Below are 264,279 nucleotides of genomic sequence, written 5' to 3' on the forward strand. Positions count from 1 at the left end.
GCTTCTACTCTCACGTACAGCCTTCATATTGGGCCTGGCCTACAGTGGCTCCCCAAACTACATTTCCGGTCGCTCTTCCCATTATTTACTCCACACACGCTGGAATCCTTGCAGTTCTTCAAAACCTTCATTCTCATTTGCCAGGAGTAAAAAAGGATCTCCCAGGGATTTATACGGTATATTCCCAACTTCATCTGACTGCTCGAACATCTCCCCTTGTAGGAGAAGTTGTCTTTAACCACTCTGCCAAAGAAGAATCTCTTCCCTTCCACTTTCTAAATACAACTACCTCCTTTCCAGCCCTTACCCTACCTCATTTTCTCCTTGTAGTACTGATCTAGCACGATCTACTTAGTGATTATATGTCTTCCTTCTAGAATGTAAGCTCTGTGAGGATGGGTCTTTGTTTTGTTCACTGCTGTACATATTGGTGAATGAACGAATGACACCTGTGATATTTTACAATGTGAACTGGTTTGAGACCTGTCTTCCTTGCTGAATGGCAGGGGTTACAGCCAATTCCTCTTGGAAATTCCTCAGCTCCTTCCTGGCACAAAGTTACTTCTTATTCTTTGTATGAACAGATGATGTCAAGCATAAATTACCTGTAACAAGAGTTCCCAACAAAGGGACTCTGAACCCACATATATTACCTAAACTGTAGAATACAACATATCACTATAATTCCCTTTATCTAAAATTCTTGGGACCAGATGTCTTTCAAAATTCAGAATTGTCCACTCCATAATACAGCCCTCAGTAGAGCCTGGGGCAGTACCCGGTAATCAAACACATTAGAAGTTTTGCACCAAAACATGCTAAGAGTCCTACAGAGATTGATAAATAATGCTCAAGTCAGCTTTTTCCGTCAAGTGACTGTCAGGATACATTTTAAGAGTCTGGAATTTTGGAATTGTGCACACAGAGCTGTGGACATGTACTGGCACAGTGAGATCTGTATCTATGCTGAAATAGGTTCCCTACATTCTAGAAGGGTAGACACCACTGATTTCACATTAGTTTAAAACATCTGTTTTCCTTTTCCCAGTAGCTACCATTTACTGTTTGACAGCCTTTGTGCTAGGCTCTTTAACTATGGAGGCGAAAACTGTTTGTCCTGTTTTATGAATAAGGAAGCTAAGGTTTAGAGAGAGGGTTAGAGTGTTGTCCACACAGCTAGGCAAGGACTAAGCAAGAGCCATACTGAAACTGTCTCACAATTAAAAGCCATACTCTGGACTACCTGACCATCTTGAATTCACACAGTGCAATATAAAAATTCTTTAGTCTCGTCAAGTTCCTTCTTAATGGTGAGCCAAAGGAAAGTCTCTATGATTCAAGTGAATGTAAAATTCCTCAGGATACACGTTTCTCATTACAAAAAAAAAAAGCCCTGCTGTATGTAGCCAACATTTACTGATATTTGTGTAGTGGAATTGATTTTCTCAGCTAAACCAATGTCTTACACATTTGCAATGAAAGATCAAGTGGTTCCAGGTAATTAAAATATTATATAATTACATTAACTTGCCCTGATTCCTTTTGCAGAACCATATCTAAGGTCTACTATTCCCTGACAGAGGAGAATAGGACTGATAGAAGGGAACAGTCAAAAAGGCACTAATGTAGATCATATGTACATTTTTACACTTATCTTTTTTCAAGAACATCTTAGCTGCTTGAATTTTCTTAAGCCAGGTGGAAGTTAATAAAATGTACTTGCGATGACCAAATTTTGAAAAATATTTTGAATTACCAAATATAGTAATGACATATTGGCAATGAGTCAGTTGTATAAGAACAATAAAGCTATTGAAAAAAAAAAATCAATGCATAGAGTTACAGCTTCAACTGAAGATAACCTTATGTGAGAGCCTCAAATTATGAAATGTAGTGTAGCAAAAATACAACACATTCATTTTATGGTACAAAAGCAGGTAATATGGACATGAAGATTAAGAAATGAAAATAACATATACACTAAAAACATCACAACAGAAACAGGCTTTATTTCAACCAGACAAGTGAGAACTTCAATTAACATCAAGTTCTTCAGGACTTGAAGATATGGCAATTAAAGATGGTGCTCAGGAGGCAGAAAAGGAAAGATTCATCATGGAGGAATTGCACTGCCTTCAAAAATCCCTTTCAGCAATATGCTCAATTCAAAAGATTACTCAGTTCTAAATCATTAGACCTCATGCGTTTCAGGATTTGTACAAGACTCTCATTTGAAAGTTACCCATCAATTCCAATGACATCTTTCGAAAAAGAAGAAAAAACTAAGTATCGATAGATCAGTATCATGATTTCTTTTAAATATTAGAAACTGGGATTGAAATACAGTTTTCAGTTTGAAATATTTCAAATGAAAAAATGTTATTATTTTAGATGCCTTGTTACAAAGCTCCTATGTACATACGTGTACAAAACAAATAGGTATTATTACCTGACACCTCAACCTGTGACTTCTCCCTCATCTCCCAATGTGAACAGTTAATCTACTGGGAGACTTTACCCGGGAAGTTCCAAAGTCCTGCATAAGGATTTGCTGCCATTCATAGGCTGGGCATGAGCAAGGACATTTCATCAGAGAAACATTTCAATGTACTATAACCTAACAGAAAATAAATCCAACAAAACATTGCATATTCATAAGGTTAACCCTTGACAAAATTGCGTGTCATTTTCAACTTTTGCCTGACTCATAAAATTCGTGAACACTTTCAGAGTTTTCTCAGCAAGGGCACTTTCGAGAGCTTTCGATCTCGTGCTTAACTTCGTATGGAGTTGCTCAGCACCTTGATTGATAGGAACAACTCGGTTAAAGGAAGGTATTGAGGAGGAGAGGGAGTCATTTGAGGACAGAAACAGGGGGAAGGACTTTCTTTCTCCATAAGACATTCCAACAGGGAAAAAAAAAAAAAACAAGACGAGAAAAGGTATATAAACAAACAAACAAAATCGTGTTCACAGTAAAACATGCCAGATTTGTAGTTTCATTTGAAACCAACAGCAGATCATGAAACGTCATGAAGAATATAAGTAAAGGTAGAATCTCCTAGAGTCATTACTAAATGAAGTTAAAATTACCACACTGATCAGTAAACCCCAGAAGAAAAATAAACAGCACTTACATTTCGGGTCCTTCTTATACATCATTCAACTTTTCAAGATTAATGCATAAAATTCGTAGGTTTGGCCTCGCTGCACAAATGTTATTTTTTTTAAAAATACCGTATACAGAAAAAACTCTTGTATTCCCCATTTTGAATCATCAGCTCAAAACCCAAGAGTAAAAGATCAGCTAGAAGGATTTTAAATTATTTACAAATCCAGCAGGTTCGTCCGCCGTAATGGCTTGGCTTCCGTCCCAGAGCGCGGCATCTCCCTCCTCCGGCAGTAGCTCTGAGTTCTCTGTTCTCCCAGAAGGCTCTTCCACCCACCGGTCATCACTACTGGTCATCAGTCATCTTGAACAGTTCCAGCAGCGCCCCAACAGCTCCGAAATAACCCTACAAGAGCAATGCGAAAATGCGCCCCTGATGATCCCTAAACAGCCAAATGCCTACTGTGTTGAATACTTCTAGGAATGCTGCCCCCTAAAAGCCTGCTGCCCCCTTAAAACCTAAACTTGACCATGCACCATAGAATAAGTCATAATATTTATTAGATACACCTGTTTTTCTATCTTAACTACGTTAACCGATGTAAATAAAGCGCTAAGGGAAACATCTGGCACCTAGTCGGACTACATGAGGGCTGTTGTTGTTAGAATTACATGACTGCATTTTAACCTGTGTCAGGGCAAAATTCATACTATGACTCCCATTTTGCTGATGAGAAATGGAAGGTAATAAAGTGAATTTCCCATTCCCGGTCACACACTTGTGCCAGGGCTCAACCCCGAATCCGTCAGACTTCAAAGTTGTAGGTCACAGGTGAGAACTCTTAAGTGCCCCTCAGCAGAGCTTGGAAAGGCAACTTAATTAACCAGAGCTGCCCTATGCTCATCTGTAAAATAAGAGCCCATGTTTCTGTGGAAGTGAAAGGAACCAAAAAATAAAATTTTTTTGGAGAACTTGGTTTCTGAAAGGTCTGAGACTCCACTCCTGTTGCCTGACTTAAGGGGTCACTAACCCAAATGGGTGGCGGCGTGCCAGGCCCAGCAGTTCTGTGACAGGATCTCTGCTTTGGCTGCTGCCAGCTAACATTTATTGAGGCCTCATTAGATCCTAACAATTGTTCTAAGCACTTCACATGAATTTACTTATTTAATCTGCATAATAACCTTATGAGACAAATATTATCACCCCATGTTACAAAGACTAAAACAAAGATGGAGAGGTAGAGTCATTGTCTAAGGACTCCTTGTCAGTCAACAGACACTGTCTTATCTGCTTGGCTGACAACTTCTCCATCCTGTTAGTTGAATGAATGAGACAACAGGAGTGAGGACTCCTGTGGCAGGGCAGGAAAACTGCTGCCCCAGCGCCTTCCAAAAGTTCTCTGTCTGAGGTATCCTCCGGGAAGGCCTTCCTATGGCAGAGTGAATTTAAGAACGCAGAGCCTCTTCTGAGAGAACTTTACAAGGGGCTATAAAAATGCTCCACTTTCATTGGCCATAAAGGCTGAGTTATACGCAAAGTCAAGCCACGGTCCACAGTGACTAGGTTTGTACGAGCTAATGTGATTGTGTTTTCACCTACAGAAGTGAGTTTTCCCCGAATGTGGGATCTCACTCTGTATTTTACCACCAACTAACTCCCCATGGGAACCTGTGGATGGCTTTTAATTCCTGATGGCTCCCTGAGTTTGTTTTTTGCCTTAGTTGAAGAGAATCTGGACTTAGGGTTGCCAGATAAAATATAGATAAATGCCAGATAAAATATCTGTGTCCTGTTTTTTTAAATCACTAAATATGGCAACTCTAGCTGAACTGGAACAGTGGTTTTCTTTTTTCATTTCAATTGCTTCTTTAAAGCTGAGGTGCTTTTTTCATTTTTCAAACAAAATCTTATGTGGAAATGATAAGTAAGTAGATAAAAAGGGAGGTGCTCTGGTTGGGGGAGGGGTTGAAAATTCTGGGACTCCATTCCCCTCACCCCCCAAAAGTTCTATCACTCAATGCTTTAAGCCTGCTTAAAAAAAAAAAAAAAATCAGGCTTTCTTTAGTGTTATGTTTAAGTATTAAGTTCTATCACTGGGCCTTAACTATTTAGTATTTAAGTTCCTACTGCTTTATCTGCTTTAAGAAAATAAAATATGGGCTTAGGAAACTCTAAATAACTTAAAAATACATGGGCAGCTTTTCAGATAAATAATTTGGTTTGAAGATGAGAAAAATGCCAGAGTAGTTATTCATTACAAGTTTGTGGTATCTGTTCTCTCACAGTTTTTTCTACTACAGTAAACTCCAGGGATTACATACCAACCCTCCTCCTCCATCCCGTGATAATGAAACAATTGCTTTCTACAGTACTGATTTTAAAGAAGGTGGCACAGAAGGTAGGGAAAAGAGAGGAAGGTCCTCACTTACTCTTGGAAACCTGATTTATAGGATTGTTAGAAACTGGATAGAAGGGGCTCTCTCAAGTAACTGATGTCTGTATCTTCTGCAGAGAGACTGCTAATGTCTAAGGACATCAGCTCTCTGGGCCACCAGGCTGCTCTTAGCAGCCGCAGCACTTCTGTTCTCACCAGTGGAGTCATCTGCTTGCCAAGAATCAGCTGTGTTTATCCTCAGATTTGTTTATGACAGTTTTACATTAATGTCATAATCTAAGTTAATTATATACCACCTAAACCAATAAAAAGAGTACAAAATAAATCGGTCACTTCTTTGAAAATCCAGTTAAATTCTCAAAAAAGACTGAAAAAGGCGGTCACAAACCATTACTCTTTACTTAGGTGGATACCACAAATGAAAGGTTAAGGGGAAAATCTAGGATTATGTAACCACAGTGCTTCATAGGTATCTTTAACTTCTTGATCCATTTTAAAGAAATAAATCAGAAATCAAAGGAGGCATATAATAGTTGTGGATTTTGAAAAAAAAAGGGTAATAGCAGAACCCCTGGTCAAAAATGGGCCTTAGTCCTACATCAAAGAAATTGGTAAGTGAATGAACATTTATATGTTTTATGTTAAAATAAAATGGTTAGAGAGTTTTTTAATGATTACCCATTTCAGCTGATTTTTTTTTTTAATTAACCAGCTACCAGTCCTAATTGCTGAAGAAGAAAGCTTCCATTTTGTATATAGTTTTTCTTTATCTTTTGTATAAATGCAAAGTTTAAATGGCAACTCTTTCTACTTGACCATTTTAAAACTGAGGGACTCACTCGAAAGTTAGATGACGCCAAATACACTCCACGTAGGAAAACTAAGTCCATGCAGACTTGACCTACCTCATGTTCCAAAAACAGAGCTTTTAGCTGTCCTTTGGACCAAAAATCCATTGCATATGCTAGCAGCTTCATGGAGACCATATTGATTCTGAGAAAGTTCCCAACAAACACAACTCTGTCAATATTCTGGGGAAAAAAAATTAAAGAACAACTAAATAATGGTATAAAAATAGCATTTAGTAAAGACTCAATGTTCCATACTTCACTGTCTTCCCAGGACTTTGCAGAGTCAACTTGTTCAGTGAAATTATTTCAGCATTTCCAGTATGAAATCAAACAAACTTCATAGTGCATTCCACGAGAACAAAAGGGTGAGATTCTGGTTGGGCGAGCTAGAGACTTCTACTGGGTTTATTTGCAGGTGTTACATCAGACTGACTTAGGCCTGATATGAAAGGTAGCTACTAACACACATAATATAAAACTGTAACTGGAGTTCAAGTTCAGCTAAATTTGCCTTTGCATTCCCTTCATTTCCCCCAAAGTTTCAACTATAAAATATTATTATTACCAACCCATAAATAAAATGGCCATGGCTTGGGTTATTCATCTAACCAGTTTGCTCAATTTGCTCTATGCCAAATATGAGAATACAAAAAGAAACAGTTCCCAGTCTCTATACTTGGGATATATGGTGTATCATCCTGTTTGGTCAACGTGTGGGTTGAAATATCATAATGAAAAATACATCTATACTTTTGTTGACATGGATATGGACTTGCATTCTGCATATACACTTAACACTGAGCTCATCCTGTCTACCATGCAGGGGCTGTCACCAGCCACCCACTCACAGAGCCAGTTGCTATGGTCACTTATGGCAAAGGAAGAGAGTCCCAGAAGATGGCATTCTATTCATTGGGTCATCGGGATCTAGGAATATAGTCTTTTAACTGTCTCAAGTTTTGACAGTGTAAATTGATGAGCTCATTAACTACTGTGTATATCTTTTATGGGAAGAGGAATGGGAGGTGGTTTTAATAAGTTTCCACAAAGAAGAAGAGTAGCTACAAACTGCCCAGACTGAACTGTGACAAGAAAGACTCAGAGTAAATAACTCAGATTAAAGACAAATTTCATTAAATTTAGGAGTTCTCTCTTTTCCCCTAAAACAAGTGAGTCCAGAGTAGGACTTGCTCAAACCCCCAGTCCTGCATTACTCTGGTAATGAGCCAGAAAGAATAGAATGGCAACACCCAGAGGGAATAGAATAGCAATAAAAAGCTGATGAACACTCCTTACTTCAAATAAATTCCAGGTGAGTCAAATATATAAATATTACTGTGGGGGCAGGGGGAAGAAAGAAAGAAAGAGAGAATAAGACAGACAGACTAGAGGAAACCAAAGGAGAATTCTTTTTTTTAAAAATAACATCAGGGGCGCCTGGGTGGCTCAGTGGGTTAAAGCCTCTGTCTTCGGCTTGGGTCATGATCCCAGGGTCCTGGGATCGAGCCCCGAATTGGGCTCTCTGCTCAGCAGGGAGCCTGCTTCCTCCTCTCTCTCTGTGCCTGCCTCTCAGCCTACTTGTAATCTCTGCCTGTCAAATAAATAAATAAAAATCTTAAAAAAAAATCAAAGTAAGGAAGATATTAACACTCACATATATTATGTAAAAAACCATGAGGTAATGTTTCTAGAAGTACATATTGAAATACATAAGGTAGACTGATACAACCTCTGGATTTGTTTTCAAATTATGTTGTAAAAGAGAGAGGAAGAGGAGGAGGAGGAGGAGAGAGGAACAGAGGGAGAAGGAAGATGAAAACAGATAAAGCATGTGTGGCACAGTTTTGCTAACTATTGAGTTGATAATGGCTGTAAGGAGGTTCTTTATGCCATTCTGCTCCTTTATGTATGTTTACCAATTTTTATAATAAAAGGTTGATATACAACCAAAGCAACACATAAAATAGTATGAAGGTGAATTGTATGACATGTAACTGTATCTCCTAATATTATTGTTAAAAAGCAAGAATGTGATATATATAGAGTTTGCTGCCTTTGGAAGGCTGTGTCTGCTATCTTGCAGACAACAGAGAATAAGACACCAAAAGTGAAAAACAATGGCTATCTCCAGTAAGGCTAACATTGCAGGACAGGTACAAACAGTTACCCACCTTCCTGTACATCCTTCTGGTGTCTTTAGAACTCTGTATTATCTGTTTGTATTTTCTACTAAAAAATGTGAATAAAAAATTCAGTGTTGGTGGAGAAGCATTTTACAGGATTCCAATAATCACAGCAGAGTCGGTAAATGTGGTGTCCCTCTATGAAACAGCTGAGTTCAAGGCACTGTTAAGTCCAGTGCCCTCAGCAATGGCTGAAGCTTGCGTTTTTGACTCTCACAGGAAACACAGCCACCATTTCTGGATGCACCCACAGGGAGCCCGTGCGGGCAGGATGCCCGCCCGTGAAGCCCTTGCCCAGGGTGATCTGTGATTCCTCTCACTGGCCATACTTTCAAACTGCCATTTTGCTATACTCCAACAACAAATGGTATTGAAGTTTAAATCAAAAGTGAAAAATAAAATCTGTCACTCTTCCCCCAAAGTGAATAGAATTATTAGGCCTCCTGCTGGCTCACTCAAGGTCTGTGGAAAGCAGGGGAAAGGGTATCTACCACTTTGTGGGGCAGTGGATGTTCAGGCTCATTGGCCTTTGATAGTGCACGAGGACAGCCCACCACACACATACTGGTCAGGCCTTGTTTGGCTATTTGGAAAAACTCCCTTTAAAGGTTAACGTCAAAAAATAAACTCTCTGTTAAAATGAGTCCTGGGACCTATGTGGACTTTGAAAGGCACATGTCTGGGATACATTCTTCCTTTGCATTTGAACTCCATCCCACACGGGGCATTAACAGAGCTGTGACCCTGAGCCACAGATCAGAGACATATTCTACTCGATGTAAAGGAGCACGTTTCTCTCAGAACCCCAGGGCTCCAAGGCAGGATTGGCACCACCCAGCATCAAGATCACCTCTTGCCCTGTTTGAACCCCGAATGCTCGACCAGGAGGGTCCAGGAGGTGGTTTCTGCAGTACCTGTAATGTTCTATCTCTTGACTGAGTGGTGGCTATACAGGCGTGTGTGTGAAAATCCAAGCTGTCTACATACTTGGGATATGACGGTGTTCTGTGCTTCTATTAAAATTACATTTAAAAAACTATTGCTGTGGTGACTATGATTCTTTAATCCTTCTGTTACCCGTTGCCTGTCCTAACCCCTTTCTTGTCTTCCTAACACAACTCAGTGAGAGCTGTTGTACTTTACATGTCTTGGTTTACAGAAAAGAGTTCTAGCTTCCCAGAGGAATTCTGCAGTGTTTCAAAACCTGTTCCCAAAGCTTTGCTTGTCCCCAGCTCCACCCCTTCTTGTGCCTGGGCTCTGCGTGGCCTCGGCCGTAGCAAGCTCTCCATGCTTTGATAGCCCTGTACAATGCTGCTTGAACTCCATGCCACAAGGCAACACTGTAAAGAAGCTGAAAGCAGAGAGAATATCGAATATTGCGAGCAGAACGTCTTACCTGCAATGATTTGCAAGGGTGCACCAAACTTTTCCTCACACTTCGGTAGGTGGGTAGTAATAATGATGGTCAGAGAGGTTATGGTACGGGTTGTGATTTTACCTGGACCCTGGGTCAAATGGCTTATCATTTATTATCTAGTGCCAACTTAAAAATAAGATGCATATTCCTCTCCATTCCCCCAAATACACCCCTCATGTTCTACAATTTGTGACTAGGACAAAGAGTAGGTTTCCCAAGGATCTATCATTTTGCAAGGGTCAACAGTTTTGCACTGCTAAAGATGTATATGAATGATACAAGGCTTCCTCTGGATTAAGGCCTTACCTCATTCAATGCACACATCCGAGCAATGGAGCCAATGTTGTTGGTGATGGTGACCAGTGTGGCTCGGGCGAGGTCTTCCTTGCTGATGGAATCTCGCTTTTCCTTACTCATCATGTTGCCAAAGCTATGTTGGAAATATTAGCGAGAGTATTCAAAATCATCCTCAGGCAGGCCCAGGCTTCCACCAAAGTACTGTGGAAAACTTTATGAATAATTCTTAAAATTTAAATGACCTGATTTGGCTACCATGTATCACAAGCAGACAGGATTACGGTATGGATGGTTGGCTGCCCTTTTTTTTTAATAGGGGCAAAGTAGCATGGCTATTAATGGGAACAAAAAAATTTTTTAATGCTCTCTAGATATATTGACAAGAATGGAACAGGGGAAACGGTTGCAGTTTTCCAGAACCTTCTTTCAAAGCTGCCCTATTTTGCTTGATGCACAAGCATCAGGGGCTGAACATTTCAAAGTTTTGTCAAGGGTGGGAGATCAAGTCTGAGCTCCAGTAATCACAGATACTTGCACCAGGCTGGTGGGTTGACATTTTAAAAATAACTAAGTGAATGGCCAGGGTGGAGAGGTTGCCTTGTTCACACACTACTGCTCCTAGCTACTTTGTCTCTACCTTGATGCTACAGCGGATCCTTGAAGGCCAAATCGTTCATAGTCTCCTCCGTAAATGTCCTTCACCAGCTTATCAACATTGGTGCTGTCGCCTTTAGCTGCCATTTCCAGAGCTTCTTCAAAGGTCTCACAACCAGTCAGCAAGCAACATAGGCCTAGGAATGTTCCACCTCCAAGACTGAAGGAACAATAAGGTTTATTTTTAAATTTTACTTTATGATATGCCCATCCAAGTCCCCAACTACATCAAGATCACTAATATAGGTTCATAAAAGCAGGAGGAAAAAAACAAAGGGGCACTTGAATCAAAGTGTAGGGTGCAACACAGTCTTAGGGTAGATTGGCTTTTTTAAAAAAGGGCAGAGGCCAAAAAGGAACATTAAGGAAAACTTTCCCCTCAATTTAAGAACAAACCAGAGAAAGACTCTCACTGATTTCCGTTGTGAGACCTTCTGCTAGCTGCTAACCTAAGTACCTCATTCAGTCTCCTCATCTATAAAATGGGGCCAAATCAAGATCTTATTTGGTGGCCTGAAAGCAGCAAATAACCAGAGAAATGACTGCTATTAAAAAAAAATAAAAAGTAGCCAAATACAAATACCTGGAGAAAGAAACCACGTGTACATGAAGTTCACAATGCAGAGCCAGACTGACCTAGGGCTGCTAGGAGCAGACAGTCCAGAGGCTGCATCTTTTATGTTGACCTTGATCCTCTAGCAGACATCATCTCATTGAACCTTCTCAGAAATTTCTAAAAGGAAACCACTGATTGCTCACACGCTGGATTTTTTTTTTTTTTTCTGGTAGACTATGGAAAAGGCTATTAATATTTTACCTACTACTCAACAGTTAAAAATAGTAACTCAATGTTCAGCTATGTTTTAAAAGCTTTCAGTCGCTTTGGGGAAAATTCCTCTAAAATCGTCTTTCCAGACAAAATTAGAAACTAATTACAGTAGGTGAGAGTGAATTTCGTTTGTATGAATATCACAGGTATGTCACAGAAAGGAAAGGAGACTGAGAGTAAAGCTATCACCAGTGACCTCCTGGCAGCATGGCCGCGGACGTGGGCATCACTCTGTTTACCACAGGCAGGTGCAGGCGAGTGTACACAGAACAGTCATTTGCTCACATCAGTTTGTTCTCAATCCCAAGAGCTGCTAGCCCTTGGCTTTCCTTTCCGAGAGGAAAATCCAAGTCGAGATGAAGGTTATTTTGAATGTGAATTTGAAGAAACAAACTTAGGGGAGATTGTATTTACTGTCAATAACCGTTAGCAAAAAAGGTGCCAGACTGCAGACAGGCACACAGTTCTCTAAATGACATCTAAGTGAAACCGTCATAGTTCTTAAGTAGTGATTGTCACAAAAATACACACTCGATGGAAAAGAGAGCTCCTTGTGGGGAACTCGGTAGCCAGGCACCACTGGCGGCAGTTACCTGAACCCACCACAAGATACCAGGAGATCAAGAGCCTCATGAACATCACCACCTTGACAGCTCAGTCACCGTGGAGTTTTTGCATTTCCTCTACGAAAACTTATCTTTATTTTCATTTAACATGGCATGTCATGCATATTGTTGAGTTCAGGCTGCTCTACAAAGCTCGTGTATTTTAATAGGAACAATTTTTGGTCTGCGTGCCCTCGGGATTTGTCTCTGTATATTTTTAAGTCTTTTCTCTCCCTTCTAGCTGCTTTCATCCACACTGATAAGGTCTCTTTGAACATTAGGTATTCGTATCCATCAAGGCAGTCAACAGCCTACTCCAAGCATAGGCTACGGGAGACATTGGCTGACTTAGAAAGAAGGCAATTTATCAGCTGATGTGTTGGTATGAGTGAGAACAAAGTGCTTTGTGTGACTGGAAGATGAGCGGTGACTGCGGACAAGGCATCGGGGCTGCGTGGGGAAAGCGAGCATGCACACTTCAGGCACGAGGGAAGAAGGCACAGCTGTAGGAGAGCACCTTAGTCCTATCCTCAACCCGCTAACTCAACCCGCTAATCAATGTGGTGCCCTCGCTCACGATCAGTTAGCTACTTCTGTTTGTTGCAGCAGACACAATTAAGATCCTCAGCAAATCGGAGACAAGAACATATGGCCAGAGATGGCGGTTGAAAAGCATCATTATTGTTTGGAAAGCCCAACAACCTCGTAGTAGTTTTAGGGGAAAGTAGAAGAAACCTTCCATTACTGAGTGCTTGTGCTCTTAAAATAGATTCCAAAACAATGAGATGTGCTGCGCTATTCCTTTCACTGAAGATGCAAAATTCTTTACATTCCTCTTTTAATCATTGCACATGGCTACAAAAAGGTCGGCTGCAGAGTCCTCTTTTTCCTTTGGCTTCTACAATACATTTGGAGTAGCGTCAGTAGGGAAAAAAAAAAAAAAAAAAAAAAGCAAGCGTTGCTCCCTAATTTAAGATGCAATAAAATCACACATAACACGAAACAAACCATTTAAAATCTATGTTTAAAGGAGAACCGATCTCCCATAATGATGTGGCTCCCTAAAAATAAAAATGTCCCAGGAGAAACTAGGGCATATAGCCTAATAACAAACTCCTTGGAGTTACACCTCTCAGTTCACATTAAGAGTAGCAAACTTGAAGCTGAAGCCCTTTGCTTAGATCAGTGATTCCCAAAGTGTGTTCCACACACTCATGTCGGCTGCTCACCGTCATAGTTTCTATCAGCAGTTTTGCAACTTAAATCAAAAGACGCCTTTGGCATGACAGCTCTGATTGGACAGGAGGAGCTGCAGCCCACCAAATTTGACGCTTTCTTCCCTTGCCTTGCCTGTGGCGGCTCCCACCAGGGCTCCTCATTAACCTTCCGTCTGCTGCAGCACGTTTCCAAAACTACTGGTTGAAAAGCACTCGCAGGGGAACTTGAACTTCCAGATAGGATTTGTTGAGGATTGCCAAACACTGGTCATTCGTGGGCATTTACCAATAACTGGAATTCAGGAGCATGATTACACATGTAAGAGAAGCTGAACACCACAGTGAGCTCATCAGCTGCTGTTAAAGAAGATGATCCGAATTCCTAGAACTTCCAAGTTTGAGAAACTAGAATTGTGATGGTGATTCATGGATTTGCTAAGTGTTAATCAACGAGATGATAAATACCTCTAACCGAGGACAGTGGTTAGCCTGTTAGCCTCGGGACTCGCTCTCTCAATTCAATGACTCCTTCTAGGAGGAAGCCTGAGGTTTCTTCAAAAGGGTACTTTTATGAGGAGATGGCCCTCTAAGGTAAAACCAGCTCAGGTGCAATAGTCATTTGTCTTTGATGTCCATGACAGTCCTCATAAAGCCATGGGTCAGCTGTGACTCTTCGGCGAGCAAGGAAGCGGAGTCTGTACGCTCAGTGAGAAAAAGGATGCCTGGGGGCAATTAGCATCCTTTATTCTGAACACAGGCAGGATTGTGCGACTGTGTGCGTGGGTGTGGGGGGGTGCACACCTGTGTGCACATGTGCTGGGGTTTCTCATCAGCTACACTCTCTTGACTTCTGAGGGTCAGTACTTTTGTTGTTAGGGGGCTGCCCTGTGCACTGTAGGATATTTAGCTGCACCCCTGACTTCTAGCCACTAGATTCCGGCCGCATCCCATCTCCAATTGTGAGGGCCAAAAAACCCATCTCCAGACTTTGCCAAAATCCCCTGGGGGGGCTCAACCTTCCCTTCCCTGGTGGTGAGTCACTGACTAATGCAGGCCCATTACGGGTCATGGACAGACAGGAGAAAAACAGCGCTCTCCTTCTAAACGACAAGCAGTGCTGCAGAATTTCAGTGCTGGAAGTGCCCGAAGAACCTAACTAAGAAATAACCCCCTTAAAGGCACAAACAAGGACACTGAGGCCCAGGAGTTACATGATGTCTTCATGTTTTTAAGAACAATGGTTTCCATATCATGTCCAAAGCACATGCCCCATAGCCCTCGTTCCTAAAGTTACTCCTCCAAAAATGACTTCTTGGGTCTCAGACCAAAGCCTTTACTTGGAAGTAAGAAAAACTTGAAAGTTACGTTCACACTAGGATTTCTCAACGATTTCTGACCCTAGATTCTTTGCCCAGTGCCGAATCACTACTAACAGGAAGCTGAGCACATCTGCCCGTGGGGCCTGTGGGCTGGAGAACATGGCCCTCCGCCTGGCTTTCCTCACAGGCTCTTCTCCTGTCTGGAGCACTCCGAAATGCCTGGTGAGGCGTGCCAACCATTCCAGCATTCAGATGGAACATCTAACTGAGGGTAAAAAACATTTTTTGGTAAACCCAGTTTGGTTCACTGATTGGAATGGCGGATTATGTCAAGCAATTCATCCTGTGCTAGGCACCAAGGAAATTCCAAAAGAAGTTTTCTTCTGAGGCCCTCTCTGACCATCCCAAGCATCCTTTCTTCTGGATCCTATTTTCTTCCTGTCCCCACCATGCATCTGGCACTCAACCATATACTGCCTTTTGCTGTGGTGTGTGCGATCCTTCTTCCCTCAACCTGACCAGTTTCCAGCAAGCTAAGGACTAGGTTTTATGACCCTTTCCATATATTACCGTCTTACTATTTTAACATATCATGCAATAAATCTTTTCTGGCTGGCCGAGAAGGATAAGATCTTTCTTGGAAAACTGTTAGATACAAATAATCTTTGTATCAACTGGTCTTCAACGAAGAGGCCTGGGTTTGGGTACAGAAAGGTTCTCCTAGTAGAAACCATGTTTACCTGGTCCCTGTGACTCTTTTATAGTTGTCCTTGGAGTACACTGCGAGAATGCTGACCCCTGAGCCCATGTTCACCAGCAACATAGGGTATGGGTTGTCAAGGCAGTACGGCTTTTTCTGACACAATTCAGGATTTGTGGGGTTTTCAAAATAGTAACATTCCGGCTTGCCATTGAAGCCAACGGAGTCGACATAAAGCAGGCCCTGAATGAGACAGTCCAGTTCATCCAGTTTATGGAGCTGCAGGTCAGCAATCTGAAAGAGAATAAAACCGCGTGAGAGATGCTATGACCACCTCAGGGGAAGCCCCAGGGGCTTTCAGCTGGACTAAACACATGTCAGTAGCCATAGAAGCATGGAGATATCTTCCAAACTCCAAGTTGCAAAACCCTACCGATCCTTAATCGCTCTGACACAAAAGCAAGCCTTTGCTGGGCCTTATGTCTGCCCACAGTGGGAAAGGAAGGACAGGAAGTTACCTGGTTGCTGGGAAAGCCTCCAGGAGTGTGTGTAATGGGTTGAACTGGTGGCCCAAAAGGTATGTCCAGGTCCTCCTTTTTAGGACCCGTGAATGTTACCTGATTCTCAAAAAGACTCTTTGCAGATGTGATTTGAGTTAAGGATCCTGAGATGAAGAGTACATCTTGGGTTATCTGCGTGGACCCTAAATCCAGTAACAAGCTTCCTTATGAGACACATGGGAAAGATCTGATGGACAGAGTGAAAAGGCCTTGTGAAGATGAAAACAGAGACTGGCGTACTCCACCAGTGGCCCAGGAATACCCACAGCCACCAGAAGCTTCTGGAAGAAGCAAATCGAATCTGCTCGAGAGCCACAAAAGGAGGTATGGTTCTCCCACACCTTGATTTTGGTCACCTCTAGAGCTATAACTGACTACGCTTCTGTTATCATGGTATCTAGTTAGGGCTGCCACAGGAAACCAATACAGGGTATCACTAAGACCAGGGCTCTCCCACAGGGGGAGAAGAGTGAGAATGTTCTGAGAACAGGAAAAACCCCACACCTGCCCATACATGTCCTGAGCAAGGCATGGTGAGCCAGGACCTGGGGGCAATCACCTTTGAGCCCACAAAACCCAACTCTGCTTTTCCCAGGCTTGGGCTTTGCAGTTAGATAGACCTGGCTTTGAATTCTGGCTCTAGCACTTAACAGAGGGGCACGAGGCAAGTTATTTAACTTGAGAGATCTCAGTTGCCTTTCTGTATAATGGGGATATTATCCACCGTACAGTGTTGTTGTAAAGATTTCATAATAATAATATATGCACAAAGGGCTCAAAATATGTTGGCTGCTTTATGTGCTCCTATGACACAAAAACTCCCATTCTCCCAGATATAGGGAGAAAAAAAGTAAATGGGGTTGAGTAGGGTATGGGACAGCCTTAGGGGAGAATGGCCATCTTGTATCCTTCAAAGTTTAATTCACAGTCCCCAAAAGTAGTATCACTGCTGATCCGGATGTCTGGGTTGATGACCATTTCCCATGAACAGTAACAACAACAACAACAACAAAATATTAATAATAAATCTAATGATCCCCAACATGACACCGAACCAATGGAGATCTAATTCAAATTCTTTTTTTTTTTTTTTAAGATTTCATTTATTTATTTGACAGACAGAGATCACAAGTAGTCAGAGAGGCAGGCGGGGGGCGGGGGGTGGGCCACGGGGAAGCAGGCTCCCTGCTGAGCAGAGAACCTGACATGGGGCTCAATCCCAGGACTCAATCCCAGGACTCTGGGATCATGACCTGAGCTGAAAGCAGAGGCTTTAACCTACTGAGCCACCCAGCCACCCTCTAACTCAAATTCTTAAAGAAATAACTTTAAGAAAATAACAGCCAGTATTTATTATTTATTATACATGAAGAACTAGATCATTTAATTCTCACAAAATCCTCTAAGTAGATATTTTATCCTCACTTTATGGTTAAGACTTGCAGAGCTTAAATAACTTTCCCTAAATGAAACAACTAGCAAAAAACTCCCAGGGGCTCCTTATTCTTCTCGTTTTCATAATGCATACTGCTTCTGGGATCTGGAAACAACCTAAACAAGTACTATACTTAGAAAATTTGCCAAAAAGGCATCATCTTCATTACAAAAGTTAAGAGCTGGAAGAACACTCTTGACTTCACATCACTCATCTGAATTTCCCATTCAACGAACTCCACTAAATCTGTGCCTATAGAGCAGAATTAGGTTACCAGCAAGGTGGTACAATTTTCTTGATACAAAGAAACAATCATTCTGGGTTTTGTTTTTGTTTTTGTTTTAATTTAAAAATATAATTGGTTCTAGTCAATGATTCATGAATTGGACAGCATACCATCTAGCAAGGAGAAAGGAGGTCCCCAGAAACCATCATCCAAAATGACACTAGCTGATAAAGTAAATCTATCTTATAAATGATTCCAAACATTTCATTTTTTTACCCAGAGAAAATTTTGGGTGAGATGCAAATAATTACACATGTTTTAAGGGGGTAATACTTTGGGTATAGAACTACCTGGAGACCTGAAAGACGGTAGTGAGACACAACAGCGTCTTTGTCCTATCCATTTCTCAGACCTATTAACCTCTTCCACTTACAGCACTAATCACATTCTGTCTGGTTTTCTGGTTCATCAGGTCCCCCTGAGCACCATGCTCAAAGCCCACCCCATAATAATTGCTTAATAAACAGTTGTTAAGTGGGACAGGGAAAGTTATCACTTCTTGGATCAAACCAAACTGAAAAGTAGCAATTTCGTCAGCCAGTCATGGGGCTGTGGGTTAACCTGCTTAACAATTAATCAGAGATCCATCAACAATATCGACCGCCCATGCCGGGGGCCAACATCAAAAACACAGCCAGAGACACCTGTGTGTCCGGCTGGACATCCTGAACCTATACTGTGGAGAAAGAAAAACCTTTCCAGGTAAATACACTAAGCACACACAACTTTGATCTGAAAGGAAACACTGTTATCTCGCCTTGCTCATCAAATTCAATTCCAAATACAGTGTCAGCAGCAAACAGACACCTCTGCTATACATTTTACTGAAGTATAGTTATTTCTGAAGCCTGGGTCTTACATTCCCAAACTGGGAAACAGGAACATTCATCTCTTTCATTGAGACCTACAGAGATCTTCCTTAAAAAGTCTTCACCATCCAGAGAAAAGTCCAGGCTCCCAAATGTAAGCTCTGAATCAAATCATTACTGGGTTATTCACACAGGCCATTTGAAATTCAGAACAAGATGGGAAGTACTTCTCACACTCTGTAGTTGGTAAATACGATTGAGCGGACTCTGCAACATTTAGCATGTTCAGATCCTAGCTATGGAGAAACATGTCTCTGGGCTTAGTTTTCTTTCTATCAGGAGTATCAAAAGCAAATGGCTACAACCACAAAAGAGTGAAGCCCTGGGCTAGATGTCAAGTAATAGAACACACAGAGGACAATACACGCTGATTTACAATTCACCTGCAGCCCATTGTCGCCAAGTCAAAATGGGAGCTCAGCGTAATTAAAAAAAAATTTTTTTTTTAACTATTGCAAGCCAACCAAACATATCTGTAGGTTGATGCTGACTTCCATCCTATTAATTTTATATGCATTCAAATGCTGATCTCTATGATGGGTCCTAAGTGATGACAGATCTGGAATATCAGATTCAGCAAACATGCAGATGAAGTTTATAGCTCATGTGAACATAACTTGTAACCAAGGTATGCTGGTAAATGTTTAACAACCAGCTCTGGGGGAGCAAAACCCTGGTTTATAACATTCACCAATTTCTGTGCTATAAGTGCCCGCACAATGGCTAATTTCAAGGTATCAGCATAATGTCACTAAACACAAGAGATGGGAAGACATGCACACAATGGGCTCTCTTAACCCAGTAGGAACTGGCCTCAGCACCCCACTGCTTATAAGTCTCCTAAGCACTTTCAGAAAATATGGGTTCTGCTACTTCCTAAATCATTAAGCTTAACCCACTCCCCAAATATAAAAGCAACAAACCTCAGCTTCTCCTAAGACTCAAACTCTGTATAAATAATGGAAGCTAATAAAAAACTACATGGATCTCATCTGCAGGACTTCAGGCAAGGAAGCTATTATTATTAGGACCCATTTTGCAGATGAAATATATCACTGGGGGTCAGTGGTTGAGTGACCTAGTCTGGATTCCAAGAAGCAGAGTAGAAAAAACTTTCAAACTACAACTACGATGAACTAACATGATTGTGCCTAGTACTAAAGTCACTCAAGCAAGTGTGTGGATGCAGTGGAATTCTCCAATTATAGGGGCCATCAGAAACACTCAGAAGGTTTGTTGAAACAGATGGCTGGGCTCCACTCCCAGAGTTTCTGACTGCATTTCTAACAGGATCCCAGGTGATGCTGATGCTGCTGGGCCTTGGACCACACAGTAGTAGGAGTTGAAGAACTGGGATGAGTCTGTGACCCCAGTGAGAACAGACACTGGGTAAGATCACATACTGTCCCTAACAGCACCTGCCCTAGCTAACTCAGAGGGCTACCTTCAAGAATCAAATGAGACACCTCTGTAAAAATGTTTTTGGATACTGTAAAGAACTATACATATGGGGGGGGTGCCTGGGTGGTTCAGTGGGTTAAGCCTCTGCCTTCAGCTCAGGTCATGATCTCAGGGTCCTGGGATTGAGTCCCATATGCAAGCTCTCTGCTCAGTGGGGAGCCTGTTTCCTCCACGCCCCCCAACTCTCTGCCTGCTTGTGATTTGTCTGTCAAATAAATAAAATCTTAAAAAAAAAAAAGAACTATACATATGGATTTTAATTACATGAGGAGTAAACTAATTTGGGTCTTCTTATCTCAAGTTGAAATGTGCTAGTCCACTAGTCAAAGCACTATTTCCACACTGAATACTCTAATTCATGGAAGGAATTCAGTGATTCTGGTTTATTAGTATTAGGGAAAAAATATGGATCCTAAACACAAGGCATGTTCAGGATACAACTGTAAAATGTTGTCCGTATGTGCTTCAGCTCAGTCTGTCAAAAATACTAAATGAAGAGTTAAATAGATAAATCTGGTGAAACAATAAAAAGCCATCCCAAGAGATTCCATAGTTACTCCTATGAGGCTATTCTATGGACCTTCCCCTAAACCAGTTACACTGCTCCCCTGTAATTGAGATATAAGTCACCACATTATATTTCAGAAATGAATAAAATACACATCTGTATGATACCTTACACTTCCCAAGGTGCTTTTGAGGACACTGGCTCCATAAATCATTGGAAGTAGCAGAAAAGGTTATCTTACTAAACTGAGATTAATTTGCTTATAAAATAGTTGATTCTGAATTACAAATTTCACTCAGGGCTCTTTTCTCTTCCCCAAGGAGACCTAGAAGACCCAAGAGAGAGGAATTTCAAACACATTCTGTGAGTGAGAAATAGACAAAACCTCAAAGATGGCTCCTTCCTCCCTGTGCCCAATGATAACGAGGCCCCAGACCAGCGCTCGAGGGTCAAGCCAGACCCAAACGGAGAATGACATTGTCTACCAAACCTCACTTTGCCTCAATGCCATGAATCAGTCCCTGGATTCATAATCGGAGCCAATCTAATAAATGTTCTTGAATGGTCTACCGTAGACTTAGAATTTCACATATCCACAACTAACCTCCCTCCTCCTGATAATTTGCCCCCTATTCTTAACTTTTCTAGATTGTTTCCTTAGAGATTTCTGGCTTAAGAAAGGCCAATTCTTAAGTGCTCATACCTTGAGAAAAGTATCATAAAGCCACCAGAAGATCCTTTCCTGTTCCCTAAATCTCAAGCCAACCAAATACGATTATTGTTACATCCTGTTTGTTAGAGGATAGGTCTTTTTTGAAAAGTAACTGAAAGGGTCACTTCTAGCTTCTAATTAAAGCTAGTCTTAGACCAAACAAAACTCACAAGGAAAAGTATCTATTATAATAAAGAGCTAGGTGGATAAAAAGGATGATTTTTTTCCCCCCTATACATTCTCCATTGTTAGAATACTTTGCATTTTAAAGAATACTCTTGTTGAAGTTAGGAAGTGTAGTTGTGGATGAAAATATTAGATTTGGTACCTAAAGTATTTTTGGTGGGTTCTTTGAAACAAAACTCACAGAAATAGAGACAGGGGATAGCCAAGTCTTCCCCCTGAGGACCACCTTCTTCAATGGTGGGATTCCTCATTGTCTTCTCACTTTCTTAGGCCATCTGTAGTTAGACTAAGTTTTTCTTTTGTGTCCATTTTGGTGTATCGTTAATTTAGAAGGCTTGCTTTTGCCAGTCAAAGTTCATTTGTGACAGTAATCCTAAAATGTTAAAAGCAGCAGAGAGGAAGCAAGGAAAGAAGGATGGAAGGGAGAAAAAGAGACAGAAAGAAAGAGAAAGAGAGGGAGGAAAGAAGGAAGGAAGAAAAAAAGAGAAAGAAAAGGAAACAAGAAATGTAGCTTTGGTCAGTTGAAAGTCTTCTACATGGGGTCTAACAATGCTTGTCTCGCAGTTTATAGCGCTTTCTTATACATTCAAAATTGGATGATGACTAGCTGACATTATCTGCGGATTTAAGTATATTTACTACAAAGGAAAAGGATATAGTCATTAGATATAATAATTATGAACTATTCAGGGTCTGCTGAATATCTTTTAGTTAGCTCTAATTACTTAGGTTTTTAAAACACATGTCTGCAAAGCTATATTATATTAAAAACAGTGATTTTATATAATAACAATGACAGGACTTTATAATATATATTATATATAATATATATAATAATATATAATATAAATCATATATATATGCATGTATGTATATGATTTATATTATATATTATTATATATATTATTATATATATTATGTATATATGTATATATGTATATATATACATACATGCACTGCTTTATTTTGTCAGATTGCTTAATATTACAAGATTACAACCAGGTTTTATTTTTCTATTCTGGAAAAAGAGGGAAGAGCTTGGATTTAGCACACCTAAGGGTTTTAGCACTTACTGTTTCCTCTGCCTAAAACACCCTTCCTGGGATACTGGTCTGCTTTGTTTCATTACTTCTGGTTCCTGCTCCAATGTCACTTCACTGCACTAAAACTCTCCCAACCCTCCGGATCCTCCATGTCTTGCTCCCTCCTCCTTCATAACATGTATCAGGTATACAGATATGAGATATAGTGGTATATTCTGTACTTCCATATTCATTTGCTTAATTACTGACCATCTCCCCACACTAGAATATAAGCTCCTGGAGGGCAAGTGGCTTTGTTCGATTCGTAACAGTACTTGGCGCACAAAAGGAGCACATGAACACTTACTGGGTGAGTGAACAGAGGCTTAGGAAAGAGGATGAGACAACCATCCCCCACTGCCACACTTTGGAAGGATAAGAGCACATCACTTAGCGAACGGACTGACAGGCTACGGGAAGAGATCCGTTCTGTCTTGACTTTGGCTGAGACTGAACGTGGAAACAGAAGGCAGCCCTTTTCCTTTCTTTCACAGACGTGTGCCCCTAGTTGGCCAGGCTGTTGGGCAAATCCTCTGGACCTGCTCCCGGCTCCAGTCTATCCACTAGGCTCCAGCAGCCTGCCTGAAGAAGCAGAGGCTTCCTTATCTTGGTTATTATAAAATATGACCTTTCTCAGCTCAGAACCTTGAGAAACACACTTGCTCACAGCCAACATCCATTGAGTAACATTTTCCCAGAACGTCCGTTACCCCAAGGAGGAATGGAGGCATTGAGGATTGTTGCATAAATACCCCGGGGTCACCTGGGTTCTTCAGGTTCCCTAGTGGAGATGTCCAGATAGGGTGACCTGGAGAGTTCTCAGCACTACGGCTGGGTCGGCCTACTCTTCTGAGTCAGAATTGAGCTGACACCCCCGCTCTTATGAGGAGGAACTACTAGAGTCCCTTAATCCCTCCTTAGCTTTAGTTTCTTTATCCAGGAAGCACAAGAATGCTGTACTTCCTGGTCTCCAAAGGTGACCTGTGTTCTGATGTCCTAGAACTCCTCCCTCTTCTATTTTACTGCCACCTTTTTGCAGATGGTAATACACGGGCCCCAGAAGGGATCTGCCTCACCCAAAGTCATCTGGCTAGTAAAACACAGAGGTAACACTACAATTCAGGTTCAATGTTCTTCCAACTATGAACTCAAATTTAATTTTCATGCCCCTGGATCTCAGCCTTTTCAGTTTCAAAACTCTTTGGTCATTGGGCCCCTTTGGTGGGAAAAAGATGCCACAGACCACTCAGGCAGCATCAAATTCTACGGACAGGCTGGGAAAGGGGACCCAGAAGAAAAAGCCAAACCCTGCTTATCATCGGTCTCACCCAGGACACTGTGCTAGGACTCCACTGCCAGCTCTCCTGGAAACTACTTAGTTTGCTTCATTAACTTCTTCATTAATGATAAGACTTTACAGTAAGACTGGAGTACACTAGTTCCATGACAGAATGCATCAACTGGCACGCCAGGCTTTGAAAAAATGTATTTTACCACTTATCTCAGTAGATTTTCAACTTTCTGGCAAGACTCACCCCCAAATCTTCCAACCCTTTCTTCTCTAACACTCAGTTGGACCTAGTTAACCTTCTTTTCTCTTTATTTTCTGTATCTTTTATTTCACTTTTTTCTGATATTTATTCCCTGTGAATTGAGGCTGGACAGTAGAGAAATTATCTTGACTGTAGAGATGTGGAAACTGAACCACACAGCTGCTAAATGACTAAATAAAGAGAAACAGGAGCTATCTTACTCATCCATGTCCTCCACGTAGCCAGATCTGTGAAAAGTACACAAGCAGTGCAGAGCTGGTACGGACGGCCACGCAGAAGACAGCATTATTCTAAACACTTAAAACCATACTTCTAAAACCTTCCTCACTAATTAAGGAAGCCGCCTATGAATAATAACCAAATGTTTCCTTTTTGTTTGGAACAAAACTTCTGAAGTACAGTCACAAAACAAAAAAGACACTTAGAGCCAACAACAGGTAGGCAGCAGTCGTCATTTTTCATAGGATTTATAGGAAACCTCTCCGGAGGGGCTGACAGAACCAGAATGATGACTACGCTTTTCACAGCACTGTAGTAAAAACCAGCGGAAAACTCTTAAATACTCCAGAAAGGGACTGATACCATCTTATCTTTAGCATATCATGCAGCAGTAACTGTAACAAAAATGATGACGATAGCTAATATTCATGAGCATTTACTAAGTGCCAAGTACGTATTTCCTCATTTAATCCTGCATGGAACTCCCCTATAAGGTACGAACTATCCAGACACGGGAGGGAACTGAGGCACAGAGAGGGGACGTGAACCAGTCCGGAGCCCCAAGGCTCCAGTCTAGCTCTTCCACATGAGAAGCCATGATTATGGACACGGGAGAGGCTTCCTTTCCTTCTCTGAGAGGCCGTTTTGTTGTTTAAGGAGCACAGAGCTGCCCTACCATTCTGAAGTCCTTTTCGAACTTGAACGCCCCGCCTCCTGTGGCGCAGAGAGTGGTGTGAAGGCTGGAGAAGTTCTTCTCGCTGCCCATCTGGATGAACCTGTGCATTGCACAGCTGGGGAAGCGGATGAAATGCAGGTTCCCTTTGCGCCCACACATGGTCAGATTTTTCAGTTCTAGGTGGACGTCTCGGATCCCCGTCTTCCCGTAAGCTGTGTTAGAGGTCAGATACTTCCTGATGCTCTTCAGGTTCTCCACCTCCTCTTGTTCCTCTTCGGCTGTAATATCCTTTGGCTCAAAGTAGACCAATTTAACCAGTGTTCCACCGATATCCATGCCGAACCAGGGGAATGCTAGAAGACAGAAGGAGAGTACTATTGAATTCTATGCATTTAACAAGATGCTCAATTTCTGCATATCTGATCACGAAATGCAGTGGTGTCACATCTGGTATGTGCATTGAACATCCAATGCCCCTACCATCAACTCTATGTGCCTAAAAGAAGAAACAGGCAAGGAAGGAGACATTCCCCATTTACATGGCGCCCATGATTGTGCCCATTCTCTGTTCAGAGTCTGCCTCTGAGCCTGAGACGAAAAACAGGACTAGCCCCTAGGCCTGTCTCAATTCCCAGGGTTTCGCAGGGCTCAAGTGCCTTCCCAAGCTGAGTACAATTCCAGTTCTTAAAGATCTAGATCTGCATACTCCATGGTTCCCAAATGCTAACGATTTTATCAGTATCTCGGCCAAAGAAACAGCCATCTGTTCCAACACCGAGGGAAAGAAAAACTGGTTGTGCTAGGTGTACCACAGGGTGTGCTGGTCTCTAACCCACTTGGTGCACTCTTAGGGCACTTTTCAATGACAACTGTTACAGCATTCAATTTTTGCCTCCACAAGCTCATTCTGCAAGACATGAGTTCACTACTTTAACCTACAGAAGAGGCAGGAAGGAGGAAGTGAGTGGGTTACGAAAGATGATGACCCTACGGCGGCATAACTCTAAAGAGAACAGCTTCTGTCATAGCTCATTTCTTTCTTCATGAATCAGAGACACTCTCTTCACCTCAGAATGGCCTGCTAAGGAGTCCTCCACTCAGCTGTGGGCTAGAAATCACCTTTAGCATCCCGATTCATCTCCTCTACCACTTGTTCTGATTTAATTCAGGGCTGCAACCTGGGCATGAGTATTTTCTGAAAGTTCCCTAGTGGTTCCATTCTGCAGGCTTGGGAACTATTAAACCAGAAGAAACATGGCCTCTGACAGGCAAGACCAGCAATAAGCACGGTGCCCGACCAAGTCTCCAACATGAAGGTATACCTTTGGGGACAACAGTGTGCGCGTGTGTGTATGTGCGTGTACATTACATGTATATATATATGAATATATGTAGCAAATCTGCTTGAGATGCTTATCTATAACAGAATTAATTTCCATCATAATAATTTTTTGTTATTAAAAGAACAGGCTGAGCTCCCTGAACCCCGACTTCATTTAGAGGCGACTTAGAAAGTTAATACTGTGCTGTCAGATGCTCTGCGATGAGCACAGAGCAAACCCAAATGAGACTGCAAAATCCGGGGTCTCCCTTTTCATTTCCCTCAGCAGACGCCATGGACAAAATGTGAAACTGGAATATTAAAGCTGAGTTTAAAGATATAGGGAGCTCAAATGGCTTCTTTTTTTTTTTTTTTAAAGATTTTATTTATTTATTTGTCAGAGAGAAAGCGAGCGAGATCGAGCACAACAGGCAGACAGAGTGGAAGGCAGAGTTAGAGGGAGGAGCAGGGAGCAAGGAGCCTGATGTGGGACTCGATCCCAGGACGCTGGGATCATGACCTGAGCCGAAGGCAGCTGCTTAACCAACTGAGCCACCCAGGCGTCCCAGCTCAAATGACTTCTTTCAGGAGTTTACATCCATCCGATGTAAACATCCATCCGAGCCCTACTCAAGTTGTGTATTGTCCAACACAGAGAATATGGCCAGGAACATGAGGGAGACTTCGGGCAGTTCTTTTTTCTTAGCCCTCTTCATCAGTCAGGTGGGGAGGGTCCGGGGAGAGGTACATAGTAAGAAGCCATCCCTGTACATGCAGTGTTTCTCTCCAGTGCTTCCCTACGGTCATCTGAGCTATAATCCAAGCCAGCAGCTCCACCCTTGGAAGCAGTATTTCTTAACAAGTGTAGCTAAAACCCCAAACTCCCCAAAAGATTAAGAGCAGCAGATTCTATGGACAAGACCAAGGTTGCCAATGTCCTACTATAATTGCGGAAGTTTGCGAAGCAAATCCCACAGTGCAGGTTGGTGAGCTTGCTTGTCCTAGCAGGAGATATAGAAAAATGGAAGCAGTTTTAGGTCAAACCTAAAATCCGGATTCACAACTGCTTCCAATAAATAGCAGTCAGTAACCAGCTCACTGTCACTCCCTCCACCTCTCTGGGTCTCAAGTCCCTTAATGTGAAAGAAATGAATTGCAGCAGAATGGTCTCCAGTTCTCTCCCTACTCTAAACTTCCTATGGATTCTTTCAGAAATATATATATATATATATATATATATATATATATATATATATGATTTATATATGTATATAAATTACAACTACCCCCAATCCTGTAGGCTGGCCAGAACCCCCGTTTTAATCTCTAGTGAAATACTTTATTGGCATGTCAACAGGTGCCTGGGCTATGCAATCAGTGTTGCAGGTATAATCCATTCTTACCATCCTAAGAAAGACACCTACTATTGGACAGGATGGGGGAAGTTTCTGGAATATTGCTAGGCTAATCATCTGGAAGAACTCTGGCAGCACCTATTAAAATCAAAAGTACACATACATTTTTAACCCAGCTAATCCCTCTCCTGGACCATACTTAAAAAGCACTAGTATTGGGGCGCCTGGGTGGCTCAGTGGGTTAAGCCGCTGCCTTCGGCTCAGGTCATGATCTCAGCGTCCTGGGATCGAGCCCCGCATCGGGCTCTCTGCTCCACAGGGAGCCTGCTTCCCTTTCTCTCTTCCTCTGCCTGCCTCTCTGCCTACTTGTGATCTCTGTCTGTCAAATAAATAAATAAAATCTTTAAAAAAAAAAAGCACTAGTATTTGAGGATAAGTATAAGAATGTTCATTGCATATGACCCAGCAATTGCACTACTGGTATTTATCCACAGGATACAAACACAGTGATTCGAATGACCACATGCGCCCCAATGTTTATCGCAGCAATGACAGCCAAAGTATGGAATGAGCCCAGATGTCCACCGACAGATGAATGGAACTACAGGGTATTAAGGTAAGCAAAATCAGTCAGTCAGAGAAAGACAAATACCAGGATCTCACTCATACGTGGAACTTAAGAAACGAAACAGATGAACGCAGGGGAAGGGAAGGAAAAATAAAATAAGACAAAAACAGAGAGGGAGGCAAACCACAAGAGACTCTTAACTCTAGGAAACAAACTGAGGGCTGCTGGAAGGGTGGTGCGTGGGGGGTGGGAAAACGGGATGACGGGCATTAAGGTGGGCACTTGATATAAGGAGCACTGGGTGTTAGAGGCAACTGATGGATCACTAAAGTCTACCCCTGGAACTAATAATACACCATAGGTTAACTAAACTGATTTTTAAATTTAAAAAGGGTGGGGGGAGAATGTTCACTGCAGTACCCTTTACAGCGGCCAAATTTAAAAAGAACAAAAACAGGGGCACCTGTGCTTGCTTCGGCAGCACATATACCAAAACAGGCACACCTGGCTGGCTTAGTCAGAAGAGCATGTGACTCTTGATTCATGCGTTTCAGCCCTACACTCGGGGTAGAGATTACTTACATGAATAAAAACTTCAAAAAGAAAAAAAAAACATAAAAACAAAAACCTGAAAACAAAGTGAACAGGAAAACTGTTCAACAAAGTTTATTATTTCCAAACCACGGACTATTGGACAGCTGTTGAAAAGAATGAATGAGATCTATACCAGCTGCCGGCTATTCCTAAGCTTCTGTTACTGAGAGAATTAAAAGATGCCCAGAAGTACAAATCATTTATTTACCCTGTGTGGTTTGGGGGGAGGGGGAGGATGGCTGGAAGGCAGGAAAATAGGTGGAAGGGAGACCCCTATATCTAAGATGATATGAGCCTTCTGAAAGATAGAGAAAGCTCTCCTCCCTCTAGGCTATTAATATCTTTAGCAGGGGCGCAGGATGGGCTGGCTGTATGGGTGGAGGCTCTAGAGAGATTAGGGGAGGGGACGAAGAAAATTCTACACTCAGATCATTCAGTACATGCAGAAGTAAAAAAGAAAGAAAGAAGAAAAGTTCAGTGACAATGGAAAACAGGAGACGTCCCAGCACAGAATCGACAGAACAAGCTGTGTGAAACCCAGGAAATAATCTAATTCTGTAGTTGAAACCCAGTATTCACTCAGTCACAGCTGTCACCAGACCTCGGAAATGAAGAGTCCCTTCACGGCTTTTTATTTGGTTGGCTATTGGTTAAGTACAAGCAACTGCAAAGAGGTCTCACTTTTAAAAACGTGAGAGGGGACACCTAAACATTTTGTTAAGTTATTTAGAATCCTGCTGTCTTTCCTGCTTCCCCTCCTGCTCATTTCAAAGCTTTTGTTGGCAACCCAACAAAACAGTGGGAAAATGCGTAGAGTTCTGAAAATTCAGTTATATTAGCAGTTTTGCTTAAGGTAAAAGGGAATAAAGACTGGAACACTGCATTAGTTTAAATTGCAATAGAAACGGCTTTCACTTACCTGTGTTCACTTCTTACCTTCATGAAAAAAAAATGCTCTTCTATTCCCATGTCAATGCTTTTATAGAAACTGTCAGATTTCTGAATGCACAGTTTTATTCATCTCCCTGATACTAAGAGCTACCTAAATCTTACACTTTCCAACCATAAGCCCTGGATGGAGATAAAAGACAAGGGGAAGGAAGAACATCCCAGTGCAGCTATCATCCATAACTCGTGTGTTCTTTAATCCAGAATATCCAAATGCTTTGATAAATTCAGCTGAACCACTGATAAGAGTCTGTTCTGTGTTTGCCGGGAGTGATGCTGGTTCTAGATACAGAATGTCTGCATTCACCCTCTACTCCTTCCATCACATGTCATTTTAAAAGAATTTCTAGAATATTCATCAAAGATGTTCAGCAGAAGACATGGCTTAAAGGGTCCAAGAAGACTTTGACAACTGATTTACTCATTCTAGATGGTTCCTACCATAGTGAGTTGTGCATAAACAAGAAGCCAACATTCATCAAACAAGGTGCTACAGATAAGCAGTGGACTTTCCCTTCCCTCAGCATATTATAAAGAATCATCATAATAGTAAAGAATAAAAGGGATAAAAGAAGAAGATAAAAGAAGAAGAATAAAAGAATAAAAGAAATTCTTGCATGGGTGCACCGGGAAACATACACAAAGATGTTCACTGCAGCAATTTTTAGCAATGAAAAGCTGGTAACACTGTAGACATCCATCAGTACGTAAATGAAATGTAATATACTTATATGATGGAATACTATATAGCTATGAGAAGCAACTAGATTAGTATGAGTCAAGACAGAGCCCAAAAACAATGCTGAAGGAACACTGCTTTAATGGTGAGCCCATGACATATAGATCGTCACTCCCAGGCCAGAACATTTCATTAGAGACATAAGACCCTCCAGCGCTTTCCCACTGTGCAGGAAGCATTTCACATGTTGGCTGATCTATCAGCTTAGGTCCTGGAGTGAAGACAGAGCGGGTCTTCAATGCACATACAGCATGAGCACGAAATGAACCTTTGTTCTTTAAACCACCAGACTTGGGTATTGCCTGTTACTGCAATGGACCCTGACCTGACTGCTACTTGAAATGGAGTGACTTCAACAGCAACAAAGGAGTTCAGCCAGCAGAGAGGGAGGAAATGGATTTTGGAGGCTGGCAAAACATTTGATAAAACCATCATGTATGATAACTTGAAAGGCAGATAATATACTTGAAGAATTAGTAGATATTGTGGAAGAGATTGAAAGTCAAATGTTAATAGCATATGTTGGCTACTATTGGCTGCATTTTATTTTTTAAAATTTTATTTATTTATTTTTGTAAAAGTAGGCTCCACACTTGCCTTGGGGCTTGAACTCACAATCCTGAGATCAAGGGCTGTGTGAGCTACTGAGCAACTGCATCCCTGTTGGCTGCATTTTTAAAAGGTGCGCCCAGAAACAAGCTGAGGGTTGCTGGAGGGGAGGACGGTCCGGGGGATGGGGTAACTAGGTGATAGGCATTAAGGAGGGCATGTGATGAATGAGCACTGGGTGTTACATACAACTGATGAATCACTGACCTCTACCTCTGAAATTAACAATACACGCTATGTTAATTAATTGAATTTAAGTTAAAAAAATAAAAAAGGAATTTACCATTAAAAAAAAAAACGTGCACTCAGAAAGTACTGGCTGGTTTACAAACAAAAAGAGGGAATAGGGTCCATCAAGTTAGAGTTGGAGAGTTGGAGAGTTGGAAAAAGCAGCTGCTTCTCTTCTCCAACAGATAAGCAATGAAATCCAGAGACTAGAAAGGCTCTGCATAAGAGAGGACAATTAGCACTTAGCTGTGGGGTGAGGTTCAAAGGAAGAGAATAGGCTCTCACACTCTTAACACTGTGAGAGGGTTACAACATCTCCAAGCAAAGGTGCAGTTAAGATCATGGGTTCTTGGGGCACCTGGGTGGCTCAGTGGGTTAAAGCCTCTGCCTTCACCCCAGGTCATGATCCCAGGGTCATGGGATCCAGCCCTGCATTGGGCTCTCTGCTCAGCGGGGAGCTTGTTTCCTCCTCTCTCTCTGCCTGCCTCTCTGCCTGCTTGTGATCTCTGTCTGTCAAATAAATAAATAAAATCTTAAAAAAAAAAAAAAATCATGGGCTCTTAGTTAATTCTTTCAATTAGAATACCTCAGGGGAAAAGAGACCAGAGGTGTGGCTTCCCACCAAAGGCTGACAGGTTCAAAGTATCATCAATTAAATCAATAAAGAAATGCTGGAAGCAAAACTACAAAGGCATCCAGGGAACGTAAGTATGCCAAGGACTGAGGCCTTGGCATATGGAAATAAACTAGAGTTAAATAGATAGGAAACTTACTTCCTTTTGAAAAGAGTTTTATTGCCAGAGAATGCCTGAGCCCCCAAACCTCTGAAGTCAGCTGAGAAAGCGGCTCAGCTCCCACAAAGGGCATATTCTTCGGTCTTGCCTTAGTTGTGATTCAGGAAGTTATTGGAAAAAGCCGAGGCTTGAAGAGACCAATGGACTGGGGAGCCGCTTTCCGAGAGAACGATCAAGACCCAAAGAAACATCCTCCACCTACAAGTCAAGGAGCCCAGACGGATTTCAGAACTGCTTCAGCATTTCTGCTAAAGAGGACAGATATCCAGAGTTGAGGTCAATACCACTTTGTATCACCCCCAGCCCCCAATTTGGATCCCCCTGCCCATCATCTGGATGCCATGATTGGGGGACGCTTCGGGGCTATCTACTTTGGGACGGGAATGCCTGTATTTCGCCTGCAAGGCAATTATCTGGTAATCCGAAAAGTAAATTGTGGTGGTCACTAGTGCTGCTGCCCAAATATTTCTGCTTCTTTTCCTGCCAGGCCCATGGGGTCAGACTGCATCTCCTGGCCATTTTATAATTGAGCTGGGCAACGTGCCTACTCTAGTCGGTGAGTTGTGCTTGGGCGAGTGTCTGTCACCTGCAGGCAAGAGCACTCACAGCCGTGGTGAGACCCTTCAGAACGCCTTCCCTATAACCAGGACCAGTCAAGCCCGAGATAATGACAGTTGCCTCATCTGGGTCAGAGTGAGGATGAGCCAGAATGGAGCCCCCAGCCACCCCCTTGATGGGCTTATAGTGTGAATGAGAAATAAATCTTTGTTGTTCTAAGGAACTGAGACTTGAGGGTTGTCACACAGATGATTCATTTATCCTCACTAATATGTCCTCCATCAAAATCTGGCTATTGGGCACCTGGATGGGGCTCAGTCATTAAGCGTCTGCCTTTTGCTCAGGTCCTAATCCCAGGATCCTGGGACTGAATCCCGCCTAGGGCTCCCTGCTCAATGGGAAGCCTGTTTCTCTCTCCCTCTGCCCCTCCCCCTCCCCCTACTCATGCTCATCCTCTCTTTCTCTCTCAAAAATAAATAAGTAAAATATTTGACAGAGAGAGACACAGCGAGAAAGGGAACACAAGCAGGGGGAGTGGGAGTGGGAGAGGGAGAAGCAGGCTTCCCGCTGAGCAGGGAGCCTGATGCAGGGCTCGATCCCAGGATCCTGGGATCATGACCTGAGCCAAAGGCAGACACTTAATGACTGAGCCACCCAGGCACCCCAAATAAGTAAAATCTTAAAAAAAAAAAAAAAACAAAACATCTGGCTTATTTCCCTGGAACCCTCCCTCTCCTGCAGAACCAGACCCAGGGACTGTCAGTCTCAATGATAAACATGTGGTTGTTGAGCGTTAATAAAAAGGTATGTAGAATAAAAAAAAAAAAAGGTATATAGGTCCTGTTGCATTTATTTCTGTCTAAAAATTTCTCCATGGGGCACCTGGGTGGCTCGGTGGGTTAAGCCTCTGCCTTTGGCTCAGGTCATGACCTCAGGGTCCTGGGATCAAGCCCCACATCCGGCTCTCTGCTCGGCGGGGAGCCTGCTTCCCTCTCTCTCTCTCTGCCTGCCTCTCTTCCTACTTGTGATCTCTCTCTCTCTGTGTCAAATGAATAAATAACATCTTAAATAAATAAATAAATAAATAAATAAATAAATTTCTCCAAACACAAACCAGGATTGGCAATCTGGTAGTAATTTAAAACCTGTATTCCAAATCTGTATTCCAAATACTGTGGCAAAGATATTTAGAAGTCTTATTGGTAGTCGGTGGCTTTAAACAAAGCCTGTTTCTTAAAGACCTTTTTGGAACACTGGAATAGTCTCTGAGAGGCACCCATGCTTCCCGCAGTAAATTTCAAGGGTTACACAGTGAACTCCAAGGAACATCAATGAGCAAAGACCAAACAAACAAACAAAAAACCCCAACAAGCACAACGCAGAAAAAGTTTCCTACCAGTCAAAGGAACAATTTTAAGGGCCAAGGGAGCCTGACCTCCTCTTGAACAACAGGCCAGAGCTTTAAGGTATTCCCAGTGAGGCAAAGTTCACTAATCCACCAATATTTTTTTCTGTGTGGAAGGTTAGCACCTCTGGGCACAGGTCTGACTCAGCAACCAGTCGCTGTCCTGCACAGTTTAATACATTTCTCTAGGTTCCACCAAGTTGGAATTTGGTGAACTAATTGTGAATAGGGAACGGTGTGACTGAATTTCTTTCCCCACTACTTGAGAATAGATTTTTTTAAACATTTTATTTATTTATTTGAGAGACTGTGCAAGTGGAAGGGTTGGGGCACATGAGAAGAGGGAAAAGCAGACTCTGTTTGGCATGGAGCCAAACTTAGGGCTCCATCTCAGGACCCTGAGCCGATATCAAGAGTCAGACACTTAATGGACTGAGCCACCCAGAAGCCCTACAAATAGATCTGTTGAGCTAACTAACGGGTAGAAAAGGTATTTTAGGTTTGGATAAGCAACAGGGGAAAATGGGACTTTTAAAGCACTGATATTTGGGGGGCCGTGGGTGGCTCAGTTGGTTAAGTCTGCATTCAGCTCTGTTCATGATCCTGGGGTCCTGGGATCAAGTCCCAAGTTGGGCTCCTCACTGAGCGGGGAGCCTGCTTCTTCCTCTGACCTTCCTCCTGCTCGTGCATGCGCGCTCTCTCTCTCTCAAATAAATAAATAAAATCTTAAAAAAAAAATAAAGCACTGATATTTTTATGCTACATGAATACTAATTATGTTCAAGTTGCCTAAGGACCTCTACACGTTTAAAAAAAAAAAACTTAGTTAACTTAGATTCGAGGGTGTTAACAGAACTGAATTTCTTAAAAAATTAGTTCTCTGAGGCCAAGCTTCCTCTTCACCATATCTAAATTTAGCTGGTAGTATAATGTAGTCTTTGCTAATATATTCACAGAAACATTTAACTTTAGGAGGTGAAAGGGACCTTAGGTCGAGTCCAACATCCTATTTGCAGATAAGGAAATTATGGCTCAGAAAGATCAAGGATTATCCAAGGTCAGTCCCAGTAGTTTGGACCCATTTTCAGTTTCATGAGCCAGTAAGCTCCCCATTTTGCAAGACTCGCCTGAGTTGAGCAGCTTGTCACTTGCAGTGACAGCACGCAGACAGACAGGATGGTCGTGGGCAAGCTCCTTCCTTGAGCCACTGACTAAGCCGTAAGTTGGAAGTGGGCTCACCGATCACCAAGGTTGTGTCCACTTCTCACATCCCATCATCCTCAACACACACACACACACACACACACACACACACACACACAAAGAGTCCTCCAAAACCATAGTTTTTTAACTGTGTAAAACAAGAGCTAAAAACCTAACAGCTATTTAAGGACTTTGAAGAAAGTGGTAAATGTAAAATTTAATAAAAGGGTTTCGGTAACACTGTAGAAGGAACCCATAATTATCGCACACAGAGCAATCGGCTAAACATGAAATATTCTATGCGAAGAAACCTGAGTCATGCTCTCTTTCAAATGCACGCACACCAGGTTCCCTTCGTTTGAATTTTAGTCACATGGCAATCCCCAGCTGTCAACGGGAAAAACACCTAAGCACTTACATAGCACTTGGTGGGAATAGAAGCATGGGCTTTTTGGAAATACCTATTAAAAAAGCTCCAGATTCTGCCTATATTCTTTAATATATCAGTTCCACTGTACCCTAAAGAAATAATAATTATGCATGTATTCAAAAATTTATCTTTAAAAGGCCACTTAACTTCCACTACTGAGAGAAAATTAATTATTGTCTAAACATACAGAATGGGTTAAATAAACTAAGTAAAACGATTACCCATTAATATAAAGGGACAAATCACCACCATTAAAATAATTTTGTAGGAAGGCATTTAATGATGTGAAAAAAATGTTCATTATATGTTGTTAGGTGAAAAGGGAAGGTGATGCAGTGTTACAGTGTACAAGATTATAATTTTGTATAAAAATCAAATAGCAATTCGTACACAGACAAGACTAGAGACTTCAGGTGGAAATGTTAACAGCTTTTATCTCTGGGTCATGGATTAGGGTAATTTTTTTCTCCTGGCTTTTCTGATGATGCCTTTTTTTTTTTTTTTTAAGATTTTATTTATTTATTTGACAGAGGGAGATCACAAGTAGGCAGAGAGGCAGGCAGAGAGGCAGGCATAGAGAGAAGGGGAAGCAAGCTCCCTGCTGAGCAGAGAGCCCGATGCGGGACTCGATTCCAGGACCCTGAGATCATGACCTGAGCCGAAGGCATCGGCTTAACCCACTGAGCCACCCAGGTGCCCCTGATGATGCTTTTCAATTGCTTATAATAACCTAATCTTAATAATGCATTTAATTTAATCTTAATAATAAAAGTCATTTTATTTATTTATTTATGGATAAAGATTTTATTTGTTTGTTTGAGAGAGAGAGCATGAGCAGGGGGCAGGGGGAGAAGGGTTGGGAGAAAGGGCAAGAAGCAGAGACTCTCCACTGAGCAGGGAGCTGGACACAGGGCTCAATCCCAGGACCCTGAGATCATGACCTGAGCTGGTCAGACACCTAACTGACTGGGCCACCCAGATGCCCAATAATCAGAGTTATTTTAGAATTCTGAATCACAAACTTCACTTCACGATGCAAAAGAAAAAGAAATTATTTTCCTTTTGTTTCAGGGAGCTGACAGCAGATCTGTGGTCCTGCCCCCAGGAACCCATGTGCCTGCATTCCCCAGCCCCACAGCCCTTTCTCTGCTCAGGACATACTCTCCCTGGAGCAAGCCTCTTAATAAAATCCACTAGGCACAAGCTATCAGTGACCAGGAACACCAGGCCCCCCAAGAACAAAGCTGTTTCATCAGTTACACCCTTGACAGTGGAAATTTAAGGTAGGAGGAGTCCTGATTTACCTGCCTGCACTACCGTCAGAGCAAAACCTATAGGTTAAACCTGGCCACTGTAAACACACTTGATGGCAGAGATATGTTTGCTGGAAAGGATCACCGTGGGAAAGGCCACATATCCCTGTGTGACAATAACCCTCCTGCCACTGGCATAGCCTCCAATTCCCATCAACTTTAGCTGATTGAAAAAAAAAAAAAAGCCTGATCATATTCTCATATACAAGAGTGAAAAAGAGAATAGCAAAGATTCCTTTCAGAACGTCTGAGGCCAGCAGAAGCATCATCCCATCAGACACCAGAAGTAAGGCCGGGATTTCACCAACTCTGCTCTGCTACACACAACACACTCAGTGCCTAGGACCTGCCTCCTTTTTGGGCACTCATGAAAAAATTATAATTTCTTTAAAAATCAGAAGAAAACACACAAATTTTCAAGGCAAAAAAAATGTTGTAATATGTCATATTAACACAATTGTCTTTATACCAAGAGTTAAAGACTTTTAACTTTGAATTTCATATGGAGGAAGAAGCACATGAAAACCAACTGCTCCTTGGAGAGGGGGGGGGGTTCACGGAAGTTAGCCCCAGTTTACATTCTGCACCACATCCAGTCACAGGTTAGAACTGACAAGATGCCAGACCAGAGTCTGCTTTGCATCTGCAATTTGAACTGGGGAACTGGTTTGTTTATAATATTATTTCCTTAAAGCAACTTCAATTCTACTAGTTAGTGCAACTAAATTTAAAGTCAAAATTTTAATGACATTTATTTTTTAAAAAGGACAGGCTATATTCAGCCACATGCTTTCTCAACTGTGCCTCATTATTAAAAACTGCCAAAGGCATGTGTTAAAAATATGGACTCCCAGGCCACAGCCTGGAGACTGGGATGAAGCAGGACTGGAGAAAATCCTTCGCAGTGGGGTGGGGTTAGTAATTCTCACCGGTCAAGTTCAAAACCACTGTTCTAGCTGAAACGAAATGAATGCTGTAAGAAGCCAGACCACAACTGAAAAGTGAGAAATCAGAATTTGAACGGGTTACTCTTGCTTTTAACTGGGAGGGAGCTCTGAAGCTGGTGTGGTGCCTACACCGATTTGGCAGACGCTCCCATTCCCCAAAGGGACCTGAACACATCTAATTGCTCTTTAATGAAATTACTATTGGGCAATTTATACCATGAGGCCCGCAGGTGATTTTAAAATTTTAAATACAGCTTTTGAATTTCCAGGTATCATCCACCCACGACTAAACCCATTGTCATGGGTTTAGAAACGTTTCACATGTGATTAAGTGTTGTCAGTGTGCTCCTCTCTCCCAGTGACTCCCAGGTTAAAGGTGACCATGCCCTCCTCCATAAAGAAGGCAGCTCACGACACAATACTAGTGCATTCGGGGCAGGCAGGCAGATGTTCTTTGATTCGCAACCCATGGGGCCGACCTTGACACAGACCACATGAAATATGAACAACAAACAGAAAGACCAACATAAAAGCTGTGTTACTTTTTTTTTTTTTTAGGTTAAGATTTGAGAGAAAGAGAGAAAAAAGAACACCATTCTGGTGTTACCCATAAATGTATTCTTATCTTGAACCCGGGCCAGGAGGAAGCAGGGGCAAAATGAAGCTACAGATAAGGGAATCCAAAATGTCAAACCCATGAGGTGAAAGAAATTTTTCCTTGAGCGTCCTTCTCAAGAACCTGAGCAACTCAATGAGGTGCGGTTTCTTTCCCAAGGGCCTGGAGCCTCTCCCTGCCACCCCTACAAGAGAAAATCAGAACAGGAGGAGGGATGTCGCTCTAGTGACCACAGAGCTCATTCTGTTTCTATCATCCCCACAGCCAAGCCCTGGATTTCTATCCTAGGTCCTGAGGAGGAGACATGATAGGCAGTGAAACAGGAAATGAAAACTGTCTCCCAGCGCTCAGTAACACTGTCAAGCCAAGGAAAGGGGTGCGGGGGAGGGGGACAGATACAGACAGTTAAGGACATTGACCCTATTTCTCACCAAGAAGTTAGTTGTCAGTCCTGCCCCCACAGAGGCAAGAGAAGGTGAGTATCAACCTTCCATGTAGTCCTCGGCTTTCATAACACCACTTTCATCATCAGAAATACAGTCCCTTGGACTAAAAAGAAAATCCTACAGACATGTGCTGAGGCACAAGAGTACAGTGGGCCTGTGTGATTCTCTCCAGTGTGATCACTGCAGCACCCAGAACGAAACAGCGCGTCCACCTAGGGACGGCTCTTCCTGCTACCTAATGCCCTGCGCTGAAGCTCAAGACGGCAATCTCATTATCTGCTTAAACAAATCCCAGTTTAAACCACCGAGAGGTTTAGCTTTCTGTCTTGATAAGCCACCAGAGCATACATACTTACTCCAGGGATGCTACCGACCATTTAATACGAGGCAGTGGTTACCTGGAGGCTTCCAGGAGAACTGCGGTGCTAGGTGGCCCCACTGGGTGGAAAAACAGGTCTACCAGTAATGGGCTTTGCTCATGCACTTTAGCTTGACTGTGAAAGTCTGGCATATCTTTGAAGTCGAGCTGAGTGAAGACTGAGGAAGACGTGCCAACCGTTCACACGGCATTGCAAGCTGAACGAAAGAGATCACAAGACCCTCTTCAAATAATCTGGGAGCAAGTACGCACTGAGGGAGCCACCGATTCATGAATGTGTATTTATGACAGTGAGAGGCACTGCGGCACAGAGTCGGGATATGGCCATGAACCCGCCCCCTCAGCACTTACATTCGGGTCTGCAAGGACTGACCATTGATGAAGAACAATCAGGAGAGAGTGAAAACTCTGCTGTGAGTGAAATCCACACTGTCCTAGGACCAGACATCATTTAAAACGATCCTTTAGTATTTATGAATGGCAGCTCCAAGCAGGGTTCCCTCTTAGGCACAATAATCATCAAAAAGATAAGCTTGAGACTACCTCACCATACAAGAACCTTATCATTAAACTTGAGATGATACTCAAACCTACAGAAATGTTTAAAACCACAGGATGTGAGTGTTGGAGGGACATCAGAGCTCTTTGAGGGACATGCACATTAAAATCACAATGAGATACCACTTCGAACCCACTGGAGCAGCTATAATTTAAAAAATGGAAAACACCAAGTGCTGGTGAGGATTTGGAGAAACGAGCCCTCACACACTGTTGGTGGGGATATAAAATAGTGCAGTCACTTTGGAAAACAGCCTGACAGTTCTGCAGGAGGTTAAACGTAAGCTAATATATGATTTAGCAAGTCCGCTCTCAGGTACACCCAAGAGAGATGGAAACATGTCCACAGAAAAAGTTGCATGTGAGTGTTCATAGCAGCATTACTCATAATAGCCAGAAAGTGGAACAACCCAAATGTCCCCAGCTGATGAAAGGATCAATAACCTATGTTATCTCCATGCAGCGAAGTACTATTAGGCAATAAAATGGAATGAAGTACTAATATGCATTGAGACATAGACAAATGTTGAAATCGCCATGCTAAGTGAAAGGAACCAATCACAAGAGACCACCTAGTATATTACTCCAATATGTGACATCTGTAAGAGGCAGAAAAATTAGTGGCTGCCTGACCTTGGGAGTTGTGGGGGCAAAAAGGAGTGACTGCCAATAAGTTTTCCAGGGTGGGGAGCGATGGAGTGTTCTAAAATTGACCGTGGTAATGGTTGTACTCTGTGAATACGCTACAAAACACCTAACTGTGCACTTTAAATGGGTGAACTGCATGTGAATTATATCTTTTTTTGTTTTTTTAAAGATTTTATTTATTTGTCAGGGAGAGAGGGAGAGAGCACAGGCAGGGAGAGTGGAATGCAGAGGGAGAGGGAGAAGCAGACTTCCTGCTGAGCAAGGAGCCGGATGTAAGACTCGATCCCAGGACCTTGGGATCATGAACTCAGCCTAAGGCATACGCCTAACTAACCAAGCCACCCAGGCATCCCTGAATTATATCTTAATAAAGCAGATCTTATGCATAAATGAAACTCTGGTCTAATCCCTTCATTTCACAGGTGACTTTTAAAACATAAATGCCAAACTGGGGTGCCTGGGTGATTCAGCCAGTTAAACACCTGCCTTTGGCTCAGGTCATGATCCTGGGGTCCCGAGATCAAGCCCTGCATCCAGCTCCCTGATCGAAGAGAAGTCTGCTCCTCCCTCTCTCTCTGCTCCTCCCTCCCTGCTTGTACATGTGCTCTTTCTCTCCCTTGCTGTCTCAAATAAATATATAAATAAATAAAATCTTTTAAAAAAATAAATTAAAATAAATGCCAAATTATAATTGCTTTTGAAGAAAATTTAAAATGCACGACCAACTTTCCCATATTTTTAAAGAAAATAAATAGTAAAAAATTTTAGCTCTTCCTGATGACTGATAGACATATGAAAATCAATTTTTGTGTCCACTATAGACTGATGCCCTCAGGAACCACAAGAACCTGTGCTTCTCAGGCTGCTATGACCTGAGTATTCTTTGTCTTTATTATAGCTTTCTCTGTCTTGCTTTTGGGCTAATGCTGTTAATTTCTTGCTGCTATCAATGTTACTACAGTGATTCTATCCCAAACACACTGTATATGAATGTGGAGAAACAAAATCAAGTCTGTTAAAAACTGTGCCTTTGGTAGGAGTAAATGGACTTAGAGCACAGGAAGTACTCTGAATGCAAAATGCAAAAGCATCTCCAATTTTATCTACTTTCCAACACTGATTTGGGTGGCTGGCTTCCTTCCAGGTTCTCAGACGCCTTCTGGCTTATCGCTGGCATGTTTCCAGAAGTGACAATCACTGTCATTAGTAATAAATGTATTCTTTTACTCTAACAATTTTTATCAAAGGCACAGCTAAATGTAATATGTAGTTGGAAAAAGAGGTTTCAACTCTAAAACTATAAATATGAGTATTGAAAATATTTTTCTGGTGCCATTTAGTTTGGGGACAGAGTGCCCTTCTTCATCCTTAAGATGAGATTTTTCTAACGACTTAGCACTGGAAATTTATTATATCTGAACTCTAGACCTCACATATGAAAGAGATAAAAGCAACATCTTTATATTGGTTAACTTTACATAACACATATTTAATGTAAAGTTCATCTATGAGAACAACGCTGTTTTGATGAATATGAAGGTTGGACAGTTATCACTTATAGATGATAGCGGTACTCTTATAAACTTCAGCATCCAATTTATTTTTGTTCTACGTTGGGACTACACAATATGGAGAAAAGTTTGACTCAGAGAGAGTAAGTGCAAATCCTCACTGTTTTTTGAACAATTTTCCTTGCAATCCGGGGATTTCTGTTATCAAAACTGATTCAGGGGGCACCTGGGTGGCTCAGTGGGTTAAGCCGCTGCCTTCGGTTCAGGTCATGATTTCAGGGTCCTGGGATCGAGTCCCGCATCGGGCCTCTGCTCAGCAGGGAGCCTGCTTCCCTCTCTCTCTGCTTGCCTCTCTGTCTACTGTGATCTCCCTCTGTCAAATAAATAAATAAAATCTTAAAAAAAAAAACAAAACTGATTCAGTAACTGGGAAAGATCTCCTGAAAATGTTTCACAAATAGCTGAACACTGAAAAAAACTAACAACTCCTCAGCTTGCATGTAATAAACACAAAAATCAGATGAAAGCATCTAAACCTTATAGTAAGTGCTATAACTTTAAACTGGACAGGTTATTCATTTACCTGTTGTATAACTGACCTATGCCAGAGTGAGAGCATTTGCCAAGCAAAAACTAAGTCTTGCCTAAGATTTGAGTGTGGTCTACTTTACTAAAGTGGTATATTAGCCTGTGCAATTTTATGCAATTTTATATGGACATTTGCACACAGGCCAAATTTTTTAAAAGACTTCAGAGCCACCAACTGGCCAATCAATGGTCTGTTTGTAAGAATTCAGGAGAAGCTAATTCCAAGGTCTACAAATAAATGGGTTAACCCAGCAGCAACTCTGTACCAACTAACATTAAGTGCTTTCTACATGGCAGGTTCTGTGCTAGGAGCTTTATGTACAATATCTGATTTAATTCTCACAACCCAATGTGGTAGGCCTTCTTATTATGCCCACTTTACAGATGACAGAACTGAAGATGAGAAGTGAAGGAACTCACCCAAACATTACTTAGGTGGTTTCTGACATGCTTTTTAATGACAGCTTTTAAATAGACAAAAATATTTTTAAAGCAGAACTTGAATGAAATGTTTGGACCCTTTTCAAAAACTTCTACCCTGTACATAGCAAATATCCTCTGCTGAGCAACAAGAGAGCAACCATTTATACACCAGTACTTATACAACCTAGTATAAAAACAGGTATAGTAATGCCCCTAAATTATTAGAAAATATCACATGATCCTCAGTATTCTGTCAAAGAAGACACAAATGTAGAGAATGCATCTGAAGCATGTTTTTCTTTTTTTATTTTTAAAATGGCATGTCAGCTTTTTTTCTTAAAGATTTTATTTATTTATTTGACAGAGAGATCACAAGTAGACAGAGAGACAGACGCGGGGGCGGCCGGTGGGAAGCAGTCTCCGGGCTGAGCAGAAAGCCCAATGTGGGACTCCATCCTAGGACCCTGGGATCATGACCTGAGCTTGAAGGCAGAGGCTTAACCCACTGAGCCACCAAGGCGCCCAAAGCACGTTTTTCATAAAAACTGAAAACTTCCTAAGACTCACAAGAGTAAGCCAGTCCTGGCAGTTAACACAGGTAAGAACTCACTGATGTTTAACTGGTTTGATCCCCAGAAATGCTTGACAAGCAAGAGTGATACTAAATAGATTAAGGATCTTTTTCTTTTTTTGTTGTTGTTTTTGTTTTTGTTTTTTTGTGGTAAAGATCGTCTAGAATAGCAAACCACAGGAATTTCAGCAATACCCCTCCTGGGAACCTCTTGTAAAACCCAGGTTCAACCTTCAAGGCAGCATCTCCAGACCTCCAGCCTGATCCCAGTCCTTCCTGAGTCTTCAGGATGAGTGCTAGCTCACCTGCTCTCACCCTAGTGGCTGCGGAGGCAGGAAGGCTGGAATTCTTTTAATGCTGTTCCCAAACTCTCAATCTCAAGATGAAAACTACATAGGAGATACGAGTCACTTCTAAGCCAGTGAGCCTGCGGTGATTCCCCAAGCACCTTTTGGGCACAGGATTATTGCATTACAAGAATGAAGTTTGAAGTCTCAGACCATGAAGAAATGGTTAAAAATTAATCATACACTAACGGTAACAGGAACTGGCAAAACAAACAACAATCTCCTCCCAACCCACAAAACTGAATCCTTCCAGGACACACAATGTCAAATTTTCATCTACCTATCAACAAACAGGATGTAACTATTTTATCCATAGTTAGATAACTAAATGTATTCCTCTAACTGTGCATCATAAAATGTTATAGTTCAACTGAAAATAACACATTGTTAACTTTTTACAGCAATTAACAGATTAGGGTTATGTTTTTAAAAAGAGTTCTTACCTTTTAGAAATACATATGAAAGCATTTCCCACTGAAATGATGTATCTGAGATTCATTGTAAGTCATTCAGTTTAAAAGGGGAGGTTTGGGGAGCGCCTGGGTGGCTCAGTGGGTTAAGCCTCTGCTTTTCGGCTCAGGTCATGATTCCAGAGTCCTGGGATGGAGCCCCGCATCGGGCTCCCTGCTCAGCAGGGAGCCTGCTTCCTCCTCTCTCTCTCTGCCTGCCTCTCTGCCTACTTGTGGTCTCTGTCTGTCAAATAGATAAATAAAAATATTTAAAATTAAAAAAAAAATAAAAGGGGAGGTTTGGATGTAACAGATATGATAGGACATCAATGGACAGAGAGGCCAAATGATGATTAGCACTTTTTGGATAAACACTTTGGTTTTGTATAACGTTTGAAATTTTCCTAGATAAAAAGATTTCTTTAAATTCCCAACACTTTCCAAACATTCCTACAAAACAGTGAGAGGACAGTGGAACATTAGTCACCTTTGGAGTAAAATTCAAATGGGAACGAACTGGAGAAGTCCCTTTTTTGGCCGCACAGATGCTGTTGGTGGAAACAAACATGTCAAGCTCCTTTCCCTCTTGGCTGGGACAAATTTCAACCTGTCTGCCCTAACCAGAAACATGGAACAAAGGTACTCCGGCAACTCCACCCTGCCCTTTCACCAACAGTAAATTAACTTTAAATTACTCTAGAAAGGTGCAAGGCTCATTGGGGCAGACGTAGCACCTATTTAAAGAAATGTTGGTGTTTCCCAATCCATGTATAATGAACATATAGCTCAAGACAATTCAAGTCATTTGAAACAAAAACAAGAGTGAATCATAAAATGAGTATAAAGAAGCCCAAAGTTGTGCTTTCCCTATGATTAGCACTTTGGTGCAGGTATGGTTATTTATCTGTATACATAAAGTCATATATACTATTTTCTTCTCCTTTCCTTAGTTCTCCTGCTGTACTGCTAGTACAGTAACACCTGCTTATTCTACCTATTGCATTATCCAGCATGGAACCCAACTGTATTTGGGGAAGGAATTTAAGAGGGAGAAAGGGAGACAGATAACAATGTGATTCTAAATTCTACCCTTACACCATAGTGGGCCCTCAAATATTCGTAGAATACTTGCTTTCCTGAGAATGAAGCTCCTCTGTCTAACTCCTCCTCTTCTGGCTTTGTCCCACTTAGTAGAGGACATGTTGACCTTTTCCTCCCCTTCTGACTCAAATGCTTTAATAATTCAACTTGTATTACTGATGGTCTCTGGGACTTTACTCCGCATGACCCATGACCTCTTTTCTGGTCAGAGGTGTACTGGTAAATGTTTAGCAACTGGCTCTCTAAAAATAAAGCCTTGATTTTCACTGTTCACCAATTTCCACAGTGTAAACACACCCACTGTAGCCAATTTCAAGCTACCGACACAAGGACATTGAATGCAGAGTTAGGAAGTAATGGGTACAGCCAGCTCTCAGAGCCTGTAGGAGCAGCACAGCACGTCATGGGGACTCATCCTGGCTGGCCTCGGATAATCCCAGTTTATGCCTGTGGTCCTGGTATAATTATTCATACCCCTCACCACTCTTTAAAAGTGTTGATGATAGGGGCATCTGGGTGACTCCGTTGGCTAAGTGTCTACCTTTGGCTAAGGTCATGATCTCAGGGTCCAGGGATTGAGACCCGCATCGGGCTCTCTGCTCAGCAGGGAGCCTGCTTCCCTTCCTCTCCCTCTGCCTGCCTTTCTGCCTACTTGTGATCTCTGTCTGTCAAATGAATAACAAAAATTTAAAAAATATAATAAAGTATGAATCATAAACAGCCTCAACAAGTTCTCTGATTCATACACACAGAGTTTAGTGACTTTTGGAAATGCCATAGTATTTGAGTAAAATCAAGCCAGGCAACGGGCTTCAGACCACACTCCAGCTTGGAATCACTGAAGCCAAGTATCACATGTAGAGTCTAGCCCAGGGATAAAAACTAGTTAGCCCCTGTGGGACCTGTAAGCTTATTAAATCTCAGTGTTCAAGGTCACCCAGGTCAGTACTTACCTAATCCCCTTTATGACAACTCAAGAGGCCATCCTTCCATCTAAGCTTTAATACTGTTGGCAACCCAATCGGTACTGACTCACATGGATGATGGAGTCTGGCAGGGGAGTGTGTGGGTCTTGGTTTTTCAGAGGGTAGGACCGCAAGGAAAGTCAAGATAAAATAGCTGTCTTTAAATATCTAGTAAGCAGTCATGTAGAAGAGAGACTGGACACAATGTGTGGCCAAGGTAGAAGCTATGAGAGTCTGATCTGACTTAGTGTAAGGAAGGGCATCTAACAGCACCACCCATAATAGCTAACATCTGAGTGCTTACATTCTGCTGCAAGCCTCATCACACTGCTGACCCATATCAAGCTTGAAGTCACACAAGTCCACCCCTGTCTCTCTCACTCCTGGACCACATACCTCAGGCTGTAAAGGAGTTGTGTGTCCAAGAAGCCCCAGAGGATTCCTAGTAAGCGACACTGCCCAGACTGGCCCCAACTCACAGAGGTTCATGTAGGCTCACACTGTCCAGAGGCACAAGCTAAAGGCCCTGTGGCCCAGATTCAGCATAGAGTCAAGGCCAGGTGCACCAGAAGGTTCATGTGCTAGTCTTAAAGGCAACAAGTGCCCAGAAATACCCATGTCCTCATCTACCAGAACAAAGTTTGCTAGGCTATGGGTTAAAAAGAAGGCCAAAGGGGTGCCTGGGTGGCTCAGTGTGTTAAGCCTCTGCCTTTGGCTCAGGTTATGGTCTCAGGGTCCTGGGATCAAGCCCCACATCAGGCTCTCTGCTCGGCGGAGAGCCTGCTTCCCCCTTCTCTCTGCCTGCCTCTCTGCCTACTTATGATCTCTCTCTCTCCGTCAAATAATAAATAAAATCTTAAAAAAAAAAAAAAAAAAAAAGAAGGCTGAAGAACTCCATGCAGCTGTTCTGAATTCTGAAGCCTTGTCTGATTCATGCAGCTTTTACAAAGGCGAAGTGCTCACTTTCCCAATCCTTCTCATCTCTTTTGTGCCTTACCTGCTTCACTCAAGGGTTGAGGTATCAAGATCTGAAGATCAAAGGAAGAAACTTGCTTTTTTAAAAGTTAACTTCGTCCCGGCACCAAATTAGCAGTAAAATAAATGACAGTCTTCTTAGTCACAAAGTTGCCAACATCACCCTCAGACAGGGCACGCTGTACTCCATTTCAGGAGCTGCAATGGGGCAACTTTTGAAAGTAACAATGAGGTCACTGAACTGTGACACAGGCCACATATCCCGCTTCAAGAGACGTCAGAGGGAGTTCACTCAGGATGTGATGTTAGGTCAATTTGGAACATACCCTGAAACCCAGGCCCAGTCTCAGTCCAGGCAAGATGAGTTCATGCAAATTCTGAGATTTTACAAAGTTTTAAAAGCCTCTATGATGAAATAACACCAATAATATTAATATTAATATTAAATGCCCTTTATTAACAGTCACTAGTGTTAATAGCAAAATATCTTTTACTATGCACACACCAGGGTGCAGTCATTCTATTCTACACTTACTACATTTTCCACATTTGGTCCTCACAACGAATAAAATGGGCTCCATGAGGCAGAAGACATGAACAGACATTTCTCCAAAGAAGACATCCAAATGGCCAACAGACACACAAAAAAGTGTTCAGCATCACTCGGAATCAGGGAAATACAAATCAAAACCACAGTGAGATACCATCTCACACCAGTCAGAATGGCTACAATTAGCCAGTCTGGAAACAACAAGTGTTGGCGAGGATGCAGAGAAAGGGGAGCGCTCCTACACCATTGATGGGAATGCAAGCTGGTGCAGCCACTTTGGAAAACAGCACAGAGGCTCTTCAGAAAGTTGAAAATAGAGCTACCCTATGACCCAGCAATCACACTACTGGGTATTTACCCTAAAGATATAAATGTAGTGATCCAAAGGGGCATGGGCACCCCAATGTTTATAGCAGCAATGTCCACAATAGCCAAACTATGGCAAGAACCTAATGTCCATCAACAGATGAATGGATAAAGAAGAAGATGTGAGAATATATATATATATATATATATATATATATATATATATATATACTGCATAGTATTCCATATATATATGCATAGTATTCCATAGTATATGCATAGTATTCCATAGTATATAGTATATACTATATGCATAGTATTCCATTATATGGAATACTATGCAGCCATCAATACCCCCCAAATCTTGCCATTTGCAATGATGTGGATGAAACTAGAAGGTATTATGCTAAGCAAAGTAAATTAATCAGAGAAAGACAATTATCATATGATCTCTCTGATATGAGGAATTTTGAGAGGCAGGGCAGGGGGTCATGTGGGAAAGGGATGGGAAAATGAAACAAGATGGGACCAGGGAGGGAGACAAGCCATAAGAGACTCTTAATCTCCGGAAACAAACTGAGGATTGCTGGGGGGGAGGGGGAGAAAGGGATGGGGTGCCTGGGTGATGGACACTGGGGAGAATATGTGTTATGGTAAGTGCTGCGAATTGAGTAAGACTGATGATTCACAGACCTATATACCTGAAACAAGTAATACATCACATGTTAATAAAAAAAAAAAAAAAAGATAGGGGCGCCTGAGTGGCTCAGTGGGTTAAAGCATCTGCCTTCAGCTCAGGTCATGATCCTGGGGTCGAGCCCCGCATGGAGCTCTCTGCTCAGCGGGGAGCCTGCTTCCTGCCCGCCCCCTGCCTGCCTCTCTGCCTACTTGTGATCTCTGTCTGTCAAATAAATAAATAAAATCTTAAAAAAAAAAAAAAGTAGGCCCCCATTATCTCTATTCACGAAGTAGTCCCACAGAGTGCCTGGGTGGCTCAGGCAGTCAAGTGGCTGCCTTCATGATCCCAGCCAGAGTCCTGGGATGGAGCCCCACATGGGGCTCTCTGCTTGGCAGGGAGCCTGCTTCTTCCTCTCCCTCTGTCTGACACTCTGCCTACTTGTGCTCTCTCTGTCAAATAAATAAATAAAATAAAATCTTAAAAAAAGAAGAAGAAGAAGAAGTAGCCCCAGAAGTTGAGGATCTCACCTTAAGGCTATACTATTATTAAACAGTGCTGGTCCACCTGGGGGGGCACAGTCCGTTGAGTGCCCAACTCTTGGTTTTGGCTCAGGGCATGATCTCAGGGTCCTGAGATGGAGCCCTATGTCAGGGTCCACACTCAGTGCAGAGTCTGCTTAAAACTCTCTGCCCCTACCTCCCCCACACTTTCTCTATCTAAAATAAATAAATCTTTTATAAAAACAAAACCAAAAAAATACCAAAAACAACAACAACAAAAAAAAAAACACATATTGCAGTGAGGCTCTAAATTTAGGTCTGGTGGCTCTAAAGCTCTTTCCACTACAGAACACTACTCTCACTTCCGAAAGCCCTGTAGGATCTTGAGCCTAGCCCAGCAGAGTCAAAATCTGAAATCAGATGGTTTTACCCTGAGTCCCTGGGCCCTCCCTCAGTTTCTCCACCTGAAGAAGGAAGATCATGATAGGATCTGTCTTACCATAGTCTGAGTATCTTATAAACAGCAGAAATTTATTTCTCACAGTTCTGGAGTCCAAGATCAAGGTGCTGGTGGATTCGGTGTCTGGTGAGAGCCTGCTTCCTAGATGGCTGGCTTTTGGCTATAACCTCACCTGACAGGAGCAGGGATGGCGGGGCGGGGGCGGCAGCTCGCTTTCTGAGGTCTCTTTTATGGATGCTAATCCCAATGGCTCTACCCTCTCGACCTAATCACCTCCCAAAGGCCCCACCTCCTAATACAGTCACCTTGGGGGTTACAAGGTCAATATATAAGCTCTGGGGGGACACACAAGCATTCAGTCCATAGTCGTATCCATCTCACAGGGTGCTAGGAGTGTTTGTTCAAATAATCCATGTAAAGCGTTTAGCTGTGGGTCTGCATGTAGTTAAGTGCCCATGCCTGGCCAGTGCCTGGCCACTGTTATTTCCACAGACCCTCAGTTCAGCTTTCTGCCAGAGGGGCACAGACTGCAGATGCTTATCTCTTCTGAAAATTTTACAGAACACACTTCTTTCCCTGACATAAAGAGTAGACTTATTGTGGCAGAAAAGAGAGCCAGCTAGCTGTCAGTGGACTTAGACCTCCGTCTGAATTTTGGCCCTGCCCATTCACTCACTACAAGGTCTTCCAGCAGGATCCTTCACCCCTCTGAGCCTCTCTTTCCCCATCTGTGAAATGGAAAGTAGGGTTGGTAATTTGCATACTTTCATAAGAACCTAGGCATACAGATGTCGCGCAACAACAGCTACTCTGATTACTGAAAGTGACTATTGCAAGTACTCACTATGTCATGACTTTTTCCTGTCCTCCTTCCCAACTACAGAGGAAATCTGCTAGAGGTCCAGACCATTATTTTGATGCAACTGGCTCTAAAAATAACATTACCTCACCCCTTCGAATTGACGGAGAATATGAACACACACGTGTGATTAGCCAGCTCTAAGCATCTAAGAGATGGCATGAATTAAGTAATGAGATACCAAGCTTGACAGCTGCACTATCTGGAGAAAAGGTCTACTTAGAAATTCTGTGCAGTACGTTCGGTACACTGAACAGTTTCCATATATGAATCCAAATACTGCCACGCAAGGTGAATCCTGACCTATGTATTAAAGCTAAAGCACATGGAATTAAGTATCATAGAAGTCGAACTTTGATTTATTTTCACTCTCCTGGCATTTGGTTTGTTTTAAAATGACACATACATACACAAGCCAGGCAATCACAAAAACAAAAACAAAACAAACCCCTGAAACCAGTCAATGAGAACCAGTTCTCCTTTGTTTCCCTACTAATTCTGTTTCTAAAACCATAATGGATTTTTGTTGTACTCACTTGTTCCATGTCCCACATGCTAAAAATTTGCAGTACTCTTTCCATCTTTGGTTACTGTGCCAAACAAATATGCTTGGGATTAATGCTGAAATTTGCTTACTGGTCTTTTGAGGAAAAGTGTTCACCTGTCTAACATATCCCGATACCTGGCTTAACCACTTAGAGGCTGGACACTTGGGCCTTAAATTCTTAAGTCTTCAGTTCAAAGGTGCATTGCACAACTCATAACTTCACTGACAAACCTGGGACTCTGACCATGTCCCAGAAGTAGCAGTACTATAGTGTGCCCTTGCTTCCCATCTGCCTTTTGTTGTGGAGTTTGCAATGCTTCCCATCCACCTAGAAGCACTGAATATGGTTTAAAAAAAAAAAAAAAGGCACATATATCTACACTCTATGCAGATCCAACCAGAAAATTCTACCTGTTATCTTTTTATCCTGGTTTTTATAATTAGCCTGATTCAGTGGTAGTGGAAAACCTGAATACTACAGCTGAATACTCCAATATTTAGAAAACTGACACCTCTCACTTTCATGATGGTGGCTAGCTGAAACTGGTAACGGACCCAGGTTTCTTCAGTTTGTACCCATGATTATGTTCTGTGTATACTGAACTCTCACCCATTTCCTGCTAATAGTGTTCTATCTAAACCATTTGAGAAGCCAGAGCTCCCCACCCTCCACCCCACAGGAGGCTGCTGGCACTAATCCAGTCCTTATTCTGTCCTGTTGCCACACAACAGAAGAGGCAATGGAGAGGGCAGCACCCATCCCCCAGCCTTCTGATGATGCCCAAATATTTGCCTTTCTTCAGCATAGTGTTCGGTGACCCCAACAATCCCCTTGGCATTTTTTCCTCCCTCCACTAGGGTGGCTCATCTAACAGTGTCCTTGTGGTCTAAAACACCCAGCATTTCAAGGCAACATCCGAATACTACTTGGTGCCTTTTCTGTTCCTCCTCCAAAAAGAATGTATTCACCAATCCCAACAAAAATAACTTTAAAGGCACCGAGGTGGCTCAGTCAGCTGAGCACTGGACTCTTGCTTTCCTCTCAGGTCATGATCTCTGGGGAGTGTGACTGAGCCCCAAGCTGGGCTCCTGCTCAGTTGGAGAGCCAACTTGAGATTCTCTCTCTCCCTCTCTTCGCTGTCACTTCCCCACACTCATGCATGTGTGTGTGCTCTCTCTCTCTCTCTCAAATTAGTAAATACATTTTAAAAAAACAAACGCAGAAAGGGGCGCCTGGGTGGCTCAGTCAGTTGGCTTTTGCTTTCTGCTCAGGTCATGATCCCAGGGTCCTGGGATTGAGCCCCACATCTGGCTCCCTGCTCCTGGGGGAGCCTGCTTCTCCCTCTCCCTCTGCCCCTCCCCCTGCTCTCTCAAATAAATAAATAAATGAATGAATAAATAAAATCTTTAAGCAAAACAAAGAAACATACAAAAAATGACTTAAGAAAGAATTATGTACAAAGTTGTTGCTCTAGTGATGTTTATGATATAGAGACCCCCGCTACAGCCTAAAGCTATGAGATAAAGATTAAATAAATTTTGGTATATCCATATATCAGAATATTGGGAATATAATTAATATAATTAATATAATATAATATGATATAATATAATATATATTAATATAATATAATTAATATATTTTAATATAACGTTAAAAAACGATGTCTTAATGCCATAAGAAAATGCTTATGCTAAAATCTTATTTTATTTAGTTATTTGTTTTTAAAGATTTTATTTATTTATTTGACAGTCAGAGATCACACGTAGGCAGAGAGGCAGGCAAAGAGAGGGAGGGAAGCAGGCTCCCTGCCGAGCAGAGAGCCTGATGTGGGACTTGATCCCAGGACCCTGAGACCATGACCTGAGCCGAAGGCAGAGGCTTTAACCCACTCAGCCACCCAGGCACCCCTAAAAAATGTACTTTTTAAATATGTGTTTTCTCTGTCTGTGAGTACTTTTTAACTGCTTTTCTCCTACATTTTTGTATTATCCACTATTTTTACTGGGGAAGGGTAAAAAAAAAAATCATTGAAAGACTGAGAGTGTCAGAGCTAATCAGATAAAACATTTTGGCTTTTCTTATTCTGATTCTATATTTTTTTTAAAACTAAGTCAGTCTGAGGTTGTCTCTGCCAGCTCAGTTGTCCTGTCCTATGGATTAACAGTGGACAGGATTCTGTATGTGGATGATGACAGCTGGCATTTGTTGAATAACTGCTATGTCCCAAGCAGGAACCTACATTCTTAATACATACTATCTCATTTAATCCTCACATCAACCCAGAGAGCTAGTATGATTATCTCCATCTCATCATACAGAATTGAAGTAGAAAGGTAAAATAATCAGCCTGAGGCTGTTCGGCTTCATTTCAAACTGAAGCCATCCTGAGTATGAATGGCTATACCATTAACAACACATTAGGTCCTCTCAGCATTTTATAAGGACTATTATTAGTTTCAAAATATTTGGGAAATGAGCTGACTCTCTAGGGTGCTACTTATGTGTGCTTCAAAGAATCAAAGCACCAAGGAGCAGGCTGAAGGAATCTCCCAGTTGATACTTTATGGAAATTCCACTGAAGGACTTTTGCCAAAGTCTATCTTATAGACAGACACGGCTACCTCAATGAGGTGAAGAAAATGTCACTTGTACCTTTTCTCCCTGACCTCAATCAAATGTTCATGTCCCCAAGGTGCAAGGCATAAGAGAAAGAACTGGATCAGCTATAATCCGACTTCCAACTTAATTGAAGAGATAAGACAACTAACACTCATGAAACAATCAGCACAAGGCAAAAAAACCCAAACCCAAAACCAAACCAGAGCAAACCATAATTAAATCTTAATCATGTGGCAGAGTAGATAACTCGTGTAGGAGTCACATGGAAAGAACTATCAGCTCTGAAGTGTCAGAATTTGAAAGGTGCAAGAAACCACACCTGAAGTAGCCAACTAGCCAACTCCAGTATCTCAAGATGAGAGCTAGTAACTTTATAATTACATAGCAGTAATGCTGAAATAAAATCAAGAAAATTAAAAAAAGAAAAAGAAAAGCCTTCCAAGGATAAGTAGTGAGATGATAGTACTTTTGATGGAAACAGTGGCCAATGCTCCCATCTCCTGCTTTAGCAAAACCAACCAGCCACGGGTCTGGTGTTTAGATTACAGTCTTGTGAAGAGTCCCTACACTGAGATTTACATTTTTAAAACAATTAGAAACTACTGAATTGTTTGTTTCATTCCATTCATTGTTTTTAAACATAAAGCATTTTATGAACCGCACTTTAACCTCGATATTACCAAACAGAAACACACCTACTCACACCAGCATTCCAGATGCTTATCTGAGAGAAGTGAGATCTGGCTGTCTTGAACACACTTCTGGTTTAGGTAGTAGACTCAGGTGTCTGTGTTGTAAACTGGTAAGCAGGAATTATTTGTCTAGCTTCGATGCCTCCACCCCAACACACTCTTATATTTTATTTAAAGCATCTAATAATCTGTTATAGTTGCTCACATAAAATCTATCACTCATTAGAAAATAGGAATATGCTTAACTCTAAGTGGTTTAGAGAACCTAAATATGAATTGATAGAGCACTATCTTTTTTTTATAAAAAGATACCGAAACATCAAAAAGATACCCAAAAGATACCTAGGCTAGGTGTAAAGTTATCAAACCTAGTTTTCAGTGGGAAAGTTTGGTAGTGAACACAACCGATGTGACTCAGGACATGTAAAATTTATTTCAAAAATGTTAGTTCAAATTTGAGAAAAGAAAACATGGTAGGATAATGAAAAGTTGATTTTGATGAATCATTTTAAAGGTAATATAAGTAAGAGTGCTGGTTATTGAATTTAAGTAACTAAGGTGTTTATTTTTGTAAAAAAATATAAACCACTTTAATTTCTGATACCAAACATTCAGGCATAAAATTGTATTTTTCTTGTATTCTAAGATAAAAACCCCTGCGGGTTTGCCAGCTCAAATTAAGGCTCAAAATTATTTTTTCTATGCTTCCAATCTATTATTAAGAGTGTACTTTAGGGGCACCTGGGTGGCTCAGTGGGTTGAACCTCTGCCTTCAGCTTGGGTCATGATCTCAGGGTCTTAGGATGGAGCCCCGCATCAGGCTCTCTGCTCCGCAGGGCACCTGTTTCCCCCCTCTCTCTAACTGCTTCTCTGCTTACTTGTGGTCCCTCTCAGTGTCAAAAAAAAAAAAAAAAAAAAAAAAAAAAAAAAAAGAGAGTGTACTTTAAAATACCTCAAAGAGTACTTCAGGGGTGCCTGGGCGGCTCAGTCCTTAAGCCTCAGTCTTCGGCTCAGGTCATGATCCCAGGATTCTGGTATCAAGCCCCACATCGCGCTCCCTGCTCAGGTGGAGGCTTGCTTCTCCCTCTCCCACTACTCCTGCTTCTATTCCCTCTCTCGCTGTCTCTCTCTCTCTCTCTATCAAATAAATAAAATCTTAAAAAAAAAAAAAAAGTACTTCGGGGCACCTGGGTGGCTCAGTGGGTTAAGCCTCTGCCTTCGGCTCAGGTCATGATCTCAGGGTCCTGCGATCAAGTCCGGCATCGGGCTCCGGAGAGCCTGCTTCCTCCTCTCTCTCTGCCTGCCTCTCTGCCTACTTGTGATCTCTCTCTGCAAATAAATAAATAAATAAATCTTTAAAAAAAAATTTAAAAAAAGGTACTTCAAACGGTGTTATGCTCTCATAGACCATTTAAGCTATCTGTAATACAGGAAATCTCAATATAGTTCTCTTTCAATATATTTTAGCAATTTACATTGCAAACTGTCATACAATTTGTACGCGTGGATCAGAGAGATAACTAAAATGTGGTTTCGAAAGAAGTAGAATAGGTTAATAAACCGTAAGTAATCTATATTAAGCCCATAAAGAAAGTAATTTTCCAACAAGTCTCCATAACAACAACAGCAACAATAACAACAAAAAAAACAAATTCAAGTGCTAAGTAGATGTCCTCCTTACAACCATTGCCAAATCCGCTGCGTGACTTCAAAGTTCCAGACAAGACTTTTAACTTTCAATCTAAACTTTTCAGATCTACAAAATACAAGTATCAGAGTCACGTCCCACACCAGTATTTCCCAAAGTATGAGAGTCTAAAGATAGAAACAAAAAAGTTTGCCAAATATCAAGTTTTTACAGATAAATCCAAAACCTATACTAGCAATTTCTCAGTATCAGACATATGCAAATGATGTTGAATGCAATCATTAATTAGCAGTGCATTCTACTTACTTTGTTTTTTGCCATTTATAAGCTTCATTAAAGACACCCAGAAAAGAGGTAACCGGTTGAATGAGGTTCGGCTCAGATAGGAGAAACCAGTTGTAAACTTGATCTACAAATTTACATTTCACAATGTCCTGCAGGGAAGGAACTCTTATAGACTAACATCATATACAAGCTTTAGATTGTGAAATAACGCATTTCAGCTTTTTACGCCTCACATTACCATTAGAAACCCTCAACCCTATATCCCTAGTTCCCGAAAAAAAAAAAAAAAAAGAAAGAAAGAAAAAGAAAAAAAGAAAAACCACCTCCAATTATCATTGGTCCACATAGTTCCGGCCCACATGGTATCAGTGGGTGTGTCGCTGCCAACAGGTCCTCTCATTGGCTGCGAAGAAAAAGCATTTAATAGGCTGTGATTTGGGGGGTTGTCAAACTCCACGCCTCCAGGCCTGGCGCTTGCCAATAGACCCGAGGTACTGGCGGCTACTCTGCGATTCAAAGGACAAGGTGGCTGCCTGAGCGCCAACCCCAGAAAGACGAACTCTGAGAAGGAAAAGGGTCAAGGAGAAAGGAGAGGGCGGTTCCAGCTGTCCCTCCAGCTCAACGCCTACTCCCGGACCCCGAGAAATGTTCTCACACGTGCATTTTCCCATCAGCAAATTAGAAAGGCTGGCAGTGCGCTGACTTTTTTTTAGAGTCGTGACCGAGGGAGCAGTGCAGGGTCCGCATTCTATCGGCCCATTCTACAGACTGAAGCGAGCAAGCGTGAGGCTCAGGCGGCGATGTTTAGTGCCTGGCGCCCCTGGGGAAAGAATCAGTCCCGGGAGCCCCCTCCGCACACTCCCCCGACAGCGGGCGCTGAGGCGCACGGGGCGCACAGCAGAGCCTGCCCCACCGCTCCCGGGTGCCGGGCCCGCGGGATGCGCCTGCCTCGCTCCGGCGCTCCCCTAGCGAGGGACTTACGCGGCCTGTTCTTTCTCCCCGAGTCCATCCTCCTTCGCAGCCGGCATTTCTTGGCCGGGGAGTCGTGCTGAGGGGGCGGTGGCTGCGGCTGGAGCTCGGGCAAGAGCGGGAGGCGCGGGGGTGCCGCCTCGCCACTGCCCGCGGGGCCCCGGTTGCAGAGGCGCGGCGGCTGGACAGGCGGCGGGTGGAAGCCGTTGTGCAGCAGCCCGTTCACGGCGGCAGCGCCGGTGTCGGCGGGGGCCCCCGGGGCGTGCGTGGCCGAGTGCTCCGGCCGCCCGCCCCGATCGCCCATGCCGGGGGCTGGTGCGGCGGCGCGCGGGCCCCGGTTCAGGCGGCCTCGCTGGAGGTCATTCTCGGGCGTCTTTATTTCCTCGGATCCTCCCTGCGGTTTCCGATTCAGCAGCCGCAGAGCCGGCGCCGGGGGATGGCGAGCCCGGCGCTCCTCCCCTTCTCCCACCGGCTCCCCCCGCTCCTCGGTGCTCTGCCCCCCGCGCGCCCGCCCCGCCGCGCCGGCCGGGAGCATGCCGGCTCCCGGCGCGGAATCCGGGATCCCCGCGGACCCCCAGCCGGGGCCCCCACAGCCCGCCTCCCTCTGATCCCCGGGCCGCGCGACTTCAAACGCGGCTTCCTTGCCTCCCAGACCTGTCCCCGCTACTGAGCATGCCCAGTGCTGCCCGCCACCGCCACCGACGAGTTTCAACATGGGGACTGAAGTTATCGGGGTTTGCAAAGAGATGGGCGGGTTGGGCTTTGTATCTCGGAGCAGCCGAGAGGGGACTGGGCGAGGCTGGCGCTAGAGGAGCGGGCTGTCTGGAGGAGGAATTACGGAGGAACACAAATATTTGTAGAGGTTTCAGGTTTGCTAATCCTGCCCGCAGTGGGCTAAACACCTTTGCAAGGTCATTCACGTTGTCCCTTCCAACACCCCTCCTCTCCTTGCTTTGTGAGTGTGCCTGTTTGGTTAAGTGACCAAACTACTCACAGGCCCGAGTGGAGGGAGGAGAACGATTATTTATAGAAAGGTAGGCCGATTTGGGAAGCGAAGGGAGTGAAATTTCTTTACTGGCACACAGGCAGACACCATGTGCTTCCCTGGAGTTGTCTTTGCAGGGAGGAAACCTAGGAATACAGTGTAAGGACAGTGAAGGACACAGCTGCAAACGGGATTAACCGGTGCTGGAAGAGACCAAGTAAACAGAAGCAGTCCCAAGCTATAAAAAGCGCTTTCCTCACCCAGAAAGGACTTCAAGAGACAATGTCATTCCATTTATAGAGGAAGGAGTTGCCTGTGTTTTAAGAAGGGAAGGCAGCATGGAAGGGTGGTCAACACCATAAGCTTTGGAGTCAGAGCTGGGTTCAAATTCCAACTCAGCCACTAGCAAAGCCATGGAAAATTGCTGTAGTTACCACACCTGGCAATCAGAAACAGGGCTGGACATGCTCAGTAGGCAGAACAAATTTGGGTGGTGAAGACCTTACCAAAGTTATGTAATCCCTTGAGGCCTCAGCTTTTGAATTTAACCAGGCCCTATTGTGAGAAATCTACCTAAAGTAGCTGGTACAGTCCTGGCACACAGTAAATTCTTCAAAGAAGCAGTTATTTTAATGACATTGTTATTAGCAGTTCACCCTTCAAGTGAGGGGAGCAAACCATGCTCGCAGCCATATTTGCTGTGTGATTACTTATGTGTGATGTTCTCCATCATTTGTATGGACTGAATCTGCAAAGGAGAGGCCAGCAAGTGTGGCTGGGTGGACTGGGCCCCTGGGTTGCCAAGACCCCGGGCCTCAGGGCATTTGGCAGCAGTTGGAGCCTGTACTCCGGATGGGCAATTGCTTCCCAGAGAGCCCTACCCAGGGCCACAGCTTTGGAACCATTGGGGCTGATGTTTTTTGAATATAGGTGAGGTTCGGTGGGATCTGGAGCCAAAAGCCAAGAAAGGATTCTCGAGGTGTCTTCAGAGCAGAGCTGGTGGTTTTTTACTAAAGCACAGGTACAGGACCCAAAGACAGAAAGAGCTGTTGCCGTAGGTTGCGCTGGGATTGCGAGGGGGCAGCTGACTGTAAAGGCTGGGGTGGGGAGAAGTAAAGGTAAAGGAAGTTCCAAAAGGACTTTCATATGCTAAAGAAGTCTCAGCAGATACTGGACGCCTTGCTGTAATCAAACCAAGGCTGTTTTTTCTTCCGACAAGGCATTCACTTTAAGACCGTTGGGAGCTTCCTAGAGGAAGGCTAAACTCTGCCTGCCTCAAGTATTTGTCAGTAAGGACATTTAATTTTATCTACATTTCCTTCTGCCTTTATTTCTTGCATCAGGGGCCACTTGAGAACTCCCGTCCATCCACTCATTTTTCCAGATAAGGAAACAGCCACAGAGAGATGGCTGAGGTTATTAAGAGCAAAACTAAGACTAAACCCTCTATCTTCTATTCCTGACCTTATCATACTAGTTGAGACATAGAGGAAAAACAAACAAACTTGGGTGCTATCGCTCCTGTCTACCTCTCCTGCCTCATCTCCAGCTCCCTGTGCTCCTGCTATAAGGCAGCCTGCCAGTTCCTCAAATTATTACCCCTTTGCACCTTTTATTTCCATTGCCTGAAATGCTCTTCCTTGAGACCTCTTTGTCCACTAGATTCTGACTCGATCCTCAGACCTCTGCTTCAACCTCTTGTATTTGGAGAAATCTTCCCTGACCCTTAGGACTAGATCAGGTGTTCCTACTCCCTACACTGTATCTTCATGACTGTATCAGTCTGTAACTTTACAATGCATCTGTTCCCTTATTTGTCAATGGGGATAATAATAGGGCATCACTGAATTGTTACAATGATGAAACGAATTAACATATGCAAAGTGCCCAGCACATCATAGCTGCTGTGAAAAAGCTACATATTGTAATGGGGGCCCAGGGGTGCAAGAGCCCCTGGCTCAGGGGGTCCCAAACAGACCAAGTCTGGCCACTTGCCACTGACAACAATCCCAAGGGAGAGAGACGAGTGGTGGTGAAACAAGAAAGGGATTTATTTCAGCGAGGCCAACACTTGCAAGACCTTGGACTAATGTCTCAAAGACTGTCTCCAAAGTGCTAAAAATACTTCCAGGTTTATATAAGGAAAATGTGGGACAAAGGTCAGTGGGTAAATGCAGCTGAGTCGTCAAGGTCAGGTTGGTCAGGTTGTCTTGGGATCAATCACCCAGGCCTTGCTGGCCCAGGCCAGTCCTTACTGCTTGAGTAGTTCTGGTTCCCATCAGGGGATGCTTTGTCCACAGGGTCTTTTGCCTGACTTTAAGAGATAAGCTGGAAAGATGAACTTATTCAGAAAGAAAGTTTGAGGTCAAAATAGAGGGAGTTGAAGTCCTCTTTAATATTACCATTTGACTGTTGGTCTGGACCTCTACCCCCAACAACACACACACAGCCACACACACACACTCTCACTGTGATCTCCATTAAGGCAGATGACTCTTGTTCCTCATTGCATCCTTAGGAAACTTTTGGTAATCATCTGTGGCTGAATAAATGACTTGCGTGATATTTTACCCAGGATGTCTCTTACTTTCTACTGTAAATTAGCTTAAAAAAAAAATCTCCATTGCTATTCCTAAGTATTCAAAGATAGAGTTTTCAAATTATCATGTAAGTTGATCTGAGTAGATTGGGAAGCAGTTTATATCCGAGATACAAGTAGAAGCTTTAGCCGTTCAGTACCTCCAAGGACATACTCTCTCCAGCTTGATTCCCGGGCATGGTGAGAAAGGCCCGAGCCAGGTGGCTCCGGCCCAGGCAGGGCAGAAGTACTGGTACTGGGACAGAACGTCCTCCACCTGCTTACTTGCTCCTGTCCTTATCAGGCTGGTGCCCTGGATCCGTCACACCGGGCACGTGGGAGAGGAAGTCAGGTGGCATCTTACAGGTCAGAATACTTACGGGAGTATTCAGGGAAGGTGTACCTCGGAAATGTAACTCTGAGGTATGAGCTTTCATGGGCTCCAGTAGGGGCAGGGAACAAATGTTTGGAAAAGAGTGAGAGGGGAAGGAACCCACAAGCCACTTCTCTCCCTTTATTCATTCATTCACTCACTCACTCATTCATTCATTGGTTGATTTAGCAATCATTCATTCAGTGTGTACTATGTTGTAGGCACTAAAAAGACGGTGGGAATATAGAGACAAAACAGATGCCTTCACTTCCCTGGAGGAGTTCACAGTTCATAGCAAGAGAGATAAGTCGATGGTTCTCCATCAGTGTCCACAAAAATAACCTAGGGACTTTCTACTTTTCAACTCTTCATTGAAAATAACATATGCACAGAAATGTATGCATAACCTAAGGATAGAGCTCAGTAAATTTTGCACAAATAAACACTCTGTGTAATTGGTACCTGATCAAGAAACAAACATTACCCGTCATCTAGGAGAGTTTTCAAGAGCAGACTCTGGGCCCAGGTCCATGCACTGGTTTGGAGCACGGGAGTCTACATGGTGATGATGGTAGGTATTTTTTAATGTATTAATTTTTTAAAAAGATTTGTTTACTTATTTGAGAGAGAGATGGGGGAGGGGAGGAGCAGAGAGAAACAATCTCAAGCAGACTCCCCGCTAATCATGGAGCCTGCTCGGGGGGATCCCACAACCCCAAGATCACAACCTGAGCTGAAATAAAGAGTCGGTCGCCCAACCAACCGAGCCACCCAGTCGCCCTATGATAAATTAAGGAAGCAAAACCGTAGCAAAAAACTGTTTTTGTTTCTTAGCAAACAAACTTTTTTTTAAAAAACAAGATTATGATGTAGATGGTCCTTGACTGGAGAAACAGTGAACAAAGCCAAGCGTCACCTCTGCCGGGCAAGTAGCTCGGGGAAAACTCCGGAGCGGCTGCTCGGGACAGAGACAGAAGACAGCGTCGCTAAGATGGAGGTTAACGCGGGCTTCCAGGAGGAAATAACCCTTTAACTGAATTTTTAATAATAATGGGATTTCTTTAGGGAAGGTTGAGAAAAATCGACTCAGAAGGAGGGAAATGGAGACTCTGTGGGTGGATTTGAAACCTTCTGGTCTGTTTGGGAATCTGCCAGGAATTCAACGAGGCTGAAGGACGGCTTAGCAAGGGAGGAGAGTGCTTACAGCTGAGTCTATTGCAGGGGTCCGCATCGCAGATGGCTTTCTGCCAGCAGGAAGGAGTTTGAACTTCTTCCTCAGGGCCTGGAGAAGCCGTGAAAAAGACTTAGCTATAGGAAAACTACAAGATTTGCATTCTGGAAGGATCTCTGGTAGCTGCCTAGAGAACAGATTCGGGGAGGAGGTCCCTATGTAGGGAGATCATGAAAAACGCTATTGGAAAAGTTCATATAACTGGTGGGAAGGGTCTGAGTAAAGGACTTGGCAGTGGGAATGAGAACATTGGGTAGATTCAAGAATTTTTAAGGGTAGAGTCCATAGGACTTGATCGCCATTTGGAAGGTAAGCGAGAGGTAAGGCTAGGATGATTTGTTTCCAGTTTGGGCAACTGGCAAAGTGGTGGTTTCAACATGCATGATAAAATAGGCAGAAAAGGAGAAAGAGTCTCCTTTATCTTGAGAGAATCTTTCTCTCTGTTATCTCTGGAGAATCTTTCTCTCTATTCTCTCTGGATTTTACACTTTAAAAAGGATGATCCTTTAAAAATACATATCTGGGCACCTGGGTGGCTCAGTGGATTAAAGCCTCTGCCTTCGGCTCAGGTCATGATCCCAGGGTCCTGGGATTGAGCCCCACATCGGGCTCTCTGCTCAGCAGGGAGCCTGCCTCCCCCTCTCTCTGTGCCTGCCTCTCTGCCTACTTGTGATCTCTGTCTGTCAAATAAATAAATAAAATCTTAAAAAAATAAGAATACAGATCTGACCCTAACGTATTTGTACCTAAAGTCCTTCATGGATGCTCAACAATTCCTAACATTCTAAACTCTCTAACTGGCTCATCCCCGTCCTTCGTACTCTGCCTGCCTCAGCCTTTATCTCCTGCACTCACACTCACACCAGGTGCTCTGATGAGATCACAGGTACAGTTCCCCAAAGGCCTTCTCAGCAGATCCCTCCAGAATGGGGGGGGGGGGAGCTGTGGTGTAAGCCATATCACTCTACTTATCACAGTCTGATTCACACGTACCACGTTTCATTGTAAAATAAGAAGTGTTTTTGGTCCCCTCAAGGATGGGCAAACAAGAAACCAAAACCTGGGGCACCTGGGTGGCTCAGTCGGTTAAGCATCTGCCTTTGGCTCAGGTTATGATTGGGATCCTGCATCAGGCTCCCTGCTCAGCAGGGAGTCTGGCTCTCCCTACTCCCTCCCGCCCTTTCTGCTCTCTCTCATTCACTTTCTCAAATAAATAAATTAAATCTTAAAACCAAATAAAAAAATCCCGTCCCATCAAAGATGTGCTCTTTTTGACCACCTGGGGGTTGTAAATTGAAGGTGTGGATTAGAAAACAAGTATTTGGTACATATGTACAGTGGAATACTATCCAGCTGTCACAAAGAAAGACATCTTGCCATTTGAGACAACTTGGGATAGACTTTGAGGGCATATGCTAAGTAAAATAAGTCATATAGAGAAGACAATACTTTAGGATTCCACTTCTATGTCCAATCTAAAAAACAAAAACAGAAACAGAGAACAGAGAACAGATTGGTGACTAGAGGTAGTGCAGAATGGGTGAGGGTGGTCAAGATACACCAACTTCCAGTTATAAAGTAAGTAAGTCATGGGGGTGTAATGTACAACATGGTCACTATAGTTAATAGTGCTGTGTTGTATAATAAAAAAAAATTTTAACTATGTGTGATGATGGGTGTTAATTAAACTTTTACTTTCCTTTAAAGATTTTGTCAGAGAGAGAGAGCACAAGCAGGGGGAGCGGCAGACAGCGGGAGAAGCAGGCTCCCCGCTGAGTAAGGGACTCCCAGGACCCTGGGATCATGACCCAAGCAGAAGGCAGATGCTTAACTGACTGAGCCACCCAGGAATCCCTGTTAGTTAGACTTGTGATCATTTTGCAATATATACAAATATTAAATCATTGTGTTGTACGACAACAATAACAAACAACAAAAGCCAAGAAAGGAAGTAGGCTGCTTTTAGACCTGTGTGTTGTCTACCTGAAGAACTTGAAGAACTTCTGGCAGCTCTCAGCCTCTCAACCCAATTGTAGGGGCTCCTATCTGTGAATTCACAGAATTTGTGCAAGCACAAATGTGAGCTGAAAATATGTGTGTGGAATCATTGGAGGATGCAGTTCCCTCATGGTACAGGGAAAAGATGCTGAGGCCTCAGAGTGGAAGGAGAGGAGAGGTGCCCCGTATGGGTGAGCAGGGACCACAGGCCTATCCGAGTAGGTGGGCTGAGATTCAAGAGAGCAATCCTAATTGGCCCATGTCTGTGGTTGACTTTGGAGTGGCCGATGAAACACAGGGAAGGTCTGGGAGACTTGAGAAAAGGTTTCCTTCCAGAAAAAGAGGGAGGTCAGCAATGTAGACTTATAACCTAGTGTTTAGTTATTCTAAGCATGACTGGTTATTTTCTGAAGACAAACATAAAACCTGCTTGCCATGCTATCGTTATAAGTTATCATTGCAGAAGTTGTAGTTATTTGCCAAAATGAAGATAAAGTCAAACGTGCTCAAGTTCTCATCCAGGGAGTTATACTGATGCTACAGTATGAGCATGGAAATAAGGTACACTTCAAGACTTAGTGTAAGAAGAAATCTTAGGGGCGGCTGGCTGGCTCAGTCATTGAAGCACGGGACTCTTGATCTTGAGGTAGTGAGTTCAAGCCCCATGTTGGGTGTAGAGATTACTTAAAAAAAAAAAAAAAAAGAATCTTTAAAAAGAATTATTAAAACTTTAGCTGCCAGAATAATATTGAGCCAAGATGAACTTCTTTATTTCATTTTTGCTTTTGTTACAGGTGCTGGTGCCTTGCTTAGAGATTCGCCATGAGGCCATTTCATACAAGTGATACAAGAGACAATTTTGGAGTATAGCACTATTTTCAATGACAGGGATTTTCATATTGCTTTTTCAGGGCCCTAGAGAGCAGAGCTGCCTTGGGGAGTCAGAGGCCACCAGAAACAAGACAAAACTATCCTAGTGTCAGGGTGCCTGGGTGGTTCAATTAGTTAACCATCTGACTTTAGCTCAGGTCATGATCTCAGGGTCCTGGGATCGAGCCCCGCTCAGCGAGAAGTCTGCTTGTCCCTCCAACCCTCTCCCCTCATGCTCTCTCTCTCTTTCTGAAATAAATAAATAAAATCTTAAAAAAACAAAACAAAACACAAAACCTGTCCTGGTGAATTAATAGTGTTAGTGTGAGGTTCTAATGGATCCCTTCATCAGGGCCTTGATTTTTTCCTTTCTTCAGAACTGAGCAACTACTACAGAGTAGACACCAAGCTGAGTACCGGGGATACATTCTTGACCAAAACCAAAGTCCCAGCCCTTGTGTAGATTACAGAAAAGACATGCCGTAAAGCACATAATCACCTAAAAAGCAAAGGCCTAAGTACATTCTGACAAGTGGGGACAAGTAAGGCTGCCAGTGCCATGAGGATACCTACCAGGGTGACCTGACCTAGTCTTAGGCTTTAGCAGAGGAAATGGTATTTGAGCTGAATTCTACTTTTTTTCTTTTTTTCCTCTATGCCCATAATGCGGCTTGAACTCGTGACCCTGAGATCAAGATTCATTCGCTTGGCTGACTGAGCCAGGCAGGGGGCCCTGTGCTGAATTCTAAATATTGAATAGAGGTTAACTGGGTTGAGGTGAATGCAGAGGAGGTATTCCTAGCCTATTCTTTCTACATCATAAATTTGGTAGACACTTCATAAATACTTGCTGAACGAAAGAATGATTTGACCCTGTCCCTCTCAATTGGACAAATCAAATGTAAGGAAAATTACTCACTGAAATGCATCACTGGAAAGGTTTAGGTCAATCCTTCTCTATTTACTGTTCTTTCATGTTGGTTGCTCTTCTCTCCAATGATGGGAGTATTTTCCACCCAATACTCACTTACTTACTTTCAAAGATTTCATTTATTTGACAGAGCACATGCAGGGGGAGCAGCAGACAGAGGGAGAGGGAGAAGCAGGCTTCCCGCTCACTGAGCAGGGAGTCCAGTGTGGGGCTGGATCCCAGGACCCTGGGATCATGACCTGAGCGGAAGGCAGATGCTTAACCGACTGAGCCACCCAGGCGCCCTTCCACCCAATACTCTTGTTGCCTGTTTAAGAGTCTTGTTTGTTTTGTTTTGTTTTTGGTCAACAGAGATGGAAAAATATAGCATCAACACCACCAATAATAACTGTGTATATAGGAATGGCAGGAATGGAACACATCCCACGTGAACAAACTTCCTGTTAGTCACTAATATTTTTAAAGTACCTACTAATTATGATTTGGTGAAGGGGGATAGGGTGTGGTGGCTAGAAATGTAATAGGCTATAATCAGAGTGACCCCAAGTACTGGGCATGATTTCAGGAATGGAGCTGGGTTTCACAGAATTATAATGGTTTTATTATCTAACATTTATTGAGTCCTCACAGGCCATACACTGTACTAAACATGTAAATATCATATTTTCTTTTAATTAGCACAGTAGGCATGTGAGTTGGGTATGGTTATTCTCCTCATATTCCAGATGAGGGAATGGAATCAAGAGAAGCTCATTAACTTACCCCAAATCACATAGCAGAAATGTAGAACTGACATTTAAAATCACACTGAGGTGGCTCTAGAACCTGAACACTTCATTTTATTATTTTTTTAAGATTTTATTTATTTATTATTTTATTTATTTGATAGAGAGAGAGAGATCACAAGTAGGCAGAGAGGAAGGCAGAGAGAGAGGGGAAAGCAGGCTCCCCACTGAGCAGAGAGCCCAATGTGGGGCTCGATCCCAGTCCCTAAGATCAGGACCTGAGCCGAAGACAGAGGCTTAAACCAGAGCCACCCAGGCACCCCAACGTGAACACTTCATAACTCAATCATGGTGCTTCCCAAAAGGCAGTGTGTCTCTCATTGCCTAGAGTTTATGCCGTGGTTGCAAATGTCTGCTGTCATACTCCACTACCTGCACTGTGTTGCCTTTCATCACAATTGTTGGGTGCCTTTATTTCTCATTATTTCTTTGCAGTTTGGATTAATCTTGTTTACAAGAGAGGCTTTTTATCTTTTAAAAATTTTCCTAGCTATAACAATCTCTATTTTTCATTTATTAAAGATATATTTTTTAATGATGCTACCATTGGGGTGTCTGGGTGGCTCAGTGGGTTAAAGCCTCTGCCTTAGGTGTGGGTCGTGATCCCAGGGTCCTGGGATTGGGCCCCGCATCAGGCTTTCTGCTCAGCAGGGAGCCTGCTTCCTCCCCTCTCTCTGTCTCTCTCTGCCTACCTGTGACCTCTATCTGTCAAATAAATAAATAAAATCTTAAAAAAAAAAATGATGCTACCATGTGCGAGCTACTGTGTCAACAGAATTTCCTTCTCTGTTGACGAAAAACAAAATAAAACAAACAAGACCCTTAAACAGGGTCAAACACTGTAATGAAGTTACAGTGATGAATAATGCAAAAAAATTTCCCTTCCATCACGGAGCACACCTGGGTAAAGTGTGGGGAGAGAAGGTGGGGACAGGGGGATACAGAAAATAAACAAGTAAATTAATAAATAAAGATTGTGCTAAGTAACATAAAAATTAAACAAAATGTTCCTCTCTTCCAGACAACAACTGGAGGAGAGGAACAGTTTAGATGGTAAAGTTGAGGAAGCCACAATTGATGTGGTGGTACCTGGAGGTTGAGAGATTAAGATGCGAACTGTCACGTAAAGAGATTTGGAAGAATATTCAGCATATAGAAGAAAAATGTGTGCGTGTGCGTGTGTGTGTAGACATTTCACCACAACCAAAGTTCCAGTATTTGGGAGATGCTGGTGATTCAGGTATATGCACCTTCCTTTGAGAATGCTAGCAGTGGTAGGGAGAGTTTTCTGTTAGGGTCCCAGTGTTCAGGACACTCAGATTTGTTTTACAGTCTCCCTATTTTCCAGAGGAAATCCCTGCTAAGTTGTGAAGATTCTTCATCTGCAAAAAAATAAAAGTCACTTGAACTCTTTTCAGCATAAAATGAATACAGTAGACTGGGTGGATAAGAATCCTGGGAAAGCCTGAACAGGCAGCCTCTAGGCTGAGTTCCCAGTAATGACCTCCCAGAATTCCATCACAGTATCAGTTTACTCAGGGAACTGGGATATGGGAGCTGCTACTTCTGGTACAACAGTAAAGCAAGAAATGAGAAAGCAAGAAAGCTGTTGCTTCTACTGTCGGGATCAGGACTGACTGGCTCAGGTGAGATCTACACCTGCAGAATGCATGAGTCCCTGACATCCAAGAGGAGACACAGGGACCTCTGCTGCCACTGCACCATTCAGCAGATAAAACAGCAGAAATGCAGCTTCCTTCCCAATCTGGCCTTTTCGATGTTGCCCAAGTATATCTGCTAGGCCAGAGTTAGACTATATATTAGACCCAAGGTCTAAGGGAGTCTGGGAAACGAAGTCTTCAATTTTCTCACCTCTAGCATGCAGTGTGGCATATTACGCAGGGTTGAAATAGAGTTGAGTGAGCCCAACTATTTACTTGCCACAAACCCATTTTATAAATGGGTAGTATGGTGTTCAAAGAAAACCTCAGTGTGCATCTTGATCTCAGGGTTGTGAGCTCAAGCCTCATGTTGGGCATAGAGCCTACTTTAAAAGCAAAGAAAGGAAGAAAGGAAGGAAGAAAACAGAACCACAGACCCTAAATGGAGACTAAACCAAGTCACCAAATCAGGGCTTCACACCTAATCTAACTGCATTTTCAACCTCAACTGGAACTGTAGTCTTAACTAGTCAGTCAGGAATTTTCTGGTCAGCATCAATGAAGTAATCTGTCACATGGACCCTCATTCTTCTCCACAGAAAGATGAGGTAATTAAAAAAAAAAAAAAAGATGAAGTAGTCCACGTAATACGACCCTCTGGCCTTCCCCCTAAGAGAAGGTGACCTTTTCTTTTTGCTAACAACTTCTTACCCCCACCCTTTTTCCTGTAAAAGCTTTCCATGTTGTATACTCCACAGAACTCCCTTTCTGTTTACCAGAGGGGATGCTGCCCAAATCATGAATTGCTTAATAAAGCCAATTGGATCTTCAAATTTACTTGGTTGAATTTTGTTTTTTTAACAATGGTTTTCCAGAACTTTTCTGCATCCTGGGAATATCGCCAGGCCCAGCAAATTAGGACAGTTGGTCACCCTGTGAGGTGGCCAGGTTTGAAGCTCCCTGTAAATTCCTTCAGAGAGACTGATATTGAAAACAGGACTAATGGGGCGCCTGGGTGGCTCAGTGGGTTAAAGTCTCTGCTTTCGGCTCAGGTCATGATCTCAGGGTCCTGGGATCAAGCCCCGCATCAGGCTCTCTGCTCAGCAGGAGCCTGCTTCCTCCTCTCTCTCTCTGACTGCTTCTCTGCCTACTTGTGATCTCTGTCAAATAAATAAACAAAATCTTAAAAAAAAAAAAAAAAAGAAAAGAAAAAGGACTAAGCAAGTAATAACAGCAGTGATGACTATGTTATGGTGTTGAATTCCACCTCCGATGTCACTCAGACACAGGTTTGAATCCCAACTCCTCCTCTTATTGCTGTGTGACTTTGGCTAATTTATCTCTCAGCCAATTTCTTCTTCTATCCAGCACCTTCCAGTAGAATTCTGTGATGAGGTAAATGCACTCACTCTACATGGGGGTAGCCACTAGTCACATGTGGTTTTCGAGTACATGTGACTAATCTAAGAAACTGGATTTTAAATTAAATAAAATTAAATTCGTATTTTTATTAACTTATTTTTTAAACCACTTCACTGAGGAATGATTGACATACAGAAAACTGTACATATTTCTTGCATATATATTGATCAGTATGGAGATAAGTATATACCCATGAAGCCATTACCATAATCTTCCATAAACTTATCCATTACCTGCAAAAGTTTCCTTCTGCTCTCTTTATCTTATTATTACTTCATTGTTATTATTAGCAAATTTGTAAGTACACAACACAGTACTATGCACTATAGGAATCATCCTGTCTATGTCATAGATCTCTAAGACTTACCTTCCATTACTGAAACTTTCTACCCTTTGATTAATACCTCCCTATTTCCCTCTCCTCCTGGCCCCTGGCAGTCACCATTCTATTCTCTGCTTATATGAGTTTGACTATTTTACTCCTCATATAAGTGGTATTCCTCATACTATTCCTCATATAAGTGGTAGCATGCAGCATTTGTCTTCTGTGTTTGGTTAATTTCCCTTAGTACGATGTCTTTGAGATTCATCCATGTTGTTGCAAATGGCAGGATTTCCTTTTTTATAAAGCTGAACGGCATTCATTGTATTTATATATAACATTAAAATTTTTTTTTTAAAGATTTATTTACTTGACAGAGAGAGACACAGCGAGAGAGGGAACACAAGCAGGGGGAGTGGGAGAGGGAGAGGCAGGCTTCCTGCTGAGCACAGAGCCCAATGTGAGGCTTGATCCCAGGACCCTGGGATCATAACCTGAGCCAAAGGCAGATGCTTAATGACTGAGCCACCCAGGTGCCCCTATATATAACATTTTAAAATTCTTCTGTCTGTTGATGGATGTTTCATTTGCTTGAATGTCTTGGCAACTGTGAAGAGTACTGCAGTGAGTATGGGGGTGCAGATAGCTCTTTAAGATCCTGATTCTGATTTCTTTGGATACATACCCGGAAGTGGGGCTGTTGGGTCATATGGTAGTTCTCTTTTTAACTTTTTGAAGAACCTTCATGTGGTTTTCCATAGTAGCTGTTCTACATTAAATTGAAATAGCAACATGTGGCTAGCAGCTACTATATGGGACAGCACTGTATACAGTGGAGATAATAGTTGTGTTTACCTCATTTATTTATTTATTCAACAAATATTTACTGAGTATCTTCCATGAACATCTGCAGGTATCGTGCTAGGGAATATGTCATGAAGCTTATAATCTAGTGAGGCAGACCCTTATAACAAGTGAAGAAATAAAATAACTAGAGTTTAAAGTTAGTAGTGTAAAGGAAGCGAACAGGATAAAATTCTGCAGAATAAAAGGGGGTACGGACAGACTTTAGATGGGGCACCAGGAGAAGCCTCTTTGAAGAGATGGCAAATGACTCAAATGTCATCTACCATCATCATCCAGCTCAGGGTGGCCATGTGACATAACTCTGGCCAGTGAGACAGAAGTCGAAACTGGCCGAGTGATGTTTCAGGAAAGCTACAGTTTTTCTGATAGAAAAGGAAATGGTGAACCAATGTGAGGACACTCTCAAAGGCCAAAGGATGGCACGATCTGAGCATCACTAAGGAGAATAACTGCAATGTAGTAAAATAACATCAAATACATTTAAATCTATAAGTTCATAAAGACAATTTTTAAAAAAGGATCCCTTAGTGGCCATCACTGGGGGATACAAGTGAATCAATTCATTATTTTGCAAACTAGCAAATTAACGAAAAGAGTCAAGTATTTACTTTTCCTTTAATTATTTATTATTTACTTATCTGTATCCAGATAGAATCAAGTATTTACTTTTCCATTATTTACTTATTATTTTTATTATTTATTTATCTGTATCCATTGTGGAATGTAATAATAGAGGACGTTTCTCTTTATAAAAGTGTTTCAGGGTGCCTGGGTGGCTCAGTGGATTAAAGCCTCTGCCTTCAGCTCAGGTCATGATCTCAGGGTCCTGGGATCGAGCCCCACATCGGGCTCTCTGCTCAGCAGGAAGCCTGCTTCCCCCCTCTCTCTGCCTGCCTCTCTGCCTACTTGTGATCTCTCTCTCTGTGTCAAATAAATAAATAAAATCTTTAAAAAAATAAATAAAAGTGTTTCAACCAATACATGAAGAAAGAATGATGGAATTAAAATATGAACACTTTATAACCTAATGAATTAGTAGGTTTAGACATTAATCATCAAAAGCTGCTAATACCACAAAAAGACCATCAGACATTAGGCAACTCCAGAGAGCAGAGTACACCACCTCCTACAAAGAGGTCTTGCCAAAACAGACAAACAAACAAACATGCAAAAAAGCAAACAAAAGCTACAGTAACAAAAAAAAAAAAAAAAAAAAGCCTGAGTTTAATTAAACCTTTAGATCCAACTATTAGTTCACAAGATATATTAGAGGACATCATTAGGATGAAATCAGGAAAATCCAGATTTTAGCAAATTGGAGATAAGTGATCTGATTTCTCAAAAATAAATTGAGAGGAAAACAGTATGAAGGGAGATCCTATAGATTAAAAGGGATGTCAAGGACATATCAATTGCAAGTATTGGTCCAATTTGCATACTTCAAACTATAAAAAATATTACCTTTCTGGGATGATTGGAAATTTGAACACTGGCTATTTGATGATATTCAGGAATTATTCATTTTCTGGTGTGGTAATAGTATCGTGGTTATATTTTAATAGGAAGAGCTTTCTCTTTTAGAGATACATAATGAAACACTTTGGGAAAAAATACAATGTCTGGGGCTTGCTTCAAAATATTAAGTGGAGAGGGAAATGTGTGTGGGGAGGGTATAGGTGAAATGAGATCGGCTGCAGGTTGATAATTATTGTGGCTATATGATGGGTCCCTGCGGGGCTGTTATACTATTATATAGAATTATATATATAGAATTATATGTACTCTATTTTTTTATGTTTGAAATTCTACATAACAGGAAGTTCAATAAAAAGGGGACTTGGCTCCCTACCTCCCCTTCTTCTGCCGGGGATAGGAGTTAAGGCCTTAAGGTGCGGGAGGCATCTTCTGACCATGAGGCCAGACATAGGAGGTCGGTATATGAAGGATGCTGGAGCCAAAATCTTGAAGGAGGCCAAGTTCCTCATGGAGCTGCTGTGCCAGTCCTTCCATACTGACCTCTGGAAATTTTGTTATAAGAGATAAACCTCCATGTGTTTAAGCCTCTCTGAGATGAGGTTTCTTTTATTTTCAGGCAAGACCATTCATAACTGATACAGTTAAGATCCAGAACACGAGAAGGTACAATCTAGGTGAAGAGCAAGGCAGAGGGCACCACAGTTCGAAGGCTGTGGGGGCAGGCCTTCCAGAAGGCCAGTGTGGCTGGAGCATCATGAAGGAGAAGGGTGGGGTTAGGATGAGGTTGAAGGTGTAGGCAGGGGCTTGGAGGCCAGACGCCCGGCAGCCCATGGCAAGTAGTCTGGATCATTCAAAGCATAACGGGAAACCACTGACAGTTTTGAAGTAGCTAAGTCACAGTAACTGACACAGTAACGTTGAGGAAGAGAACTCTGGCTGTTACATTGGGAACACACAGGGGCAGGAGCAGGAGCTGGAAGGAAGGCATTGAGAGACCAAGCAAAAGGCAGCCGTTCAAATGAGAGGGGATGGGAGGTTGGCTGCAGAGACAGACAGAAGAGGACGGTGTTGAGACCTACTTTGGAAATAAAATAGCAGAAATTATTAAGTTACCAGAGAAAATTAGGAAAAGGTCTAGAATAACACCTGGTTTTCTGACTGTAGCGAGAGAGTGGAATTGAAAGAGGAAAGCTTCAAAGTAGTTACAAGAGCTAGTCTGGCAGATATGTGAGTCTGGAGGTGATAAGAGAGGCCTGAACTATAGATATACTCTTGAAAGCATCAGCGTAATATTGCATTTAAAGTTGGTGGTGGATGAGATGTCTAGGGGAATATGTCAAAGCAGAAGAAAACAGGAGCGGGATCAAATCTTGAGAAACACCAACATTTACACATGGAGGCCAGACGCCCGTACACATGGTGTTGAAAAAGGAAAGGAGATGGAGAATGGAGACCATCACAAAAAAGAGATGGAAAGCCAGGAGGTTATGGTTTTGCTGAAATTAAGAGAGGAGAATATTTCAAGAAGTCCAAGTGAGCCTGCTGCTGCTGAGAAGTGGAGGGGGAAAGAGTCCAGTGGACACTGCTGTTGGCAAGAAGAAAGTCAAGGTGGCCCCGACAAAAACAATATTAGAGGAGTTGCAGAACTGGAATCCAGATCTGGGTGAGGGGGCAGGTGAAGAGGTAATGGAGCAAGAGAGGCATCTGTAGAAACTCCCAGAGTCAGCCAGAAAGGGAGCAGAGACACAGGGCAGTACCTGGGGGTAGTTCAGGGGTCAAAGTAAGGTTTCCAAAGATGAGAGGTGGGGGAGCTTGTGTGAATGCCAAGGGAAGATGGGTAAAGAGAGAGAATGATGGGATCTAGAACACAAATGGAAGGACAGGTCTTTAATAGGAGGAGGGAAAAGAGGAAAGGAGAAGGGAATGCAGATGCAGGGAGAAGTCTAGAATTGGTGACTAAGGGGTGGGGTAGTTTCCTTCTCTTTTATCAGTGAAACCTGAGGTGATGTCAGCTTTGAGTGAGGAGAGCGAGGGTCTGGGGGAGGTTCGAGAGAGGAGGGTGTGAAGACAAAATAGTGCAATATTCAATTTATTCTGAAATTGCCAGGCAGTGTTGGGCGACCACCTAAGGATGGTGATAAAGAATTTTAAGTCATTTTTGATGTTTCAGTAAACATTAGCTATCATTATGATGAAATGCCCGATGGGTAAGGCTCACCGAACCCTAAAAACACACTTGCTAAGTTAGGTGTTATTGTCCTCATTTCAGAGAGGAGAAAATCTAGTGCCTCCAAGTTCATTAAGTGGCTGAGAATTATACAACTAGTTTAGTTGGTGGAGCTGGGATTTGATCCCTACTCCGGTTACCTTCAAAGCGGGAGTTTTCCCTATTGTTCTCAAGGAGACTGAGGTAGCGTCGCTCTATCAGGCAGCACAGTTGCTAGAGCGCCCTCTGGCAGTCCGGAGGAGCACCGGCTTTCCCGGATCACCCCCGGTCCTCTGGGGTTAAAGCAGAGGAAGAAAACTCGGCCAGAGATTCCTGCTGCTTTGAAGAGGTCACACATGTGACTCTGGATCAAATCAGTGGCAACCGTGAGCAACTGCCTTTTACACAGGAGCCAAGTCAGCAGCTAGGGTAGAAACAGCACTTATTTTCAGTCAGTGTTTCTCATTCAAGTATCTTCTTCGAATTCCATGGTGGATAAAAATGGTTTTGTTGGTTTATTTAGTGGGATTAAACAGCATTTGTTATGCTCCTGATTTTGTGGATCTGGAATTTGGGGGAAATAGCTTATCTATTTCATGAAGCCTGGGTGGCTGGGGTGGCTCAAATGGTTATAGGTGGTGGGATGGTTTAACTGGAGCCATAGATCTGAGGCCTGAATTCTGGTTGTAGTTTGTTTCTTCCGTCTTTCTCCACACCATGTCTGCTGGAGGTGAAATGTCCAAGGTAGCTCCTTCATTTCCACGTCTGGCACCTAGGTTGGAATGGCTGGAGCAGCTTGGACCTGCTGGCTGGCCATCACTCTCTCCCCACAGGGTATCTCTGCTGGGCTAGCTTGGACTGCCTCACAACACACAGTCTCAGATGGGCAGACTTATGTGGTGGCAGGCTTCAAAAATGTAAATTCAGGGGCGCCCGGGTGGCTCAGTGGGTTAAAGCCTCTGCCTTTGGCTCAGGTCATGATCTCAGGGTCCTGGGATCCAGCCCCACATCGGGCTCTCTGCTCAGTGGGGGGCCTGCTCCCCTCCCCCCCCCCGCCTGCCTCTCTGTCTACTTGTGATCTCTGTCTGTCGAATAAATAAATCAATAAATCTTTTAAAAAAGTGTAAATTCATACTGCCTAAATTAACTTATTTTGTGGCATAAAAAAATGCCATTGAGAAGACTGATGCTGTAGTTTGGCCACCAAGTCCTTCATGTCTGTACATTTTTGAGAAGCAACACAGAAGTGATTTCCATTCTTTCACCCTAAAATTAGATTGAGGTTGTATAGTGAAGTTAGGCCAGCTGCCAGCCAAGGCTGATTCCCACCAGGCTGCCCCTTCTTGAACTTGTCTTGCAGCCATCTTCAGTCGTCAGAGTGCTTGATCCCATCTGGTTGAACCTGTTATCAGCTGGATGGCCGATGGCCTTGAAGCTTCTACCTCTTTAGCAGAAACTATATCATGCTAAGTGAAGTTGTTATTAGACACAAAAAGATCCAAAAAAATGTCCCCATCTCTCTTTTTTTTTTTTTTAAAGATCAAGTATAGAGAGGCCTGGGTGGCTCAGTTGGTTGTCTGCCATTGGCACAGTCCCTCTGCTGGCCACTACCCCTGCTTGAGCTTTCTCCCTCTCTCTCTCTCTCTCAAATAAATAAATCTTTGAAAAAAAAAGATCAAGTATATATATATTTTTTAAAGATTATTTATTTATTTATTTGACAGAGAGAGAGAGAGATCACAAGGCAGAGGCAGACAGAGAGAGAGGAAGAGGGCTCCCTGCTGAGCAGAGAGCCCGATGTGGGACTCAATCCAGGACCCTGAGATCATGACCTGAGCTGCAGGTAGCTGCTTAACCCACTGAGCCACCCAGGCACCCTATTTCTTTCTTTTTTTTTTTTTTAAATACTTATTTATTTGAGAGCGATTGAGAGAGCATGACCGAGTGGTGGGGAGGGATAGAGGGAGAGAGAGAATATTGAAGCAGGCTCCCCACTGAGTGCAGAGCCCAGTGCAGGGCTGGATCACAGAACCCTGAGATCATGATCTAAGCTGAAATCAAGAGTCATCCAGCCACTTAACTATCTGAGCCACCCAGGTGCCCTAAATGTCTTCATCTTGTAATGTGTCTTTAAATTCTACTTACAGAGATTTATCTTGAGCCAAATTCAAAAAAGGAAAATAAGCTATATATACCATTTTCTGTTACAGTTCCATCTATATCAGAGAGAGAGAGAGAGAGAGATGGAGGGAGGGAAGGAAAGGTAGATTACAAGTAACCTATACATATGACAATAAAGGAATGGTTTACTTGATTTGTTCAAGGGGAAGTACAATGTAGCGATCAGGAGCATGGGATCACACTGCCTAAGTTCAAATCCTGATCCTGCCACTTACTAGCTGTGTAATGATTTGGGGCAAGGTATTTAACCTCTTCAGTTTCCTCATCTTTAAAAAATGGTAATAACAATAGCACTTAACCTTGTAAGGTTGTTTATAGAATTAAATAATATGTGAAAAGTCATTTGAATACTGCCTGGAAACAGCGATGAATTAGCACAACAATAACTTTTACATTATTGAAATAACATTTCCTGGGATGTATGATGTGCCAGATGCTGGAATGCTGGAAGTAACAAGCTGAAAAGAGCATAATTCCTACACCAGGGAGATAGGTAAGCATGGAGCATACATGGAGGTACAATATGAAATGGAGATATGTACAAAGGTATCTAGGAGTATGGAAGTGGGAGCACCTCCCACCATCTGGGAAAAATAGGAGATGCTCCTCAGAGGAAGCAATGTTTATGCTAAGACTTACCTACAGGATAAGTAGGAGTTTGCAGAGTAGAGAGGGCAGGAGTGGTGGGTGAATTATTCTGGGCAGAGTAAACCTCAAACACTATGCTGTGTGCATTTCAGTGAACACAGGGAATATGGACTGGGGAAAGGAATAGGAGGGCGTGGGTAATGAGGCTGAAGATGCAGACAACAGCCCAAACCTGAAGGGCTTTGTGAACCATTGGAGTAGTTTGGCCTCTATTACGTAGTTGGTTGGGAGTCCTTGAAGACACTAGTCTTAGGCCTGGCTGCTGCATGGAGAATGGATTGCTAGAGGACCACCAAAGAGCCAGGCACCAGTTAGAAAATCTCGGCAGTAATTTAGGCAAGAGAGTATGCTGTTCTGCATTACAGCAGTGGCAGGAACAACATAGGTGTAGCTTGGGTTTCTGGCGTGGGTGTCTGAGTGGATGGAGGAATGTGGTCTGTCAGGTGGAATGTCATATTTTCTTCAAAATAATCACAAGGAAGACTATGTAGCAAGATGGGAAAATGTTCATCATGTAACATTAACTGATGAAAGCAACCTACTAATTAAGTGTGTACCACTGACGACTATAAACCAAGCAAACATACTCAAAGATGAGGTGAGGAAGGGACAAGAAATAAAATAGTTTGCTTTCTTAGGATATTAGGATTGCGGATGGTATCTTTCTGTTTTTTTTTTTTTTAAAGATTTTATTTATTTACCCAACAGACAGAGATCACAAGTAGGCAGAGAGGCAGAGAGAGAGGAGGAATCAGGCTCTCCGCTGAGCAGAGAGCCTGATGCGGGACTTGATCCCAGGACCCTGGGATCATGACCTGAGCTGAAGGCAGAGACTTTAACCCACTGAGCCACCCAGGTGCCCCATATCTTTCTGTTTTAATTTATAGAAATGCTCTTGTATCTTTGAAGGAAAAGTAGTATACTAAAGTTATACTGAAATACTGTGGTTGAAATTTTGCCTTTGTTTTGGATTTCCTTTAATTCCTGAATTAATTTTTTGGTTAAGAACTTAATGGAGATATAATTCACATTCCATACAATTCACCCATTTAAAAACACAATTCAATGGTTTTTAAAATAGTCACAGAATTGTGCAACCAAACTCAATTTGACAGCATTTTTACCACCCCCCAAAGAAACCCATACCTATTTGCAAATACTCTCCATTTCCCCTTAACCTCTGGTCCCACTCAAACACTAATCTACTTTCTATCTCTATAGATTTGCTTATTCTGGACATTCCACATAAATGAAATAATACAATATGTGGTCTTCATGACTGTTTTCTCTTCTGAACATAATGTTTTCAAGGTTCATCCATGTCATAGCATGCATCAGTCCATTTCTTTTTGTGGCTAAACACATTCCACTGCATGGATATAGGATATTTTACTTACCATTTGTTAGCTAATAGACATTTGGGTCTATCGGGTTGTTTCTACTTTGGGGCTATTATGAATAATGCTACTACAGACATTTATGTACAAGTTTTTGTGTAGATATGTTTTCTTTCTTTCTTTCTTTCTTTCTTTCTTTCTTTCTTTCTTTCTTTCTTTCTTTTTTTAATAAAGTGTGGGAGAAGGCACAAAACCTCTTTCATGTTCCCAGTAATCCTTGTGCAATTTTTTTTTAACTTTACTTATTTATTTGACAGAGAGAAAGATCACAAGTAGGCAGAGAGAAGGGGAAGCAGGCTCCCTGCTGAGCAGACAGCCCAATGCGGGGCTCGATCCCAGGACACTGAGATCACGACCTGAGCCGAAGGCAGCAGCTTAATCCACTGAGCCACCCAGGTGCCCCGAGACGTATGTTTTCATTTCTCTTGGGTACGTATTGACTCAAAGTACAAAAGTGCAAAGGGTCACTAGGGATGACTTTTGGGGCAATGGATATATTCTGTATCATGATTGTAGTCATGGTTACACACCTATATACACTGGTCAAAACTCATTGAATCGTATGCTTACTTGATGAAATTGATTATATTTTACATCTCAGTAAAGCTATCCCTCAAAAGAAAGGATGGAATGGTGGGGAGATTTGGAGTCATATTGATATGTATAACGTTCCAGCATTATATAATGCTTTCCTGTATACCACTATTTCACATACATTGTCTCATTAAAACCAACCAACCAACCAAACAACCAATCAACAAAGTGAACAGAAGCTATGACTATTCCAATAAGCCAATGAGATAAGTAAGAAAGTATTATTGTGTCCACTTGAGAGATGAGGAAAGCAGACCTGCAGGAGTCAGTGAAGTGGTCTGCTCATTCTCACAGAGCTGCTAAGTAGCAGAGGCAGACTTCGTTCCACCTTCCACTTCTGTAGTTTCCTGAGGCTTAATCAAATTTCCTTACAAGAATGGACAAAGAAGCTGCATCTGACTAGATTTCATATGTGGACATAAGAATAATGTACCCCCCCCCCCGCCATGCTGGCTCTTCCATGACCTAGAATAAAAATGAAAAAGTGATAACTTAAATCACAGCAACTAGAATAGAATCTCTGAGAAGCAAGAACATTTAAAAATGTCCCACCTTTGATTGCAATGCTCTTTTAAGTTGCTCTAACCCTTGAGCTTTGATTTTATTGAGAATAGAGTGTTCTACATATCTTCCTGTTTTTCTGAGTTTCCGGATATCCTAGGCTTTGGTGTGCTCAGATCCTTTGCCTGTGGTCTGCCTACCCTGCTCAGTAAGGCAGGAGGACTGGCTCCTGTAAGACCGTCTTTCTCAGGCCCTCGGGTCACTTGCCTTCCAGCTGGCATTAGTCAGTGGGAGGCACTGGTGATGGGATGGTAGAATCTCCCTCTCCTTTCCAAGGGCGGCTCTCCAAAGCTGCTGCCATTCTTCCATGCTCTCCAGCACCTGTGGGGATGTCTGCCTTGACTGTCTCTTCTATTGGTGATCTTAACCCCTGGGCTCCAATTAAACCACTGTCTGCCTGTGTTTTACAGTCAAAGACTGGTGATGGCTTCATGCTGTTGCTAATGTCTGCGATGCCTCACTGTCCTCTAATTGGTTTCTCTGCTTCTTCCTCTTTCCCTTACCCCAGTGTCTCTCTTCTGAACACCCAGGATGGTTTCTCTTCCCCTGTTTGGACTTTGGATGATAGGCCATCTGTGATTTTGGACTCAGGATTGGACCTAGACTTTACTCACTTTACAGCTGACCCCACTTTTTTTGACATCCCTTTCCAGCCCGCCCCTCAGGCGCATTCAGACATGACATCCATTATTCCACTATGGGTGGGTATATTGTGTCCAAAAGGCAACCTTTAGAAAATTAAAATTTATTTATCAAATTGACTGGTCTATACTCATCTGAAATAATGCATTTAATAGGTTTGGAATCTCTGAATAAACAGTTAGCTGCCCATTTGCTGTATAACAGCATGTTAAATTAGCATAATTAATACTTGTTTCTGCAATAAATAATTTCAAAATCTCACTTACTTAATACAATAAATAAATCTCAGTGACTTAATACAATAAACACTTATTTGTTGTTCACAAAGAATTCAATGTGGTCAGCTGGGGGTTTCTGCTTTGTGCAGTCCTTTAGGAAGCTAGTATTGCCCTAGATGTTATCAGCTTGCAGATGAGCAACAGAAAGAGCACCGAATAGGATTGTGGGGGATGTTTTATGGAGTAGGCCCAGGAGTATCATATTGCAACTTTGCCCACATCTCATTGGCCAGAACTCAAGTAGGTGGCCCTCATCTAATTCTATGAGAGGCTGAGAAATGTAGTTTAACTTAGTACCTAGGAGGAAAAAGAAATGAGCTTGGAAAACATATGGTCAGTGTGTCACAATCTGTCCTCTGGCCAATAAACTTCCCTTGCACTTTCCTCCCATATACAGAATAATTTCCTCCCCACTCTACCCCAAGAATGTTGTCCAAAGTCACTGAATCCAGTAAAAGCCTTGGGAGATGTTCAGGCATCTCCAGCTGGTACACATGTGGTTCTTTTTGGTTGAGTAATTTGTAAGCTAAGAAGAAGAGCTATCTGTCCTCTGTTCTTTTCTCATCCTCAAAAAGACAGTAGCAAATAGAAACAAATAACCTCAGTGTCCCAGTTAGAAAGGGGGAAAAAACGAAAGACATAGAGTCAAAGCTGGTCCAAAGCTGTAAAACAGGCATTCTTTTCCCTGATCAGGAAACATCATGAAATGTTTTTGATTGTACTCTGTTTCTCCTCTATGCAGGGATGATTTCATCCATAGTAAGATGTTTGCCTTGCCACAGAGATGGCACATTCAAATAAAATCTGTCTCTGCTAATAACTTTTATTCTGGGAAAGAGTCCTAATTTAGATTCTTCTATATGGTTAAAAGAGGAGAAAGAGTTTCTCTTGAGCCCAAAGGTCTTTTTTTTTTTTTTTTTTTTAAGATTTTATTTATTTATTCGAGAGAGAGCACAAGATGGGGGAAGGAAGCAGACTCCCCATTGAGCAGGGAGCCTGTTGTGGGGCTCAATCCTGGGATCCTGGGACTTGGGAATTATGACCTGAGCTGAAGGCAGATGCTTAACCAACTGAACCACTCAGGTGCCCTGAGCCCACAAGATCTTAACTGCCTTCAGCTCAAAACTGTCTGCACGCTAAAGTGGCATTTTGGGGAAGATTTGTTCTGAGACTCTTTATTACAATGACAATAATCATTATCATTATAATGATAAGCTAAATTTTACTGAGCATTTATCATGGGACAGACATGATAAATTTTATATTTATTATATTCACTATAAAAACTCTATAAAGCAGACTCCATAATCTTCATTTTATCAATAAGGGAACTGATGTTTAGAGAAGTTAATTTGCTTAGAATCACATAACTAGTAACCAGTGGAGCCATTATTTGAGTTTGGGTCTGTATGACTGTGAAACTCCTGCTCTTAGGCAGTAGATTATACTCTCAGATTGCAAGATGTTTCTCACCTACTTCTGGGGAGAGTTTCCAAACTTCATTCTAAAGCTCAAATCTTGATCTCACAATTTGGCCAATACCGTACTAATAATTGCTGTAGGTAGGAATCACCTGGTAAAATTAGTGGGACAAAAATTACCTGGTGGTAAAATTAGTGGGACAAAGTTTGATAAGAAATAGGATAGGGGCACCTGGGTGGCTCAGTGGGTTAAAGCCTCTGCCTTTCGCTCAGGTCATGATCTCAGGGTCCTGGGATCAAGTCCCACATCGGGCTCTCTGCTCAGCGGGGAGCCTGCTTCCCCCTCTCTCTCTGTCTGCCTCTCTGCCTACTTGTGATCTCTGTCTGTCAAATAAATAAACAAAATCTTAAAAAAAAAAGAAAAGAAATAGGATATAGGGGCACCTGGGTGGCTCAGTGGGTTAAGCCTCTGCCTTTGGCTTGGGTCATGGTCTCAGGGTCCTGGTATGGAGCCTCCTCCCTCCTCTCTCTCTGCCTGCCTCTCTGCCTGCTTGTAATCTCTCTCTCTGGGTGTCAAATAAAGAAATAAAATCTTTAAAAAACAAAAAAGAAATAATATAAGTATGTCAACACAAGATATTTATTAATTATAAAGAGAGTAGGTGTAACTTTATCGTGGAGAAACCAGGCACAACGCACTGTAAGCATGTAATGAAAGTTAACATATTAATGTCACAGGACTCCTGAAATGATGCACGTAGAAGGGCACAGCATTACTTCTGTGGTATTCTTGTAAAAAATGTATAACCTGAATTTAATCAAAAGGACATTAGGTATACTCAACTTGAAGGTAATTCTACAAAATAACTGGCCAGTACTCTCCAAAAGTGTCAATCTCATAAAAGACAAAGAGACACCAAGAAACTACATTAGACTGAAGAAAATATGAGAAAAGAAATATGAGACTATATAAGAATATAAGAAAATAAGAGAACTAAATGCAACATGTGATTCTGGATTGGATCCAGGACCATAAAAAAACAAAAAATATTAGTGTGACAATTAGTAACATTTGAATAAGATGTTTATTAGATAATAGTATGATATCAAAGTTAATTTTCTGATTTTCATAATTGTACTATCTTTTTAAAAAAGAATTTATTTATCTATTTGCCAGAGAGAGAGAGAGAGAGAGAGAGAAGCGGGGGAAGCGGCAGGCAGAAGAAGAAGGAAAAGCAGGGCTCCCCACTGAGCAGGGAGCCTGAGGTGGGGCTCTGTCCCAGGACCCTGGGATCATGACCTGAGCTGAAAGCAGATGCTTAACTGACTGAGCCACGCAGGTGCCCCTTTAATTATACTATCTTTATGTAAGTTGTGAAGCTGGGTGAAGGATAGACGAGAACTGATTATTACTTTTCAGTGATGAGTTGTTGGTTTGTTTTTTTGTTTTGTTTTTGTTTCCCTCCCCCACTCCTTTGGCACCTTATTTGTAAGTCTGAAATTATTTTAAAATAAAAAGTTTAAAAAAAGCCTTATCTTCCCAGTTTACTTGTTAAAAGTTGTTTACCCATTGAAATCCTGTCTGAACTAAAAGTAAATGGACTTTAAGTACGTCTCCACCAGCTTTCTCATCTGTTCTGCATTCTGTGTTCTGTCTCTAATAGGCTGTCACGTTCCTTTGTCCAGATGGTGCCAGGCTCAGTGGTGCCAGATCTAAGAGAGAGCTATTTACACCCTAGACAGCATACACTTGTATATTCATTATGACAATTTTCTGGCAAATGAAAGAAAAATGTTTTGTGCTAACAAAATCACTGTATTATGACAGTTTACCATCATATGGAAGTAAAGTGTCTTGGGAAGGGCATCCCCCCACCCCCAATTCACATCAAAGAACATGATGGATCAGCAGTATAGGGGAGGCATTCCAAAGCTACCACCAGGGAAAAATCTCTCCTTCTCTACATTAGATCTTGTCACAGGCCATCTCCTCGCCGGAGGATAACCCCTTTCTCACCTAACCCTCAGCCACATAATGGAAACCTGTCAGATTTTTGAAATGTTCTGAGGCGTGGTGTCCCCAGGTTGGTTGTGGGACCAGACAATGTGTAAAGAGGAACAGCAACAGGAGCAGTAGTTAGACCTCAGAGCTATGAGAAAGTTAAGTCTCAAAGTCTTCTCCAAAGGTTGCTGAATAGCAGAGAGTGTTATACCAGGTAGGAGGCTATGGGCTGCCAGGTACAGAAAAATCCAGTTCAAACTAGCTTAAACATTGACAAAGTTTTAGCTCCAGCAGTCCAGAGCTCAGAAGGGTTCCAGGCACCAAAACATTTATTTCATATTCTCTTGGTTTCGTCTTCCTTTGTGTATCAGTTTTGTCTGGAGACTAGGGCCCTCACTGCTAATAAATGGCTTAAAGGAGCCGATGGGGACATATGTTTCTTTGTTCATATTTTACAGAAGAAAAAGAAAACCTTTTACCCAATCATACTCCAGAAACCTCTCCCTTCAAACTGATCCAACTTAGGTGACCTGCCTGCTCCGCTACCAATACTCCTCGAGGGAAAGCTGTACTGTGCAGGCCTGAAGTCTGAATTCCTATTCAATGGCAAGGTAGTGGGATTATTGAGAGGGGTTTAGAGTAAGCAAGATACATTTCCAAAGCTGAGATAAGGTCAAATTCCATTGAATCTTCTGAAGGAAGAGTGAATACCTGACCCAAATCAGGGCTTTGTCAGGAAAAGGAATGGAGACCATGGAAACAGGGGACGTGAATTCCCACCCCCTTGTGAACCTAGGGTGTTGGTCCAACATGACCCTTTACAAATAGGATATTTCTTTGCTATTTTTTTTCCACTAAAAAAATGGGTTATACCACTGTGGAAAATAGTATGGAGGCATCTCAAAAAATTAAAATTAGAAACATCACATGACCCCACAATCCTGCTGCTGGGTATATAGCCAAAGGAATTGAAAGCAGGATCTCAAAGAGATATTTGCACATCCGTGTTCACTACTCCCAATAACAGGTAGAAGTAACCCAAATGTCCACCAATGGATGAATGAATAAACAAAATTTAGTATCTATATAAAAAGGAATATTATTCAGCCTTTAAAAGGAAGATCCCTGTCACAAGCTACAGCATAGATGGAACCTGAGGACACTATACTAAGTGAAATAAACCAGCCACAGAAAGACAAATATTGTAGAATTCTATTAATATGTCAAATTTGTAGAAATTTATAGTCAAGTTTATAGAAAAAGAAAGCAAATGGTTAAGTGCCTGACTCCTGACTTCAGCTGAGATTGTGATCACCTAGGCCTTGCAGGGGGATCCATGCTCAGCGGTACTCTCCTTGGATTCTCTTCCTCTGGCCCCTCTCCCCACTTGTATGCACGTACACTCATTCTCTCTCGCTCTAAAATAAATGAATAAATCTTAAAAAAAAAAAAAAAAAAGGAAGCAGGGGCACCTGGGTGGCTCAGTTGGTTAAGCATCTGTCTTCAACTCATCATGATCTCAGGGTTCTGGGAGAGCCCTGTGTCAGGCTCCCTGCTCAGCAGGGAGTCTGCTTGTCCCTATGCCCTTCACCCCACCTGTGCTTGCTCTCTCTTGCTCTCTCAAATAAATAAATAAAATATATTTTTAAAAATGGTAAAGAAAAAAGAGAAAGCAAAAGTAGTCCGTGACTGAGAAAGAAAGTTGGTTAAGCATCTACCTTCAGCTCAGGTAGTGATCCCGGGGTCCTGGGACGAAGCCCCACGTCAGGCTCCCTGCTCAGTGGGGAGCCTGCTTCTCGTTCTTCTGCCTGCCACTTCCCTGCTTGTGATGGCTCTCTCTCTCTGGCAAATAAATAAATAAATTCTTTTAAGTAATGATGGTGGAAGTGTGAAAACATAGGTAGACAACACCCCAAAAGAAAGAGATGAAAACACCAAACACTGGTATTCTTTGGGTGATAGATCTTCAAGAGAGTTTTTCTTTGTACTTTCAGTTTTCTGGGATTTTTTCCATAATTTTTATGACATATTTAAGATGTTTGGTCTGCGATGTTTAGAACTGTAGTAAACACAAAGATTGTGGGTCCAAGGGTCTCAGTTATGAAAACCTGAACGTTAGAAACCCTATTTTGGCTGTTCCAAGGGCTCATGTCACCTCCCCTCATCCTTGCTTTTTATTTTTAATGTGTTTTTGATAGTTAGGTCAATATAAAAATACTACTGTAAACATAAAAATAAAGATAGATCCTAAATTCAGGGGCTGTTTTCTCAGTGATTTAACTCTCTCTCTAATAAATAAAGGAAATCTTTTAAAAAAATGGATCTCTGAGTAACAATAAAAATTGCAAGTAAATTAATTTAGAACAAAATAAAATTCTTGGTTCAAACAGGATGAAAATAAGTCTTCTTTCTGGAAATATGAAATTATTGTTCAAAGGAATATAATTCCAGGATCTCCTGAAAGCACATCCATGTGTGAAAAGTCATTTTGTTTGCTTCCCTTACATAATGCATGTATTACAGTTTGAGAAGCTGCCTGGGTTTGTTCCATTTAAATGCTCTTTGACAGTGCTGTCACTATGTTTCTGGCAAGCCCAGCTTTACGTAAGCCTAAACCATATGGAAATTCCAAGATTAGAATAATTTGGATTCTATCCTTGGTACACACTGTGTTTATCAGTGTAAGATGACGGAAGGTCTCTCTGTAGGTGAGATAGGTGGGTTTGGATTGCAAACCCATCTCTGCTAAGACTCAAGTTGTGGGATCGCCACCCAGGTGCCCCTGCTTCCTTTTTTTTTTTTTTTTTTTTTTTTTAAGATTTATTCATTTATTTTAGAGCGAGAGAGAATGAGTGTACGTGCATACAAGTGGGGAGAGGGGCCAGAGGAAGAGAATCCAAGGAGAGTACCGCTGAGCATGGATCCCCCTGCAAGGCCTAGGTGATCACAATCTCAGCTGAAGTCAGGAGTCAGGCACTTAACCACTGGCCCCCTCCATCAGACTAGTCAGGGGGCCACTCTCGGCGGAACTCTGTGGCCGCCATGCTCCCTTGCCCTGGGGCACCTGCCTTGTAGCAACTCGAATGCATACGTGTTCTGTTTAGGTGTTCTATTTAACTGGAAGTGAATCCTAGCTCTGCCTCTTACTGCTGTGGGCTTTGGATCATTCAGCTATCCAATTTTTTGTGGTGGGAAATTCACTGAGAATCAATTTTTCATACTCTCCGTATCCTGCGCTCACCATTCTCTTGCTAAGAACTCTTGGTATTTTCTTGCCTCAGAGTTGTTTTGTACCGGGAAAGCAGACATTGCCACGGAGCAGCTTTTCTTTTTTAAAAGTTCACATTCTGCTAGATTCTGCCAGGTGTCCCTAGGAGGAGAGGAGAAAGGGAGATTCTTTGAAGGCAATAGGAAGGAAGAGACAAATACTTCTGTGACACTAGAAAAGGGGTGTCTGGGGGAAAGAGGTCTCCCCAAGAGGGATCTGCATGTGCTGAGGGCAGAGGCCAGAGGAGGAAGCCAGTGCTCAGAGAGGATGGCTGTAAACTGAGGCATATCTTGAAATACTGAATCCTAGGGACTGGCACCCCAACCTCTCAGACATCCTTGACATCCTATATTGCAGAGAGCCATGGTATGTCCCAAACTAGAGGAAACTCTTCTGGTACAGAAAACAGGTATCTAGCAGATTCTTGTGCCCAAAAAAGAGGCATGAGAAGATAGGCCCTCTCCATGCTTTGGCACACAGGGCAAGATCCAGAATTCTGCAAGGAAAGCCCCTGAATGGTTTACATATCATCTCCTGCCCTCACAGTGGAATCTTGCTAGGAGTTGGTCTGCATTAAACTGAAAAAATAAAATAAATGGACATTTCTTACACATTTGGTATTGTGTTTCTGATTCTTTGTGTGTCTGAGCCTCTATTTCTTCATCGCATCCTGGAGGGCAAAACACTTCTCTCACAGGTCACTGACGGGATTAAGGAAGGTTAACACGTGAGGCCTGGGAGAACACTCTGGCATATTTACTAAGTGCTCCCTTGCAGCTGAGTCTCTGAAATAGTTTTTTTTACTTCTTTCTCACCAAGATGGGACTGCTAGTACAAATGGCAGAAGTTGGTACCAGGACTTCTGGAAGGCCTGGGGCAGGGGAAGGTCAAGAGGTAAGGTTTTTAATAGTAGTAATAATGATAGCTACCATTTATTAAGAACCTATTATAGGTCAGATACCCCTGGACTATAATTCATATCAGTGGTTTTTAACCTATTCTGCAGAATTGTAAGATTCCCTGGAAGGTTCGGGAACTGCAGTGGAGAGCGAAAGGGAGACCAGTGAATTCACATTCACAGTTGCTTTCTCTACTTCAACTAGATCAGTTTTGCTTTTACCTGTTTAATAGACTGATCCTCTACAAATGATTTTATTTGAAATGTAGTATGTTTGTTAAACATGTTTGAGAACTTCCACAATGATGTTGGGTCCAGGTGGCAGTAAAAGCAAACACATATTCTTTAGACTACCTCTCCTGGTCTAAACCCTAAAAGTAACCTAAAGTGCATATATATATATATGTATATATATATACACACAGATATCTGAAGATGATGCTGAATTACAAGATGAATTATTCTAAATGAACCAAATATTCTGGGGGAACTGCTGAAGGACAGAAAGTTGAACTGGGATGACACGGGAGGGAACCATTGTCTGACCTTAATGAAGAAAACATCTATAAATCATGAGAGAGGCTTCAGTACTGCTACAAGCTTGGGGTTAGTGGATATAGGGAGCAGGAGGCAGTCCCGATCTAACATTTAGTGTGATCTGTGTAACATTACACCAGAAGGAACAATCTGTTTCCTCCTTCCACCTGGGTGATGCAGCAAACAGCAAAGACAATTCCTGTGAAAAGTACCACTGGGACATTACCAGCAGGGTAGTACCCAAGAGGCATGTATACCCCAAAAGAAAATGGGAGTTCCCAGGTCCAGAGAAAATGCTAATGACTTACCCAAGCTGGTAGTGTGTCCTACCTCTTCCCTAGAACCACAGGAAGCAGAAAGTAATACATAGGTAAGTACTCAGACATATAGGCAGGCTAAGAAGCAATTGAAAATGCAAACATGACACAAACAAGAATCCTCAAACATTTGAAGAAAAGCAAAGAGGAGTTCAGAAGGAGAGAAGAGAGGGAATGGAGGCGAGGATATATTCAAGAAAAACAGAAGGATGAAATATCTCATTGTCAATGAAAGACATGAAACTTTCAATGAAAGGGCCTGCTTAGAATGAACAGAAAAATGAAAAAACCTCAGATCACACCTAGACATTTGATGGTAACACTTTAGAAAACAAAGGATAAATGATATTTTTACTTACTATCCCTAGATAAATTAACAGCTAATGTGAAGCATATTATTTGGGAGAGGAAGGAGAATACTATCTTTCATTAGAATATTGTAAAAATGATAGGAAAAGCCTGATATAGGAATAGGGTCCACAAATTTAATCCCATAAGCTTAGTTCCTAGGGTCTGACTCACAATACAAAGTTTAATGTTTTCTGATGGCTTCTATGTCAATGGGGAAGACTTTCAGTCACGAATGCACGTGGTTCCTACCCTCACAAGGTTCACAATTTAGGACAACAGATAACTTTGAAAGGAAATAAACATTAAGAGTGATTGTCACTGGTTCTAAGATTACAGGTGAGTTTATTTTCTTTTTACAAAGTATAAGTAATATTTTCCATATATTCTGCATAGTTATTATATGTCTTTTATAATGAAAGCAATAAATCTTATAGACACTGCAAATTTACAAAGCAAACTTAACTTACAAAACAAAATGCCAGTTTTATTTATTCAGCTCCGTTCAAGGTTTGGCGATAGCAGCTGAGGGTATACACAGAGGATTAAGAGTAAATCCTTACTCACAAGGAAGATTAAATCATTGTTTATGGGGTGCTTGTGGCAGAGGGAGCTGACAAAATGGTTAGCAGGCAGATAAGCAATTATGTTTCTTTGTTACAGAAAATAAAGACTAACTGGAGGTAGATGTATTTTATAAAGCACAGTGTAGCTTGTTGTAGCAGAACACTTTTCTATTCTCTAATTGGGAAATGCTTCCATCTCTTGGCTGAAGATTTATAAGATACTCTAGTCCATATCAGCAGCATACGGACAAAGGATCTCTTAGGGTGGTAAATTTTGAGTCATGCTTATTATCATCTATGCAAGGTCAACTTATTAATTTCAAAGAGACATTGTCCTACATTTTCCTCTTAAGAGTAGGGCAATGGAATAGTAATAACAGCAATTACTCTGTTTGATGAGCATTTACTCTGTGCCAGGCATTTTACATTAACTATCTTACTGGGTCTTCACAACAAATCTCTAAGGTAGGTATTACAGGCCCACATTCTCTTATCCAAAACCCTGGGGACCAGATGTGTTTTGGAAATGTGAATTTTTTTGGAATTTAAAAAGCAATTTGGCATATGGTGCCAATACTAGTAACTTTGTAACATCCCAAATGGTTATGGAACACAATATTTCTACAGAGAAATGTATGAAAATTTTCACTAAGTGGAATAAAGTCCATAAATAATGTTACAATTTATTTATATAAATAAACTTATTTGCAAATGAAATTTGTTGGTAAATAAATTTTACTAGGATATAGGATATATATATATATATATATATATATATATATAGGATATCTATATGATATCTATATAGGATATATGAATATAGACCATAAGGACTTAAACTTATTTCTTTTCTTGATTATGATAAATATTTTTAAATGAAATTTTAAATTTGTATTGATGAAAAACTAACCTAAACACATGCAAGAAATAGTCATCACACTTCTGGTTGTTTGAGAATCTTGAACCAGGGGTTAGCATTGTCTGTGAAACCAGGCTGGAGCTGGACATCTGATGAGCCACAAATGGGATTCTTAAGGGACAAAGAGGCATCACCACAAGTAGCCTTTCTACAGACTTTCCCTGGTGTTAACTGGTCTCCTTAGCATAGGTTTCGGTCTAAGCAGTTTCTCTCTAATTGATTAAACTGCCATGATCTCTTGCTCACTGACGGATGCACATTGTTCAAGGCTGGCAATTAATCAGTCACACATTTTCACCATATACTCTATAGAGACTTTTTAAAGCTGTGCTCATGTCATCATTGTCATTATTACTACTATCTTCATAGTGGTCTGTACTTAACACTATCTATTTCCCCCAGACACCCCTATTTCCCCATCACTGAAAGAACGCATGATGGGTACACCATTACCAGTGTTCAGCATTTCTTCAATGTCACCTTCTTCCAATTTATTGGAACTTCCAACTTCTCCCAACTTATTTTAGGCTGATAAGACTTTTGGCATAAGTAATGACTTCAAAAAAAAAAAAAAAAGATTTTATTTATTTATTTGACAGAGAGAGAGCACATGCACAAGCAGGGGGAGCACCAGGCAGAGGGAGAAGCAGGCTCCCCACTGAGCATGGATCCCGACATGGGAGTCGGATCCCAGGACCTGAGCTAAAGGCAGACACTTAACTGACTGAGCTATCCAGGCACTCCAGTAATGAGTTTTGGTAATATCTTCTCATTGCAATCTCTGAATCTTTAAAAATCTTCATCAGGGAGGTCATTTTTTTCCTTTCTTTTTTTTTTTTAAATTTATTTGAGAGAAAGTGAGAGAGAGATCACAAGTAGGCAGAGAGGCAGGCAGAGAGAGAGAGAGAGACGAGCAGAGAGCCCGATATGGGGCTCAATCCCAGGATCCTGAGATCATGACCTGGGCCAAAAGCAGAGGCTTTAACCCACCGAGGCACCCCTCATTTTCAAACATCATTGGAGCCCAGTGCAGTGCCAAACATTAATTAACGTTGACTTATGAACATCATTCCAAGCATTAGCAACTGCATTGATGGCATTTTTAAGACTAAATTTTTATAAAGAAAGTCTTGGATTTTCAAACATCTGTTAACTGACACAAACATGGTGTTTAGGAAAAATAAGTGTTTATATTTGCTCTTCATAATTTTTTTAAAAAGATTTATTTATTTGAGAAGGGGGAGCAAGACAGGGGTAGAGAGAGAGAGAGAGAGAAAGATCACGAGTAGTAGGGGAGGGTAGAGGGAGAAGCAGGTCCCCTCTGAGCAAGGAGCCCAACATGGGGTTCTATCCTATCCCAGGACCCTGGCCTGAGCTGAAGGCAGATGCACATTAACCAACTGAGCCACTGGGGGCCCTATACTTGCTCTTCATAGAGTATAGAATTCCTGGGTCACAAGGCTGTATTTTGGAAGTCACACTGAGGGAAAAGCAAATGCTGAAAACATTACTTTTCACAAGAATTTCAGGAGGGGGATGTGAAGAACAGTTGTCTAGGAATAATAATTTGCATCTGTCTTGCAGTCCAGTTTGCTTGTAGTGAGCTTGTGCTGCTGGCACAAGGTGCTTATGGAACCAATGAGAAAAGATTCCTCTTGTTACCATGGTCTTCCTGTTTACATAATAATGCACAGGTAAAGGGCATTATTCCCCCTCTCTTTCCTCAGTAAAGGAGGCTAATGTGGGGCTGGATCCCAGGACCCTGGGATCATGGCCTGAGTCAAAGGTACTGAGCCACCCAGGTGCCCCTGCACATACCTTTTAAACACCTTGGATATTGGGATGCCTGGGTGGCTCAGTGGGTTAAGGGTATGTCCAGGTCCTGGGATCAAGTCCTACATGGGGTTCCTTGCACAGCAGGAAGCCTGTTTCTCCCTCTGCCTGCCACTCCTCCTGCTTATGTTCTCTGACAAATAACTATATAAAATCTTAAAAAAAAAACAACAACAAAAAACCTTGGATATAGGCTTTCCCAGTCATTGCTGATTTCGTTTTGTGTATGCCTACAGCGTTAGCACACCCAATAGTCAAACTTTGTTTGGCGTCCTTGAAATCCTTCGGTGCCCTTTTGTCAGCCGTTGTTAAGATTTTTCTAGGAAAATAGGACCAGGACAGAGCTGTTTCATCAGCATTGTCAATTTGCCCTGGCTAAGGTTTTAGTCAGGTATTATCTTAGCAAATTCATCAGTGGTTTTATAATCAGTAGGAGCTTTTTCAAAGATTTTAAGATACTTGATACAAGGACACGTTTTACATTTCTGCAGCCAGCATTCTGAATATTCACTTTCAAAACTCAGTTCTTCATGCCTTATTCTAGGTTGTTTCGGGACCAACAAACTAGTCATTAACATATCTTTACTTCTTTGTTGCTGAATCTGTTCAATCAACATGTGGTCAAGCTCTTTGTTTTTGGCCTTGTGCGATGTTTCTCTGTTTTTCATCAGTTCTTGGTTATGACTGTCGCTACACAAGTTTAACAGCTCATCTTTCTGTCTCTTGAAGTCTCAGATGGTGGTTGTTTCCAGAGCAGTCTTCAGTAAGATGTCTTACAGACACTACTATTATCTTCTGTAATAACTCCATTTTCTGAGCTGTGCATAAAGACCCATGTTTCCTTTTCTTCTTCTCACTGTTACCCATGGGCATGTCTTTAAGTCTTTTGGGCATTTGCACAGTAAAGTTAATCCCCAAGTCACAAAGTGTCAGCAAACAGCAGAGGGTGTGTGTGATGAACAGGAGTGCTAAGACATAAATAAGTGCTAATCTTGTTTGTCCACAGCAGCTTTGCTGCCAAATCATCCTGGGGCCAGACTTAAAAAGATAGTTGTGTGTTTCAGAGAAGTTTTGCTTTTTTTGTTTTTTATCCTATTTTGGAATTGCGGAGTAGAGATTATGGACTCGTACTAAAAAATATCATTTTTATGATGAAAAGACTGAGGCTCAATTAGTAACTTGCCCAAGGTAATGAAGCTATTATTTGTCTTTTTCTGCCTCTGTTCAATCTCCTCAAATTTGGTCACTTTGCTGAACAAAGACTTCTTATTTCGGTATCATTGTATGCCAAGATGATTTGAGTTGAAATATTTTTAGCAAAGGAACCTGATACTCTTGGCTGTTTGACTGGCATAATCAGAAGTTGACCGCCAAGCTGGATAACATGAAGATGTCTTGGCAAGAAGTGGCTGGAGATGCTAAATTTATAGTCATTGAATATAGATGTTTCTTTTTGTACCAAATTATCTGTTTGGTACTTATCTGCCTAGTTATTTATTGTCCCACAATGAGCAATCAGGAAAACTGAAAGAAAACCACTCATTTCCGATTATGTCCCAAACACTCCCACAAATTTCCCTTAAATATCCACTCATTTGAAAGGTTTTTGGTTTGTTTTTTTAACTGTTCCACAAATTATATATCCCAAGTGGGACTCAGAATTATTGTTAATCAAGCTCAGAATTAAAACACATTTTAGACACTTTACTAATAAGTTTCTTTCAACTTAGAATTCATGAGAATTTTGAAAGTAACCTCTTCCAGGCTTTTCTAATACCTTGGGACACAGCTGACAAATGTACAAAATAAATCTAGATGGAGTGCAGATGCTCAGGGACAACACACTTCGAAGCTATGGCAACTGGATCCTGAGACACCGAGTGTAGTTCCTGGAGAAGGAGCTTCATGGCACCACCCTCATCGCTGGGCCCCATTCTGTCCCTGTAAGGACTAGCTCTGAAACACATGCTGAACTCTGTTTTCATGTTTTCTCATGACAGCAAAACCCCTCTTTGGATTTCTTTTGGTTAGCGAAAACAGGTGCTAATATAGCTCTTTTGTAAAAGTGAAGCAGAAAAATGTGAACTTTCAGGGGCGTCTGGGTGGCTCAGTCATTTAAGTGTCTGCCTTCGGCTCAGGTCACCATCCCCGGGGTCCTGGGATGGAGGCCCCCCAGCTTCAGAATCACTCCCAGCTCAGTGGGGGGTCTGCTTCTTCCTTTCCCTATGCCCTCCCTCTTGCTCGTGTGTTCTCTCTTTCTCTCAAATAAATAAATAAAATCTTTTTTAAAAATGTGAACTTTCAAGAAGGGGGGGGGGAATGCCTGTATTATAGAAGACTGAAGACTGCTGATTCAGTCCCAAGCCCTTCTCCCTTTTCCCAGAAGGTGCAAGAGCAGTCAAAGAGCTGAGGGGTTTATAAAGTGAGTAGAGCACAGGTGCTGTAATCACAGAAAAGTTTAAAATATAGTAACTAAGTATGAGAAATGAATAAAATCCAATGAGGATTCTCTCCCTTAGGAGAGGAAGAGATCATATCTGTCAGGTAGGGCGAGATTGCTCTCACATTACTTTTCAGCACTGGTCTCTCCCATTTGATTATACTAATAAGTACCATTTACTGGGTATCTTCTGTGTGCCAGGCTGGCACACAGAGAAGCTGGTATTTAAGAATATCAGATTCAGAAAGGTCTATTGACCTGGCCTAGTGTCACAAACTTCTAACTCACAAAGCCTGGGATCTACCTCTTTGACTCTAACGCCCTATTTTTTTCCTTCAACATACTCTTTCCTTTTTCCTGAGCAAACAGTCTGCATTCTTGCCTCTCCCTTCATTATAGTCTAATCTACTTTATGGTGTGTTGTTCCAAGGAGTAAAAATCTCCTGGTTGCCCAACAAAAGAACAATTCTAATGACTGGTTTGGGGGAAATCTCCTTGAACAATTAAAGCACAGAGAAACCTGCTCGATGCTTGTCCTTCTTAGACATATTTCTTCTAAGAGTAAAGTGTTGCTTTGGAACCAGAGTATTTTGGCCAGTGTTGGGATGCTCTGAATGAAATTAGAATGAGCAGTGGGGTGACTATGTTTTTGGCTCTTTTGGGACTACTATCAAAGAATGCAATGCTCTTGAGAGAGAGTTCTATGATAGCAAAGAAAAGAGCTTTAAAAAAAAACCTTTTTAAATGTAAGCAATTCTTTCCAGCTATTTAAAAAAACACACACCTTGGCACTTGTCTTTAGCTGGAAAGAAAAGTACCTCCAAACAGCCTGAATAGTAGTGGTAGCAATGCTGACTATCTCCTAGAGTAACTGAAATGTTTTTTCAGAAATACCAACTTTTAAAAGAGACATTGATTAATACTCAGATCAAATTTTTACAAGATTTTTCACAGATTAGTTATATATCATCCAATAAAGTAATTATACCTATTTTATCAAAGCAGATCATGGGATATTTATTCTGATTATAGTCAATTCCCATTTTATTTCCTCTTCTGAATTATCTGATTTTACTATCTCCCAATAACAACACATGAATTCGCTAGCTGCTGGACAAATTAGTTAACAGCTTTGTGAGAGAGATTGGCCATATGCTCATCAACTGGGTTTCCTCTTCCTGAATGTGTAGGAAAGCCACATTTCCCACTCTCCCCTGCAGTTAGATTGGGTTCCTTCCAACGGAATATGAGCAGCAGTAACATACATCACTTCCAGACCTAGTAAGAAATCCTTCTGGCACCGTTATTCAAGTTCTGTTTCCTCTCTGTTAAGTCCATGGAGGTCAATACTGCAGATCACTGACTGAAAGGATTCAAGGCAGTATTTTGAAGGCAGTTGCTCAGGGTAGTACTCACAATGGTGGTATATCAGAAATGAATGAGAAACAAAACAGTGTGGAGTTGTTTTTTACAGCAGCTGGCTTTAATTAGTCTAATTATTATATACCTTTATTTTTCATTAAACACATAAGAAAAGTTTGGTTGTGATGTCTAATGCAATTAATGACTTTATCTCTGATTTTTAAGCATGCTTTCTATTATGTTAAGAAATTTAATATCAGAATTCAAATTATGCATATGTACATTTCTTAAAGAATATAATACCTACTCTCATAGGTCTTGCTACATCAGTAACTTCTAGTTTTAGCTGGATACCACTTTGCATTACTGCTAGTAAGCAATAAAAAAAGTCTTACTTGTTTTAATTAACTAATGTAAAATGATTTATATTAGATCTGTATGATTTTAATATTTTAAAAAAATATTTATTTATTTATTTTAGAGAGAGAGAGAGAGAGAGAGAGAGAGAGAGAGAGAATGAGCACGAAATGGGGGAGGGCAGAGGGAAAGAAAGAATCCTCAAGCAGACTCCCCCTGAGCACAGAGTTGGACTTGGGGTTCAATCTCACAACCCTGTGATAATGACCTGAGCCAAAACTGAATTAGCCATTTAACCAACTGAGCCACCCAGGTGCTTGTTTATCATTTTAATCTTGACTGCTTTTGGAAATATATCGTACAACCCAGATTCTATAACTCAGCTCTCAGTGTTTTTGATATTATTCCTTAAAACAGACATTAAAAGGGCGCCTGGGTGGTTCAGTGGGTTAAGCCTCTGCCTTCGGCTCAGGTCATGATCTCACATGACCCGTCTCACATCACATGGCCCGATGGAGTCCCGCATCGGGCTTTCTGCTCAGTGGAGAGCCTGCTTCCCCCTCTCTCTCTGCCTGCCTCTCTGCCTACTTGTGATCTCTCTCTCTCTCTCTCTGTGTCAAATAAATAAATAAATAAAATCTTAAAAAAAAACCCCAGATATTAACACATTTATTTAAACTGAAGAATAAAATCAGACTTTTTCTAACAGAAAATAAGTCTTACACTCTGTGTTACAAACTGATTAGTTTGACAGTGAGGACTGGCTTTTTCAATTAGGTTATATGACATTTTCCCACATATTCAATAAATGAAACCTGTAAGATTTTGAGAGAAATATATTTCAAATACATAATGAAAGAAATTTTATAAAAAATATTGCATTTGCACAGATATTGAAAACAGTATTTCCAATTTTTACTGAGTATATTGGTTTAAATGAAGTGCCACTGTGTAAAAGAGTAAAAGGTATAATTGATAGTTACTTGTAGATTTTTTTTTAAAGATTTTATTTATTTATTTGACACACAGAGAAAGAAATCACAAGTAGGCAGAGAAGCAGGCAGACAGAGAGGGAAGCAGGCTCCCTGCTGAGCAGGGAGCCTGATGCAGGGCTTGATCCCAGGACCGTGCGATCATGACTTGAGCTGAAGCCAGAGGCTTAACCCACTGAGCCACCCAGGCACCCTACTTGTTGATTTCTGATAAATCCTTTTTGGTGTAGTTTAAGAGATTGAGACTCTAATGTCTGTGTAATAAAGCTCTTTCTAATTTATAGCTTTCAAGAAAATTAAAGAAGACCTAACTGAACTGTCTTTAAAAATAATTTCAGATAATAAGTCACTCTTGTTTTTGGCATCTAATTTGAAAGCTGTTTAAAGAATTGGGTGATGTTGTCATAAAGTCTTTCTATTCCTACATTATTTTCTGTATAAGCCAACTTTACTTATTTATTTTTAGATTTTATTTATTTATTTGACAGAGAGTGGGAGAGTGAGGGAAAGGACAAGCAGGGGGAGCAGCAGAAGGAGAGGGAGAAGCTGGCTCCTCACTGAGCAGGGAGCCTGAGGTGGGTCTTGATGTGGGGCTTGATCCCAAGATGCTAAGGATCAAGATGCTAAGACCATGACCAGAGCCAAAGTCATGGTTTTTGGCTCAGCCTAACCGACTGAGCCACCCAGGCACCCCATTAGTCAACTATACGCTTACATATATAAAAATGAATAACAGCAATAGAAATGATAATCTGTCCCATTTTAGATATAATATTCTTCTGTGAGCACATGAACTAATGGAAAAATAAATCCCATTAATCTCAATAAATGATATGTTTCTGAAAATTTCTACTTAAATGTTAGTAATTATAAAAATATTTAATATATTTATATTGTTTTAATTTCTTGTAAAATAATAATAATTGTCATGATAACTACAGAACTGTGCTTTTAACTTGGAATAAAAAATAACATCTATATAAGGATTTTTGTTTGAGAGACATGATAAGGGGATTAATAAAAGCCTATTTGACACAAACACTTCATTAGGGTAAAAAATTTATATTAGGGTAAAATTCTGGGGAAGTTGGGATGAAAGGAATTTGGGAAATAAAACCAATGCTAGTTTTCTGATTGTTAGGAGCTTGTTCATGCAGTTTTTAAAATTGTGTGTCATCCTCAAAATTGCTAATATGAGATTATACTATACTAATTATTCATACCTTGGTATTTTTTCCTTGTGTATCTGTTTTTTAAGAAATTGGTTATGCTTGGGCATGTCACTTAAATTTTCAGAACCTTGTTTTATTCCCCCCCACCTATAAAATAAAGAAAGTTGAACCAGACTGTCAGGTCCATTACATGTCCCTAATATTCTACACCTCTGTGACCAAAGACTCAAATCTATTCTTTTAGATAACTGAAAATGAACAGTATATAAATATGCATTTCTTTTTTCTTCTTCCTCATTTCCTCTCTTCCTTTCTTCCCTCCCTTCCTCCTAATCACAAAGGCCCTATTGGCATACAGCAAAGATTGTATTTTTTGAGAGATTTATTGAAACTAATCTCACTATTTATCAATTAATCACAGTATTCAATGGCTTTCTTTAATGAAAAATGGCCATGCTATTCATGCCATCATTATATTCCCTAGTAATTGAAATCCAAAAAGTGCAATATTTTCTACAATAAAAAGATCATGTTGGAACAGTCCTATTTCCTCTTTCTGAGGAAGCTAGAATCTTAAAATAGGTCATCAGAAATAGAACTCTTTGGAATAGATAAATGCAGCAGAAAGTCTATAATTGTTGTTGAATATGTATGTGAGGTCCACTAGCACTGCCCTGTGTATTTTGAAAGCAATGCAAGATATGATCTATAAATAGAACCATTTTGATTTTAAGTAGTTCCATTTTGGCAATGGAATGTTATTGTTTATCTTATTTGCTATGTTGTGAGCAGTGACAAAAGGTCTTGAAAAGTTAGTGCTGAGCTTTTCTTTCCTGCCCAACACTTCCATGGGGTTAGATCTTTCTGTGCAGATTTGTGGAGAATTGAGATTGTTAGATTAGGGATACAAAGAGAAAGAAACAGTTAATATCCAATTGACCGACTTCCAAAAAAGGGCATACAGAGAGAGAGACCCCAAGAGAAGCGATGGTTGCTGGCCAGTGACTACAGACCACCCCCAGCATTTGAATGAACATGCCACTCTGTGTAGAGAAGCCATACATGCTGTTGTCGTCACCAGGAGGCCCTTATAGCACCTGCCCTTGGCTTCTTGCACCAACCAGGTGAAGGATGTCCACCTGTGCCCTAAGACTTTGCTAGACTCCCACTTGACCTGCTCTCTATGGATTTCACCCCTGTCAATGGGACACACTTTTCAGAACAGTCTGAGTTCCTTCACCACCAGAGAAAACTGAAGATGGAGTAGAATCAGAAGCCCCAGCTTTGGCACTTGGAACGGTCTAAACAGTGGGAAACCCATTCCAGGTTAAATGTGTATATATTTTTATTAGGAAATACTAAGGTGTTAAGGATAATGAAATAGCATATAAGAAAGTACACAGCATTAATTCATTTATATATTCAAATAATAAACTTTTATTGAATACCTAATGAAAACTTATAATAGCTCATATTCTGAACCAGGCCCTATGCCTAGGTATGAGGGACACCAAAAAAAAAAAAAATAAAAAAAAAAATAAAAAAGGCTACACCATCATAGTCTTCAAGGACGTTATCCTTGGATGTTAGAAGTCCATAGCACACCTGCAAGACTTCATTCACTGAACAAATAATTTATTGAGCATCCACTATTTACCAGGCACTGTTGTGAATACTAGGGATATAGTGGTGAACAAGATGGATGAGATCCTGGTCTTGTAAGCTTACATTGTGGTGGGGAAGATATAGTATAAACAAATCAGGTAATTTCAGTTGTTATAAGTGCTGTGAAAAAGGTAAAATAGGCCAATGTGATAGAAAGTAACCGGTTGGGGGGTGAAGGGAAAAAGTTCAGGTAGCGTGGGCAAGAGAGCTTCATTGGGGAAGGTGTTTGAAATGAACACTGAATAAAAAGTAACACCAAGAAACTTGGAAAGCACAGGAGCTCTCAGACAAGTACTAGTCTAGCGTGTTCTAGAAAGGTAGTCAATGGTACAGTCTCTGCAGGCTCACAGGAGCGGGGAGCCTCATTCAGTAAGGAGGTGATGGGATCTTTATGGCTTAACATACAATGAGTGCTTAATAAAAGAATGGTATTTTTCCTTCTTTCCTCTGATGAACTACTTTAAAAAATGTTTACTACAAATGTAAGAAGGGCTTAAATATCCTCCCCTATTCCACACCTCTAGTCCTGCCTCCCAGAGGCAACCACTCTTAAAATTTTAGTTCTTTTGGCATATCTTTGAATAGCATGCTCCTAGTCTTATTTCTTCTCATATCAATTATAGATATCATCTATTTACTTCCTATAATGACAAGCATTTAGCTAAAGAGCCTTGTGGTTATATTTTCTTCCTCTACTGGCTATCTCTGCACCTCTACAAAATAAACTTTGACATCGGGATGTCGTCTCTTGGCTCCCGTCTCTTTGACATCGGGATCCTTCATCTCTTGGCTCCCACATTGTAAGACTGACAGGTTATAGACCCAGTTCTCCCCATTGCTTCTCTTCCTCCACGTCTCTGCAGCCTCCTATGGCTCATAGAATGTAATTCCCACTCTTTTTAGCATGTTATACCAGGCCCTTTAGGGTCTAGGCCCAGCCTACTTTTTTCATTTCCTGTCGTCATCCATGTTAGTAATACTCACAGTCACAGTGAACTACGTACTCACAGTAGTACATGGTTTTGGAAACTCTGGCATGCACTTGTCTTGTCCTCATTGCCTGAAACTGCCTCCCTTGGCAGTTCCTTGCCACTTATTCATTTTAGCCCACATGGCACTTTAAGAAATCTTTCCTGGTTCATGACATTTATGAAATTGAAAAATATTTACTGAGCGGCTGTTTCGTGCAAGGCACTGTTTCAGGTGTCAGGGCTCTAGTGGCCCAAGACTCACACTCATGAGCTCACATTCTAGCGACTTAAGAAGTAGATCTAATAAAAATAATCATAAAATCTACTATGTGTCAGGACTGTATTAAATGGCTCACATGTGCTATTTTAATCTTTACAACTTCATAAGACTTGAAAAAGTAAAATACTCTTCCTGAGGTCACTTCCTATAATGAGCTAATATTCAAACTCAAGTCTGTCTGACTTCAGAGCTCTTACTCTTAAGCTATACTCACTCTGCCCCTATTATTCCTTGTACACTTCTACCATAACATTAGCCAAATTGTTTTGAAATTGTACATGGGGTTCCCCATATAAACCACAAGGCATACAAAATTATTTGTGTTGATTATTTTCTTAATGTTCTCAGATGCTACAGAAGTAGTACCACTCTAGATGCACAGGAGAGAAATGAATGCATTACACATTTTGGGTACTTTCAGAAATTAGAGATTAATTCTTTCTTGAAATCTCATTCGAGAAGGGCTTGCTTTAGACTGAAGGCTTCTAAGGGTAGAAACATTTGATGCATATTGGGCGCTTGGCAAATTTTTGTTGAATCTGCCATTCAAAACTTTGTAATCAATATATACTCAGTTTCAGGGCTGAAAAACTATGTCAGTCCCACTTTTGGAGGTGGCTTTGCACAGAAGGTAGGCACTTGGTCTTCTTTTAATAGAATTATAGGGGTATTGGGTTTAACCTTTGAAAGTCTGTAGAATGCAGTGGTTAACTGTACACCCTTTAGAGCCAGATTACCCAGATTCCAATTCCATTGTTTACTATGTACACACATTTAAGAGGTGACTATGAAACATGCATCAGGCACTTTCATAAGTACTTTACAAATATTAACTGAATGAAACTTCTTAACACTTCCATGTTAATCTCTGTGGTAACTTTACTACTCTTTACTAGCTCCATGCCTCAGTTTTCTTTTCTAAAATATTTTATTTATTTGACAGAGATCACAAGTGGGCAGAGAGGCAGGCAGAGAGAGAGGGAGAAGCAGGCTCCCCACTGAGCAGAGAGCCTGATGCAGGGCTCGATCCCAGGACCCTGGGATCATGACCTGAGCTGAAGGCAGAGGCTTTAACCCACTGAGCCACCCAGGCGCCCCCTCACTTTTCTTTTCTGTTCAAGAAGGATAATAATAAAAAAACACCTCACAGGGTTTACCATTGAGATTAAGTGAGTATAAAGTGCTTAGTCTCTGGCACATGGCAAGTTAGCTGTGACTGGTAGAGTACCAGTTAGAGGCTGTGAGGAGAGAAGGAAATCAGCTTAATGTAATTTAATAATTTCTTCATCTTATGCTAATGTTCACTTCAAGGGGACAGATGGAATTATTTGGAATGGGGATGATATTTGAAGCATCTCTGTCAAGTTGGCTCTGTTTCTAAGGGAAAACCCAGTGGCTGGTGCTGAGATGGAAAATATAGGGAAAAAGTACCTCTGAAACCTGTCCACTTTTCTGTATCTGCGAATCCACGTTATCATCTCTTGCTGGGATGGCTGCTGTAGTCTCCTAACCGGTTCAGCAACTCTTCTTTGGCTGCCTTCATTCTCTGCTCCAGGAGATTAACCTTTTCAAAACACAGAGGAAAATTAGATTGTATTGTGCTCATGCTTAAAACAGTCCACTGGTTTCTCATTGTCCTTAGATTAAGTATATAAATCAGTGCTTAGTTGACTGAGTCTTGTAGGATCCAGTCTTGGCCTGTCCCTGCAAACTTGGTTCGGGCCATCCCTCCCCACAGTCTTCACCCCAGACACATCTGCCTTCATTCATTGTTCAACAAGTATTTATTTGATCACCATGGATTTATATAGTCACAGTGACCAGGAGAAACACAGTTCTTGTACTCAAAGAACTTATATTTGAGGAGGTGGGGGAACAACAAACACAACAAAAATCAGATGAATATAATAACTGCTGGTAGTATAGAAGTATGAAAGTAGAATTGAGCTCACAAATTTAAAAAAAGGGGGGCCTATGGGAATAAGGTAGGCAGGAAGTCTTCTCTTAGAAGTTACTATTATAGGGGCGCCTGGGTGGCTCAGTGGGTTGAGCCTCTGCCTTTGGCTCAGATCATGATCCCAGGGTCCTGGGATTGAGCCCCACATCAGACTCTCTGCTCAGTGGGGAGCCTGTTTCCCCCTCTCTCTCTGTCTGCTGCTGTGACTACTTGTGATCTCTCTCTGTCAAATAAATAAATAAATAAAATCCTAAAAAAAAAAAAAAAAAGAAGTTACTATTATAGAGAGATCTAAAGGGGAAAGAACAGTGAGCCACATGACGAATGGGAAGGAGGGAACAACCAATGCAAAGTTCATATATGCAAGAGAGAACCTGGTCAAGTACCCAGAGCAGACACTGTCATTGCATAAAGGGAAGAGGGAAGTCAAGTTGGCCAGTGGGTGATCCTACAAGGCCTGATAGATCATGGTAAAGAATTAGAAATTTTTTTTCCTTTTTACTTTAGAAAATCTCAAAAGTTGTTTTTAAAATTAGAAGTGTAGCACAATGTACATTGTTTCATGTAGAGACGATGATCCACCTAGACTCACCAGTTATTTAACCTTTTTACCACATTTGCTTTTTTGTTCCTATTTTCCCTGTTCTATTTTTTTGTTCCCTCTCACTTCTCTTTTGTTTTTGTTTCATTTTTCGGCCAAATCTTTTGAAGGTAAGTTGCTGAATAGTGAGGCAAGTTATCTTCCCCAAACAATCTTCTACATAGTCACAAATTATCACATGCCAAAATATTTAATATTGGTCCAGTATTATCTTATAGTCCATATTTAAATTTCTCCAACTGTCCACAAAATGTTTTTCTGTAGTTACTTCTTAAAAAAAATAAAACAATTATGGACCAAGATTTATGAATTCTGTTTGTAATATTTGTCTCCTGACTAATGCAATCCTCCACCTAGTTTTTCTTTTTTTCCCTTGACCCTGACACTATTTCTTTTTTTTTTTTTTTAAAGATTTTATTTATTTACTTGACAGAGAGAAATCACAAGTAGGCAGAGAGGCAGGCAGAGAGAGAGAGAGAGAGGAGGAAGCAGGCTCCCTGCTCAGCAGAGAGCCCGATGCGGGACTCGATCCCAGGACCCTGAGATCATGGCCTGAGCCAAAGGCAGCGGCTTAACCACTGAGCCACCCAGGCGCCCCGACCCTGACACTATTTCTCTTGACATTTTTTGAAGAACCTAGGCCTGTTGTCTTTTACAGTGTTCTATATTGTTTTTGTTTTGTTTTGTTTCCTCATAGTTAGATTTAGGTTAAACATTTCTGGCACAGATATCATCAGGTGATAAATTGCTCCATTGTTGGTGATGCTGTTTCCTCATTTGGCTAAGGTATATCTAATAAATAAATCTCTATGTTGTAATATTACCCTTTCCCTTTATGATTGTGAAATCATCTCTAGGACGCTCTTTGAGATAGTGTTAAAGTCCTGTTACCCAACAACCTTTCAGCCAATGAGTTTAGCATTTCATTTCATTTCAGCCACTGTTTTAGCATGTATTGATAAGATTTTATTTATTTGCCAGAGGGAGGGAGAGAGAGAGAGAGAGAGAGAGCACACACGCATGGGTAGCAGCAGGACTCAATCCCAGGACTCGGGGATCATGACCTGAGCTGAAGACTGATGCTTAAACACCTGAACCACCCAGGCATCCCTACCCATATTAATTTTTATATTTGAAAGTACAAAATGGGGAATTTCTATTTATTGTTTCATTTGTATTCATGAACTGGCATTCCTGTGTAAAGAATTTTTCATTTTTATTTCATCTCTCCCTTTCATGGGGACAGCTTAAAAAAAATTAAATCTGTTTTGCTTTCTCACCATCATTACTCTTTTCAATGCTCAAATTGTTACAAGTGTGGTCAACAGCAGCTCTGTTAATCCAGGTCCAATATCCTTTGAAATGTCCCTGTTAATCTCTAAGGACTTCTTTGGTTTCTGAGAAGAATGTTCTAGGCTCATTTTGCAATTTCTTTGCTCCAGGTGTGAATTAGCCTTCTCTCCAAGGAGCACTGATTCCTTTTAGTGATGAATGGTATTTAGCAACTGTGTGGGTGGCTTGATGCTAGGTGTGCTTCTTCTCACTGGGAAGTTGGGGTTTCTATGCCTCTAGGCCCTGTTAATGGACCAATTGAGATTAAAAAAAAAATCATAACTTGATTTTACTACCACCAATTCAAATCCAGCACTGTGGGATTCTTCCTTAGCCTCTATCATTCTGTATTTGTTATCTTCTTCTCCTACTGTTGAGAACCTCAGTTCTAAGCAACATAAATATATTTCCTCATTTGCTTTGTCCTATAACTCATGCATAGTAGTTTCAAAATTGCTACACCAATACCCCTTTCAACATCAGACCTACTAGGTGAAGTTACTGATTTCTTTGCACTGTACATTGTATCCCACAACTCCTAATTCCAGTTGATAGAGTACTGTGCTCAATTAATTGACTGAATGCTTTTTCTCTGTATAGTTATGCTGGCAATTTGATACTCAAGTATGTTCACTTCTTTCTTTGTATTAAATTTTAGGGCTTGGTTTTATTTCCAGGGCTTTAGATTTAATGTTTTTCTTTTTAAAAGATTAAAAAAAAAAAAAAGATTATTTATTTATTTATTTATTTGACAGAGAGATCACAGTAGGCAGAGAGGCAGGCAGAGAGAGGGGGGAAGCAGGTTGCCCGCTGGGCAGAGAGCCCAATGTGGGACTTGATCCCAGGACCCTGAGATCATGACCGAAGCTGAAGGCAGAGGCTTAACCCACTGAGCCACACAGACACCCCTGGATTTAATGTTTTGAAAAGGCAAAAAAAAATTATATATATACATACGTGTGTGTATGTATATACATATACATACGTGTCTATATATATGTATATACATACACACACACACATATATATACATATAGGTTATTCAGAGAAGCCACACTGCCATCACTAGTCCCTGCAAAACATTCCTACCCCCTACAGGGAACTATTTTCATTCAGCTAATTTTCTATTTACAGTTTTTGAATTTCTTTTTTTTTTTTTAAGATTTTATTTATTTATTTGACAGAGAGAGATCACAAGTAGATGGAGAGGCAGGCAGAGAGAGAGAGAGGGAAGCAGGCTCCCTGCTGAGCAGAGAGCCCGATGCGGGACTCGATCCCAGGACCCTGAGATCATGACCTGAGCCGAAGGCAGCGGCTTAACCCACTGAGCCACCCAGGCGCCCCTTGAATTTATTTCTTAAAAAACAGGTCCAACGTGTGTAGTATGTATGTATGTACACTTTCTTCTTTCTTACACAAAATTTAGTGTATTTTTTAGGTTCTTTGGTATGTTTTCTTCCCTTAAAAACATAAATATGAATTTTTTCTGAAATCACTGAAGAGCTTTAAGACAGGGAGTGACTTGATCATTACACCTTGAAATTAGTTTGGTTGCTCTATGAAGAATGTTGTGGAGGAGAGCAGGATCTTAAGCAGGAAGACAAGTTGGGAGGCTATGGTGGTCTGGGCAATGAAAAGGAAATAGGTGTTTATTTTTACTTGTAGCACAAAAGCACAACAGATACATTTGTTTATGAACTGAGTGAAACTGCTGAGGGAAAAGGAGGACCCAAGGATGATTCTTTTATTTGTCTTGAGTAACTGGCAGGTACATAGTGGTGTTATTCACTGAGATGGAGATTGGGGAGGAGAGAAGTTGGGGTTTGGAGTGAAAAATCACCATCCCATATTGAATATAGTAAAGATGTTAAGTGGGTACTCAGATATTTGCATCTGTTTGGCGTTCAGAGGAGACGTCTGGAAAGGACGAGGAATTTGGAAGTCACCAGTAAGGATAAAGATACTTAAAACCATGGGAGTTGGTAAGGTTGCCAAAAGGACGACTATAGAGGAGAGAAAAAGGTGGGTTCAGGACCAAGCTCTGAGGATGCCCATTATTTAGAGGTTAGATAGAAGAGACAGAAAAGGAGATTAAGACAGGTGGTTAGTAAGGTTGGGAGTAAACAAGGACAAAGTGACTTTTTGCTGATCCAGAAGCCAAATGAGGGTGGCAAGGCTCAAGCATTTAACTGTGTGGCTGCTTCTGGGAGCAAGATAAAAATAAGAGAATCCATTGGATTTTTTTTTTCTTCCCCTGATCTGGTATTATTTTTCCTATGCCTGGAATGCTTACTCCTTTCTCTCTTTTTAAAACCTGGTTAATTTCCTAATGAGCTGTGGAGATGCAGATCAAACATTATTTTCTCAGATTCCCTGTGACATAGTCTTACAGCTCTTAGAATATTTTCCCTGAAACCACTCAGTACAGTTGTGATTTCTCAATTATTTGTATTTTTAAACTTGATTGTTTCTCCCATTAGAAAGTAAGCTCCTTGAGGGTTAGTGTCTATTTTGCTCACTCTCCTCCACTGTTTCCCTACCTTCCAGCCTAGCGTTTCGCACATAGCAAGCAGGTTTTCAATAAGTATTTGTCAAATAATAAATAATAAATAAACAGAACCCCTGGAGGGTTCAGGAGGCTGGTAAAAGAAATAAAAGGCAGGGGTGTCTGGGTAGCTTAGCTGTATAGCATCTCCCTTCTACTCTGGCTCTGGTAATGATTTCCGGGTCATGGGTTAGGCTCCCTGCTCAGCAGGGGAGTCTGCTTCTCCCTCTCCCTCTGCTACCTGCCTCCCCTTGTGCACTTGCACGCGCTCTCTCTCTCTCTCTCTTAAATAAATAAATAAATCTTAAAATAAAAGCAATAAAGATGTTGTGAGGTATGACAAGAAACAACAGATTTAGGGGTAGACCTGACTGAAAGAGCAAAGGAGACTTTGACACTGAGTTCACCAAAGACTTTCAAGCCAGACGGGAGAGGAGAAATAGCTTTTATTTTATCTTTCCTCGTGTCTTCCCCTTTACATTGACTTTCTCTGTTCTTTTCTTTTTTTTTTTTTTTTAATTTTATTTATTTGACAGAGTTCACAAGTAGGCAGAGAGACAGCCGGAGAGAGATGAAGGGAAGCAGGCTCCCCCCGAAGCAGAGAGCCCGATGGGGGGCAGGATCCCAGGACCCTGGGATCATGACCTGAGCCAAAGGCAGAGGCTTTAACCCACTGCGCAACCCAGGTGCCCCTTCTCTGTTCATTTTAACTCTTGGCCTTGCATCCTCTCCTCTACTCCAAAATGGCTCACTTTAAATGATTATCTTGTGGGGAAAGAAGATGAACTGAATGAGGAGACAGTAGGGAGTTAGTTAGAGAAGAGTTAAGTGGAGGGAGATACATAAAATGATAAGGTAAGGAAGACCTGAAGTTCATCAAAGTAGGTATTCTAAAACTGCTCCTAATCAAGCAAAATAGTAAAAAATAAGTCCCTATGTAAGAGGGTGGGTCTATGAAATCATTCCGCTGACTTAAATTCCCAACTCCTCCCTTAATAGCCATAGGTTTTTTTTTTTTTAGCAAATTACTTAACCATATGAACTCAGTTTCCTCGGAATCGATAAAATGGAGATAATAATAGTACCTACCTCCAAGGGCTGTTCTCAGGATTAGTAAGACGATCCATTTTATATGCTTAATACCAAGACTGCCACAAGGTAAAATTTCAATTAACTTTAACAGTTATTTTTCTTTAAAATCAAGCACAGCAGGGAGAGGCGGCCTAAATAATAAATGCTTGTCGTGAATATTATAGCAACACACAAAAGAAGAGGATCACTTTAAAAGAAGCAGATAAGGCTGTACTGGCACTTACGTTTTGAGCAAAGACCTTGCCTACGCATGGGATTTAGACTGTCACAGCACAGCGCCTGGCAGCGGTAGGTGCTTTATATTTTCGGAATGGCAAGAAAGATTAAAAAAGAAAAAAAAAAAAAAGAGAGAGAGAGAAGAAAATGCCTATAAAAGTCTATTCTGGGAGAAACTTAATTCGTCCGTCCAGGAGGGTCACTGGGGATGACAGGGGGTCAGGCAGCGGGAGGAGTCTCCCTCTGGGTGCGGACTGCCCTAGTTCTAAGCGACTCTCGGGAGGCGAAGCCTGCTCCCGCCTGCGGGGACGCGTCAGGGCAGAGGCTAACTCTCCGTTCCTCCGCCCGTCCCTGGGGGAGTCTCGGGACCAAGTGCCGTGGCAGCGGCCTCACCTCCAGGCCTTTGCTACGTCTCATCTCCAGGACGGTTTCCGAGACTGGCGTCCATGCCAACAGAGGTGGTACCCGCCGCAGTAACCACGCAGTGCCCCAGCCCACGCTGCACACCTGACTCGGCGCCGAGCCCCAGCCCTCCTCCCGCCCGCGGCCCACCAGCCCCTCCGCCCAGTGACTGCCCGCGTTCTGAGATCCGCCCCAGATTTGAAAGCTTCTTCCGGGAGCGGGTGGGAAACCCACCGCGCGAGCCTCTGCGCTCCCGGGCGTCGTTCCGGAAGCTCCGCCCACTCCCAGCGTTCCGTGCGCTAACTTCGCCGCCATTGTTTGAATTTGAAAACGAAAACACCGCGGTGCTGCGCGCAGGTTGGGCGGCCCAGACAGTTTTTGCAGGTGAAGCTGTGCGTCCAGGTGAGGGTGCGAGGAAGGAGGTGGGGTGACTGCGCATATACCAGGCCTGAAGCTGGGAAACGCGCTGGCGGTGTGAGTGCCTTCCGACGGGGATCGCGATGCCCGTGAGGATACTCTCAGGAACTGGGTTGTAGGGCGATGGGTGCTCCTGGGGACCGTGGGCGCCGCCTGCGCATCGTAGGATTGAGCCATACTACTTGGGTTGGAGCTTAAATCTTGTCTCCACCGCATATTCGCTGAGGGAGGCAAGGCAACATATTTAATCTCTCTGGGTCATCTGTTAAAAGGGCTACTAATAATAGTACTTACTTTTTTCTGTCCTTGTTTAGATAATATAGTATGGAAAGTTGTTAGAAACAGTGCTAGTATATATTAGGCACCAGGTGTTTGCAGTCATTAACGTTTTTACTATTGCTTTGCTGCTGCTGCTGTTGAGGCGCAGGTCTCCATTGCCAAGCCTAGTTTTCTGAATCCCCGAGGTGAGCAGTTTGCTTGGCAGGTGCTATGACCTCTTTTTGCGGGGAGCCCTGTCGCGGCCATCTGTGCGTTAATTTCCAGGCTGCCGCAGGTGCCTGGGGCTTGCCCTCTTAGGCTTTGCAGTACCAAATGGAAGGGAGTGTGTGTGGCGAATTCAATGACTGCTCTCATCCCCCTCTTTAGAATGTTTCCCTCCATGTCGTTCCACTACCTGCTTCAGTGATTCCTGCCTGACACACCCTCTAATATTCTTTGCTGAATGATTAGTTGACACAGGTTCCTACCTTAAGCAATCCTTGCTTAAAGTGACCAGATTCAGGTTTGCTTTTGTTGGTTTTAAAACCAAGTAGCATGTTTATTCAGAAGCAGCGATAGCCATATATATATATATATATTTAGATGTCCAAGACCCAAGACTTCAGTTTGAAAAATCATATAAAGGATTCATCAATTTGATGATAGATATTTGAGACTACATTTTGTGGATGACATTGAGAAACCTCATTCAGTAGCAGATTTGTTATCTTTCACCAGTGTTCAACCATGGACTCTCACTGGAGAGAAGATAAAAGAGATAAAAGATGCAGTTTTTCAGTCATGGGAACAGCCTTCTGAAATGAGAAATGAAGTCTTGAACACTGCTGCAGCTAAAAACAATTACCACTGAAAGAGTAGTACCAATTTTTATATTTCTTTGGTTTAGAGGATTTTATTATTACTATTTAAGTAATCAGACAGGGAGTTTTTATCACTCATGCATCTCTGAATGAGTTGTAGGGGATACAGAGTAGTATAAGACAAAGAAAGTTCTTGTTGTCAAGAGATCTGTAGTCTAGTTAGGGAGAAGTTAACGTCTCACATGCAAGTAGAAGTTAACCAAACATACAAGATGCGACAGTCCGTCTCAACAATTTTATAAATGTTAAGAGGCAGTTTATTGAAATTAAACCTATGAACAAGTACAAATACTATAACCTTAGTTTTTAAAAGAGATATAGTTATTTATTTTTTTAAAGATTTTATTTATTTGACAGAGATCAAAAGTAGGCAGAGAGGCAGGCAGAGAGAGGGGGAAGCAAGGCTCCCTGTTGAGCACAGAGCCCCATGTGTGGCCTGATCCCAGAACCCTGGGATCATGACCTGAGCCAAAGGCAGAGGCTTAACCCACTGAGTCACCCAGGCACCCCTAGTTATTCTTTTTAATTCAATAATTTAATAAAAGATTTACCTGTTTTTTAAACCAGAAATTAATTGAAGACAAAGTGAAATTTATCTTCCAAATTCATGGGCATTTCCATAAAATTTGATTTATGTGATGTCAAGCCATTGCTTTAATGTTTTTGCAAACTTTTCCTCTATGTTGTAGATCAGTGGTTATTTTTACTCTATCACATACCCCTTTTCATACATTGCATGTTTGAGATATTCTATTAAACTACATTTAAGTAATTATCCCATTTTTATTATGTCACTGATTTAATACAATAAAGACAAAAGCAGCCAAGGTACTAAACTTGTTTAAGTGTATGTTTGGTTGATCTTGTAGTTTGCTGGGCTTTGTGCACAGTAAATAATTTCCTTTGTCTTTTGGAGATTTAGGAAAAACAAAAACAAAACCCTGTTATATTGAGTTTGTGGGTTTCAGGGCTGATCAAGGAGAAAGCTATGACCATGGTATGGTGGTATCACACACAAGGAGGTTTACTGGGGTAGCACTTTGACAGGATTGCATGCAAGGGAAGTCCCCCACAGCATGAGACCTTCCAGAAAGTAGAGTGAAGGACCACTAGAAGGGTAAAAAGGCAAGGGAACTAGGGGTTTGGGAGGGGAAGGAGAGGAAGAATTAGAATTGGGGGCTTATGGTCTTAAGTGATTTTTCTCTGCAGCACAGTGGGGAGTCCCGGGGGTCAGAGAACTCCAAAAGGCATTAGTGGTTTCGGTCTTTTGGTCCTGAATTTGTTTGTGACTAGCAGATGGGTGCAGTTTCTGGGATGTGCAAACTAGTTAGACTCTAAATGACTTCTTAAAAAAAATAATTTGAGCTATATTAAAAGCAAATTGATGCATAAAAATTTGAGTCTGGTACCTAATGGGTTTTTGAATTAATATTTTTGGCCTGTGAAGAAGTAAGCAACATAGGGGCAATATACACGGTCCATCTTTGGCTTTTTTATATAACACATATGGCTGCCCATTAATGTCTTCCTGAGCCAGGAACCCTCGTTTGGGAGTACCATTCTGATATTTCATCGTATTGTCAAAGAACAGCAGGGAGCTCTCTTTCTTCCTGGTATTATTCATCTAGTAGATTGTCAATAACTATTAGAATGTTAAAATTTTTTTAGTTAAGGTTTACTTTAGTTGTAACATTTTGATGCATTATTCCATATTCACCTTAATTTTTAAGCCTTACACAGTGTCATACATTAGTTTTCACTTGCATTATTTGGAAGAATTCAGTAGAAAGAGTTCAACAGATAACTGAGTTTAGCTGTTAAATGCTAAAATGTTACAGAGTTTGTAGGTAACATTCTCAGAAGACATTAAATAACTAAAATAACACAAGATTATAAATTACTTTTATTTGATTTCTGAGAGGATTTCAGACAGAGATTGAATGTTTTATACTGTCTTACGTAATGGGCTACCATTGCTCATGAAATCTCTTTTGATGAATCTACCTATAGGTTGGGTCATATGAGTAGTAGTGGTAGGCTGTGGCCATTATTTGATTCAGAATCTGTAAATACTTTGATTATTGTCTTTTCCCTGGGTCATCATGTTACAGATGAGGCAGTCTAATGTTTTCGTTCTTTGGAAATCTAGTTATATGGGGGTTAGTAGTGGACTGGACTCAATTCTTAAACGATGGGTGGCTTACATGCTAATTTATTAAGGTTATCTGAAGTTACTATTATTTTTGCAGAATGGAATCTAATTTAAATCAAGATGGAGTGCCTAGACCATCTTATGTTGTTAGTGCTGACCCAGTTGCAAGGCCTTCGGAAATAAATTTTGATGGCATTAAGCTTAATCTCTCTCATGAATTTTCCTTAGTTGCTTCAAGCACTGAGGTAAGTACAAGAAAATTTTATGTTGATTATTGTGATTGAGTGGAAATGTGTGTGGCACACACACACTTGCTGACAGGTATGACCAGAGCTTTCTAGACTTTGTGGGTTTGAGGCAACTTTCTATCTCAGTAATTTTTTCGTGGCATTCTAAATATATCAGTTCTTCTAAGTAGTAGGTCCAAACTACTTAATATATAGCTACTATACTTAACCAAGAGCCATTTGAAAAAATTAATGTAAATTAAAAAGATTACTTTCTTTAATAATTACCACAGTTATTTAATGTAAAGGTAATAACCTTTTGAGGGCACCTGGGTGGCTCAGTTGGTTAAGTATCCACCTTTGGCTTAGGTCATGGTTGCAGGGTCCTGGGATTAAGTCCTGCATCAGACTTCCTATTCTTCGGGAAGCCTGCTTCTCCCTCTCCTACTCCCCGTGCCTGTGTTCCTGTTCTCACTCTCTCTCTCTCTGTCAAATAAATAAATAAAATGTTTTAAAAAAAAAAGGAGATAATACCTTCTGGACACTTCATAACTTTTCAAGATTTGGAATCAGATTAGGCATTGCCAACTTTATTTTCTGTTCTTCTTTGTTTTGGGGTAGTACTTTTTATTTTATTTTTTTTAATCACAGCAACCACTGAAAATCTAGCTTCACTGAGATACGACAACAAAAGAAATACTATGATCTAACACTGAAACTGTGAGCTACTTGAAGCTAATCGTTCGTGGTGTTCAACATATGTCAAGTATGTTGAACTATGCCTGTGATTCCCTCAAAAATGTAAAATATTCCACTATGCCCCTAGGAATTGCAGGCCTTAGTTAAATTAAAATTATTAAAATATTTAAATAAAATAAATTAAAATAACTTTAAAAAGTAAAAGTCCTTCTTTCTACCACCCTATCTACTACCACTGTTGTGTGTCTTTGTAGACGTTATTCCTTTTTTAAAAAAAAAGATTTATTTATTTGTTATTTAAGAGATATAGGGAGAAAGGAGGAGAGAGAGAGCTCCAGCAGGGTGAGCTATAGACTCCCCCACTGAACCTGCATCCTGATGCAGACTCCATTCTAGGACCCTGAGATCCTGACCTGAACCAAAATCACAAGAGTCAGCCATTTCACTGACTGAGCCATCCAGCTGCCCCTAGAGTTTATTTCTTACACATTTACTTTTCAATCTATTTATATCCTCTTTGTTATATTTTCTATTGTTAATTTTGATGCCTTAGAGAGATGGACTATTTTAAAGAATGATGGAAGGGGAGCATAAATTAAAAAAATAATACTTATTAAATATCCATCATATGCCAGGGTTTTTTACTTGAGCTCATTTAATCATACATCAAGAAAGAGGGGTGCCTGGGTGTCTCAGTTGTTTGAACATCCAATTCTTAACTTCAGCTCAAGTCACAATCTCAGGGTCATGGGATAAAGCCTCATGTCTGGGCTCTGCACTCAGTGGGGAGCCCACTTGAGGTTTGCTCTCTGCCTCTTTCTGCCCCTCCCCACCTCTTGCATTCTCTTTTTCTCTCTCTAAAATAAATAAATAAATAAATAAATAAATAAATAAATCTTTAAAAAAAATCAAGAAAGAAGGTAAAAAGGGAGGAAGGAATACGTGCCTCTTGGTATTTATGTGGAATCATGCATCATGTAGTCTTTTATGTCTGCCTTCTTTCACTTAACACAGGGGCTATAAGCAATGGACTGTTTTTGTATTGCTCACAAGCTAAGAATGCCTTTTGTGTCGAATCTAAAAAGTCATAGCCAAAATCCATATCTGGGTTTTCTAGGACTTTAATAGTTTTGTGTTTTACATTTAGGGTTGTATCCATTTTGAATTCATTTTTGTGAAGGGTATAAGATTAATTTTCCTAGATTAAGTTTATTGCATGTGGATGTTTGGTTGTTGCAGCACCACTTGTTGAAAAGACTTGTTTTTGCTCCATTGTATTGCCTTTGCTACTTTGTTAAAGATGAGTAGATTCATGGGCATCTATTTCTGGGCTCTATGTTCTGTTCCATTGATGGATTCTGTTCTTTTGCCAGTTCATTTGCTGTCTTGAGTACTGTAGCTTTATAGTATGTCTTGAAGTTGTACATTGTCAGTCCTTCAACTTTGATCTACTCTTTCAATTTTATATTGGCTTTTCTGGGCAGTCTTTATTTTTAGCTATTCTAATAGATGTAATGGTATCACTTTGGTATTTACATTTAACTTAATAACTAAAGATATTGAACATATTTTCATGTGATTATTTTTCATTAGTGTTTTTTTAAATTAAATTTAAATCTTTGCCCATTTAAAAAAATTGGGTTGTTTGTTTTTATATTATTATTTAATTTTAAGTATCGTTTATATTTTTCAGATGCATTGGTTTGTTAGGTATATACTTTATAAATATTTTTTCCCAGTTTATGGCTTGCCTGTTATCCTTTACTAGTGTTTTTTTGAAGAACAGAAGTTTTTAATTTAATCAATATTTTTTCTATTATGGATGGTCCTTTTGGTGTCATATTTAAGAAATCTTTGCCTGGGGCACCTGGGTGGCTCAGTTGGTTAAGCGTCTGCCTTCAGCTCAGGTCATGATTTCAGGGTCCTGGGATTGAGTCCCATGTTGGGCTTCTTCCTCAGCAGGGAAGCCTGCTTCTCCCTCCCCGTCTCCCTCTGCATGCCACTCCCCCATGTGTTCTCTCTCTGTCAAATAAGTAGATAAAATCTTTACAAAAAAAAAAAAAAGAAAATAAATTTTTGCCGAACTCAAGTCCACAAAGATTTTCTTCTGTGTGTTCTTTTTAGAAGTTTTACAGTTTTAATTTTACATTTAGGATATGATCCATTTTAAATTAATTTTTATATACAATGTGAACTGTGTATTCAGATTCTTTTTATTTTTTTTAAATGTATAGGTATCCAGTTGTTCTAGCCTGATTTGTTGGAAAAGCTGTGCTTTCTGTACTCCATTTCTTTTCCACCTTTATCATCAATCAGATGTCCTGTGTAGGGGTTTATTTCTCAATATTGTTTCATTTATTTGTCTGTCTTTCTGCCAGTACCCCACTGTTTTGATCATTGTAGTATTGAAATCAGGTAGTGTTGTTCTGTTAGCCCACCAAATTTTTTTCATAGTTGTTTTGACTATTCTAGTTACTTTGCATTTCTTTTTTTTTTTTTTTCAAATATTTTATCTATTTATTTGACAGAGAGAAATCACAAGTAGGCAGAGAGAGAGAGAGAGAGGAAAGCAGGCTCCCTGCTGAGCAGAGAGCCCCATGCGGGACTCGATCCCAGGACCCTGGGATTACAACCTGAGCCGAAGGCAGCGGCTTAACCCACTGAGCCACCCAGGCGCCCCTCTTTGCATTTCTTTCTTTCTCTCTCTTTTTTTTTTAAGATTTTATTTATTTATTTGACAGAGATCACAAGCGGGGTGGGGGGGGGGCGGGGGGCGGGGCTGGGGAGGGTGGCAGGGGAGAAGCAGACTTCATGCTGAGCAGAGAGCTGGATACGGGGCTCCATCCCAGGATCCTGAGATCATGACCTGAGCCGACGGCAGAGGCTTAACCCACTGTGCCACCCAGGTGCCCCTCTATGTGAATTTTAAAATGAGCTTGTCAGTTGCCACAACAAAAGCTTCTTGGGATTTTGATTGCTGTTGTATTCAATCTATAGATCAGTCTTGGAAGAATTGACATCTTAACAATATTGAGTTTACCAAAACGATGAGCAAGGTGTATCTCAATTTCTTTTGGTCTCCTTTATTTATCTGAACATTGTTTTTGTAGTTTCCAAGGAATAGCCCTTTCACATCTTTTGTCAGATTTATCCCTTAAGTATTTCATGATTTTTGATGCAATTCCAAATGGTATTGCTTTTTAAAATCAATTTCTGACTTTTTCCCCAGTATATAAAAGAATAATTGATTTTGCATATTGATCTTATGTCCTGTTACATCGCTAAACTCATTTAATAGTTCAGGTAACATTTTGGTAGATTTTATTTGATTTTTGCATATAGATATTAATGTTGTCAGTGAATGAAGACAATTTTATTTCTTCCCGATCTGGATGCCCTTCCTTTCTTTTTGGGATGCCCTTCTTTCCTTTTCCATTTCCTTTCTTTTCTTTCCTAATTACATTTACTGGATCCTCTGGATAAAAATGGTGAGAGCAGAAATCCTCATATTGTTACTTATCTTGCTATTCATCTTAGATTCAGTCTTTCACCATTAAATGTGATGTAGGTTTTTGTAAATGTCCTTTGTCAGGTGAAGGATATCCTTTGTCTCTTCCACTTTGCTGAGAATTATTATGAATGGATGTTGAATACTTATGTCAATTTCATGTCATCATTCAAATGCTTTTTTTTTTTTTAATTTATTAGAGAGAGAGAGAAAGCACGAGCAGGTTTGAGGCTGAGGGAGAGGGACAAGTAGACTCCCCGCTGATCAGGGAATTCTACCTGGGGCTCCATCCCAGGACTCTGGGATCATTCCCTGAGCTGAAGGCAGTTGCTTAACCAACTGAGCCACCCAGACACCCTTAGAGATGTACATTGCTTTATTCTTTTAGTGTGGTTATTTACCTAAATTGATTTTTCAATGCTAAATTGACCTTGCATTCCTGAGATAAAACAGTTTTGGTCAGGATGTATTATCTTATTTTATATATTGGCTATTACTTTATTAGGGAATTTTTCCATTTATCTTAATTAGGGATATTGTTCTGTAATTTCTTCTGGTGATATCTTTGTCATATTGTGGTACCGGGGTTATGTCATACTCAGTTAGTTGAAAAGTGTTTTTTTTTTTTTTTTTATTTTCTTAAAGGCTTCTCTATGATTGGTATGATTATATCCTAAAATGTTTGAGAGAATTGACTAATAAATTCTCTCAAACCAGGGACTGGAGTTTTTTTGTGGGATTATTTTGTTTATTTGAATATAAGTTGAATTTCTTTAATAGATATAGAACTGTTCAGATTTTCTAGTTTCTGGGTGCTTTTTTTTTTTTTTTTTTTTAAAGTAAGGTGTATTTAAGTAGTTCTTTCCTTTTTACTAAAAAAAAAACCCCAAAAACACATTTCTTTAGAATTATTTTAAGAAATGAACTAAACTTATTTCTTTCCCAAAGGAAGGAGGAAAGAGAATGATGTATAGCAAAAAAATTTTAGATGGAATTGAACATTTCAGTTAATAGACTATTCTGTTGCATGTAATGTATTCTAGAGTACTGTGTTTTAGTGACTTAGAGCCCTATTTTCATTTAGTTATAAAGGCAAGGATTTTATGGAAAAGAGACATATTGTAAGCTTCAAGTATAAATAGAGAAAGTAGAGGAAACAGTCTTTTGCAGTGTTTTTTTTAAAGTAGATTTGCTTCTTTTTAGACATATAAAGTGATTACAAACAGAAGAATCACAGTTTGCTTAGGGGTTCTCTGTAGTCTCAGTTAGTTATAGTAATAGCCACTTAAAGAAAGGTGATTTCTGAAAAGCCATATTTTGCATTTTTAAAATACAGTTATTTTGTTCTTCTTTTTTAAGGCAAATAGTTTGGAATCCAAAGATTATCTCCAGGTTTGTCTTCGAATAAGACCGTTTACACAGTCAGAAAAAGAGCATGAGTCTGAGGTTTGTGGTGACTTTAATTAGGTTTTACTTTCATTAAATGGACAAAATGCCATTGTTTTTATTTATTTATTGTGAGATTATTTATGTTTATTTATGTGTTCTAGGGCTGTGTGTATATGCTGGACTCACAGACCATTCTGCTGAAAGATCCTCAAAGCATCCTTGGTCGGTTAAGTGAGAAAAGCTCTGGACAGATGGCACAGAAATTCAGTTTTTCCAAGGTAAGTACTTATGTGAAACTGGAGATTTTTCTTTTAAGTAGAAGAGATTTGACTTAGGCTAAATAGCCACATAATTGTATATAATGAACTATACACATCATGTGCTTATGGAACTTAGGTATTCGGCACTGGTATTTTTCTCTAAGAGTAGGACTCAAATTTCAGGTTTATAAATATATAATTGGAAGTGAATAGATTATAGTTTTTAAACCTTTTTTTGTTTTAAGAAATGTTCTTTTCAAAATTTAGATGAAAACTTGATTGACTAGGTCAGATTTCTATCCTGAAAACTTTCTGACGTAGTTAAAATATCATGTGTATTTGTGAGAGTTGGGGATATGGCACCTATCCTAAGTATATAAATCTTGTAAAAGAGATCTTTTAAGTTTTTGAAGCATGAGGGGTGCCTGGCGGGCTCAGTTAGGGGAGCCCACAACTCTTGGTATCAGGGTCATGAGTTTGAGCCCCATGTTAGCTGTAGAGATTACTTAAATAAATAAATAAGCTTAAAAAATAAAATTTTAAAACATGAGTTATGGGGGTAGAACTGAGTATAAAAATTTACTTGAATTTTCTAAAAAGGCTTGTTTTAAAAAATGCTTATTAGGTTTTTGGCCCAGAAACTACACAGAAGGAATTCTTCCAGGGTTGCATTATGCAGCCAGTAAAAGACCTCTTGAAAGGACAGAGTCGGCTGATTTTTACTTACGGGCTAACCAATTCAGGAAAAACATATACATTTCAAGGTAAACTTATTATTTTTGCTGGAAAGGATTAAAGCACTAATATACCCTCATTCTCATAATACTTGCATGTAGTTATGTTTCCATCACCTAGTACATTTGCTCCATTTTTAATACTAATAGCATTTTGAATGTGTATTGCTGATGGGTTTTGATTCAGATTGATTTAATTCGTTTGTGAAATTGCTTTACCCAGATGATAGAGAAGGAGATGATAAAAATTCAGAAAAAGGATTTATGTGACATAGTGAATTAAGCATGGATAATCAAGGAAGCATTTTGTTTACTTTTATACTTTGTGATTATGGGTGATTGCAAATGTTATGGCTGATCTGAATGGAAATGTTCAGATTTTGCACCAGTAGAATAGTTGATAAAATGTCCCATTATACAATGAAGAGCAAAGTGATGGAAAACTGAGTAATCCTTCAGCTTCTCTTGCTTTTGTCATAGCTGTTTACTCTTGCCTATTGGTGGTATAAAAGGAACCTTGGTAATCCAGGAATGTTTTCCACTTTCCTAATACTCTAAGAGAGTATAAAACAAAAACTCTTTCTCACAGGCACAGAAGAAAATATTGGTATTTTGCCACGAACTTTGAATGTATTATTTGATAGTCTTCAGGAAAGGCTGTACACAAAGATGAACCTTAAACCACATAGATCTAGAGAATATTTACGGTTATCACCACATCAAGAGAAAGAAGAGGTTGCTAGCAAAAGTGCATTGCTTCGGCAAATTAAAGAGGTATGGGAGTAGTCTAGTATGTGAAAAATATATACATTATGATCTTCTATAAGCTCTTTGTTTCAGCTTATATTAGAATATTTTGTGATGGTGGTGGTGGTGGTGATCATTGTCTTTTCTTTTTGAGAAAAGTATAAACTTGTTTTGCTTTATATTATACAAATAACAGAAATGTTTAAACAGTACACATGTGAATGGTTCTGAAATTTTTTTTTGGTTGTAGGGACTACTATATGTAATGATTAAAAATTTTTTAATTGTAGAAGTAATTTGTACATACAAAATCTAATCAAGGGACTGTGAGAAATAAAAAGTGGGAATTTCTTATAACATTAAATAAATTATAATTTATTATAAGAAATTATAAATTTCTTATCTGTTAGGTTATATTGGCCTCTTTTCTTTCTTTCCTCAATCAGTTTTTCACAGAAAGGTTTTTTTTTCTTTAAAGATTTTATTTATTTATTTGACAGACAGAGATCACAAGTAGGCAGAGAGGCAGGCAGAGAGAGGAGGAAGCAGGCTCTCTGCAGAGCAGAGAGCCTGATGTGGGGCTCCATCCCAGGATCCTGGGATCATGACCTGAGCCAAAGGCAGAGGCTTTTACCCACTGAGCCACTCAGGCGCTCCACACAGAAAGTTTTTTGTAAAGGAATATTTGTTTATTCCTGTTTCTTACGGATTTAATGTTCCATTTTCAGACATTTATCCTATTCAAGATTGTTAAAACTAATAACAGTTTTTATAGATAGTTGCATAATATTGATGGGGTTCTTTTTTTTTTTTTAGACATTTAGAAATCAGGGATTCAAGGTAATAAAATATTTTTTGCTTAGTGAGTTCAGAATTTAGAGCCCATGATTAAGATCTCTGAAAGTAAAATAGTGAGTATAAATAAAAATTATGGAAATTGTAGGGAATAGCGAGGAAAATTCTTAGAGGAGATGGAAGTCATTAATCATGAAAAAACTTCCCTCACAAGTTATCCAGTTAAAACATAGTCTATGAAGTTATTAAAATATTAGAAAAATGAAATCACACTTTCATATATTGTTTGTAAAATGTGTTTTTAGAAAATGGTTTGGCAATACTGTGAGTGAGAACTTAAAAATTTTTCATATCTTTTCATCCACTAATTCACATTTAGGGATATGTCCTAAGGAACTAATTAGAGTACAGAAGAAAAAAATGATAAAGTTATATATCTTAGTATTATTTTACTGACATAACTTTGTAGATGATCTAAATGGTTAGTAGTAGGGGAATAATTAATGTATTTCACATCTTTTCAGTTACACAGCCACCATTACTTGTTTATAAATAATTTTTTAAACATAGTAAAAGTAAAAGCTGTCAGTGTAATAAGTGTGGAGAATAGAATAGAAAGGAATATATTGAAATATTACTAGTAATTGTGAGTGGCAGGGATCATATGTGATGATATTCTTTTTTCTTTTTTTTGAAGATTTTATTTATTTACTTGACAGAGAGATAGAGAGCACAAGTAAGCAGAGCAGCAGGCAGAGGGAGAGAGAGAGAAGCAAGCTGTCTGCTAAGCAGGGAGCCTGATGCGGGGCTCCATCCCAGGACCTTGGGATCATGACCTGAGCCGAAGGCAGCTGCTTAACCAGCTAAGCCACCCAGGCGCCCCTGATAGTCTTTTTAATACTCTTTTGTGGTTTCCCAGATTTCTTTTTTTTTTTAATATTTTATTTATTTATTTATTTGACAGAGATCACAAGTAGGCAGAGAGGCAGGCAGAGAGAGACAGAGGAGGAAGCAGGTTCCCCGCTGAGCAGAGAGCCCGATGTGGGGCTTGATCCCAGGACCCTGGGATCATGACCTCGGTGGAAGGCAGGGGCTTTAACCTAGAGCCACCCAGACGCTCCTCCCAGATTTCTTATTTTGAGACTCTGTTATTTAACTGGGGGAAAGAATTAAGAGTGGTCATTGAAATTGAGTAGATGAAAGGTTGTGATTTGTATGGTGACTTATTCAGATAGACAATCAATGTACTGGTTATTTAACCTTAACTAAAAATGGTTTTTAACTTAAAAAAAATTGTTCCTTTTTAGGTTGTGATGCAGAATGATAGTTACGATGGTAAGGTTTCCTTTCTCACTTACTTTTCAAATGTTTATTATATGAAATACATTTGAATAGCTTTTAATTTTTGAATCACTCCTAGTGACTTAATTTTTTTTAATAACAATAATTATAAGAAAATGGTACATACTATATGAAATATCAGTCACTGTAAAGTTTTATTTGGATTTAATATCATGAGGAATCCCTTTCACTTGTAACTTTCATGTAGAATTCAAGAGAGATACTATTTTTTCTTTGTCCTTTACAGGTGATTTCAATTTGATTCATTGGAATTCTTTCAAAAAGAAAAGAAAGATAAAAAGGAGCCAAGCTTTAATTCATACAGAGTTTTTTTTAAACATCTGTTTTGGTCCAATATGTATTTAACCTTGCCTAAAGATTTAAGGTTACTTAGTTTTTCAGGTTCTTGATCTGTCTTGTGTCAGTTTTAGCCTGTTTTTAAATTTTGTGTTTATCCTTTTTTATTTTTTGTAGGAAGTTTAACCAACTCTTTGAATATCCCAGAGTTTGAAGAATCCATGAAAGACTGTGAACAAGCTAGCTTGAATATGGATAATAATATAAAATTTTCTGTGTGGGTTTCTTTCTTTGAGATTTACAATGAATGTATTTATGATTTGTTAGTTCCCGTATTATCTAAGTTCCAAAAGAGAAAGATGCTACGCCTTTCGCAAGATGTAAAGGGCTATTCTTTTATAAAAGGTATAGTAATTAATGCTTTTTATTTTACTGCTCTGAAGTTTCTTTCTAGACTTTGTTACAGCAAGCTGGAGATAGAAAATTTTTATATTAATCATTAACATCAACATAGTAAGAGAAGTTTGTGCTTTGGAGGTATGTTTTGGTATGTTAATTAAACCTGAGTGTAAAGGGGTCAGGGTTGATACTGTTTTGCTTGAGTTTCATTGGTAGATTTTGGGAGGTGGGAAAAGCTGTGTGTGTTGGTATTCACATTAATTTGCAGCTTTGTAGCAGCTGTGAAGCTATGGAAATGTATCTGCTCTTCCACAGTGGTGTTTTTCCAACTTTATAAAATCACTACTCAAAGTAGAAAGTACATACATATATTAACATTATCTAGTAATTAACTAGATAACTAGATAATTATCTAGTAATTAACTAGATAAACTAGATACTAGATAATTAACATTATCTAGTTTGCATGTGTATATATATATGCATATGTATTTACAACTGAGAAGTTTCATTATTTATACTTACCCTTAGTACAAGGAATACTCTTTGATATTTTTCTGAATTCTGTTTCATTTTTATAAAATGCTGTTTATGACTCTAAATTTGACTTCATGATTGACTAATGAATTGCAATCTGCAGTGTTTCACATCTAGGTAATTTTGTAGGTTTAATCTATAATATGCTTTGTCTTCATCTTTTTTTTTTTTCTGGATGTTTAATTCTAAGGAGTTTCTTCTATTTTCAATTTTCCCTTTGGACTACTGTTGAAAAACATCTGTGTTTGTATAACTTAAATATTGGAAAATAATTATAGTATCCTCCTCATGTGTATCTCTTCTAGTGGAATATAGAATGTGTGAGTGGATTCCACCTAGGGGTTGTTATTAAAAGATTTCATTATATGTCTTTGGGAAAAGAGGTTACAAATCTCTAAAGAGATTACATTGTATAACAAATGCTGTTTTTATAAAGTGGTAAGTGTCCTCTTTACTTTTCAAAGATCTACAGTGGATTCAAGTGTCTGATTCCAAAGAAGCGTATAGACTCTTAAAACTAGGAATAAAGCACCAGAGTGTTGCCTTCACCAAACTGAACAATGCTTCTAGTAGAAGGTAAAGAGGAAGCCCTGCTGTGTGAACTTGAAGTACCCAGGGTATTCTGTGCTATTATAAATACAACTAAGATTAAAGTGGGCAGTAGGTTCTCTGATATGTTAAATGAATTCATGGGCGTAAAAAATATTTTATTAAGAGCAATGAACACAAAAGATTATCAGGACTATTTATTGTTCTAACAAAATGCACTAATTTGCATAAAGTCTCTTAGGTATTTTTATTCTTTATGTGAATATCTAAGCTCAATATTTTAAGAGTTGCTTACAGTATGCATCTCAAGGGGTTAAGGAATGATGTTTTTGAAGGAAGGGATGGAGGCTTGAGAGACAAAAGGAAATAAGTTTAAGCAGTGAAATATTTATTTATTTATTTATTTATTTATTTATTAAAATATTTTATTTTTTATAAACATATATTTTTATCCCCAGGGGTACAGGAGCAGTGAAATATTTAAAACAGGCTGTCTCTTAAGGGGGAAAGAGCCCTGTCCCCCATACTCAGTATGGCTTGAAGATAGTGTATGATCCAGATAAGCCTGTATTTGGGCCTAATGTATGCTTTACTTTAAGTGTATACTAAAAGAAAATTAGTATATATACCATTTTAACTGATAGCATAATCTTTGCAAGTATATTGAGATTTTATTATAAATGATTTCACTAATAGAAGTTCGAATGTTAAGAGAAGGAGAGGGTTCAGAGAATTTGGGGCTTAATGAAAGATAAGATATTTGGTTTTAGGGAATTAGGTATGTAGGTGACAGTGGAACACTGGATTGAAATATCTGGCAACTAGTTGGAAAGTACAGTGCTGGAGGTATGGCTAATAATAGGATATAAACGTTGATTTAGATGCATATGTTGTCTGTTTAGAATATAGAAATTAAAAATGAAAGATAACATTTGATTTTTCTATATTTCTTTTAGTCATAGCATATTCACCATTAGAATATTACAGATTGAAGATTCTGAAATGCCTCGTGTAATACGAGTCAGTGAGTAAGTTGAGCATTCTTTAAGTTGTAATTATTTTGGGGGCGCCTGGGTGGCTCACTTGGTTAAGTGCCTGACTCTTGATTTCAGCTCAAATCATGATTTTAGGATTGTGAGATTGAGTCCAGTATTAGACTCTTCACTAAGCGTGGAGCCTGCTCAAGATTCTCTCTCTCCCTCTCCTCCTCAACCCCCACTAAGGCTCTCTCTCTATCTCTCACTTAAAAAAAAAAAATTGTAATTATTTTGAATTGTTTTGTTTTGAAGAACTTTTTATAGTTTTTTTTTTTTTGTTAATTCAGATTGTGTTTATGTGATCTTGCTGGTTCAGAAAGAAGCATGAAGACACAGAATGAAGGGGAAAGGTTAAGAGAGACTGGGAATATCAACACTTCTTTATTAACTCTGGGAAAATGTATCAATGTTTTGAAAAACAGTGAAAAGTCAAAGTAAGTTGCTGGAAGTGCAATGGGTATATTAAGTATTAATAATATTTAAATTTTCAAGTCTTATTTTAGAAAGTTCTTCTTTGTTTTTAACCTGCTTTTTTGTAATGGCTATACATGAAATATGAAAGAAATACTAGAGTTCTTGGATTAAAAAAACTGAAATGAAAAAACAATGTCAGTCGATGCCATTGGCTCATCAAGTAAACATAATATTTTCCATCGCAAGTATATGTCAATAGACACTAGAGATAATAAGCTTCTCATAATCCTGGCTTAGCATCTTTAACCACTTTATTCTTACTAATCATTTTGTTCTTTTAGATGTAATAGATTTCTGCATTAATTAGCATTTTAAGCTGAATGAGTTGTAATTAACCTTTATCATTTTTAGTAAAGGTGTTTCATGGCATATATTATAAAATTTCTTAACATTAGAAAACACAACTCACTTCAATTTGATTTTCTTAACATTTTGTCTTGTGAGGTATTGTTATTGTTGGTATTATTATCAGCAGTATTTAAAGACAATAGTAGGAATAAACAAAATTACTTTTCTGTTTTATATGCTAGTCACTAACCTAGAAGTCCGTGATAGCTAGATCAATTATTTCTTTGTAAAATTTATTAGCATTCTTACTTCATGAGATTTGTTTTAACTTAGAGTTTTTTGAAAAATTTTTCCATAGGTTTCAACAGCACGTGCCTTTCCGGGAAAGCAAACTGACCCACTATTTTCAAAGTTTTTTTAATGGTAAAGGGAAAATATGCATGATTGTCAACATCAGCCAATGTTATTTTGCCTATGATGAAACGCTCAATGTGTTGAAATTCTCAGCCATTGCACAAAAAGTAAATATATTCACATTTCTGCAGAATTTATTAAGTCTCTTATTAGAATGTGAACCATTTTTTCTCAGCATGGCTAATACATTTTGCACTTAAAACTGTAAACCTAGGAAATAATTGAAGATTAAAAATGTAAATGTTTGACCAAGTAAGAGGACATGTGACAAGATTGAAAGTTATCCCTTGTGTTATTATTTTTTCTTAAAGATTTATTTATTTATTTTAGAAAATGTCAGAGCGGGGGAGAGCGAAAGAAAGCATGGGAGGGAGAGGAGCAGAGAGACAGGGAGAGAGAAACCCAAACTGACTCTGAGCTGAATTTCGAGCCCAACATGGGGCTCACAACCCTAAGATCATGACCTGAGCTGAAACTTGAGAGTTGGATGCTAAGCCAAGGGAGCCACCCAGGCACCCCCAAATTATGAGTATTCTTGTAATGGATTGACTGCTCCACCACCCATCTAATTCACTGTCTAATCAGGAAGCCCTTCTGCTAGGAGCCCTTCTGTATGTTTGTTTGCATAGGTCTTTTTTAAATGCTAGAATTGTCATTTGACTTAAATTTATGAAATTATTTTTTCGTCGACAGTTTTTCCTTTTCTGTTTTAAAAGTCACATTGGATATTTTAACAGGTTTGTGTTCCAGACACTTTAAATTCTTCACAAGAGAAATCATTTGGACCTGTCAAGTCTCAAGATGTATTATTAGACATTAATAATTCAGTTAATAAAATATTAAATGTAAAAAGATCCACAATTTCATGGGAAAGTGGTCTAGAAGATGTGGTGGAAGATGAAGATATATTTGAGGATTTAGAAAAAGGTGAAGAAAACCAAAGTATGGAAACTGAACTTACTGATGAAGATCTAGATAAAACACTGGAGGAAGATAAGGCTTTCATTAGCTACGAGGAGAAGAGAGTATGTATTAAGAACTTGTATTTCTAAGCTTGTAATTATTATTATTATTGTGAAGTTAGATTTAATAATACTTAAATCTCCCTGTCTTCTAATTTTTTTCAACAATGTGCTAAATTTTTTATATATCTCAGCTTTATATTTTGAAAGAAAATAATTTTTTAAAGATTTTATTTATTCATTTTAAATTTTATTTATTTATTTGACAGAGAGAGAGAGATCACAAGTAGGTAGAGAGGCAGGCAGAGAGAGAGGGGGAAGCAGGCTCCCCGCTGAGCAGAGAGCCTGATGCGGGGCTCCATCCCAGGACCCTGAGATCATGACCTGAGCTGAAGGCAGAGGCTTAACCCACTGAGCCACCCAGGCGCCCCTAAAGATTTTATTTTTAAGTAATCTTTTCAACATGGGACTTGAACTCACAACTCCATGATCAAGAGTTGCAAACTGTACCAACTGAGCCAGCCAGGTGCTCCTATAATTTGAAAAATTTTAAACCCACAGAAAGACTAGTACAGTGAAAACTCATTGGATTTTTAGTTAACATTATACCACGTTCAATTCTTTATATGGTTGTGAATACACATTTTTTGCCTGTACCATTTGAAAATGAGATATAGACATAATGAATGATACCTTACCACTACTTCACTGTGTTTCCTAATACTGTAGACATAATCCTTATGATCACAAGACCATTTTCACACCCAAGCAATTTAACATTGATAGAATAATCTGTTATACTGTCCATAGTGAGATTTCTTCAGTGATTCTACTATGTCCTTTATAGGCACTTTGTTTTTGATCTACAACTGAAGTTAAAAAATTGCTTTTGATTGTCATGTTTCTTATGTTTCTTTAGTTATTTGTAATCCCACAAAGATATTTTTTGAGAAGTTAAGGCTAGTTGTCTTGTAGAACACCCCCAATCTGGATTTCTCTGATTTTTCTTCATGATTCAGGTATTACACTATTATCTAGGTCACGTTGTGAATTTCATATTGCATCCTATATGGAGACACAGGATACTTGATTTCCCCATTCTTGGTGATGCTAGGTTTTGCTCATTTGGTTAAGGTATTGTGTTTCAGATCTCTTTTCATTGTGAAATTGTATCACCTGTGTGATGATACTTTTGAGACCATATGGATGCCTTCTTCTGCAGTATCCTTTCACACAATGATTCTGGCATACTGCACCAAACTTAGTTTGCAGTCTTAAGTACAAGCACTCAAAATGGCCACCTAGTACCAATTAGTCTTTCTTCAAAAACAGGAATTGGTTGTTCGTCTATATATTTATGGTAAATAAATAAGATTGAATGGTGGTAATTTTAGCCTCTGTTCAGATACAGTTCACACATTTATTTACATTGTATTAATCTGAGATTTAGGTCATGTTCATATTACTGGTTCCCCTCATTAATTGGCCATAACTACATCTGTATATATGGAGTCTTCTTAACCATTGTCCTAGGTACCCTGATAACCATATGCTCATGGGTGTGCTTTAAAAGTGTTGACAAGGGGCACCTGGGTGGCTCAGTGGGTTAAAGCCTCTGCTCAGGTCATGATCCCAGATTTTTTTTTTTAGCAAAAACTTTATCATGCGCTAATAATGATAAAACATGAATTGTTGAGAATTATTAAAATAAGGCGATTTCCCAAGCTATTCCCACATTCATGCATATTTCTCTAGGTCCCCTGCTCAGCAGGGAGCCTGCTTCCTTTTCTCTCTCTGACTGCTTCTCTGCCTACTTGTGATCTCTGCCGAATAAATAAACAAAATCTTGAAAAAAAGTAAAATAAAATATAAGTGTTGACAAATCTCACGTCCTAGTACCCTTGGACTGTAGAAGTCAAAGTAGATGGATGATATATTGGTTTAAATATTCTTGTTTTAATAATTTAGTTCAATGTCCCTGAAGACCATTATTGCACATGTGTTGTTTGGAAATGCGAATGAAAGCTTCAGATGCTATCCCAATCTATCTGTTCACTGTGATGGGATCTTGCTTACTGCGGACCTCTGTAATGTAATGCTTTACCTCAGTGATAAAAGGAGCGATCAGTAGGCCTAGTTTAGTTTGTAGTAATTTTCTCAAAGCTGAAGTTTATATGTGATGTTGATTAAAGTTGAAATGTTAGTAAAATTTCTGAATTTACCAGAGGAAACTAATGCTTCAGTTTATAATTGATTATATCGTATAAGTGCATATCTCCCTATAGCATTGATAAAATAAAAATTACATCAAAGTGAAAAAAAATTACATCAAAGTGTATTATAATATTTAACTTTTATTTTATTTTAATTTTTATTTTTTTGACAGACAGAGATCACAAGTAGGCAGAGAGGCAGGCAGAGAGGAAGAAGCAGGCTCCCTGCTGAGCAGAGAGCATGATGTGAGGCTCGATCCCAGGACCCTGCGGTCATGACCTGAGCCGATGGCAGAGGCTTTAACCCACTGAGCCACCCAGGCGCCCCTATAATATTTAACTTTTAAAAATGAAACTGATTAGACTGCTTGCTTTATATTATTAGCATTTTAATTTGCATTAAAAATCATTATGAGATACATAGATATTGGCATATTGATACTTATGGTTCATTTAGCCAGAAAGACCAGATTTTTTTTTTTAGCAAAAACTTTATCATGCGCTAATAATGATAAAACATGAATTGTTGAGAATTATTAAAATAAGGCGATTTCCCAAGCTATTCCCACATTCATGCATATTTCTCTAGGTCTCCTGCATTTCTTCTTTAGTCATTATAGTTTATTATTTTATTATATTTTTTAAAATTTAAATTCAATTTATTAAACATATAGTGTATTGTTAGTTTCAGAGGTAGAATACCCAGTGTTCATTACATCACATGCCTTAATGTCCACCATGCAGTTACTCCACCACCCCTCTTCCAGCAACCTACAGTTTGTTTCCTATGTTGAAGAGTCTCTTATGGTATGTCTCCCTCTCTGATTTCATCTTGTTTTATTTTTCCTTCCCTTCCCCTATGATACCTTTTTGTTTCTTAAATTCCATGTATGAGTGAGATGATATGATGATTGTCTTTCTCTGATTTCACTTAGCATAATACCCTGTAGTTATATCCACATTGTTGCAAATGGCAAGATTTCATTTTTTTGATGGCTGAGCGCAGTATTCCTGTGTGTGTGTGTGTGTGTGTGTGTGTGTGTATGTCTTATTTATCCATTCTCTCTTGATGGCCGTCTGGGTTCTTTCTATAGCTTTGCTATTGTGGATATTGCTGCTAAAAAAAATAGTGACACCTAAGTGGCTCACTCAGTTAAGCTTCTTACTCTTGATCTCAGCTCAGATTTCATTACAGCTTATTGTTTTAAACAGTGGGAAAATGTGGTTGTTTGAAATTATAAAAGTATTATCTAATCATGGTGGAGTCTGGAAAAAGAAAAAGAGGGAAACTAAATATAAAAATCTCTTTACATACCAGTCATGTTAATGGTTTTTTACTGCACATTACACTTTTGTATGCTGATTTTCTTCACTTGAAAGTGCAAATTGTGCAAGATTGTGCAAAGTATGAATTAATAGTATGTCATTATTGTTCATTACAGTAGGTTTCTTTGTGATTGCACCATAATTGAACCAATCTTTTTATGTTTGACTTTTCAATTAGGTTTCACTTTTCCTTAATTAAATATAATCGCTACTACAAAACAATACTCTGATAACAATTTTCACAGCCAAAACACTGGGTCCTGTTATATAAGTATTTACTTGGTATAGTTTCATGGGAGAATTAAAAAGTCAAAAACATCTATAAAAAATATTTTCAGATATAAAATTGAGACACTGAAAGATCTGTAGCTTTGAGAGAGTTTACTGATTAATTTATTATTGAGAAACTTTAAATAGAAATCTTAAGGAATATGAGGCTATTATCTGATGCTCTAATTTATTTTGTCATAGATTTGTATTGGCCAGGTTAAGTGTTAATTGATTTATTTATCCATTGTCCATATTATATGATTATGTATGCATTTTCCAAAGTCTTGGAGTTGTTGCTTACATTTGGATAGTTATAAAAGCCTAGTAAGATAAGTTTATGTTACATCTCTTTTTTCCATTTTGGAAAGTGTTTTGGAAACACTTAGGCTTTAGATCTTGACTAATTTAAAATCCAACCTTCAGCACTTTCCACAGACTTGTTCTTTACTTTCTTCACCTTTGAAATATGGATGCTGCTACCAACCTCACAGAGGTTGTATGGATTGAAAAGCATCAAATATGAACTCTTCAGAGTAGTTTCTGGTAGATAATAGATTTTTAGATTTTTTTTTCCTTTTTTTCCCTTTCTTTGTGTAGCCTCATGGTAATACATTTGAGTTACTGTAAGTATATTTTTAAAATACAGAGAGGTCCACTTGATATTTCAGAGTAATGAATTTCTGCAATATTTTCAGTGAGAATACTACCATTATTGAAAGAATGCATAATTATGGTCACTAAATGAAGAGTTATTTTTGAATGCTCAGACTGTAGTATTTCTTTTGGGATATATTTATTCTTAGGATTTTAATATTTATGTTTTAGAAACTATTAGATTTAATAGAAGACTTGAAAAAAAAACTGATAAATGAAAGAAAAGAAAAGTTAACACTGGAATTTAAAATTCGTGATGAAGTTACACAGGAGTTTACTCAATATTTAGCTCAACGGGAAGCTGACTTTAAGTAAGTTATTTCTTTATGTCCTAGTAAAAATTGAGAATTTTATTTGTTCAGAATTTTAAAAAAGTTATTTATTTATATTAAGTGGCTTCTGAATTCTGACCTTTCTGCGGGCTTGAAAGTACTTGCTAATCCTTACAGTGTTTCAGAGTTGTACATGAATGATTTAGAATCTGCTTTTAGTTTTTAATGTTCTTAATCTTAGAAATTTATTATTATTATTTTATTTATTTTTTTCATCATGGTAAGTGTACTCTTTAATCCCCATCACCCATACGACCCATCCCCCTACACACTTACCCTTAAGTTTGTTCTCTGTGGTTAAGAGTCTGTTTCTTGGTTTGTCTCTCTTTATTCCCTTTGTTCATTTGTTTTGTTTCTTAAATTTCACATACTAGTGAGATCATATAGTATTTGTCTTTCTTAGACTTGTTTTGCTTAGTGTTAAAATCTTTAACTCCATCCATTCTGTTGTAAATGGCAGTATTTCATTCCTTTTTATGGCTAAATAATATTCCATTGTGGTGTGTGTGTGTATGTGTGTGTGTGTGTGTGTGTGTGTGTTTATACCACATTTTTATGCATTTGTCTATTGATAGACCCTTGGGCTGCTTCTGTAGTTTGGCTATTATAAATAATGCTGCAGTAAACAGCATGTGTCCTTAATCTTGGAAATTTAAAAAAATTTTAAAAAATTCAAAAAGTGTTGCTTTTTCTTAATGGGATTAATTTGTGTTATGAAGGGAAACTCTCCTTCAGGAACGAGAGATACTTGAAGAAAATGCTGAATGTCGTTTGGCTATCTTCAAGGATTTGGTTGGTAAATGTGACACTCAAGAAGAATCAGCAAATCAAGATTGTGCCATGAAAGCTGAAACCAAAGTATGTTAACTGAAATGTTAAGTCCAGTGATGTTTTTGGTGCCAGCATGTAGTGTACCACATCTATAATGAAAAAACATTAAAATACTTTAGAATTTTCAGAATATTTTGCTGTGATGAAAGCAAAAGCATTATATATAAAAAGAATTGCTCTTGCTGGCTGACTGACCATTCCCTGCTGTTGAGGAAAAATTATCTTTTTCTGTTGCTTCCACTGAAATTGATGTCTTTTGGGCATTGTTTGATTTTTTTTTTTTTTTTTTTAATTACTCAGTTTAGGGGCCTGGGTTGGTTATATCCTGGCTCTTTCTGTCAGATCATCTTTTTATGTCCCAAACATGGTTTGGCTCTTGGACTGAGTTGTGATAATGGAGGTTTGTTTCCTCAACTGTCCCAACAGAGAATTAGGAGACTTACAAGTGAAACTATACCTGAACTGATGTCATAATTGTTCTATAATGACTTCTAGCTTATGACTTTTTTTTAAAGAGTGGAACTATGTCTCCCATTCCATAAAACAGAAAATGCATAATGGAACACAGCTTTTTCATAATTGGAGATACTTTAATATACATTATTGGAAAACATTTTAAGTTGTGAATTTTTTGCTACATGTTAAAACTGTCTAAATCAGATAGTGCCACATTGTAAGAGTGAAAGCCACTGTTAACAATAGGCATGTGGTTTTTGCTATTTTTAGGAAGCACATAATCATGTAGGAATTGAAGATATTATTGATTCTCTTCAAGATGATGTCACTGATATTAAGAAACAGGCTGAAATTGCTCACTTATATATTGCATCTCTTGCTGACCCCCAGGAAGCTATTGCTTGTTTAGAAATAAAATTTAATCAAGTTAAGGCTGAATTAACTAAAACCAAAGAAGAATTAATCAAAACCCAGGAAGAGTTAAAAAAGAGAGAAAATGGTAAGTAGAAGTATCTTACCATATTAGATGTTACAAATGTATACAAAGATAGTTGGTGAGTATAAGAGATTTATGTAGCTTATTTACTAAGTGACTAGAAGATTCTTTGATCTAGATAATATTTAATTAAAATTTAACATTTTAGTGGCTTTGTAGTACTTTACTATTAAAACCTTTTTTTGCCTTTATTTACTTTCAGACTAATATTAGTAGAAAATGTACTTCTCAAAAAAAGCTAAACAAAACTAAAGAACAACAACCATCAAACTAAGCATTAGTTTTATGAGCAAATAAAGAAATCTTACAGGAAATTGTAATGCTGTGAATTTTATTCTGTATTTTTTATGAATTGTCATAGTGTAGTATATTCTGCTCTGGGCTTATAAGTTTGGGATAAAGTGACTCCTCTGGAGTGCTCTTAAGTTTGCTGGTACTCCATGCCAGCTCTGAGCTATATATGTGTGTGTGTGTGTGTGTGTATTTTTTTTTAAATTTACATATATATTTATAATGTCATACCTGATTTTTAAGTGTTAGATTAAATATTCTGCCCTTTGTGAAAAAAAAATTGTTAGAAAATAGCAGGTAAGTGGTGTTTCTACATAATTAAGTGGACTAGAAAGGTACTATTTTTCTCTCTTCTCTGAAATTATACCAGAAATTTTTTATAATTTAGTGTATGTCATTCATTTTTACTCTGCATGGGATGTTGAATGTGGCTTTTTCAGAAACATTGCCCTCTGGGGGTAGAATTAGTAGGTGAATGCCGTGCTTCTAGGCCTGTCAAAATCATTTTTCCCAAATGTAATACATGTTTTGTGATTATTCAGTGATATATGTTTTAGATGCTTATTTATTTTCAATATTCTTATTTTTTCAGAATCAGAAATTAATTTAAATTCGTTGGTTCAAGAGCTTGAGAAATCTAATAAGGTAATACTTCCAGTTTTATTTTGTCTTGATAAGGAACTTAATGAGTAATTGAAGGAACATGAATTATGACAAGGTACTTTTATTTTTAAAATAATTAAAGAAAAAGTAATAATTGATAGAAGATTGAAAATTATAAGTTTCCAATGATAGCCCCTGGAAAGCTTCTTCAGTCTTTCCAGAAGATATTTTATTTATATATAGAGAACATATACATACATCTTTTTTCTATGTAAAATAGAAGATAAGAAAGCCCCCCCATAATCTTCCTCCTGAATGAAAATAAGAGAGAAAACCAAGTTGGTTGATAGCTTGTTTTTAGATGTTTACCTTATTTATTTATTTGAAAGATTTTATTTATTTATTTAAGATATAGAGTGCACTGGAGCAGGGGTGAGGGGCAGAGGGAGAGCGAGAGAGAGAGAGAATCTCAAACTCCCCACTGAATGCAGAACCTGCCACGGGGCTTGATTCCAAGACCCTGAGATCATGACCTGAGCTGAAATGAGGAGTGGGATGCTTAACTGACTGAGCCATCCAGGCACCCCATATGTATTTATTTTTATAGAACACTTAACTATGTATCCTCTAAAATGTTCTACATATATTAACTCTTTTAGATCTCAGAACAACTTTATGATGTAGATACTGTTACTATTTTTTATTTTTACAGAGACCTAAAATAACTTGCCCAGGGCCATACAGCTTCAGAAGGTAGAAAAGTTTAGGATTCATTCCTGGATAGTCTGATTCCAGATTCCTCTTACCCACTATGTTATATTGCTTTTCTTTCCTTTATTGAAATAAACATATGTTACTGAAATAAACATAAATAAGGTCATACTATGCATACAGATATTTTTACTTAGTCTTAAAAGGTGAAGGAATTCTAAAATTGCACCAGACTTGCATTTTATCTATCCTAAAATATATTTATTAAACATTGCTATTTTTCTTCTTTCCAAAGAAAATACTTATGCAGAATCAAAGAATTCAGGAGTTGGTAGATAAAATTGATCAAAAAGAGGATACAAACAACAAATTTCAAAATGTGAAATTTCATACAGAAAACACATTTGCAAGCAGTATAAGAATTTAACTTTGTCTGCCTTACAAATTACATTAAAAAGTCTATGTTTTAGTTCAAAATAAAGTAATTTAAAATAACTTATTTAGCTAAGATTAATTTACTAAGAATGTTGAATTGCTTGTTTTGGTGTTGAATTTAGTTTACCATTGTGCAAATCTGAGTTTTTGAGAACATGCAAAAGGGCATTTGACCTCTTTGAACATAATATCCCATGAACTATTCTGGCAAGTGCTTTACATATGTGAAAGAAAAGAATATGTTGCTCTTGGAAGTCTAAGCCTTAGCTAGTTGGAAGGGGAGCTTTGGGCTAAAGGATCAGATATCTGGAGGTCATAAAGATTTCTGTCTCTCTTTGTTTCTATCACTGTATCTATCTGTATTTCTATGTCTTTATATAGAACTATAAATGAAATTCAGTGGAGTTAGGGTTTTTTTTTTGGTTAGAGGGTTATTCTTTTTTTTTTTAATTTAAATCTTTTTTTTTTTTTTAAAGATTTTATTTATTTATTTGACAGAGAGAGATTACAAGTAGGCAGAGAGAGAGAGGAGGAAGCAGGCTCCCCGCTGAGCAGAGAGCCCGATGCGGGACTCGATCCCAGGACCCTGAGATCATGACCTGAGCCGAAGGCAGCGGCTTAGCCCACTGAGCCACCCAGGCGCCCTGGTTAGAGGGTTATTCTTATTAAATGCATTTTTTTTGCTAATGTTCATATGCTTAATGGCAAGGATATTTTATTTTAAAAATTGCATCATATATTATGCCATGTAATGTTTAAGGGTTTTAGAAGTACAAGCTTAGGTAATTTCATATTTAGTCAGTTTAGCATAATCAGCCTGCCTTTTAATCCTTTTTTTTTTTTAAACAATGGTTTTGGTTTTCCTTTATGTTTTTTTATTGTAAACTCCTTTATATTATTGTTTGAATAAAAAGTATGTCTTTTCTTCCAGATGAGGCAAGATTGACATCTTGTAAAAAGTGCTATTGACTATCCTTTCTCTCTTTAAAGTCAGGGTCCAGTATTCACCAGTATTCTCATAATCATCTGAGCATTAGGTGGGCTTTTGATACTATAGGAGTAAATAAGAAGCATTCTAGAATAGCTTACCTTCGGTCTAATCTCTGATAGCAGACCTCCATTTTGGTATTCTTTAGAAGCATTATTCAGTCTGTCTGACTTTTTTTTTTTTTTTTTTGGTACCTGAACTGGGAGAGACACCCTTGTAGTAAGGAGAAGAGCAAGGATGAGAAGCATAAAATGATTTATTTCAGTCAAAACAACAATAACAACAACAACAAAAACACTTGTTGAATGTCTGCTGTGTCCCGGGTACTGTTAGATTTTGAGAATTATATAGATGACTAAAAACTAGTCCCCTTAATGACTCCTCAGTAGGAGAGAAACCGCGTAAACAGAATTACAATGAAATGTGCAGTGGTAGTCAGTATATATAGGAAGCTGAGAATAGGTGGAGGTTTAGGGAATACTTTCTGGAGATGAAAATGATTAAGTTGAGCCATGAAGGATGATTAAAATTCGGTCAGTTGAAAGTATGGGGAAGGGGCAGTCCATACCTGGGAGGGACAAGAAAATAGGCTGGCCTTCCAGGTTTAGGATTCAGAATGCTCAAAGTCCTAGAAATGGGAAATCTTTCAGTCAGTGTAGGAAAGCATTGTTCAAGAAAAAGTTTGAAGCAAGGAGAGGTGAGAAGTGAGACAGGAAGCAGTGGGTTGGGGTAAGGTGGTTGAAGTTCTTAAATTCTGCATTAAAGAGTTTGAGTTTTATTTGATGGGCAATGAGAAGTCATTAATTTTAAGGAGAAGAGTAGTAAAGTTGATTTTTTATTTTGAGTTTGATGTATTTGGAAATTTGGAGGATGGGATTGAGATGGAGTTAGACTGGAGGCATAGAGACCAGAAAAGCCTCTTTGGGAGAGTCAGGTGATGGTTGATGAGGCCTCTGATTACAGGTAATTGGATGGTGGCGGTAGAAATTAAGAGAGGATATTGACTTGTGAAATAAGGGGAGATAAGACCTTTTGGGACTGGGAGCTTGACTTTTTATAGTATGAACTGCTGGGCCTTCGGACTCTTAGCACTTTTGTTTGGCTATTCAGCACATGGTTTTGCTCTGATCACTTGATTTGGATTGTAAGTCTTGTTTGGTTTGGTGAAGGAAAATAAAAACAAGAAAAAAAAGCCAGAGACATCACTCTGGCAACTACTTCTTTGAAGAAAATTATTGGAAATTTAAGCTGGAATTCTATTTATTTCTATAGGATGTTTATATACCGCAGTGTGTTAGTCATGTTTAAGTAATAGTAAATAAACAATTTAAAATAGCAATGTTTGGGCACCTGGATGGCTCAGTTGTTGGGCGTCTGCCTTTGGCTCAGGTCATGATCCCAGAGTCCTGGGATCGAGTCCCACATCGGGCTTCCTGCTCCGAGGGAAGCCTTCTTCTCCCTTTCCCCCTACCCTTCTTGTGTTCCCTCTCTCACTGTGTCTTTCTCTGTCAAATAAATAAATAAAATCTTAAAAAAAAAAAAAACTTAGCAATGTTCCTATTTTAATAGTCCTAGCCTATAAATAGTTTTTTAGATTGGTTGTAGATTCTGTTACCAGCTAGGTTTAAATAGTATGTGAAATTTTTCACGTAAATACGTAAACAAATGTGAAGTAATTTGGAACTTCACCTGATGTGCTATTTAATTGTTGATCTAGGTCACTGTTCCAAAACTTGTGTTGAAAGCAGACTCTTCCTAATGATAAACTTTATTTTGAATGGTAGTTCTTGATCATTTAATATCCACACATACTCTAGGGGTAGAAAAGACTCCTTTCAGTAACAGTTGTGTAGGGGCCCCTGGGTGGCTCAGTAAGTTAAAGCCTCTCCCTTCAGCTTGGGTCATGATCCCAGGGTCCTGGGTATGAGCCCCGCATTGAGCTTTCTGCTCAGCGGGGAGCCTGCTTCCTCCTCTCTCTCTGCCTACCTCTCTGCCTACTCGTCTGTCAAATAAATAAATAAATAATCTTAAAAAAAAAATATCAGGGTGCCTGGGTGGCTCAGTGGGTTAAAGCCTCTGCCTCAGCTCAGGTCATGATCCCATAAGGCTTTCTGCTCAGCGGGGAACCTGCTTTTTCCTCTCTCCCTCTGCTTGCCTCTCTGCCTACTTGTAATCTCTGTCTGTCAAATAAAATAAATAAAATCTTTAAAGAAAAAGAACAGTTATGGAGGATAGATTTTTTTTTGGAGAAGTTGTTTAACTTGAAGGAGGGGGAAAAATGATCAGATCATTTCCCAAGAGTGAGGGAAGAGACAACTTGACCTGTCATGCAGTGTTTGAAAACTCTTAGGCTCTGTCACAGGTGTGATCTTTCTATTCCAGGATTTTGTTATTTCTCAGTGCTACCAGGGGACTAATTGTGAGAGTAGCGGTTTTTCATCATGAGACCCTCTTATCTAAAAAAACTTCTTTAAAAAACCTCATTAATTTATAATTTAAAAAAGCATCTAATCTCCTGAATAAAATGTTTGATTTTATGATGGAAAATGACTTTTTGTTTTTCATGCACTTTTTTTTTAATCCCTAAAAATGGTTTGCTACCAGCAGAAGGGATTTAAATAATCTTTGCATTTAAAAAAAAATCTCTGACTTTACTATACCTTTGATAATTTTATAAACTAGTCCTTAATTGCTGAGTTTTACCCTTCCTTTTCCCAGATAACAGTATATAGTATCCTTTTCTGCTAGCCTTTTAGGGAGGCATAATATTTGCTTTAAAAAAATAGAAGTCTAAGTGATTTTTATTGTTTAGATAAATAAGAGGCTCAGTTTTAAGGCTGTCTGTAGACTGTATATCTTTAAATATATATATAGGCTATATATTTAAAGCTGAGGCCAAAAATTATTTTTCTGGGAGTTGTTAAAGTATAAAAAAATGCTGCCTATCTTTCAGAGGCTTTGGTAACAAAACAGTTGTTGAGTTTCTAGAGTGGAACCTCAAGATTTTAAGGTCAAGTATATAAAACAATTTTGTCATAGTGTTTTGTATTTTTCTTTTCAAAACACATTTTGAATGTGACTGGGGTAAGTATTTTAGGGTTTTTCAGTAATAATATCTAGCCCATTAACAATGAATTTGCTTGTAGGTATCAGGATAAAGTTATATGCTTAACTGACTTTAAGATAAGTGTTTTTGTTTTCCTTACTGAATGTACAAGTTAGTTAATATTACTCTCTTGCCAGAGCCATCAGTTATTTAGGGTGAGACTTAAGAAATAATTTAGAAAATGTTTCAACAAATTTGAAAATAAAATTTTTACGCTACACTACTGAAACATAATTCCTATAGCTTTTGTTTCTTACAGCTTTGTATATGCCAACTAATCTTTATTTATTTTAGCATAAGGATGGTACATTTTCTTTAATAATAAACAATAAATCAGCTTCTGATGAAACCACTGAAGTGCCTGAGGACAACAAAACCAAAACTGATTTGGGAAGAAAAAGAATAAATAAAAATGAACTTCAACTAGAAGAGCCACCAGCAAAGAAAGGTACTACTTAACTTGCCATTAGGAGGGCTTTCAGAAAGTTAGTTCCTAAGCTGGTAATGGGAAAAGTTGTAAATAGAAGGAAATTTTTATTAAAAAAAAAACAAGAAAATGTATATGTCACTGATTTTTTGCTAACATGTTATAGACTGCCTAGAGTATGGGTATATGTATTTATAGCTGTCCTTTATTTTAATAAAATATTTTTAGATACTGTGTTTTTATCACATTTTGCATACGTATGATTCTTTTAACTTCTGTATCTATGGTAGTTAAAACATCACTTCTATTTTCATAATTATAGTATTTTCTTATGCCCAAATCTCCCCACATTGTTTATTCCGTCTATGAAAAGACATTTGCCAGTAAGACTTCAAGCTGAGCATTATGAAAGACGTATGTGCTCAAGTTATTGCATTTATTAGGGAATTACTAAAAAAGTAGGTACATTACTAAAAAAGTAGGTGAATGAATTACTAAAAAAGTAGGTACATGCTTACTGTATAGTATAAGTCCCTATTTATGTGGAAGATGGATCAATTTTAAAGTTCTCTCTAAGCTATTTGTTACCTCTCTTTTTTTAATTTAATTTTTTTTTTTTTAAGATTTCTTTATTTGACAGAGAGATAGAGAGCACAAGTAGGCAGAGCAGCAGGCAGAGGGAGAGGGAGAAGCAAGCTCTGCACTGAGCAGGAAGCCCGATGTGGGGCTCCATCCCAGGACCCTGAGATCATGACCTGAGCCGAAGGCAGTGGCATAACTAACTGAGCAACCCAGGCATCCCTGTTATCTCTTTTAGAAAACTGTTGTAATATGATACAGGGAGTAAGGGCTTTCTAAGAGGTTTAGAAACGTAGCTTTAGAAACCTTCCTAGCTGCTTCAAAAATGGGTAAGTTAAGTCTTACTTTTGTTATTAGTAAAGTAAAATAAGTACCACCTGCCTCCTGGGTTGTCAACGATGAAAACAGTGGGGTAGTACACCAACTTAATAAACACCTCATAGAGCTGCAGTAAAATGAATGTTTTCAAAAGTAGATGCCTTAGAGGATAATATTAGATATATGGTTTATGGGATGTATAGTGCTGTGTGAGCTAATAGATTGAGACTAATATGCATATGCCTTCTGTTATTCTTTGCTACTGGGAGGACAAGTTTGTTATGATTTTTTCCTCCTTTCCTCCTTTCACTTTGGTCAGTGCCATAGAATAGCTGAGAATGTAGGATCTGTAGGTCACTAAGAAGTAGAAGTGGTGGGGCATCTGGGTGGCTCAGTGGGTTAAAGCCTCTGCCTTCAGCTCAGATCATGATCCCAGGGTCCTGGGATCGAGCCCTGCATTGGGCTCTCTGCTCCGCGGGGAGCCTGTCCCCCCGCCCCCTGGCTGCCTGTCTGCCTACTTGTGATCTCTGCCTGTCAAATAAATAAATAAATCTTAAAAAAAAAAAAAAAAGAAGTAGAAGTGGCCAGGAACAAGTGAAACACACAGTGGGACTAATCCTAAAGGTAACCCATTCATGAAGAAGCATACTTAAGAACTATAGTTGTTAGCTATAAATAATTTTGATGCAGATAGATTTAAGTAAATTTAGGTAACACGACAAAAGACTTTTTTTCTCCTTAAAGTCACAACTACTTTGACTATTTCTCAATTATTTATGTTATTAGAGACAACAGGGATTACATAAGGTGTCCTATGAAAATCGTAGCTGTAACCACCCTCCTCCCCTTTACCTCATACTAAAAAATGTCTAGAATAAAATCTCTGACTCCTTTAACCACTAGGATAATATCAGGGGGTTGATAGTTTCATGGGATGCTTGATGCTTCATGGAAATGCAAAGCCATTTCCCCGTGGAAGTGAATTTGCTTGCTTGAGATCATTGTTTCTGTAGTTTGGGAAAACTGGTAGCCATGTGAACAGTCCAAGAAATAAGGCTTCAGATAGCAATAAAAGAGACAAACCGGAGACACAATATAGTCTGCTTACTTGTGATTTTTCAATCAAACTGTAATTGTTGGAACAGAATACAAGCAGGAGAGTATAGGTTGAATGTAGTGTAAATACTGAATTAAAGTGTCAACTGCATTCTTGTTGTTTGTGTTTAGTTTTTATAAGTTAACAATGGATACTTAAAAGTTATCCCATCTCTATTGCTGGACAAATACTTTAATGATTTCCTAAGAAGGCTGTCCCGAATATGTTGTATAAATCTTTGGATATAAAACATTTAAAGTTTTCTCCCATCCAAGTACTAACCAGGCCCGACCGTGCTTAGCTTCCGAGATCAGACGAGTTCAGGCACGTTCAGGGTGGTATGGCTGTAGACAATTTAAAGTTTTCTGAAAGAGTAGTGTGATTGTTTGGAAAAAAAAAAAAAAAATAGGTACAAAACAAATTAGTTTGATTTACCTTATGTAATTATCCTAGTTCTTGAATATGGTAAAATTAAAAGAAGAACATTACTTGATCACAAAAGTTTCACTGAGCTTTCTGTATGCACTCTAGGGTTTAGGGACTATATGTATCCATATGGTATGCATGACTCAAATCTCTTGACTCAGGATAGATAGGATCTATTTGTGAGTTCTGAATTTCTGATTGTTGTCATTTTAAACTTGCTTAGATCCTTTCTCTCTCTCTCTCCTGATGAATGGTTCAGATAGTTTTATAACTTGTTTTTTTAAAGAGCATGGTTTTCTTAGAAAACCATTTCTTTTTTCTTTTTTTTTTTTAAAGATTTTATTTGTTTATTTGTCAGAGAGAGAGCGAGCGAGAGCGAGCACAGGCAGACAGAGTGGAAGGCAGAGTCAGAGGGAGAAGAAGGCTCCCTGCGGAGCAAGGAGCCTGATGTGGGACTCGATCCCAGGACGCTGGGATCATGACCTGAGCGGAAGGCAGCTGCTTAACCAACTGAGCCACCCAGGCGTCCCTAGAAAACCATTTCTAAGTTATAAAAAAAAAAAAATCCATCCTCATTTAGTTTTCCTACTTAGTCATTTCCACTGATGAAGTCAAAGGTATAAAAATAGCATCAAAAGTGGAGAATTATATTAAATGGAAAGTAGAATAGAAGTCTGAACCAGTGGAGAAGATAGAGTCATTCCACTTTGGGATGACTTGCCATAACTGTAAGATGATAGGAGACAGTCTGATGAAGAAGGATATATTGGCTGAAAATTATTAAAAAAAGAAAAAATATGTAAGAGTAAGTGGGCAAGTTTGTTATAAAAATAGTGTAAATCTTTAAGATTTCAGAGTAGCTGGAATACTTAGAATAAATCATGAATCTCAAGGCAGTAAATTAGGAAAATGTAACTACAAACATAAGAAAAGCTTCAGAAATACACTCCTCATCAAGCTTTGATGAAAGTGACGCTCTATCACAAGGGTAATGCCATGTTTTCCCTGCACTCTTTGAGGCAGAGGAGACAATGTAATTTTATTATCTATAACAATGTAAGTTATAGATAATAAATCCTTATTCACTGAGCTTTTAAAATTAGTCCATATTAAAGAAAAGAGATCTTGGGATTCCACAGTTACAGCTGTACAGTAGCATCTAGATGGTTGGGTGAAGGAAACTAATGTGGATTGTATTCGAAGAATGAAAACTGAACTAATAAAGCTTGTTTTTGCATAAATTCTATGGAAACTGAGATAGATGATACTATTTTTGTTTTCCTGAGGAAGTGGTCATAGGGTTAAGGAGTTTGACAGTTATACAGCTAGTGATGGGTAAGGCTGCATGAGAGTTTCCAGAATTTCAACCATTTTCCCCCTAATTTTAGCTATGAAAATACAAGGTACTCAGTTTTCAAGTCATTCATTTAGTAGATCTGTAATACATTTGTGCTTTTAAATTATCTTTAGGATTTGGAATGTCTGCATTGGGGTGTCTCATGTGATTTCCTTCCCTCTGTCCCACATTATAATAACAACAAATATTAGTAGATAATTGAAATTATCTACTAATTAGTAGATAATTAGTAGATAATTGAAAGAATATTGAAAGTTATAAAAAAATTGGGTAGTTTGCGTCAGTTTTGGTGTACTTCTTTTGCTCTTTCTGCATTAATTAATGGAGCTATAGTTTTTAATGGGCTTATATTGGTGTGTTTTGCAAGCTGTTTTTTTTTTTTTTTTCACTCAGTGGCTTACTTTTGTTTTTCATTAGAAGTTTGCTTCCATTTTTTTTTCTAATGTTTAAATGTTGGCTTATATGGTAACTTTTTGGTTTTCTTAAGATTTACCCGATTAATAGCAATTTTCTTATTTTTAAAGGATCTATTCATGCTAGTCCAACTATCCCTGAAGATGAAAAGAAAAGTGAAGAAATGCAGAAGAGCATTTCAGAAGATGGGGAAGGCATTAGAATTTTACAAGAAAATAATGAAGAGCTGAAAACATGTTTACTTTCCACTGAAAATGAACTTAAAAATGAAAAGGCAGAAAAAGCAGAATTAAATAAAAAGATTATTAGTTTGCAGCAGGAACTTTCTCTTTCTGAAAAAAAGAGTTTTACTTTAAGTATAGAGGTCCAACAAATTCAGTCAAATTATGATAATGCAATTTCTGAGTTACATGTGCAGAGAGGTATAAATCAAGAACAAGAGGAAAAGATTGTGAGATTGTCAAAGGAGATAGAAACCGCTAGGAAAAACATCACAAATAATGTTTCCCAAATTAAATTAATGCAAGCAAAAATAGATGAACTGCGAATGCTTGATTCAGTTGCTCAGATCTCAAACATAGATTTACTCAATCTCAGGGATCTGTCAAGTGGTTCTCAAGAGGATAATTTGCCAAATACACAGTTACACCTTTTAGAGAATGATAATTTGGTAAGTAAGCAGGTTAAAGAATATCATATTCAAGAACTCAGTAGGGAAAGTTCTTTCCATTCTAGTATTGAGGCCATTTGGGAAGAATGCAAGGAAATTGTAAAGGTCTCTTCCAAAAAGAGTCATCAGATCCAGGAACTGGAACAACAAATTGAAAAGTTACAGGCAGAATTAAAAGGTTGCATGGCTGAAAACAATAGATTAAAAACAGAGGAGAAGGAGAATAAAAATCAAGGTGACCTACTAAAAGAAAAGGAAAATCTTATACAGCAGCTGCAACAAGAATTGCAAGAAAAAAATATTTCTCTTGATAATCAAGTACAACATGTAGTTGAAGGGAAGAGAGCACTTTCAGAACTTACACAAGATGTTACTTGCTATAAGATGAGAATAAAAGAACTTGAAGCAATTTTAGAAACTCAAAAAGATGAATGCAATCATTCAGCCAAGTTAAAACAAGAAATTTTGGAAAAGGAATCTGTCATCTTAGAGCTAGAACAAAATCTAAAGGAATTTCAAGCAAATCTTCAGGATTCTGTCAAAAACAACAGAGATTTAAGTGAAAGGGAAGTCAAGTTGAAAGAAGAAATCTCACAATTAACAAGTAATTTGCAAGATGCAAAGCATTCACTTCAGTTAAAGGAAGAAGAAAAGGAAACCAACTTGCAAAAAGCAGAAAAGTAAGATAATGTTATTAAAATATTTAAAAATGTACAAAGGGTTTATTTTATCAGATTTCCTCTATCTTTTAAATTATTTAGGTGGGTATAACTTAATCTAGCATAGTGTGTTTAAAGAGTAAAGAACTTGAACTTAGTTCAACTAAGTCTTTGGAACTAAAAGTTATTGCAAAAATCTGTTCATAAAATAACATGAAATCTTCTATGAAGGACTCAGTCATTGATTGGACAGTCTGGGATTCTGAAAATTTAGAATTTTATAGGTTGTTACTAGCTCACATGTATGATCCTGTGTGGTTTGTGGTGTGTCACTATAGAAAAATGATTTGTGTTCTTTAGGTTGAAAGAGGAGCTATCTGCAAGCTCTGCCCTTACACAGACTCTGAAAGCAGATCTTCAGAGGAAGGAAGAAGATTATGCTGAGCTGAAAGAGAAACTCACTGATGCCAAAAAACAGATTGAGCAAGTTCAGAAAGAGGTAGGTTATTTGAAAAGTTGTGTGGCCAATTTAAATAACAAAGATTGTTTTCATTATAGAGCACATTTTTTGACACTAATTTTAGAATAAAACATTTATCAACTCAATTTTTTTTTTTTTAAGTGAGAAGAACACTTATTTCACAAAAGAAAGCTTAAAGTGAAGAATGTCCAACATTAGGAAAAAATATGTGGGGGAGATCTTGGGGGAAGGGTAAAAGAGGTGGTGGGGATTAAGAGCACATTAATCACTAATGATGAGCACTGAGTAATGTGTGGAATTGTTGAACCACTGAAACTAATATAACACTCTGTTAGCTTTGCTGTAATTAAAATAAAAAACAATAAATTTCAAAAAAGAAAAAAATGTGCCTCGTGTAGTACTAGAATCCTTTTTTCTATTAAGGACTGCCCAGTTCAGTTCCCCACCAAAAGTAAAAAGCAGACTTCTGTTTGCAGATAATATTCACAAGAGTATGCAGTATAGTTGTTACAAGTTTTTATAGTTTGAAAATAGGAAATACAATCACTGATTCCAAATACAAAATATACAAATGTGCATTCAGTGAGAAAATTCCCTCCCAGCTGTCCCAGTGATCAAGTTTCTCTTCAAGGCATCATATGACACCAGTTATTTTCTTTTTCTTTACTTCTTCCTCTTTCTATCCTTTTTTTTTTTTTCCTCTTTGTTTAAAAAAAAATGAAAGCATCCTGTAAACACTGTTGTAAATCTTAGTTTTTTCACTTAGTAGCGCATCTTGGCTGTCGTATCAGGGTAACATAGTTATTTTATGACTACAAAATTTTATGACTACAAAATGATCACAAAATTATGACAGAAATGTTAATTGGTCCTGGATTGTTGGACAATTCAGATGATTTCATCTTCTTCTGATTGACCTTCTGTAGCAAAATTATTTGAACATTTACGAGTCATTCTTAAGTAGAATTTTGTTGGTACATTGTAATTTGGTATTTATTATGCTTGTTAGGCCAATTTATATGCCAGAAGTAATGTATGAGAATAAGAGTATTTCTTTCACCCTTATCCACAAAGTAGTATTTTATCATATTTTTTTTATATTTGACAGATAAAGAGTATATATCTGGGGATGCCTGGGTGGCTCAGTCAGTTAAGCATCAGCCTTTGGCTTGGGTCTTGATTATGGGATATTGGGTATGAGCCCTGTGTTGGCTTCGCGCTCTGTGGGAGGCCTGCTTCTCCTTCTTCTTCTGACTACAGCTTCCCCTGCTTGTGCTCTCCCTCTCTGTCAAATAAATAAAATCTTAATAAAAAGTATAATTCTGTTTCTAATTTTAAAAACTTTAGTTTTTAAAAAGTCACTGTAATTCCAGTTTGCATTTTTCTAATTATGAGTGAGTATCATTTTGTTTAAAAGCCATTTGTGTGTGTGTGTGTGTGTGTGTGTGTGTGTTTCTGTGAGCTGTGTATTCATATCTTGGGCTTCTTAAATTTGGGTTATTGATTTTTATTCTGTTTTTAAATTAGTTTTGCGTTATAGAAGCCTATAACATATTCAGGAAGTTAATCTTTTTAAGAGTATGAATTGTAGACCCCTGCCCTTATTGCTGTTTTTCTTGGTAAGGTTCTTTTTGTTTAGGTCAGATTTTTGATTTTCATGAATTTAAATTTATTAATTTTCCTATTCTGACTCCTTGATTTTGTCTTGTAGTTAGACTTTTTCTAAAAGCTGAAACGGTTTTATTATTTTTATTTATTTCTTTTTTTAAAAAACTAAGAGAATTTTAAAGAATTATATAATATTACTTTGAGTTAGTCACAAAGAATATTTAATGTGTAAGGTCTGTGAAATTGATACAGCAAATGCTTGTGGGTCCCATCCCTATAGGTTTCCTACCTCCATAGAAGTTATTACATTGAATGTTTTGTGTTTATCTTTTATCTTCTAAAAATATAATTTAAGTCATACCTATTTTTTATTTCTAAGCAGTATATTGTATTTTTCTGAGACTCTTTATTTTTCACATATTCCTGAGGTTCATTTATATATGGTTGTAATAACTACTTCCACCCTTGTGTGAAGGGTGTGTGCAATTTATTTATCTATTTGCCAGTTGACCAGTCAGATTTTTTTCTTCTTTTTTTGCTCTTAGAAACTGTATTCCTCTCTTACACATGCCTGTGGGTATACTTGTGCAAGAGTTTATATTCCGGGGGTGGAATTGTTTGATCAGAGGATATGAAGGGGTATATCATTGTCATTTGAAATGGCATTCCTCTGATTACTTAATGAAGTACAGCATCTATTCATGTTTTTATTGGATATTTGTCTCTTCTGGTTTCTAGTCTATGAAATCATTTGTTCATATTTTCTTTCTTTTTTTTAAGATTTTATTCATTTGAGAGAGAGAGAGAACATAAGCAGGGGGAGAGACAGAGGGAGAGGGAGAAATAGACACCCTGCTGAGCTCAGAGCCCAACTTGGGGCTTGATCCCAGTACCTAGATATCATGACCTGAGCCAGAGGCAGATGCTTAACCATTTGAGCCACCCAGGTGCCCCTATATTTTCTTTCTTCCTTTTTTTTTTAAATATTTTTTTCTTTTTTTATTAACATATAACATATTATTAGCCCCAGGGGTACAAGTCTGTGAATCTCTAGGTTTACACGCTTCACATCACTCACCATAGCACATACCTTCCCCAATGTCCATAACCCCACCACCCTCATATTTTCTTTCATATATTTTATTTTATTTCACAGAAAGAGAGAACACAAGTTGGGGGGCGGGGAGAAGCAGAGGGAGAAGGAGAAGCTGACTCCCCACTGAGCAGGGAGCCAGATTTGGGGCTTAATCTTAGGACCCCAGGATCATGACCTTAAGCCAAAGGCATTCGCTTAACCGACTGAGCCACCCAGGTACCCCTGTTTTACAATGCAAAATACTGTGATGTTTCTTGTAATTACATACAGAAGGTTTCTAGGTCATGTGACAAATATTTCAGTACTAGATCAGATTAGAAATGTAAGACAGTAAAGATGACTTAAACTATAATTAGTTATAGGAAAATTCTTAGTCAAATCAGTAAGTTCAAAGCAATGTGGCATAATTTGGGAAAGCACTTGTCACTCAAAAGATTTGGATTGTTTACTTTCTAGACATGTAAAGTCCCTGGTTTAAGATACTATTTCTGAGCACCATGATTATCAGTAACCATTTCAGGCATGGTATAATTGACTTTGACTCAAGTGGAACCAATTACTTAAATAATAGCTCTTTTTTCCAATTAAATAATAACTTTTTCTAATTAAACCTTTTTATTGTATATATTATTTGGAAAAAAAATTTTCAAAGACTTTATTTATTTATTTGGCAGAGACAGAATGAGAGAGGGAACACAAGTGGGGAGGAGCAGAGAGAAAGGGAGAAGCAGGCTTCCTACTGAGCAGAGAGCCTGATGTGGGGCTCAATCCCAGAACCCTCAGGGGCTCATGACCTGAGCCAAAGGCAGTCGCTTAATGACTGAACAACCCAGGCGCCCCTGGAAATATTTTTTAACAAATGTAGATTTAAATGAAAGCCTTCTTCCCAAACGTTTCTCTTTTCTTTTTAAATATAACAGCTCTTGTCAGTGTTCTTTTAGATCACTTTTAGATCACTAAAGCGCACTTTTTTTAAATTTAAAAAAATTTTTTAAGGATTTTATTTATTTGAGAGAGAGGGAAGAGGGGCAAAGGGAGAGGGAGAAGCAGACTCCCTGCTGAGCAAGGAGCCTGATGTGGGGCTCCATCCCAAGACCCCAGGATCATGATCTGAGCCAAAGACAGATGCTGAACTGACTGAGCCACCCAGGCACCCTAAAACACACTTCTGGATCATGAAAACACAAAGTAATTATTTAGATACATATGTTATATTGTATTTAACATAGTGTATTAGATTAATTTATCTAATTAGATATATATATTGTGCTTAACAATGTATGTAAATACTGTACATACTTATATGTTTTTATTTTTGTTTATGGGATCACCTATATATAAAGATTGCTTTTTAACTTCGAGATTTTTTTCATCCCACTTTTTATAAGTGTATCTCTTCTTCAGTTATGTTACTAGTATTCTAATAATCGTTATAAAGATTGTTTTCTCTTTTTCAAAATAATGTGTAATGTCAATGCTAGTACTACTACTAATAATAACAGCTTACTCTGGGTCAGTTATGCTGAGTTTATACATAATATTTCATTTAGTTCTCAGACAAATATTAGGGGTAGGCATTGTTTTTAATTATGTATTGTGAGGTATAACTTGTTCAAGTTCACTTAGCTAGTAAATGGTAGAGCCAGGATGGAAACTGACGTGGTCCCTATGTGCATATTGATGCAACACATGATCTTTATTTATTATTGGTTGGCAGTTTATACCTGTAAAATTGATAAGGTTGGTGTTTGTTACTACAAGTCCCACATTTTAAACAAAATAAGCAGTTAAATAAATAGTCTTAATGTATGATTATAAAGGAAATATGTATTGTAGTAAGTTTGGAACTTTCAGAAAGTCTAAAAAGGAATGTAAAAATTCCCTGAAACCAAACCACTCAGAGCTATTATTATTAAGTATATTTCCAGGCTTTTTATGAAGGAGAACTTTTTTCAATTAATCTTCTTCATTTTATGAAATCTCTAGAATTGATGTGATGGAAATGAAATTGGCATAAAGATGTTTGTAGATTATATATATATTTTTTGTGAAGATTTACATACTAGTTCATAGTGCTTTTGATGTCTCTAACAAGTTTGTAGAATGAGGTTACCAGTAAAATAAAAGATCAACTGACCTTCACATACATGAATAACTTTTGTTCTTGTAACTGTTCCATTTTCATCCTCTGTGGGCCATTATTTGCTTTTAAAGTATTTCTTGTTTTACTGGATCACATTACTCAATAACTGTTGGAAAACTGAGCCAGTATTTTCCTCTTAGAGTATCTTTATTGATTTCTTTGTGATAATGGTTTTGCTGTTGCAAGGTGCTGTGTTGATTCTTTTTTTGAGAGCACTTACAGAGTTTGAGATTCTTAAAATATCGTTAGAAGAAAATGATCTTTTCATGTGCATTCTCCTTTAGTGTATTAAGAAATTTCCTGGTAATTTGAAGTCATATACAGTATGTTAGAATCTATAATTTTTCTAAAGGTTTTTTTTTTTAAAGATTTTATTTATTTATTGGAGAGAGACAGGAAGAGAGATAGTGAGACAGTGAGAATATGAGCGGAAGAAGAGGGAGAAGCCCCAAAGTGGGGCGCTGTCCTAGGACTCTGGGATCATGACTTGATTCAAGGCAGATGTTTAACTGACTGAGCCACCTGGGCACCCCTCTAATGGGTTTTAGTATATGTGCTGCCGAAGCAAGCACTCTAATGGGTTTTAAAAGATAACAAATTTTTGAACCACTGGCCATGAATTTTAAACGTCAACAAAAATTTAGCATTTATAAAAATATTTAATTTGTTTTATAAACATTACTTTTTAGGTTTCTGTAATGCGTGATGAGGAGAAATTACTGCGGATTAAAATTAATGAACTGGAGAAAAAGAAAAACCAGTGTTTGCAGGAAATAGATATGAAACAGCGAACTATTCAGCAACTCAAGGTAACAGTCTTGTTTTTAAAAATAGTTTAAGTAGATTCTTTTGTACGTTTTAGTGTCTACTTAAATGTATCTATTCTTTTTTTCTTTTAAAGATTTTATTTATTTATTTATTTGAGAGAGTGAGTGCGAGTGGGGGAAGGGTACAGAGAGAGAGAAAGAAAGAGAATCTCAAGCAGTCTCACCACTGAGCTTGGAGCCCGATGCTGGCCCTGATCTCCTGATCCTGCAATCATGATGTGAGCCAAAATCGAGAGTCAGACACTTAGCCAGCTGAGCCAGGCAGGCACCTCAGTGTATCAGTTCTTTATAACAGATTTTCTCTTGACTATTTCTGGAATCTAAAAATTAATTACTTAAATAAGGTTATAGTGATTTGCTTCTAATGAATAGAGTATGGAAAGGAAAAATTAGTAACTTCACAGTAGAGAAACCTGGCAGACACCACCTTAACCAGGTGTTCAAGAATGACATCACCAGTAGTAAATCATATTGATACCATGTGCTTCCTGATTTGACCTGTGTGACCAGAAAGGCACATCTCTTATGTGGTATTTTTCCCCCCAAATCCATAACTTCAGTCTAATCATGAGACAACATCAAACAAATCCAAACTGAGGATGTTTGTATACAATACCCGACCAGTAAAAAGTGTCAGGGCCATTAAAGAGAGGGACTACCAAGGACTTCTCACAAATTGGAGGAGATTAAGGGGATACGATTACTAAATTCAGTCTTATATCCTATATGAGATCCTAGAAGCAAAAAACGATATTCACTGGAGAAACTGGTGAAATCCAATACAGTCTATAGTGTTATTAAAATTATTTATAGCAGTGCTAATTTCTTTTTTTCATACAAAGATGATTGTTTCCATATTTTAAATAATAGAGCATAGAGACTCAACTGCTCATATTTTGGTCCAGTGTTTCTCGATTTTTAAATAAATGTACTGTGGTAATACAAGAGTTAACATTAGGGGAAGCTAAGTAGAGCTTATACGGGATATGTTTGCTATCTTTGTGACTCTTCTGTAATTCTAAAACCATTTCAGAATAAAAAGCAAAAAGAAAATGAAGCTCATGTCTTACAAAAAGTAGCAAAATCCCTTTATAAGTGGTTAAATTTTGCTTGACATCAGTTAAATGGATTTGGCAACAGTTATAAAGTGGATTTATTGTATTCTTTGCATGTTGACTTTTGAATGAAGCAAACTAATGACTAAGTGTAAACACATGATTTTAATTTTTAAGTGAATCTAATCCTAATAAAACAGTCTGTGCTTTCATAATAGGTTTCTGAGATTTTCAGGTTCTGTAATGAAAAGACTTGAAATGTAAGGAGATAGTGTTGATGTTAAATGAGATAGGAAGTGAAAGTTGGATTACCTGATAGGTTAAAACTAGAATTGGAGGATTTCCAGAGCCCGTAATTTACTCTTGCCTCTTGTGGCTCCTGTTACTTTTTTCAAACTCCTCAGCTACTTCCTACATAGAGGGGGTAGAGGACCCTATTTTTCTGCCCTTTAAGTTTATTGATAAGAGGCTTTTTTTTTTTATGGCATTCCTTGTTCCTCCTATGTTAAATGCATAGTAAACCTCCATTTCTTCATTTCTTCTTTTTCTGGTGTGTAGGAGAACATGGTAGCTTAAAAAAAATTGAGTAAATAAAATGACTGGGTAGTAAACTTTGTGGTGGATTAAATGTGTCAAGTTTTTTCACCCAGCCCTTTTTTCCAGGGCAAAAGAAACTTGGAAGCATGAGACTAGTAGTCAACCTTGTGGGAGAGAGATTTCAAACCCAACATTGAACCCTGTTTTCAGGTTTCACTGTTAAATACCACTGTTCATTTTAGTTACATTTGCATTGAATTCATGCTTTTTCATTTTGCAGGAGCAGTTAAGTAATCAAAATGTGGAAGAAGCTATGCAACAGTATGAGAGAGTGTGCAAAGGTCAGGAACAAACCTCTACTTCCAGTACTAAAATAACTGCAGAATAGGTAGTCACCATAACAATTGAGTTAGCATTTTCCTTTGAAATTTATAAAGTAAGGGCAACAAAAGATGTAACTTTATCAAAAGAGAAGAGCATTGATTTTAGTGAGTGACTTGTAAACATAAAGTTTATTCTTTTTTTTTTTTTTAAGATTTTATTTATTTATTTGACAGAGGGAGAGCGAGAGTGGGAACACAAGCAGGGGGAGTAGGAGAGGGAAAAGCAGGCTTCCTGCTGAGCAGGGAGTCCTGCTCAGTGGGGCTCAATCCCAGGACCCTGGGATCATAACCTGAGCCAAAGGCAGACACTTAATGACTCAGCCACCCAGGCCACCCAAAAATTTTATTCTTAGAAAAATAAAACATTAAGAAACATACAGTGGAATACTATGCAGCCTTCAAAAGAAATGAAATCTTGCCATTTGCAGTGATGTGGATGGAATTAGACGGTATTATGCTAAGTGAAATAAATCAATCAGAGAAAGACAATTATCATATGATCTCTCTAATATGAGGAATTTGAGAGTCTAGGCGGGGGCTTGTTGGGAGGTAGGGAGGGTAAAAATGAAACAAAATGGGATCGGGAGGGAGATAAGCCATTAGAGACTCAATCTCATGAAACAAACTTAGGGTTGCTGGGGCGGAGGTAGGGATAGTGGCTGGGTTATGGACACTGGGCAGGGTATGTGCTATGGTGAGTGCTGTGAAATGTGTAAGCCTGATGATTCATAGACCTGTACGCCTGGGGCAAATAGTACATTATATGTTAATAAAAAAAACAGAAATATTCAGTTAAACGAATATTGATTTTTAAGTAATGGCCAGTATTTTGTGAAAAACAAAGTCATTAGTTACATTGGTCACAATGAATGGAATAGCTTTTTAGACAAAATCATGTAGGAATATATGTCAAGTAAAACATCTTTAATATAGATGTTAGTAGCTTCTAAAATGTTCTCCCTGAATTTTTAGATGTAAATGTTAAAGAAAAAATAATTGAAGACATGCGAATGACCCTGGAAGAACAGGAACAAACTCAGGTGGAACAGGAACGAGTGCTCGAGGCTAAGTTAGAGGAAGCTGAAAGACTGGCCACAGGTAAAACAAGACTGCTCAAATATCTCCAGACCCACTTGACATTTTCTGTATTTCCCTAGATTTCTTTCCTTTTTAAATATTTTTTAGTATTTTATTTTAAAGATTTTATTTATTTATTTGACAAAGACAGCGAGAGAGGGAACACAAGCGGGGGGGAGTGGGAGAGGAAGAAGCAGGCTCCTTGCCCACCAGGGAGCCTGATGTGGGGCTCCAACTCTGGGATCATGACCTGAGCTGAAGGCAGATGCTTAATGACTGAGCCACCCAGGTGGCCCAAGTGGTTTAGTATTTATAATAATTCATAGTGAAAAAGTATTGGTTTGTTTTTGGAGTGTCCTATCACTTGCTATTTTCCAGTGATGAAAATTGTTTTATCTAAGTAAAATCATGCATAGTAAAGAGAGAATAAGGATACAATGTTTCCCAGACATTAAAAACGAATTTTCAACTAAGTTTCAGCTCTGTCCAGCTTCTTAGTATCATCTTGTATGTTTATCTTGGTAAATACTCTGATTCCATCCTTCAGAATACCATCACAGTTTCTTTGATATTTTGAGAACCATGTGAGATTTCCTGTATAATGAAGATTGAGATGTGTTTATACTGTATACTCTGAACACTGTTCAGTGAGCTCCTAAGAGGTTCTCATACTTACTCTTCTCTGGGCATTTTATAAGAACTCTTCAAAGTGCATCCCTTAGAATTGTCTCAATTCTATCTGTGTTTATGTTTTTCTTCTGGGCTCTACTGATTCTTGTCTGTATCTTATGCTGTATGTATCTCTATATAGTGTAACTTGCATGTGCTTTAAAAAATAATTTACGTTTTCAAATTAGAATTGGAAAAATGGAAGGAAAAGTGCAACGATCTGGAAGCCAAAAGTAATCAAAGTTCAAACAGAGAACTTGAAGATAACACAAATACACATAGTGAAAAGCTCAGTAAGCTTCAGGATGAGTTACAGGTATGATTTGCTGTATGTATGTATCTAGCCCTGGTATTTATGAGAGGAGAATTCAGCGAATACTTTAAAATTAATTTAAATATGGGGGAAACATTACCTGGGAAATGTTAACATATAGGTATAATTTTTCAGTATACATTGAGATGACATTGGGGCAGAAATTCCCAAGATACAAACCACTATTAGTGCCAATGAAAATACAGTGGTTGAGTCTGCTCTTTTATATTCTGTATATTTAATTCTTGAATCATTACCTCTTATATGTTTGTACCTATTTTTCTACTCCTTAAACTTCTTAGTTCTCAAATTCTGCTATGGAAAAGAGGACTGTTAGGAAGAGTATTTTGTATATAATCATTTTAATTTTCAGTTATAAATTTGGAAAAGAATACAGTTGTGTATCTGGACACTGGAATATACTTGAAACTGTATTCTATAAAGGATATTCTGTTTTGCATTTGTATTTTTTCCATGTTCAGTTCTAAATACTGTATAGAATACAACATATGGAGAAAATATTTTTAATGGGGTTTACCAAATACCATTTAAAATTTTATATGTTTTATTAAAAGGAACTAGTTTTGAAATTGAAGAAAGCATAATAGTGATTTTAAAAAGTTGGTTGCATCTAAATTATTTTCTTAAATTCATGCTATATGTAATCAGATACTTGAACAAATAAAAAAAATACTTTCTTTTGTTAACTATTAATTATATATTCTAGAATTTACCCTTTCTATTGGGAAAATCCCAAAGCAGAACAAAGTAAATACTCCATTATTTATGAAAAAATATTAGCTATATTGGGAATGTTCATATTTAGGAGTATTGGTTTATTTTATGTTCTCAAATGATTAATCACATAGATTATAAACTTTGTAATTCTGGAATGGAAATTACTGATCAGCTATATCCTCAGTCTAGCCATTCCCAGTGTTCCTCAGATTCATGAATGTCCTGTTGCACGTTATTTTTTACTTGGCATCGCGTCTATCCAGAAATATTTTATTTTTAAAACCATACAATTAGAAATGACCATCACAAACCAAGGCTTTTTCTTTTCTGGCATTAAGAAGGCTTGGGTCTTTATAACTGTTTCAGAAATAGAAGTTGTTTGTTCTTAAGGTCACTGATGAAGGAGAGTCCTTAAATGGTTTATAAAAGAAAGTCCATTTGGAAAAGGAAACAAGCAGTGTTCATTTTATAATCCGAAATAAACTCTGATCTTATCATTGTTTAAGGAAAAACACTTATTTTTAATTTTCAAAAAGGTAAAAAAGTGATAGGTTATATGATATGTTTTAAAAATAAATTTGTTGACTGTTGCTTAAGTATTATTTAAGCACGTGATAGTTATTTGTATGATTTTTATATACATAGGAATGTGAACATAAATATAAAGCCGATAGAAAGAAATGGCTAGAAGAAAAAATGATGCTTATCACTCAGGCAAAAGAAGCTGAGAATCTTCGAAACAAAGAGATGAAAAAATATGCTGAAGACAGAGAGCGTTGTTTAAAACAACAAAATGAAGTGGTCGGTAACAGTTGTACTTTATCTTTGATGTATTTCACCAGCTTCATTCGTTTGTTAAGTTTATCCCTGAGATTTTTACCAGTCTTTACATGGTTGCCTGATTTTCTCACTCTTTTAAAAGACAGTCTGTTTGTAAGATGACTTTTCTGTCCCAATTTTGAAGTTCACTTACGTTCTTATTTTAACTTACTTCAGTCCATTTAGCAAGTTGGGAAAATGCCTAATTACATCTTAGTATCTAGATACAGAGCTTAAACATCTCTTTCTTTTGATTGCTACAGGGTGAACTCTATTATAAAATTTTGCATTGTGAACTGTAGATTCTATTAATATGGTGTATGTTATCTCATAAGCTGATTTTTTTAAAAAAGATTTTATTTATTTGACAGATAGAGATCACAAGTAGGCAGAGAGGCAGGAGGAGAGAGGGGGAAGCAGGCTCCCTGCTGAGCAGAGAGCCTGATGTGGGGCTCAATCCCAGGACCCTGGGATCATGACCTGTGCCGAAGGCAGCGGCTTTAACCCACTGAGCCACCCAGGTGCCCCTCATAAGCTGATTTTATCAGGACTTTTAATTAAAAAGTCATTTATGGGTGCCTGGGTGGCTCAATTGGTTGAGCATCTGACCCTTGGTTTTGGCTCAGGTCATGGTCTTGGGGTCATGAGATCGAGCCCTTTGTTGGTGTCCACAGTAAATATGGAGTCTGCTTGAGATTCTCTCTCCTTCTCTGTCCCTCCCCCAGCTTGTGCTCTTTTCTGTTTCTAAAATAAATTAAAAAAAAATTTTTTTTAAGATTTTTATTTATTTATTTCACAGACAGAGATCACAAGTAGGCAGAGAGATACCAGGGAAGCAGACTCACCACTGAGCAGGGTGCCTGATGTGGGGCTTGATCCCAGGACGCTAGGATCATGACCTGAGCCGAAGGCAGAGGCTTAATCCACTGAGCCACCCAGGCACCCCTAAAATAAATAAAATCTTTAAAAAAGAGTCAGCTAAATAGTTTCTTGAAGACGATAAGTAAAAATACCCCTCAGTTTTTATCTTCAGTAGCTATAGCTCTTAATAGCAATTCTTAGCTTGTTTTTCCTCTCCTGTTTTAATTGACTGCTTAGTCTGTTTGACACCGTATGTTGCCAACAGAAAAAAGAAGTTAAAAGGTATTGTTGGTCTTAGGAAAGCTATTGTGCAACACATTGACTCTGTCTTAAAATGAAAAGCCTCCTTTCAGTAGTAGTAAGTTAGCAGTATCACATTGTCGTTGCTGGTTATTTTTGTTTGTTTATGACAGAATTTTACAGATAATTGCTGAGCTTCCTTTTAAAACGAAGATACTAATTTTCAGTAAGTTAAGGGTGATTTTCCCCCTGATTTTTAAAAATAATCTTACCTTTTTTTTGGAAACCATTTTATTTACAGAAAAGTTGCCAAACTACTTCAGATTTCCTGTGTACTTACTACTAACTTCTCCTGATGTTAGCACCTCACATCACAATAGTACAATGATCAAAATCAACAAATTAACATTATTTTATTTCTGTTTGCTACTTTGTGGAACATATTAGAATTTCATGGATTTTACCACTGTTACCTTTTTCTGCGTTCAGGGTCTCATCTATAATACTACATTACCTTAGTTGTCTTTTTTTTGTTTTTGTTTTTTGTTTTTTTAAGATTTTATTTATTTACTTGAGAGAGAGCTAAAGAGAGAGAGAGTCTGAGCTCGGGAGAGGGACAGAAGGAGAGGGAGAAGCAGAGTCCCTGCTAAACAGAGAGCCCAATGTGGGGCTTGATCCGAGGATCCCAGGACCATGACCTAAGCCAAAGTCAGATGCTTAACTGAGCCACCGAGGTGCTCCCTAGCTGTCATTTCCTTAGAGTCTTGACTCTTTTTGTTATAAGCTAAATCATGGAAGACTAATAACTTGTCATTACTACAGAAATGGCAACATAGTTCATGTCCCAATTCCACATGATTGAGTAGATCTTCAGAAAATGCGTTGAGCATGATTCTCTGATGCTGCATTTGTCTTAACAGGAAAGGTTGCTACTAGTTCTCTGCTCTTGTCCCACAGCCCATCATATTTTCCTAGGCAATATTAAGAGGTAAGAAGTGGAATCAAAACTGTTGGCACTATCCGTCACTCCAGCACTAAACCAGTAATAGAGCTATTTTCTTTTCCTAGTCAGTGATCCCTCTGGCAGCAGTGCTAGCAAGTAAACCTACATTAAGTTGTTTTGTTTTTCATTTTAAGAGCTAGAGAGCATGTTTGTAGGGCAGGGAGGGAGGATCAGGCAAAGAGGGAGAGAGAGAATCTGAAGTAGGCTCTACACCCCATGAGGAACCTCATGACCTGAACCAATATCAAGAGTTGGAAGCTTAACTGACTGAACCCCTAGGTGCCCAAAACCTACTTTCAGTTTTTAATCCTAGAGAAAGCTAGCTTCCTTCTTTCTCCCATATATTTCTTTGCAGTTATACCTAGGATGTATGTCCTGCCATATTAAGGTATAAATTGTTAATTTATAAAATTGTCACATGTAATGCAGTAAATCACAGTAAATAAAACTAACGATAATTCCATGAACTGTTGTAAAGTCAGTGTCCACTTAAGTACCACCCATTTCAAGAAATAGAACATTATCAGCCCCCCCAGGGGGCTCCTCTTCTGTTTCTTTCCTAGTGGTAATAACTATTCTGTCTTAATGTTGTACTTTAGTTTTGTCCAGTTTTCACTTTTATGTAAATGGAATTATGCAGGATGCATTTGTTTGTACCTGGCTTCTTTCAGCATTATGTTTGTGAGAATTACTCATGTCACATATAGCTGGAATTCGTCCGTTTTCATTACTGAATATTGCAGTATATGAATATACCATGGCCTCTTCATTTTAATACTGAGGATATGTGAATTATTTTCTGCTTTGAGATATTACATGTAAATTCTCCCATAAACATTTTTATACATTTCTCTCAGTCACATGTGCATGCATTTCTCTTGCATAATTAGCTAAGAATGGAAGTGTTGGATGATAGGGTATATGTGTGTCGAACTCTGGTAGAATGTCAGGTTGGTTTTCAGAGTAGTTATACCCATTTATACTCTAATTAGTATTAGGGTTGCTGTATATTTTTAAAAATGTGGTATTACTGGTCATTTTTTATGGTTTTAATGTGCTTTTCCCTGAGTATTAATGAGGTTGAAGATTATGGGGCCTTGTACCTTTTTCCTCTTGGACTATCTGGCTTTTTCTAGTTGGTATGTAGGAGCTTCTTATGCTTTCTGGATGGGAACCCTCCTATCCTTGTCATGTGTTGCAAGTACCTTTTTTCAGTTTCTAGTTTACTTTTTATTCCCTTAATGCCTTTTTATGAATTCGAGTTCTTAAATATATTTTAGTTCATTTTCCTGATCTTTTCCTTTATTAACCCTAAAGACATGAAGGTGTTCTCTTACACTTTTTCCTGTATAGGTTTTTACCTTTCCTATTTTGATTCTAGTATTGAGTTTTGTGTTGGAGTGAGTTAGGCATCAAGACTAATTTTTTAATGTGGGTTACTAATTTTCCTGGTAGTACTTATTGACAAAAAAAACTTTCCCACTGCTCTGGCACTTTTGTCCAAAGATTACTTTTTGTATATGGTATGAGATTGGGATTGGGGTTCTTTTTTTTTTTTTTTTTTTTTTCATTTGGCCGTTGTTCCAGCATTCTTTATTGAAAAGACTGTCCTTTCCTCCACTGGCTTATTTTGGTGTTATTGTAGAATGTCAATTGACCGTGAGCTTGTAGACCTTCTTTTCAATTCCACTGATCTCTGTTCCTACCAGTATCACATTGTCTTGATTATTATAGTAGGCTTGAGATGACAGTGTATTTATTCCTACTTTGTTCTTCATCTTCAACATAATTTTTACTATTCTAGATCGTTTGCATTTTCATATAACTTTTACAGTGAGCCTTCCCATTTCCATATACTTGCACTCTTACCTGCCTGGATTTTGATTGAGATTGTTTTGACTTTGTTTAGATCTATTTAGGGAAAATTGACATCTTAACAATATGGAGTCTTTTGATCATTAGCACAAATGATAATTTATTGGAGATAATTTATCTCTCCATTTATTGATGTATTTTTCTTTCAGCAGTGTTTTGTGGCTCCTCATGTTTAGGTCTGATGCATATTTTCTTTAATTCATTACTATCATGGTTTTAGAACTCATTGAAAATGATATTTCAAATTTTCATTTCTCTGTTGTTTTTTCCCATTAGTTTGTCATTTGCTTGACTGTAGTATTACCCTCTCATTTCCAAAATACTGGGGGTAATGCTAGCATTAGTTTAAAAACCATAATTGCTTTTTGAAAAAGTGACCAATAAACTGATTCTTGGAATGAGGGTGGGATAAGGATAAATACAGCATGTGGGCAGTAAATATGGAAAGGCATTGTGTATTTTGTTTTACAAGTAAATATGTTATCTAGCCTTAACTATGTAGTTTGTTCCTTGTTTTATTCATAGTTGTGTTATTTCTAGTAAAAATTTCAAAAAATTCTTACTTTCATAATGTTTTCTTTATTTTCTGGTTAGGAAATACTTAGAGCACAACTGGCAGAGAAAGATGAGAATCTTCAGAAGTGGCGAGAAGAACGGGATCGACTGGTTGCAGCTTTGGAAGTGCAGCTGAAGGAACTGATCTCCAGTAATATCCAGAAAGATAATGAAATTGAGCAATTAAGAAAGATCACGTTGGAGCCTCCTGAAACCGTGAGTAGAATCTTACCCTTATCTTTCAGTGCCTTTTTTTTAATTGAACACAGGAATTTTTCACAATTATTTAATTGATTAACTCTCAGGAGATAGAAAAATAAGTTTCAATAGATCACAGAGGAATCAGAGTTGGAAGAGTTATTTGGGTAGTTATTATGTATGTCATGTTTTCAGAGTTTTATCATTATGATTGATTTGCCAGTGACCAACTGAGAAATAGTACTTCTTCAAATATTTTGGTCATATCTTTCAGGTAGGGTAATTAGAAAATAAACAATTTGTGATTTAGTCCCTCATCTACCTCTCAAATGTGGAAATGTGATTCAACCTGAACCCTTGGTAATATTTAAATACTTGGGCCCACCCTAACAACTATATAGTTGACTATATAAATATAGTCATATGAATTGTTTTGAAAATGAATTGTTTTGATAGTGACTCATGATGGTGAGTCATTCAGGAGTTACTTTTGTAATATTACATCACGGTTGGGAACCCTGCATGGAGAGAGGATTGCATTTCACAGATAGCTACTTCCTGGTGTAATCGAATCAGGGTACATCTGAAGCTAGTCTTTCCAAAATAAATGATCAATGCTTAAAAATTTGCTGCCTCCAGACAATAGGAAGATAAATGTATGTGCCTGTCTGTCACAACAAAAGACTTCATGATCCTAAGAGGAAGACTGCTAAAAAAAAGGTAGTAGCACGTGTTATAAACAGCACAGACTAGAAACAGCAAAACTAGGTGTGTGTTGCTGTCACTGTGGTTTCGGGATCTTTGGGAAAATTACTTACTACATCTGAACTTCTCTAAAACAGAGATAGTAATGTCTTCCTAATAGAGTTGTGAAAATTGAGAACATTTGCAAAACAGTTAGCACAGTTTTTACCAAAGTGGATGTCAATACATGCTAGTTGTTCCATATTGTAGATTCGGTACAACCTTTTTTATCTGGGTAGGTGACATAAGGAATATATATGACTTCTGCTTTTGATGGCAGTTGTGAGAAGGCAGAATTTTTCAAGTGGTAGAATTGTGGAATTTATCAAGTTTATCAAGGTGGAATGGTGGAATTTATGAAGTTTAAAAATATAATCTGATACTTCTTTATATATTCCTTAAATAGAGTATAGGGATAGAACATACCCTATGACAGAAAAAGGGATGAGGTGTGCAGCAGGAAAAGGTTTAGTTATCAATATGGTCTTTTCTACTCTGATACTGTAGTTGCATTCTCAAGACTCCTCAAGTTTTTCAGAATGGTGTCGTCAAAGCGGTTGCTGGGGTTCCAGCACTTCCAACTTAATATAGATCTTAGCCATGTGATTTTACGTCTTTAGGTTTCGGTTTCCTCATCTAGAAAGTAGGAATGATTATTCTTGCCAAATCTAGCTGAGAGAGTTGGAATGAAATAAATGAGAGAATACACTTAAAATTTTGAAAATTGAAAGTAGTCTTTTAGATTTCTCTTTCAATCAGGGCCAGGGGCTGGCAAGTTTCCCAGCCTTTCCTAAGTCTCTGAGAATGAGAGGAGGAAGTCTTTCATTACTTCCGTGATTTAATCCACCCAAATCTTGATTTTCTTTTCTTCAGGTGAAGTGTTTTAATATATATTTGGTTACAGTGGCTTGTTTTAATATTTCTTAGGAAGAACAAAATGTCGATATCAAGCCTACACATCTGAGTTCAATGGATCCTGGCAGAGTTGAAATGGAACCTCAGTCAACAAGTTGTGAAGTTTCTAGGAATGAGGTAGAGGTGGGCATTTGGTAACTCAGTCTACTTTTTACCCTCTTTACAGTGACTGTTAATTAGTAAATAACACTTGCAAGTTTAGTATCTTGCTGTGCAGTTATGTGTATGTGCTCTTGGCTTTGGGAAGGAAAACCTAAAGCCTTTTGAGAAGTGAAATTCTTTTGGAAGATTAGATCCCCAAATGGTATTAATCTCTTCTCAAAATGATACTCATTGCAAACAACAGATCTGTTATTATAAACAAACTTGATGGTCAGAAATAGGAAATCCTACAAAAGATAAAACATGGATGATGTCCTCATAAGATGTCTATTCTATTCAATATATTTTTTTTTAAATTGTACCCATTTAATAACTTTGTCACCATATCTCAGTAATTCACAGTGAGTTTCCTTAATCTGTAGTGGGCTTAGGGTTCTATGAATCACTTTGGATAATAGAGTCTTAGATTACCTATGAAATAGATAAAAATTCTATGTCACTTAAAGTTTTGAAGACAAAATTCCTTTTTTTCATTTGTTTTTAAACAATGAAATGGTTGGGAACAATGGTTGGGAACATTGCTAAATACTGAGACAAACATAAGGCATGATCGCCATCCTCAAGGAGTAAAGAATGTAGTAAGACAGATGCCTAAATGACTACTTGTTTGACTTCTTCTTGTGGACTAAGAGTCATGAAGAGTGCTAAGAGGAACATTGCCTGAGAGGAAGATATGATGAGTTTTTCCTGAGTGGTTGTGGATGTGGATTAGAGAAGCTAACATCATAGTGGGTCTTGAGGTGAATAGATTTTACCGAGCTATGAATAGGAAGAGAGGGGTATCTTAAGCTGGAGAAATAGCAGTAGCCATTTCTTTTCTCTTGCCCTTTCTTTGATAGTTTTTGGTGGAATTTCAGATAATTAGCATTGGCCTTAGAGACTAAGATCATATCATTTGAAGAAAAGTTTGAAGTTAATTCATAAACAAGATTAATCTTGATTGCAAAGGCAGTTATATATGGAACATTTCTTTATAAATTTATATATAAATTTATGTATGTTTATACAACTATATATATATACATAAATTTATGTTCTAAACCTCCTGATTCCAATTCTTACTACAAATTCCAAAAGTTACTGTGTATTCTGGGGAGTGGTTTTGTTATGCTGGTTTGTATATTTTTCTTGCCTTTATGAAATCAATATGCTCTGTTTTGCTTAAAGTCTGAAATGATTCATTCATAGAGCTAAAAGTTGATTTCTGGGAGCTCAGCTGGACCTATATGTGGCCTCTCCCTGTGGCTTGGGCTTCTCAAAGCACAGTGGCTGCATTCTGAATGAGGCATTTTGAAGGGGGAGTGGAAATAACTTTTCAAAGAGGACAGGATGGCAGTTATAGGCTTCTTATGATTGAGCCTCAGAATGTTGATGTTATTTCCACCACATCCTGCTGGCCATGGCAGTCTTTAAGGACCACTCAGATTCAAGGAAGGGGAATGAGACTCCATTTCTCAATGGGAAGAGTAACAAAGAATTAGAAGCCAATTTAATCTACCTTAACTAGGGTGCTTATTAAAAATCCTAGACTCTTTCCTAGGAGATTGCTGATTTAGTAGGTTTGTGATGCAGGAGGTCCCATAATTTATTCTTCATGGTAACCCTGGAAGTAGATAAGCCTTTGTCAACAAGAGAAAAGAAAAAAAGTGAAGAGATTAAGGAAGCTTCTCAAAGTAACCCAGAGTAAGAGGTGAGCAGAACTAGTATTCAAACCAGTCATCCCTGACTCCAGTAGCAGTGCTCTCCCACATCACGGGGGCTGCCTCCTGGGGCCAGGACTAAGAGGCAGGTGGGACTAGTGAGGCTCTTTGTTCTGGGTGCAAAATAAAAATGGAGTACGAACAAACTCAGTAGTAGGTTTGTGGTAGGGTCCAAGATTCTTTTTTAAACAAATTGTCTAAATTATCCTTATGATCATACAAGTTTGGGAAATACTGATCTCTGTTTCCTTGGATTTTAACATATCATGTATAAACCTGGAAAGAGTAGATCGTAACTTCATCTTTCTGTCCTTGCTGTGGTTTATTAACCCAGCACTCTTTTAATCTTTTCCAATTCATTGTCTCTGGTAGGTATTTGAAAGAGTTAATTCTTAGTGATTCATGAATTCATATTCTGCAAATAAGATTTGTTTTTCTTTTTAATTCTGTTGTAGGATGGCTCTGTAGTTCTTGACTCTTGTGAAGTGTCAACAGAAAATAATCAAACCACTCGATTTCCAAAACCTGAGTTAGAGATTCAATTTACACCTTTACGCCCAAACAAAATGGCAGTGAAACACCCTGGTTGCACTTTACCCGTGACGGTTAAGATTCCCAAGGCCCGGAAGAGGAAGAGTAATGAAATGGAGGAGGTAAGTACTTAACTAGTGAGTAAATTTAACAAGCAAAACTTAAGCTTAGTTATTATACATAATTAAACTTTCATACAGCCTTCTTGTTCATAAGCACTGTTATTGGAGACCAAAATCATAATTTGTGGCAAATTTTGTACTCCTTAAGAATATTATTGTGGGGCACCTTACTGGTTCCGTCGTTAAGCGGCTGCCTTTGGCTCATGTCATGATCCCAGGGTCCTGGGATCAAGCCCTGCAGTGGGCTTCCTGCTTAGCAGGAAGCCTGCCTCTCCCTCTCTCACTCCCCCTGCTTGTGTTCCTTCTCTCGCTGTCTCTCTCTCTCTGTCAAATAAATAAATAAAATCTTGAAAAAAAAAAGACTATTATTGTAGTTGAATAGTCCTTAAACAAAAAGCTTAGGGTTATTTTAAAACTTAGCCTTTGTTTCATCGAAGCTGTGATAGGTTGATTGATGGTAGATTTCAGAGGAAAGCTATTTCAGTATACCAGTCCTGTTCAAACTTAGTGACTTTTCCCTGTAGTGGAAGAGAAAAGGGTTGATAAATTACAGAAACCAAATGGCTAAATTGCTCGAGTATACTCTTTGTTATTTAAGTAAAATCTAGTTCCCTATGGTTATAGTAGATTTTGGAAGAGAGACTTTTTCTATCAGCTGGTATATTAAAATGTGGCCCTCTGTTTAGTGGTAGGATACAAACTCTTTACTACTTTGTACTGTAGCTCTCTGATTGTAGGGTTAGCTAATCTTCTGCCATATCCTAGTCAAGCAGGTTTGGCTGGTCACATAAACTTTCTCATTCTCAGTTTACTACTTTTGGAAATAAAGGATTAGAGATAATATGTTTAAAATGCTTAGCTTTTGTTCCACATTTGGTGGATACATAATAAATGGTAATATTTATTTTAAAAAGTAACTTGTTTTAAATTTAAAACTAATTATAAACTCTCTAGCACAATAACTTTTCTTCAACTTTTTTTTTTCCTACCTCTTTAAAGAGTAGTATATTTTCAAGCTGGTGGAAGAGCAGAAATAATATTAACCATACTCCTGAGGCTCTCTGTCAGGTAATAAATTTGCCAAATGAAATTTATTTAGCATCTTTCCTGCTACATCTAGAATACTTTAGTGCTTGTTTAGTAGAGCCTTATTTATCTTTTATTCAATATTTATTTAATTTATATTTAATAAATTTTAGATAACATTAAAATAGTATTTTAATTTCATTATGATCTATTTTGACTTTTCCTTGATTCATTTTTTTCAAGGGAAAAGAAAAAATTGGTTGTGTATTCAGGGATTTGAAAACCCATTATTTTATTCATTTTACTGTTTGTATATACACTCCTCAAGTGTTTTTCAGAATAGATATCCAGATTGGTGTAGATAAATCATGTAGAAATTGAAGGTTTTTCCTGATTTGACTAGTTCTTCACTGCTCTAGTAAACCGAGTGTTGTAAGGTCCTCATGACAACCACTTGTGTAGTGCTTTGTACGTTCTAACCCAGTGAAGACTCTAGAGCCCTCTTCAATGCACACTGCAAGTATGATTCATTACTACTGTGCATTTGTTGCCCATTGATGCCATCTGTCTTTCCCCTTTCAGGAAGTCCACTTCTTACCCTTATGACTTCTGCTTTGTAACTTGAATTCTGAGGTTCAGTCATAATGTTTTCTTTGTTTCTTTTCTTGCTTTTTTTTTCCCCCTTTTATGTTTATAATCTTTGGTACAGCTACGATTTGTATGAGTTTGATTCAGTTAATATATTACAAGAGACTTTGTCCTAAGAGAAGTTCTATGGGAGAAAAAAAGTAATATGTCATACCTATTTAGGTAGGGAAGATAGATTATATTTCTTGATTTTAACATTTTGCCTGTGCTTATACTGAAGATTTTTACTTGTTCTTGTTCTGTTTTGTTTTTGATGCTGCCAGATTTCAGTAAGAGTTCTTAAACATAGAGACTCTGCATGATTTGGGAGTTGGGGAAAGAGTAGATGTATTGCTATATTTTAGAAATGGGGTTCAAATAAAAGATGTATCCCTTCTACTATTTCTTATTTAGCTTATGTAATTTCATTATTTATGATGTGTGTGAAAAATTCATACCTTCAGTCATGTTCCCATATATGTGTGTATTAAATCCTCACATTGTACATCTTAAACTTACCTATGTTATATGTCAATAATACCTCAATAAAGTTGGGAGAAAAAGTCATAACTTCGGTCCGGGTTTTTCAAGTTCAGCATGATTGATATTGGGTTTATACACTTCTGTTTTGGAAGGCTCTCCTAGGCATTTATAAGGGTATTTAGGAGCATTGCTGGCCTCTACTACTAGTTGCCAGTAAACACCTTCCTACCCCAGCAATGACAACCCAGAATATCTCCAGACGTTGTCAGTGTCTCCTAGGGTCAAAATCACCCTTGGTTAAAAACCATCATCTTGGGATGCCTGGGTGGCTCCATGGGTTAAGCTTCTGCCTTCGGCTCAGGTCATGATCTCAGGGTCCTGGGATCAAGCCTCCATTGGCTCTCTGCTCAGCCAGGAGCCAGCTTCCCCCTTCTCTCTCTGCCTGCTACTCTGCCTACTTATGATCTCTCTCTATTTCTCTGTCAAATAAATAAATAAAATCTTCAAAAGAAAAAAAAATCATCTTTTTTTAAAGCCTAGACAAAGAAAATATTGTTAGGAATTAACTAGTACTGAAATTCATTAATTTTAGGACTTGGTGAAATGTGAAAATAAAAAGAATGCTACACCCAGACCTAATCTGAAGTCTCCTGTTTCTGAGCATAGAAATTCTTCTGTCAAAAAGGAACAAAAGGTTTGTCTTTAAATGTGTTCAGAATTGACCATTTTCTTAACTTACATTTATAAAGTAGAATATAAAAATAAAGATGTAAAAGTTGATCAGTAATTACTCAGAAATCCACTTTTGTCCAGTTATTACTCATTTATATTCCATTTCTTATTCATCTAACTTGGCTTAGAGTATAGCCTTCAGCATTGGGCCAGCAGCAGGCCCTTCAATACTTCGGAATCCGTCCTATCAGCCTGTCACACCCATCTTGCTATGCCTTGGTTCTTTTACCCTCCTCTCATTTACTTAACCCAAGTTCCTTGCCTGCGAATTTGTGGCCTCTTTTTATTCAGCTATGGTTACATCTGTTTCCTGTTAACATTTCTCATTGACAGTAACAGAAAATGTTTGTTTTTTAGGTTTCTACACGTCCATCATCTAAGAAAACATACTCTTTACGGAGTCAGGCGTCCACAGTTAGTACAAATGTGACCACTAAGAAAAAAGAAGGAACACTACAGAAATTTGGAGACTTCTTACAACATTCTCCAACAATTCTTCAATCAAAAGGTTTGCAGAAAACTAAATGACCTTTTATGTTAGATGTTTTCTAATATCCGACTAGTGTGTAAACTCAACAACAGTGATTACCATTGTTCTAACAGACATTGTCTTATTTTGATTACTGTGGGAGAGTATGAGAGATTGTGATGCTTAGACGTTCACTGGAGTGGAAGAGAATGAACCATGTGTGAGTACAGTTGAGCCTTGAGCAACACGGGTTTGAACAGCACAGGTTGACGTATATGTGGATGGTTTTTGTTTTCTTTTGTTTTTAGAGGTGGGAGCAGAGGTAGAGGGAAAGAAAATCCCAAGCAGGCTCCATGTTCAGCGTGAAGCCCGACAGAGGGCTTAATCTCTCAGCCCTGAAATCATGACCTGAGCCAGAATCAAAATTCAAAGGCCTAACTGACTGAGTCACACAGGTGCCCCATGGATGTTTTTTGATAAGTACACTACTGTAAATGTATTTTCTCTTATGATTTTCTCAATAACATTTTGTTTTCTCTAGTTTATTGTTAGAATTCACTATATAATGCATACAAAATGTGTGTTAATCAGTAAGAGTTGTGATCAACAGTAGGCTATTAGTAGTTAACTTTTTGGAGCATCAAAAGTTGAACTCAGATTTTTGACATTATGCAAGGGTCAGAACCCCAAAGCTCTGTGTTCTTCAAGGATCAAATTAATTCAAAGCGGCTTGCTTCATGTACTTATAGGGTTCAAGCAAAATGCTGTGGTAGTATTGGAGGGAAGAGAGCTATTTTGATTCAGAGGCTAAGGGAAAATTTTAATTTTTGGAAGAGATGGGATTAGCTTGGGTATTAAAATCCTGGCAGGATCACACCCTCTAGAGGTAACCACTATATTATGGTATATATTCTTAATGGTATATTTTTCTATGCATTGACAAACATTATCGATCCATATATATCAAAAATATGTATTTCTGTAAATATCTATTGGGTTTAGTTGCTTCATGCTTTTTTCTTTATAATATAGCATTAACCTTATTAACTACCTGTGTATAAACACATACTAAGACCTATACTTTTTCTGTACACATATATATAAACACAAACATACATGTATATGTACACACATACACCCACACACACATCTCTGGAGGGGAACAGTTTTAACAGAGGCACAGTACCAGGAGAGTGTAGCGCATATGCAGGCACTTTGGGTTAACAGTACATATCTGACATGGAGAGTGTGGAGAGAGCATTGGGGAAAGGGACAGGCAGTAGAGTAGATTTTCAGGAGATTGCCTCAATGGTAGCACTTAGATAAATTAGAGACTAGAAGTGAGGAGAATGGGGAAGGAAAGGAACTAAAGCAGGGGATAGTAGAAGTCTGAATACACTTTCTGTAAAAACTTAACACAGAGGTCCCCGAACTTTCTTCGTTCACAGTGCCCTTAATGTCTCAGTGAGTGATTTTTTTTGTTTGTTTGTTTTCATTGTTCCCCTGTACCCAGAGAAACACCTAATATTTTATCCATTAGTACTAAGGCCAAACAACCACTGAAAACTCAGCTTCTGAAAATCAGGGTTACAAAGATACATCATCATCAAAAGGAATGTAATATGTTATCATTTGAAACTATGAATTATCTTGAGCTATTGTGTGTCACTGTTTTCTTTGAATATTTAAAATATTTCAAGATGCTCTTGTGAGTTGGCTCTAGTATTAGTGCACAGCTTGGGAACTTCAGACTTACCAGACCCCATTTGTATATATTTTTCAAAAAATATGTACTTTTTAAAAAGGCGTAATTAGTATAAACATAGAAGGGACAAACAGCAAACTGTTAAATGTCTGAATGTGGAGAGGCAGGACTTGTTATTTTCGATCCATAAGTATTTTATTTAAATTATATTGATTAGCACTTACATAGTAAAAGAAAATAGGTTTTCAAGGACAGGGAAGTACCCATATGGTAACTGACTTCCTTATTTGGTTGACTCAGCTCTATAACCTCTTCCCTTCCTGTATACCTGGTGTGGGTCTTTATTTTATTTTGTTTTTTTCCATTTCATTTATTTACTTGACAGAGAGACAGAAGAGAGGGAACACAAGCAGGGGGAGTGGGAGAGGGAGAAGCAGGCTTCCAGTTTAGCAGGAAGCCCAATGCAGGGCTTAATCTCAGGACCCTGAGATCATGACCTGAGCTGAAGGCAGACACAAGGACTGAGCTACCCAGGTGCCTGGTTTTTTTGCTGCTGTTGTTATTGTTGTTTATTTGTTCTTTTGTTTTGTTAAGTTTATTTATTTAATCTCTGTACCCAGCATGGGGCTTGAACTCACAACCCTGAGATCTAGAGTCAAATGCTTTTCTGACTGGGCCAACCAGGTGCCCCTAGTGTGGGGTTTTTAAAAGTTATTTCTAGGAGTAGAAGATACCCCTATTTTGCATTATAACTACACTGTGTCTGTTGTTGATCACTTGGAAATGTAGGGGGAAAAAACAGGTATTAATTTTAAAAATCTGTCCTAGATAATCACCGTTATTTCATTCCTTCATTCACTAGTTTTCCAACTTTTTCCTCTTATCTATCTCCTGTCCATCCAGTGTGTGGCCGCCCGTGATCTTTTCAAAGTGCAAATTGAATTAGTTAAGCTATGATTTTTGTTTTCTTACTTTTTGCACTACAGTATAAACTTCATAAGCGCAGCATGTCTGTATGGTTCCTATTCTCAGCTCTTAGTATTGGGTTGGCACACTGTAATGAGGGGTTTGGTGGTACTGGCTCAAATCTTCTTTTTAGGCTGACCATAGGCAGTTACAAAGGCTTTACCTGTTAGGCCTCATGGGGAAAACAGCCCTCCCCACAGCAAAGGAGAGCAGTTTCTGAAAGGAGTCAAGGACTCAGGACCCTGGCCAGCAATGCCCTGATCCATATCTGCAGCTCTAGCCAAGGTGCCTTCATTGAGAGCCTCTTTACCAGGGCCCTTCAGCGGAGAGATTCCTCAGGCACTTCTGCCTAAGACCTTCTTATGGCAGGAAAGGGGAGGGAAGCTTGAAGACACTATCTCCTCTGACTTTACTTTTCCATTCTTAGCCCTTCCTCTGGCCTCCAGTCCCAAGATCCATAAAACTGCAGTGCAAGAGCTTTTTGTTCAGTGCTCCCTCGGCAGGGGGTGACCCCCCAGTTCTGTGCTGATCTTCCTGACCTGGACCACACGTGGGGAAAGACAGAAGGTGGGGGTGGGAGTTGGCACTTTCTTCCGTTTTGCATCTTGCTTATTCTATTATTGCAGTAAGTAGTTAAAGGTTTAAGTGTTACTTTCATTGTGGCTTATTGACTTAATAGGTTGCTCTGACATTGGGCAGCTCAGGTCTTTCAAGGATAAATTAACACTTTACAAGTAGATTTTCAGTTTAGCATATTTCCTTCAATATTTTTTCTATTAAAAAAAAATACACTTGATATTATATGTACAAGGATTTTCTACCCAGGAGGTTCCCAGATGGAAATATGTTTTCTATTAAAATTAATATGTACCTGTTGAAAGACAAATGTACAAAGTAAGAATTGAAAATTTTTATTCCACTTCCCAGAAGCAATCAACTATTAAGAATTTGATTTACTCTATGTGTGTGTGTCTGTGTGTATTAGTAATAAGCAAAGGGCTCACAATTCTAAACTACTTTCACTTAACATTTATTGTGGATATCTTTACATATGCGTACTGCTGCATAGTCCAGGCTTTTTTGCATAACAGCGTAAGGCTTTCCAAGTCATTAAAAACACCTGAATTTTATTGGCTGTACTCTAATTTACCAGACCTTTTTTGACATTAGCCAAATGATGTTTTATTTATTTGCTTTTTTGTTTTTGCTGTTCATCATTATTCATGTGTTTATGAGACAGTTAATTTTTTTCTTTGTGAGTTGACTAGTCGTGTCCTTTCACAGTGCTTTTTCTCTTTAATTTGGTATGTTTTTCTTTATTAAGGATCATACTTTTTCAATTAGAAAGTTATTTGTTTCAGGATTTAAATAATTTACACACACACACACTTTTTTTTTTTTTTTAGATCCAAACAAGATTTTTAAATTTTTTTAAATTAACATTTAATGTATTATTTGCCACAGAGGTACGGGTCTGTGAATCAGCAAGCTTACACATTTCACAGCATTCACCACAGCAGATAGCCTCCCCAGTGTCCATAACCCAGCCACCCTATCTCTAACAGCCCCACCCCCCAGCAACCTTCAGTTGGTTTTATGAGATTAAGAGTTTCTTATGGTTTGTCTCCCTCCTGATCCCATCTTTTTTTTTTTTTTTTTTAAAGATTTTATTTATTTACTTGACAGAGACAGAGAGATCACAAGTAGTCAGAGAGGCAGGCAGAGAGAGAGGAGGAAGCAGGCACCCTGCTGAGCAGAGAGCCGAAGGCAGAGGCTTTAACCCACTGAGCCACCCAGGTGCCCCCTTCCTGATCCCATCTTGTTTCAATTTTTCCTTCACAGCAAAGAAGATAATTGAAACAATGAGCTCTCCAAAGCTCTCAAATGTAGAAGTAAGTAAAGAAAATGTGTCTCGACCAAAACGGGCCAAACGGAAATTATACACAAATGAAATTTCATCTCCTATTGATATATCTGGGCAAGTGGTAAGCTACTCTTTTTGGTTTTCTTAAAAATAAAACTGTTCATGTTCTTTTTAATTTGGGAGTATTCATAACAATCTGAATTTTATAATGGTTTGAATTTTTATTCTTTAGATCAGATCTCTTGGAATATGCTTTAAATGTTATACTTTTGCTATCTGATGTGTTAAATTTATAATAATTATAAGTACTGCATTAATGTATACAGGTGTCACCTATTTACATTTGTAAATTAATCAGAGAAATTTTAATCCCATCAATAGAATTATTAGTTCAGTCATTTATTTGCTTCTAACAGCTATTTTTTTTTGTTAACTTTATTACAAGAGTTGTACAAATCTGGCCTAAGTGGGCCTGGTAAAAATATAGAATTGACATTCAGTCATTTCCTCCCACCTTTCCTCTAAGCCTTCCAGGTTCTTTTAAGAAAAGACTGTAGTTTGTCATCCTGACTTGATGACTCATCTCTTCACTCAGAACAATCTGTGCTATTACAGGGAAAGTTCTAATTTTCCATCATGCTTGCATTTGCCTAGTGGATGAAAGGGATGGTAGAAAAGTAATTTAAGGAGAAGCCTTCAACAGAAAGTGGCTCAGAGAAATCAGGGCAGAGATCTTTTGCAACAGTAGATGTCAGATACCAGACACTGGAAGGCAGGTGGTGAAGAATTAGGGTCAATAGGAAATACTATTTTCTTGGTCATTTTTCATTATCTGTCTGATTAATGTATAATTTCTTCCCTTGATCGAAGTTCTTTCTTTTCTTAGTTGCAATATAATGCTCTTTGTATTCTTCTAAGTTATATACAGTAGTCCCTTCTTAGTATATGTGCTGCTGAAGCAAGCTCTACAGTAGTCCCTTCTTATCCTTGGTTTTGCTTTCCTTGGTTTCAGTGTCCTGTGGTCTTCGTGGTCTGGAAGCAGATGATTCTTCTGATATATTTCAGAAGATCAGTAATAGCCTAGCACTGTGTCACAGTGCCTCCACGTCATTCACCTTACTTTATCTCATCACATAGGCATTTTATCATTTCTCATCATCATCATAAGAAGGGAGAGTACAGTAGATAAAATACTTAGAAGAGACATACAACATTGACATAACCCACTGTAGTATGTTGTTATAATTGTTTTATTAGTGAATTGTTAATATAATAATGTGCTTAACTCATAAGTTATACTGTATCATAGGTATATGTATATCATATACATATAGGTATAAGTTATACTGTATCATAGGTATATACAGGTATATGTATATCATAGGTATATAGGAAAAAACAATAAACATAGGGTTTGGTACTATCCTTGGTTTCAGGCATCCACTTGTAACATAGGCCCCACAGATAAGGGGGGATTTTTGTATTTGTTGCTGTGAAAGATTTTTTCTTAAACAGTATTTGAGGTACTTGCCTCCAAATATTTCAGTAATTACTTCAAGCTATATATGTCCTGTATTCAGTATAGGGTATATATTATTTTAATCCTATGTTAGGTAGTGTTGGAAGAATCATTACAAAATCTATTACTTTAGATAATGCTTTTTAATAGATTAGTATACTTATAGTCTAAAGGGACAAAAACATTGTACCTGTTATTTCAATTATTAAGCACATGAATAGATCTTACTAAATTATAAATAATCTTTTATTTATAAAAATATTATGAAATTATTAATTTCAGATTTTGATGGAACATAAAGTAAAGGACAGTGATCATCAGATTCTCAAACGACGACTCCGAACTAAAACAGCTAAATAAATCACTTATGGAAAATGTTTTAATACAGGTTTTATGTTCATAATCATTGTAACTTGAGTCCTGACTTTTCAAAGATAATTGTATATATTATGATGCATTAATTCCTGTGTATACATTGCTGTTTTATACATAGTATAATTTTAATTCAATAAAGATAATAAATTAACAGCACTATTTGTCTACTTTTCTAAGACTTTTTATAATAGTTTCTTTTTCTTTCTTTTTTTTAAGTATAGTTGACACACAATGTTACATTAGTTTCGGGTATACAACTTAGTGATTTGAAAAGTTTATATATTAAGCTATATAAAAACTCTGTTCATTTTCCTTTTATCCTAGGCATAGGATCAGTGAAGATCCTAGGAAGGATGCTATTTTTTTGTTTTGTTTTTTTACTCATATCATAGGTCAGATATTTGGATTACTGTATTTAACAGTGTCTTATGAATTGTTTTTACTTCATTTGGCAGGAAATACAACTGATTTTACATGTCTGTTTGGAGTATAGCTAAGATCCAGGAGTAAGTATGTATAGGTCTCTTAGTTACCAGAATTTGTGGGCACATAATTTAGAAAAGATCTCAAGTCTTTAATTAGAATGTCTTTTATTTGTTAGTGAGCAAATAGAGTTGGCTTTCCTATTTTTTGGGAACACAGAAGATCAGAAGCAGGAAGAAAAGAATCATCTAGAGGCTGAAAAGACACAGCTAGCTAGGAAAGATAGAATTTTAGATCTGGAGGGACCTAGGAAATGCATTTTCTTAATATAGATAAGAAAACTGAGACCCATAAAATTTACTTTTCATAAGATCATACAGCTAAGGTTTATTGAGCTTTGATTTAAAAAAAAAAAAAAGTAAAAATAAAGTAACCGGCAAAAACCAAAGCAGCAGTGTCAAGAACTATTGCCAACTGGGGATTTTAAATCTAAGAGTATACATTTATATATGTAAAACCTTAAAGGTTTCTTTGGATTTTATCATTGTTTAGTGTATTATAATGATGACCTTGAGTCAGGGAAACAAGTTATCGTTAGTGTCTTAAGACACACTATGTTTAGGGAAAATTTCCATCAAAATAATTCATTAAAACTTTTTAAGCACTAATTTTTTTTATGTTACCTGGTTTCATTATGCTAAAAATAGCTACATAGTTGATCTTCATTCATGGATTACATTTGCAGATTTGCTTACTTGGGAAAATGTACGTCTCAGTGGGGTAGGCACTTTTGTAGTCCTTCTCAGACATGTGCAGAGTGGCAAAAAATTTGAGTTGCCCAACATGCATCTTCCCAGCTAGGTTGAACAAGTGACGTGGCCTTCTTGTTTCAGCTCTCAGAGTGTAAATGAGTGTCCCTGAATATAGACTGAAATCAAGCCTCAACGAGATTTGTGAGGGAGGCAGAGTTTACCAAATTAGAAGGGCTTGAGAAATACCTCGTGCTTTCCAAAGATTCATACTAAGTATAAAACCAAACCTACATAAAGTTGAAAGTAGTCAGTAATCAGAATGCCTCCTGGAACAAAAATCAACACTCTTCAAAGGAAGACACAATATAGATTCTCTGTAATGTATCTCTTATAATGTGTGATACAGAGTCAAAACAAACCTTGACATGCACATGTTGAATTTTGCAAAAAACTTTAAGGCAACTCTTAAGTGTATGTTCAGGGATTTGAAGGAAATGTCATCTTAATGACTATAGACATAAGGAATCTCAGCAGAGAAATGGAAAGTATAAAAAATAAAATGGAGTTGTTACAACAGAAAAGTAAAATAAATGAAATGAGAGAGATACTGGATAGATTTAGCAGTGGAAATGTCAGAAGAAAGTGTCAGTGAACTTAAAAACAGATCAATTTAAATTGCCCAAACTGGGAGAAAAGAGATTGAAGAAAGAACAGAACCTTAGGGTCCTATAGAACAATATCAAATGGATTGACATGTAATTGGAGATTCATAAGGATAAAAAATGAAAATAGGGCAGAAAAATATACTTGTAAAAAATGGTCATTTTAAAGTTTTATGAAGAAACACTGGCTTTGATAGATATAAACCCCAATAAAGAAATCCAAAGACTACTCCTCAGAAGATCATAGTCAAACTACTGAAAACCAACAATAAAGAAATTTTTGAAAGAAAAATCAACACAGTCTTAAAAATTGTGAGGAAAACAACACAATGTATATGAGCCACTGATTGGGAGAAATATAAGATTGTAAAAAATTGTAATGTGAGCATAACCAGCCCAATAAAAGTCTGGTAAAAAGACTTGAACAGATCCTTTACTAAAGAAGATACAAGCAGTGGTCAATATACATATGAAAAGACGACATTGGTTATCATGGAAAGACAAAGCTGGAAGTAGAGGCAAAACTATAGTGATTGCTTTGAGGCTGGGGTCAGGAGATGGGATCAGAGGACATGACAAGTAAGTGGGAATCAATTTGAGAAGCACTTAAAGAGGGTGACCAGTTTGAACCTATCTTCATTTGGATATCTTCTAGAATGTGTAAAAAGCAATAAATAAGATGTATTTTTCCATGCTACATGTTGAATAAGAACTTTAAGTGTATATATGCTTTTGATGTATTTTTCTTTCAAGGTCATCAAGTGCACATGAAGTAAAATCTGTAATCAGTTGGAAAAAAAAAAAAGCCAAGCTGAGAAAGATCTTAATAAAGTCAGTTTCTAAAAAATATTTCCAAAAACTTTGCATTTGTAAATTTCAAGATTACAGAAAACTTGCATGAATAAGAATATTACACAGAATACTTACGTTGTCTTTACTCAGATATTTTTTTCATCTTTACTGAGATCTAATTGACAGAATTGTGAGATATTTAAAATGTACAAAGTGATGACTTGATATATGTATACATAGTGGAAGGATCCCCCAGCCATCAAGTTAACATATCCATCACCTCACATACTTACCCCCCCCCCACCTTTTTTTGGTTAGCAAATTTAAGTTGTAGTAGGAAATATCAATTATACATTACAGTGTTTAGCAGAGTTAAAGTTTTAATGAGAGATGATGAAGGGAAAAACAGGGTTTGAGTGGGCACCAAGGATATGCTAGGGCTTTTTGTTGCTAGATGAGTGCCAACACGCATGGGAAGATGGACTACCCATCTTCATAGGTTCTTAAGAGAATTAAATGGGAAAATGTGTAAAAATTTTCTGTAAACACCTAAACCATTAAAATCGGATTGAGACTGAGTTTTGCCCAGGGAGAGGTCTTATTATATATTTGCTCAGCACATTGTCTCATAGGGAGAGTCACACAGGAAGTAATTTAAGTTTAGCTTTCTTATATTCTTAGCATCAACTTGCTGACTTCCCCTCTGGAAGGTGTAAAAGACCTCAGGAACATTCTAGAATTTACCTTCATAGATTGCCCTTTCTCCTTTATGGCAATCTTGTAGGAGGGATGATTCTCTAGTATCATCACCAATTTAGAGCAGCTTCTAACTCAGGGGATCTTCACCCTAATTGCATATTAGAATTATGTATCTCAGAAAAACAGAAGTGCTGCTGCCTGTATCCTTTCCCAGATCCGACTGAAATGGTCGGATACTTTCAAAAAACTTTGAAATGGTCTGGGGAGGGGCCTGGGGATCCAGATTATTTGCAAGCATCACTGGGGATCCTGAGGTGCCGCCGGGCCTGAGAACCACCACCGACATTGCAAAGACAAGGTTGTCCACCAGATGGAGACAAAGCACTTCTCTGCGGAAAAGGCTCTACACACAAAACCCATTCTCTGACTTTACATCTGTACCAACTCCAATTTATGTTTGGACCAAGCAGGGCAAACATGTGGCAAGATAGGTAAAATTATCCATGATACCGTTGCTTTCCTACCACAGATATTCTTGGCACCGCTGGGGGAAATTTCAGGAACCAATTTAAAAAATAACATGTAACTAAAAATATATCCTAGTCACCCTATTACCTGAGCTAGCATCTGGAAATATTTTTAATCCTTTTCCTAGCTCACTTTGATAAAGTAGACCATATAAAAAAGGAGGGTAATATTGCTTATATAGAGTGGAAATTTTTGACGTAAGATCACCTTAAGGATTATGCAAATAGAAATCAACATCAGCATGTGTAAATTAGATTAAAATATGCTCACAAGATTTTAGGAAATAGGTAGATCTAATAATGTGACTTAGACTTTTTCTTGTCTGAAATACCTGACTGACAGTTTCTAATTTTGATTTCTCCTACCTCTGACCAGGTTCTGCATGGAAGCTATACAAGCTACAAACTTGATCTCTGTCCTCTTTTAGCTGGAGCTGGTCAGTGAAAGGTAGGTGAAAGTCACTGGAGAGCTTCTCTTCCTGACTAAAACAAGTTCCTGTTCTTCCTTGACTCTACCCATTTTCCCCTGTCTTCTTAGGGACATGAACCTTGGAGGTGGGCCAACCAGAAATCACCATCCCTAAGAGACAAGTGTGAGGACAAGTGTGTATAACTAAGGATGGCAGAGAGGATGGGCAGGAGGAACCTGGGTCGCAGTGGGCAGCTCCTGTGCTAACAAGAACTGCCTATCTCTGAACTTGTTATGTGGGAAAGGGAGGCTTCTTATGATTTGCAGACGAATTTATTCTTAACTGATCCATCACTGAAAATTATATTGGCCCATAGACATAAATATATATTTATCGTATTGACATTAGACATTTTCCTTTCTAGTTATTATCCTTTTAATCTTTCTAAAGAAACCCTGTCGGCTTTTGACAAAGCTAAGAATTTAGAAGCTCAACATCCTTTTTTGGTTATTTCTAAAAAGCGTATGTCAAATGCCTAATTGTAAATACCACACAATCTACAAAACATTCCTGCCCTAACCACATTTTCCAAGCCAAAATGCATAGTTTGACATAGCACGTGGCTATAGCGTGGTTTCAACAGACTGACGCTGGAACGTCCAGGATGTCATCTCACCTTGCTCGACATAGCCTGTGGTTTCCTCAGGGTACACCCCAGTTAAAGCACACAGAATCCTGCTGTGGCTGAACACACAGTCAACAGGATAGAAACAGTATACCAATGAGTAATAGACAACAGGTGTTTTCATCAACACAGTCTAATTTCATCTTAAAGGTAGATGACAAAGATACCTATTTGGAAAAAGAACTGGTAAAACATTAAGTGTTCTACACTTTGATTAAGCAGAATGGCAGTTTGTGATTCACAGGCTAGAATATTGAAGATGGTCCATAGGAGGATTTCATGAAGGAGAATTTCACAGAATTCAGAGGCTGTTTAAAGAACCCAGGAGAACTGAGTTGGCAAAATAGGCATATGGTGTTGCCTTGGGAAGGTAATAAAGGCACAGGTGAACCTTCCCTGCGTCACAACCTAGGAACATGTTCCTGAATTGTGTCACACCTCAGCTCTGAGGGGGCGGAGTTGGTGCATTTCTAGAAGGCAAAGGTAATTCACTATAAAGTGGGAGGAAGTAAACCCTTTTAAATGTTGAATTTCATTAGGGTCCACTCCTGATGCTCTTCTCACTTTCATGCTTTTATCACTAGGTGGTATCTCTCACATCTTTATCTCCAAACCTATTCTGCCCCCGAGATTCAGACTTTTCCTGCTGCTTCCCGGTTATCCACACTGTCTATTTGTAGTCATTTCGGACTCACCGTCCAGAAGACAATTTATTTGTGTCTTTTTTCCTTGTATATTCCCTTTCACGAGCATAATTTTTGCCACTTATTCAGCTTTGTTAACATATAATTGACAAAGGTGCAGCTGTTTAAGGTGTACAACATGATGATTTGGTCTGTGTATACATTGTGATACCTTTAACACACCTATCACCTCACATGCTTACCTGTTTTTGTGTGTGAAAACATTTAAGTTCTACTCTCCTAGCAACTTTCAGTTATGCACTACAGTGTGTAACTGTGGTCACCATGTGGTACATTAGACCCTTAGACCTAGCTTATCCTCCATCCGAAGGTCTGTATCCTTTTCCAGTTACTCCCCAACGCCCTATTTCCACCCCTTTCCCCGATCCCTGGCAACCACTCCTCTATCCTCTCTAGGAGATCAAGCTTTTTAAAATTTTATTTATTTATTTTTAACATTCTAAATACTTGTGACACCATGCAGTATTTGGTATTTGTCTTTCTTCTTGACAAATATTTATTGCATGCTGAATGGGCACCAGCACCGGTGATGCGAGAGCCTGGGCACCTGACATGGTTCTGCCCCTGCATTCTCAGAGGGGCAGGCTGCCCTGGGACAAAGACGCACATGACAAGGACATATTTCATTCCAGGAGGACAAAGGGATGGACACAGGGTGTTATCTGAGATTAGGGGAACTTTCTGTCTCCTTTGACAGAATTTTTTTTTTTAAGGTTTTATTTGTTTATTTGACAGAGATCACAAGTAGGCAGAGAGGCAGGCAGAGAGAGAGAAAGAGAGAGAGAGAGAGGAGGAAGCAGGCTTCCCGCTGAGCAGAGAGCCCGATGCGGGGCTTGATCCCAGGACCCTAGGATCATGACCTGAGCTGAAGGCAGAGGCCTCAACCCACTGAGCCACCCAGGCACCCCTCCTTTGACAGAAATTTTACCCACCAGGTCACCCAGGCTAGAAAACTGGGCTTTGTTCTGTCCTTTCCCTCTGACCATTCATTCACAACCAGCCACATCTCACCTGTTTGGCCTTGTATTTCTCAAGCCCAGATCCTCTCCCTTCCTTGTTAGCCTCGTGAGACTGTCTCCATCTTCCATGTGGTCCATGCATTACTCGTTGATGCCAGCCTTTGTTCAGTGTCCCCCTTGCCCTGCCCTCCACCCCATCCCTTCCCAACCGGCCTCCAGTCAGCTTCCTCCAAAACCTCTATCAGACTGTTCTGCTTTTCTGCCTCAAGCTTTTCTATTAGTTTTCTATTTTATGTTTTAGAGTCAGCTTAGATTTCTAACCTCATCATTTTTTTCATCATCTTAAATTTTGCGCTCAAGCAACACCAACCTATTCATGGTTTTTGAACACACTATTATGGCATTTCATGCCTCTGAGCCTTTGATCCTATTGTCCCATCTCTGTGGCTCCACCACATTGTTTCATCTTTGTCTGACTTTGGGTTTTCTCGCATGGCCCTCCTGCACTCATAGTGGTTCATGCTTATTTACCCTCACTGTAGTGCTTCACACACACACACACACACACACACACACACAGTATGTTTCACACTTGCCTGCCTTTTGAGAATGTGGGCACCTCAAGGATGGGAACTTCCTTCACTCACTTCCATGTCCAGCAGTATGTTTGACAAATGCAGTTTGTAGTGGAGCTTATTATGGGATGGAACCAGAAGTGAAGAAATACCAGTTTGCCTTGGAAGAAATCTGATTTGATCCCTGAGACAAGAAAGCGACTGATGATTTATGGTTTGATTGTCCAATTGGCCTTAAAAGTCAGCAGTGCAGATGTGACAACTCCCTTACATACAGACATTCTTTTCGTCAGTCCCAGATGGGCACAGCCACTTGACCTACTGAACTGTGAACAGGAGCAGGGTGTGGTCTTCAGGGTAACCCTGACAGGTCGCACCTTCCACTTACCCTGAGAAGTTCCTCGTTTTACCTCAGTGAGTGGCCAGGGCTATTGTGGTGATGGCTGCTGGATCCTGGCTCCATCTGGAATAGCTCATGGAGAGTATGCTTTACTGGCTGGGTTTTTGTCATTCAAACTGAGAGTTAAGTAATAGGTTCCTGATAGCAAAACACTGAGGGCCCAGGTGCTGCAGCAGCTTCTAAGATGAAGCATTTATGGAGCCTGGTGTTTGGACAGCTGGACAAGTGCAGCTGTATTTGAGACACACTAAAACAATTTTGAGACATACTAAAACAATTTGTTTTTGTTTATCTGATATTCAAATTTAATAGACATCAGGTGTTTTATCTGGCAACTCTATGTGAAAGCGAATTGAAACACATACCCCAAGTTAGGGGCTATTTGATGTATGAGGAAGAATTTTGGACAAAGTGTCCAAAGAACTGGTTTCTAGCCACAGCTCTACATCTTTTTTTTTTTTTTTTAAGGATTTTATTTATTTATTAGAGAGCAAGGAGCACAACCAGGGAGAGCAGCAGGCAGAGGGAGAGGGAGAAACAGACTCACTGCTGAGCAGGGAGCTGAATCATTTTTAAATGTTCATTTATTTTTAAAAAGATTTATTTATTTGAGACAGTGAGAGAGACAGCAAGGGGGAGGGGCAGAGGGAGAGGGAGTCTTAAGCACAATCTATGCTGATCTTGGAGCCCTATTCGGGACTTGATCTCACCACCCTTAGCTCACAACCTGAGCTGAAACCAAGAATCGGAAGCCTTATAGACTGAGCCATCCAGGTGCCCCTGACTCATTTTAATTTTAGTCTTTTGGGGTGTTGTTTAAAAGTAATAAGATATATAAAAGTACATTTTAAAAAATTCAATATGATACATCTTTTGACTTTTAAAAAACGCAGGGCTTGATCCCAGGACTCTGGGATCATGACCTGAGCTGAAGGCAGACACTTAACCAACTGAGCCGCGCAGGTGTCCCACAGCTCTCCATCTTTCAGCTGTTGTCTCCCTGTGAAATGAGAGGGTTTCCAAGTGTGTGGTTTTCATATTTCACCTAGTTTCAAAAACTGCACAAATGAAATTTTATTAGAAAGCCCACAATACAAAACAGATAAAAGCTGTGTTGCTGATTGAAGTGGAGTATGTATGGGTCACTCCCCACCACAATGTGGTAGAAGTGAGCGCAGCTTCAAAACTGCAGGACTTGATTTCTAAACTCCTTTCCACCTGGGACAGTCTGGGTGTCCAAGTGAATCATTTCACAGAGAGTGAGGATCCCACTGGTGGCTGATCACACCTGTCCTTCCCTAGTTAGAGAGGCAGAGGCTGCAGAGATAAGGAGAAACAAGTATTATCAATAAAGGTGGCATTAAGAAGTACAAAATAGAATTTTTATTTCTCCAGCAGACGCTGTTGAGCACTTACTACTGATAAGGCAATGTACCTGGTAGACACTCTGGAGGGAGAATAAGAGGAAACCGTAGAAGGACCTCCTGAGTAGGAGAGCTAAACCATGTGTACAAGGAATCACATCTGCGTTTATTGGAATCTGTTATGTGACAGGCATGTTATTGCTTCCAACTTTAAAAAAGACCTCAGTGAGTATCGCTCCAGCTCACAATTCCTGTTCCTTCCTACCTGCTTTCATCACTACTTATGTCCTTTCAATGGATTCTCTAAAACATAATTCCTCTATTTGTTATCTTTGAATCCTTTTAGCTGATGTTACTATGTATAAGAACCTCTGCCTTTGCAGAGTGTTGGATGATAAAGTCATAACATGTGTTCTTCCCAGAAAGGTGTTCCTGAGATGCAGCTTCCTCCCACAGCACGATGTGTCCCCAGGTCAGCTGTTGTCTGATGTAGGTCATTTTGGACATTAGTTTCATTTTCACCCAAGCACGTGCCGAGGCTATTAGCAGATTTGGCCATTTCTTGTTCTGCAGGATTCCCTGACTTTTCTCCCTTCTTTCCCTGCCATGCCTAATAGCTCAACTAAGCTCTGCTCATCCCTCCTCTACCTCACTGCCCCTTTCTGTACCCAAGTCTCTCCCGCTCTTTTCTCTAGTATTTTGCACGGCTTAGCAAAAGTTCTTCTTTGCCACCCTAAGGCTCACAGCAAGGGCTTTGAGCCCACTGCCTTATCCTTCTCTCTCTGCTATTGAAAACCCTCTGGTGCATGTTTGAACAAATGCCACCTTTTTGACCTGGCTCTAAAAGGCAGTTATTTATTTGGTTTTGGTTTTTAAAAAACATATTTTTCTTCCATGGGTTATTTTGTAATTTCTGTTAATACAGAAAGTTTAAATGTATGCAAGTTCTTAAAAAGTAAACAAAGTATACATAAAATCATATTTATATTATATATTATGTAATATCAAATCTATTTCTGGGGTGGGTGGGGGAAATGAACATCTGTGATACCCTTTTGGACTGCTCTTCTTTTTTATTTTATTTTATTTTATTTATTTATTTGACAGGGAGAAATCACAAGTAGATGGAGAGGCAGGCAGAGAGAGAGAGGGAAGCAGGCTCCCTGCCGAGCAGTGAGCCCGATGCGGGACTCGATCCCAGGACCCTGAGATCATGACCTGAGCCGAAGGCAGTGGCTTAACCCACTGAGCCACCCAGGCACCCTTGGACTGCTCTTCTATGTCTACATATTTTTCTTCAACAAAAGAGAAGAAGAAAATAATACTGCTTTGTACCTTGCTTTTTAATTTAACAATATATAGTGAACATCTTCAGATTCCATTCAGTATTTTTCCTCAATTTCTTTAAAGACTGTGATGTTCTCTTGGATACTGGTGCTGTAATTTTTTTAGCCTGCCCTCTTTCCTTGGTCATCGGGTCCTCAGAGCTCCCAGGATTTTGCTGTTGAAAAGAATGCTGCACTGAACTATATTGTACCTCTGTGCTAAGTTACGTCCCGTGCTTTCTCTCCTTAGGTCAGTTCGAAGAAAAGATGTTGATGCTGAGCCCACTAGTACAGCCAGCTTGTACTCCGTGGTTTGGTCAGACTTGGTCCCCTTGCAGCTGATCAGTCCCTGGCTCTCTCCCTCCTGGCCCAGGAGACCTGCTTCCCCTCCTTGTCAGTCCCATGTCTTCTGTCACCTTTAAGCCACAGCTGTGCCAACAGCTCTCACCTGATGCACACGACTCATTTTTTCTCAGTTCTGCAGATGGAAGTAACACAGAGCCACCCACTCCCTTCTCCTTCCACTGTTATTGTCATTCCCAACTCTCGCTGGAGAGCATGGCAGGATGGCAAAGTTCCCTAACTTGAGCCTCACAGAAGATGGTGGTGAGGGAAGGCTCTCCACTCGCTGTGACTCAGGACACATGTGCTCACGCTCTCACCACACTATGCAGACATTCGCCTCAGCTCCGAGGCCCCAGCCATGCTCCCGCAGAGAGGAGAGGCCAGATCGAGGACCGTGGAGCTGGCTCCTATCTCTGGCTAGAAGAAGAAAGATGGGCACACGCAGTGCCACTTCAGGAAGTCTCAGGGCTCCTTTTGTAATGTTAGCAGAGGAGGGAAAGACTGGTTTTTCAAGCTGGGTTCTGTGACCCTAGGGTTCCACCTCAGAATCTTGAAAGACATCCCAGGTGGGGAGGAGGAGGCAAAGATGATTGTGGGGACCTCAGCTGGTTTGTCTTTCTGTCTTGCCGGACAAGAAGATAGAAAGATGCTGGAAGGAAGTGAGCGGCTTTGTGAAGTAAGCACAGGTCATGTCTTTTGAGGTGGAAATGGGGACTTTTTCCAAGTTTCCTAGTTGGTATCTGAGTTTGGCCTCTGGCAGGAAGAGGATGAGCTCCTTAGAGAGGGTGAACCCTACATTTCAGAGTTGGACCAAAGCTCTACCTTATGGAAAAGGCAGGGAAATCTTATTGGATGTGGTATTTTGTGGAGTTGCATAGATTGATTCCTGACTAAACTCTAGGGCCTGGTGAACAATGCATGGCGTGTGGACCACAGATAGGCCAACCAGCTTTTCCATACACCAGTCAATCTAATAGAAAAACCCGTTTTTCTTAAGCCTTATCAAAAGCAGGAGCACAATGGCTGGGACTCTTCATGTGAATAACCTCAGATACAGAGGAACATTTTAGAGCCCTCTGGAAACATCCAGCAGCTGGAACAGCTAGGAGAGCAGCTGGGAGGGCTGGGAGGAGCCTGGGATTCAGCAAGGGGGAAGATCACGCTTGAGAAAGGAATGTCGAGTCCCCGCCAGCATCAGGAAACAGGACCCAAACGGGCCGCTCCTTGGGAGGCAAAGCTGAGAGAGTGGCTGCATGCTTTCCAGCTGCCTAAGAACCCAGGTGCTGCTCAGACGCAAGAGATCTGGGAGCTTCCATTCCCAAGATCTGGGTTTTGAAAAGTTCCCTGCTTGCTTGCCCCGTGGTAATTAAACTGAACATGGGAAAGGAGCAGAGACCCCGCGGGGAGAAGCAGAGAGTGGCAGGTGTGGGAGAAGCTGCCGCTCAGAGAACGCTGGTTGGCTCTCTGCTCCCTATCTTCTAGCTGCATAACAGGGACGATGCAAAGTCTCTGTGCATCGAGTTCCTCATTTCTCACAGAGGATTGCGGATGCCTCCTCCCTAGGGATGAGTCCAGGACGAAGGGAGATTGGGCTTTAAAATAGCTATGGCAGGTCCTAACACACGGATAGTAGATTGGCTCATTTCTTCCTTCCTGAGCAGAAAGTAACACTCTCCTCCTAGGTAATCTAGCAAGCCTGGGGCTGCAAGGGCTAGACTCAACTTGGAGGGAGAGGGATTTCACACAGAACCCTCTTTCTGACTCTGGCTTTAACACAGATTACAAGGAATGGGGTCAGTCTGTAGGAGGCTTGTCATTTGGGTCCACTCCAATCCTTCAAGCCACGAGACTGGAAACACACTGCTCCTAGTTACCTGGAACCAGAGAAAGATGCATCTGATGGGGTTGACTGACAACACTTAGGAACGTGGACACTGGTGGAGTAGTTCTTCTCCCTTCCAAACAGTGTGAGTCTCCCGTAAAACTTGACATTTCCAAGTCTCTGCAGGCAGCCAGCAGCTAACACTGACAAGTGGTTTTTAAATTCTAGTTAATAGCCTTGTTCTCGTTCCTGTTTCCATGGATCTAGGTGGAAATTAGATGGATGAAAACAAAGAAGGCTTAGAAGTGGTTAGGCTAAAGACACTAGCCCTGCCAGGCAGCATGAACTAGGCCCACCATTCTGACTCTTCCAATACCCTGTTTATTGAAAGCCAAGCTTCCTGCTAGGATGACTGGCTCATTCTGGCCTACCTATTCTTTTCTCAAATATATTAATGGAAATCCGAGTTCCTGTAAACCTCTTTGTCTTGGACTAACTGGGATAGCTGGTCATCCTACTGGAAAAGACAAAGACAAATCACCAAGAAAGAGACAGCTTCAATGGTCTGTGGAGCTATAGGCTAAGGTCAGGGGTAAGGGAAGTCCAGGTCGGTGGTTAGCTGCTTAAAGTAAGCCCCCACAAAGTAGAACTAGTTAAATATTGGGGAAACCCAGAAGTTGTAGCAGTTACTGAGGCTGCTTTGTATAATGATAAGCAAAATAATCAAATGCTGCAAACCCACAGAAACAAACAAACCAAAAATTCCCTCCTTACCCTGAATTATAATGTGGGCTAGCCTTGGATAAAAGCCTCCTTTGGGACTTAGGGCTGAGGAAATAAATCAGCTTTGTAGGGGACTGATCTGCAGAGCAGGATTCATCAAAATCAACTGGAATGTTTACTGAACAGTTTCCTGGATCTCACTCCAAATCTACCGAACATAATTATTACAGGCGAGGACTGGGAATCTGTCCTTTTAGTAAGCACCTTGAGGGATTCTAATGCACAGTGAGGTTTGGGGATCATTTGCTCTGGGACAATGTTCTTCAAATGTTTTTGACCATTCACCCCAGCAGTGAAAAAAATTGAAAATATGTATCTTCAACATATGTATGTGCATTTATTTACAAAGTTCTATTACTCCTACTCAGCTTTTGAGTTTCGTATTATATGCCTCAAGGAATGGCTCAGTCGGCTCAGTTTATGTTCTGATCATACCTTGGAACTCTTGGAACACACTCCAGGCTGCCAGACTGGAGTTTCATGAGGACAAAGACGATGTCTGTTGTGTTCTTTTTTGTCCTTGGCAGCAGCTCAGTGCGTGGCCCATAGTTGGTGTTCAACGAAATATTGGTTTAAATTGAATTAAAAGAGGGAGGGAGCTCGTCTGTGGAGCAGTGCTGGTTAATGTTAACACTGCAGGTCCAAACTGCTTTGTTTCCATGGAAACACGACCGCAGGTTCATGTAGATTCCTCCACCTCTCAGTGCCAGGTACCCAAAGAGAGTTTAAATTCCCATTTCCTTGTCACCAGCTGGTTTTCTCCAGCAGGGGCAGAATTCCTGCTGCCAGAGAAAGGACCCTTCACTGAAAGAGCTGGATGAGGCATCAGCAAGAGGCTTTCAATCCAGACAAGTAAGGAGGAAGGCACTGGACCAACCTCATTCTTCAAACAATACTTCCACTCAGGTGGCAGGACTCCGGGGGGAAGCTTCTTTGGACAGGGAGGTGAGTGAACACATCCACTTCTGTCTCCTGTGGGCCGTATTGTTGAGTCCTAGCGACTGCTAACATCAGTTACCTCATCACTACTTAGTAGCACCTTTGAAAACAGGGATTACTGGCTTTGGAAAAACCTAGTCAGTTTCTTTATCTGCTGTTGATGGAAAAGATCAATATCAAAATGAAGATTGAAAGATTTGGAGCACTTTCATGATTATATAACTGCTTCTAGGCATGGGATGCGGATGTTGTGCCCATTTTAGATAAACTGCAAAACTGTGGAAAGCTGTAGCTGGAAAGATCTTCAAGATTTTGACCCTCGGTCTGCATCATCACTGAGATGGATGTTGTGAAGGGACGCAAACTACCTTCCTCAGTACAACCATTAGGTTCTTTCTGGCAAATGTCTGTAGTTTTTAATATTCGAAACTGGTGAGATTTATATGCTACTGCTTGCAACTTCCTAGTAGATTATGGAAGCAAGTTTCAGACCAAATGTCCTGGTACATATTCACATTTAATCACAAGCAGACCTCAAAATGACCAGATCTGATCTTTGAGATCCTCTGACCATTGTTAAGGAAAAAATTATCCATGACGCTTGTTAAAACAGTAAGGCAGACCTTATTCAGGATTACTGAGAGAGGTATAGGGACTAATGCAGTAGGGTTTCACTGTAAAAGGGAGAGATTGGGCTCAACTTCTCTAATACAACAAGGAAAGGTAGGAATTTATAGGTAAGGAACAGTGTGTGTTGGAGGGGCTGGAGTGCTGGTGGATAGAAAATTACTAAGAGCAACCATCAAGGGTTGGGGGGTGGTTCTGGCTAAATCAGCCTGGTGGGATTCTTAGTGAAGGCTGGCCAGAAGGAAACGGTGGAGGATGAAGAATCTAATTCGATATGGAGAATGATCAAATGTGGAGGGTGGGAGGTTCTCAAAATCAGACTTAGCAAGATTCTTGCTAAAATTGGGCTCTTAAGGACATGCCCAAGGTTAGAAAAAGAGCTCAGAGGTACCCAACTAGTTTGGTCAAGGAGAGAATCTTTGTTTCCATATGTGGTTGAAAGGTCTAGGAAGGTCCATCTTGGCTTGGCTTAGGTCTGTATCTCAAGGTTGTGGGTTCAAGCCCTGCGTTGGGCTCCATGCTGGGCATACAACCTACTTAAAGAAAATATGTTCCTCAGGAACAGAAGTTGCTTCCAAAAACTCGTTCTCTCAACTCCCAACCTCAAATGTTCTTCTAGGACAAGTTTCATTTCTCTCCATCTCTTCTGACTCTTCTTTTCTCTCATGATTAACTTTTGCTTTTCTTGTGGAAATCTAGGCTTTCCTGCTGATTTCTTACCATTCTTACCATCTGCGTAGTGAAGCACAGAAGTGGGAGGTCGGTGGGGAGTTGGGGAAAAATACAGGACCAGTGTTGGAATTGTTGGGAGGAGCGGAAAAGAGTGTGAATATTTATCCCCCACTCACACCCCTGAGATAGTTTACTCAAACTCGAGGTTCATGGATAAGTATGCGATCTCTGCACTGGATTCATTTCACATCTCTTATTTCTCTTAAACACTCCCTTCCCATTATTACACATGACACTACTACAATTTAAAAATATGCCTATGTTTTAGATTTACTGTATCAATAATATGTATGCCAATGAAATCTTACAAATTGTAACCACTAATGGAATTACTGTTTTTCTTGTGCTTAGAAATGATAGCAATTAAATTTACTCTGGGCTCTACCACTGCAATGTGTAAACACACAGAAGATGATAAATACAGCAACAGGGGCCCTCCCTGTGACTGTATAACTATCCTCAGAGAATATTGGCTTTGGTTCCTCCAATGGGGGGAGGGAGGAGTGAGGTTATTTGACCTGGAATTAGTGGGGCATAAGTTAACAAAACGATGGGGAATCCTTGGTCTCATTTTACTTCATGACTCATTTTACCTCATGGATACTGCATATCCAGAGAAAGGCAAGGGTTTTCCCAAGACCTAACCAGCTAGTTAGAGTCAGACTCAGGACCAGAACCAGGTGTGCCTTCCTCCCTTTCATGCTGTCTCTTTGCAAGATTTCAGCTGATAGGATACAAGAACAATGGAAATTCATTCGTGTACATACACAGAATAACGCTTTCAGTAACTGGGACATTTTGGATGGACAGAAATAAAGGAAGAGTGCATCCTTGCAAGTAGATGCAAAGCATAATGCAATTTAGAATCTGTTCTGCACATTGTCTGCTCACAAAGAAGGAACTCCAGTCCATCTCTCTGCCTGTTGCTGTTAAGTTGTGAAGGAGTAGCTGAGAAACTTCACTGTGAGACTTCTATTGGTCTTCTGAGAAGAGGCAGTATCCAGAGCCTCAAAGAGGAAGTTTACTTAAAAGAGAAGGGGTTGTCAAAGAAATATTGCACTGGATGGAATTACACAGGCAAGGGAGACTTTGTTCAGGAGTATTGCACAGGGGTCAACAGTATACACCAGGGGAGAGAGTGAACTCACCTTCCCTGAAACAAAAACCCAAGAACTTTAAGCACTGAGGTGAGCAAGGGGGAAAGTACTGGAGGAGGCTGGGGGCAGATCGGTCAATGTGATTAAGCCATTTGTATTTGCTAATTGATGCTTATTGACGTTAGGCTCCTACCCACTCACAGAGCCTGGGAGATAGGGGCCCTATCTTTCTTGGTGATTACGTTTCAAGGATCTGGCTCCAGGTCCTAGAGAAAGATTCCTGGGATGCAGAAGATGTTTATTTCAGAGTCAGAGAAAGAATTTACAACTGTAAATTTTCTAATGTTTATGCTCTAAGAAAAGGGAGGCTTGTCAGGGGCCTCGAGTCAAAAGGCCTAAGGGTTAGCCAAGCTGATGGGCAGGTTAAGGTTCTTTTGCTAGGGGTCTGAGGCCTGGAAGCAGGTAGATGCAAGTTTGTCAACTAAAATAAGCTGGATTATACTGGGAACAGTTGCCATTCAAAACTTTCCCATTGCAGGCAAGCCACCAATACCTGAAGTCACATGGAAAGTGGTTCATTCTGCTGTCACCCTCCTATTTCAATCAGCTTTTATTTTTTAATTTTAATTTTTTAAAAAATTTATTTTCAGCATAACAGTATTCATTATTTTTGCACCACACCCAGTGCTCCATGCAATCCGTGCCCTCTGTAATACCCACCACCTGGTACCCCGACCTCCCACCCCCTGCCCCTTCAAAACCCTCAGATTGTTTTTCAGAGTCCATAGTCTCTCATGGTTTACCTCCAATGAAGCAGTGAATGGACCTAAGGGAAGGTGGAGAAAGAGCCCCCACCAAAGTGGCCACTGCAGGGGAGTTGGGAAGGGAAATGTGTGAAGGGGCAAGGAAAGATGGTTTTGAAATACTTTTGGAGTTTTGAACAATGTGAACATTTTGTACATTTTAATCTTATTGAAAGAGAAATCTAGAGCATTCCATTTTGCACACCTGCCTGCATATCCAGTGTACCACTTTCCTCTCCTAGATGTGACTTCCCTAGACTTAATCTTTGTCGTCACAGGTGCAAGGCTCTCAGCACCTGGCAAGGCAGTCAGTGGCTGCTTCAAAGCTCTTCTGGGTTTGTTGTTTGGCAGCTTTGGGGGTCTGGATCACAGTACTTCCTGGGTGAAGGGAGCACTTCCTGGGTGAAAGGAGCCCACTCCCCAACTCTGCTCCAGTGCTCCTCCCCAGGGTCCATTCCTTGTACTTGCCAGAAGGGGATGCTGCACAGTATGTAATTTAAGGGCATACAGTGAGATATTTGATACATGCTTGTATTATGAAATGATAACCACAGTAAAGTAGTTCACATCTCTATCGCCTCCCATAATTACCATTTTTTGATAGTGAGAAAATTTGAGATTAACTCTCTTAGCAAATTTCAAGTATACAATATAGCATTGTTAAATATAGCCAGCCATGTTGTACATTAGATCACCTGGAATTTATTCATCTTAGAACGTAGTTTATACCCAATGGCTAGTATCTTCCCATTTTCCCTGAATGGAGCCCCTGCCAAGTACCCTTCTACCCTCTTTTTTATGAGTTCCAAACGTAAATGAAATTTTTTAGATTTCACACATAAGCGAAAACATCCAGTATTTTCTCTGACTTATTTCACTTAGCGTAATGCCTTCAAAGTCTATCCATATTATTGCCAGTGGCAGGGTTTTCTTCTTTTTATGGCTGGATAATATTCCATTATGCATATATTCCACATTTTTTATCCATTCATCTCATCCATCAGTGGAGACTTAAGTTGCTTCTTCGTCTTGGCTATTAAGAATAACGCTGCAATAACCATAGAGTACAGATATCTCTGTGAGATAGTGATTTCATTTCCTTCAGATACATACCCAGAAGTGGGATTGCCAGATTGTTGGGTAATTCTATTTTTAATTTTTTGAGGAACCACCATACTGTTTCCATAGTGGCTACACCAGCTTGTATTCCCAACAACAGTGCTCAAGGTTCCCTTTTCTCCCCGTCCTCACCAACACCCTTCTCTTGTCTTTTTCAGAACTGCCACTCTAACAACTGTAAGGTGATAACTTATTGTGGTTTTGATTTGCATTTCTCTGATAATCAGTGATGTTGAGCATCTCTTCATGTGTCTGTTGATTATCTCCATGTCTTCTTTGGAAAAATGTCTGTTCAAATCCTCTGCCCACTTTTGCATGTGAAACTTCACCAGAATTGTCTCCTTCATGTAGTCTGGGGAACTCAGTGTTCCGTATTTCTGAAGATTTTGCTGCCTACATTTTTTCCATATTTTTAGGAGTTACCTAGGGCCTTGAAAGGGGCCATGGTAGGTGGAACATAGGTCCTGGCTGTTAAGAAAATTTTGTAATAATAAATATGGTTATTTATTATAACTATAAAAATGATTAATATAAAAGTTATCAATTGTAATAATTCAGAGAAAATGACAAGAATGAAATTGCATTTATAAATATTACCTCCCCAAGAAGATAGTTATGATCACCCTCATTTTACACACGAATAGACTAAGGTTTAAGGTTGAATGCACAGGTCTGTCTAGGGGCAAAACCCACATTCAGAGCCAATCTGCTACACAGCTTCCAGTTTTTAACACTGTCATGTAGAATCCCATGGTCATTACCTTTAAACACTCTGACTACTGTTAAAGAGAATTTGCCCCAAACTTGGTGTGGGAAGAAATCTTTTTACATGGAGTCATTTGCAATCTCTGTTCTAGGAAGAAACTAATATTCCTGATAAAATGTTTAAGTAATTTTCTGGTAAACATTAGTGGAACAAAGTCTTGTTCTGGGAAACCAGTCACTTATCTGCCCTGCTGACTGACACTCAACAATTTAGTTACTCTTAGCAAGTGTTCTTTTCTTTTTTATACTTCCCCATAACATTTTCCTACAATGAGTACATTTCTGATGGCCTCACTAGAGGCCTTTGCCCTTGCGGTTATAATAGACTTTGATGATGTTCATAACTAAACAGTCTGAAGGGTTTTCATGCATGCTCTAGATGTGCATGGTTGCTGTGGACTCTAGCTTTATGATGAATCCAATGGACGAGAACCCCCTCAAACATCTATTCTTACCAACCTCTTCACTGCTTCTTCTTCATTCCCTCCTCCCCTCAATGATTTATGTTCCTAATGATCTGGACTGGAGACACTGAGATGGCCTAGTTCTTACCTTGACTGATGCCCTGACTTGAAGCATCTTCTCCTTTAACCAATTAGGAGCCACATTCAAATGCCAAATGCAGTTTTTCAGGAAAGATATCACAGGAAGGATGCTTCCTGAGGATAAGCTCAACTGCCCAAGATCTAGCCTAGGAAAGAGGAGATGGCCAGGGGGAGGTACAACTCTTGCAAATCTTTAAGGTTAACTGTCTGGTCTAGGTATCATTAGAGATACCAAGTCCTGAACGCAAGAGAGAGCTGCCGCCTTTGCAGTTTAAGTGAAGCATGCTTAGGATAAATAAAGGGCAATACTACTTCCTGTGATGGAGAGTAAGCCAAGAGAAATGTTATGAGATTAAAAATAGGGGTGCCCGGGCAACTCAGTGGGTTAAAACCTCTGCCTTCCGCCCAGGTCCTGATCTCAAGGTCTAGGATGGAGCCCTGCATTGGGCTCTCTGCTCAGCAGGGAGCCTGATTCCCTCTCTAATCCCATCTTGTTTCATTGATTCTTCTCCTACCCACTTAAGCCCCCATGTTGCATTACCACTTCCTCATATCAGGGAGATCATATGATAGTTGTCTTTCTCTGCTTGACTTATTTCACTAAGCATGATACGCTCTAGTTCCATCCATTTTGTCGCAAATGGCAAGATTTCATTTCTTTTGATGGCTGCATAGTATTCCATTGTGTATATATACCACATCTTCTTGATCCATTCATCTGTTGATGGACATCTAGGTTCTTTCCATAGTTTGGCTATTGTGGACATTGCTGCTATAAACATTCGGGTGCATGTGCCCCTTTGGATCACTACGTTTGTATCTTTAGGGTAAATACCCAATAGTGCAATTGCTGGGTCATAGGGAAGTTCTATTTTCAACATTTTGAGGAACCTCCATGCTGTTTTCCAGAGTGGCTGCACCAGCTTGCATTCCCACCAACAGTGTAGGAGGGTTCCCCTTTCTCCGCATCCTCGCCAGCATCTGTCATTTCCTGACTTGTTGATTTTCTGCCTGCCTCTTTGCCTACTTGTGATCTCTTTCTCTGTCAACTAAAAAAATAAAATCTTTAAAAAATTGGTACAAGAGTCATGATTCAAAGACACTGAAGTGCTATAAAAAATAAAAATTAAAAATCAAAAAAAAAAAAAAGAAAATGATGTTTCTAGTAAGACTGTAAACAGAGGCAAACTGCATTCCAAATGTAGTGCTGAAGATGCTCTTGGGCTGAGTGGGCCATTGATCCAATCCAGAAAATTATCATTTCTTGTTTTCATTTTGGCTGGAGGTTTTTTTTTTTTCAAGTTATGATAAAAATTATGGAGAAAGAGGCATATCACTTACTTAGCATTCCATTAAATTTCCCTATGATAAAGGGAAGTGGGACACATTGGTCATGAAGAGGGTGGAAATAGCATAGTACACCATTTCTTAAGGTCTTCATCATCAAGGTTAAATAATGGAGTGACTCACAGTTCAGAGTTTTAAGAGCCCGAGGTCCATCCATGGGCCTTTCAGCAAGTCTTTCAGCACTTGACTTTGCTCAACCTGTTTCCTCTTATAGAAATAAGATACAGGGTCCCTGGTTGGCTCCAACAGTTAAGTATCCAACTCTTGATTTTGGCTCAGGTTGTGGGATTGAGCCCCAGGTTGGGCTCTGTGCTCCATGGGGAGTCTGCCTGTTCCTCTCCCTCTGCACCTCCTTCTGCTCATGCTCTCTCACTCTTAATAAGTCAATAAAATCTTTGAAAAAGAGAGAGATAAGCAGTACCTTCTCCACAGTGTTTGGAAGTTAAGTGCTCCCATTTTGTTTTTGTTTTTCTTTGCATCATTTTCTCCTTCTTTTGGTAATAATTTTCTTCAGGAATAATCACTCCTTAACTTTCCCAAATAGGTTCAAGTAAGACTAATCTCACATACCAGCTCAAAGGGTCTGCAGGGGACTGAGGCCAGGTAATGAAAACTCTGCCCAGAGTGATTGGTTCAGTGGTGGACATGTGACCTGAACAAGACCAATCAGAATCAGTTCTGGGACTTTGCTGAGGTTTGGGGAAAACCCTTCTATAATTTATTTTTCATATTTCTGGAGGCTGAAAGTGCAAGATCAAGGTACCAGGATGGTAAGTTTATGGTGAGACCTCTCTTCCTGGCATGTTGGTGGCTGCCTTCTCTCTGCCTGTTCGCATGATAGAGGACTTCTTTTGCATCTCTTGTTTTAAGGACACCAATTCCATCAGATTAGAGCTCTACCCTGGTCACCTCACTTAATCTTAGTTACCTTCAAAGGTCTTGTCTCCAGACACAGTCACATTGTGGGTTAGGGCTTCAACCTATGAATTTGCCAGGGTGGAAGGGGAGCGTGTGCCCACAAGCCAGATCATAGCAAGCTGTTCTGTTGGTAGGATATAAGCATGGGAATAATGGCATTCATCTCATAATAACATAGGGATAGTTTGAGAATAAAGCACTTTAGAGGGAAATAGAGCTGAGAGAACAGTGTCCTGAGGATGTGGATCCAGCCACATCTTTAGCCAACTACACTCCAAGACAAGCTTATTCTTCTTTTACTTACATGTAAAAACATTTTAAGTTGGATTTTTGCTACTTGCAACCAAAAAATTCTTGACGAATAGTGGGTTATTTGGAAGATAAAATGAGATTACGCATATAAACTGCTTAACTCTGCACCTGCAGGAGAGTAAGTGCTCAACACATACTAGTGGTTATTATTATTATCAGGGACTGTGTCAATGATGGAGTCAAATAATTTTGGATTTTCTGAGAGGTTTAATGGAAACATGGAAAACTTATCATCTCAAAACTGTTGTAAGGCTAATTTAGAGAACTTTGAGTTTTGTGGAAACTCATTTTTTGAAGGGCACAGGGTTGTTGGACAGATTGCTCTCAGCAAAAAAGAAATAGCCACAGCAGCACACAATTCATAACTTTGAGACAATGTGATTTGTCTTTCCAATGAATTGAAGGAAAAGTCCAGTAGAGATATTTTAAAATGGAGAGCTCAAGTTAGAGAAGATGATTGCTTTTTGTCTTCAAATCAATTCAACTAAGAATAGTAAGTAGGAGGCTGAGGAAAAAAAATAGGAAAATATATAATGTTGGACCAAACCATTTAGCTACTTGAATAATCATAGAACAAAATTAGTGGTCTGATGTTTTGGTTTTCATACTTGGTGAGATATTATACTGATTAAAAAAACCCTTCAAGACATCAGTTTTGCCAAGTGTGTGATTGGCTTTCATTAACATCACTTTGTTTTAGGAAACAAATACTCTTACTGTTTTGCTTATGGAAACATTTTCCATCTAGATCTTTGTTAAAGAAACTATATTCTATTTTAAATTTCTATTTTGAACATTACATTTTAAGATTAGCTGACCTTTTTTTCCCCTCTCTGTCTTTTTTATTCTCATGGTACAGGTAAAATTTCAAAAAGGATTCTAGTATTTTCATCTAGAGTTTAGATAACTATGAAATGCATAGACACATTAAGAAGATTGTAGTCTTCATCAAGTGAAACAAAATGTGTGTGTGTGTGTGTGTGTGCGCGCGCGCGTGTGTGAAGATGTAAGAAGTAATTTTCAAAGCAGTGAAGTGTATAATGATGTATAATGATGTACTAGGGGTAGGGAACCTGGAATTTAATTTTTAGAAGTGATTCAGTTCCATGTTCTGTCTCAAAATATAAGCAGCCCAGGGCTTTAGAAGAGTCTTAGGCTTTCATAACCTCATGAATGAGAAAACTTGTGCCGTTTTGAGGGATGAGGAAATATAAGATAAAAATTAAACATCTGGACAGAACAGGGATGGTTATTTTGTATCTTTATTTTTAATTATTTACAGAAATTAGACATTCCTAAGTTATACTAATATACTATATGTTTGATATGATAAGAATTTTCAGCAGTGTGATCTGGATTTATTTTTGGTGTTGCCATTGGTAAGGACAGACTATAGAGACATACACTTTGGAGCATCTTGCATTTAAAAAGCCAACAGGGAATCAGGGTCACTGACAGTGAGATGGCTAACTCTTTGAGAGCAGAATTAGATTGGTCCAGATGAAATGTTTTTGTTTCAAAACTTCATCTTAAAACTTTCAAAAATGTAAACATTTTGTTTCAAAACTTCATCTTAAAACTTTCAAAAATGTAAACATATAATTTTACTTTCTGTTTACTTCAATAGTAGAAAAGAAGGTGAAAGTTTGCTTTATAGGTCAGAATCTTGTGCTAAATTTTTCAAAATTTGGTTTGCAATAATTACCAAATGGATTCTTCTCCCTATTGTATCTGATTTAAAAAAAAAACTTAAAGAAAAAAAGCCCCTAATAATGGTGGCAAGAGCATATCATTTATTGCTTTCATTTATTAGACAAGGATTTCTATAGCACCTGAATATGTCCCAAGCATATTAAGATGGGAGGCATAGAATATTGTGGGAGATAGGAATCATCTTTTTTTTTTTTTTTTTTTTTAATTATTTGACAGAGAGAGAGACAGCGAGAGAGGAAAGACAAGCAGGGGGAGTGGGAGGGGGAGATGCAGGCTTCCTGATGAGCAGGGAGCCTGAGGTGGGGCTCCATCCCAGGACCCTGGGATCATGACCTGAGCTGAAGGCAGACACTTAACAACTGAGCCACCCAGGTGCCCCAAGAAAGGCATCATCTTTTCCCTAATGGAGTTTCCAATCTAGTGAGGGAAATAGGTTAAGGTACAAAAGCCTAGAAGACACAAGAAATGGACCTGAGTTGATGAAATGTCATGAATTGGTAGAACCTGTGGCAAACCCAAAGAGGATACATTGACTAAAGTTCTTTAAATTTAATGAAAAACACCGCAACAATGTTGTAGGCCATGGAATACGTTGTAGGCACACCATGTGAAACCTCTACATTAAATGAATAATTGCACAAATACTTATGTAGGTGGAAATGAGATAGGGGCTATAATGAAAAGTACAAGATATCATGAGGAAGAACAGTAATAACTTTTCACTATAATTCCAGGGGAAGTTATATTTTATTGATGACCTGAGAGATTATTAGGGATTAGCCAGTGGGGACTCAGAAGAAAAGATTTAAGCTGAACACAACAGTAGAGAGTACAGGATATGTGCAGCTTTAATGTGATTGAGGCCCAGAGAATGAGAAGGGAAAGTGGCAAGGGATGAGCTGAAAGTTTAATAGGCCAGACAATGTAAGATGGAATAGGTCCCCTTGGAAATTTCAAACTTGTCCTAAAACCAATGGGAATCCATTAAAGCACTCTAAACAAAGGAGTGATTTAATCATGTGTATATTTCTTTTTTTTTTTTTTTTAATCTGTAAAAGGCATTTATTCTGAGAATCTAAAATCTGGACAAAGAACATTGAAATTTTTAGAAAAAGCCTACATGAGATTTTGTTGTTTCTTCCTAACACATTAACAAACCTAATAACAAGGAAAAGAAAAACTTTTAAAACGGTATCACTCCAGTCTGTCTGCAGTTACGGGATTTAAAATATTCCTGTTCGTGTGTATATTTCTGTAAGACAGCTTTGGTTGGAGTGTGTAGAATTGAATGGAGAGAGAGGCCAAGACTGGATGTGGCTGGAATGGTCAGGATGCTATTGCAGGTCAGGTGAGATGTATGGGGCTTGGACCAAGGGGTTTATGGTTGAAATGGAGAGAACTTTTGTTATGTGGGATTAGGAGTAGCTGTGACTGAAAGTCCTATATTAGGGTGGCTTGGGCAGATATGCATTTGTTTCTCTAACATAATTAAAATCTGCACATAGCCTAGAGTTAGACTGGTGGCTTCACAAATAGCAGCCACTAGAACCCTTCATCTTGTTTGTCAACATATGACTTATATCTCTTGGTCCAAGATGACTGTTCCAACTCCTGTGATGTTTTCATTCCAGCCAACATGAATGAGGAAGGGAGGAAATGGGTATATCCCTTCTCTTTGAGGGCATTTCTAGATTTACACATGATAATTTTAGTTATAGCTCATTCAACAGAATTTAGTCACATGGCCTCATATGGTTGCAAGAAGAGTTTGAGACATAAGGTAATTATTCTGAGCAACTACAGGACCAGTTGAAAAGCCAGGATTCTGTGGCTAAGAACAAAGGGAACAACAAACACTGGGGACAACCAGCATCTTCTGCCACAGGAGTAGACAAAACTGAGATACGTTTTGGAGATAAAATTAACCAGATTTGATGAGTGATTTAATGGGGGTGGGTGGGTGATGAGAAGAAACAAACCTGATTCCCACTTTTTTGGACATAATCAGTGTGATAAGTGGTAGTACCTTTTGGAAATGAAGAAATGAAAGAGCCAGTTGGAGGTAAAGAACAAGAATTAATTAGCTATTGGGACCTTGTCTACCCTGCCCTCAACATTATAGGGAAGAAATTTATCAGTTATTTTATTGTATCATTCCAGAGATGGTCTATGCCCACGCAGGAGTGTGGGAGTTTACACAGATTATACACACATATGCATACACACATCTTTTATTTTATTTTTACAAAATAGTAGGGTTCGATTACACCATTACATATCCTGCATTTTTAGTGTAATGTGTCTTGGAGATTTTTCCATGTAAACACATTAAGAGGTACCTTACTATTTTAAAACATCACAGAATATTCTATCTTATGGCTGTGCCATAGTTTAACAAGTTGCTCAGTTGTTTCTGGTTTTTACCTATTATGAAAAATGCCACAGTACATGTCCTTCTATGTATGTCACTACCACATGATTGGGTATAACTGTGGGACAAATTCTTTTAAGTAAAATTGTTGCATTCAAAGACACATGCATTCAAAATTTTGAGTTGCTTATTTCCCTTCAGGGAGGTTTTAGCAATTTTTACTCCCACCAGCAATGTATCAGAGTGTCTGTTTTCCTATACTCTTGACAACTCAATGTGTTAAACTTTCTGATCTTTGCCAAGGCTACAGATTGAAAAATGGTACTTGGATTTGGTTTCAATTGTTTTTTTTTTTCTTTTTTCTTTCTTTCTTTCTTTTTTAAAAATTTTATTTGAGAGAGAGAGAGAGAGAGAGAGCAAGAGCAAAGGTGTAGAGGAAGAGGGAGAAGCAGGGTCCCCACTGAGCCTGGAGCCCAATGCAGGACTTTTGATCCCAGGACCTCTGGATCATGAACTGAAGGCAGCTGCTTAATGGACTGTGCCACTTAGGGAGCCCACAATTTGGTTTTTTCTTACTATGAGTAGGATGGAACACTCTATGTTTAAAAACGTTTTGTTTCCTTTTCTAAATGTCATTTTTCTATTGGTTAATCCTTATTGATTTGAAAAAATTGGTTACATATTAAAGAGATTATGTTATGTTTTGCAAATATTTTCTTCAGTTTATTTTTTTATTTGTTCCTCACAATAAATTCCTTTCTGTAAATTAATTTATTATTAGTGACTTCTTGCGATTATGTCAGTTCAATATAGGTACCTGTTAGTACTTTCAACCTCATTTTCCTTTGCATACATAATTTTACATAAATGTGCTCATAACTTGAATAGAATTTAGGGGTCTGTTTTTATTCCAACTTAATAACGGAAATCTTTGTCATTCAATATTTTTAAAAAACACGATTTTTAGTGGTTGCATTATGATTTTATCACTTGGAAGTACAATAATTTACTTAACCAACCCCTTTACTGTTGCGTGTTTGGGTTATTTCCATTTTTAAAAACCACTTATAAGCTACTCATTCGTGGCAATTTCATCAGGTTAAAGTTCTTGAAAGAAAACTTGTGAGTTGTAGCGTAGAAATCTTTCCTGGGGCTTCAACATCTCCCACTGCTCCTCGGAGAGTCCCTGGAGCTGGGGCTGGAATCTGGGATCCAAGACATCTAGAGGAAGCCAGCGTGCCGAGGAGGCGCAGGGGGTGGGGGAGGCGGGGTGAGGCCGAGACTTGGCCCCTCCCCAGCCTCGCAGCTCGAGCCCCTAGCAGCCGTTAAGGACCTTGGTACGTTACCATACCGCTCTCTCGAAAGCCAGTTACGCTGTGGACATCCATCAGAAACCATTAAGTAATTGCAGGAACCTTCGCAGTCTCCTGCTAGTGGACGTGGAGTGTGAGTGTGTTAGTAGTAGTTCAGAGTCTCTCTCAGGCTATTAAAAGGGGGGTGTCGTTTAGCAAGAAAACGAATGGGCATTCCCCAAAGAGAACGTGACATATGGGAACTTCATATTGTCTTTTGGGGAGAGGGTTAGGGTGTTTTCAGTTGTATCTGGAATAGTTTGCACCATGTTAGGTGGAAGTCAGACTTTATATTCAAAGTTAAATATGATTCAAAGAGATGAGTAGGATTCCAATTTGAGAAGGGATAGGACAGTGCTCAGTTTCTATTGTGTGAAACTGGCTTAAGCTGGAGCTACATTGCCTCTATGGTTCCATGGTAGAGTTGGCCAAAAGAGCTACCTGGGCCAGATCTGGAGGTGGAAGTGAAGCAGCCGCCATTATTCCCCACAAGTAGTGCCTAGAGGCAGTAAGGGGCAGCATGTGTGCTGGTCTAGGATTCTAGCTTGTCGTCGCCCTCCTCTGTTTTGCCACCAGCCCTTTTCTCCTCCTGCCTGTGCTGGTGACCAACAGCAACCCCAGGCTCAATCCCAGGCTCTGAGGCAGAGGCAATAGCCTTCCATGGGCTTCTTCACCAGTTCCCACCTGTGTCGCATTCTTAAAACTGGAGATGTTGTTCCCGTGATTTCTCTGCAAGTTCTCCTTTTCCTTTCACATGACTACTTCCAGAGGCTGGAGCAGTTGGTTTTTTCTGCTTCTCTCCCTTCTCAGTCTGGACTTTCCCCCCCATTTCCTTCCATTCTGTGCAAGTTCTCATTCTATAAGTTAATAGACCAGAAACTCAGGGAAGGTAGGCATAGTGTCTGTTTAGTTCACAACAGTTTAAACTATTAAAACTATTGAAATACTTTAGTTGTAAGCCTCAGAAGTCCCTAATAAGCACGTAATAAATGATAGGTCTACCAATTATTTATCCAGCCCTCAGATTCTCAAAGAGGAGGGTGTGGCCTGAGAAGGTATATGAACGACTTGCTTTCACAATCTAGCTTTAAAAAGTTTATTAGGGAAGACCATGTTTAAATATTATGTGGAGTATTTGAGGATGTCCTGGGCCTCTAAACTCAGGCCAGTCCCTGGGAAGTCCCAAAGTGCCTCACTTGCTGTAGGGGCTGTAGGACGGGTGGTCTGAAACATGTCAGCTTGGGCCTCACTGCTCACTGATGCCTTTATCACGACTCTTCTCTGCCGCTCCTGGATGCTTGTTGTCTTCAGTATGCTATGGTCAGCAGAAGGTTTTCCTCCTACTTCTATAAAGTGACATGGACTTTTTAAAACACTACTTTATGCATTTCTAAGTTTTTGATTCATGTCTGAGAGAATCATTTTCTTTGATTTTGTTTTGGCTAAGAGTATCTTTGCCATTTTCTCTTTTCTCTTTTTTCAAAACCACACAGCTCAACCATCCATGGATGATGGATGGACGGATGGATCCACTGCCTTGTGCTATAGGTGTGCTGTTGAAAAGTTGTTAGGAATTTAAAAAATCCATGGAAAACGTTCTAAATGGGGGGGCTGGTAATTTCTAGGAGTAGATATTCAAGTATCTTCAAGGCTTTTTTTTTTAACATGCCATTTTAGCAGATCATAATAGCTATTAATATTATGGTATTCTCTCGTTTAGCTCTTCCCTCAGCGTCTCATCATAGAGACCTCAGATTTATAACCTATCTTATATTCTGCCTTATGAACATATGGACTGTTTTTGGCATTTCTGTTTGATTAGATTTAGCCTTTTTCACGTTTCCTCATAATCAGGCATTCTTGTCTATTTGTAGTATTTGTGCTCATCTCAATCATATTAGAATTTCACTTTGGCTCCACAGCCCTGAATATGTAATATCCCATGAGCATGTCTTTTATGGTTTCTAAGTATTCGAACGAATGTGCAATTCAGTCATTTTTGCATGTCTTAAGCTTTATAAATTTCATACTTAGACAAATAGAAAATTCAAGTAAGAATATTAACACACAGCAATGGGTATAGTTCCTTTCATCTTAAATTTCATTAAAATAACACACGTTCTCCTTCACGAAGTCAGAGTTCCGTAAGTGGTATAAAGCAAGTCAGCATCCAGTTCTGACCTTCGCCACCCTTTTCATTCCCAAAGGCACTTTCACCTCTTTTAACCATTTCTTCTATCATTTGCCTTTGCATTTCTATAATATGTCTCTAACAGTATTAATTTTAAAATTTATTTTCTATTTCCCTCCTACTAGAGATGATGATGAATTGGCTCTCTTATCACTGGGCCCTCACCTCCTCCTGTCTTCCTGACCTAGAGCTATATATTTTATTACATCAGCTTTCAGTGTTTTTTTGACAATGTATTATTCATGTTGATTTTGTATATATTAGAGTTACATCTCCTTTCTTATAGACTTTGTTTTCCCTTTACTGTGTGTTGTCTTGATTTTTCTTCACTTAGTTTTTTCTGTTTACCTATCACTAACCCATTCTGCCTAAATCACCTTTCCATGTGTTCAAATAAATCTATCCAGTTTCTTTTCTTTTCCTGGGAGGTAGGGCCACATAATGACTTTTGTAGGTCCTGGGCAGTTTTGCCATTGCGATCCCCTTCTTCCATAAAAAATAATAAAAATTAGTTTATACTGCGTTGGTATAAAGATGAATATAATCCAGGTTGGATGTCCACAGTTAAATTTTTCTCTTGATTTTCAGGAAACAAAATAGAATACATTTTTTTAAATCCCTAAACATATCATGGCCTTGTGTCTGTCATGCTTCATGGATAAGCTGGTCCTGCTGGAGGTGCCCATCACTCCAGGAGCCCTGGTTTCACTTTCTCCAGTCTCCTTATTTTCTAGGTCTTGATATTTCCCTTTACCTTCATCCTGAAAATTCTATTCATTTCTCTCATATATTGGCTCCTCTATTTTTTGAGACCTCATGGCTTCCACCCCACCCCATATTTTCCCTTCATTTCAATAGAATACATCTTTCAGAAGGCTCCTCTAGGAGATAAATTTACATGTTGGGTCCATCCTTCAATCTATCCTCATAATTGGTTGATAGTTTGGCTGGATATAGCATTATAGATTGAAAATATTTCATTTTCTACATTTTGTGTGTGTGTGTGTGTGTGTGTGTGTGTGTGTGACCTCATTGTAGGAATTAAACATAATCAGAAAGATGGTGGTAAAGGCAGTATGAGGCAGTCTGAATGCAGCACCCTAAATTAGCCAGCAAGATTCAGAGAGCACAGACGACCAGGAAGCCAGGGGGTCCCACTGTCTGGTGGGCAGACACTCACTTGATCCCCTGTTTTTCAGCACAGCTTACTGCCTGCATGGGGGGCCTGAGGCCCTGAAATCCAGTTTCTGTGGATGAACGTCTCCAGAGAGTAAAGCTCCAGTTTTCTGCCAGTGGGAGTGGAAAGGGGCTTCTCACCACTCTGTATTCACACTTCCACTGTATTCCACTTCTGTATTCGACTTTTCACCGGCATGCCATATCCCCCCCCCCCCCAGGGTCCCTGATGCCTCCATTTCAGACCTTGAGAGGGGCCTGGGGCAGGAAGGAGCTTGCTCATAGCTCTGCTGCCCCAGGGCAGGTGTGGGGGGGTTGGGGAGAGGCTTGGGCTTTGGCTTGCTCGTGTTAGCTATGGAGTCACTCCCCCTGCATTTGCAGACTTGCTTCCCCAATGTCATTCTTCTTGTCTCTCGGCCACTTCTATTTATCCTTATGGCTTGACCTTTTAATCCAACCCCTTTACTCTTATTTCAGTGGAGTTTTAAGAGGGAGTGGAGGTAGGTGTCCTTGTTCATTTTTTGGTGATTGTGGGAAGTCTCTCAAAATTCTTTGTGCATTATTTAAGCTTTATCTAGTGTCCTACAGCCCTTAAAGCAAAATCACTATTTTGCTGTGTGTGTGTGTGTGTGTGTGTGTGTGTGTGTGCATTGAGGATCAGAGGGCAGCAGTGCTAGACTCACTTAGCTGAGTCTTAATTTTATGCCATGACTGCATTTATTTAAATCACCAGTCTAATCTTCCTCATTTCCCCCACATATGTTATAAATAGCTTAAGTTTTAAAATCTATCCTTTCACACACTGATATTAAATCTATGTCAAAACAAGTTCCTTTCCAGGAATAATAGAATGTGTCTTGCTTGGAACTTAAAAATACTTTTTTTCCAAATACATCAGGACTTCTTTCTTCTTTTTGTTAAACAAGCTTGTGGCCCACCTCCATGCATTAGGAAAAATGAGACTTTAAGAACAATGGGAAATTTTAAAATAAAAAACTTGTCATAGCTCTAGATATGAATGAGGTTTATAAAAATCTAATATAATCACCTGTTTTTATTACATTTATACTTGAAGTTCTCTCATATAAGTCCCTTTATGTCTATAGTCTAAATAGAATCAACAAAAGTTAAGTATCAGTAATATTTACTTACAAAAATTATATGTATTTTTTATTCTAGAATCTCTTGGGTACAAGTGACAGAAACTCAACTCAAACTAACTGAAACCCAAAAGGTAATTAATTTTTTTGAATACGTGGGAATTCTGAGTTTATTCAGCTCAGTTCTAGTTAGATAAAGGTGGGTGTTTAAAAGGTATTGTCAGAATTCTGATGTGCACTCTCTATCTATATATATAGGTATCTGTATGCCTATATAGATACATATATATCATGCATTTTTTTTTTTTAAATTTGAGAGAAAATGTGTGAGCCAGGGGAGGAGCAGAGGGGGAGAATCTCAGGCAGACTCCCCTCCTGAGCACAGAGCCTGACCAGGGCTCAATCTCCCAATCCTGAGATCATGACCTGAGCTGAAACCAAGAGCTGGTTGCTCTCAATTGACTAAGGCACCTCATGCAAACATTTTTAAAATAGAAATTTTATCATGTCAATAATATTCAAACAAATATCCAAATGAATTAAGTTAATCAATTAAGGTAATTTTTTTCAGGAGGCTAAATCCCTTACTAAAAGAATGGGACGTTTTAATAATTTTGCTCTTGGGTTTTCCTTCTGGTAGTGTGGATTAGAGCCACAGAAGGAAACCAAGTCTGGCATTTATAATCCTAGGACATTTTCTGGTCCCCATCTGATATCCTTTTTCTTATGGACATTTGTGTGTGTCTTCCTTGAAGTCAGCTTAGTATCTGCAGTCCCTTGTATGTTTGGTATGTCCCCTCCCTTACTGGTCATAGTGGGATGCAGAGGCTGCCCCCCCGCAATGGGGAGATGACAGTGACTAACAGTTGGTTCCCCAGATTCCCTTGTAGCTATCCCATGGTCAAGTGACTTGCATGGACCTGGAAGCAGGAGCCCGTGACTCAGGGAGGTAGGGACCAGGAGCCTCCACTTGGATTGAGTTCCTAGAGCAGTGGTGACAGCAGGGCTGGGGTGGGACAGATGCAGGGTGCCGGGCTGGAGAGCTGGATGGAGCAAGCTGTAGAGCCTTTAGCTCGCTGCTGGAGGTGGGGCTGCCCGCCCTTAAAGAGCTGGGTTAGCTGGTTGTGGGCACCGACCCTGGGCTCCATGGAACCTGGCTCTCCATGCACTTTGGCAAGGTGGCAATCTACCCAAGATCATTATCATAAATTCCTTTCCTGTTGAGATTAATTCGAGTTGGGTTTCTGTTGCTTACAGCAGAGACCGTGAACTGAGGGCCTTCTCTTTCTCTGTGTTACCTTGCCTTTTGCTCTATACTTCTTAATATGCATTTTAGATGACTTCTTTTGGCTTCTGCTACTTGGATCTTCTGATAATTAGCTGAAAGAGGGGGTCTAAGAGAAGAGATAGAAGAGGACACAAGGCCACACTGGGCCTGGGGAGGCAGAGAGAGCCAGGCCGGAGGAAATCACACCCTGCCGGCTAATCCCACAGGTACAAGCTGCCAGCCACAGGGATGCCCTCCTCCTCACCTTTGTGCACATCACCCTGGTGCTGTCCACCCTCACCACACCCCTTCATGATGGCAGTATTTCCTGGTGTTTCCCTACTTCCCTCCTGGTCCCCTAACACTTTTCCCAACATAGGGATCCTTGTAAAACGTCAGTCAGCTTGGAGCACCTGGGTGGCTTAGTCGGTTAAGTGAACAACTCTTGATTTCAGCTCAGGTTATGATCTCAGAGTTGTGAGTTCGAGCCCCACATCAGGCTCTGTGCTGGGCCTGAAGCCTGCTTAAGATTTTCTCTCTCCCTCTGCCTCTCCCCTGCCCCCTTTAAAAAAAAACCAACAACAAATCAGTCAGCTTATGTCAATTCTCTGAAGATTCCAATGTCTCCCCATTCCTCTCAAAGTCTTACAGAGGCTTAAAGTTTCCCTTCCCCCCACCCAAACATTCTTTTTACTATGTGTTTGATCCTGAGGAGAAATTAAGTGCAGTTGGGATGCTAGGGGTGGGGGTGGGGGGCTAGCTGGGGTGCCCCTGGCCCCACCCCCTTCAGGAGCCATGCCATGTCCTCCTGGACCCATTGGAGCATCTGGATAGTTCCACAGGGCAGGAATAGTCAGTAGAGGGAAGAGGAGCCCAAGAGCTGAGCCTTATTTCTCAAGAACAGAAACCCAGAGAAATAAATTGAGGGATGCAGCAGCCAACACCAGCCAACACCCATAACCAACCATTCCTACACCAGCACTGAGGCCGACAGACAGGGGCCACTTTGCCCTGCTTGTCCCCCAGCCCAAGGATGGACCACGTTTTCAGGAAGGGCCAGCCAGGGAGACAGACTGATTAGGCAGGAGGGTGGGGCCAGACGAGGTCACTGTGGTGGTACTAGAGAGTGTCCACATCAGTGCAAACCAAGGGGAAGAGGGTGATGGGTAGCAGATGCTTCCAGACAAAGTCTGAGCTATTGCGGAGAATGCTCAGTGTTCCTGTTAGGAGGGAGACAGCCCAGTGGACCCCAGCGGAGCCCTGCAGTCTGTCCCCTCAGCACTCAAGCCCTGGAGGGCTGTGGGGGAAGTGATGGCACAGGCTGGAGGAAGGGGACAAGTACCCCTCTCACAGCGCCGTGTGGAGAAGTGTCCCGCTCTGGGGAAGGAGGGGGGCAGAGGGCTGGGGGTGGAAGGTGGCCCCAGCGCCCCAGCCACACCTCTAATGCCCCAGAGCCGGACCAGCCCACCCGCCCAGGGGCCTGAGGTCAGGGCAGGACCGGCTTCTGGTTTGCCAGGAGGGAAGACACGGAGAAAGGGTAGGAGTGGAAGTCGGCCTGCGGAGGCCCTGAGAGGGCTTAGCGCCGGCCACCGGCAGGAACCCTGCAGCTCGCGGTGGAGCAGGGAGGAAAGGTGGCCGCTGGCCCGACAGCCTCCAGCCCGCACCCGGGAGCCTTCCCTGTGCCCCGGGAAGCTTCCCTTCCCCCCCCACCCGCCCGGCCTTGGCTGCTGGAGCCCCTGCCTAACGCGGTGAGCTTGGCGACGGGGCGGCCCAGCTGAGCTCGCGCCGCCTCGTGTGCTCTCCCTGGCACTGTGTCTGTCCCCTTACAGGGCCGGCGGGAGCAGCCGGAAAGACGCGGAGGCACGGGCCGCTGTTGGGTGGAGCGGCGGCCGCCTCCAGCAGCAGCGCGGGGACCCTCGGAGCTGTCACCTCCGTCCTCCACCTTCCACGCGTCCGCAGGCAGTTCCTCCCCTCGGTGGCCCCGGGGCGCGGGTGCCGTCCCTCGGCCTCTGCCCTCAGGGTCATACAGGCTCCTCCTGGAGACCGTGGGACAGAGATTCCGCCTGTGGCTGTGAACTGGAACTGCCCGAAGACGCTCCCGGGGACGCTGTAGGCAGCGCCCTGGCCGTAGGGAGCGCCCAGTCTCGCCGAGCGAGGAATCGCAGGGTCTGGCAGCCGCCGGGCTGCCGACAGGGGGCGCTCCCGGTGCACACGAGGGGCTCCGCCGCCCGCACAGGGTGGGTGTAAAGGGGAGGCCCCAGGGCCCTGCGGTGGGTCGAGGTTTGTGCCTGGCCGCCGTGGCTCCTCACAAGGGCTCTGCTGGGCGCCGCGCAGAGTCCTGAGCGGCCTTGGGTCTCTGGTTCAGGGGCCCGGGGTCGCTGGCAGAAGGATGCCCAGCTGGCTTAGGCTGCCTTTGCCCTTCTGCCTGGAGGCCTGGCCGAGGCTGGCTCTCCCTCACAGTGAGGGATTCCTGCCCGGATCTGTGCTGCTGGAGAGGCTGGTGATGGCAGTGGGGGCAGCAGGGCCTTCCCCTCAGGCCGGCAGGGGCCTGGCGAGCACAGGGGCTCTGCAGTCTCCCGGGCGTCAAGCAGGGCGTCCTCAGGAGCTGGGCAGCTCCTCCGAGCGGCCCTGGAGTAGCAGTTTGGGTGGGAAGGGCTTGCGGTTGGTGGAGACCGGGGGCGGGGAGGAAAGCTGCAGGGGGTGGGTTAGCTGAAAGCCCAGGTTTCAGGGAGTGCGATGTCCTCGGGTCTCTTAAACCCAGGAGCAGGTGTGTGGCCGATGCCTCATCGCCTTCCGGCCTGTGAGTCCTAGATCTCTCCTTCCACGTGTGACCAGCCCCCCCGCCCTGCACGCAGTCTGCCCAGGGTCCTTGTAGTCGCAGACTGGCTCCAGGACGGCCTTCGGGTCCTCGGGGTCATGACCCGCAGCAATCCACGGAGCCTTCTCAGCATCCTCAACCTGCCTCTCTTGCTGGGATGGGAATGTGCACTTCTCACGCAGATTTCCACGTTCTGTGGGTGAGAAGGGACTGGGCGATATTCTGCCTGGTACTGGGCCCCGCAGCTCCTGGACCGTCTGTCCCTCAAAAGGCAGAGTGTGGACTCCCCCCTCCGGTTCTCCCCTGGGAGAGCTGGGGGCAGCCCAATGGCACCGCAGCAGACAGTGTCGGGCTTGTTGGAAAAGGCGAATTTGTCGTTGAAGCCAGTTTGCAATCGTGATGTTCCCGCCAGCTTCCAATTGCAGGTTTTCTGCCTTCAAGTCCGGATGGGCAGCACGCCTCTGCTGACGATTTGCACAGAGGACACCGTCTGATGGAACTTGCCTCAGCCTCTTCCCTTTCCTGCCGCCGGCAGCCACTAGGTACTCGGCGCCCCGCCTCTGCCAGCGCCCTTCCTCGTGAGGCCAGGAGCTTCCTCAGCCTCGGCTCCTCCAGCATTTCCCTGTGTTGGGATCATCCTTCAGCGCCTTCATGATTCCTGCTTTGCGGGGAAGTCTCTGGAGGCAGGAGGAGCTCTGTGGCGTCTCATCAGTGACCTTCATGGCCACCACTTCCCGGGGCAGGAGGTGCTGGGCCAGCCTCCCCACAACTGAGCCATGCTTGCCAGTGGCCTCCAGACCATTGTCAGTGAGTCTGTCCTCAGCAGAGGTGGCTGAGAGCCCCGTAGTGTCGTGGCCTCGAGGCTGTGCTTGGAGTCAAGGTGACCTAAGGTCAGCTTACATTTGGGAAAAGCTGGGGAGAAGTTTGGTCCAAATCACCTCAAAAGAAAATCAGTTCAAAGTTCACCTGAGAAACTGATCTTTGTAATGGAATCAAAATACAGTGCTAGACAAAAAAGCAAATATCAACCAACTAAAATATAATTGAATGAAAAGCAATAAAAAATGATAAAAGTTAAAATGAAAGAAAAATGAGAAAAAGAAAAAAGAATAGGGGAAAAACAACCCAACAACCAAAATAGACCAAAGTGCCAAGGAGGAAACAAGCTAACCTTGGTCAAAGTCCTTCAGGTCACTGAAAAGCAGCTTCCTGAGCTTGAAGGAATGGCACCCTAGGCGCAGCCAGAGATTCCTTTGGTTGTTGGAGTTCTAGAACAATAGTACGAGGTCATAGGAATAAATGGACCTAGTGTGGCAGAAGATCATCTTCAGTGATTTTCTCCCTTTTTTGATCTCAAGATCATTTACTCTTTTAAAAAAATTGAGAACCCAAAGAGCTTTTTGTTTATGTAGGTTACAGAGATCAATATTTACCATACTAGAAATTAAAACCTGCAGGATGCCTCAGTGGGCTTTTCATGTCTAGTTTGAAAAGCTATAATAATTTTTGGCTTTTAAAGAGTTCATAATGTCTACACTTAAAATATTCAATTTCTCTTTCTATAAAACTCTGAACAATTGATTAAGAATGACACCACAACTTAACTGGCATTGTGATCCTCTGTAAGAATGTTCTGTTGGATAAGATACAAGAAGTCTCCTTATCAACATTCATGATGCTGAGGGGAAGAGACTGTCCTCATATTTTCATTTCTTGTTTACAGTTTTGCCCTGTTTCTTTGGAGTAGATCCTCACCTAGGAGCCAGAGAACTCTCCATGACAGTTTCAGCATCTGGAACCCTAGAGATTGCAGCTATGAGCTGAGAAGGCACATCTTCTTTCTTTTTCAGGCAACAATCCTCATGCTTGGTGTTGCTCTCATTCAGTGTGGGATGGGGGAAAGGGGAGTCTGTATGGAGGATCTATCATGGCTCACCAGGAGGAGGGGGGAAGCAAGATGCCCCTGAGTGATTTTTAAAAATCATTTTACTGAAGCATAATACACAGAAAAGTGCACACATCATTAGCGTGTGGCCCGGTGGCTGTCCACACATCAAACACACGTACTTAACTAGCATCCAGGTCAGGCAACGGGACATCACCAGTTTGTCCTCAACCCCCATCCTCCTTTCCAGTCACTTTCTCCACAGTCATGACCCACGTTCTGTCTTCTGACAGCATAGATTAATTTTGCCTGTTTTTGAACTTTACATAAAGGGAATCACAGTATTCTTTGTGTCTGCTTCCTTTGCTCACTGTTTTTGTGAGATTCATCTACCTGGTTGACTTTGTCATTCTAAATGCCATGGCGTCACCCCGGTTTCTCCATTTTACTATTCCTGGGCATTTGGGTCGTCCGCAGTTGTCTGAGATTAAGAATGGTGGTGCTCTGAACATTCTCGTTCCAGTCTTTGGTGAACATTTACATGGTTTTCTGTTGGATAGTACCGAGAAATGGGACTGCTTGCCTAAAAGGTATGCGTACCTTCAGTTTCAGTACACACCGCGATTTCTACCAATTTACATTCGCATCAGTACTAACTTCTAGTGTTGCCTGCCTTTTAATTTAAACCTTTCTGTGGGTGTGTGGTGGTGTAGCATTGTGGTTTTAATTTGCATTTCCCTGATGATTAATGAAGTAGAGCACCTTTTCATATGCTCACTGGCTATTTCCTTTTCCGTGAAGTGCTTGTTCAAGTCTTCTGGCCATTTTTCTATTGGGTTGCCTGCATTTTTTTTTTAATGGGTTTGTAGGTATTCTTTATATATTTTGGGTATGAATTCTTTGTTGGATATGGCCCAGCATTTCCTTCCTCTCCACCTATCCCATCTCCATGAACCGCTTGGTGCTACCTTCTACTTTTATCAGTCTCTCATGGCTTTCCAGCAATTGGACTTCTTCCTTGAACATGTCCTGCCAGGCACACTGAAGCCTACATCAGTGCTCTGCACTAGCTCCCTATTTCTGCCTGGAATGTTCTTTGCCTAGAGATCCACATAGCCCCCTCCCCACCCTCCTTCAAGCATTTGTTTCAGTGTCACCTTCTCAGGTCTTCTCTGATACACCTATTTGGCCTTGCAAGGTGTGTAGCAAGACCTATCTGCCACTCCCTTCCATTAATTTCTTTTTTTTAAAACTGTGTTAGGTAAATTTTTAAGCATACCCCAAATTAGAAATATTAGTATAGAGGCCCTTCACATATTTATCATCCAACATCAATTATTATCAACATTTTTGCAATCTTATCCATAAATACATCAGTCTATATTTTTAATAGAAAATACCCATTTTTTGGAACACAGACATCATGCCATCATTAAGTCTGATAAAATTAATAGTATCACATAACACCAATTCATATGTAAATTTCCCATGTGTCTCAAAGATGTCTTGTTATAGTTGATATGTTTAAAGATAAAACAAAGTGTACATGTTGCTTTATTTTTTCCATAGTAGTATCACCATTCAAAGTACTATCTATTTTGCTTATTTGCTAATTTTCTGTTTCCCTCCCATTAGACTATCTACTCAATTTGGGGAGTGATTTTTGTCTGTTTTGTTCTTGGCTGTATCTCCAGCACCTAGAACAGTTCCTGGTACATAGTAGACAGAAAATATATGTTTATAGAATGAATGAGTGAAGGTAATTGGGAACATGGTTGTAATAGCCCAAAGAGTATGGCATGTCACCACAGTCAAATCTGTTATTTTCCCTCTCTAAAACTTTGGGCAACTTTCGTTTTTGGGGAAACAACTTTTCTGAGCCTCAATTTTCTTATCTGTAAAATGGGACTCACCAACTTTGTTGGGTTTTGATAATTAGAAAAAAATAAGTGTACATTGACAGTTAATACACAATGAGTGTAGCTACTATTTTTACTTTTCTCTGTAACCACCTTTGTAAGGCATATCTGTGAGGCATAAGCAGGTGAAAAATGTGTAGTAAAGAACTTGTCTTGCTCAAAGAGAGGTGTGTCCTTGGTCTCTGGCTCCTGGGAGGCAAACTCTAAACTCTTGGAATTTTCCAAGTGACAGGGATGTCTTTTTATTTATAGTGGCCAGTGACTCCTGGTGAGCCCCTTGATATCAGCCCTACTCCTGTGGTAGGGGAAAGAGCTGAATGCTGAGTTCAACTCCATGGCCAATCATTAATACCTTCATAGGAAGCCCCCATAAAAACTCCAGACACTGAAGACTAGGTGAATTTCCCTGGTCATGCTCCATGTGTATAGTCACACAATGGTGATGGGAAGGTAATATGTCTTTAGGGCAATGGAAGCTTTGTGTTTGGAAACTTTTTAGACTCTTCCCTATGTGTCTCTTTGTTTGGCTAATTTTCATCTGTATTCTTTCTCAGTAATAAACTATAACCATGACTATAACAGTTTTCAGTCAGTTCTGTGAGTCCTTTGAATGTATGAACAAGACTGAGGGTGGTTTTGGGAACCCCCTGAACTTGCAGTCGGTGTCAGAAGTGAGGAAAGTCATGGAAATCATGCCCTCTAACTTTGTAGTTGGACTCTATCTTTGCAGGTGGTGTCAGAAGTTGGAGGGAGACTTGGCACTCTGAAGGATTGTACCCTCAAACCTCCCATTTGGGCAAACAGCAAGTAATGTCAGGAGAAGTGGTATTCTAGAATGATCTTGACTTACTGAAACATGTAGTTTGGGAGGACAAAGGATCTTGACTTTTGATTTCTGGATGGCATGCATGGTCATCCATAGCACAGAATGGCAGCTGTCTTTAGTTACAGGAAGTTGAAGTTACCAATGGAGGGGTACCTGGGTGGCTCCGTTGCTTAAACATCTGGCTCTTGGTTTTGGCTCAGGTCATGATCTCAGAGTTGTGAGATTGAGCCCCATGTTAGGCTCCCAGATCAGCTCAGAGTATGCTTGTCCCTCTCCTTCTGCTCCTTCCCCTGCTCCCACTCTTCTTTCATAAATAAAAATAAAACCTTAAAAAAAAAGTTACCAATGGAAATTAGAAATGATGGATGCAACTTCCAGGGGATTAGCTCATTGGCTGCATAAGGAAATGCAAAGTAACAAGAGAAGAGCAGAATACCCAGTTTTTTGGTTCTTATAAGAGCTAAAATAAAAGTAATGGAGAGGAGGGGTTTACCCTGATGACCAAGTGTGGATCTTGGCTGGTCAAGTCTCCATCTCCAGTATAAAAGAAAAGCAGAAGAAAGTTTGGGGTAGATTCTGACACTGAACAAATCTTGCACCCCTGCTTGTCCATGCTACAGCCTCTGGCCTCAGAACTGCTGCCACATGGTCAAGTTAAAATGAAAGTAAGAGTAAGTGTTGGGGGAACTCCCTGAGGCCAGGCCAGCTGGAACTCAGCAGTCTGAGCTACAGCCCCAGCCTCTTGTCACTTCTAGGGAAACTAGTTAACCACTGTACTTGAGCTATGTACCGAGTAGATAGGTTTCATTTTACCTCTCTGAGCTCCCAGGAAGTTCAGAACTTGGTCTAAAGTCGGATATGAAACATTTAGGACACACTTTTGCATGGTGCATTAGAAAGAACGCTAGATTTGGTCTCCAGAAATTTGATTTTAAATACCATCTTCACTGTTTATTATCTGACTTTGGAATTTGTGTGAGTCTATTTGGGTTGCTGACCAGGATACCGATGACTAGTGGCTTGAACAACAGAGATCTGTTTTCTCAGAGTGCTGGAGGCTGGAAGTCCAAGACTAGGTTACCATTAAGGTTGGCTTCTGGGGAGACCTCTCTTCCTAGCTTGCAGATGGCTCCTTTCTCACTGTGTCCTTACCTGGCTTTCTTCTGTGTGTGGAGAGAGAGAGGGTGTGAGAGCGAGAGAAGGAGATCTAGTGCTTCTTCCTCTTCTTAGAAAGACACTAGTCTTGGAGGATCAAGATCCACCCTTATGAACTCATTCATCCCTAATCACCTTCTTTTTTTTTTTTTTTAAGATTTTATTTATTTGATATATAGAAAGAGATCACAAGTAGATAGAGAGGCAGCCAGAGAGAAAGGGGGAAGCAGGCTCCCCGCTGAGCAGAGAGCCCGATGCAGGGCTCGATCCCAGGACCCTGAGATCATGACCTGAGCCAAAGGCAGAGGCTTAACCAACTGAGCCACTCTGGCGCCCCCCTAATTACCTTCTTAAAGGCCCGGTTGCCAAATATACTCACATTGGGTGTTATATGTTATATTGGGTGTTAATATGTTCAACATATGAATCTGGGAGTGGGGGCACACAATTCAGAATATTACAGAAATGTTGCTTAATTTTAATTTCCTCATATGAAACTTGCTGGCACCCAGCTCTGAAAATCAAATAAAAATATGTATGTAGTAGATACTTAGTACCTGGTTTTTAAATAGGTATCAATTTATTTTTTTATTTTTAAATTTTTCTAAGATTTTACTATTTGAGAGAGAGAGAACAAGTGGTAGGGAGGGACAGAGGGTGAGAGAGAGAAAGAGGCAGACCCCCCGCTGAGCTGGTTGTCAGATTCAGGGCTCAATCCCAGGACCCTGGGATCATGACCTGAGCCAAAGGCAGACACTTAACTGACTGGGCATCCAGGTGCCCCTCAATTTATTTCTTAAATCTCTACTATGCTCTAGACTATTGAGAGAGGGGAGATACTGAAAGAAATTTAGAATTTATTTGAGTAGACTGAACAGATTACATATATGCTTATAAATTGATTTTTGGCATTTGTGAATTATATGTAGGAGTTTTTGGAAAAGGAAACATTTGTTTCCTGGGCTCATGTGCATTCATTTCATGATGAGCACAAATGTTACATAAGCCACTTTTAGTCATGACTGGTGGGATGGGATGTCACCAGAAAGTAACTGATGTCACAGAACTTCGGAATCTATGAGGTGAAACACAACTGTACAGCATGATTTATTTGGAAATGTATTTATACACTGCATCCCTCTCCAAAAGGCTGTGAAGTAGTTTTCCCAGAACACTAAAAAGTATATTTGGTGGCTTCAGGTTTCTGTGGCTTATTGACATTAGTCATGGAGTAACGGGGCTGGAATTTTGAGCTATTTGTCATTGGTGTGCAAAGAGAACAAGATTTAGTTAATTAAAACAAGAGAACAAGTTTTAGCTAATTAAAAGAACTTTCAGGTTGCAGCTGGCCTGACACTCTTCATGCCAATCTAACCTATGTAACCTAACCTGTGTACACAACCAACTTCTTACTCTGTGCAAACAACATTCACCACACAATTCAGATAATTTTTACCACATGAAAAGCTAAGAATTGTGGTGGTACAAAAATCTTAAGAGTATTTTACAGCTAACATTAGGTTTGTACTTACCAGTATGAGCCACTGGCAGTGCGATCTAGCCCAAGACCACCAGGAACACATCAGTCAGTAGTGGAACCGAGTGGGCACGCCATAAGGAATGGAGGGGCTTCTCAGTAAGAGGGAATTAGAAAGGATGTATCAGAGGATTTGGTTTGTTTTAGGTGATTTTGTAGAAGGTTGAAGGAAGCAGGAGTTTGCTTTGGATTGGAAGTCCAAGGAAGCAGGGCTAATTCTATGGAAAGTAAAACAGTGAAGAGAGGAGCCATTAAGGGATGACAGGGGTGAGCTGACTGGGGAAGAAAAAGACTTTGTGGAGGAAAGGGTGTATCTTGTCCATTCAAGGGGGTGGGACGGGTGTGCAATAGGCATTTCTCTGGCGTGGATGGTTTACGGAGTTGGTTGTGGGAAGAGAAGGCTAAGCAGGAGGTTGAGGCCAGATCATAGAAGGTCTCCAATGTAGGAGATGGGGAGCCATTGAAGATGTTTGAAGGGAGTGCCAAGAAATCACAAGAAATGTTAACAGAGACTCACAGCTAATCCTGATGTTCCCAGCAAGACTCTCCTACTGTCTTGGCCATCAGTTACAGTAAGAAATACATTCATGTCAAAACCTAGTACACACACATACTCACATTCACACACGCACCTGAAACTCAAGTTTAACAAGGTTTAGCTTCCATGGGTGCTACATACCACCACATTTAATGTCCTCCACTCTATTCTTTTTCATGCTGGTTTTGGCCCTCTAATTTTTATTCTTACTAAGGAATGGCCTGGGGTTTGAAAAATACTGTTTTAAGGAGAGGAATCAGTGTGGCGAGGGGAAAATAGAAGTAGGAAGGCTGTCAAAAAGAACAGCAGTGGTTCCTTTACAAAGAAATTCATTAATTCATTCCTTCAACACTTATTAAGTATCTACTGCATACAAGGCATGAAGATACAAAGATACGCAGACCCAGTGGTGCCCTCAAAGAGCTCACAGTCAGTGGGGGAGACAGGTAGCCCATTCACTGTTTAAGTCTTTAATAGAGAGAAGAAAATATTTCAGGATGACCTACCTGAGGAAAATAGGGAAGGTTTTACAGAGAAAAGGGTGTTTGAGGTGGTTCTTTAAGACTGAATTTCCTAAGGGGACAATGGAGTGCATCCTAAGGGAAAGGATAGTGTGACAAGGACAAGGACCTTTGAAAGTATGAACTGTAATCCGGGTAGTGTTGCCATATTTTATAAATAAAAATAGAGTATACCCAGTTAAATTAGAACCTCAGGTAAACAATGAATAGTTTTTAGCATAAGTCTATCCCTCGAATTGGGAGAAGGCAAGACCTTCTACTTCTCTGGAACTCAAGTGGGTATGGCGAAGTGGTGGATATGACTGGGGGTGTACTAGGATCATGTTGGGAAATGTTATGAGAGAATAAGCATCTCTCCTGGAGACTCACTCATGGTGAAGCCTAATTCGAGATTAATTACTGAATGCTTGAAAAGAAATGAACAAATACACGCAGAAAAATATGTAACCCTTGAGTCCTTAGCTTATTAACAATAAAGGTAGAATCCTAGTGTGTGGGTGGAATGGTTATTAATTATTAATGACTATTAATTGCATTTGAGTAATTCTTCCTCACCTTCCATCCTGCTGATTTTAATTGTTTCTAAGATGCATTCGTCCCTGTACTTAGTTGAGAAGAGGGAATGAACACATTTTGCCATGTATCCTGATTTCTTATTATATTCCAGCCTGAAGCCACATTTAGGTTGTTAACAGTAATGGAATGAATTACACGTGTGTGATCAACCGAGTCTTTGCTCAGTGTAAGCAATTTTCCAGTGTAATAGACATAGGGTGTCTGTCTTTCAGCCTGCCCCCTCCACCCCCACCTCCATTTGTCGATACGACGCTTCAAAATGTCATAGGGATGGCCCTGGCAGGCCAATGGGGGCACCTGCTCCAAGCTGCAGCAGAGTTCAGTCTCTGCTGTTGTAGTTGTACCTGTGACTTTAAACTCAGGAGCTCACAATAATCAAGTGTTTGTAAATCTGGATGGGAAAACTACTTCTTTATTTCTGTTAACTTCTGACTAAAATCAGCATTTCCTGCAGTTATGAATGCAGCAACAGACCCAGGAGGAGGAGCAGAACCTGTGACTTTTTCAGCAATAGATGCACCATAGATGTAGTCATATCACAGTTGCTGCATGTTCCTCCAAGTATCATTTATGCTTCCTGCTACTTTGAAATTATGGTAATTATTAGATCTTAATTTGTAATGCATTAATAAAGATGCACACATTTGCCAAAATGTTTTTGACAATGTCCTGCATCAAGGACATTACCTGGCCCATGTGAAGAATGGATAAATGAATGGATGGATGGATGAATAAATGAATGAATGAATGAATGAATATTAACTGATGGTGTTATCACCAGCTCCACCACCATCACTGGACTAAGCTCTCATATTTGTTGTGTCTCCCTTCAATCCTAACTTTAGAAGACAAAGTAGGCATTTACTAAATACTGGTCAAATTAAATTATCTGCCTTGTTGCTTCTTTTGCATCTGATTACATGTTAGAGAAATTCATGGCTTTTTAAAAGAAACGTCAGTGTGTTTACAAATTCATCTATGCATTCATCTGTCAAATATTTACCTACCAGTTACTCTGCCTTGTCTCTGTTCCGGTGATGTTTGTGTGGTTGGAGTGGAAGTGAAGAGGGGAGAGTGAATGGGAAGAAATCTTTACACTCTGTTTGCTCAACCTTCATCTCTCTCCCTTTCATCTCTGTTAACTCCAGAGAATTCAAGGGAAATGCTGCCATCCGTTTCTAGCTCCCTGCTCTGAGCCTCAGGGTGCTGGTGGAGCTTAAAAACAAACCAGGCTCTGTCTGTAGTGTGGATTTTCCAGGGTCACTTTCAGAGAAGGAGGTACCCTCTTTCTTGGGTTATCAGGGATTTAATGTCTTTTGCACAGTCTTCTCTGTGTTGCTTCAAAGTAGAAGATCGGCCAGGTGAGAGGCCATTCTGCCAGGGGTGGAAATGTGACCCCTAAAAGATGTATCTGGGTCCTAACCCTGAGTGCCCGTGAATGTGACTATTTGGAGATAGGGTCTTCGTGGATGCAATTAAACTGACAGGGCCTTCATGGATGCAATTAAACTGACAGAATCTTCAGATAAGATCATTCTGGATTTTGGGTGGCCCTAAACCCAATGACAGTGTCCACTGAAGTGACAAGGAATGAGTCAGACACATACAGGCAAGAAGGCCACATGAAGACAGGCCAAGACACGCTGGAGCTGCCAGCAGCTGGAAGAGGCAGGGGGGCATTCTTCCCCAAGGCCTCCAGAGGGAGTGTGGCCTTGCAGATGCCTTTATTTTGTACTAATGGCCTCCAGAATTTTGAGAGAATAAATTTCTCTTTTAAGCCAACAAATGTGTGGTAATTAGGAAACAGCACATTTTCCTCCACTGGAGACAGTGTAGAGCACCAAACCAGTGCTTAGCAATCCTACGGTTTGAGTCCTAGATACTGCTAGGGTTGAATGTTTGAACCCACACCCCTCACCCCTTGATTCATATATTGAAATCCTAACCCCCACTGTAATAATATCTGAAAGTGGGGGAGCTGAGAGTAGGCGCCATCAGGAAGATGAGCTGTGAGATGGCCTTGGATGAGTCATCAAGTCATCAGACAGTGACCAGCCTTGGAACAATGAGGCAATTTTTATTAAAGAGCTGGGGCTTGAGACAGGTTGACCAAGGAGGAGGCTTTTCAGTGGCTGCTTGCAAGGGAACGGTGGGGCCCAAGGAGAGCCAAGTCTCAGAGGCTAGTAAAGTTCAGGGGGTGTTCAGGGAACAGGGTTACCTCCACCCCTTTCCCAGCTGGAGCAGAGGTTTGGTGCAAGCAGTGAATGTGCAGAGAGCAGTAGTAGGAGGCCGTGATCAAGTGAGGAGAGCTAAGAGAAAAGATGAGCCTTGGAGGTCAAGAGCTCCAGCAGGCCCTCATGGAGGGTGGTGTTGGGTGTGAGTGATGGGGTGGAAGCTATCTCCCCAGAGTAGGGCTCTCCAGGAAAGAGATTTCTCCCAGCTCTGCTAGAGTGTATCTTCCCCTTCCCAACAGATTTGGGGCTCCTCTGGGCTGCAAAGCAAGAGCGGTGGGGAGGCCCAAGGTGGGGCTGCTTGCTTTGGCAAATATCGGGTCTCTGTGCTAATGAATCTTGGAAAGGATTAATGCTGCAAATTAGATTAAAATTTAGGAAACACACAAACTGAAACAAGACCTTTTAATTTGTAGCCCCAAATAGGCAAACTGCTCTGTTCAGGCAATTAAGCAGCTGTGATGTTGAGCGGCAGCAAAACGCTGGAGCTGCACTCATTAGAACTAAGGTTAATGAATCCAGGAGGTTCGAGCTGCCTGTTAGGGAGCGGGGCCCCACACATCGGCTCCCTTGTTCTGCACCCTCCCCGCAGCCAGGACCCCCTTCCTGGCAGAGGCTTGTATCCCAGAATGCCACAGCCTCTCTCTCTCTCTGTCGGCAGGGGTGAGCAGGGAAGAAGGAGGCTGAGACAAGATCATTCCCAAGGGGTGCAACGGGGAATCTTTGCCAGGGCCGCTTTAACAGACCCTGGAGAATGGAGAGTGCTAATAAGGCATCCCACGGCGTCAGGGTAGGGCCTGCTGGGCTCACAGGCCCCAAAGGGGCACCCTCTGAGGTGGCCCCCTGGCTTTCCCCCCCTATAGGGGTCTCCACATCCTCTTCAGAAGAGAGTGCTTTCAACAATAACACCATTTTTCTTTTGGATCTTTTATTTGATAAGAAATGTACAGAACGTTTGGAAAATACAGACAATCACAAAGAAAATAATTTTCCGCAGTCTGGGGACCTCGGAATTCCTCTGTTCGCATTTTAGTGTGTGATATGTTGAAAAAAAAATTTTTTTTTTAAATTAAAGTAGCAGCTGGCATCAGAATTCCTCTTTGGAATTTGGTGAAATTCTTTTTTCTTTTTCTGTTTTTTGCCCCCCAACAGAAAAAAATAAACAGATACATTTTCTGGATCCAGCGTGGGAGAACATCTTGTCTCTTGATACAGGAAGGAGGGAGGAGATAGGGCTATGGGGGTTTGTTGTCCTCTGACACAAGGAATTCAGAAATGCTGGGGAATCTGGATGTGGAGGGAGGCTTTGGCTGCATTGTGTGAATGGATATTTGGGGGGGGGTGCTGTGAACAGATGTTAATTTCATTTCTAGACCAAAACAAGTAATATAAATATGAGGGTGGAGGGAAGCAGGAACATGGGAGCCAGGAGCAACTAAGCCCACTGGCAGCCACTGAATACTTGGGCAGGTCTTCTGGACCTCCACCAGCTGTGGTAGAACAACACAATGAGTCAACTATATCTAGAAATTTGGGAAAGGGAAAACATGCAGTTGCTTGCCTTTCCCTTCTGGAGGCACCACACCACGGACCTCAATAAAGGCAGAACCCCTGCTACCCACCATGCTTTCTCAGAGGTCTTTGTGGGTGGTCCCAGGCATGCCATGTGCCCCCCCTCCAAAATTTGTGAGTAATAGATTTTTATTTTTCAAAGTTTTCTGATGGTAAATGCTGAAGTTGACTTGGAATCATAATAAGAACCAGAGGACTGGTCTGGGCCCATCACTGGCTCTGTGGGGCTCCCAGAAAGTAGTATAGGCCCAGGTGAGTGCTCATAGGGATTTCCACACGATGGCATCACTAGCTACAGGCTGACACTGACTCCAAACAACTGTTATATACACATACATAATTTTTATTATTATAATTTTTCCTACTTTATATTCTTGAACAGTTCTCCTGTCCATTAAAAATGTATCTACACTTACATACATATATATGTATGTGTATATATATAAATTATATATACACAATATATATGTGTAAAAAATAAAGATGAAACTTAAAATATTTAAAAGCTGCAACATTCTATCATTTAGATGAAATGCTGATCCCTATATTTGAATGTTGAGGGTGTTCCTATGGTAATGACTTTTTTTTTTTTAAGTAGGTTCCAATGTCCAGCTTGGAGACCAACTCAGGGCTTGAACTCATGACGCTGAGATCAAGACCTGAGCCAAGATCAAGAGTCAGACACTTAACCTATGGAGCCACCCAGGCACCCCTTTATGGCAGTGACTGTTAAAGAGGACCTTGAGAACTGATTTTGAGTTCAGGGGGCTGAGCATTCATTTCGAAATTACCTTCCACAGTTCTGGACTTTCCTGCTCCAAAAGACTACCCAGGAGTGCCCAGAGCACAGGGAGAGACAATTCTCTTGTGGCAATGGGCTAATTATTTTAGTCGTGTGTTTCCATTTCTTCCACTACACTGGTAGTGGTGTCCCTGAACTTAGCACACCCCCTGCTTCAACAGCATGGTATTAAGCATACTGTATAAGTTTAGCACGTGTTTTAAATAAACAGAAGTTTTTGTGTTGATGGGCAGACACTAAGTAGTTAAGTGTTGGGGCCCACCCACCCCACCCCATCAAGCTTCTTCCATTCCCGGGAGCAGCACTCTAAGCTGACAGTTAAGCTCCCTACACAGCTTGGACCAGCCCCGAGGGAGGTGAGCATTTGAGAGTCCCATATCCACGTAACTGGCCTTACATAAGTTCTTCTGTGGGATGTCCAATGGGTTTTCCCAAGAGTATTTTGTATTCCCCATTGTTCTGTTTTCTGAAGCTGCAAATGAGTTTGGGGAGGGATAGAGGAGATGGGGAGAAGAGGGGACGAGTGAAGGCTTCCTGTGTCTGCTTCCAACTTGCTCTGTAGCTCCCAATAATTGTATGCACCATGAATTCAGCTACATGAAAAGCTCTCTGGTCCCCAGATAAAGCCTTTGGTATTCCTACATCACTATGAAAATCTTTATAAGCCTCCAGCTTTGCTCACACCCTGACAACATGCCAGCACTGCTCAGGGAGTATCCACGCACTGCCTCTGCGGCAAAGCCTCCTAACCACTCAGGCCTTACAGAATTTTCTGTGATCACTTCCTCATTTAAACCTTCAGAACACTTGGAACCTTATGTTAAAACCTGGCAGGTGTTTTGTCTCCCAGACTTTTTTTATTTTAAGCTGCTCTTAAATTACTGGCCAACATGTTTGGGTTTCAGAACATCTGGATGAAATGTAAAAGACTTGGCTAATCTTTTCCAAAGTTCGGCCTGCCCAGTGCTAAGTCGATCTGAACTGTTACACTTTTCCTAGATTTCATTGCTTGGAAGGTGCTGCCTCCTTTTCCAGCATGAAATCACTTATTCTTGTTTTCATTACCCACCGTCAAATCTGTTTCTTAGCAACTACTTGAGAGGCACTTTTCAGTAGAATATATTTTCGTGCGAAAGTAGATAACTGTATTTTTCTCTGAGCATAACAAATACATAGACAGCTACAGGCTCGCTAACCTGATGCTCATGAATTTCATGGTAGAGACTCAATTGACATCTCCACAGTGTTATTATGCATGATAAAATGGAAATTAGAATAAGGCGAGTCTCTCTTGAGGGTGGTCACCTTATGGTACACAAGGAAAATGCAACTTCGTTATATGACAGCCTCAACCTAGGAAATCTCATGTCCAAATATTGCCCTATGTTGCAAAGAAGTTTCCACATACATAGAATTGGGACCTGAAAAACATTCTAAAAAATAACCAACAACTCTTCTGACTTAAAACATCTACGTCATTTTGTGTCATGTAAACACAGACTTCCTTAAATTGGTATGTGCCAGATTATTCTCATTAGTTCCAAACTGCAGTTTTTCCCATTTCTTCCTTAGATTTAATGGAAATATTTTCCTCTTAAAAGCTGTCAGCTCCCTCTTTTTCTATCCTTGGTGAAACCAGCTCACAGCTAACTACCATTGTTCGTAGGATAGTCTTTCATTGTTTGAATATTTATAGTCACCTTCCATTCTTCTAGCTGAAATAATCTTTAGTCTTAAAACCTTTCCTCAGAAAGTCTGTTTAAACCCTTTTTAAGTTGCTCTCCTATGGATCCTCCCTGCGTTCACTAGATTTTGTTCAATTCTGAATTGAACAGTGCCATCTCATTGTTCTGAGGCAGGTCACTTGGTTCTCCCCTCAGGACAGGTGATCCTGCTCAGGAAAGCACTCTGGGAACTCTAAGGTTGCCTCTGAAGGGAAGAGGTGCTTATTGTTTGATGGCACACCTTGAGCAGAGGTCCTCATTTCTAGAAGTCAGGTTTAAATAGTCCTTTGTTAAGTCACTCATTCATTTATCCAACAACAACCTTCTTAGCAAGTGCTAAGAGCTAGACAAGTATTAGAAGTTGGGCAAAGTCTGACTCAGGAGTCTTTAGTGCCAAAGTTTATGTGACAGATTTACTTGCTGTTTCAGTGTCACTATTATTTCCAATAAAAAGTGTGAAAATGTTCTCACGGGTTGGGTCAGAGCAACTTTGAAAGACAGCTCCCTCTGCCTTAACTGAAAGCAAATTTCCTCTCCCTCCAGCCACTCGTATGGAGTCCCAGAGCAGAGCTCTGCCTCCCTCAACTCCTTCCTGTCTGAGGGCAAGTTTGCTGTTACCTGGGCATTAAACCCTCAGACTGAGGGCGGTATCTGTAGCCCTTTGTGTAAATCTTGATGTCCAGTCTCTAGACTTTTTCCCCATCATTTTTGTCAGCCGGTTCAAAGAATTTTCATGTAAGAACACTTATGTTAATTCCGTAAATAGGGATACCATAGTTTAAGGAGAAAGTACTTATCCAATTTATTGTAAAAATTATCATAGTACATTTACTGAATGCTTACTATATTCCATAACATGATAATCAATGTCCACTTTCACCAGGGGCTCACAGCATAAGAGGTAGAGTGAGAGATACGTATAAATGTGACATAAACCATTATGTACAATAGAGAGTGTGGGAAACACAGTTTATCAGGGGAATAGAGATAGGGAGAATCTTGAACTGATTCTCAAAAGGTCAGATGATACCTACTTCCTGTTCTGGCCATGACAGAATAACAGAAGATTTATCTTTTTGTCATTAAAAAATATAAAATGATCAAAATAATATGAGCCAATGGTTTACAACCACAGGGGTAGATTCTTGAGAATAGCGAAATGTATGAGGTGAGCTTCCTGTTCACCTCAGTTTTTTGCTGAGGGGCACTTTCCAATCCACAAGGAGCTCCATGGTGTCCCTGAATGGAACAGATCTGAGTCTGGTACTGGTGGATGACTGGAATTTGCTGGGTTGGGGTGCTTGAAAAGAGGAAATAGAAAAGGACTTCCAGAAATCTGTGAGGGGTTCTCTTCAGCCTTTGGGAAAATTTTAAGCTGTGCATATGCAAGGCAAGACTCCATGAGACCTGGCAAAAAGTTGCTCCTAAAGGTCTTCAAGCTGACTAGAAATTGCAGAGGTTGCATGGTGCTGGGAGATACTGGAGCTCTGGAAGGCTCTGGAATGGGAGGCCTTGCAAAGCATTCCAGACATTTCACTAAGAAACCAGGAAGGCCGTATCTTAAGAATAGGGCAACTCTTGCCATACAGAGGGCTGTTTTGGATATTCCTTTGCAAAGCCTAAAGTAAATCTTTTTTTAAAAGATTTTATTTATTTTATTTGACAGAGAGAGAGATCACAAGTAGGCAGAGAGGCAGGCAGAGACAGAGGGGGAAGTAGGCTCCCCGCTGAGCAGAGGGCCCGATGCAGGGCGCCATCCCAGGACACTGAGATCATGACCTGAGCCGAAGGCAGTGGCTTAATCCACTGAGCCACCCAGGTGCCCCTAAAGTAAGTCTTAATAAGGTAAATCTGACTGGTCAGTGAATTAACTGCATGCCAGAATGAAACTCAAGACCACTGAAGGGAGAACAATGGAGTGTAGACCCTTAATAAAGTTGCATCCACAATATATACCTTATGATAAAAAGTAGTAGACCAGTAGAAAGGCAGAAACACAAGGAAAAATATCAGGAGAAAGATCATCTAATACACATAGAATAGAAGTGAAAGATATGTTGGAATTAGCAGCCAAGAATTTAAAGTGGCTATTATTTTGTTTTCTAAGATTGTATTTATTTGAGAGAGCATGGGGGAGGGGGAGGAGGAAAAGGGGAGGGAGAGGGACAAGCAGACTACATTGAGCACAGAGCCTGATGTAGGACTTGATCCCAGGAGCCTGAGATCATGACCTGAGCCAAAACCAAGAGTTGGACACTCAACCAACAGAGCCACCCCATGCACCCCTCAAGTGGCTGTTATAAATACGTGCAAAGTCTTAAAGGAATAGAAGAACATTAAAAGTAGATTGGAATCTCAAGAGAAAAATAAAAATTATAAAAAAGAATGAAATAGAAATCTCATTTTGAAAAATGTGTGCAAAATGAAGAAGTCCCTGGAATGACTTAACAGAAGTCTAGTGTCTAGTCAGACACTGAAAAAGAGAAGATTGGAGAATTTCACAAATGGTCCACAAAAAAGGTGCAAACACAGACAAGGGGAGGAACGCTTAAAAAATGAAAAAGCTGGGGTGCCTGTGTGGCTCAGCTTGTTAAATGTCTGCCTTCTGCTCAGGTCATGATCCTGGGGTCCTGGGGTCCTGGAGTCAAGCCCTGCATTGGGCTCCGTGGTCAGTGGGGAGCCTGCTTCTCTCTGTCCCTGTCCTTCTTCCCCTCCCCTTGTTGGTGCTCTCTCTCAATACATAAATAAAATCTTAAAAAAAAAAAAAAGTCTTGGCGGCCTATGAGCCAATATCAGGCTGTGTAACATAAATGTATCTGGGGTTCTAGAAAGAGGAAAAACAAAATGGGGTTTATCCATTCATTTGTAGATGGACACTTACACAGTTTCCCCGTCTTGCTACTATGAATTAATTAATGCTGCAATGAACACAGGCAGGCAGGTATCTTTTTGAGATTGCGATCTCATTTCCTTCTGATAAATACCCAGAGAAGGGATTGCTGGATCCTTAGGCAGTTCTATTTTCATTTATGGTTTCCATAGTGGTTGTACCAATATATGACTGGAATAGACATTTGATAATCCTCAATATCCACTCAAGATAAAACTTCTCAGCAAAATATAAATATAAGGAAACTTCCTGAGTCTGATAACAAACATCTATTAAATGCCTACAACTAACCTCATACTTATTAGTGAATGATTAAATATGTACCCTTTAGGATTGGGGATAATGCAAGGACACCCACTCCTACCATGTCTTTTCTTTTTTTTTAATTTATTTATTTGACAGAGAGAGATCACAAGTAGGCAGAGAGGCAGGCAGAAAGAGAGATAGGGAGAAACAGGTTCCCTGCTGAGCAGAGAGCCCGATGTGGGGCTCGATCCCAGGACCCTGAGACCATGGCCTGAGCTGAAGGCAGAGGCTTAATCCACTGAGCCACCCAGGCGCCCTACCATGTCTTTTCTATACTGTTCTGAAGGTTCTTGTCGGTATAATGAGGAATGTAAATGAATAGAGGGGATATAGACTGGAAAATAAGTAAAACTGCTTTATTCATATTTGACATGATCATGCCCATAGAAAAATTTAAGAAATTTACTAAAAGTGAAAAAAATGAAAGAAATTTGGAATCAGTAAATGAATTTAACTAGGTCACAGAATATAAAATTATTATATAATTAACTGTATTTCTATATACTGGCAGTAAACAATTGGAATGTGAAATTAAAAACACACACAACAGGGGCGCCTGGGTGGCTCAGTCATTAAGAGTCTGCTTTCAGCTCAGGTCATGATCCCAGGGTCTTGGGATTGAGTCCCACATCGGGCTCCCTGCTCTGCGGGATCCCTGCTTCACCTCCCACTCCCCCTGCTTGTGTTCACTCTCTCACTGTGTCTCTCTGTCAAATAAATAAATAAAATCTTAAAAAAAACCCCACACACAACATTTGCAATGGCATAAAAATATTTAGGAATAAATTTAGTAAAAGCTGTGTAGAATTTTCTGCTGAAAACTACAAAAGATTGCAGACAGATTTTAAAGAAGTCCTTTCTCATTAAAGGAGAGATATAATATGTTTACAAGTTATAAGACACAATACTGTTAAGATGACAATTCTCTCCAAATTGATCTGTAGATTCAATGCAATCTCAATTAAAATTTCAGCAGGCTTTTTGTTTTAGAATTAACAAGCTGATTCTAAAAAATATATGGAAATGCAAAAGACCTAGGATAAACAAACTAATCTTGAAAACAGAAAGCAGAAAAAAACAAAAAAAGTCATTTCAAAACTCACTATAAAATACTGGGTTGTTCAGTTGGCGAAGTATTCAACTCTTGATTTCAGCTCAGGTCATGATCTCAGGGTGATGAGATTGAGCCCCAAGCTGGGCTCCATGTTCAGTGCTTGAGAATTTCTCTCCCTCTTCTTCAGCCCCTCTCCCTTCTCTCAACCAACCAACCAATCAATTAATGATCTTTAAAATATACAGCAATAATGACAGTTTAATAATATTGCTGTAAGGATGGGCAAAGAGATGAAGGAATAGTTAGAGAACATAAGTAGACATACATTAATATAATCAAATAATTTCTAACAAAGATACTAAGGAATTAAATGGGAAAAGTAATGCTAGAAAAAATATCTATAAGGAAAAAATGAATCTTGTCCCCTACCTCACTCACATCATACACAAAAATTAATTCAAGATGGATCACACACCATCTAAAAGAAAAATCTATAAAACTCCCAGAAGTAAGCATAGGAGAAAATCTTCATGAATTTCCGGTAAGCATTGATTTCTTGGATAAGTCACAGAAAGCAGAATCCATAAAAGAGAAAATTGATAAATTGAACTCAGTAAAATTAAAAGCTTCTGCTTATCAAAAGACATCATGAATAATAAGTTAGGCATGCCAAAGATGGGGAGAAAATATTCCCAAGACATATATCGGACAAAAGGCTTCTATGGAGAATGTATAAAGAACTCTTACTCAATATTAATAAGATGCAAAACTCAATTTAAAAGCAGCAAAAATCTTGATCAGAAGCCTCACAATAAAAGATACACAAATGGCCAATAAACACATGAAATGTTTCTCAACATTATTAGTCATCAGGGAATGTTGAAACCCCCTAGCAGAATGGCAGTTACTGATGTAACTAAGAATGTGCAGCACCTGAGACTCTAGTGTATTGCTGATGGAATTGGAACATGGCACAACCTCTCTGGCAACAGAATGGCCAGTTACTTATAAAGTCAAACACCACCTTCTCTTCAAATCTCCAAAGCAATGCAAACACAAAATAAAATAAAATGGGAACAGCAAAAAAACAAGAACATAAGCTAATTAAAAATTCTTAGACAAGGGTGTTCAAAGCTACTTTCTTCACACAGAAGTAGAAACAATACAAATATCCATCAACAGTAAAAATGGATTATGACATAAATATACAATAGAGTACTATTTAGCAATAAAGAGGAATGAACTATTGATGCCTGTAGCAACATAGGTTTTTCTAGTGATGTGCTTGTAAGTGCTTAATTGGTTCTCCAAGTAAAAAAAAAGTTCATATTTGTGGTGTTTGCCAATTTTCATGGTGTAATTATTCCTGCTATGGCCAGTCTCAAGCTACCAATGTGATGACACTGAATGCAGAACTGGGAAGAAATGCACAGCAGCACACCATTACACAGATAGAGAGGACCTCAATAACCTTGAGAGAATAGATAATAGTGAAATGTAGTAAAAGATTAGGGAATAATGCATTTTGACTATTATCTTTGTTTTTAAATATAATCTACTTAATTGTAAGTTTATATAATTTAGTTTTAATAATAGTTGTTTTTAACAGCCAACCAGTTCTTAAAATTTGGCAGTCAGCTCATGTGGACCAGTCAGTATTAGCCAGTTACAACACACCAGTGGATGAATTCTGAAAACATGCTGAGTAGAAAATCTGGTATGCTTTTACATACAGTATTTCATACAGCATTTACTGTATGATTCGATTCATATGAAGCTCATAGCAGGTGAAATTAATCTATGGAGGTAAAATTTCAGAATATTAGTTGTCTCTTGGCTGGGGGGGATAGAGAATGAAATTGACTGGAAAGGAACAAGAGGGACCTTTCCAGGATGTTGGAAAAATTCCATATCTGATAGGATGTATAGATTTTATTGCTCTTTATACTCAAGATCAATGGATTTCTTTGTATATAAAGTACACCTGAATAAAAAAGTAAAGCAAAATGAAATTACCATATCAATAATGAATTAGTTAATAAAATGAGGCTGACACACAGAGAGAGAGACACACACACACACACAGACACTATATTAAGCACTTTGTGTGTATAAAAGGCCCCTCCAACCAGAACAACTATACCTGAGCCACTATTTCTCTAAATTTGGGAGGACACAGAAGAGAGTGACTATTTCTTCCTGGGGTAGGGTGTTCTTAGAGGATATTACATTTGAGTTGAGTTTTGAAGGATCAGAAACAGTTCACAAGGAGGAGAGCACCTCCTCCTTGGGTAGAGATGTTCTTTTTTTATTTTTCTTTTTAAAAAAGATTTTATTTATTTATTTGAAACACACAGAAAGATCACAAGTAGGGAGAGAGGCAGGCAGAGAGAGATGGGGAAGCAGGCTCCCTGCTGAGCAGAGAGCTGGATGTGGGGCTTGATCCCAGGACCCTGAGATCATGACCTGAGCCAGAGGCAGAGTCTTAACCCACTGAGCCATCCAGGCACCCTAGGGGAGAGATGTTCTTATTAAGAGACAGGCTCTGGCATTTGATAATCATATCATACTGGGTAAAGTTTAGCTGGTCCTGAGATTCTTTATCTTTGTGATGGATTTTGTAATAACTACCCTTCTAACCTGGAAAGAAACAATGATGGTAAAAACAAAACACACCCTCCCACCAAACTATAAAACACCACCAATAAAAAACAAAAATTTTGCTTGAAAGAAAGAGCTGAAAGTGCCTTAAAAATGTGGCTGTTACCTCAGTCCTTTCATCTTGCATGAGCCAGGATGACTCAAGCTACTCATGTGCACAGTAATTGCTGAGATTATTAGGTTTATGCTAGAGTGTCTGAAGCCTTCCACACAGCTCTCAAGAGAGTTTGGAATGAGTCAGGAACAGACTTTGGTATCTCTTGTTGATTGTGATGTGAGTCATTTGCACATTGATCTAAAGCTAAATTTGCTCAGCTTCTTGCTTCTTAAAAATATCAGTCATGGCCCCCACAAAACGTAAAGATACTCCAGGCTCATGCACTGGAAGAGCATCTTATTAAAATGTTGATAATACCTAAAGCAATCTAAAGATTTGATGCAGTCCCTATCAAAATACCAACAGAACTTGAACAAACAATTCTGATATTTGTTTGGAACCACGAAAGACACCACAAAGCCAAAGCAATCTTGAAAACGAAAAAACTTCAAAGTATCACAATCCCAGATTTCAAGTTATTCTACAAAGCTGTAGTAATTAAAACAGTATGTAATTTGCACAAAAATGGACACATAGATCAATAGAACAGAATAGAGAGCCAAAAATAAACTCACAATTATATGGTCAGTTAATCTTTGACAAAGAAAGAAAGAATATACAATGTGAAAAAGTCTCTTCTTCAACAAATGGTGTTAGGGAAACTGGGTAGCTACATGAAAAAAAAAAATAAGAAAGGAAGGAAGGAAAGAAAGAAAGAAACTGAACCATTTTCTTTCACCATGCACAAAAATAAACTCAAAATGGATTAAAAACCTGACTCTGAGCCCTGAAACCATAAAAATTCTAGAAGAAAGGACAGGCAGCAATTTCTCTAACATTGGCTGTAGCAATGTTTTCTCAGACATGCCTCCTGAGGCAAGGGAAATAAAAGCAAAAATAAACTATTAGGACCGCATCAAAATAAAAAGCTTCTGCACAGCAAAGGAAACAAAACTAAAAGGCAACCTACTGAATGGGAGAAGATATTTGCAGATGACATATCTGATAAAGGGTTAGTATCCAAAATACATAAAGAACTTACACGACTCAACACCCAAAAAGCAAATAATCCAATTTAACATGGGCAGAAGACATGAACAGACACTTCTACACAGAAGACATACAGATGGCCAACAGACAAAAGAAAGATGCTCAACATCTCTTATCATTAGGGGAATGCAAATCAAAACCACAATGAGATAACACCTCACACCTGTCAGAATGGCTATAATCAACACACAAGAAGCAAGTATTGGCAAGGATATGGAGAAAAAGGAACCCTCTTGCACTGTTGGTGGGAATGCAAACTGGTATAGTCCTGGGGAAGACAGTGTGGAGGTTCCTCAAAAAATTAAAAATAGAACTACCATATGATTCAGTAATTCTGCTATTTGGGATTTACTTAAAGAATCTGAAAACACTAATTTAAAAATGTATATGGACCCCTATGTTTATTTAGAATTATTTATAATAGCCAAGTTATAGAAGCAGCCCAAGTGTCCCTTGATAGATGACTGGATAAAGATGTGATGTACACACATACACAAACACACACACAGTGGAATATTATTCAGCCACAAGAAAGAATGAAATCTTGCCAATTGCAACACCATGGATGGATCTAGAGAATATTATGCTAAGTGAAATAAGTCAGAGAAAGACAATTATAATTGATTTCACTCAAGTGGTATTTTAAAAATTATTTAAAATTTTAATTTCAATGTAGTTAACATACAGTGTTATTTTAGTTTCAGGTACACAATATAGTAATTCAACAATTCAACGTATTACTTAGTGTTCATCAAGATAAGTGTACTCTTAATTCCCTTTACCTATTGCACTCATCTTCCCACCCACCACTCCTCCAGTAACCATCTGAAATTCAGTCCCTCTGATTTTCAAAGCCAAATGTTAAGGGTATTGGTCTTCCTTGGTTGATTACCGGTATAATAGTCTGTTTCTACTCCTTTCCTGACCTGTGAGTCCATCCATCTCACAGACAGTCCCTCAGTCCTTTTTAGTTCTCCACCACATCTCTACCATTCCTACCCTCTTGATGTGACCTCTTCTCTACATTTAGCTGTGGAGTTTGTTCTGCCAATATTTGGGTCATTTTCTGGGTTATTTACCTCAATGTGTGTGTTAGCTAGTTGTATCCATGGGATGAAGTGAGCTTAGGGTCCTCCTACTCTGCCATCTTCCCAGCTAAGTCTCCCATATGTGGAATATAAGAAACAAAACAAATGAACAAAGAAAAAAACATCCAAGATACAAGATTCTTAACTATAGAGAACTGATGGTTACCAGAGGGGAGGTGGTGGGAGGATGGGTGAAATAGGTGAAAGGGGTTAAGAGTACACTTATCACAATGAGGGGCATCTATGTGGCTCAGCTGTTTAAGTTCTGACTCTTGATTTTGGCTCAGGTCATGATCTCAGGGTTGTGGGATCAACTGCCGTGTCGGGCTCCATGCTCAGTGGGGAGTCTGCTGGTGATTTTCTCTTCCCTTTCCCTCTGCCCCTCTGCCTACTTGCATGTTCTCTTTCTCTCAAATAAATAAATAAATCTTGACCCTACCAAAAAGGAGAATTTCAGACCAGTATCACTGATGAATATGGATGCTAAGGTTCTCAATAAGATCCTAGCAAATAGGATGCAATGCATACAGCAATTCAGGAATGTGGCAGGATACAAAGTCAATGTACAGAAATCAGTGTTATACACTAACAATGAAAAAACAGAAAGGGAAATTAGAGAATTGATTTCATTTACTACAGCACCGAGACCCATAAGATACCTGGGAATAAACCTAACCAAAGAGGTAAAGGATCTGTACTTGAGGAACTACAGAACACTCATGAAAGAAATTGAAGAAGACACAAAAAGATGGAAGACCATTCCATGCTCTTGGATCAAAAGAACAAACATTGTTAAGATGTCTGTATTGCCTAGAACAATCTATACTTTTAATGCCATTCTGATCAAAATTCCACTGGTATTTTTCAAAGAGCTGAAGCAAATAATCCAGAAATTTGTATGGAACCAGAAGAGACCCTGAATCGCTAAGGAAATGTTGAAAAACAAAAATAAAACGGGGGGCATCACGTTACCTGACTTCAAGCTTTACTACAAAGCTGTGATCACCAAGACAGCATGGTACTGGCATAAAAACAGACACATAGACCAGTGGAACAGATATGGACCCTCAACTCTACAGTCAAATAATCTTCGACAAAACAGGAAAAAGTATACAGTGGAAAAAAGACAGTCTCTTCAATAAACGGTGCTGGGAAAACTGAGCAGCTATATGTAGAAGAATGAAACTCGACCATTCTCTTACATGGTAACTCAAAATGGATAAAAGACCTCAATGTGAGACAGGAATCTATCAGAATCCTAGAGGAGAACATAAGCATTAATCTCTTTGATCTCAGCTACAGCAACTTCTTTCAAGATATGTCTCCAAAGGCAAAGGAAACAAAAGCCAAAATAAACTTTTGGGACTTCATCAAAATCAAAAGCTTCTGCACAGCCAAGGAAACAGTCAAGAAAACAAAAAGGCAACCCACGGAATGGGAGAAGATATTTGCAAATGACAGTACAGACAAAAGGTTGATATCCAGAATCTTTATAGAACTCAACACACACAAAACAGAAAATCATATCAAAAAATGGGCAGAAGATATGGACAGACACTTCTCCAATGAAGACATAAATGGCTGTCAGATACATGAAAAAATGTTCATCATCACTAGCCATCAGGGAGATTCAAATTAAAACCACATTGAGATATCACCTTACACCAGTTAGAATGGCCAAAATTAGCAAGACAGGAAAAAACATGTGTTGGAGGGGATGTGGAGAAAGGGGAACCCTCTTACACTGTTGGTGGGAATGCAAGTTGGTGCAGTCACTTTGGAGAACAGTGTGGAGATTCCTCAAGAAATTAAAAATAGAACTTCCCTATGACCCTGCCATTGCACTCCTGGGTATTTACCCCAAAGATACAGATGTCGTGAAAAGAAGGGCCATCTGTACCCCAATGTTTATAGCAGCAATGGCCATGGTCGCCAAACTGTGGAAAGAACCAAGATGCCCTTCAACAGACGAATGGATAAGGAAGATGTGGTCCATCTACACTATGGAGTATTATGCCTCCATCAGAAAGGATGAATACCCAACTTTTGTAGCAACATGGATGGGACTGGAAGAGATTATGCTGAGTGAAATAAGTCAAACAGAGAGTCAATTATCATATGGTTTCACTTATTTGTGGAGCATAACAAATAGCATGGAGGACAAGGGGATTAGAGAGGAGAAGGGAGTTGGGGGAAATTGGAAGGGATGAGAGACTATGGACTCTGAAAAACAATCTGAGGGGTTTGAAGTGGCGGGGGGTGGGAGGTTGGGGGAACCAGGTGGTGGGTATTAGAGAGGGCACAAATTGCATGGAGCACTGGGTGTGGTGGAAAAACAAGGAATACTGTTATGCTGAAAATAAAAAAAAGAAAGAATACATTTATCATGATGAGCACTGAAGTGATGTATACGATTGTTGAATCACTATACTGTACACTTGAAACTAATATAACACTGTATGTTAACCATACTAGAATGAAAAAAAAAGTACCAGTCATGCAGGTTGGGAGCAGGGGAATTGCAGGAAGGTGGCCAGAAGGTACTATGAATAAGTACTAGGGATGTGATGTACAGCTGGTGAGTGTGGTCAACACTGAGGGATGATATTCTTGTATATTAACTAATATGTTAAGAGAGGAGATCCTGAGTTATGATAAGGACTTTTTTAAATTTTATTTTTAGCTTAAACTTATACCATGATGTGTGTCAACTATATCTCAATACAACTGGAAAAAGGTTCAAGTTAGATGACTATGTGATGTTTTTTGAGGGGCGGTGTCAGGATCTGTTCCTCTTTCCCCAGCTACTAATTTTTATATCATTCCACAATGCCTGATATTGCAAAACAATGACTGAAGTGCTTCTTTAGAATGAAAATTGATTTTGGTGGTAGGGGTGAGGCGAAGAGTAAGATACCATAAACCAGTAGCTCAGTCAGAGAAATGATTTAATGCTTCAGATTCCTGGAAATGAGGAGATGGGAGTCACTGGGCGCTGAGAAGACTACCTGGGTCCAAAGTTGTTGTGAAAATTATTTTGCTTTTCTCTTTCTTCTTTCCTTAAGTATGACATGAGGATCATAGCACTATCTGGTAGTTGTCCTTAGGATGCAAGGCACAACCAGATGTCAGGACTATAGTGCAGTGCCTGCTAGACAGTAATACATGTTAGTTATTATTAGTATTTCTAATTAAGGCCAAGTGGGAATAGAGGGCTACTTTTGTATGGGAACTAGGAATAGAGATGGGGAAAAACTGAGATAGGACTAAATATATATATATATATATATATATATATATATATAATCAAAACTATTTTTTTCCACAGGTCAGACCTATAAGTAGTGTCTCTGGGCGTGATGTCTCACACTGTGAGCTAGTGTTTTGGTCTAGAATGAACGGTGCCCTTGTCCCCTTACTCTGGACTAATGTGCAGTCAAAGATCACTGTAGTGAAGCCTGGACAAATTGCTCTTCTGTTTCCTACCTACTGGATCTGATTGTTGTTTGATCATCTTTTGGCTCTAGACAGTGAGCTCCTTGAGGACAGGCATTTCCTGGTTTTCATCTTTTTGTTTTTAAAATAAAAAGGAACACTGGGTACATATTTGATGCCCAAGAAAATGTTTTTTGAGTGGATGAATACATGAATACACATGTGCCATATTTAATTCTTGGTGGAAGATTAGTTGCCTATATGTGTAGGCAGATGTATTTACATATTTTTGTTCACAGCTAAATTATTTGGGTCATTAAGATTAGATAGCAAGTACTGTGTGTGAACTTGATCAAATTCCAGAAATGCTTAATCTTTTACTGGTCAATCCAATTCACTTCTCCTTCAGTTCTAGAGAAAACAAAAATCCCAAGCAAAATGATATGAGCCATGTAAACCCCTCAAAAGTCTCAGAAAGTGGAAATGTTACCCACTGGAGTGTAAGATGAAGCATTTTAAGATGAGGATTTGGGAAATAAAGTACTTCATTTTTATTGACAGTAAGCTAATATGATATTAAAACCTAGGAAGAAATTTGGTAGAAGAGGTAGCCAATTCCATCTTTGAGAATTCAGTTAAAAAAAAAGTCAGATTTACTGGTTATTTTCCTGGGGTGACCTGTCAGCTTGTCAAGAAAGGTTAATTTGGCAGAATCAGCTTTAAATTGGTTTCCAGGGTATGCCTTAATTGTATTACTTTCCAGCAAAATGTTTCTGTCAATCAGAAAACGTTTATAAAACTAACCTCCTTGCAAAGCTGAGGTCAAGAACTGAGTTCTTTGACCAGGAGGATGGGAGGGCCTGTACCCCACATCATGGAAGAGAGAGCATCCCACATAGAAATGGGGGGCTGGGATATTCAGGGATCACTTTGGGCAGAAGATTCATGTTAACATGTTTCTTCTTGGGAAAGTCCTACTATAGCTGAAAGAGAAAGAAGTCATGAGTTCTAGTCTTGGGTCTCCCAGTTGTTTTATTTTGATAGTTTACAACCTGGAGCAAGACACATCTTTTCCCTGCATCTTGGTTTCCTCGACTAGAAAAGAGCTGAACTAAGAGACATCACAGATATTTTTTAGCTCTAAGCCTAGATGTGTATGCAGATTATTCTCCCAAGTCCATATCTGAGATATTGAGGGGGCTTTAAAAGACACTGGGGATGCTTTTCTTAAAATAAAGGTTTACTTATTTGACAGAGAGAGAGAGAGAGAGAGCGAGCAAGCATGAGCACAAGCAAGGGGAGTGCCAAGCAGAGGCAGAGAGAGAGGCAGACTCCTCACTGAGCAAGAAACCCAATGTGAGACTCAATCCCAGGATTCTGGAATCATAGCCTGAGCCAAAGGCAGATGCTTACAGACTGAGCCGCCCAGGCACCCCTGACACTGGGGATGCTTACAAAGTTAGAGATATTTGATGTTTTCAGGAGCAGTTGTTTGCATCCAGGGATACCTAAGGTGCTGCGTGGAACACCTACCCTTGGGGATGGGGGGCAGCCAGGGAGGCTTAGGACAGAAAGACAGGGTGGATGAAACATCTCTCCCATTAGCTGCCCTCTAGCTGTGGTGGGCGGGGGGGTGTGCATTTCAGCTGACCACGTTAATGTCCATGCTGAGCAGGACCCACAGGTCAGTGTGTGTGTGGACAGGATACCCAGAGGAAGCAAGAAGCAAGGAACCTCATTGTCGGGGAGGGAGGTAAAAGACTCTAGAAAGATTTCAATCCAAGGGAAATAGAAATCTGCAGGTGGATTTCCGGCTGTTCATGCCATAAATACCATTCCAGTACCAAGTCTGTCACAGACACTCTGGAGATAACACTGAAAAGCACAGAAAGGGTATAGCTGTCCTGAAGCTTATGGCCCCGTGGAGGAGAGCAGTGAGTAAAAGAGCAATCCTGAAGAGTGTTTAAGGCAGAGAGACCCGCCTGCATGTACAAAGTTCTGGAGGGAAGAGACAATAGGGCAGGTTAGGCATCTGAAAGAAGTTTAGCATGGCTGGAGGGTAAGAGACCGAGGCAGAGAGTGAGTGTGGAGAGGCTGAGGAAGTCAGATTCTGGAGGACCTCTAAGTTATTGGAAGGAATTCGATCTTTAATTTAAATGCAGTAAGGTGCCTCTGAACAACTGTGAGCAGGAAAGTGATCTGATCAGAATTGCAGTGAGTGAATGGCCCTCCTGGCTGCAGAGTGGACAGAGGATTGAAGGGGGGCATGCCTAGGCCTAGGGAAAGATAGGAGAGAGGCATAAAGGCTTTTGAAATCTAGGTGAGAAGGAATGGTGGTAAAGCTTGTGATGGTGGGCCTGGAGGGAAGTGATGGACTCAAGACATGTTTAGGAAGTAAAGCAAGCAGAAGTCAATGAATGAGATGATGGGGAGACACAAATGTTTAGTCCACAGTAGGTGGAATAAAAATTTTCACAGCGTAGTTTTGATGATAATGTGTGAGCCAGCAGGTGGATTGGTGGAGAAGCCGGTGGAAGTGCCACTGAGGGGCGAGGAGTTCATCATGTCAGTTAAATAGTTAAGAGGCTCACCATTTGAGGAGATATAGGTGTGTGTGTGTGTGTGTGTGTGTGTGTGTATGTGTGTGTGTATTTCACAGGGTAGTTCTAGCATTTTGACACCTGGGTACAGAGTAGGTTCTGAATTTACACATGCTGGAGGTGACCAGCATATAGACTTCTGGAATTGCTTGTCTAGTTGAGAAGCTAATAACCATCTCCTTCCTGAGAATTGGCCTTTTTCCCCATGATTCATAATCACTGGTTTCCAAGCTGCAACTTTTGTTATGTGCCACCCTAGGCCTCCTGGTCTTGGTTGATTGGACAAAGGGAAGAAACTCAATGGAGCAAAATTGGGCCTTTTCTTCTGGGAATCTGAAATTGAGACCTTTCATGTGGCTGGACCTTTCACCTATAAACTTGGGAGCTTATTTCCTACTGGGTAGGTTGGGAAACAAAGAAAGAGTGGAGAGAAGCTTGAAGGTTGTGTACAGACTAGCATGAGAAGTGGGAAGAGTCCCAATCTCCTTCCTGTCCCTTCATCCAGTTCCTTCTTTAGACCCAGTTGTCGGCCCGCTACTGGATTCCGTGAGATTCTCTTGTACTCCTTTTAGAAATTCCCACCTCTCGTCTTTTTTCCTGGCTGGCTTGAGTTGGTTTGTGCTACTTGCAATACAAGAATCAAAGAAAAACACATAACACACTAGGTTCCTGGCAAAACATATGCCTTCACACAGCCTTCTTGCCCATCCCACCGCTGAACAGAGTTCCCTGTTCATGCTCAGCTCGGTGTGCCGTTTTCCACAGATGCTTTCAGAGGTGGCGTTCAGTTAGCTCGGTGGTAGCCCTGGACAGCTATACTTCGGCCATTACTCACAGGGCGGCTTCCTTCCTTGGTGGATATCAGAAAGAAGCTGAGAAATCATTGCATCCAGTTCCCTTCTGAACCAAAGCTGCTCTGATTTGGTACTGTGCCAAGCACAGCCGTTCACCTCTGATAGAGTCAGTCCTTCAAAGAAACTTATGATTAGAATCGGGAACCCTGATAACATTTTATAACCTGCTGAGGGCAATGTTTTTCTACAAATAATGCTCATAAATATCTTAAATTTTCTGTAAATCTCTCTCCAAACCTGAGATGTTTTGGCAAGAATTACAGAGCATTTTGGGATTTTTTTTTATCACACGCTGCTCTCTGAATTTAGTAACTGAGTGAATGCCTTATGCACCAAATTCTTGCTTGTTTAAAGAAATAAAGAGCTATGTTTTCAAATTGAAGTCATTTTAAGGTTTTGCAGCTGTTAAATTGAAAAAGAAAAAAAAAACAAAAAAAAAAAGAAAAGAAAAAGAAAAACAACCAAGTTGAATTTGGGCTGAGTCTACATAGAAAAAAAAAAGAAAAAAAAGCAGGGAACTGAGACAATTGGCTGGTCAAATCATGACAAGACTGTAGACCAAACCTGCATTAGTGGTTTGGCGATCTGGCAATGAAGTTGAAAACACATGGGTTGGAGCCTAGCTTTGCCCTTTTCCAGCCTTTGCTACCTTCTTATACTCCAGGCTTCTTTTCTGTAAAACAGGGATTGACACAATACCCACCTCAGAAGCTTTTACGAAGATCGGGCAAGATGGTACACATAAACACTGGGCATACCGATGGATATGGAAGAAACTCCCTTCATGTCAAGTAGTGGTTTGAATTTAGTGCCTGGATGAGGCAGACTGGGGGAGGGAGTGTGCATGGTAAGATGGCCCACTGTTAATGTAGCACGCCTCTGGAACATGGTATGGGAAAATATAGGCTCAGGAACAAAATCCAGAGGGCAGCTTGTCTTTGTCTAGTCCACAATCCAAGAATGGTTTTTACAGTTTTACATGTGATAATGCAGTATGAAGTTCACCTGAGCCCTGTGTTCCTGGAGAAAAGCAACTGTTAGAAAATCTCTCATCTTTTGATTTTCCTGAGGCTGATTGTAGACAACCACTCTATCCTGGCATATTCTGAGATAAGACCTGTCTCCATTCTTCTGCAAGATTTCCTTAAAACTCAAGGATGATTTCCCTGTGTACCTCAGGTCCCCTTTCCTTCCTTTGAGACATTCCTCATTAAAAGACACTGACCCTGTTCCAACAGCCTGAAGAAAACCATCACCTTAATTGTCTCGTGCACTTTGTTGTTGTCACAGAGTTATTAAAAAGCAAAAGCAAAACAACAACAGCAATGATATACGCAAGAGGGATGGTTGCCCTCAACACCTAAAGTATTTCCTATCTGGATTTATAGAAAAAATTTGCAAAGTCTTGTGTCTGGGATGAAGGCATTCTGGCCCAAAGTTCTCCATCAGCCATAGACACTCTTTCATCTGTCTGTTAAACATGTCAAATGATTCCTGTATACTCAGATATATCATAAGATAAGAGCGGAACAATCAGAGCACGGAATGGGGAAGGAAACAAGCAATTGGGGAAATTATAGCAGATGAGGAATGGTCAAAATTGTTTGTGCAGGATGTTTCCCTCATATTATCTTATTTAATTCTTCACAAATGAAGTCTTCTGTCTGGCTCTTTGTAAATGGAAAGCTATGCTTCTACAATTAAAAAAAAAAAACAAATTCTTACTACAGAATATTTTGCTGCATACCATATAGACTTTTGTGGGATACAATCAGTGATTCTCAGTGGTGACTGGAATGGGAGAACTGGTTGCTTTAAAGTAGGGGAGTCCACCAGAATCACAGGAGGAATGCTGTCATTCTAAATATTTGAATAGATTTCAACAACTTTGAGACGTTTACTTCTGAGAGTGTATCCTTAGGTTTTTGAGCTGAAAAAATACTTGAGTAACATGTGCTAGAAGGTATAACTTAAAAAGACCGAAACTGTAAGGACATTCTATGCCTTAATCCAAGGAATTAATAGTTTCATTTGTTTCCACTTAAACATATTTAATATTATTATTTCAAATTTACATTCTTCTTTTCAAATATCCCCATATCCTGAAAACATTTTTGGAGCAGAGATAATTTTTTCTCTACCTGCTCAGCTGTTGCAAGAAAATAATTTATTTGAATTTAATATCACTGTTTCCTGAAAGCACCACAGTATAGCTATCCTTTAAGCATTTAAAAATTCATTAAAATATTTACTTTGTTCTTTTTTTCCTGGAAATAAAAATGATTTTATAAATCCTAGAATAGGTTCTTATATGGCTGTGTTAATTTGATATATAATTGTTTCTATTTCTTGTCATTCCTTGCTATCACCCTAGGCTGGAACTGGGGAATAAATTACCTGCATCCATTCATTAATCTTTGAAATGGTGATTAAGGTCAATGCTGAACTAGTGTGCTGTTAGAATATTAGCTCTGGAAAACAGAATAGTATCTTTTGTTATTAAGTGTGGACATTTATTTTTGAGCTACAAAATTAATGTTCTATGATATTTTGAAAGCTTTGCAGGTTCATGTAGGAACTATCTATGTTTAAAATCATTCTACTTGGACACGTCAGGAGAGGGCCCGTTAATTTTATGTAGCTGGTGCCCTAGGCAGAGACAGCTCTCTGACATTCAAAAACTATTCAAAAACATTGGTTTGCCTTCTATGATTGTAAATTGACTGGATTTTCAAAGAAGTTTCAATTTGAATAAAAATGATTAGAGATTAACATTCAACAACGCCTGAAGGTTACAACTGCTACCCACATTTGTCATTGTTTTGAGTTTTTTTCTTAAACATAATTCCGGTTTTAATTTAGTAAAACCTATGAGCAGAAATATGAATTAAAAACACACAGGAGCGCCTGGGTGGCTCAGTTGGTTAAGCATCTGCCTTTGGCTCAGGTCTTGATCCCAGGGTCCTATGATAAGAGTCCCATGTTGGGTTCCCTGCTCAGGGGGGAGCCTACTTCTCCCTCTACCCTTCCGCCCTTCTCGTGCTTTCTCTCTCTCAAATAAATAAATAAAATCTTAAGTAAAACCCCCCCAAAAACAAACACAAAAATCTTAGAAGGAAAACACACACACACACACACACACCTGGAACAGATGGATTAAGACTCTTTAAGGCTTTTTTTTTTTATATCAGCATAAAAAGCTCTTATTTCTTTAGTTTTTTTTTTCCTACTATGTGCTAGGCATTGGACTAAATATATTCACATATATTATCTCATGTCATCTTTGTAGTAATTCTGTAAGAGAGTTACTATTCCTTCAGCTTTAGAGAAAAAAGATCTTGAAACTCAATGAGGTTAAAAAACTGGCCTGAGGTCCCATAGTTCTTCCTCTAAGAGAAGGGGATGGCATTTGGCAACGGTTCTGGATTGAGTGTAAGAGTTCAAGGAATTAACCCGCTAGCCATCACCAGGGCCAGTTACCAGGGTGTTGTCCCTGGAGTAGGCCAGCACGGCGCTCTATAGAGAGTGAGGAAGATCAAGGTCCTTTTGGACTTCCTTACAACAGAGAGCAGGAGGTGATGTGCTTTGAGGCAAGACAGTGAATGGGCAGTGCTGTCCTTCCCACAAAAAAGCAAACTGTTTTGGGTCCCTTAACCAATGGGGATTGACGAGCACACAGATCCATCACTTCACACTCAAGTCCAGAGTCTATGTTGCTCTATGCCAATAGGGTAATTAGTCCAGCATGGCAGCAGCAACAGCAGGTGCCAGAAAGAGTCTACCGTCCACAGTCATGCCCCCACCCTTTCCTTTTTTAAACACGCTTGACTGTTACGTGGGATGGGGCCCTGAGACCACCACTCTGTTTACAAAATAATCATCCAAACAATCTTGAAAGGTAGGTGTTCTCTCCATTCAATAGCTCTCTCCATTCGACAGAGAAGCTTACTAATATGAAATGATTTGCCCAGGAAGGCAGAGTGGGTAGTGGCCTAGAAGGGCATCAATCCGGTCCCAACTGTCTCTGAAGTCTGGGCAGTGCCCAGAACCTTACTTCCCCTTGCTTTATTGCATCTACCTGGTCATTCTACTTGGGAGACACTTTATATGAAATGGTGAAGCTGGATACTTGAATTGACTTGTTTATTTTTAGCAACAACTTTGTTATTAATTCAGTAAAAGATTTTTAAAAGATTTTAATTATTTATTTGATATATATGGAGAGAGTTAGAGAGGGAGCACAAGTATGGGGAGTAGGAAAGTGGGAAGCAGGCTTCCCAGGGCTCTATCCCAAGACCCTGGGATCATGACCTGAGCTGAAGGCAGATGCTTAACAACTGAGCCACCCAGGCATCCCTCAATAAAAGATTTTATGCAAGCCTAGTCAGCTTATGAAATAGTCATGCAGTGCTTATTATTCCTTTGGGTTTCATTAGTCTATTTTGGGTAACTAAACCCACATTTTACAGAATTTAAGGTATAGATAGTTAGGTTGGGAGTCAGCTTGGATTCAGCTTGTTTGCTGAAACTTCAAATACTATAAACTCGTACCTGGAATGTCAGAATTATATTATTTTGAGCCATTAACTTTGTGTAGCACCTACTTTGTACTACACAATGAACTCATTATCTTCTAATGATTTTTGATTCACTTGTTTGAGGTGGGGAAAGCAGAATTTATTTGGAATTTAATATTAAGCCTGACAAATTAAATTTGCTTCTGTAATCTATTGATTTTTTTTGTTTCACTTTGTTTTGTTTTGCTCTCACATTAAAAGAGACTTATTTTTATGACCCCAGCCCATCCAAATTATATACTGTAATGGATTGTATATGAATAAATTAAGGGATCTAGATCTTTAATGATAAGCCATTATATAGCAGCAGGGGCTCTATAAATGGATATTTTACCTATTAAACAAAATGCAATTGGGAAATAAAGTACACAGTCACCCAAATAACAGCTCACGTTACCAATCATCAGTTTGGATGCAGCTACAAGATTTTCAGGTGCAATAGTAAATTAAACACTTCACCAAATATGTTAAACTGATGAAAATCTTTATCCTATGCATTTTGTTTTAATAATATAGGAAGATGGACAATGAGAAGTTTTCTTTCTTTTATTCATAGTAGAGTGAACAGAAGAATAATTCAAAGAAAGTTTCTAGGGTTTTCCTGGGAAAATGAGGTTATAGCAGTTAGAAACATCTTTAGTAGCTTAAGGCAATAAAGTTTATTAGATTCCTCCCATGCCCCCCACAACTGGCATTCCAGTTGTAAGTGGCTACTATTGTAGGCTTACCCTCTCAACTATGCCATCAGGGATCCAGGGACTTCCTATCTTTTTGTGCTGTTATTCTTAGCAAGTTGTTTTTCATTTTCTTTTTTTTTTTTTTTAAGATTTTATTTTTATTTATTTATTTATTTTTATTTGAAAGAGAGAGAGCAAGCACAAGTAGGCAGGGCAGAGGGAGAGGGAAACGCAGGATCCACTGAGCATGGATCCTGATATGGGGCTCAATCCCAGGACCCTGGGATCATGACCTGAGTTGAAGGCAGCCACTTAACCAACTGAGCCACCTAGGTACCCCTGTTTTTCATTTTCTTGTTTATTTGCTTCATGGTTACAAAATGGCTACAATAGTCCCAGCCATCAGGGAAAAGGGGGAAGAATCAAGGTATCTACAGTCTTTTATCAGTCTACTTTCACATATATCTCCTACATCAGGATTATATCACAAGTCCATGTCTAGTCTCAAGGAGGCCAGGCAAGAGAGGAATAGGATTGCCACTGTTGGTATGTGCAACCATGACTAATCCTCAAGGACTAGGCAATTGCTCCCTCTGAAAAGAACTGGGGTGCTATTCAGAAAAAAGAAGAGGCTGGATATTCGTTTCAACTCAGAGGCATGTTTTGGTTATAAATCTGTTGTTCTTGCCTTATTTTCATGGAAATAGTCTGGTCAAAGTTGCTACCTTACCAATAGTTTGCTCCTCCTGATAGGTGTATTTGGTTAAGTGTGAATTGTAGAGATTCAGATGTGGGAGGGATCAGTGAGGACAAGAGTGGCTGTGGAATATCTCATGAAAGAATGAAACTGAAGGGTGAGTGAATTAAGGCAGGCAGTAGGGAAAGGAAAGAACATCCGGGAAATAAGAGGGTTTGTACAAGTAAAGGCAGAGAGGTTGGCTAGGTACTTTTCTGATTAGAGAGAAAGGAATCACCTTTTGAGATGAGTTGAGACTATCTATGTCCTGTGTGTCTCCTTATTCTGAGGTGTTGATATCTGCGACCTTGCTGACCTGGAGAGACTGTCCCTCCTAGGGCTAGCCAATTCTGAGAGATAGTAAATGACTTGGCAGCAAGCACGTGGAAACCAATTAATACAGAGACTCCCTCCCCGCAACATCCCCCCATCTCCTTTATTGAACTCTTCCACTCTGGGTCACTGTCCACCTGCCCCAATCATACTAAAACCAGGTATGAGCCAACTAGAGACAGCACCACACTCCACAGCCTGGTTGAAATATTCAAACTAGTCAGTCCTAAACCTGCCTACTTAGCCTCACTCATTCCTTCCCATAGGAACACACTAAAGGCTCTTACCCACGTTTTCTGTTTGCTCTTTCTGTCTCCTAAATGATCCCAGCACTTCCCCAAGTAGGTTCCCCCTTGTCTGTGCATGCCATGTCTCCTGTTTCTAAGGATCTGTGAATAGAAACCTCCTTCATGACACTTCATTCCATATCTGTGTGTTTCACCTTACCTGATTAAAACAAGTGCCAGTGTGTTCTGCAACATTCCTTATTCAAAGGAACATTGTTTGGGCTGGGAATAGTGAGAAACACGGTCTCATATTGTAGTCAAAGAGCTCTGGCTTTGGTTTGGTGGGGAATAGGAAGCTCGTTGGGGGAAGGGAGAGACTCGGAAGTGTTCATAATTTGGCCGAAAGGACCATAGGACTCCACTGTTATTTGATGGTGGGCAGTTTCTTCTTTCAGAGATTCCTCAAGACAGGACTATGTTACCACGAAAAGTCAGTTATCTTTCAGTGTGATTTTCAGTTTGCTAATAGTGTCTGAGAAAGAACAGTGAGATTATTAAAGAGATTCAGGCTGATAAACTGCTGATGAAAACCAAGGAGTTCATTTGTAACCTTGTTTCTGAAATGACAGGTTTTGCAGCCCAAGAAAAAGAGAGATACCACTTTCTCAAGCTATTTGAAAGTAGAATATTCCCATGGAAACTTTCATAAGCTGAAATGGTGTAAAGGGAAGAAACAATTACTATTTTTTCCCCTCCTTCCTTCCCTCCTTCCTTCTTTCCTTTCCTTCCTTTCTTTTTAGAGAGAGGGAGAAATGGAGCATGAGCAGGGGAAGCAGCAGGCAGAGGGAGAAGCAACCTCCCTACTGTGCAGGACTGGACCCTAGGACCCTGGGATCATGACCAGAGACGAACACAGATGCTTAATTGACTGAGCCACCCACGCATCTCGCAATTACTATTTTCTGAAAGCAAAAGTCCTCTTTGGATTTCTGTCAGCTAGAGAAAACATGTACAAAGGTAGGTCTTTTGTAAAAGAGAAATGGCGTAAAGCAAACTTTTGCATAGTGGAGAAACCTGTATTGGGAAGACAAGGAAAACTAGTCTTTTCCTTTTAAGCAGCATCTTTTCCTTCTTTTATTCTGATATGAAATTATTTCTGTTGAAATATTCATGTTAATATCCTGTTTTTAAAATTCTAGGAACCCCTTTTTGGAACTGTGGAATTAATGAACCCAAATGAGTGTTAATATTTTATTGTTGAAATAGCAGGGCAGAGCAAAAGTAATAAAACGTATGGGATTATCATATTTGTTAGCATGATTTTCCTACACAAATGATCTGTGGTTAAAATGAGAACAGAGGAATTTGTGAGGTTACCTGGCTCTGATGAGGATAAACTTTAGCAGTATTGCCACCTGGTGCCAAATTTCCAGAAAGTTCTCTTGGCAAATTGCTGTGCTTAGATAGAGGCAGGAGTGGGCCAGTTTAGAGGAGAAGCTTAGGAACACTGCCGAGAGAGTTGATGAATTGGGGTAACTATTTAACTCTTCAACTAAAGCAAATAAGATTCAGTTAAAGCCAGTTCACACATCTTTGGGAATTCTGAAGTCTGATAACACTTGCTGTTAAAATCCAGCTCCCTGTGCTACCCCAGATCACTTCCTTCTCCACATTATGTATGGTGCAACATGCAAAAGAAAAAGTAGGTACCTAGGAAATGACTCCCTCCTCCCATTTTATTATGTTTTAGATAAAAGCCAGAGCGCCTAATAGACTAAGACATCGAGAGAACCCAGGTAGCCATCTGAAACAACAAAACAGCTATTTTCATTCATAAAAAAAGCTTCATTGTAATAGCCTTCATTATTAGGCACTCCTTCTAAAGTCATTTAGGAGGAAAAGAACATGTCTTTCAGATATAGTAGAAAAACTGGAAGGCAAGATCTCTTTCAATTAGGTTTGGAAGGTTGTGTTTTTTGTTTGTTTGTTTGTTTGTTTATTAAACTCATTTTACAAAGGGAGTTTCAATCTGATTTTAACCACCCATTTTCTTCAAAAGTTTGAATTGCTCTTTTGCATTTTAAAATACAGTCATTGCCTGTAGCACTCTCTGTGATTAGAGGAGGACTTGAATCCCTTCTGCCACAGATCAGTGTGTAGAGGAAAGGGCAGCAAACTGGAAAAGCAGCTTGGCTCTGCCTTCCAGCAATTAGGTGACTTTGGTCCCCCCCCCCCCCCCCGGCCGAGGCAGAGGCATCCCTCTTCTTCTCTATAATATGGTAAGTTTGGACTAGATGTTCCCTGCAGTCTCTTCCATCCCCAGTACTCTGTGATTCACAGGCTCATGACACATTGACTAGAGTCCAAGCAGGTAAGTTACAGAGAGAAGAGGGAGGGGCGTAAACTGAGCCAGTAAGGAGCCAGAGTCTGGGCTGAGGTCCGCGGCTGCTGGCCAGCTGAGGCCCACAGAGACTAGCATGATGACAGGGCTCATGTTACCAACTCCGCGTTTTTCAAGATGCTGCCCAGCAGCCAGTTCTCTTTCCCCTTCAATCTATTCCTGCGTTGCCCCATTCTCTATTCTGATGGTGGAGACTGTGTTTCCTGGACCCCCCTGTCAGCCGGCTCTGCCTGGGTCCTGCCCATCGGAGGCCCTGGTGGGAGATGGTACTGGGGAAGAAGGGAGAAGCCAGGGTATGTCTACCTCTGCCTCTCTGCCTTGGACAATACCTATTGCAGCAGAAATACCTCTGCAAAGATCCAGGCTTTTGTGAGGCCCACTGTGCCCCCAGCTTTCACTGGGTGACTCGATTACCTTTCTTCTCCCCTCCTTGTGCCCCCTCCCCCATCTCTGCTCCCTCCTCTCCCTCCAACCTAGGTGTGAGACTATTTCCAATCCAATCCCCCAGAAAGATTCTGGAGCACAAAACTGTTCTAGCCAGGGCCTCAACACAACACACACACAAAACTGCATTATAGTGACCCAAACAGACTTTTCTTCAGGGAGACTTTCCTGGGATGCAGGAAGGGGTTGCTTTTTCAGAGAGACGGGGAGAAGTGCCTGCCTAGTGATGGTGGTGGCACATCAGGCCAGGCAAAGGGAGAATCTGGGGGTGCCAGTTCGTATCCCGGGCAGAGGGTAGGGCCAGTGCAGGGTCCTGGCCACACCAGGACCCCTTCTCTTGCTTCTCCCAGCCTCTGCGGCGTGAGTGGTGCTCTGCACCCCAGGGACAGTTTCCCCAGGCTCCTTAGCCTGACACGCGAGCACATTTCTCTGAAGGATCACTCCCAGAACATTTCCTTTAGACAGACCTTTTGTATTTCAACCGCTGAGTTGAAAATGATAAGCTTTGAGGTTATAAAAAAGGATCACAGTTTTTCCTCCTTCACCCTGATTTGTTCAAAGTGCAAAAGCAAACCATAGCCCAGGAGCACTAAAAGGAGCCGCGTCTTTTTCCCTTCCTGGAAACAGCTCAGAGAAATGAAGAGACTTTATCCAAGTTATGCCGCTCGTTCGGGGACAGTCAGGACGAGGTTCCAGATCCTTTTATTGCCTTGTTAATGGCCCAATGCTCCTGCAAACCATTTGTCCCAGTATTTAACACACACAAAAATACAATTTAATACGTATCCAGGGTCGCAATTATGAAGGTTGTTAAAGCCAAACTTTTACGAGAGACACCCTCTCCTTGCCGGGTTTCTCAGTGAGGGCGGCAGGAACGGCCGGAACGCGAATGGAGCAGCGGGCATGCGCAGACGCCGCCGCGTCAGCTCACGTGGGTGCCGTCGGCTCAGAACAGCGCCACGTCGGCCCTGTCAGGGTAGCTGCGGGGACACGCCTGACGTGGCCCCGTGGCAACTGCAAATGACTGCCCACTGGTGTCTATTTAGTGTGGATGCTGCTTTCGTCAATCATCGCGTCATCCCCCCTGAGCAAGGTGTGCTGCTCGAAGAGTCCTTGAAAGAGCGCATTATCAGAAGGGCATCTCCCCTCAAAGAGGAGTCGCATGGTACCTCTGTGCATGAGAATGAAATGAAAGCGCATCTGCACAAAGTCGGCCCTGATTCTGTCTTCAGGCTAGTCCAGCTCGGTACCCTGTGGAAATGTGATTTTGGCAGAGTGGAGAAGCCCATTCGGAAAGGTGACCATCCAACAAGTCACACGATGGTCTGAGACCCGACCTTCCTCAACTACTTGCCGGTGGTGAGACCCAAATTTCCTCAAATACTTCCCGGTGGTGCGTTGAGCATGTATTTGTTGACAGCTTATTGTTTTCAGTTGTTAACAATTACCTTGATGTGAGCTATCACCAACAGTATCCTTCATACTTCAGAGAGTAAGACAAACTATTTGCAAATCTTTGGTGGCTCCCCACGGTTTATAGGCCATTCCTAAAGCTCCTTGGCTTGATGAGCAAAGCCCCAGTAACATCTAATAATGAGTTATTATTTTCTCATAGCTTTTAGGTTTTCGCTAGTGTGGATACATCCATTCAGTAGATATGTGTTGGGCCCCACAATGGACGAGGTGCTGTGTTGTGCAGCAGGGGAAAAGTGATTCCAGCGGGCACCCTCTTCGTCTTTATAGTGCCCACTGTCAACAGGGTTTCTCAGCCTGAACCTTTGCTCTTCCTGTTCCCTGACTGTGGTGTCCTTCCTTCATGGTCTCATCAGGAAAGGAGCTTTCAACCCTTAAAGTTTTGTGCTGTAACGTTGTCCTTGATCTCCCTCCCCTCACTACAACCATGTGTTTCTATAGTGCTGATCTTATTGTACATTGTGTTCGCCAGTGTTTACAGCTCAGAGTATTCCAAAACACTCAGTTGTAAACTCCTCATGATCAGGGGTTATAGCTCATTCTTCTTTTAACCTGGCCACCTGGCATGGTGCCTAGAAGATGTGTGGGGCTGAATAGACATTTGCTAGACTGATGGGGGCTCTGACTCCATCTTTGGCCTCCTGGTCCTGTGGTCAGCCTCCTGAATTTCTCCATATTTTTGTCCCCTCATTTATAGTGACTTATGTCTCTACTAAGTCTGAGAAAATGTCCATTTCCCATGATGTGGAACTCTTAGAATAGCTTGAACAGAAGTCAGTGGGAGTTTCCTCATGTTCAATCACTCACTGAGAATCATGAGGTTAATATACATTTGGTTTTTGATTACATTTATTTATTAATGTTTTTAGTGTTGTATTTGCTTATTCTGATAAGGAATCTTGGTTTCCGTTTCTGTTTATTTTTATTTCAAGCTTTAAGCAACAGCTTTGAGGAGAGTGAAAAGTATTTTCTTCCAAGAGAATAAAATGGATATTGTGTGGAGGATAATCTCCAAAGTATTGCTTATGTTGCTGTTCAAATGACCTACTTATTAATGTGAAACATCCTTTTCATTTCAAAAACTGTTGACTGGACCGAATTGTTTTTTGATTGCAGTGCTTGCAAAATATATTAATACTAATTATCACGGAGTTTATCGTTTAAAAAGGTGGGGAATATATTTCTGTTTAAGTCTCAAACTAAACAACGGATATGTTTGTTCTTTTGTAGATTTTTCCTTAAATAGCCCATAGTTGCATATTTACTTTCATACATTAATTTAATTGTGAATTACGAGAACTTCTTTACTTGTACATTTTTAGAATTTTGGGGATTGGAGCTTAAGACTAAACTCATCTCCATATATCTCTCTCTGTATTTCTGTTTATAGCATCACCTACATATCTATCTATCTCTCTATCTTTCTTTCACCCATCTGTCTAAACTTCTTTATAGAACAAGAAGCAGTAGGATATATATTTTTTAATTTTTTATTTATTTTCAGCATAACAGTATTCATTATTTTTTTATTTTTAAAAAAATTTTTTTATTTATTCATTTGATGGAAAGAGATCACAAGTAGGCTGAGAGGCAGGCAGAGAGAGAGAGAGGAGGAAGCAGGCTCCCCGCTGAGCAGAGAGCCCGATATGGGGCTTGATCCCAGGACCCTGGGATCCTGACCTGAGCTGAAGGCAGAGGCTTTAACCCACTGAGCCACCCAGGTGCCCCAGTATTCATTATTTTTGCACCACACCCAGTGCTCCATGCAATCTGTGCCCTATCTAATACCTACCACCTGGTACCCCGACCTCCCACTCCCCACCCCTTCAAAACCCTCAGATTGTTTTTCAGAGTCCATAGTCTCTCATGGTTCACCTCCCCTTCCAATTTCCCCCAACTCCCTTCTCCTCTCTAACTCCCCATGTCCTCCATGCTATTTGTTATGCTCCACAAATAAGTGAAACCATATGATAATTGACTCTCTCTGCTTGACTTATTTCACTCAGCATAATCTCTTCCAGTCCCATCCATGTTGCTACAAAAGTTGGGTATTCATCCTTTCTGATGGAGGCATAATACTCCATAGTGTATATGGACCACATCTTCCTTATCCATTCGTCTGTTGAAGGGCATCTTGGTTCTTTCCACAGTTTGGCGACCGTGGCCATTGCTGCTATAAACATTGGGGTACAGATGGCCCTTCTTTTCACGACATCTGTATCTTTGGGGTAAATACGCAGGAGTGCAATGGCAGGGTCATAGGGAAGCTCTATTTTTAATTTCTTGAGGAATCTCCACACTGTTCTCCAAAGTGACTGCACCAACTTGCATTCCCACCAACAGTGTAAGAGGGTTCCCCTTTCTCCACATCCCCTCCAACACATGTTGTTTCCTGTCTTGCTAATTTTGGCCATTCTAACTAGTGTAAGGTGATATCTCAATGTGGTTTTAATTTGAATCTCCCTGATGGCTAGTGATGATGAACATTTTTTCATGTGTCTGACAGCCATTTGTATGTCTTCATTGGAGAAGTGTCTGTCCATATCTTCTGCCCATTTTTGATATGATTGTCTGTTTTGTGTGTGTTGAGTTTGAGGAGTTCATCATAGATTCTGGGTATCAACCTTTTGTCTGTACTGTCATTTGCAAATATCTTCTCCCATTCCGTGGGTTGCCTTTTTGTTTTCTTGACTGTTTCCTTGGCTGTGCAGAAGCTTTTGATTTTGATGAAGTCCCAAAAGTTTATTTTGGCTTTTGTTTCCTTTGCCTTTGGAGACATATCTTGAAATAAGTTGCTGTGGCTGATATCAAAGAGATTACCGCCTATCTTCTCCTCTAGGATTCTGATGGATTCCTGTCTCACATTGAGGTCTTTTATCCATTTTGAGTTTATCTTTGTGTACGGTGTAAGAGAGTGGTCGAGTTTCATTCTTCTACATATAGCTGCTCAGTTTTCCCAGCACCATTTATTGAAGAGACTGTCTTTTTTCCACCGTATATTTTTTCCTGTTTTGTTGAAGATTATTTGACCGTAGAGTTGAGGTCCATATCTGAGCTCTCTACTCTGTTCCACTGGTCTATGTGTCTGTTTTTATGCCAGTACCATGCTGTCTTGGTGATCACAGCTTTGTAGTAAAGCTTGAAGTCAGGTAACGTGATGCCCCCCATTTTATTTTTGTTTTTCAACATTTCCTTAGCGATTCGGGGTCTCTTCTGATTCCATACAAATTTTAGGATTATTTGCTCCAGCTCTTTAAAGGATTGGTACTCAAGGAACTACAGAACACTCATGAAAGAAATTGAAGAATACACAATTGATGGAAGTAGGATGTATTTTGTTTATTTTTGGCTACAGTGTTTGGGTTGTGTACCTCTTAATTAATTTTGGTTTTATACTCTAGAATTCTGCTAGAACTCATAGATGAGTTTGCTTACCCACTGTTTCTAATCTCCGGGAGCTACATAAAATGGAAAAGATGCCAAAATATTAGAGCAAATTTCTGAGCAAATTTGATTCTGTCACAAAAGAGAGAAGAGAATGAAGTTTGCAGACCAAAGACTGGTGCCCTTGAGACTGCTATTGGGCCGGGCTCTAGAATAAATTATTGAACAATGGTTACTGAACATTTAGAAAAAGAAACTTGAATCAGCAGGATTCTCAAGGATTTATGAACAATATATTTTGTTAAACAGGTATTGTTTTCTAGTCTTCTAGTCCCTTTATTAAACAGGGTTCCTCATCAGATTGTTTCCTGAACAATTCCATGCCAGTCTACCTTTCCTTCTGTCATTTTTGGAACTTGGAATATCCTTCCTATGTACTCTTTTCTATTGAAAGTTTATTCATTTCTCAAGATGCAACTCTGGTGTTTTGGTGAAGTCTTCTCAAGCCCCCCTGCCCCCGCCCAGTATTGAGTGCAACTTTTTTTTTTTTTTTTAAGATATATTTATTTATTTTAGAGAGAGAGAGAAAAAGAGAGTGCAAGTGAGCATGAGTGGGAGGAGCAGAGGGAAAGGGAGAGAAAATCTCAAGCAGACTCTTCACTGAGTTGGGAACCTGGCACGGGGCTTGATCTCACAACCCTGAGATCATGACCTGACCTGAAATCAAGAGTTGGTTGCTTAACTGACTGAGCCATCCAGGTGCCCCTTGAGTGCAACTTCTCATAGAATCAGAGATATACATCTCTTTCCCCTTCTTTCATTGTGTATTTTATTTTAGTGTTTATAATGCTGTTCTATCTCTGCTTGTTGAAGACAAAACTGGCCCGACTCAGTCCATGGCTCTCCTGGATGTGCCAAGGAGTGAGCTTGTGTACATCATGGTTGCTTTCACCTAGAGTTCTACCACATCTTCATTGTCTTTCAGCTTCTCCTAATTGGATAAAATTAGCTGTTAAGTTACTCTTGCTCTTTCATTCTCCTGTCTTCAAAGGAGTGGTACTGTGACAGCAAGCAGGTCCAACCTTGGTGAGAATTTCTTTTCTTTTTCTTTTTCTTTTTTTTTTTTTTTTTTAAGATTTTATTTATTTAGGGGATGCCTGGGTGGCTCAGTCTGTTAAGTGTCTGCCTTCGGCTCAGGTCATGATCTCAGGGTCCTGCGATCGAGCCCTGCATCGGGTTCTCTGTTTGGGAGGGAGTCTGCTTTTTCCTTTCCCTTTGCCCCTCTCTGCTCATGCTGTCTCTCTCTCAAATGAATAAATAAAATCTTTCTTAAAAGATTTTTAAAAAAGAAGAAGAAAAAGATTTTTTAAAAAGGATTTTAAAAATTTAAAAAATTAAAAATAATTTTTTAAAAGAATTTTCTTTATTCACTTGAGAGAGAGAAAGAGAGAGAGAAAATGAGCAGTGGGGAGAGGGAGAAGCAGGCGCCCCACTGAGCAGGGGATGTGACGTGAGACTCTGTCCCAGGATCCTGTGATCATGACCTGAGCCAATGGCAGACCCTTAACCGACTGAGACACCCAGGTGCCCCAAGAATTTCTGTTATTAAGCAGAATATAATTTCCATCTTTTATATCTTGTCTCTGTGCCAGAATTGTGATTTACACCATGGACACAAACATTCTGTCTGTATGGCTGGGAAGCTTGCTGCTTTCTGCTATTGCTGTATATACCAATGGTACATCTTCTGGTTTAGATAAATCTTCTTACATTCAGGACCATTTTTTGCTTCTCTTTAAGAAAAAGCCTGTTTCTCTTAATCCAAATCAAGAATACCATTCATTCATTTATGCATTCAATAAATATTTGTTGAGTCCTAGTGTGTGTGCAAAGTACAGTGACAGAAAAATAAGTAAAATACTTTCTGTTTTCCAGGAGCTATAACCTCTCAGCAAGATAGATACACAAAAGGAGCATTTCCAGTATAGTGTTCTAAGTGCCAAGGAGAGGCACAAACCTCATGGGAATGCTTAGGGGCAGTTCTGACCCTGCTTGGTTGGTAGGGTGAGATAAGAGAAGGGTCCCAGAAGTTGTGATATTCAAGCTAAGCTTAGAGACCTGACTAGATATTAGCCCTGAGTAGGAATTGGTGATGTAAAAGTGGAGGGTGAGGCACGGGGATCAGGAAAAGGTCTTCTGGACAGAGGGAAAGCCATGAGCAAAGGCATTGGGGTGGAAGATACGGTCTGGGAAATACAAGCCATTTGGTGTTGTTAGAAAATGAAGTTCAAGACAGGGAGTATCTGGTGATGAGGCTAGAGAGTCAGTCTAAGGTCAGATCTTGAAGAGTCTTGAAACTCAACCAGGGAACTTGGCAGGTTTCTTGTCCTAAGTTCTACCCCAGTAAGTCACAGTAGCAGCCTATTTCCTTCATTGGGTTGAAAATGTAAGTTTTCTTTGTTTATGTTCCACAGATAGATATGGCTGGAGCTAGTTTGTATTGACTATTGAATTTCTAAGAATTTTGTAAGTTGATTTTTAAGCATAGTATAAAAAGTTAAATTACATAAACGTGTATTAATTGGATTAAATTAAATAGAGATAATAAAGATTCAAAAACATACCACTTTTCAATTATTGTACTATATTTTTTACTCTACTGCACTGTACAGTATCTGTACTCTCAAGGCTATGTCCATTATTCTGTATAGTAGAAATATGAATTCTAAGGCTGTGTCTATTTTTCCTGTAAGGTAGTAATATGATTTAATGGTGTGCTACAACTGCCCATCTCTTCCCAACTCTGTTTATTACATCAGGTTAGTAGCTTGAAGTTGGCTGTGCTGGGAATATTTACACTCATGGAAATCAGCAAATGCTAAGTCAGGCATTGGCTTATTGTTTTATTGGCTAACTAGTCTTAAAAAAGTGGTAGAGCAGATGTAAATGATGCACATTAAACATAAAAGTGTATGTATCTGTAGTCATTACATTAGGAGTAGTGTAAAAAATGGTAAAATATCCTTCCAGTATTTGAAAACTATTTTCCAATTCATCAAGGAAATTGTTCACCTCATTGACACATGAGTAAAGTTCCAGCATATGTCTTTGTTGTTTTGCCTTTGTCCTTACCTTCCAGTGTATGAAAACATCAACCAAAATTTATTTCAGGATTATGTCCATTTGTCGTTTGCAACCACAGGTTGAATATAGATACAAGAGTTTAGCAAAAATCAACAGAAACATTTTGTCAGAGTCAATTTGCTAGATGGAATTTACAATAATAAGTATCATGTATTTTATCATTATTTGTAAATTGTGAGCTATACGTATTTTGTGTAAGTAAAATTTATAATATGAGTACATAGGAAATACACATTTTTTTCCCTCAAAGAGCTGATTTTTAAACAATTTCCAATACACAGGCTAAAACCTACGTGTAACTCCATTGTTGCTTGTATTTTCTTGTTGATTCCTGATTTCTCTCCCACAGTTATTATTTTTTTTCCTGCAAAG

At 39.9% G+C, this 264,279-nt stretch overlaps 2 protein-coding genes across 35 annotated transcripts; one reads left to right on the forward strand and one right to left on the reverse strand.

The window, feature by feature from the left end:
• Positions 1-1,989: 1,989 nt before the first annotated feature.
• Positions 1,990-111,611, reverse strand: PANK1 (pantothenate kinase 1). Of its 16 annotated transcripts, none has more exons than XM_082721909.1 (10): positions 111,322-111,565; positions 110,937-111,007; positions 104,617-104,749; positions 86,979-87,102; positions 25,125-25,477; positions 15,618-15,871; positions 10,891-11,067; positions 10,263-10,386; positions 6,411-6,536; positions 1,990-3,515 (listed from the first exon to the last, which is right to left on the reverse strand). In XM_082721909.1, exons 5-10 carry the CDS (start codon positions 25,458-25,460, stop codon positions 3,456-3,458), a joined length of 1,077 nt encoding a protein of 358 aa, XP_082578035.1. In that variant the 5' UTR covers positions 25,461-25,477; positions 86,979-87,102; positions 104,617-104,749; positions 110,937-111,007; positions 111,322-111,565; the 3' UTR covers positions 1,990-3,455. The 16 variants fall into 16 exon arrangements, with proteins under 16 accessions (XP_082578035.1, XP_082578023.1, XP_082578032.1 ...); XM_082721897.1 differs by lacking the exon at positions 111,322-111,565 and adding an exon at positions 110,710-110,843 and having other exon boundaries at positions 110,937-111,136; XM_082721906.1 differs by lacking the exon at positions 110,937-111,007 and having other exon boundaries at positions 111,322-111,611.
• KIF20B (kinesin family member 20B) lies at positions 111,607-178,927 on the forward strand. 19 transcript variants are annotated; one of them, XM_082721871.1, is made up of 34 exons: positions 111,641-111,732; positions 112,744-112,880; positions 115,136-115,283; positions 120,832-120,918; positions 121,023-121,139; positions 121,747-121,885; positions 122,445-122,629; positions 124,705-124,732; positions 125,213-125,440; positions 126,436-126,547; positions 127,477-127,548; positions 127,845-127,991; positions 128,678-128,840; positions 129,471-129,758; positions 134,330-134,469; positions 135,210-135,348; positions 136,048-136,276; positions 137,157-137,209; positions 142,702-142,855; positions 147,135-148,374; positions 148,714-148,852; positions 154,371-154,490; positions 156,381-156,441; positions 157,456-157,581; positions 158,418-158,545; positions 159,926-160,081; positions 164,673-164,849; positions 166,503-166,613; positions 168,808-169,005; positions 170,005-170,073; positions 171,734-171,835; positions 172,231-172,381; positions 176,856-176,998; positions 178,679-178,927. In XM_082721871.1, the coding sequence occupies exons 3-34, from the start codon at positions 115,137-115,139 to the stop codon at positions 178,754-178,756; spliced, it is 5,427 nt and encodes a 1,808-aa protein (XP_082577997.1). In that variant the 5' UTR covers positions 111,641-111,732; positions 112,744-112,880; position 115,136; the 3' UTR covers positions 178,757-178,927. The 19 variants fall into 19 exon arrangements, with proteins under 19 accessions (XP_082577996.1, XP_082578003.1, XP_082577988.1 ...); XM_082721860.1 differs by having other exon boundaries at positions 136,168-136,276; XM_082721870.1 differs by lacking the exon at positions 112,744-112,880 and having other exon boundaries at positions 111,607-111,732.
• Positions 178,928-264,279: the final 85,352 nt, after the last annotated feature.

The sequence above is a fragment of the Mustela nivalis genome (genome assembly GCF_964662115.1).
Source record: "Mustela nivalis genome assembly, chromosome: 2".
Lineage (NCBI taxonomy): Eukaryota > Metazoa > Chordata > Mammalia > Carnivora > Mustelidae > Mustela > Mustela nivalis.

Bases quoted from the DNA above. Each gene is read 5' to 3' on its own strand.
- KIF20B (XM_082721870.1), top strand. From the start codon at position 115,137: ATGGAATCTAATTTAAATCAAGATGGAGTGCCTAGACCATCTTATGTT. The intron at 122,630-124,704 runs GTATGGGAGTAG...GTTCCTTTTTAG, and splicing joins TGCTTCGGCAAATTAAAGAG to GTTGTGATGCAGAATGATAG. The intron at 134,470-135,209 runs GTAAGTTATTTC...TGTGTTATGAAG, and splicing joins CAACGGGAAGCTGACTTTAA to GGAAACTCTCCTTCAGGAAC.
- PANK1 (XM_082721894.1), bottom strand. From the start codon at position 58,546: ATGTTGAAACTCGTCGGTGGCGGTGGCGGGCAGCACTGGGCATGCTCA. The intron at 25,478-57,843 runs GTAAGTCCCTCG...TCTGTCTTCTAG, and splicing joins GGGGAGAAAGAACAGGCCGC to CATTCCCCTGGTTCGGCATG. The intron at 10,387-10,890 runs GTAGAGACAAAG...TTTCCAACATAG, and splicing joins GGATCCGCTGTAGCATCAAG to CTTTGGCAACATGATGAGTA.